Source organism: Heterodontus francisci, chromosome 12 (assembly GCF_036365525.1).
Source record: "Heterodontus francisci isolate sHetFra1 chromosome 12, sHetFra1.hap1, whole genome shotgun sequence".
Classification (NCBI taxonomy): Eukaryota; Metazoa; Chordata; class Chondrichthyes; order Heterodontiformes; family Heterodontidae; genus Heterodontus; species Heterodontus francisci.
Window position 1 is genome coordinate 54,224,740 of NC_090382.1, and position 288,358 is coordinate 54,513,097.

At 43.4% G+C, this 288,358-nt stretch overlaps 2 protein-coding genes across 11 annotated transcripts; one reads left to right on the forward strand and one right to left on the reverse strand.

Annotated features, from left to right (window-relative positions):
• Window positions 1–106,026: 106,026 nt before the first annotated feature.
• Window positions 106,027–216,306, reverse strand: arhgef37 (Rho guanine nucleotide exchange factor (GEF) 37). Of its 9 annotated transcripts, none has more exons than XM_068043437.1 (14): window positions 214,993–215,015; window positions 201,382–201,575; window positions 200,768–200,940; window positions 191,453–191,576; window positions 183,894–184,041; window positions 168,457–168,656; window positions 158,260–158,390; window positions 145,828–145,932; window positions 142,753–142,866; window positions 142,332–142,661; window positions 126,285–126,407; window positions 124,190–124,376; window positions 111,528–111,712; window positions 106,027–109,240 (listed from the first exon to the last, which is right to left on the reverse strand). In XM_068043437.1, the coding sequence occupies exons 3-14, from the start codon at window positions 200,933–200,935 to the stop codon at window positions 109,034–109,036; spliced, it is 2,022 nt and encodes a 673-aa protein (XP_067899538.1). In that variant the 5' UTR covers window positions 200,936–200,940; window positions 201,382–201,575; window positions 214,993–215,015; the 3' UTR covers window positions 106,027–109,033. The 9 variants fall into 9 exon arrangements, with proteins under 9 accessions (XP_067899538.1, XP_067899534.1, XP_067899536.1 ...); XM_068043433.1 differs by having other exon boundaries at window positions 200,768–200,943; XM_068043435.1 differs by lacking the exon at window positions 214,993–215,015 and adding an exon at window positions 214,560–214,612 and having other exon boundaries at window positions 200,768–200,943.
• On the forward strand, window positions 215,091–237,692 carry tlr22 (toll-like receptor 22). Of its 2 annotated transcripts, none has more exons than XM_068043430.1 (2): window positions 215,091–215,150; window positions 234,425–237,692. In XM_068043430.1, the coding sequence occupies exon 2, from the start codon at window positions 234,436–234,438 to the stop codon at window positions 237,244–237,246; it is 2,811 nt and encodes a 936-aa protein (XP_067899531.1). In that variant the 5' UTR covers window positions 215,091–215,150; window positions 234,425–234,435; the 3' UTR covers window positions 237,247–237,692. The 2 variants fall into 2 exon arrangements, with proteins under 2 accessions (XP_067899531.1, XP_067899530.1); XM_068043429.1 differs by lacking the exon at window positions 215,091–215,150 and adding an exon at window positions 215,927–216,008.
• The last annotated feature ends 50,666 nt before the right edge of the window (window positions 237,693–288,358 follow it).

Sequence of the window (288,358 nt, forward strand, 5' to 3'; positions counted from 1 at the left end):
ATACCGAAAACATCCTACCAGAACATGATAAACTCCACTATTTTTATTATTTCTTCTATTCCCAAGAAACAGCTGCAAACCAAAAATATTTTTTCCCCAGTTAACTGGTTTCTTTTTGAATGTATGTGTGTGTGCATGAGGGTTAAGTAATTAAGGTTTTTTAAAATCATATATATAGATTTATATCGTTAGTAGTTAAGATCCATTATTTCTTTTCGAATAAATAGCTAATGTTGTTGTTGTAGTTGTTTAAAGAAACCTGGTTTGGTTTGCTTTATTCTGGGAGGAAAATAGTGTTTGATTTGGCTAGTCATCTGTAGGTGGGAAACTCTGTTTGATATTCTAACAACCAGGTGAGAAAGGGGTCTAGGGGTTCCCTCTCAGCCTTTTCCTGGTTTGACCATAAAAGGGTTTAATTCTTTAAAACACTGTTTTTAGCTTCCCCTCAGTGAATCCTTGTTCACTGCTCTCCAATTGTAAAGGCAAAGAAATCAACCAGACAGGTTTTCTTAGATTTAAGCAAGAAAGGTGTAAGTTTATTAACCTTAAAACTCTAATTCAGTTAAAACTGCTAAATATACGCAATGCGACCATGCTAATATGCATACACGATAAACACACACGCAGATAGAGACAGAAAAGGGGAAAGAATCAAGGGGAAAGGTTTGAAACAATAGCTGGAGTTCATTTACTGTCTTTTGAGTTTGATGTAAAGTCTTTGATTGCAGTTCAATCTCGCCATCTCGTTGGGGCCCAGTGCACTTTCAAACTTGTTTCGATGGTTTTCTGTCTTGAGGCTTAGTTTCCTTCCGTGGGTCCCTGTCTTTGCATGAGAGGGAGAGAGAGAGAGTCCTTCCTTCTCTGTTGTCTACAACTTGCAGTCTGACTCAAACTGTTCTGTGAACACAATTCAAAACCAAACTTGGGCCAGCAGGTTAGTCATGTGAACAGCTTTTTCTTTTTAACAAACTCTCCTGCATTTTTGTGGATTCTTCATCTTAGCAGCCACCCTCAGCGGGAGGGGGCAGGGTGGGGGGGGGGGGGTGGTGGGGGAATGGGTTTTTACACATCAAATGTCTGGTGATCAAAATCCATTTGGGTTAATTGGGTCAGGGAGCAGTTCCATTGACTTCTCCATGTAATTGTCTCTTAAAATACAAATGTTTCCAGCCAATGCTGTGATATCTTTAAACAAGTCATCTTTTCAGTCCATCAACAGTTAAATTAATGTTTCATATGACAAAATTAATATGCCTCATTCTTGGCATGTGGGGTTTTCATGACAATATGCTATGACCTGTGGAGTAGTGGGACTGAATTAACAGTGCATTACTCCCACCTTGGTTGTACCACAACTCAAAAGATGGTTATCAAGCAGGGCTTTTACCTTTTTCATTTTCAATTTCAAAATAAACTGCTATGAGATGCACAATTATCTCAGAATGCTAACATTCTCTGCTCTGGCTAATACTGCATAAGACTGTACTAGAGGGTATACTGAGTATAGGAGCTTTTCATTTTTTATAGGCAAGAGTATTGTTAAGTGGGTCGATAAGGAATCTCAAAACCATTATTAAATGAATGATTATGAATGGCTTGTGGCACATAAAATTATTTATCCTCATCTATCACTGAAACTTGGCATGTGATTAATGATATAGGTACATTTTATCTGTTTATCAACCCTCCTTTGAAGATAAGGCTCCTATTATTTAAGACTTTTTCAGATGTAGTTTTATAGCATTACCCAGTGAGATCACTGATCAACTTTTTAAATATCATCAAACTCCCTTTTCATACATTTTATTGTATTGCATTGCTTGGTACTGAAGTTAAGTTTTAATAGAGAGGTGAGAGACAAAATGAATTTTTATTTGGATGAAAATTTATAGCCTATTAATCTAAGAAATACTTATTAATATCCATGAATAGGATAATATACAAATTAGTTATCATACAGTTAATTATATTCCAACTTCTGACTAGTTGAAGAGAGTTTTATGTTTGGCTTCAGTGGGCTGAATTTAGTGACCCCCATCGTGGACCTTGGCAATGGACCTGGAAGTGGGTGCTGTCGTCGCGTGTCACATGTGCGGCTGGCTAACCGTGTTTATGCAGCGGGCAGCCACTTACCATATGGAGGCATGTGGCCCATGCAATTAAACGATGGGGGTGGGCTCCGAGGCGGTGATTGCACCATCAGATGACTCCAACATAGGTGTTGGCACCATATTTGAAGCGCTGCTAGCCCTGCTTGTATTGCTGCCTTTCAATGTGGCAGTGAAGCTAGAGTGCTGTTGGAACACTCAGACCCCGTCCCACCCTTCACGGCACAAGGACTTAAAACCATTGGGATGGAGTGGGAGCGATGTGGCACCATGTTGGAGACATGGCCCCATGGTTTAACAATGCCTCCCTGGATATTCTCCTGCAAGGGTAATGCAGGAGGGGCTCTTTCCAAGGGATGGCAAGAAGAGATCCTCCTGCCTAACCAAGCAAGCCTGGATGGAGATCGCAGAGGAGGTCAGCAGCTGTGAGGTCAACCCATGGAACTGGGTCAATGACCTCCTTTGCTCGCCCTCCATTCCTATCTCCGCGTTGGGGCTTGCATGTGGCTACACGGGAGGCAGCATGATATGGGGAGGGAGTGACCACATAAGTGCTGGCAGGGGTTTGACATCAACACACCCTGGCGGATGCATAGTGACAGGACGCCTTCTTTCAGTGCTCACACCCATTATGTCCCCTGAGAGCGGACGTGGTAAGGAGCCTTTGAGGAAACTGCATCAGGGGACAAGGGGCTGGCACCAGCATAAGTGTTCTTCTGCTCTTCCTGTGAAGACTTACTATGTCCCTTTCTCTACTTGCAGGACAAATGTGCCCATAACATCAGGGAGAGCTCAAGGACTGGTGGAGGCATCCCAGATCTACGGCCTCTATCGTCGGCTGAGGAGGAGGCTCTGGAGCTAGCAGGGGCCCTGGTCAGCCTTTCAATAGCGGATGGTGAGACTGGATTCTCTGCACAAGAGAGTGAGCATTATGTTCATGTGTTCTCCACCACACTTCTGGAGATCCACATCATGCATGGTTGGCATGAGGAGATTTGCACTACTTAACCCACAAATCTTTGTGTTTTCTCATGCAGGTCGCTGTCTACAGGAGGCTCTTGCTGACCCTGCGACAGGGGGACAGCCGTCAACCTTTCAGGAGAAGGAGCAGTCAGAGGATGCGTGGTGACATTATTCTCCTGCACCTTTACTTTCACCATGGTGGGTATGTGTTTGGGCTTAGATTCAGCGTCATAAGCTGGTGAGAGCACCACACACACACCCAAGCAGCTGACGGAAACTGTGAATGCTGAGGCCATTGTGGGTGGCCAGGCCCAGGCTGATGTCCAGCCTCTGGTGTTGACAGCACACGGCATGCTGGAGTTGCAGAAAGAGGTAAGGCAACATCTGGCGGAGATGCCAGAGGCAATGTGCAGCCATGAGCGACCATTAGATGTGAGTGCTGCCATGTCTCAGGCATATGAGTGGGTGAGAATATTCCACTGAGAGAGTGGCGACCCTCATGGAGAGCCAGATCCCACAAATGTGCACAGACCTGCACATAATCGCCTTCGCCATGAGCTCAACGCAGCAGTGGCAAGGTGAGAGAAGGTCAAGGCCCCTAGAGTCTTCTCCAGCTCCTCGTCCTTCTCTGGTGAGCAGGGAGATTCAAGTAAGCAGTGAAAGGGAGGAGGAGAGGCTGACCTCCACAGCTGGGGGCTCCCCTCAGGGCACTCTGAGTGTGAACAGTGGCTTCTCAGCCCATCTGCCACTGAGCCCAACTCCATTATCTGCAACGACTGAGGAGGGTCCTGTACCTGTACAGCAAACCCTTCAGCTAGCCAGGGCCTTCCAGATCTTAGGCAGCCAGAGGACAGCCGCTGAAGTCATCCCAGGCCAAGGGACAGCCTGATAATGCAGTCTGCCTCCAACCCAGCTGCTAGCGCAGGGGTCATACCTCGTAGAAGCACTCATAAACATATAAAGAAGAGCACCTAGACACACTTGGGGATTCATGGTGTATTACATTTGCCCTTTATATTGTTTTCTGCACTTTTTCCATAAATGGAGTTCACATTCATTGTTGTGAAATGTTCATTCTTTCAAGCCTGAATTGTGAGATAGTGCCATCAGCCTTGCTTCCTCAGTTGGTTGCCAGTCTAGGCACAGGCCTTGTTTGGTTAGCGTCTCCAATGTGCCAGAGGGCGTGGTACAATTGCGTGCTAGGAATGGAATCGAGATAGAAAGGAGGCGACAGGCGGCATACAGTGAGGTGAGTCCACTTTGAAAGGCATCCTGGTGGCAGGCACTGGGTATATATGAGAATGTCTCTTGCCTCCTTTGAACGTCTCTCAATGGCCCTGGTCTCCACTGTAAGGGAATCATTATGCAGTGGTGCCTGCTCATTATCCATCTCCACATCCTGCTCGTCAGATGTGGAGTGGAGTTCAATTATGTCCTCTTTGTCCAAGTCCTCCCCCCTCTGCTGTGCGAGATTGTGCAGAGCACAGCAGACCACCACAATATGTGAGCCCCTCGCTGGGGCATACTGCAGGCCTCCACCGGATCAATCCAAGCACTGGAATCTCATCTTGAGCAGCACATTGGCCTGCTCAATGGTCACACGGGTGGAGCTGTGGCAATTATTGTACCTTTCCTCTGCTGCAGAGCGAGAATTCCACACAGGCTTCAGTAGCCATGTCTTCAATGGGTAGCTCTTGTCCCTGAGAATCCATTCCTGAAGGCAAGTGGAGAGCTGAAAAGCTATGGCACCTGGGACTGCTGAAGTTTGAAGACATCATAGCTGCTTCCTGGGAAGTGGGCTCACACCCTCAAGAAATATTTTTGGTGGTCGCAGAGCAGTTGGACATTGATGGAATGGAAGCCCTTCCTGTTGAAGGTGACTGATTATTCTGTGAGAGCTCTGATGACCACATATATGCAGTTGATGACACCTTGCAACTGGGGAAATCCAGCGATGACCCCGAAGCCGATGGCCCTCTCCAACTGACTGTCATGGTCGGTCTGGTCACACACATAGTCGCCCGTCCTCTTGAACAGGGCATTGGTCACCTCCTTGATGCAGCAGTGGGCTGCTGTCTGGGGGAACCCCACACATGTCCCTGGTGGATACTTGGAAAGAGCCAGAGAAAAAGTTGAGTGCCACAGTGCTCTTCAAGGCCACGGGCATTGGGTGCCACATAAGCCCATGGGTCACAGCTCATCTTTGCAGCATGATGCATAAGTTGGTGATGGCCCCCTTGGAGAACTGCAGTTTTCATTGACACTGCCACATGGAGGTAGCTGAGGTGGGTCTGGTACACTCTCTGTCGTGGGTAGGCCATTCTTGGCATGGCTAGCTGCTGTCACTCTCATATTGGTGCTGCAAGGGCATGTGCAGCCACAACCTGGCCCGCCCTCCCTCCCTCTGAGCTGCTGCTGCATGGCATGGGTGTCCACAAAGATGGGGTGTATGAGACCCATGCCAGCTGTTCAGTAGCCCTTGAGAGTGCTGTCCTTGCAGAGAGGAACTTGCCTTGGCACCTTTCACTTGGCTACTCCCCTCAGGATATGTGCCAGTGCCCCTCAATGTTCACCCTTACAGAAAGCCCAGCACCTGATATAGAGTTCGACTGGGAGAGAGCCCGATACTATGCCCACCAGACACTTGAACCTGAAATATGGACTGACTGGGCAGAGAACCCAGCACTGCAGGTCAATAATGGCCTCTGCTCCCTCTCTTCCCTTATCCACTGCTCCCCATGGCTGCCTTCCTGCTGTGTCACTGAGGCCTCGCCTCAGTGCCAACATCGTTAAACAGCTAGGGATCAGAACGCACCTTTTCCCTGATCGCCATTGACAAAATTTTAAACCCCCTTAAAATCATGGTAACCTCCATGCAAATGTATTATAACTAGCTGTTCAGCAATGGTGGTCCAGCCGCATTGGGGCTCCAAGCTTTCCTGCCGCTGACAAAATCCAGAACTGGGTTGGGTTTCCAAGCAAGTTCACCCGTTCTGAATTTTCACCACCCTCCCCCCCCCGCACCCCTCCCCACGCCTCCACTCACGCTCCTTCTGACCACACATAATTTAGCCCAGTGTGTGCACACTACAAAATAGCAATGCCTATTACTCTGGATCATTACCTCTGAAAGTGGGGCTGCAGCATTTGTTACATACTGACGCCTTTAACCTGGGCTATCGGGATAAAACTGCTCTGTTACACTACAACAGCAGTTTCATCCCGGTAGCTGGTAAAGTAACTGATAATCTGATAAACCTGCAGAAGGAGTGACAGCAACAGTATTTTGCCTTCCGTCGCTCCCTCTGCTTGCAACAGAGCTTTTTGATTTTTGCTATTTAAAACCAACTAACCCATTCCCCCTCTCCGGGAGTGCGAGGAGGCACAGTTCCAACTTCCCACATCCAAGTCCTTCCGCATCATTGTATTGCACTGCCCCCCACTTATTTTCTGATGGCTCATCAGTACATACCATAACAGATACCCATGTAATAATCCTGTCAAACAGATGAACAAATTTAACAGCAAAATATTTAAGAATTGCATAAAATATTCAAGAAATGGACACACTGGGCTGAATTTTATGTGGCCAGAAGAAGCATGAGGACGCATGGGGGGGTCAGGGGGCCTTGAAACAGACACATTTGCTTGAAAATCCAACCCAGTTCCTGATTTTGTCAGTGGTGGGAAAGCTCGGAGCCCCGATGCAGATGTACAACCATGTAAATAATATTACAATGAGAATTAATTGCGTGGCACTTATCTTGGGCTCTTTATCCTTTTTAACATATTTCTCCACAAACTCGCTCTTTGAATAAACTTAAGGATAACTGATGCAGTAACTGAGCTACAGGGGTAAACATTATATCCTCCTCTTCCTTGAGGATGATAGGCCAGGTTAAAATATTGTATCCAGTTTTTGATGTTTTGCTTTAGGAAAGATGTTAAATCCATGGCAAGGTGCAAAAGAAATTTGCTAAGATGATATCAAACAAAAAAGTCTTTAGTCATGAGGAAAGATAGAGAAACTGGATTTTATTCATTAGAACAAAAGGCTAAGATGAGATTTAATAGTGGTGTTCAAAATTTACAGGTTTTGACAGAGAAAATCAGGAAACACTATTTCCATTGGTCAGTAGGTAGCTGGAAGGCACCAATTTAAAATCACCATCAACAGAATGAAGAGATAGGCGAAGAGATTTTTGTATATTCAGAGGGTCAACACATAAAATTCTCTATCAGAAACAGTGGTGGAAGCAGAATCCATAATAGCTTCTGTCAGGCAAACCCCCCACCGACCAAGACTGAGGCACACATTATTTCACCACATGAACATTAAAACTTAAAATTGCGAGCTCGAACTGGAAGGACATTTGCATTGTATTAGCAATGTTGGAACAATGGGGACCCAGTCGTTGCTTTCCCAATACACAGAAGAAGTGGTCAGACCAGTTTTATTCACATGACTAACTGTCTGTTGCAGAGAATTTGAACTTCCACTTTGAACTGAGACAAAGCCGTGTGCTCATGGAGAAAGATCTGTCATGGAACTGAAACAAAAAGACTTCTCTCTTGCCTGCTTCCATCTCCTTCTCATGGAACTGAATCTTGTGAAAACACGTGAAACTCAGAAAAAAGTTTCCTATGTGAACAAGGTTTTAAGAAGACTACTGGGCCCCAACAAAAAGCAAGACTACTTACAAAAGAGCAACAGTGAGCTCGAAGCACCGTAACAAGATTTTGCCTCAAACCCCTCTCTACTATTTTTTCCCCTTCTCTTTTCTGTTCCTATCTGCATGTGCATGCAAGCATGGGCACGTAGGCGTGAACAGTATTAAAGCTTAAGTTTAAGTTTCAATAAAATTTCATCTTTCTTCTTCAAACCCGTGTGAATTAGTTTCTTTGTCTTATAATTGGAAAACTGTGAACAAGGATTCACAAAGAGGGGAGCTCAAAACACAGTGTGTTTAAAATTAAACCCTGTTACAATAAGACCAGGTAAAGACAGCAAAAGACCCCGAGGCACACTTCTCACCTGATCGTAACAGAAATTTGGGTGCCAGTGTCTGGATTGTTACATACAGAGCAACAAGTGAAATTAGCAGTGGGAAGCCAAATTGTTCACGATCAAAAAGAGCAAAATATCAATACAGGTTTTCTTGTGGTTGTGTGTGATTGAATACTAACATGTCTGCAACTGAAGCGAGTTGCTCTCCAAGCCAGGGTGGCTTGGCATAAGTTAAAAGCATTGTCTATGGAGGAGTTGAGAAAAATGGCTGAGCAGTTTGGGATCACTGTGTGTGGCATGGTTAGGAAGTCTGAACTCGTAAGGCTAGTGGCCAACCTTTTTTCCCTTGAATTTGAAGATGCAGAGCAGTGTTAGAAGCAGACCCAGACAGGATACTATGAGCAAAGTTATAATTGGAACAAAGGAAACTGGAATTAGAGGAAAAAGAGAGAGAGAGGCAAGAGAGGGAGAAAGAGAGAACCATCCAAAAGGAACATGAAGAGAAAGAAAGACAAAAGAAGGAAAGAGAGAAAGAGGAGAGAGAGAAAGAATATTCCAGAAAGAATGCAAAGAACGGGATTTGAAGAGGATTGAGTTTACTAGGGGGCAACAGAGTAACCCTAGTTAAAGCATAGCCAATATGAAGGAGCACGATTCAGGGGAAGGTACAAGATTGCTAAAACTCACTCAATTAATTCCAAAATTCAATGAGGAAGACGTGGAAGCATTTTTTGTGTCCTTCGAGAAAGTGGCAAGGCAGCTAAAATGGCCAGCTGAGACTTAGTCTCTTTTACTGCAAAGCAAACTAACCAGAAAAGCACATGAGGTTTATTCCTTATTGTTACATGAGAGTTCATCAAATTATGAACTGACCACAAATGCTATCCTCGGGGCATATGAATTAGTATCCAAAGCCTATCGTCAAAAGTTTAGAACCCTCAAAAAGCAAGCCAATCAAAGTTATCTGGAGTTTGAAAAAAAGTAAGCGGCTGGCTGAGGCTTTAAAAATACAGCTCAGCTATGAGACTTTCAGAGAAGTAATTCTGCTAGAGGAATTTAAAAACTCTCTCCCATTCTCAATAATAACCTATGTGGAGGAGAAGCGGGTTCAGGGAGCCCGGCAAGCGGCCATTCTGGCCGATGAGTTTGCTTTAATTTATAAGTCGGTTTCCCAGGGGAGAATCTTTCCTAATCACCCCCACAAATCCGAAAAGAACAAAAGGTGGGAAGGTGATATCTGCCCAAGCAGTCCTGGAAGAGAGAGGAAAGCAGGAGACACAGGGGGCAATCCTCCAGCCAAAAAGGAAGGTGCTGTGAGCAAGAGTGAGACCTGGAGACCTGTGTGCTTCCATTGTAATAGGCAGGGCATTTAAATGCTGACTGCTGGAAACTAGAGGAGAAACCAGTAGGGTTAATCAGGGCACACCCACTCAGTGAAGATGAGGGCCCAATGGGAAACACGGAATGGGATGTGGCTTTGACTGCATCAAGGGTGCAACCCAAGCAGGTTACTACGGCCAGTGCAGGAAAAGTTAATAGGATTCCTGAAGGTTATCAGGGTTTCGTATTTGAAGAGAAAGTAACACCATATCATCGAATAGCGCAAGCAAACCCATAGTGATTCTCAGGGACACAGGGGCCACCGTATCCCTTTTACTGGGAAAAGGCCTGACCTTTCCCCCAGCGAGTGCATTGAACACCAAAATGGTGGTGAATGGCATTGGAGGGCAGTGTATGTCTGTACCTGTACACCGGGTGCCCCTGGAGTATGACCTAGTTTCAGGACCGGTGACTGTAGGGATTGTCCCTAGTTTGCCTGTGGACGGGGTTGACCTGCTCCGAGGTAATGATCTGGCAGGGGCGAAGGTGGTAGCCCCCCCAGTTTTGAAAGAAAGACCGCAGAATGTTCAGAGAGAAAGGGCTGTGGCAGGAGACGGTCCCATGCAGTTTCCCTGAATGTGTAATGAATCAAGCCATGATCAAACCAGCTCCTCCAGAGGTGATTGCATTGACAGTGCAGGCAAATGACCATGAGGGCTGCCTGTCCAAGACTTTCTTTGGAAAGTTAGGAGATCCAGGGAATGAATTAAATGGATTTTCCCTAGCTGAGGCTCAGTGAACCGACCCAGTACTGCAAGAGTTAGCACAGGCTGCCCAGTCTGAAAGTGAAGCGGAGGGAGCCCTGATTGCTACTTTTTAAAGAATGAGGTATTGATGAGGAAATAGAGTTCTCACAGACCTGAGGGCAAGGACTGGACAGTAGTTCACCAGTTAGTGGTGCCACAGAGGTACCGGGGTGAAATATTAACAAGAGCCCACGAGACTACAGTGGCTGCACATGTCGATATACAAAAGACCAAAGCCCGTAGAAGGCACTGATTTGACTAGCCAAAACTCCACAACGATGTGGTGGAGTACTGCAGAATTTGCCACATGTGCCAGGTTGAGGGGAAACCCCAACCTACAGTGAAACCTGCACCCCTAAGTCCTGTTAGGAGGACCCTCCAGCAGAGGCCTGGTGAACTGTAAGGGACCCCCGCTGAGAAAAAAAGGGGACAGGCAGGCACACGACTGGCAAAAGGTTAGAAAGAAAAGGGGAAAAAGTGACCAAGAGGGCAGGTTAAAGAAATTCTGGGAAGAATTTCGAATGGGAACTCCTACTGTCTTGTCAACCGACTCAGAAAAATGTGTAAAGTTAGACCCCACATCCTCCTATGTGAATGCAGACTCTAGAAGCACCACCAGAGTTGCTGACAGCATTTACAGGAACCTGCAGAGTCAAAGAGAGACCTCTAAGGGACAGAGAAACTGTAAGAGTGATGCCTCACCGAGTTGAAGCGCCACAGGAGAATAAAGTTAGGTCTGCACAAATACCTGCAGGTAGGAGTGTCTCAGAGAACAAAGGGGAGAGTAACAGAGATTCCTTGCCCACAGTCGGAGGAAAAGAGAACCACCAATCTCCTGAAGCCAAAAGTCTTTGCAGGAATCAGAGAGTTCAAGATAGACCCGCCCCACTACTAACTCTCCTGAGAAAAAAAAGAGAGAAAATTAAAGCAGCCCTGGCACCCAGAAAATACCATTTTAACAAGCTTTAAGATTGATGAATGAATGAATGCAAATGAATGAGAGAAATGCATGCTTTTTCTTTTCTGTATCTTATATTTCTCTCAAACTCTGTAATGGAATTGGTGTTTTCTTCAAATCACATTTCTTTCCCCTGGGTGTGGAGGTGTCAGGCAAACCCCCCCACCTAACAAGACTGAGGCACACATTATTTTGCCACATGAACATTAAAACTTAAAATCGTAAGCGCTGATTGGAAGGACATTTGCATAGTACTAGCAATGTTGGAACAATGGGGACCCAGTCGTTGCTTCCCCAATACACAGAAGAAGTGGTCAGACCAGTTTTATTCACGTGACTAACTGGCTGTTGCAGAGAATTTGAACTTCCAACAAAAGATTTTGAACTGAGACAAAGCCGTGTGCTCATGGAGGAAAGATCTCTCCTGGAACTGAAGCAAGAAGACCTCTCATTTGCCTGCTTCCATCTCCTTCCCATGGAACTGAATCTTGTGAAAACACATGAAACTCAGAGAAAAGTTTCCTACGTGAACAAGGTTTTAAGAAGACTACTGGGCCCCAACAAAAAGCAAGACTACTTACAAAAGGACTAGAGTGAGCTCGAAGCACCGTAACAAGATATTGCCTCAAACCCCTCTCTACTATATTTTCCTCTTCTCTTTTCTGTTCCTATCTACATGTGTATATCACATGTGCATGCCAGCATGGGTGAGTCGTATATCCATAGGCGTAAACGGTACTGGAGCTTAAGTTTAAGTTTTAATAAAATTTCATCTTTCTTCTTTAAACCTGTGTGAATTGGTTTCTTTGTCTTATAATTGGAAAACTATGAACAAGGATTCAAAAAAAATGGAGCTCAAAACACAGTGTGCTTAAAATTAAACCCTGTTACAATAAGACCAGGTAAAGACAGCAAAAGACCCCGAGATGCATTTCTCACCTGGTTGTAATACTTCTAAAAGGTAAGTGGATACATATTTGAAAAATAAAAATGTAAAACTATACAAGGGAATGGAGAAAGCAATGGGATGAAGTTAATAACCTTCAGAGAACTGGTATAAGTGTAATGGACAAAATGAGCTCCTTCTGAGCTATAAAATCCTATGATCCAGTCCCAATCACCAGGCTCCTCTCTGGCCATAAGAATATATGTGGGTTATTTTGAACTTCCCCAGCTGGAAATGGTTAACCCACCTGTTGTAGCACCCGCCTGATTTCAATAGAATGAAAATTGGCCAGTGGAGAGGACGGGGGTTCCTACAATGGATGGTTGATCCACTGTTAGGTTATCGCCCAGGCAACAGAGTTGAAAATTTATTTTCTTTGTATCTCCACTGATTCAAAGCTTTAACAAATAATTCCACCTCTGCGATATCCCATGAAGGGCTCTGTGTGCACATTCTATTCTTCCCATTCTGCTCCTTCAGATTCAGGTGGATCTGCCTCCTGTGCATCAATACAATGTGTAATAATTTCAGTCATTTCCAGTGTATCAGAAAACAAGAGTGGAGAATTCACAAAGGTTTAACAAAACATTTTTCTCTGGTGTATTACTTGAGGCCTTTTCAGCAATTAATTCAAACTCTTCTTCTACTTCCTTTGGTGTAGTAATATCCCTCACATTTTATACCTCTTGTGTCATCGCATTCTCTCAGGATCATTAGAGATAGAAGAGTGATAGATTAATTTCAATATTAATAAGTGTATACTACATATTGGAAGAAAATTGGGCAGCATGGATACTCTTAAATTGTGTTGAACTAAATAAGGGTGATGTTGAAAGAGATCTTGGATTGTTGGTTAAACTTTGTCATTTAACATACCTGGTCTCCATGGAGCCATAATCAACTAAGGAAATAGAATGCTGAATTAAATTGCTATATAAGTAGAATATAGAGCATAGAATGTCACCCTGGAAGTTTACCGTCTGAGTATTATGTGCAGCTTTGACCAATGAGACTCTGGGAGATTCAGGCCCTCGAGGTGGTGCAAAGGAAAGCCAGGGACATGATTCCTATGGCTTTGATTTTAACTCCTAGGCAGGAACACACAAAGTGATGGGCATTCCTATCTAGGGGTAGCAGCATGCTGGTTTAGCTGAATTTAGAGGCTGGGGGTCATGCCACTGTTGATTTTTTGGCCAAAGTGGCTTGCTAGTTGGATGAAAACCACTGCCTGGCCATTGAGATCAGGCAGAAGGAGGCCACCACCAGTGACCGAGGGGGTATGGTCACAGGCATAAAGTATCTAGGAGGGGAATCCTATTCAGGGAAGCAGGAATCCTGGAGCAGGGAGGCCCATAGTTTCCTTGTGGGGCCCAGAGTGTTAATTGTATATCAATTGTGTTTAATTATATGCAGGTGGAGGGTATTAATTAGCATTTCACTTGAGTACATGCTAAGAGATACTTAATGAAACAATGGTGTGGTTGAGTTAAGACATGTGTGCTTGTAATGTTTCACTCTGTAAGTAAATGTTAGACTGAGTAAAAAATGGTTCCAGTATGATCCTTCACCAATTGGCTTACTGGAGTACAACACAAAGTATCACATTTGGTCCTCTTTGCTGAAAAGCAAACTTTAAAAAAAAAACTTGCCTTACTGAGTCTCTGCTGGCCCAGCTGCTCTTCCCCGAAGATTTTGCCTGGATTCCACCATTTTGGGGAGTTAAGATTAAGCCGTGTGTTATGAGAATTTTATGAAGGAAGATTGACGAAATATGCTCTGCAGTCTTGGAAGAAGGTAGCTGATTTGGACCTTATAGCAGTTGTAATATAGAAAATGGTACAGAAATGTTAAACACAGATCTTCCAGGCAAGCCATGCAAATAGGACAGAAGAGTACAGGTTTAAACCAGTAAAAGGAAAATATAGCAGCCTTTGATGCCACAGTAAGATCCCACAAACATTAACTGGATGAAGAACCAGTTTAATGTGTTTTTGGTGCTGCTGATTTGAGAGAGGAATACTGGTCAAAACACTAGCGAGCTCTTTGTTCTTCAAATGTGAGTGTCATGAGATCTTTAGTGACTACCTGAAATAAAAGCACATAAGCTGTAAGTTTAATGTCTCATCTGAGTGATGGCACCCTTAAAAATGTATGTCACCCTTAGTAATGAGAGTGTCAGTCTAGAATATTTGCTAAAACCTTGGAGGGAGACTTAAAATCTATGATTTTTGTTGCCTCAGATGTAAAATTAATGGACTTTCAGATATAATAATGGCATCAAAAACTCTGGAATCATTTAAGAAGTATTGGATGCTGTTTTCTAGATGGTTGAGCAGGGTGGAGTGAATAAAGTACCTATCTGAAATCACAGAACAGCATTGTTAGAAATGTGCATGCACATTTACTTCATCATTAGAATAGATCTGAATGGCTATTCTTTGAGAACACAATCGCTCTAAAATGCATCTTAATTCTTTCTAGTTTACCTTTCCCAGTTTATTGTTATACAGCAGTCTTGAATGTTAACAGATATTTTGGAAAAAAACATGCAAGAATGCTGTAGGAGGTTCTGCTGAGTGACAGTAAATTGATGAATATTCTGGAAAATCTTACAAAGTTATTGTCTGAGCTCATCTGGTCATTTATGTGCTCCAGGTAATCTCAGTCTGAATAGTGAACCAGATGGTAATGTTTTTACTTCCTAATGTCTGGGAAATAAATATTTAATGTAGTAAAACAAGGGTCTGGAATTTGCAACAAAGCTAAAGGGAGGTAAAAAGGTTAAACCTTCCTGAGTGCCTCATTTTAGATGAATGTGAAATGAGCAAGGGACTGGGGTAAAGCATGGGGTGGCTCCCAAAGAAATTCCTGCTTTAATCTGCTAGAATTGCGAGCCAATGTAACTTGAGGCTAGACTCTATAGCTCTCAGGCCAACTGGAAGTTGTAGGGCAGTCACACTGGGCAGTTCTTATGAACTAATAGCTGTTTAACGTGAGCACTACTCATAATGAAGTATAAGCAGATCTCAGTGCATTAGACCAACAAGGGGCCATCCTTTCTGTGCATCCACCACAGAGAAAATTGTGCTGTACCTTTCTCTCAAAATATGGTATAACAATGTAGCACAAAACAAGTATATTATTTTGCTAAATATTACCACAGTGAACATGATTCACCACTAGTAATGTATCCAGCTTCGTGTGAATTATTCTCTTCATATTGTGAAGGAAACCACACCTGCCTAAATGAGACATATTAATTTCATCATATGGAACATTATTTTTGAACTGTTACTGGACTTGATATAACTTGTTTAAAAAGAACACAACAGTGGCTGAAAACATGGCTGCACATTTGCATTCTAAAAGACAATTGCATGAAGAAGACGATGGGAGCATTCCCTGATTCAATTAGCCAGATGGATTTTATCCATAGTGATGATCAAGAGACATTGAGAGTCATTGAGCCAGCATCCCCCACCCCCACCCCGCCCCACATCCCTCCACTGAGAGTACCTGTTGAGCTTGAAGGAATCCACAAACCTCAGCGGAGAGGCTGTTTTTCAAACAGGGAGCTAGTCACATGACTAACCTGCTAGCCAACCTGGAGTTAATTGAGTTGCACTCACAGAACAGATTGGGAAGAGACTGCAACTGAACTTCAAGAAGAGACCATCTATCTCTCTCACACAAAGTTCCAGGTAACCATGGAAGTAAATCAAGCCTCAAGACAGAAGACCAGCAAAACAAGTTTGAAAGTGTGCACTGGGCCCCAATGAGAACTGCAAGATTGAAGTTCAATCAAAGGCTTTACATCCAATCCAAAACCAGTAACTGAACTCCAGCTATTACTTCAAACCTTTCCCCTTCTTTCTCCTCCATTGTCTCCATGTTGCATGTGTGTTTATCACGTATGCATGCTAGTATGGTCACGTCACGTATTTTTAGTAATTTTAACTGAATTAGAGTTTTAAGGTTAATAAACTTACACCTTTCTTGTTTAAATCTGAAAAAACCTGTCTGGTTGATTTCTTTGCCATTACAATTAGAGAGCAGTGAGCAAGGATTCACTGAGGGGAAGCTAAAAACTAGGTGTTTTAAAAATTAAACCCAGTTACAGACAAACCAGGAAAAGGCTGAGCGGGAACCCCTAGACCCTGTCTTACCTGTCGTAACAATATAGTATACACATCATAAAATATTTACATATATCTTATTTTATATGTAGTGGGCGCATACTCCAAAACTGTGGGAAATGTACTAGATAAAGTATGAAAAGTCAAAACTTTTATCTTACCAGGCCCCCTCACTCTCCTTCCCGAGGAAATGAATCCCATAGAATAACCTGTGAAAGAAAAAAATACAGTTGAGTCAAGCTGGCCGAGACCTGAAGGACATAGCTGCTAGACTGGGCTTCTGGCAATTGGTGAGAGAACCAACAAAAGGAACAAACTAATTTTACTCAGTAATATACTTGTCACAGATGCATCCATCCACAACAGTATTGGTAGGAGTGGAGACGAAATCCCGTCTTCATAATCTATTGCGTTGTGCGGCACTGGCATTGTGCTAAATGGGATCGATTCAGAACAGCTCAAATCTGTGTATCCATGAGGTGCTGTGGGTCATTCGCAGTAGCAGAATTGCATTCCAATATAATTTGTAACCTTACGGCCCAGAATAATGCTGTGGGAAATGGGACCTTTAATAAATGATAATCATTATGGAAATAGTAGACATAGTATTGTGATCGCCTGGAAGGAAGCTGTTCTTCTCTCTCTGTCTCTCTTAAAAAGGATTCTGTAGCAGGCAGCCAGGACAACAGAGACCTGTTATCTCTGCTAAGGACATGATCCTAGAACAGGCCTGAAACAAGACATTTCTAAAGTTGATAAGATGAGTTCTGATGAGTAAAGGTTAAACAGGATGATCTGGCAAGCGATGAGCCATGAGATGACATCATGGGCTCTGGATGGAAATGGGAGGGATTACCTTGAATACGATTGACATGGTACATTCACCAGCCACCAGAAATAAAGTATACACTCAGTCATCTTCGGAGGGAAAAGAGCTTCTCAGGCCGGAGCCACCGTGGATCCACCTTAACTCTTTGGTTAGCTCAAGAAGACTGAGGAGTCCAAGGACCATTGACACCACCAGCACCTCGGCCAACTCAAGAAGCCAAAAGATAAAGAGAGAAGATGGCTGCTAGCAAACAGACTACAGGCTGCCATTTCCAGCTGCAGAGATCAGCTACATTTGCTCGCTCGTTCTCCGCAATCAGTAAACCATTCTTGCCTGACGTGTACGTTTCCTGTCTATTTAGCTTGTGCATCATCATATTTAAACAGCTGCTTCTTCATATACTTTATATTTAAATTATTGCTTTTTAATAAAGTATTTTAAAATCACAATATGAGCTCAACCCCCTTCTTTGGGTATCTGTGTCTCCTGAACCTAAATCTTACATCCCTCACTCTACCATTACCACCCAGCATGGAGACCAACCCTGTTTTAATGAGTATTGAAGAGAATTCCAGAAGCATCACCAGGTGTACATGAAAATGAAGTTCCAACCCGGTGAAGCTACAACACGAAACTACATGCATGCTAAACAGCTGAAGCAACAGAACCAAGTAATCAAACAACCAATGGAACATATCAAAGATCTGCAGTCCTGCCAGTCATAGAGGAGGCTCCATCCTCAACAATGGTGGAGACCAGCAATTGAGTACAAAGGACAAGGCTGAAGCATTTGAAATCATCTTCAGACAGACGTGCTGAGAGGATGATCCATCTTGACCTCCTCCTGAGGTTCCCAGTATCGCAGATGCCAGTTTTCAGCCAATTTTATTAACACCATGAGATATCAAGAAACAGCTGAGTACACTGAATACAGCAAAGGGTATGGACCCTGACAACATCTGGTTGTGGTGCTGAACACTGGTGCTTCAGAACGAGCCTTGCCCTAGCAAGCTGTTCCAGTACAGCTACTACACTGGATTCTACCAGATTTAAAGTGGAAAATTGCCCCCGTGTGTCCTGTCCATAAGCAGCAGGACAAATCTAAAATAAAAACAGAAAGTGCTGGAATTACTCAGCAGGTTTGGCAGTATCTGTGGAGAGAGAAGCAAAGTTAATGTTTCAGGTCTGTGAACTTTCATCAGTACTGACAAAGGTTAGAAATGTGATAGGTTTTAAGCAAGTGAAGCAGGGGTTGTTGGGGGACGGGGGAGGAAGAGAACAAAAGGGAAGGTGTGTGATAGAGCAGAGGGCAGAAAAGATTAAATGACAGATGTCATGGGACAAAAGGAAAGGAAGTGCGAATGGTGTGGTGACAGGCAAAGAAAGCATTAGTCCAGAGAGAGTGTTAATTACAGAGTAATGAACAGCTCTGTCCAAAAGCACAAACATGAAAAAACAAGTTTAAGGCTGATTAAAAAATAATAAAACAAAATAAAAAAAGGCCAGTCATGTTCTGAAATTATTGAACTCAGTGTTGAGTCCGGAAGGCTGCAGAGTGCCTAATCGAAAAATGAGGTGCTGTTCCTTGAGTTTGTGTTAATGTTCACTGGAACACTGCAGCAGGCCAAGGACAGAAATGTGGGCATGGGAGCAGGGTGGTGAATTGAAATGGCAAGCAACTGGAAGCTCAGGGTCATTCTTGCGGACTGAGTGGAGATGTTCCGCAAAACGGTTACCCAATCTGCATTTGGTTTCCCCAGTGTAGAGGCGACCACATTGTGAGAAGATAATACAGTATACTAAATTGAAAGAAGTACAAATAAATCACTGCTTCACCTGAAAGGACAAATCTAATCTGGCTAATTAAGAATAGGCTGATGGATGGTAATCAGCAGCAATCGATGGATGGTGTCCTCAATAGTGCTATCAAGCAACACCTACTCAGCAATAACCTGCTTACCCGATGCTCAGCTTGGATTCTAGCAGGGCCACTCAGCTCCAGACCTCATTACAGCCTTGGCCAAACATAGACAAAAGAACTGAGTTCCAGAGGTGAGAATGTGGCTGCACTTGACATCAAGGCAGCATTTGACAAGGTGAGGCAGCAAGGAATTCCAGTAAAATTGAAGTTAATGGGAATTGGTGGGGGGTTGGGGTGGGAGGGGTAGTTCTGGAGCTAAGACAGAACATAGGTCCTGAAATCTCTGCCCTGTGATCCACCACCATATTTGCAGAAAAGCAGGATCTCTGCAATCCCAATGGCCTGAAGCTGGCCCTCCTGGAGACGCCTGGGTCACCTCATTTTATTAATTGGTTAATTATGCAAGAAGGCCCGGCAAATGCATATGCGGTGAGGCTGGTTGGAAGGTGCGTGCAAATGGAGGAAGCATGTAAGGGTGTATCTGCAGCATTTAAATTGGACTGCTCAAAGCAAAACAAGCATGCCAGGAAGATAAAAGCCTCAAACTTCTCAGAGAATTATGTAATTATTATTCTTGCTGAGATTAAACAGGTTAGGGGTGGCATACTGAGAATGGATGAGAGAAAGCTGCAAAAACAGTGGCTAGGAAGGGGTGCAGGTTGTGAGTGATAACTCCCCAACCCCCAGGACCACGCTGCAATACTTGACAAGATTAATGTCCACACAAGGTCAGCAAAGATGTTATGGTTAGAAACTGACAATGTGTATTTTGTACATTTGAGTCAATAGGTCTATAGTTATCCTCAGGTACATTCACAAATCTAAGGGTATCACCCTGTGCACTAAATGATCTGCAGTTACATTTGCACATAGAAGACGTCAATTAAGTGGATACAGCATCCTGTAGTTCATGCATAGCCATTGATGCCTTGTTGTTTCTGTGAGAATTCCATAAAAGAAATTATGACATTCTCAGATTGTTGCATTTGACAGCTGTTTGTGACTGTCAATAACTTGCTTTCTTTTGTCAGGCAGGAGAAGAATGCACATGATTCCTGAGAAGGACAGGCTACAGAAGAGCAGATATTAGGGGGAAAGGAAGTAAAAGGAAAGAACTTACATTTTTCACACCTTTCACAATCTCAGTGTGTTTCAAAGTGCTTTACAGCCAATTAAGAACTTTTTTGAAGTGTAGTCACGATTGCATTGTAAGAAATGGGGCAGCTAGTGTGATCTTGCTACAGCAAGGTCTTATGAACAGTATTAAGATAATGACCAGATAATCTATTTTTTAATCTGTTTGTTGAGGAATATATATTGGCCACAATACAGTGGAGAACTTCCCTACTCATCTTTGAATAGAGTCATGGGATCTTTTCAGCCACCCTGAGGGCAAATGGGACCTTGACTTATGGTTTTGTAGATGACACCTCCAACAGTGGAATGCTCTCTCAGTACTGCACAGGACCATCAGCCTATATTGCATGCTTAAGTCCCTGGAGTTGCATTTCAATCCACAACCTTTTGACCCAGAGACAACAGTGCTACAACTGAGCCAAGGCTGACACATTTATTCTTTTTGTATAGAAACAAACAGAAGGGGCTGCAAACCATCTTAATAAATATAGCCCTGAGAACTGATGAGTAATTACATTCTGATCAGAGTCAAAGTTCCTATATTTTCTTCGTTGTGTTGGGTCCCCACCATTGGTGGGATTTTCCAGTTACTCAGGACCCAGTGTATTACTGGAGGCTAGAACGTTGATTGCGGTGAGGTGAATCAACCTCCATACAAATGGTAGTCTAAGTGAGATGAGTGGCCACAAACCCAAAGAAATGCTATATTTTGTTTTTAGAAAATTTGCTTGGCTCCCTTCAACTGGAAACTGAAAAGATACACGATCAGGCCTTGGGAGGTGGAGAAGGCCTCGCCAACCCTTCCAGATGGTATGTAGTTGCTAGTTTTTCCAGGTGCATGGAGTCGACAGAGTGCCTGGGATGTACCTGCGTGGCACAGACATCCAGCAGCCTCATGTAACTGAGATACCCTCCTGATGGCCATGTGAGCTTTGGGGGAGGGATATCAATACTGCAGAGCAGCAGTGCGCACAATCCTAATACAACCACCAGGGTTCCAGCCTGCTAATTCTTCAGGCTATTGCCATTATAGGTGCACTAACACGACCACTTTAACATTGCAAAATCAGGATTATAATTTTGTAACAAAGTGGAGTGGTGTGAGGTCCTTTGGAGATGGTAGTCTAAGACTGCAGTGCAGTTTCAGCTCTTGTTTAAAATGACTGGGGGTCCCATTGGATACTATGTAAACCTATGGCAGATCTATATAAATGTTTTGAGAGTATATATTTGTGGTTTAGCCAGCACACTCAACACACACAAAATGTGACAATTAGGTGTGGATCTCTGACCATCTCAATTGTACCTAGACAATATAGCCAAGGTATTGCTGGCTACAAACTGATATATTTTAAAAAACATTTTTATTATTCATTCATGGGATGTGGGCGCCGCTGGCCAGGCCAGCATTTATTGCCCATCCCTAATTGCCCTTGAGAAGGTGGTGGTGAGCTGCCTTCTTGAACCGCTGCAGTCCATTTGGGGTAGGTACACCCACAGTGCTGTTAGGAAGTGAGTGCCAGGATTTTGACCCAGAGACAATGAAGGAATGGCGATATAGTTCCAAATCAGGATGGGGTGTGACTTGGAGGGGAACTTGCAGGTGGTGGTCTCATGCATTTGCTGCCCTTGTCCTTCTAGTTGGTAGAGGTCACAGGTTTGGAAGGTGCTGTCTAAGGACCCTTGGTGTGTTGCTGCAGTGCATTTTGTAGATGGTACACACTGTAGATGGTACTGCCACTGTGCGTTAGTGGTGGAGGGAGTGAATGTTTGTAGATGAGGTGCCAATCAAGCGGGCTGCTTCGTCTTGGATGGTGTCGAGCTTCTTGAGTGTTGTTGGAGCTGCACCCATCCAGGCAAGTGGAGACTATTCCATCACACTCCTGACTTGTGCCTTGTAGATGGTGGACAGGCTTTGGGGAGTCTGGAAGTGAGTTACTCGCCTCAGGTTTCCTAGCCTCTGACCTGCTCTTGTAGCCACGGTATTAATATGGCTACTCCAGTTCAGTTTCTGGTCAATGGTAGCCCCTAGGATGTTGATAGTGGGGGATTCAGCGATGGTAATGCCGTTGAATGTCAAGGGGAGATGGTTAGATTCTCTCTTGTTGGAGATGGTCTCCTGAGGATCTCAAACAGGTTTATTACAGCTAAACTATTATACAGTGCAGAGCTACCTATTTGCAGAACTTACCTCTAGGTGTTACAGTAGCAGAGTGACACTGGCTCTGAGTCACATGACTCTGTCCTGACACTTAGCTCATTAGCATACTAAGATCTTAAAGGGACATTACTCTTAAAGGCAATCACTTCTTTCCAAAGATAAGTCTTGTATGCTAAAAGTAAAATTACATAAAATTAGATAACATCAAAATTATTTACACATGGATAGATATTGTGAAGTTTACAAATGTCTTCTTGGCATTTTTTTGTGGAGGAAGATTTTGGGAAGGTTGTACTCATCGATTGCAGGCCTCTTGGTGGCTAGTCAGGCCTATCTGTGACCGGCAGATTCTCCCACAGTGGGTACAAGTAAAGGTGTAGTCGCTGCTGCGGCCAATTGGAACTATTCTTCTCCTCCTTTTCTCTTTCATGCTGGTTCTTTGCTCAGTCTCAAAGGTGTCTGTAGCCCTCCTGATGTAGCATCTCCAGGCATCACGATCTATGGCCTGCGTTTCCCACTGATGACGGTCGATGTGGCACACAGAGAGGGACTTCTTCAGAGAGTTTTTGAAATGTTTGCATGGGGCCCCTCTGTTCCTTTTACCCTTGGTCAGCTCTCCATCCAACACGATCTTGGGCAGGCGACTCGTCCATCCTGGCAACATGATCCGCCCAATGAAGTTGGCTTTGCAGGAGGATGGCCTCGATGCTGGTGATGTTGGCTGTTTCCAGGACTTCAATCTTTGTGATGCGGTCCTGCCAGCAGATCTTGTAGGTGCTCTGGAGGCAGCGCTGATATAAGCGCTCTAGAAGGCATATATGATGGTGGTGTAGGACCCATGAGTCGGCGCCATACAGAAAGGTGATGAGGACTACGGCTTTGTACACTTTGAGTTTGGTCTATGCTGTGTGGCTGTGGTTGCTCCACACTCTTTTGTAGAGTCTGCCAAATGCACTGTTTGCTTTTGAGAGCCTATTGTCCATTTCCTTGTCTATGGTGGCATCAAACGAGATGACGCTCCCCAAATAAGTAAATTGCTTGACGGCATTCAGCTCGGTCCCCTTGATGACAATGCTTGGTGGTCTATATTCTTCTTGGGGTGCAGGCTGATGCAGGACTTCCGTTTTCTTTAAACTGATTTTTAGTCCAAAGAGTTGTTGCGCCTCGGAAAAATGTGCTGTTATACGTTGCGGGTCTGACTGACTGTGGGCCAGGAGAGCACAATCATTGGCGAAAAGGAGTTCACAGATGAGTTTTTCTTGTGTCTTTGTTTGAGCCTGAAGATGTCTAAGATTGAAAAGGCCTCCATCAGTCTGGAAGTGTACGTAAACTCCCTCCTTAAGGTCTTCTGTTGCCTGCTGCAGCATCATGCTGAAAAAGATGGTGAATAAGGTCGGGGCCAGCACACATCCCTACTTCACACCACTGGAGATTCAGAAGGGACTTGAGAGGTTGCTGTTTTGCTTGACTTGTCCGTACTGATTTTCATGAAACTGCTTCACCATGACCAGGAACCCGGGTGGGCATCCACATTTTACAAGGATTTACCAAAGTTCATCTCTGCTCACAGTGTCGAATGCCTTGGAGAAGTCTACAAAAGTGACTTACAGGCTTTTGTTTTGCTCACGACACTTTTCTTGTATGAGTGCAGATACCATGTCTGTGGTGCGTCTGTTTGCTCTGAAACCACACTGGCTCTCTGGGAGGTTTTCTTCTGCAATGGTAGGCACAAGCCTGTTCAGAAGTATTCTAGCCAGGATCTTCCCAGCAATAGAAAGGAGGGTGCTCCCAAGTAGTTGGAGCAGTCTGATTTTTCTCCTTTGTTTTTGTAAAAGGTGATGATAATGGCATCACAAAGATCCCGTGGAATCCTACCTGGTTCCCAGCAGGCCGTGAAAAACTCATGGAGCTTGCTGTATAGGGTAGGGACACTATGTTTCAAGGCTTTGGATGGAATTCCATTGGCTCCGGGAGCTTTGTTGCTCTTCATCTGGTTGATGGTGGTCACAGTTTCCTCCAGAGTTGGGGTCTTATCCAGTTCTCCTTTGATGGGCTATTGTTGGATGTGATTGATGGCAGTATCATGCATTGTGCACTTGGTGCTGAAAAGAGTTTCAAAGTGCTCTGACCAGCAATCCAGGACTGACTCCTCGTCCGTGTGTAGTGTCTTGCCATTGGTGCTCATCAAGGGGTTTGGGTCTGACGTGCTGGTCCATCGACATATTTTAGTGCTTCATAGAAACTTCTTATGTCGCCAGTATCAGCATACAGCTGAGTTTTTTCTGAGAGAGTGATCCACCAGTCATTTTGGATGTTCCTCAGTTTATATTGAAGGGAGCTGCATGCTTGATGGTAGGCTGTCTTTTTCTCTTGGCTGGCCGGCTAAGCCAGGTGAGCCTGTTGAGCTTTTTTTTTATTTTTAGCAGATCTTGAATTTTCTAGTCATTTTCATCAAACCAGTCCCTATTCTTCTTGGTGCTGGGTCCGATGACCTCGTTGGAAGTATCCAGTACTGCAGCTTTGATGTGTTCCCAAAGTTCTTCTGGAGTGGAATCAGCAGTGAGATCAGGATGTTCCAGTCTAGTCTATAAGGTTGCTTGATATCGATCACTGCAAGATGCGGTTTGCAGGTTGCTGACTTGTAATTTCTTTGATGGGTTGTCTCTGGGCCTATTCTTGGGCTTAGGCTTGAAGTGGAAGTTCAGCTTTGAATGCCCGAGTCGGTGGTCTGTATGACAGTCAGCACTGGGCATGACTCTAGTATGCAGGATGTCCTTTAGGTCTCACTGGCACACCAAGATGTAAATCTATCAGGTGCCAGTGTTTAGAGCGGGATCATGTGGTCTTGAAGCGATCTTTTTGTTGAAAGAATGTGTTGGTTATGGACAGCTGCTTTTCTGCAGAGTTCCAAGAGTAAACATCCGTTTTCATTGCAGCTTCATTTCCATGGCTTCCAAGCACTCCCTTCCATGCCAGGCTGTCACAGCCCACTCTGGCGTTGAAATCGCCAAGGATGACAATTTTGTCCTTGGGAGAGGCATTCTGCATGATTTCAGAGATCTGTGTAGAACTTATCTCTGTTAGCTGGGTTAGCCTTCAGGTTTAGAGCATAAACGCTGATGAGAATTGCATGTTGCTGGTCTTGGAAGGGGAGGCACAGGGACATGATGCATTTGGAATGGCCGATTGGCAGTCTTGAAACTTTAGGGGCAATAGTCTTGTTCACCATGAAGTCGACACTGAGCTCTGAGAAGCGGACCTCACTCAGGGCTGCTGCATCAATGTCAAGTCTGGCTAGCTCATGGGCCACCAGGGCTGAGCGTCGTTGAGGGCGGCTGTTGTCACCAGAGTCAAGCATTGTTCTCACGTTCCAGCAGACGAGATTCAGAATTTTTCTTCTTTTCCCACCTTTTGAAGTGAGGTTAGCAGTCCACGTTTCCTTCTCTGTCGTAGTTTGACCACTTTAAGAGATGCCGGTTGACCGCGGCAAGCCAACTGGGTGGTAGGGAGACGAGCATTTGTTTAGGCCACCTTTTCTAAGCCCCTCTCCAATTCAGGAGCAAGCAGTGCTCCTTCAGAAAGGCTGCTTGGTTGCTCAGGGTGCTACCGGGTGATGATGTCGTCTCCAGGTCATCATCAAAACGAACAATATCGTGAGCTGCCTGCATGCAGGATTGGAACTGTGGCTACCGGTGCCATCTTGCACCTGCCGTTTTCGCCCCTTTCCCAACGTTACAGAACTTACTTGGTGAGTTGTAGATGGGGTGGATTTCCTTCCTGCCTGCGCATTGGTGCTTTAAGATGGAGTACAGTTTGCGCTGACTGACCCCACCTTTTAAGCCTGGAGCTCATTTATCGTGGCCCAGTGAACTGGGATGGCGGCAGCGAGGTCTCCAAGCCGTAGGTTTGGATTCAGAGTTTTCCTCTCCGAGATGGGTTGCTGACCAAGGCTTGAAGGGACCCTCCTTCCCTTGCTATTTATCCATAGCTGGTATACCAACAATCGTAGTCCACACAATATGATGTGGCACACCTTTGGTCCAAAACATGATGGTCACTTGAACTGCTAGGAATCCTTCCACCCTGGCCATTACCTTTATCAAGAAAGACATCCGCCCAGGTGGTGTCATGTTCATCATTTCTCCCCTCACTATGTTTCACCCGTCAGCTGAGATGGTGTACCAGGGTGTGACACTTGTAGCCAGCAGTGAGAGTTGGGTGTAGATGAGGATCAGTGATTCCAGTCCATCCTACAAATTGGATGCAGCTGACTTAAAATACAAGGGTACTACCTCTATCTGAACACCCCAAACACCTCTAGGCTTAAGAAAGAGGCTTAAGAGTCCATATATCGTTTTGGTAGTTTTACAACTCTTCCAGACCTGGTTATGGTATAACCTTCTGGGGATGTGGATTTCACTCTTGGCTGTGCTGGGGTTTGCAGGCATGTTGTCAATGTGTTGGCTGCCGTCCTCTTGATTTGTCACACCCCCATCATCGGAACGTGCTCCCTCGAGTCCGCGTGCACAGTTGGAGTACTGCTCACCTCTTTCAGTTGGCTTTGGTTCCTTCTCAACACCGCTCCACTAGATGTTGTAATCTCGTAGGACATAGGCTCAGCACACACTCGGCATACCTCTGCAGGCAACCATGTTTTCATTGTGGGGTGTATGACCCTGACCTTTTGTCCTACATGTAGCTGAGGTAGTTCCGCCCCTGCGTGTCGGTCATGCATCATTTTCTTTCTCCTCTGTTTTCTGAGCAGTATCTCCGGCATCTCAGAGAATTTGGACAGATGATGGGTTGGCAGAGTGATCTGCACTAGTCTGCCAAACATGATCTCTGCTGGTGATGGTAAGCCCATATCCATAGCACACAACACCCGCCACTGGCAATTTTGCTCAGAACGGAGGAAGGCAGGCCCTGGAAACCTGCCTGATTTGGATAAGTGGCCAATTAATCTTGTTAATGAGCTTATTGTCTGTTCATTAAGGGCCAGTTTGGCACATGGGTTGACCATTAATAGAAAATAGCTCAGTGGCGATTTTGGACCAAGGGATTGACGGAATCTCGTGAGGGTGTAGAGGTTCTTTGCATTGTTATGGCTGGTGGCTCTGGCGTGCCTCATACATCCTCACTAACTTTTTCACCCAGAGGGTGGTGGGTGTCTGGAATTCACTGCCTGGATTGGTGGCAGAAGCCCTCAACTCATTTAAAAGGTACCTGGACATGCAGCTGAAGTGCTGTAACCTGCAAGGCTATGGACCAGATGCTGGAAGGTGGGATTAGTTTAGTTTAGTTTAGTTTAGAGATACAGCACTGAAATAGGCCCTTCGGCCCACCGAGTCCGTGCCGACCATCAACCACCCATTTATACTCATCCTACACTAATCCCACATTCCTACCACATCCCCACCTGACCCATATATTTCCCTACCACCTACCTATACTAGGGACAATTTATAATGGCCAATTTACCTACCAACCTGCAAGTCTTTTGGCTTGTGGGAGGAAACCGGAGCACCCGGAGAAAACCCACGCAGACACAGGGAGAACTTGCAAACTCCACACAGGCAGTACCCAGAATTGAACCCGGGTCGCTGGAGCTGTGAGGCTGCGGTGCTAACCACTGCGCCACTGTGATTGGGCAGCTAGTTTTTTTCAGCCAGTGCAGACACGATGGGTTGAATGGCCTCCTTCTGTGCTGTAACTTTTCTATAGTTCTATGATTCTACCCTTTTGATGTCATTATTGATCCCTGGTCAATAACCTGTGTCTTGTGCCAGTCGTCTTATTCGCTCTATGCCCGTATGGCCTTGGTGAAGTTGTGACAAGATGTCCTCTCAGAGAGCTTCAGGCACAATCACTCGTTTTCCCTTGTAGGTGACACCTCTCAAGATACCAAGTTCATCTCTGTAAGGCCAGAAGCATCTGAGGGTTTCTGACACCTCTTTTACCATGTCAGGCCAGCCTTCCATGATGACTCTCCACAGTGCCTTCAGTTGTGGGTCACTTGCTGTTTTCCCTGTGATCTTCAATTTAGACTTTGTCTTCTCATCAAAGCTGCCACTATGTAATGAGGAGCTTTTTTATGTTGTCTGATGCAACATAAATGAGATGCGTGGAGTCAGGTCATTGAAAATCTCAAACAGGTTTATTACAGCTAAACTATTTTCCAGTTCGGAGCTAACTATTGACAGAACCTGCCCCTAGGTAGCAGAGTGACCCTGGCTGTGAGTCACATGACTGTGTCCTGGCACTTAGCTCTTTAGCATACTAAGATCTTAAAGGGACATCACTCTTAAAGGCAATCACACAATACAGAGTTGCTTTGAAAAGCAGTTCTAAGCATTTGGCATTTTATTATTCTGTGGGTAGAGCATTGTAACTTAACCTGCAGTGTGATTTTATCATATTGAGGAGGGGGAAAAAAATCTTCTTGGTGGCCAAATGTCATGCTGCTTCCAGCTTGATTATTTTTGCTATCCTGGCCAATTGCAATTAAAGCAGCTTTTGATGGACTTATTGGGGGTGAATTTCTTCATAATTTTTAGTGCATTAACAGTGCAAAAATATTTTAGGCAAGTAAATTGGTGGAAGCTATTTTTTCTTGATGTACACTATTAAAAGGCTTCACTTTATGCTGTTTGAGCTTTCCCATAATTGTGTGCCAAGTCTCAACTGACCTCGTCAAATTGATGGAGAGTGCTGCTGCACTTCTGTTTCCTGGTTTTACATTCTGAATACACACTGGGTAATTCAGACTGAGACATATAAGGTGCAGCAGCTGCCAGCATCAATGCCACTATCATAAAGGGAGCCTAAATTTTTAGGGCTCACCATGCCTGCTCCTTTCATGCTTCATTATAAGCAAGGTTGAGCATAACTAAGGTAAACTCCCTTTGGATGCAACTCCTAATGGACGACTCCCAAGTGTTACCATGGAAAAATTAGTAGGGAAGCGTCATTACGTTAATCCCACTTCATTTTGCACAGCCATTCCTTTTACCCCTACCCTCCCCTCCCCAGAATCCCAGGAAATCGCCGAACAACGCGAAAGGAGCAGAGGTATGGTTTAATGGGTCTACTGCACAGCAGACAAATATCTACTCACAACACTGAGGAACACAGGTGAGGCTAAAGCCAACAATAATGGCTTTGGTTTTGCCAAATAAACTTCTATTCATTTTTCAGCCTGGTAATCAATGTATAGTGTAGTGTTTAGTAGCAATGGAGAGAGTTGGGTGTCACTAGAATATTGATGGGGAGCAAAGATAAAGCTTTGGATACACAGGAAATGAGCAGGTTGTCATGGAAAGAGAAATAATTTGAAGGAGATTTAGTGACTGTATTGAGAAAGATAGGAATGGAACAAGGAGTGGGCTGTGCTCGGAGATAGATCATGGAGAAGAGGCAATGGAGGTAAAAAAAAAAGTGCTAGAAACATCGAAGATAATGATCAGAAATAACAAACCACCATAGTGCAGGATATTCATGACTTTGAATTGCGTGGCTTTAGCAGTTTGGGAGATCAAAAGTTGGATAAGAGTAATTTGAGCGGGAAGTGGTAAAAGAGATTAATACGTACTGGGGTGGGGGGGGGGGGTGGTGGCAAGGGGTGGTGGAGGGGGTGACAAAAGGTTTTGCAAAGACCTTGGAGAGAACAGACAAATTACAGAAGGCATGCAGTTGAAAAGTTAAATGGATTGAGAGGTGCCTCTTAAAAGAGGGTGATGATGATTTTGAAAGGGGTATGGACAGTGCCAGCCGAGTGGACAGCCTTAACTTTGCAAGCAAAGAAGTCTATGAATCCATCACATTTAGCATCAGAGATGATCATAAAGAGAGCAGGGGACAAAGGTCAGAGGTGACAAATTGTTGTGGAGAAGAGTAGTTTAGCATTGTTTTGTTCTCTGGTGACAACCTGCAATAATAGTCATGAAGGAGCAATAACACTGCTGAGGTAATTAAGCCAGGTCTGACAGTGGACAGTCAGTTTGCCAAATGCATTCTGATAGGTGAATCGTGGACTTGAGTTCACCATGGTGGCTGTTGTAACATAGTGATGTTGGAAAACAGTCTAGAATTTCGTAAGAAACATGCAGGTGGCCGTTCAGAAGTATGTTCATGTCAAAAATGGAGACATAGTTGTTTAGCAGGCCCATTGAAGCATCGATGCTGTTGCGGATGCCAAAACACAAAATATTATATTCAATGATATTCAATGCTTAAAATACTGCTGGAGGGCGGTAGATGGTAATCAGCAGGAGGTTTCCTTGTCCGTGTTTGACCTGAAACCATTAAACTTCATAGGGTTCAAAGTTAATTTTGAGGACTCCCAGGGTCAGTGCCATTTGAGTATGTGGCACAGTGCCCACACCTCTGCTTGTTCTGCCCTGCTAGTGAGATAGGACATACCCAGAGGTAGTGATGGAGCAATGTGGGATGTTGACTGATGGATAGTCTGGACTCTTGTTCATCCCTGATATTAATTGCTGTACCATTGCTGGCTATGCCTTCAGTTGCCTGGCCCAGGGCTCTGGAATTCTCTTCCTCAGCCTTTCTGCCTCTCTGTCCTCCTTTAAGATGCTCCTTTAAAACCTACTTCTCTGGCCAGGTTTTTGGTCACATGTCCTATTATCTTCTTATGTGGCTTCGTGTCAAATTTGTTTGATTAATGCTCCTGTGAAGCACCTTAGTGTGTTAAAGGCATTTTATTCTGTGAACATGACTATGAATATGACTATATCAAGCTGTTGCTTGACTAGTCTGAAGGATAGGGATCCTAACTTCGGTACACATCCGCAGACGTTAGTGAGGTAGACTTTATGGGGTTTAACGGGGCTGCTTGAGCCTTTTTTGTGTTCTGATCCAATGTTTAGTTTGCAACTGAGTGGTACATCTGATTTTATTCTTGTAATTCTTTCTGGCAGTTTGATAAAACTGTTGCAAGGCCACTTCAGAGCACAGTTAATAGTCTGTCACTTAGCTGTGATACATATAGGCAAGACTGGCTAATGATGGCAAGCTTACTTCTTTCCCTAAAGGACAATAATAAATCCAGTTAGATTTTTACAACAATCTGGTAGCTTCACCGTCATACTTTTCTTCACTAATACCGGCTTTTAATATACAGATCTTTTAACAGTATTTACAGTACAGGAAGCATGCTGGATGTGATGTCCTTGGGACTGGAGTGAGGTCTAGCTGAGTTTAATACAAGATATGAGGCAGAGACAGACACAGCATAGTACTGAACACAAAGCCTTCTCCTTTATTCCTTTTTTACTTTCACTTTGCCTTTTCTAGCATGTGTGTTCGACAGCAGCCTCTAGAGTACACAATGCACAAGACAATTGCAAGTTTAAAACACTACAACACTACATGGACATCCCAAGGAAACTAATATTGAATCAGGGCCAGGGAATGACCAAAGTTAACATCAGCAAAAGAACAGTAATGAAGAAAATAATGGCACTAAAGACTGACTAATTCCCAGGACCAAATAGTTTCCACCCCAGGGTATTAAAGGAAAGAGGTGAGAACATTGCAGATGCCCTAACTAGAAAATTCCAAAGTTCTCTTGATTCGGAAACCATTCTTTTAGATTGGAAAATTGCACATGTCATTCCGCTAGTTAAGAAAGGTGAGAAAGGAAAACCAGGGAACAGTTATCCGGATCCTGTTGGGAAATTATTAGAGTCTATAATTAAGGATAGGGTGACTGAACAGCTTAAAAATTTTCAGCTGATCAGAGAGAGCCAACATGGATTGTAAAGGGTAAATCATGCCTGACAAACCTGATTCAATGAATGAATGAATGAATTTTTTGAAGACGTGACTAAGGTAGTGGTATAAGTATTTTGATACTTATATGGACTTCAAGAAGGCATTTGGCAAAGTCCCTCATTAGAATAAGAGCAAAATACTGCAGATGCTGGAACACTGAAATGAGAACAGAAAGCGCTGGAAGTAGTCAACAGGTCTGGCAGCATCTGTGGAGAGAGAATCAGAGTTAACGTTTCAGGTTTGCAATCCTTGATCAAAACTGGAAAAAGTTAGAAATGTAACTGTGTTTGAGCAAGTAAAGAGGGGGTGGGGGGGTGGTGTGGGTTGGAGGGGGGAAGTAGAACAAGAAGGAAGGACTGTGATAGGATGGAAGGGGGAGAGGTTAAATGACAGATGTCATGGGACAGAATGCAAATGGAGTGCTAAATAGTTGTAGCGAAAGACAAAGCACGAGTCCAAAGAGAGAGAGCTAATGGCAGAATAATGAGCAGATCTGTAAGAAAACAAAAACATGAAAAATAAATTTAAGACTAGCACATGGTTAAAAATAAATAAATAAATTTTGAAAAGAATATATATATAAATAAAAATTATAAAAATAATGAATAAACAAAAAATAATGGGGGCTCATGGTCTGAAATTATTGAACTCAATATTGAGTCCAGAAGGATGTAGCGTGTTGGAGGAGTGGACCAGTGTGTCGTGGAGGGAACAGTCGCTTCGGAATGCTGACAGGGGAGGGGAGGTGAAGATGTGTTTGGTGGTGGCATCACTCTGGAGGTGGCGGAAATGGTGGAGGATGATCCTTTGGCTGTGAATGCTGGTGGGCTGGAAAGTGAGGACAAGGGGAGCCCTGTCACAGTTCTGGGAGGGAAGGGAAGGGGCGAGGGCAGAAGTGCAGGAAATGGATCGAAAATGAGATGCTGATCCTTGAGCTTGCATTGATGTTCACTGGAACACAGCAGCAGGCCGAGGACAGAAATGTCGGCATGGGAACAAGGTGGAGAATTAAAATGGCAAGCAACCGGAAGTTTGGGGTAATGTTTGCGGATTGAGCAGAGGTGTTCTGCAAAACTGTCACCCAATCTGCGTTTGGTCTCCCCAATATAGAGGAGACCGCATTGTGAGCAGCAAACAATATATTAAATTGAAAGAAGTACATGGAAATCGCTGATTCGCCTGGAAGGAGTGTTTGGGGCCTTGGATGGTGAAGAGAGAGGAGGTAAAAGGGCAAATATTGCACCTCCTGCGATTAGAGTCATAGAGTTATACAGCACAGTAACAGGCCCTTGGGCCCACCAAGTCCATACCGGCCATCAAGCCTATCTACTCTAACCCCATTTTCCAGCACTTGTCCTGTAGCCTTGTATTCTATGGTGTTTCAAGTGCTCAGCTAAATACTTCTTAAATGTTGTGAGGGCTCCTGCCTCTACCACCCCTTCAGGCAATGTGTTCCAGATTCCAAATTTTTTTCCTCAAATCCCCTCTAAACCTCCTGTGCCTTACCTTAAATCTATGCTCCTGGTTATTGACACCTCCACTAAGGGAAAAAAGTTTCTTCCTATCTACCCTATCTATGCCCCTCATAATTTTGTATACCTCAATCAGGTCCCCCCTCAGCCTTCTCTGTTCTAAGGAAAATAACCGTAGCTTATCCAGTCTCTCTTCATAACTGAAATGCTCCAGCCCAAACAACATCCTGGTGAATCTCCTCTGCAGCCTCTCCAGTGCAATCACATCCTTCCTATAGTGTGGTGACCAGAACAGTACACAGTACTCCAGCTGTGGCCTAACTGGCATTTTATACAGCTCCATCATAACCCCCCTGCTGTTATATTCTATGCCTCGGCTCTAAAAAAGGCAAGTATCCCATATGCCTTCCTAACCACCTTATCTACCTGTGCTGCTGCCTTCAGTGATCTATGGACAAGTACACCAAGGTTACTCTGACCCTCTGTACTCCCCAGGGTCCTACCATCCACTGTATATTCCCTTGCTTTGTTCGTCCTCCCAAAATGGATTACCTCACACTTCTCAGGATTAAATCCATTTGCCACTGTACGGCCCATCTTACCAGCCCATCTATATCGTCCTGTGATCTAAGGCTATCCTCCTCACTATCTACGACACCACCTATTTTCGTGCCATCTGCGAACTTACTGATCATACCTCCTATATTCACGTCTAAATCATTAATGTACACCACAAACAGCAAGGGTCCAGCCCCGTCCCTGTGGTACACCACTGGTCACAGGCTTTCAATTGCAAAAACAACCCTCGGCAATTACCCTCTGCCTCCTGCCACTAAGCCAATTTTGGATCCAATTTGCCAAATTGCCCTGGATCCCATGGGCTCTTACCTTCTTGACCAATCTCCCTTACTGAAGTCCATGTAAATTACATCAACTGCTTTACCCTCGTCTACACACCTAGTCACCTCCTCGAAAAATTCAATCAAATTTGTTAGACATGATCTCCCCCTGACAAAGCAATGCTGACTATCCTTGATTAATCCCTGCCGCTCCAAGTGGACATTAATCCTGTCCTTCAGAATTTTTTCCAATAGTTTCCCTACCACTGATGTTAGACTCACTGGCCTCTAATTACCTGGTTTATTCCTGCTACCCTTCTTGAATAATGGTACCACATTCACTCTCCTCCAGTCCTCTGGCACCTCTCCTGTGGCCAGAGAGGATTTGAAAATTTGTGTCAGAGCCCCTGCTATCTCCTCCCTTGCCTCATATAACAGCTGGGTCTGGGGCTTTATCCACTTCTAAGCCCGCTAAAACTACTAATACCTCCTCTCTTTCAATGCTAATTTGTTCAAGTCTATCACAATCCACCTCCCTGATCTCTGCACCTACATCGTCTTTCTCCATAGTGAACACAGATGAAAAGTAATCATTTAAAACCTCACCTACGTCCTTCGGCTCCACACACATATTGCCACTTTGGTCCTTAATGGGCCCTACTCTTTCCCTGGTTATCCTGTTGCCCTTAATATACTTATAAAATGCCTTGTGATTTTCCTTTATCTTGCCCGCCAGTGTTTTTTCATGCCCTCTCTTTGCTCTCCTAATTACTTTTTTAAGTACCCCCCCTACACTTTCTATTCTCCTCCAGGGCCTCTGCTGTTTTAAGCCCTCTGAATCTGCCATAAGTCTCCTTTTTTTCCCTTATCTAATCCTCTATATCCCTTGACAAACCAGTGTTGCCTGGACTTATTGGTCCTACCCTTCACTTTTACGGTAACATGTTCACCCTGAACTCTCGCTATTTCCTTTTTGAATGACTCCCACTGGTCTGATGTAGACTTTCCTACAAGTAGCTGCTCCCAGTCCACTTTGGCCAGATCCTGTTTTATCATATTGCAATTGACCTTCCCCCAATTCAGTACCTTTAATTCCGGTCCAGTTTTGTCCTTTTCCATAACTACATTCAATCTTACAGATTTATAGCCACTATCCGCGAAATGCTCCCCCATTGACACTTCTACCACTTGTCTGGCTTCATTCCCTAAGATTAGGTCCAGTACCGCCCCTTCTCTTGTAGGACTTTCTACGTGCTGGTTCAAAAAGCTATCCTGGATGCACTTTAAGAATTCCACACCCTTTAAGCCTTTTGCACTAAGACTATCCCAGTTAATATTGGGGAAGTTGAAATCCCCAACTATTATTGACCTATTATTTTTACATCTCTCTGAGAGTTGCCAACATATCTGCTCCTCTATCTCTCTCTGACTGTTTGGAGGCCTGTAGTACACACCCAGCAAAGTGATTGCACCCTTTTTGTCTTTAAGTTCTACTCATATGGCCTCATTTGAGGAACCTTCTAATATAGCATCCCTCCTTACTGCAGTAATTGACTCCTTGATCAACAGTGTAACGCCACCTCCTCTTTTACACCACCCCCTGCCCCTCCCCCCGCCACCGTCACGCCTGAAGTTTCTATACCCTGGAATATTAAGCTGCCAGTCCTGCCCTTCCCTCAACCATGTCTCTGTGATAGCAATAATATCATATTCCCATGTCTAAATCAACGCCCTCAATTCATCTGCCTTACTTGTGAGATTCCTTGTGTTAAAATAGATGTAATCCAGTCTTGCATTGTTTGCTTGTGCCTTAACAGGTCTATATTTGCTCTGCCTTCCAGACTGACTTAGTTTCTGTTCTATATTTGGCTATGCATTACCCCTACTGTACCTCCACTCGGTATCCCATCCCCCTGCCAAATTAGTTTAAACCCCCACCCCTGCCCCCAACAGCACTGGCAAACCTCCCTGCCAGAATGTTGGTCCTGGTTCAGGTGCAACCCGTCCGACTTGCACAGATCCCACCTTCGCCAGAAACAGACCCAGTGATCCATGAAACTAAAGCCCTTCCTCCTGCATTATCTCTCCAGCCAAGCATTCATCTGCCCTATCCTCCTATTCCTATACTCACTAACATGTGGCACCGGGAGTAATCCAGAGATTACAACCTTTGAGGTCCTGCTTTTTAATCTGCTACCTAGCTCCCTAAATTCTTGTTACAGGACCTCATCCCTCTTTCTCCCTATGTCATTGGTACCAATGTGTACCACGACCTCTGACTGTCCACCCACCCCCTTCAGAAGGTCCTGCAGCTGCATGGGAAGGTGCCATGGGAAAGGGACATTGGGGGTGATGGAGGAGTGGACCAATGTGTCGTGGACGGAACAATCCCTTCGGAATGCTGACAGGGGAGGGGAGGTGAAGATGTGTTTGGTGGTGGCATCACTCTGGGGGTGGTGGAAATGGTGGCGGATGATCCTTTGGATGTGGAGGCTGGTGGAGTGGAAAGTGAGGACAAAGGGAACCCTGTCATGGTTCTGGGAGAGAGGGGAATGGGTTGGGCACGGTCGAGGGCCCTGTCAACCACAGTGCAGGGGAATCCTCAGATGAGGAAAAAGGAAGACATATCAGAGGTATTGTTGTGGAAAGTTGCATCATTGGAACAGATGCGTCGGAGACGGAGAAACTGGGAGAATGGAATGGAATCCTTACCGGAAGCTGGGTGTGAGGAAGTGTACTCATGGTAGCCGTGGGAGTCGGTGGGCTTGTGATAAATACTGGTGGACAGCCTATCCCCAGAGATGGAGACAAAGAAGTCGAACAAGGGAAAGGAAGTATTGGATATGGACCATGTGAGGGTGAGAGAAGGGTGGAAATGGGAAACAAAGTCGATAAAGTTTTCCAGTTCAGGGCAAGAGCAGGAAGTGGCACCAATACAATCATCAATGTACCAGAAAAAGAGTTGGGGAAGGAGGCATGAGTAGGACTGGAACAAGAAATTTTCGACATAACCCACAAAAAGACAGGCATAGCTCGGACCCAGAGAAACACCTTTTATTTGGAGGGAGTGAGTGGATTTAAAGGAAAAGTTGTTCAATGTGAGAACAAGTTCAGCCAGGCAGAGGAGGGTGGTGATGGATGGGTACTGGTTGGGCCTCTTTTCAAGGAAGAAGAGGAGAATCCTCAAACCATCTTGGTGCAGGATGGAGGTGTAGAGAGATTGGACGTCCATGGTGAAGAGGAGATGGTTAGGGACAGGAAACTGGAAACTGTCGAAATGAGGTAGGGTGTCAGAAGAGTCATGGATGTAGGTGGGGAGAGACAGGACTAGGGGAGAAAAGATAGAGTCAAGATAGAGGAAATAAGTTCAGTGAGGCAGGAACAGGCTGAAACGAAGGTTCTACTGGGACAGTCCTGTTTGTGGATTTTAGGAAAGAGTTAGAAGTGGGCTGTACGGGGTACTGTCACTGACCTCATCACCTCTGGAGATCTTCTCTCTACAGCTTCCAACCTCATAGACCCGCAACAATGCATAGCCCGCTTCTATCTCCTTCCTAAAACAAAGAGGACTGTCCCAGTGGACCCATTGTTTCAGCCTGTTCCTGCCTTAATAGCCCCCATAATTATCCCTAATTGCCCTTGACTGGCTCTCCAAAAATGGCTTGGGGTCGGGGTTGTGGCACCAGACTGGTACAATGGCCAGTGGCGCAAAATTGCAGGCCCGACCATCTCCGATCCCAACACTGATCTGTTTTTAAAATCCAGCCTGTGAGGTGATCCATTTTGGACTTAAAAAGGATAGAACAGAGTAATTTTGAAATGATGAAAAACTAGAAAAGGTGGAAGTCCAAAGAGACTTGAGGCTTAATGTGCATAGATCATTATTTTCTGTGCCTGCTCTTGATTTATGAATAATGAAAAAGGTTAATGGAATGCTGGCCTTTATACAGGACTAGAAATACAAGGAAGTAGAATTTATGCTACAGCTATACAAAGCCCTGGTTAGACTACACCTAGAGTACTATGAGCAGTTCAGGGAACAATCCTTAGGAAAGATGTATTGATCTTGGAGGGAGGACAGTGTAAATTTACCAGAATGATACCTGGACTCCAAGGGTTAAGTTTCAAGGAGAGATTACACAAACTCATTTTGTATTCCTTGGAATTTAGATTTTATCAAAGTTTTCAAGATATTATGGGAAATAGATGGGGTAGATAAAGAGAAACTATTCCCGTTGGTTGGGGAGTCTAGGACTAGGGGGCATAGTCTGAAAATTAAAGGAAGACCTGTTGGAAGTGAAATTCGGAAACACGTCTGAACACAAATGATGGTAGAAGTTTGGAACTTTCATCTGCACACAACAATTGATGCTAAATCAGTTGTTAATTTTAAATGCGATGTTAGATTTTTGTTAACCAAAGTATTAAAGGATATTAGGCAAAGGAGGTATATGCAGTTAGGTCACAGATCTGCCATCATCTCTTTGAATGGCAGAAAAGGCTCGAGGGGCTAAATGGCCTACTGCTGTTCCTATGAATTTTAATTCTCAAACTGCTATAGTGGGATTTAACCTCTCACTCTCTAGATTATGAATCAATGCCTCTAGATTGTTAGTCCAATAACATAACTGCTGCAAGTCTGTACTCTGTATAGTCTAGCTACTCATTGCATCAGCTTAATAAACGACTTGAGAAGCCAATGCTTTATCATCTGTAAAACATCTTTGTTACTTCTTCTGAGACTTCTATTCCTGCTTTTTCTCTTTACCTACTCCTGCTGCTGTCCATTCTGATTCAGAAGAAAACTAATTAAACATTTTAGCCATCAGAAAATTCTCCAAGCTTTTCACTTCTATTACTACTGCTATCATTATTACTTCGGCTCTTTGTATTTCAATGAAAAACCTTATTGCTAGCAAGTTTTGACTTTAAGGACATTTTAATTTTCTAAGGAATATATGTAGGTGTCTTATCAGGTTTTTGCTTTAACTCCCACAACCTTGAAAAATTTAATCCCTGCAAAATGTTAGACCATGTCACGCATGATGAACGTAAAGCAGTCTTCTCACGATATTAATAGAGTCAAGCAGAAAGCTAATTTGGGAACAAACTTGTCATTGTGGCATCTGCATAATTTTTATCCTACTGCACTGAGCTGGAATGAGTTGGTTGCAGATGGAAATAAATAAGTGAAATGAATTGTTAGTAATGTATGTCAGTGGTCAAGTGGAGTGGGAATACTTTTGAGATACTTCAGAGGTTTGGCTTGGTTCACAGTTTGTACGTTGGAAATAAAAAATAAATACTTCTTTCCGGTGGGCTCAGTTGTAACAAATGGATGAATGTCTGAGCCAATTCTCCTCGGAGGAGGACCAAATAAGGTACCTACTTTTTTCACTCTTCATTGTCATAGATATTGAAACTCTCGTGCTAGCATTTAAAGTAGGACAACTGGACAGACATTGTGTGATGGAATATAGGTATAATAGGCTTGATTAAGTTGAATTTGGAAATAGTAAGTGTATTATGCCTTTTAGAAGTAAAGATTGAATAAATGGTCAGTTTTCAGACCTCACTGAAATTCCCCTTTAAGAATGTAGAATTAAATATTTCAAGGTCCCTGTTCGAATAGAATTTCTGTTGCCAGGGAATTGGAAAGCAAACACACACACTGAAATATCCTGTGTGACCTCAGTAAGAGGTAGCAACAAACTTAATTAGTTTATGGGGTGGTTTGTGCAGACAGGTTGGCTCCAGAGGTTGCTTTAAGGTACCATATAAAAGGCAATTATAGAAAATGGACTCACAGGAACAAAAGATCAAGTAAACACAACTATAAACATTTTGACCAGTTAAAGGCTCACAATTTCAAATTCCAGTAAAACATTAAGTGGAAATGGTAATTAAAGATATGGATTTTAACAGGAACACAGGAAGGTCACATAAATGCTAGGAAGTCAGATGACACCTTAGAAATCATATAAAAATGAGAGGTTTTGAAAGCAAAGTTTAGGGGTTTTGTATCCTCAAACAATACTTCTCATCCCATGCCTTACTCAGGAGATTTAAGGTAAGAGTTTACTTTAAATTTTGATGGATATTCTGGATAATTTTGCTATAACATTAGCAAGGTTAAACTTTTGGATTCTATGTTAGAAATAAGAATGTGTGTTACATCTCTCAGTAGTATTTGATATTGTGATATACTTATCCACTTAGGAAGTTAATTACATGTTAAATTCTTTAATAAATCTATAAAAGTTAATAAAGCATCTCATGTAGTATTGTGTATACAACTACAAGAACCCCCTCTCTGTGTCTCTTTAAGTGGAGAGATACATATTGAAGAGAGTTTCCCAGACCCTTATAATATCTGGGATATTTATGACTTAGCCATAAATACTAAAAATAGCCTATCTAAAATATGGTAATATTCTCTGACGATTTTCTTTCTTTGAGGGAAAGCTAGTACAATTCTTTGGACCCAAATAAGTGTCTGAGAATTTGTCTGGTTTGAACTTGATTAAAGGATATTTATAGGGATGTACTCCTGATTTTATTTAGTCCCTATAAGCGGTTAAATTCATAAATCACTTCAATTGTATTCAGGTAATTTTGGACAATAATTTCACCTTCAATGCAAATATGATTAATGGGAAGTCAGCAAGAGAAATAACTCAAAATTAACATCAACTACTTTTGGGCCTCCTTATCTCGAGAGACAATGGATATGCGCCTGGAGGTGGTCAGTGGTTTGTGAAGCAGCACCTGGAGTGGCTATAAAGGCCAATTCTGGAGTGACAGGCTCTTCCACAGGTGCTGCAGAGAAATTTGTTTGTCGGGGCTGTTGCACAGTTGGCTCTCCCCTTGCGCCTCTGTCTTTCTTCCTGCCAACTACTAAGTCTCTTCGACTCGCCACAATTTAGCCCTGTCTTTGTGGCTGCCCGCCAGCTCTGGCGAATGCTGGCAACTGACTCCCACGACTTGTGATCAATGTCACACGATTTCATGTCGCGTTTGCAGACGTCTTTATAGCGGAGACATGGACGGCCGGTGGGTCTGATACCTGTGGCGAGCTCGCTGTACAACGTGTCTTTGGGGATCCTGCCATCTTCCATGCGGCTCACATGGCCAAGCCATCTCAAGCGCCGCTGACTCAGTAGTGTGTATAAGCTGGGGGTGTTGGCCGCTTCAAGGACTTCTGTGTTGGAGATATAGTCCTGCCACCTGATGCCAAGTATTCTCCGAAGGCAGCGAAGATGGAATGAATTGAGACGTTGCTCTTGGCTGGCACACGTTGTCCAGGCCTCGCTGCCGTAGAGCAAGGTACTGAGGACACAGGCCTGATACACTCGGACTTTTGTGTTCCGTGTCAGTGCGCCATTTTCCCACACTCTCTTGGCCAGTCTGGACATAGCAGCTACTATCAACTACTACCGTCTCTCTAATTATCTGCTCAAGTCTAGCCAGATGGATTGCAACGGCTTCTTCTGATACTGACTATTGCTATGTTCTTAAATGAGTAATATAGAACATGAGAAGGCTATCAGCTCTGATCACCAGCTCTACAGTCAGCAGCTGGGTTAATTTCTTATTCACCAGGGCAAAGTTGGAGTATCTTTCTACGTCTTGACAAAAAATAGTTTAATATGAGGTTTCATGGAAACTGATGTGCAAAGCATGAATTCAGAACATTATACCAAACTATCAGATGTGAATTTCCATTGTATATAGGCTTTACTTGAAATTGCATATGAAAAGAATTTTAATATATATGAGTCTGCTATTGGTTGAATGAGCTAATGGAACTTAATACTACAAAACCATGGGACACCTAACATGCACCACAGTTGTGTCTCTTGTGATGGCTAGAAACCACTCATGTAACTTAAGTATTTGTAGAATGAGCAACAAAACACCTGGGTCTGCAGCATATTTAAATGTACTTGTATATTTATGGCTGAGTTTGCATCAAAAGCTGAAAGTGCAAAGCTTGAGTGGTTTATTAATATCATGAGATTTCCCAATAGTTACTGGAATTTTTTGTACAATTTTTGTACAATTTTCTGTTACTGGTAAGGGTGGCGTGACAAACAAAATTTCACAATTAACCAATTTTGTTTGGTAAAGAGCATCATAGCATAATATGATTTGGCAAACAGCAATAATTGAAATTTACATTACTAACGGATGGAGGACTATCATAACCTTTGTTTGTTATGGATTTCATTGTTACAATGTATTGATTTGCTGGCTCAGCAGGAGAAACTTCGATATTGATGAAAATATTACAGCAGATATCCAGTTTCCCTTTTATCTGTGACAAGTTTACATGAAGTGAAACTCATTTGAGGAAAGAAGAAACCCTGGTACTTGTAATTTCTATCATCACATGTACCTGAAAATTCATAGAAATTACAACACAGAAACAGGCCATTTGCTCTGTCAGCATTTACCCTCCATGCAAGCAAATACTCATAGTCATAGTTACCCATTCTGTTCCCATCTCCTTTCATTGCTTTATGCACTATCCACTATCCAATCTAATCTTGAATATTGACATAGACCTAGAAATCTAATCACACCTGAAAACGGGCTGCCTGTGGCTGTCAGTAGTGACTCAGGCAGCTCATGATATTAATAAACCACTCAAGCTTTGCTCTTGCAGCTTTTGATGCCAACTCAGCCATAAATATACAAGTACATTTTAATATGCTGCAGACCCATGTGTTTTGTTGCTCATTATACAAATACTTAAGTTACATGAGTGGTTTCTGGCTATCACAGGAGACACAACTGAGGTGCATGTCCTATGGTTTTGTAGTATTAAGTTTCCATTAGCCCACTCATCCAATAATGGTCTTATATATACTAAAATTCTTCTGGTATGCAATTTCAAGTAAAGCCTATAAAATGGAGATTCACATCTGATAGTTTGGTATAATGTTCCTGCCGCCTGCTAATTTTAATCATTTTAAGCAGGAAGCCAGCTTTATACATGCTAATCATTAGCTGCATGCCAGTCAGGGAAGGGCAGACATTTCGGTATCTATGATACCACTTTAAGGTAGCCAGGATGTCTTAAAGGCAGGTGCATTCTTGCTGCAGAGAAGAAGAAGCTGGTCTTGAAGAAATGACTGAAGGAGGTGTTGGGTGGGCTCCAAAGTTCTCGGATGTTGCACTGGTGGCCATTGTGCAGACAGTGGAGAGGAACAGGATGCCCACCTCTTTCTCCTTCGACAGGGGTCAGGAAGCCCTCCAGGTGTCCTCTTTGCAGATAGTGGGAAGAAATTACACCCAGTGCCTGGCTGCAACACTTTAAAATTTAATGGTCTAATCAGAGTTATCAAGGTAAGAATGCTGCTCACCTTTCAACTCGCATCTCTCATCCACAATCAGCTATTCCCCATAACAGCCACATTTTCCAAACACTGCACAAGACTCTTCCTAATACATTTCCTCTTTATTGCAGGAGAAGGTCTCACACAATACAAGGAAACAGCTACCAGAGGAAAAAGAGCCCACCTGCAAACCCTCTCCATCCTGAAAGAAAGTGTACTGACCATTAGGGTGTTACAGTCAGGTGAGGAAGCACCAAAGGGCTTCCCTCTTTTCCCTCTCCTTGTTTGACCACAACAAGTTTAATTCTTTTTTAAAATGGATGTACTGGCCAATTCAGTAGGTGTTTGATTACTTACGTGCTATGGTCATAACAAAAACCAATCAGACAGGTTTTCTTGAGTTTAACAAAGAAAGAGGTTAACTTTATTGTACTTAACCTGAACAAATTAAAATAATAAACTACGCGCCAACTTTCACACGCACACGTACACTAGGGGTTGGATTTTAAGCGTCCTCCACCGGGAGTGGCAGCGGGAAAAAAACTGATGGCCCTCACGCGCAGGCCACGTGCTGCCATGCCGCTGTGATCTCCCGTGTGGCAACTCATTTAAATACCCCAGTTGGCCCGCCCCTCCCTCCTCAATCACGTGGAGGGGGTGGGCTCTCCGATGCCGGCAATGGCGTCTGCTGCCTGTGTGTAGACACAGGCGCCATTTTTAAAGTCCAGCCAGTCAGCTGGTTAATTTAAATTCTTCGAGGGAACCACCCCCTCCCCCATGAAAAATCAAATCAAAATTCTATCGCCCCTTTCCCACCCCCCAATAACAATAAAATTAAGTATCTGCCCTTCCCCCCCCAACACTTACCTTATAAATATGACCTTCCCACCCCCCCCAAAACTGTACACAATTCACAGTTCACCTCGTCCCACCATCCCCTACACTAATGACAAAAGTTTGACCCCGTTATTCCCCCCTCCCCCACCACTGCACTGCCTGCTTTTCCCAGACAGGAAAGTGAAGGCATGGGAGGGACGCCTGCCGCTTTGAAGATTGCGACCCAATCATAGGATTGCTGGTAAGTTTATTTAAATGTATGGATTGTGCTCAGTTCAATATGGTAAGGTGGGTCTCATTGCCCAGTGGTAGGCAGGCTGCCACAGAGCCTCACCGTTGCTGGGAGGATTAGGCCCGGCCTGCCTGGTGTCGGGCTCCATGGCGGGCTGCTGCCAGCACTATCTTCCAGGCCATGGTAGTTAGCAGTGTATTTCTTCTTGCTAAAAACAACAGGCAGTTCCCCTAAACTTCCTGGGTCTTGGTTCTTGCTGTGATGAGCAGCCATTTCATCTCCACCTCACAGGCCTTGCAATGTAGGAAACAGTGTTGCAAATTAGGTGGCCATTTTAAGCTGCTAGCAAAGTCATCCTTTATCTATTCCTTTTTAAATTGTTTTTAAAAATATGTATTCAGATCTCTAGTTAGTGGATTAAGAAAAATTATCACTCAACAAAGCATGTTGACGTGACAATGGGAAGGGACAGAGCAAAGGCTGTGGCCACTGGTGACACTGGAGGAGACATCAGGCAGAGTTTTTTATATGTAACCCTCTTCGTCTCTTCTCATTTCTCCCTCACCCCAAATATTCTGCATGACGAACTGCACATGCTTTCAACTTTTACTTTATTCTTTCTACTTTCCGTCACTTTAAAACCTAACCCTTGTCCCCTTTTTTCACTTCGGCTACTGAGAATAGAACATAGAACATAGAACAGTACAGCACAGTACAGGCCCTTCGGCCCACGATGTTGTGCCGACCCTTTAACCTACTCTAAGATCAAACTACCTACATACCCTTCATTCGACTATCATCCATGTACCTATCCGAGAGTCGCTTAAATGTCCATAATGTATCTGCTTCTACTACCACTGCTGGCAGTGCATTCCACGCACCCACCACTCTCTGTGTAAAGAACCTACCTCTGACATCTCCCCGAAACCTTCCTCCAATCACCTTAAAATTATGCCCCCTGGTGATAGCCCTTTCCGCCCTGGGAAAAAGTGTCTGGCTATCCACTCTATCTATGCCTCTCATCATTTTGTACACCTCTATCAAGTCACCTCTCATCCTTCTTCGGTCCAATGAGAAAAGCCATAGCTCCCTCAACCTTTCTTCATAAGACATGCCCTCCAGACCAGGAAGCATCCTGGTAAATCTCCTCTGCACTTTCTCTAAAGCTTCCACATCCTTCCGAGAATGGGGCGACCAGAACTGAACACAGTATTCCAAGTGTGGTCTAACCAGGGCGTTATAGAGCTGCAGCATAACCTCGCGGCTCTTTAGCTCAATCCCCCTGTTAATGAAAGCCAACACCCCATACGCCTTCTTAACAACCCTATCAACTTGGGTGGCAACTTTGAGGGATCGATGGACATGGACACAAGATCCCTCTGTTCCTCCACACTGCCAAGAATCCTGTCTTTAAGCCTGTATTCTGCATTCAAATTCGACCTTCCAAAATGAATCACTTCACATTTTTCCTGGTTGAACTCCATCTGCCACTTCTCAGCCCAGCTCTGCATCCTGTCAATGTCCCATTGCAACCTACAACAGCCCTCCACACTATCCACAACTCCAGCAACCTTTGTGTCATCGACAAACTTACTAACCCAGCCTTCCATAATAAAAATCACAAAGAGCAGAGGTCCCAGAACAGATCCCTGCGGAGCACCACTGGTCACCGAGCTCCAGGCTGAATACTTTCCATCTACTACCACCCTCTGTCTTCTATGGGCCAGCCAATTCTGTTTCCAGACAGCCAGATTTCCCTGAATCCCATGCCTCCTTACTTTCTGAATGAGCCTACCATGGGGAACCTTATCAAACGCCTTGCTAAAATCCATATACACCACATCCACTGCTCTTCCTTCATCAATGTGTTTTGTCACATCTTCAAAGAATTCAATAAGGCTTGTGAGGCATGACCTGCCCCTCACAAAGCCATGCTGACTATCTCTAATCAAACTATGCTTTTCCAAATAATCATAAATCCTGTCTATCAGAATCCTCTCCAATAATTTGCCCACCACCGACGTAAGACTGACTGGTCTGTAATTCCCAGGATTATCCCTATTCCCTTTCTTGAACAAGGGAATAATATTTGCCACCCTCCAACCATCTGGTACTACTCCAGTGGACAGTGAGGACGCAAAGATCATCGCCAAAGGCGCGGCAATCTCTTCCCTCGCTGCCCGTAATAACCTTGGATATATCCCGTCTGGCCCCGGGGACTTATCTATCCTCATGTCTTTCAAAATTTCCAGCACATCCTCCTTCTTAACATCAACCTGTTTGAGCATATCAGCCTGTTTCATGCTGTCCTCACAAACGTCCAGGTCCCTCTCACTCGTGAATACTGAAGCAAAGTATTCATTTAGGACCTCCCCTACCTCCTCCGACTCCAGGCACAAGTTCCCTCCACTATCCCTGATCGGCCCTATCCTCACTCTGGCCATCCTCTTGTTCCTCACATAAGTGTAGAACGCCTTGGGATTTTCCTTAATCCTACCCGCCAAGACTTTTTCATGTCCCCTTCTAGCTCTCCTAAGTCCATTCTTCAGTTCCTTCCTGGCTACCTTGTAACCCTCTAGAGCCCTGTCTGATCTTTGCTTCCTCAACCTTAAGTAAGCTTCCTTCTTCCTCTTGACTAGCTGTTCCACATCTCTTGTCATCCAAGGTTCTTTCACCCTACCATCCCTTCCTTGCCTCATCGGGACAAACCTATCCAGCAGTCGCAGCAAGTGCTCCCTAAACAACCTCCACATTTCTGTCGTGCATTTCCCTGAGAACATCTGTTCCCAATTTAAGCTCCCCAGTTCCTGCCTAATAGCATTGTAATTTCCCCTCCCCCAATTAAATATTTTCCCATCCCGTCTGCTCCTGTCCCTCTCCATGACTATAGTAAAGGTCAGGGAGTTGTGATCACTATCACCGAAATGCTCTCCCACCGAGAGATCTGCCACCTGGCCTGGTTCGTTACCAAGCACCAAGTCCAATATAGCCTCCCCTCTAGTCGGCCTATCTACATATTGAGTCAGGAAACCTTCCTGGACACACCTGACAAAAACTGCTCCATTCAAACTATTTGCACTAAGGAGGTTCCAATCAATATTAGGGAAGTTGAAGTCACCCATGACAACAACCCTGTTACTGCTGCACCTTTCCAAAATCTGCCTCCCAATCTGTTCCTCTGTGTCTCTGTTGCTATTGGGGGGTCTATAGAAAACTCCCAGTAAAGTGACTGCTCCTTTCCTGTTTCTGACTTCCACCCATACTGACTCAGTAGACAAACCCTCCTCGACGACCTCCCTTTCTGCAGCTGTGATACTATCCCTGATTAGCAATGCCACTCCCCCACCTCTTTTACCTCCCTCCCTATTCCTTTTGAAACATCTAAACCCCGGAACATCCAACATCCATTCCTGCCCCTGTGATATCCATGTCTCCGTAATGGCCACAACATCGTAGCTCCAAGTACTGATCCATGCTCTAAGTTCATCACCCTTATTCCTGACACTTCTTGCGTTACAATCGACACACTTCAACCCATCATACTGGCTGCAACTTTGCCCTGTCAACTGTCTAACCATCCTTGCAGACTCTCTGCACTCTGTATCTGTCTGTTCAACAGCTTCCCCATCCACTGATCCGTAGCTCCGGTTCCCATCCCCCTGCCAAACTAGTTTAAACCCTCCCGAAGAGCTCTAGCAAACCTCCCGCCCAGGATATTAGTGCCCCTCCAGTTCAGATGCAACCTGTCCTTCTTGTACAGGTCCCACCTTCCCCAGAAGGTATCCCAATGATCCACATATCTGAATGTTGATGCTTATCTGCTAGTGGAGGACAGGAAGTGCTGTATTCCCGAAGATGCAATGTCATATGATCTAACTCTCACAGGCACCAGCTCAGATACTTTTTCTTTCTTTATTCATCCATGGAATGTAGCATCGCTGGCAAGGCCCGCATTTATTGCCCATTTGTAATGGCCATTGATGGTGATGGTGAGCTGCCTCTTTGAACTGCTGCAGTCCATGTGCTGAAAGTACTTCTACAGTGCTGTTAGTTAGGAAGTTCCAGGTCAAGTGATGCTGGGGGAATAGCAATATATTTCCAAGTCAGAATGGAGGGGCACTTGAAGGTGGTGGTGTTCCCATGTGCTTGCCAGCCTTGTCCTCTCGGTGGTAGACATCAAGTGTTTTGGAGCTTTTGTTGAAGAAGCCTTGGCAAGTTGTTGCAGTGCATGTTATGGATGACATGTCATTGTCTGGTAAAGTTTGCAAATGCTGATGACATGGAGGATTTGCATAAATATTGCATAAGTGAAGTTACTTTATAGCTGCAGCCCTTTACTGTTTTATTTTAATTATATTTCCAGCCATTTGCTGCTAACCACACGTAATGTAAGGGAGTGAATGTTGAAGGTGTTGGATGGGGTGTTAATCAAATGGGCTGCTTTGTTTTAGATGATGTGGAGCTTCTCGAGTGTTTTTGGAGCTGCACTCATTCAGGCAAGTGGAGAGTATTCTATCACAGTCATGGCCTGTGCCTTGTAGATGGCGGAATGGCTTTGGGGAATCAGGAGGTTACTCATTTATTGCAGAATTCCCAGTCTATGGCCTACTCTTGCAGCCACAGTATTTCTGTTGCTGGTCCAAGTAGGTTTCTGGGCAAACATGACCCCCAGATTGTTTTTAGTGGGGGATTTGATGATGGTAATGCTATTGAAAGTCAAAAACTTTCTCTTTTTGCAGATGCTCATTGCCTAGTACATGTGTGTCATGAATGTTACTTTCCACTTATCAGCACAAGCTTGGATATTGTCCCATGAATAGAACTGAATTCTGTACAATCATCAGCGAGCATTCTCACTTCTTACCTTATATTAGAGGGAAGGACATTGATGAAGCAGTTTAAGACAGTTCGATCTAGGACACTGCCCTGAGGAACTACTGGGCTGAGATGATTGGCCTCCAACAGCCACAAACATCTTCCTTTGTTCTAGGTATGACTCCAGCCATGCAGACAGACTCCCTCCCACCCATGCCTGCATAATCCTAGTCTTGGAGATACCCACGTGACATCTGGGAAAGAGTTGCTCCTTCCTTCCTGTCACTTCCTCAAAGGGATTTGAAACACATGGAACCGGCATTTTGCTCATCCTGGCTGCCAGAAACATCTTTTCAACAGTTCCCTCTAGTTTAAAAATATGTTCAGCACAGGAATTCAAAGCAGAAGTTCAACCTCTCTTTAAGAAGTGCACTCCGGCTTTAATTACGCTGCCAGAAATTCCATGCGGTGGTAGGTGGGATGCCCAATTCCGTAGGCAATTGGGAGGGCAGCCTGCCAATCCTGTTCTAATAGGGATGGGAGTTAAATGGCTCAGTTTCATGATTATCTCTCTTGGGGAGTTCCAGCCTGCCTATCTCAAACTCGCCCTGACTTAAAATTGAGGCTTATGGTTTACTTGGATTTCAAACAGTGGTTATTGGGTTTGATAACTACATTTGCACTGATTAAGAGTATTCAAATTTTAGATGAGTGCATCCATTTGGAGAAATTGTCATTCAGAAATGTTACTAAAATCATCAAAACATGAGTGGTTATTTAAATATGCTGTGCTTTATATACATATAACTGCTTAATATATAATCTAAACATTCAGAAATCAATAGCTAATATCATCACCATTTTCTTGGAGTCTATGAATATTCCATTACACTCTCAATGCATCAGACCAGAAATCATTTGAGAAAGTACAATACCTAATAGAAAACATTATAGTTGAATATAATTTCCTGATTTCATGTCAGAATGCTCAGTGGAGCAAGAAATGGGAATATATTGCAAGGCTATGGAATATAAAATCAGTGGCAATGTGATGCAATTGCAGTGGACTATAGTTGCACAACTGGTCAATTTTTTAGAGCTATTTGAAACTGAAATAAAAGTAGAACTTGTATTCCTTACTCAACTGTATGGATACTTTAGTTCATACAGTTTCAAAAAATCGCTGAGACATTTCATGCAAAAGTAATTGTTAGTGTTAGAACCATTTTTGAAGAGGTGTTTTCTTTGCTGGTGAAGACTGGACTGTAGTTCACAACACTCCAGTTGCTCAAAAGTATCTGTTCTTCATGTCTGAGCATGGATTCCAATTGCCAGCAGCCTATGCAATTGTAGAGTGCATCATATCCAGCTGAATTCTGTTCTCACTGGACATTCAACCATGCACACTTCCTACAAGAGTTGTCGCATGTTCATTAGGAGCAAGAACTTTGGCCATTTAAAAAAAAATTATTATCCTTTCCTATCTATGGGGCACCGAGGCTGACTCTAGCACCCCAGTAGTCTATTGTACTAGCTCTCATGACTCGGAAAAATGTATCCCGATGGGTGATTAATGATCAGTATTTGTGCAGTTATAGCATCGGGAAGGCTTCCACCGACAGAAGGGCATAACACTTGCAATAAGGCCCATATCACTACAAGAAGTGTCAAAAAACAGGCACTAGCAGTCCTTACATCTCATTTTAGGTGCCTGGATTGATCTGTTAGAGGCCTGCAAGACAGGACGAATGTTGTGTCTGAGGAATATTGTAGCTTGCAGTGTTCTGCATAATATCACAATGAAAATAGGTTTACTACTTTTGGAAGCTTAAGACTATGATCGTGCAGAGAGGGAAGAAGACCCTCCCTCCCCATTGCATCAGGACGGTGCACAGAAAGGAGAGAGTGTGGGACAGGACAGCCAGCACCAAGCAGTCAGAGAATAGAGAGTACAAGGTTTTTAACAAATAAGGGTTGCTTTATCACCCACCACCTCCCCTCTCCCCCGGCCTCCTGCCCATTGCTCACAATGTCTGTCACAGAAGTCTACATTTACTTTGCTGTTATCCAAACCACCAGAGAAAGCAAATGCAGAAATTAGCTTGGGGCTCTATGGCCTGGATATTAACAGTATGGGCTATGTAGGTGAAAGTGGGGGGTGGTGCGAGGTTGGGTGAGTGGTGTGGAGTTTCAAACGGGCAACCCAGAAGTCCAGGCTTTCCTACATATTGTGGATTTTTAACTCCACAATATCCACCTTTTGTCCATGGCAGATTCCCAGCTGGGACATCAGCCTTATTGCCCGATGTGGTTTCCAGCCGGGCAAGGAAGACTCTGAATCAGGCTGCACGACCCTGGGGTGGAACAGGGTCAGGAGGGGTGTCTGATCCCAGGGGGCATCTGGTTCCTGACACTTGCAGGCAGAGGGAGTGAGAGGGTATGATCCCCAACCTCTGGGGTCTTTATACTTTGTATGTGGGAGGGTCTGATGGGGGAGAGCTTGAGGCCGGTGAGGGAGTGGGAGGGTGGGGGGTGGGGGAAGTGACAAAATCACTTCTGCTTCTCCTGGCCCACACGTAGTACCAGAAAGGTGCTTACCTTTCTCTTTTTATTCATTCATGGGATGTGAGCATACGGCCCCTTGATCCTTCTCCACCATTCAATACAATGATGGCTGATCTTCTGCCTCAACTCTACTTTCCCACCTGCTCCCCATATACCTTGATTCCCTCAGAGACCAAAAATGTGTCTATCTCAGCCTTAAATATACTCAATGCTGGTGCACCCACAATCCTTTGGAGTAGAGAATTCCAAAGATTCACAACCCACTGAATGAAGAAATTTCTCCTCATCTCAGTCCTAAATAGATGACCCCTTACTCTGAGGCTGTGCCACTGTGTTCTAGATTCCCCAGCCAGGGGAAACAACCACTCAGGTTCTACCCTTCCAAGTCCCTTCAGAATCTTATATGTTTCAATGAGAACACCTTTCATTCTTCTAAACTCCAGAGAATATAGGCCCAATTTAGTCAGTCTCTTAGAAAAGGACAACCTCTCACTCCATGAACCAATCTTGTGAATCTTCACTGTACAGTCTCCAATGCAAGTATATCCTTCCTTAGATATGAGACTAGATTTTAAGAGCCCTCAAAACATGGCGGGCCACACACCAAAGAGCTGCCGTCATCTTAAACCCGGCAGCTCATTTAAATAGAGGGGAGGCCCCGCCACCCCCCAAATCATGTGGAGGGGGAGGCTGTCCGTTGCTGGCAATGGCTTCAGCCGCCTGTATGCAGGCGCTGGCACAATTTTTAAAGGGCAACCAGCCCTCCTGGCATATTAAATTTTTTAAAGAAATCTCCCCCCCAAACCTAAATAAATACATTTCTTATGCCCCTTTCCCACCCCCCAATAACAATTACAATAGCTATATAGCTATTTGCCCTTCCCCCCAAAAACACTTACCTTTTCTATCTGACCTCCCCCACCCCAAACTGCACAATGTTCAAGGTTCAACCCTTCCCACCATCCCCTATACCCATTATGTATATTTGACCCTGTTCCCCCACCCCCACCCCAACTGATAAACTTACCTCCTCCCCTCTCCCCACCAGTGTGGCGCCTCGTTTCCCAGGAAGGGGAGCTGAAGGCGCAAGAGAGTCGGCCGCTGAACCGAAGATCACGACAGGCCCTCAAGATCTTGGGTAAGAGTATTGAAATGTATTAATTTTATTGATTTGCATATTTAAATTGTGGTCCCATCGCCCAGTGGCGGGGATGGTGCCACAGATCCTTGCTGCCACCAGGAGGCTTGGGCCGGGCCCTGCCAGTGTCGAGGTCCGCGGCGGGCCTCATCTGGAGCCCGCTTCAGGCACATCCCCCCTCCCCCGCTATGGATCACAACGTCAAGGGCTTGTTAAAATCCAGCCCATGGAGACTAAAACTGTGGTGTGGTCTCACCAAAGCCCTATACAATTTGTAGCACGACTTGACTGTTCTTGTACTCCAATCCCATTCAATAGAGGCCAACATGTTATTTGCCTTCCTAATTGATTGCTGTACCTGTGTTCCTTGTTTGTGTACACCCAAGTCTCTATGAACATCAACATGTAAAGGTTTCATGCCTTTTAAAAAATAATTTTAATTCTAAGTAAATTACTGCAAGCAAACAACAGCCACACGGAGTGCAAAGTCAGAAACAATTTTCTAATGGCAAGGCAAGCTGAAGTAAAGATAGAATTGGTGAGGCAGCAAAATGGGGCAAAGTACATTCCAGCATGATTAGGAAAGTGATGTCAAAGAACAGGCAGACTGGTTAGAAGTGGTTAGACTGTAGATTGCAATAGGCCAATGCAAAGGGAGTGAAAATGCTGCCAACTTGACAGTCAGGAGCATCAACAAAGTTTGAGGCAGAAGAAAAATGAGAAGCAGCACAAATGTGCACTTATACTGGCAGAGAAACAGGGGTGGCGTTAGGACCATGCCATGCATGTAATTGCACAGGGCCCCAAACTGGCCAGGGACACCAGTTGGAAGGATCTATATACACAATTTGAACAGCTGATCCCTAAACAGCCAGCCTATTTCTACGCATCACATTTAATTAAAGGGGCAAAAGGCAATTTTTATAACTTACAGAGATGATTAAACAATGAGGACATATTATTTTACTTATTAAGAGGAAACATGTAAGGAGAGCTGAAGATCTGGAGCTTTCCTATAATAAGGGTCATAATCCAGGGGGACATAACAGCCTGCAACAAACTCCAACTCCAGCATTCGACTTCTTTCCCACTCCACTCACTCTCCCGAAGTCATGGCTGAGGTGGGAGAAGCAGAAGTTGAAATTGAGGTCTTGTAGGCTGATCATTCGACTACCCAAATAAATCAGACTTTATTACAGCTAAAGTACATAAAGCTAGTTTCTGAGAAGTCATACAGCTCATGTACTGAAATAATATCATTGTTTCAAGACCCTTCCAATTGTTCAATATCATTTACTCCCCTTATTTTCTATCATTTATCACTTTAAAAGAAAAACTTGCATTTATTTAGCACATTCCACTATCTCAGGATGTTCTAAAGCACTTTAGAGCCAATTAATTTCTGGTAGTGGAAGCTGCTGTTCTTTTAAAAACAAATCTCGGTTTTAAAAAAAATCAGAGTTTAAAAAGAAACAAACAGCAATGTAAATGAAAGCTGGAGTCTCTCACTCTTAAAAGGGGCAGACCTGCAAAAATGAATCTGTCTTAAAAAGAATACAAAAACGAGTGCCCATGAAAAAGAAAACCTACAAAAAGTTCTATATTTATACAAAAGCAGGATCATTAAGACAATGGCTTTCAGATATCCAGTTATAGATTGGAAGGCGTGGGACATAGCGTCTGAATTTAAACTGTTCTGACAGCAAATGGAGCTGTGTTTCTTGCTCAAGAAGAGAGCAAACCATAGTGATTAAAATTAAGATTGCACTGGGTAATGAGGGCCTACAATGGATCAATACATCAGGACTGTCAGCTGAGGATCAGAAGAAACCTAACAAGCTGTGGACATTCCTGGAGCAGCAACTGAAGGTAACGGTCAACGTCCGAATACATAGGCTTGCACTTATGATCTATCAGCAAAGGCAAGATGAACCCATTGACCAGTTTGTTGCAAAGACAAAGCTCACTTTTATGACTTCAGAGATATTGAATTGTCAGAACAGGTTACAGATTTAGTGATTACATCTATCCCAATGGAGGCCTTTCAAAAAGACCTGCCAGAAAAGAGAAAAAGCACACAGCATTGATGCACTACTCAATGATGGAAGGAAACTTAAAGCCATTATGGCTAGGTGCCAAGAGTTACAAGCATTGGGGCCAGCTACAACAATTGGTATGGTTACCAAGGCTCAGAAATCTGCTAAGTCCTGTGGCAAATGTGGCCTGACTCACCCAATTCACAGTTGTCCGACCTACCAGGGCCAATGTAAAGCTTGTGACATGCAAGGACATTGGGCAAGGCAGCGCAGAAAGTCGAGCTCAGATACAGCACACAGGAATGGTGGCAGATCACATGCAGAGAGAACATCTGCAAGACAGGATGGCAAACACCACAAAGGGTATGTCAACACACAACAAAAGTCCAAGCGGGTACATCAGGTCAGCAGAGAGACCCTTGAGGGGCTGAATCCAAAGTTTACAAATGCTAAGTATTTTTCAAAGCCTGTCAACTTAGCCAAGAAATCCCAGCCCCAAAGGTAATAATTTCCGGATTACTACCCGAGGCACGTGAATATTGGCGTAGGTAAATAAGATTAGAGAGGTAAATGTGTGGCTCAAAGATTGGTGTGGGAGAAATGGGTTCCAATTCATGGGGCACTGGCACCAGTACTGCGGAAGGAGAGAGCTGTTCTGTTGGGACGGGCTCCATTTGAACCATGCTGGGACCAGTGTTCCGGTAAATCGTATAACTAGGGTTGTAGATAGGACTTTAAACTAATTAGTGGGGGGTGGGGGGGGGGGGATTCAATTGAAGGGAAGTTTAAAAAATCAACAAGAAACAAGAGAGCAGAGGTGCAAGTTAGTGAAGAGACGAACAGTAATCAAACTGTGACTGGAAAGGGCAGAAAATATAAACAGAAGAGTGCAGCAGAAATTAGAAACAGAATGAGTAATAATGGTAAAAAGTCAAAGCTTAAGGCTCTTTATCTGAATGCACGCAACATTTGTAACAAGATAGATGAGTTGACGGCACAAATAGAAATTAATCAGCGTGACTTGATAGCTATTACAGGGACGTGGTTGCAGGGTGACCAAGACTGGGAACTCAATATTCAAGGGTATTCGACGTTCCGGAAAAGTAGGCAAAAAGAAAAAGGAGGTGGGGTAGCTTTGTTAACAAAGGAAGGTTTCAGTGCAGTGGTGGATAGTGATATAGGTGCAATAGATCATGATGTGGAATCAGTTTGGGTGGAAATAAGGAATAGCAAGGGGAAGAAGTCACGGGTGGGAGTCATCTATAGGCCCCTGAAGAGTTGCCTCACTGTCAGACAAAGTATAAATCGGGAAATAATGGAGGCGTGTGAGAAGGGCGCTACAATTGTCATGGGTGATTTTAATCTGCATATTGACTGGACAAATCAGATTGGTAGAGGTAACATGGAAGATGAATTTGTAGAGTGCTTCAGGGATTGTTACTTAGAGTAATACGTTGCGGAACCTACCAGGGAACAGGCTATTTTAGATCTAGGAATGTGTAATGAGGTAGGATTAATAAGAGATATCGTAGTTAAGGATCCTCTGGAGGGTAGCGATAACAACATGGTAGAATTTCAAATTCAGTTTGAGGGCAAAAACTCGGGTCTCAAATCAGTTTAAACAATGGGAATTACAGAGGTATGAAGAAAGAGTTGTCTAAAGCTGGCTGGGAAAATAGACTAAAGGGAAGGTCAGTGGATGAGCAGTAGCAGAATTTAAGCAGATATCTCATAACGCTCAGCAAAAATTTATCCTGGTCAAAAAGAAGGACTCGATGAGAAGGATGAATGACCCATGGTTAACAAAGGCAGTCAAGCAGAGTATCCAATCAAAAACTAAGGCATACAAAGCGGCGAAAACTAGTGATAGGCCAGAGGATTGGGAATTTTTTAGGCACCAGCAGCGGATAACTAAAGAGGGAGAAAATTGATTATGAAATTAAATTGGCAAGAAATATAAGAACAAATAGCAAGAGCTTCTACGGGCATATAATAAGAAAGAGAATAGCTAAAGTGAGCATGGGACCCTTGGAGGATGCGACTGGAGAAATGATAATGGGAAACAGGGAAATGGCAGATAACTTAAACCAATATTTTGCATTGGTCTTCACGGTGGAGGACACGATAAAGATCCCACAGATTTCAGATAAGGAAGGAGTTAATGGGAAGAAAGACCTTGTAATAGTCTCTATCACAAGGGATAAAGTATTTGACAAACAAATGGGACTAAAGGCAGACAAGTCTCCAGGACCTGATGGCCTACATCCAAGGGTTTTAAAGGAAGTGGCTGCAGTGATAGTGGAAGCATTGGTCGAAATATTCCAGAACTCACTGGATTCCGGGAGGGTCTCAGCGGATTGGAAAACCGCTAATGTGATGCCCCTGTTCAAGAAGGGAGGGCGACAAAAGGTAGGAAACTATAGGCCAGTCAACCTAACATTGGTCGTTGGGAAAATGCTAGGGTCCATTGTTAAGGAAGAAATAGCAGGACATTTAAAAAAGCTTAACGCAATCAAACAGAGTCAACATGGTTTTGTGAAAGGGAAATCATGTTTGACAAATTTGCTTGAGTTCTTTGAGGTTATAACAAGCAGAGTTGATAAAGGGGAACTGGTAGATGTAGTGCATTTGGATTTCCAGAAGGCATTCGATAAGGTGCCACATAAAAGATTATTGCACAAGACAGGAGCTCATGTTATTGGGGGTAATGTATTAACATGGATTGAGGATTGGTTAACTCACAAAAGACAGAGAGTCGGGATTAATGGGTCTTTTTCAGGTTTGAAAGACGTAACTAGTGGAGTACCACAAGGATCAGTCCTAGGGCCTCAATTATTTACTATCTATATTAATGACTTGGAGGAGGGGGCAGAGTGTAATATATCCAAATTTGCTGATGAATCAAAAATAGATGGGAGGGCATGTTATGATGAGGACATAAGGAATCTGCAAGGGGATATAGATAGGTTGAGTGAGTAGGCAAAAACTTGGCAGATGGAGTTTAATGTAGGAAAATGTGAGGTCATGCACTTTGGTAGGAAGATTCAAAATGCAGACTATTATTTAAATGGAGAGAGACTTCAAAACAGTGCAGCACAGAGGGATCTGGGTGCTCTTGTGCATGAAACACAAAAGTTAGCATGCAGGTGCAGCAAGTAATTAAGAAGGTAAATGGAATTTTGGCCTTTATTGCTCGAGGGTTGGAGTTTTAAAATAGGGAAGTCTTGTTACAACTATACAGGGTGTTGATGAGGCCGCTCTTAGATTACTGTGTACAGTTTTGGTCCCTGTATTTAAGAAAGGATATATTGGCATTGGATGCAGTTCAAAAGAGATTCACTGGGCTGATTCCTGGGATGAAGGGGTTGACTTATCAATAATGGCTAAACAGGTTAGGCCTTTATTCATTAGAGTTTAGAAGAATGATGAGTGATCTTATTGAAATGTACAAGATTCTGAGGGGGTTTGACAGAGTAGATGTTGAGAAGATGTTTCCACTAGTGGGGGAGTCTCGAACTAGGGGACATAGTTACAGAATAAGGGGGCACTCATTTAAAACTGAGATGCGAAGGAATTTCTTCTCTCAGAGGGTAGTGAATATCTGGAATTCTCTACCCCAGAGCGTTGTGGAGGCTAGATCACTGAAAGTATTTAAAGAGAAAGTAGATAGATTTTTGAAATATTGGGGAGTTGAGGGCTATGAGGAGCTGGCACGAAAGAGGAGTTGAGGTTTGGGGCACATCAGCCATAATCTTATTGAATGGCGGGGCAGGCTTGAGGGGCTGAATGGCCTACTGCTGCTCCTATTTCTTATGTTCTTATGTTCAGCCAGTCACAACTTTAAGAACGCCATTCAGGAGATGCTGTTTAAGATGGTTACCGTTTGGTCTGTGTGTCAGCCAAGACATTTTCTAACAATACATGGGCAGGATAATGGAAAATGTCCCGGGCAGTATCTGTATAGCTGATGATATTGCAGTGATGGGGCGGACTGAGGAAGTGTGTGACTGAAACTTGCAGTTGCTAATACTGGCTGCTCGTCATGAGGGCCATGTGTTTAATAGCAAGAAGTGCCAGGTCAATGTTGGGCACATCAACTTCTTTGGGTTGATATATTCCACCACAGGAATCCACCCAGACCCAGATATGATCGAAGATGTCAGAGCCATGCCAACTCTTCAGGACTGGGAAGACTTACAACGATGTCTAGGGCTGTTCAAAGTTTTGGCCCTGTACATCCCCAATTTCACTGAGCGAGCAGTACTGCTTAGGGAACTGCTGCATAAAGATACCCCAGCAGGTGTTTGAGTCTTTAAAGTTAGCTCTGCCAGGTCAAAACAGAGTGCTACAGTATTACGACCCAACCAAAGAGACCATGCTTGAAGTCAACACGTCCCAGAAGAGGTTAGGCGCCTGCATCATGCAGGAAGGGAAACCAACTGCCTTCACGTGGAAGAGTTTGTCACAAACCCGATCCAATTATGCTAACATCGAACATGAAACCTTAGCTTAGGTTTTTGGTATCGTTAGGTTTCACACCTACTTGTTCAGAAAACATTTTACCGTGGAGACTGACCAAAAGCCATTTGAAGCCATATGGTGCAAACTGCTCACAAATGTTCCACTATGGTTGCAGAGACTTTTGGTGAAGGTCCGGGGCTACAACTGTGATGCCCAATATATAACTTTCTTCTTTTGAGAGACAATGGGTAAGCGTTTGGAGGTGGTCAGTGGTTTGTGAAGCAGCGCCTAGAGTGGCTATAAAGGCCAATTCTAGAGTGACAGACTCTTCCACAGGTGCTGCAGATAAAATTGGTTGTCGGGGCTGTTACACAGTTGGCTCTGTCCTTGCGCTTCTGTCTTTTTTCCTGCCAACTGCTAAGTTTCTTCAACTCGCCACACTTTAGCCCCGCCTTTATGGCTGCCCGCCAGCTCTGGCGATCACTGGCAACTGACTCCCATGAATTGTGATCAATGTCACAGGACTTCATGTCGCGTTTGCAGACGTCTTTAAAGCGGAGCCATGGACGGCCGGTGGGTCTGATCTCGCTGTACAAGATGTCCTTGGGGATCCTGCCATCTTCCATGCTGCTCACATGGCCAAGCCATCTCAAGCGCCGCTGACTCAGTAGGGTGTATATGCTGGGGATGTTGGCTGCCTCGAGGACTTCTGTGTTGAAGATACGGTCCTGACACCTGATGCCAAGGATTCTCCAGAGGCAGCGAAGATGGAATGAATTGAGACTTCACTCTTGGCTGACCAATATATAAACTGGGCAGCAAGATAGTCACATCGGACACCCTAAGCAGGTTTTCTAACCTGAATAAAGATGCAGATGTCTCACTAGATTTGCATGTCCACGGTGTGGATACTGAATATGAGGATGTCCTGAATATCAACCTCTTGTGTTTTGGACGCCACAAATGCAAGCAACTGAGAGGTGAGATAGCACGTGACCCTATCCTATCATTGTTGCAGAAGATGATTGTGACAGGATGGCCTGACACCATACAGGAAGTAACTGAACGTCTACGCTGTTTCTGGCCATATCGAGATGAGCTTGTATATCACAAGGGGTGATTTTCAAAGGGAAACAAGTCCTGATACCCGAAGCAGTATGTTCTGATATTCTAACCCAACTGCATCAAGGGCATTTAAGAATAGAATGTACCAGGCATCTTACCATAGAGAGGGTCTACTGGTCTGGAATCAACAGTAATGTTGAGACGGTGGTGAAATCCTGTGAGGCATGTCAAAGTTGTCAGCCAAATCAACAGAAGGAACGCTTGATTCCACATGAAACACCTTCACATCCATGGACAAAGATCAGCACAGATTTATTTAACTTTCAAAGTGATGATTTCCTCCTCGTCACGGATTACTTCACCAAGTTTCCGATTATCAGGCAGATACGAGATACATCAAGTGCAGTGGTTGCTGATACGGTCAGTGTTCTGTTCAACCTGTTTGGCGTGCCGGAAGAAATTATCTTTGATAATGGGCCGCAATATGCAGGAAGACCATTCCAAGACATCTGTTCCAGGTGGGGAGGCCATCACGTGACATTGTCACTGCATTATCCAAAGTCCAACTGCATGGCTGAACACATGGTCCGCACCATCAAATCACTAATTTTAAAGTTTAGGCAGAAGGGACAAGATCTCAAGGTTGCAATGCAGCACCTCCGAGCTACTCCATCGGGCGTGGGCTACATCGCCTGAAGAGTTGATGTTTGGAAGGCAGGTAAAAATTACCCTGCCCAGTCATCTCTATAAGTTTTCCACAGTAAAGGATATACTTCCTTCTAAACAAGGGAAGATGAAGGCATCGTATGACAGGCACACAGGAATAGAATTAGCTCAATTGCGAGTAAGTCAGAAGGTCAGAGTCCTCAATCATGTGTTGGGAACTTGGTAACCTGCAGAGGTTGCAAGGATATGTGACAAGCCCAGATCGTATGAGGTCCAGACAGTCAATGGTGCGACTCTCAGATGGAACTAAAGTCAGCTCAGAGAAATGTACGACAACATTACATGTGACAATCTTGTGGCATCACGGACATATTAAAAGACAAAGTCTGAAAATGAACATCCAGAGGCTACGAGCTCAGAGGAAAAACATGCTAATCAGAGTTCTGAGTCACCAGAGTCTTTGAGGAGTCATCAAGATGAGCTCAGCTCTGGGAAGAGGTTCATGATAACAAGATTGGGACGATAAGCAAACCTTCTTTATGTTTTGGAGAGTGTTGAACTTACTAACTTGTAAATAACATTTTGTTTTAGTCATGTATAGTTAGTCCAAACCACAACATCATTGTATATTTTAAATATGTTTTTAGCTTTGAAGAAAAGGAGGATGATGTGGGATGACCTTAAGAGCTGACCACCTTAAGAAGCTATCCGGGAAGGTCACCGGAGGAAGTGATGTCGTGTCACACATTATCAGAAAGTTATGGGTGGAGCCCTACAGAGTGAGATGTGTTCAATGTGCCCGTGCAGTAACTGTTCGTATATATATGTTCTAGTTAAAAGTATGATAAAACCCACACTTTCTTTGGCTATTACTTGTAGTCCTGTGAACCTTACAATAGCTCACATACTAAAGGAACAAGTAATATTATACTTACAGCCATTCCACTATCTTACATTCTCCTTCAGGTAGGATAGGGGGTGCTTTGGGCTGGAGCCTTTTCATGTTGACCATCAATTCTGATCAGAAATTAGGAGGCACAAGATTAAACTCAAGCATGACAAGACATCAACCTCCTCAGAGGTTGAAAGCATCACTTTATTGTCATGTTCATCTAGTGGTCTGACTGTAAACTGATGAATGTCACCCATTTAAAGTAGTCTGATTATAGTGACAGCCAGCTCTGGCATACGAAGCTGCAATCCATGGGCTAGGAGGCTAGAACTGCAGCACTTGTGCTACTAGGTCATCTGAGTCTTAACAGTTTCATTCTTCCATCCTATTTACAGTTACTTCTTTTTTTTAATCTCAGTAATCTTGACTATCCTTCAGCGTATGGAATTATGCAACAATTTTCTTCTTGGCAATCATCACATGTGCAATCTATATGAGATAATGAGACAGTTGAGTAATAAAACTCTTGCCATCACATTTCAGAATTACTAGATCATAGTATGAGCTCCTGAATTATTCAGTCATATATTGTGAAAGACTTAATGTCAGTCCTTGTCATTTCTCACTGCTACTACACATAAGATTATATATGCATAGCCATTCTTTTTGCAGTTTCATTTGTGCCAAGTTAGAGAACTGACATAAATTAACTGTGCTTATATAGGGTGCATCAAAATAAATTTACCATTGAACAATTCATGAGTGGAAACTTGAATTAGATAAAACCTCCAGCATGCATGCACACAAACAAATGTATTTAAAATTATGATAATGTGGGCTTTAAACTAGATAGTTATTCTCATTTTAATTAAGACTAAAATTGTCCTATTTTTATACTGTTGCAAACACGAAGTCTTTTAGATTGCCAGACCAGAACAAAATGTTTAATTATAAATCTTGACTGTGTATGTGAACACCTTTCTCATTTCTCCCAGAGACATCAGGGGTAATTTAAACCCCCAATGTAGTAGATTTGGAATTGAGTCATTGATGGTACAGAAGAAGCACATTCAGTCCATTGAGTCCATGCCTGCTCTCCACAGAGCTATCCACAGTCCCACTCCTCCGCTTGATCCCCGTAGCACTCCAAGTTTATTTCCTTCAAATGGCTATTGATTGTTTCCGCTACCACCACACTTATGGGCAGTGCATTCCGGGTCATTACCACCCATGCATAAAGAAATTCTTCCTCATATTGTCCCTGCATCTCTTGCCCAAAACCTTCAATCTGTTTCCCCTAGTCCTTGTACCATTAGTTAATGGGAACAGTTTTTCCTTGTCTAACTTATATAAGCCTGTCATAATCTTGTACACTTCTATTCAATCTCTCCTCAATCTCCTTTGTTCTACAGAGAACAAACCCAGTTTTTCCAACCAAATTTTGTAACTAAAATCCCCCATCCCTGGAACCACTCTGGTAAATCTCCTCTGCACCCTCTCAAGGATCCTCACATCCTTCCTAAAGTGTGGTGAACAGAACTGGACGCAATACTCCAGTTGAGGCCTAACCAGAGCTTTATAAAGGTTCGGCATAACTTCTCTGCTTTTGTGTTCAATGCCTCTGTTTATGAAGCCCAAGATCCCATATGCTTAACTAACCACTCTCTCAATATGTCCTGCCACCTCAAAGATCAATGCACATGCACCCCCAGGTCCCTCTGTTCCTGTACACTGGGCCATTAGGTATATATTGCCTCTCCCTATTCCCTCTACCAAAATGTATCACCTCACAGTATTAAATTCCATCTGCCACCTGTCTGCCCACTCTGCTAGCCTATCTAGGTCCTGTTGCAGGCAGTTCATATCATTCTCACTGTTTGCCACACATCCCAATTTGGTGTCCTTGGCAAATTTTGAGATTCCACTTTGTATTCCAAGATCCAAGTTATTTATTTATAGCAAAAAAAAGCAGTGGTCCCAGCACTGATCTTTGGGGAGCACCAGTGTCTACCATCCTCCAGTCCTGAAAAACAACCATTTATTATGACTTGCTGTTTTCTGTTCTCAAGCCAATTTTTTTATCCAATTGGACACTGACCCTCCTAGTTCGTGAGCCTCACTTTTATAAACCAGCCTTTTATGTGGTACCTTATCAAATGCTTTCTCAAAATCCAAATCAGCAACATCCACTGCATTCCTTTCATCAACTTTCTCTGTTACTTCATCAAAAATTTTAATTTTAGTCATGCATGACCTACCTTTTACAAATCTGTGCTGGCTATCCTTAATTAACTCAAACCTCTCCAAGTGTGTGTTGATTTTTTTCCCTGATTATTGTTTCCAAAACCTTACCCACCACTGCTATTAAACTAACTGGCCTGTGGTTGCCAAGACTGTCCTTGCACCCTTTCTTGAATAACAGTGTCCCATTTCCCACTCTTCAATTCTCTGGCACCTCCCCCATATCCAGGGAAGATTGGAAGATTATGGCAAACCCTTCTGCTATCTCCATCCCCACTTCCTTTAGCCACCTGGGATGCAAGCTATCCAGACCAGGTGACTTATCTACCCTAAGCATAGTTTTAGTACCTTCCCCTTTTCAATTTTTACCTTATCCATTACCTCTACTCTCTCCACTTCTACCAATATTTTTTTAGATTCCACTTCCTTAATGAACACTCATTAAGTATATTAGCCTCTAAGTATGTTTTACCCTCCTTGTCCCGAACAGGCCCCACTCCACCTCTTACTACCTGTTTACTATTTACATTCTAGTAGAAGATTTTTGGGTTCCCTTTTATGTTGACTGCCATTCTATTCTCATATTCTCTCTTTGCCATTCTTATTTTCTCTTCTCCTCCCCTCTCAACTTATTGTATATGGCCTGTTTCTCATTTGAAGAATTCACTTGACATGCATCATACATCCTTTTTTTTGTTTCATCATAATCTCTATCTCCCTCATCATCCAAAAAGCTCTGTTCTTGGTTCCTTTGCTTTTCGCCCTTGTTGAAATATTCCTAGCTTGAAACTGAAGCATCTCTTCCTTAAAGATAATCCATTGTTCTGATCCCGTTAATCTTTGGTTGATTTTACCCTGGCTAGATCCCTTTTCATTGTGTTGAAATTAGCCCTCTTCCAATCTTGCCGTTCTACATTATTTTGTTCCTTGCTTTTCTGCAATATTAGTCTAAGCCTGGTGGGATAGTAAAATGTAAAAAAATCTCAAACTCAAACCCAACCTGCCTCGAACTCACCCACTTCTGGTCTTACTGGAGGTGGGACATGGGCCAGGCAGCCAACCTGCTCCCAGAGGGAGGTTTGCTCATTTAAATATTTGAATGAGACCATGTGCCTAAACTTTTGTCTATGTTTCCTGCTTAACACTGGCTGGCCAGCAGCAAAAGAAAGGCAAAGACTATTGCATGAAACAGCTAAGTGCTTTTCCAGAACTGCTTGTGAGTCAGGAGGAGCAGGAGTGCTTTCCGTCAGCCCACCAAGCAAACCTGTAAACCTCTCCAGCAATCAAACCACCCACAATCACTGACATCCCCCAACCATGATCACCATTCCCTACTGATCACCAACTCTCCCCTGACTCTGCCCCCAATTTTCCCTCAGATCTCTCTCCAATCCCCTATTTCTCCCCAACCCCTTTCATCTCTCCCTCTGATCTCTCCTCAACCCTCCCATCTCTCCCCAACAGCCTCTATCTTTTGTTCCAACACCACTCTGATCTCTACCCAACCCTGACATCTCTCCCTCCAATCTCTCCCTGACACATCGTGATCACCCTTTGACCCTGTCAACCACATTGTAACCACCAAACCTGTCATGCTCTCTATCCCAGCTCGTGGCTGTTGCCTCTTTTGCAGCATTCTCTGCCTGACGTGGAACCCATTAATACGTGGGAACGTATTAAAAGAAAAGCACGCACATCATGGAGTTAAAACTCTAATGGCATCATCAGAATTTCTCCCCCTTACTTGAAAATCTTGCCCAGTAAATATTGAAGCCATTGTTTCTGGATCAACATCTATGAAAATTATGACTACCCTCTACAAGAAATAGAGTGCAGAATCTAAATTTTTCATGTTTCCAATATAATTACCCTGAAAATATCCTGGTCTACCCCACCACCACTTCTTTCCACTCCTCCACTGTCTCTGATTTGTCATCTTTCTTGCCCGACATCCAGCATTGGATGAGCCGAAATTTCCCCCAATTAAATATGGGGAAGACCACGCCACAAACACTATTCCCTAATCACTGACTCCATCCCTATCCCTGACCACTGTCTGTGGCTGAATCAGGCTATTTGCAACCTCGACATCCTATTTGACTCAAGATGAACTTCCAAACCTATCTTCTCTTCTTTACTAAACTGCCTAATCCCACCTCCATAATATTGCCTATCTTCAACCCTGTCTAAGCCCAACAGCTGCTGAAACCTCATCTGTGCTTTTGTTCCCTTCAGACGACTAGTCCAATGCTTTCAAGGCTGGCTTTAACCTGCCACCCTTAGTAAACTTCATTCAAAACTCTGCTGCTAGTATCCTAATTCACGTACCACCCCTGTGCTTGCCGATCTACATTGGCTCATGGTTCAGTAATGCCTCAACTTTAAAATTCTTATTCTTGTGTTCAAATCCTTCCATATCTACCCCTCCCTATCTCTGTAACCTCCTCTTGCCCTAGGATCCTCCAAAATTTCTGAGTTCCTCCAATTCTGTCCTCTTGAACATCTGCGTTCTCCATCACCACATCATTGGTGACTGTGCAATCAGCTGCTTAGTCCCTAAGCTCTGGAATTCCCTCTCTGAACCTCTCTGCCTCTCTATCTCTCTCTCTTCATTTAAGATGGTCCTTAAAAGCCAACCTCTTTAACCAAGCTTTTGGTCATCTATCCTAATATCCTTTTTTGTGGTTTGGTGTTAGATATTGTTTGATCATGCTCCTGTAAAGGATCTTGGAACATTTTATTACATTAACGGTGCAATATAAATGCTTTTTGACATTGTTATTGTAAATTGAAAAGAAGAAACCAGTCATTTCTGGCTCCCACAGTCCTACATTAACACAGATTACAGGTTAATTGTCAAATTTTGGGATGCTCATGAAGTCATTGGCCCAAAAATTCTTGAGTTATGGAAGGGCACAGTGATGGTGATTTATGTGCAGGATGCAGGATTTAGGGGCAACACCAGTTCAAGTTTCCATATCTGTAAAGCACATCTCAAGTTGCTCTGGATGTGATAGCTGGAGAAAGGAACAGCAACTATAAAAGAAGTGCAAGGCTGTGAATGAGGGTTTTAGGGAGGGATAATATCTCCTTTCCTAAATTCTGTAATTTCCTCCAGGAATTCCATTCTTCTAAGAAGTGCCTGTAAAAAAAAAGGCATGCCTGCCAGGGTCAGATGAAAAAAGAGCTAATAGAATTTTAAAGGGAATTGCAGCAGTAGTGTGATAGGGGAGAATTTTTGCCTAAAACTTTGCTTTATCTACGTCTTTCTGGAAAATCCTTTTTGCTCTTTTCATCTAAAGCATGCAGCTTCAAATCCTGGTCCCCTTGAAAAAGAGTGCCAGCCAGGATAATTTGGCATGTAAGTCTCTGATGGCAGAAAAATGGCATCCAAGTAGAAATCTTTTTATTTCTAGTATACAGTATATGATGGAAGAAGAAGAGAAGGGAAAACAGCAAATGGCTGCACAGAAAGCCTGCCAAATAAGACAGCAGCAAAGATTCAGACCCTCTGGCAGATACTTTTCTCAATCTCCCTCTGGAGTTGTGCCATTGGAGACCATGCTTCAGTTCTGAAGCACAAGGATCTGTGTTGGGGTCTCAAGTATTTACTAATGATTTGACTGTTTCAATGCACTCCTGGCCAGCTTCCCATCACCCACCCTACCTAACTCGCATCAAGTCCGATTCACCCATCAGCTCTGTACCCACTGACCTACATTGGCTACAGATTGAGCAATACCTCGATTTTAAAACTTTCATCTTTGTTTTCAAATCTCTCCATGGTCTCACCCCCTCCCTATCGCTGTAACCTCCTCCAGCCCTAGAATCCTCTGAGATATCTGTGCTTCCCCAATCCTGGCCTTTTGCCCATCCCCGATTTTAGTTGCTCCACCATTACGGGAAGATGGTGGCATAGCAATAATGTCACTGAACTAGTAATCCAGAGGCCCACATTAATGCCCTGGGGATATGGGTTTAAATCCCAACACAGCAGCTGGTGGAATTTAAATTCAATTATTTAATTCAAAAATCTGGAATTGAAAGCTGGTCTCAGTAATGGTGCCATGAAACTATCACCAATTGTCATAAAAACCCATCTGGTTCACAAATGTCCTTAGGGAAGGAAATCTGCCATTCTTACCTGGTCTGGCCTACATGTGACTCCAGACCCACAGCAATGTGGTTGACTCTTAACTGCCCTCTGAAATGGCCTACCAAGCAATTCAGTTCAAGGGCAATTAGGGATGGGCAACAAATGCAAGCCTTGCCAGTGATGCCCACATCCCACGAAAGAGTTAAAAAAATTCAACTAGATGCTAAGTTCTGGAATTCCCTCCCCTCAACCTCCCCGCCTCTCTACCTCTCTTTCCTCCTCTAAGACGCTCCTGAAAACCTACCTCTTTGACCAAGCTTTTGGTCATCTGCTCTAATATTTCCTTTTGTGGCTCAGTGTCAAATTTAGTTTGATAAAGATCCTGTGAAGCATCAAGGGACATTTTACTGTATTAAAAGTGCAACATAAATACAAGTTGTTGTTGCATCCAGGAATACAGACCAATTCCACAATTAGGAACAATTCTCATAGCACAGAAGATAATTACTGCATAAAATTTTTATGCCAGTGGCTCATTGCAAAATGTCACAGGTGACGGTTTATTATTAGGTAAGTGTGACAAAAATTCTGTTTTGCAGGGTTGGCAACTTCATCAAGTTTGATTGCAGTCAGAGGTAATCTAATGAAAGTGGTGTCCATTTCTAATGAGTGGTAGGAATTCCCAGGGTCATTGAAGCATCAATTGAAATCAATGGAAATAAAAATCTAGAGATGTCAAACGGACTGTCAATTCACTATCACCCATTTTACACTATCGCATGAAATCAGGATTATCTCCAATGTCCTGGTGTGTAATTCATTGACTGGCTCAGAGGCCTCGTTATTAAGGAAAATGTACACAGACGTTTTCAGAGAGGCCATCCTCTCCAGCAAACACTCCATGGAAGAAAGCCTCCTTTGGATTGTATAGCAGAGGATGGCATTGGACTTTGCAGTCCTGGCACCCACCTGCTTCATTTCTGCTGAGAGATTGTGCAGTACCGCCACATGTGTGATGCTCTACGAGCATCTTTCATTTCATAGCATGGCACATGAGACCATCGTCCACTTGTTCTGTAGCCAGGCTATGATCTTTCTGAAGCTTCTGCTCTTCGATATCATGTATCATTTGTAAACATCCATCGTATGGATTTCCTGCACTCAATGGCTCACCCAGTGACAGTACAGAAGATGAACTATCATGGTTATCCTCAGTAACTCTGTAAGGGATGATGAGTAGGAGTGAAAGTGAAAGTGACAAGATGGGTGAATTTCTGCAGCTCATGCCAGATGTTGTTCTGGCATCATATCTTCAGCTGCTTCTTGTACTCCATCTTTGTTTGCTGGTTCTGATGATACAAAAGTAAGTCAATAACTATCACAGTTCCACTGTCACTGAATGATATACTCATTAGCTTATGTTGTTGTTTTAATTAAATACTTTATTCAAATTCTGGTCTATTTCCATTATTGTAGCTTTTCACATATGAACTTGGTCATTGTAAACTGGTTGTCGACTCAGAACCCTCAAGTTCTCCTAGGATAATGAAGAGTTACTCCCCAGGATTTCTATTGTTTCCTCCTCATTTTGGTTTCGGAGCTGGATGTCAGGGGTTTCTCCAACTGTGGCCATCCCTTATCTAGCACTGTGTGCTAACTTTTCTTACAGGAAGAATGCACACATTTGATTCGACAGTAGCATTATTGTAGTTTTATTTGATTGTGGAGCAAAATGGAGTGGTGCTGACACTTGGATGCAGGTGGGGAGGTTCAGTGGGTTAACATGCAACATCATGTGGATCCTTGTCCAATCTACACCTTCTCCTTTGTTATCTCTTGCCCCACCCCCACCTCACTTGCTTATAACCTGTGACATTTTTGATATTTGTCAGTTCCGAAGAAGGGTCACTGACCCGAAACGTTAACTCTGCTTTTCTTTCCACAGATGCTGCCAGACCTGCTGAGTGGTTCCAGCATTTCTTGTTTTTATTTCAGAAAGACACTGGTGCACGGGGCAGTATAAATTGCTACAGAGGTCGGGGCGGGGGGAGCGAAATCATCAAGATATTTGGTTCTAAGACAAGTCCAGAGAGGGGAGGGAATGAAGAGGCACTCCTGCTCCTCCTGACCTCACAATCAGATAAATAAAACACATTAAACTTAATTTTTGGATGACATGCTCCAACGGTCCCTTTTAAGGGCGGTTGTTTTGGCTATTGTGTGCCTGAGAACCACAGCATGCGCGGCTCATCCTCCAGTCAGTCGCTAACGAATTTTATAAAGGGGCCTGAAATGAGCATTGGACCCCAATTTGCATTACAATGGGTGCCAGTTTCAGAAGGCCATCCTGTATAACTAAAAGGCAATCTAACCAATATAGCACTGCTGGTGTGGACCGAGCACATACGCCACATACCATGCTGGTTCTAGCAGCACTCATTTTTTGCCTAAAAATCAGGTGCTGTGTAATCAAAGTTCTAATCTTTGATTGTTTTCTGGACAGCTTAGCCTTACATAGTTGGTAACATTTGTGTCTTGCACAGTCTACATCTACAAAGTGATGAATTATCATATCTTTCTTTTGCAAATTGTAAAAGAACCTTGTGCCTAAATTCAGTACTGTATAATGAACAAGATTGATTGCTTGAATTATATTGAGTTATTCCACATCAGTGTCTATTATCTATGCATAACAAAGATATGTTTCACTATCATTCTTTTATAAAATCATGACCAGAACAGCACTAGACGAGTTACGTACACTTGCATCAATCTTTTTTCAGGCAAGATTACAAGAATACAAACAGCACCTGTGCTACAACATTTAGTATCAATAGAAAATTAGGTGATTTTAACTTATTCAGCCTGGCAGTAATCTTATTAAAATGGGGTCAATTAACATACTGCGCCTGTTAACCCTGTAAATGTGAAGAGTGCCATTTCGAAAAGGTTCTACTGCTGGGCGCCAAAAGTGCTTTCCTGTTTCAAGTGATATGCCCTTTTAATATGTAAGTCAGGGTCCTAAGACCCCAATTGGCATTTTAACTTGGAACTGGTGAACTGTGCATGTTCCAATCAGTTCCACAGGTGATATGAGCCAAAGAGGCCCAGCAAAGGTAAATTTGAAATTATTTTTGTGAGGCTGAGAAAAACAGGCCCTCTACAATCGTGACCTCCACCCCACTTCATCTCATTGCCTTGTTGCAGTGGGTGTGGCCTGATATTGGCCCTTCTTAATCCAGCAAGCTGCATTGGGTCATATGCTTGGTGCCCGTATCTTGCCAGCTCAATGCAAATGAGATCAGAGCTTGATATTCAGGTCTGTCTCTTCACCACAGGTATGGGTAACCAAAAGTCAAAATCTACCCCAAGATGTCTGTTTGGAATTATATCACTGAGGAAGTTTTTCATAGTGCTTCACTTCCCTGTGGAAATTTCTCCCTTAGTGTGTTGTTACTTGTAGCTATTGTTTGTTTACTGCATGTTGAACACAGTTAACCGTCATCAGTTGTGGCAGGATTATTGGGACATGTATTAGGCTCTTAGCATGCATCACATGATCACCAGACTACTTCTGCTTTTATTAACACCAAGCTTATTTTTGGATGATGTGTGTCATAATTGTGCTTGCCTCTGGATTCACCCTTTTATGTGATATAAAAGTATAGAGATTTTCAATTAAAAGTATTAAAGTATCTATGAGCATCTCTGCATGTTTAACTTTTGTGATTAACATCACCCTTTATACTCTGAACTCCACCGTACCTTCACTACAAAATTTGAATACATGCTTAAAGTTTTTGAGATCTAAGCAATTTTTTTTACGTGTTCTCATGATGTGGATAATGCCAACTAGAATGTATTTATTGCCCATCCCTCATACTCAAGTGAGTGATAAGTAAGTAATTCCCTTTTCTTGAATGTCCTGGTGATAGCATATTCATTAGAAAATGCTTCATATAGTCCAGCAGCACATTGTCACATATTCTTAGTTGAAACTTTGATATTGACTTCACTACCTTCACTGAGTGCTCCAAGTGTTAAAATAAGAGGCAGGATAAGAGCCTCATGTATCTAACTATCATATATATCATATATTAATCCTGCTGTGCTTGGCTTCAGAGTCAGCTTGGGCCTGACTCCAGATTTGCACTGCAACTTTCATATTGATGAAAAACAGACATTACTTTGCACCGGCACTAAACTGGCAGTGCAAACATAACAACATTGACACTTTTAGGTTTATTTAAATATTTACACAACTACTTCCTCACTTCCCCCCTGCCCCCGCCCCCCACAGCAGCAGCTCCTCCCCCTACCCAGCACTGGATAAAAATCAAGAAAGAGGATCTAGGAGTACAAAGTTGGCTTTATTGTTATTCTACTTCTCTGGCTTTCCTATGTTTCCCCCTGTATTATACTCATGCTTTAAAATATTTATCTTTTTACTTTCAGAACACTAAATAGGAATAGGACAGATAGCAGCAAAATCTGGTGGTAAGGCCTCCTACCATTTCATTGCCCTGACCTCAGTTTCCTTACCCCTGCTCCTACCCCTTCCCACCTTCCACATGCAAAAGGGTGAGGCTAGTTCCACAATTAATTTCCTTCTTCACTGCCCCAGTTACTATCACTTCCTGGGGCTGACATGTGAAAGTGTCATTTGGCCCAGGGTATCAACACTAAGGTCAGGTAATGGAAGGAGAAAGCATCCTACCCCTTCATTTACAATTCCACTCACTTCTCTTTGTAGGCCTTAGTCTCTGTAAAAGTCTACAAGGTTGAGGGTCCATTGATGTTCAGGGCTCTTATGCCCTTTTAAATGCTTGACTGCTTGTTGCAGTGCTGCAGCAGCACTGGCAAGATTTTGCAGTTACGCAGGCTTCTTCTTGCCAGTGTGAATCCTGCCGGGCACCCGTTATGCATATCCATCGGAACTGAGCCGAGGTTGGGGCATGATGAAGAGAGGCAGGTCTAAGTTCCACTCCATTATTATTCTGCCATAATTGTCCAGGCTCCGACATGAACAATGGCCTCATGAGCTCAGTACAAGATGGCCATGTCGCCTGTAAAATTGTCACCCAAAAAGTAGGCAGTTTCTTTAGAAGCGAAGCTCTTCGGGAGGGTTTAAACTAGTTTGGCAGGGGGATGGGAACCGGAGCTACGGATCAATGGATGGGGTAGCTGTTGAACAGGCAGATACAGAGTGCAGAGAGTCTGTGAGGAAGATTAGACAGTTGACAGGGCAAAGACAGGAAGAAAATTATCAATAAGAAAGACTAAAAAAATCTTTATTACATTTTCTTTCTTGTTCTTGGGATATGGACAACATTGACAAGGCTACATTTATTTCCAACTCATAATTATGCTGTGAATGCAGAAGTGGGTCTACTTGAAAAGCAATGACATTTACAACTGAGTGGCTTTCTTGGCCACTTCAGAGAACAATAATAGTGAATCATATAGTGTGGAACTGGAGTTATGTGTTGTATTACAACCAGGTGAGAAAGCTGTCTAAGGGTTCCTTTTAGCCTTTACCTGCTCTTATTGTAACAGGATTTAATTTTTAACACACTGTGTTTTTGAACTCCCCCTTGTTGAACTCTTATTCACCGCTTTCCAATTATAAGGCACCACTAACTGGTGAACTACTGTCCAATCCTTGCTCTCAGGTCTGTGGGGAGAACTCCATTTCCTCATCAGTACCTCATTCTTTAAAAAGTAGCAGTCAGGGACTCCCTCTGCTTCACTTTCAGATTGGGCAGCCTGTGATAACTCTTGCAATACAGGGTCGGCTCGCTGAGCCTCAGCTAAGGAAAATCCATTTAATTCATGCCCTGGGTCTCCTAAGTTTCCAAAGGAAGTCTCAGACAGGCAGACCTCATGGTCATTTGTCTGTAGTGCCAATGCAGTTTCCTCTGGGGGAGTTGGTTTGATGATGGCTTGATTCATTACACATTCAGGGACACTGCAGGGAACCGTCTCTCTGACCCCCTGGGGAGGGGGCTACCACCTTCACCCCTGCCAGATCATTACGTAGGAGCAGGTCAACCCCGTCCACAGGCAAACTAGGGACAATCGCTACGATCACCAGTCCCGAAACTAGGTGGCACTCCAGTTGCACCCGGTGTACAGGTGCAGGCATACACTGCCCTCCATACCATTCACCACATTTTGGTGTTCACCGCACTCTCTGGGGGAAAGGTCAGGCCTTTTCCCAGTAAAAGGGATCTAGTGGCCCCTGTGTCCCTGAGAATCACTATGGGCTTGCTTGCCCCACTCGAGGGGTATGGGGTTACTTTTCCTTCAGACACAAAACCCTGATAACCTTCAGAAATCCTATTAACTTTTCCTGCACTGGCCATGGTAAGCTTCCTGGGTTGCACTCTTACTGCAGTTAAAGCCACAGCTTGTTCTGCTGTGCTTTGCATCAGGTCCCCATCTTCACAGAGCAGGTGTGCCCTGATTAATCCTCCCGGTTTCCCCTTTACCTTCCAGCAGTCAGCTTTTAAATGCACTGCTTTATTACAATGGAAGCACACAGGTCTCTGGGTCTCACTCTTGCTCACAGCACCTTCCTTTTTGGCTGGAGGAGGGCCAACTGTGTCTCCTGCTTTCCTTTCTGTTCCAGGACTGCCTGGGCGGATATCACCTTCCCACCCTTTGTCCTTTTGGGATTTGTGGGGCTGATTAGGAAAGGTTCTCCCCTGGGAAACCGACTTATAAATTAAAGCAAGCTCATCAGCCAGAATAGCTGCTTGCCGGTCTCCCTGAACCCGCTGCTCCTCTATATGGGTCTTTATTGAGAATGGGAGAGAGTTTTTAAATTCCTTGAGCAGAATTACTTCTCTGAGAGTCTCATAGCTGAGCTGTATTTTTAAAGCCCTCAGCCACTGGTCAAAAGCCAACTGCTTACTTCTTTCAAACTCCAGATAAGTTTGATTAGCTTGCTTTTTGAGGGTTCTAAACTTTTGGCAGTAGGCTTTGGGTACTAACTCATATGCCCCGAGGATAGCATTTATGATCAGTTCATAATTTGATGAACTCGCAGCTGGCAACAAGGAATAAACCTCATGGGCTTTTCCAATTAGCTTGTTTTGTATTAAAAGAGACCAGGTCTCAGCTGGCCATTTTAGCTGCCTTGCCAGTTTCTTAAAAGACACAAAAACACTTCTGCATCTTCCTCATTGAATTTTGGAATTAATTGAGTGAGTTTTAGCAATCTTGTACCCTGCCCTGAATTGTGCTCCTCCATATTGGCCATGCTTTCACTGGGGTTACTCTGTCGCCCCCTGGTTACCTCAAGCCGTCTCAATTCTCTTTGCATACTTCCTGGAATATTCTTTGTCTTTCTCTCTCCTGCCTTTCATTCTCTTCACGTTCCATTTGGAAGGCTCTTTCTTTCTCCCTCTCTCTTTTCTCAAATTCAAGTTTCCTCTGTTCCAATTGTATCTTTGTTAAGAATACCCTGTCGGATTCTGCTTCTAAGCCTTATTCTACTTCTTTGGATTCAAGGGAAAAATGGTTGGCCACTAGCCTTAGGCGTTCAGACTTCCTAGCCTTGCCACATACAGTGATCCCACACTACTCTGCCATTTTCCTCAACTCCTCCATAGACAGTGCTTTTAACTTATCCCAAGTTACTTCATCCTGGCTATGAGAACTACTAGCTTCAGTTGCAGACATGTTAGTTTTCAATCATACACAACTACAAGAAAATCTGCATTGAAATTTGTTCTTTTTGATTGGGAACAATTAGGCTTCCCGCTTCCAATTTCACTTGTTTGTGGATAAAATCCCAGACGCTAGCACCCAAATTTCCAGTACGACCAGGTGAGAAAGGTTTCAAGGGGTCCCTTTTAGCCTTCACCTGGTCGTATTGCAACAGGATTTAATTTTTAACACACTGTGTTTTGAGCTCCCCCTTGGTGAATCCTAGTTCACTGCTTTCCAATTATAAGGCAAAGAAATGAGCACACCAGGTTTTCTTAGGTTGAAAGAAAAAGTGAAATTTATTAAACCTTAAATTTAAACTCTAATTCGGTTAACGCCTACAGATACATGCCGTGCACCATGCTAGCATGCATACGCAATGCGCACATGCAAAAAGAGACAGAATAGAGCAGAAGAAAAATAAAGTAGAGACGTTTGAGGCAACATCGGAAGAGTTTCAATTTTACTGTGCTTCGAGCTCACTGTAGTCCTTTTGTAGGTAGTTCTTGCCTTTCGTTGGGGCCCAGTATTCTCCTTAAACCTTGTTCACTGTAGGAACTCTCTTGGTTCATGTGTCTTCAATGGGTCTTCAGTTCCATGAGAAAGAGATGGGAGCAGACAGGAGAGAGGTCTTTTCAGTTCAGGAGCAAACAGCTTTCTGACATTTAAAACTCTGTGACAAATTCAAATTCAAAAAACTCCAACCACCAGTTAGTCATGTGACTAAACTGGTCTGACCAACTCTTCTCTGTACTGCAGAGTAGGGACTGGTTCCTTTGTTCCAACACTTTACACTAATATGCAAAAAAGGTCTTTTCAACGAGGGGCCTGGCAATTCCTTGTGATAGGCCCTCTTTTCTTCCCCGCAACAATTTTAAGTTTTAGTGTTCATGTGGCAAAATAATGCGTGCCTCATTCTTGACAGGTGGGGGCCTGCATGACAATTGACTCCCAGGTACGTGAAGAAGTGATGATTTTTACAAATTTCCACAGTCATTTTTTTTTTGACTGATGCAAACTCACAAATTAACAATAATATTCAATTCAACTTCACAACTTGCAGTGATGGGATTTGAGCTCACAGACAACTGGAGTGTTCACCAGTATCTTAACCATTACACCACCATACCCAGACCATAATTGCTACAAAATGACATACAACTGATATAACCAGCCCAAATGACATTTGAACACAAGGTTGTTCCTTTAGTTCAAATAATAGGGATTATACTGATCCAAAATAAACACTTTTTAGTGCATGAGACAAGTGAAGTTGAACATAGATCCACTCTGTTTTGTATAGCAATACTGGTAAATTAGTCATTTATCAAGACAGGTTACTGACAGTTCTCAAACAGATTGCCACTGAGAACATTTATTCACGTATGTATGTGGAGCCAGATATCAAAATGATGTGAATGGTGAGCCTCCTCTTGGATAGTTGTTGTAAATTACTCAAAAGGCTGGCTCAGAAAGCTTCATTTATGTAACTACTAGGAAACTTTGAGGATTTCATATGCTGCAAGTTAATGGCAAATAAACTTCATCTGGCTCTGTAAATATATTTTTTACTCCCTGTCATTAGGCACCATTCTTCAATATAAGGATACATGTTTGATACTTAAAAGACTTGTCATTAAAAAACAATGGCACTTTGGGGAGGGAAGGATTTCCAATGTGAAGTGTAGGATTAGCTGATTAAGAATGTATTATGTGTGAATGGAACAGCTGGCTGAGTTTTTTTTAATTCGTTCATGGGATGTGGGCATTGCTGGCTAGGCCAACATGCAGCCCATCCCTAATTGCCATGGTCAAGGGTAACCCCCAGGATGTTGATAGTGGGGGATTCAGCGATGGTAATGCCATTGAACTTCAAGGGGAGATGGTTAGATTCTCTCTTGTTGGAGATGGTCATTGCTTGGAATTTGTGTGGCGTGAATGTTACTTGCTACTTATCAGCCCAAACCTGACTGTTGTCCAGGTCGTGCTCCATCTGGACACGGGCTGCTTCAGTATCTGAGGAGTCGCAAATGGTGCTGAGCATTGTGCAATCAGCGGCGAACATCCGCATTTCTGACCTTATGATGGAGGGAAGGTCATTGATGAAACAGCTGAAGATGATTGGGCCCAGGACACTAGGCCTAGTTAACTTGCAGCAGCTGATACTAACTGAATTTATTTATATAAGTCCTAGGGTGCACCAGGATAAAGGGAAGGGATATTTGAATGTTCTCATTTGACTGTAACACAGCCTTGATTTAGAATTGGAGTACGGTGGAAATTTGTGTTGTAGCAGGTTAGCACTATTTAAAGCACTTCTCCAAAAGAACTGTTGGAATGTTTCAGAGATGTCTGTTCCTTGACTCAAAATACCTGCAGCCTGCTTGTCATAAAGCAGGCTGGTTGAGACCTACCATTTTAGGTCTCTCTGCTTTTATAGACCCACTGTGATGGCATCTTTAACAGGTCTATGTTCAGCCAGCTGCTGTTTAACGAGGGAATTAACATTCTTCTGAGCTGGTTTTGAATGTAATGACATTGTTGTGCTATGACTGGCATTCAGCTGGGATTGATATCTTCTTGCATACTGTAATGACAGCTGACTTAAAATAGAGCAGTCATATATCATGTGATTGTACCTCATCCAACCAGGAGCCCTAAACTATCAAGTATTCAGAATGCTTTTTGATGGGAAACATTGGGAACATCTCTTGTGGATGAGAAGTTTTGGACTATTCTGGTTGTGCCACTATTCTGGTGCAAATGTGTGGTGTGCATTAAGCTGAAGCATTCCTCTGAAGTTCTGGAAACACTGTTTAAAGATGTCAAAGAATTTAGCTATTATCCACATGTTCTCCATCCATTATGCTGATTTTGAACATGAAAAAATAAAACTTTTCTGACATTCCTTGAAACAATGCAGTTTGGGATGAGAAGTAGCAGCTGCACTGTGCACATCAGTGATGCTCTTTTGTAGTTGAGGTAATTTAAAAATTCAGTAAAACCAATAAATAATGTAATTATATACATCATGGTAATTGAATGGCTGTTCATGTTACTGTTCCCTTTGACTTGGCAAATTATGGCAGTACTTTTCCATTTTGACTCGCAGCTCCAATGGGTTTTCAACCCATGCTGCTGTACAGCAGCAAGTCGTTATAGTCAGCAAGTGGTTCAGCTGTATATTAAATCTAATCTATCACTCAATCTTCATTACAACAGTCATTTTTTTCAGTCTACTTGCCACTATATTGTATACACAACGTAATTTATTGGCTGGTGCATTGATATGAAAGCAATGCAGTGATTAAATGAGGCCTTTTAGGTACCCATTTGTAAACCATTGCATTATTTACCTGAATTGTATTAATCACTCTCAATCATGCAAACTGTGCTTTTATTTCTTTCTTATTACTGAATATAAGCTGGCTATGGTGGAGTCCTGTGGGCAGAGTTTATCTCAAGGTGGTAAGAAGATGGAGCTATGAAGGGAGAATTCTGACTGAAGACATTATCGCTGGGACAGTTTTAACTAAAATAGACACATGCATAGACGTGTCAGGGCGTGTCCCTGAGGTGGTGGATTGTCATAGACACTTGGTCTACAGAAGCTGAACTAGATAATGGCCACTCAAGAATGTGTGAATGGCCTTCTTCCTGCCCCAAAATACAGTAATCACACCCATTATTGGTATGCACCCAGAGACACCGCCCCTGCTGAAGGTAGGATATGACTATGTGGGTGTGGTCCCAGATGGCCAAAGTGAGATTAATAACCCAATCGGTTGATCCAATTTAAGATATTGCCTTATATACCAAGGCCAGGTTCAGAAAGGTGTATAAAGCCACAGCCCTCAAGGACATTGTTACTGCAGTCAGTAGAGTGGCCTAGTCAGCCATTCTGAAGTCCCGCCTGGAGATCTGTCAAAGGACTGACCACCTGAGAAGGACCCTAGCTCGTGGAATTCCTAAGCAACCAGTGTCATTGTAAGTATGTACTATTGCTTAGAGATTTAATAAAGGTGTATCACATTTAGTGAAACAGCATCCAAGTTGTTGTGTGCCATTGATATCAAGAATAAAGTCAAGAACCTTTAAGCCAGAGAGGGGTCTTACACATTATTATAACAGCTATATTGATTGAGATAGGTAACATCTTATTGATACCCTCGCATGACAAGTAACACTTGGTTGACCTGTTGCACATTCTTATACAGTATTAGATCCTCAATAAAGGTACATCTGTTTAAATAAAAAATGCAAAGGTGATTACCCTCGAGAGAAATACCATGCAGAATTTCAGTGACAATGCAATTGCATTACTATATTTTTGAAATATAGTAGTAAAATGCCTGTCAACAATTGCCTCACTGATTGAAATCACATAAAGATGTACAGGTGTGGTTCGCATATGGTGAGGTCAAATAAGAGGTTATACAAAATAATGATTGTTGGGTACACAAAGTAATGGTAGACAAGACCTCTTCAGTGTCCATACCAATGTTGAGAAGACAAAGGTCTCTTTTGCAAGTGGGCTGGTATGTTGTAGGTCTGGTGAGATTATTCAATCAATGGCCAGAATTTTTCCCTCAGCAGACGGGAGCTGTCCAACAACTGAAAAGTCGGTGGCGAACCCACTGCCGCCTGGCCTGGGGATCTGGATCGCAGTTTGCGGTCCCCAGGCCTTTAATTGGTTTGAGGCGGAACTTCCACCTCATTGAGGCAGGAAGCCCCACCTAATGGAACTGTCAACCAATCAGCGGGCCGACAGCTCTCTGTCCTAGCAGTGCCACCGGGAGCAGTGGCCACTGGTGGGACTGCAGCCCAGCTAAAGATGGAAGATGTTGGGGAGCCCCGGAGAACGGGTAAGTTTTTGGAGCCTTGCTGGGGGCATTCGGTCGGGCCCTGGCGAGGCAAGGGTGGTCGATTGGGGGGACGGGGAGCATGTTGGGCATTGGGGATGGTTGGGGCATTGGGGGCTCAGTTGGGCACAGGGTGCCTGATCAGTAGGGCAACCCCCCAGGCCATCGGAAAGCCAACTACAGGCGACTTTTCTCGGGTTTGGGCCGCCCACCAGCCAAGGGTAAACTCCCCATGGCAATGGACGGAGACCCTTAAGTGGCTGTTAACTGGCCACTTAAGGGCCTTGATTGGCCTGGGAAAGGTGGGCCATTTGTCGCTGCTGCCTGCATAAAGTGGTGATGAAGGCGGGAGCGATTCGGGAAGGGCTCTCTGAGCCTCCGGCTCCAGTTTACGCTCCACAACCACCCCCCCACCCCACCCCCAACCCCACCACCATCCCGCTCTTTGGGCGGGTGTGCACATCAAATTGCGGCCAATAACTTACTTTTCCAATCTTTCAGATGGTTTTTCACTTGGAAGTATTCTATTATTTTTAGAGACATTTCCACATTTCTGATGTGAAATATCGTATATGTGATTCAAAGCACATAGAGATAGAGAGTCAACCTTGCATAGTAGTTTATGATCAGCCCAGGGGACTGATCTTGGTTTGTTCTTACTGGGTAGGCTGATGCTGCGCTGTTAGTGAAAAAAAATGAAAGAACTTGTATTTATATTCTACCTTTCACAACCTCTGGATGTTCCAAAGCCCTTTCCAACCAATAAAGTACTTTTGAACTGCTATCACCTATTATAATGTAGGTACTGTGGCAGTCAAATTGTGCTAGCAAGATCTCACAAATGACAATGAGATAATGACTGCATAATCTCTCCCTAGTGATGTTCTAAGTTAACTATTGGCTAGGACAGTGTTGAATAGTGTCATGTAATCTTTTACATCCACCTGAGAAGGCAGATAGGACCTTGGATTTATGTCTCATCCAAAAGATGGTACCTCCAACAGTGCAGCACTACTTCAGTACTGCACTGAGGTGTCAGCCTCGGATATATCCTCAAGTCTCTGGTGTGGAACTTGAACCCACAGCCTTGTAACTTGACGCAATCACTGAACCAAGTTTCACACCCATTGTTGATAACCATTGCATCTTTTCAGCTTTAACCTTATAGCCTCCTGAACTTCCATGGGCAGGTGGTCTGGCATAAATATCTGTAATGCCAAGTTTCTATGATGGACAATTAAAGTTCCTTAAAGGGTCGTGACACAAAAATACCCTTCAATAACAAACACCAGTACCCTCACACATTTGATTATTTGACATATGCCAAGGCATAAATCTGCTTCATGCACACTTGAGTCACATATTACTTCATGAATCATATTACATTTGTCAACCTTGAGATGTATTCCAAACACATTTTAGATGAATTCCAACATAATTAAAACTTTTCTTTGTCCTCTTAAATAACATCATAGACCAAATGTAAGCATTTGTTTGCATTAGATGACACAAATGTCATTGGAACACTTACCCTGGTGTGCCACTATTGGTGTGAAAAATTATATGCCATTGATGTTACGTCTTGCTTCTTTAATGTCAATTTGTTCTTGCCTGCAATCCTTGTCTCTTATCCTTAACATAGTGTTGCATTACAGATATCCTGTATTGATACTAATGGAACAGGCGGTTGAAAACAATTGTTGCACACTATTAACTGTGCAATGAGCCATAGGCTAATGCTACTTAGTTGTGATACAGAAGGAAATCTTTCCTACAAAATTAGATAATTATGAAAAATATATTTTAGTAAATAATTGTTTCCTTTCTAGGGGTATTTAGGAATAGTTAACTCCCAACATTCAGCTGAATTATGTGGCAGTGCTTCAGCAGAAAAAGAAGTACGTGGAAGAGAGCCTCAGCATGATTGCCACTTAGAGGACTCCAGGGTGACTGTTGCAAGGGGCATCAGAACACATCTGATTATTGACATCTCCTTTCAGCTGGCAGGAGCAGAAATTCTTGAACAATGGGACAAGACACAGATGAGCTAACCAGAGTACTGAGCTGACTTTGCTACATATCTGCCATGCCACAAGCCTGCAATCTTCAGTTGGTATTTTAAAGGCTCATCCGATTATCCCTTTAGCACTGTTATAAATTTGTGTCTACCATACATACCATCTTCTCAGTTTCAACATAAATTGCTCCCACAAATGGTCTGAACCTTAATAAAAGCAAAATACTGCAGCTGGAAATCTGAAATAAAAACAGAAAGTGTTGGAAATACTCAGCAGGACTGGCAGCATCTGTGGAGAGAGAAACAAAGTTCACTTGACCTTTCATCAGAACCTTTCCATTGTTCATGTAGGAGCCTGGATAATTATTGATTCAGCCATGCACACAGGGGCAATTAATCTGCATATAAAGTGTACAGCCAACACAATGCCTTTAAAACAGTCTGATTTAAAACACATTTCTCCCTATTTAATGAGATACCTGGCATTGTTTTTGCTTGCATAAGATGTCAATGTCTGCCTGCACACTTGATGTAGTGATGTGGAGAATTCAGATAGATGTCCATCTGTCAAGAGTGAATACGATCTCTCTCTCTCTCTCCCCCTCTCTGTGTCCATCCCCCTCTCCCTATCTCTGTGTCCATCCCCTTCGTCCCCTCTCTGTGTCCACCCCCACTCCCTCCCACTGTGTCCATCCCCCTCTCCCCAGCTCTGTGTGCATCCCCCTCTCTCCCTCTGCCCCCCACCCCACCCACCCACTGCTCCCTGAGCCAATGCTTGTTTAAAGGGCTGCTTGAGTCTCAGCGTGCTCCCTCAGAGCCATGCCGCAGCTTTGGCTGTGTGCTGGCCCACTTCCTGCTCTCCCGTCGGCCTCTAACTCCCTCTCCCCCACAGCAGCTATTCCCACTCACTCCCTGAACTATGCAAAGACAAAAGGAGCGGCAGATCCCAGCACGCTTGTGCTGCGAACCACCAATCAGTGCTCATCCCGCCCAGTCAGCCTGCTGTCAGTCACAGACAGTGACCAATCACAGACAGGCATCCGCTGTCCATCAGACACAGATCCCAGCGCTGCCTGATGTACACTCGAATAGGATGGCAGTCAAATACAGGAAAGGCGGGAAGAGCATCTAAAAGCAGCAGCATCTTAATTTCAGTAGGTGTGACCGAGTGAGGCACCAGGAGAAAAATTGCCCAGTCAGAGAAGTTTCTTATGTAAAAAGAGGGGACACTTCCAACTGCCATGACGCAATAAGGAAACAGCGCTGCAAAATATAGAAGGGAAATCCAAAGAAAATTAAAAAGTTACCTAAGTACAGGATGTACAATGTGTTGAATTACCATTACTAGGGGAAATCCACTGAGCAAGTGAAGATTCCTGGATAGCAGAGATTCTTGTAGAAAGCAACAAGACATCCTTCAAACTGGGCACTGGAGCAGCAGTTTCAGTACTGTCAGACACAGAACTGTGGCTGAAGAAGATAGGCTTTAAACCTATAGGTAAAAAATTGTATGGGCCTGGAGGCATCAAGTTGAAGGTAATAGGAGAGTTGAAAACGATTTTGAGTTACTGGGGAAAAGAAATTCCTGAGACATTATATATTATCAAGCATCAGAGTTGTTCACTCCTAAGTAGAAAGGCTTGCATTGACCTACAGCTAATATGTAGAGTAGAAGAGGTTAAAAGTACAGAGGAACAACCAAGGAATTTTAGGGCTGAATTCCCTAAATTGTTCAAAGGTTTGGGAGAACTAAAAACAGCATACCACATCATTTTGAGAAACAATGCAGCACCATTGACCGGGCTTTAACCCTGGGCAGACGGGAGCCAGCCACCGACTGCAAATGAACCCACTTCTGCCTCATCTTTTGTGGGTTGCCCGGCTTTAATTGGTGTGACGTGGGACTTCCACCTGCTTGAGGTAGGAAGTCCTGCCTCATCGAGCTGCCGGCCAATCAGTGGGCTGGCAGCTAACTGTCCCAGCAGCACCACCAGAAGTGGTGGCCACTGCTGGGACTACAACACAGCTTGAAGAAGAAGATGTCGGGGAACCCGGAACAAAAGTAAGTTTTGGTTGCCTCGCCGGGGTTGATCGGGTGGGCCCTTGTGAGGCAAGGGTGGTCGATTGCGGGGACGGGGGGTGTGTTGGATGTTGGGGGTGATTGGGGCAGCGGGGTTGGCTTTTGTCAGGCACCTTCTCTCGGTCCTCGGCCGCCTAACCAGCCACGGTAAAATCTCCATGGAGGCGGGCGAAGGCCCCAACTGGCTGTTAAGTGGCCACTCAAGGGCCTTGATTGGCCTGAGGCAGGCAGGCCATTTTTCACTGCCGCCGCCCTGGGTAAAGTGGCGACGAAGGCAGGAGCAGGTCAGGAAGGGCTCCCAGAGCCTCCTGCTCTATTTTACGCCACCAGCCCGCTCTTTGTGGGGGGCATAATATTCAACTCATTGTGTTTATTTACACCAGGTCTATGACAATGTCTGGTGTTGAGAGAAGCCCAACAATCCTTTGAGAAAATCAGGAAGATGCTATTTTATTCAGAAGTATTAGTACATTATGACCCAAAGTTATCAATCATCATAGCAGCAGATGTGTCATCAACAGGACTAGGAGCAGTTTTATTTCAGGTGCAGAGAGATGGAAGATGCAGAGCTGTATATTTTGTATCTCGTTCTTTAACAGAAACAGGGCAAAGATACACAATCATAGAAAAGGAAGCATTGGCAGCAACTTGGGCATGTGTGAAATTTTCTCACTATGTGCTAGGTCTTCAATTTAAGATTGAAACAGATCACAAACTGTTAGTTAATCTGTTAAATACAAAATAATTAGCAAAGTTATCTCAAGAGTACAGAGGTTTAGATTAAAATTGATGAGATTTGACGCAAAAACCAAATACGTTGCAGGGAAGCAGCAGTTCACAGTAGATGCTTTATCATGTATTTCATCAGCCGAATTAATGGAAAGAAGGTTGAAGACCCAATTTCCTATACTTCCATGAACACTCAAGTCACAATTGAGTGCAGAAGACTTGTAAAAAGTGAGGGAGAGAGAGGATAGAGAAAGATCTATTCAATCAGACAATTATGGCAGACATCACAAAACCAAAAACTTGACAGACATCCAACCTGAAGAATCAGTTTGGATTAGAGACCAGAGAAGGTAAGGAGAAGTAATAGAACAATCACCATACCCACAATCAAACATTGTCCAAACTGACCAAGGGATGATAAAAAGAAACAGAAGGTCATTGGTGGTGATAACCAAAGAAGTAGCAAATTCAAGCAGAACAATCATCTCAAGAAGTTGATGAACCAATAATGCTACAATCAGCCATCAGACCCAGAGGACAACCTGCATGAAGAGCTTGAGTCATCAAATAGTTCTAGTGAAGTATAAAAAAACAAGGAGGAACTAGAAGACTCAAAAAGTCAAATCCCTTCGAAAGAAAGAAGAACGCGTTATGGCAGGCGTGTAAAAAGGCCACAGCGGTTAACAATTTGAAAAGAGAAGTCAGAGATGCAGTAATATAAAAGCAAAATACTGCGGATGCTGGAAATCTGAAATAAAAACAAGAAATGCTGGAACCACTCAGCAGGTCTGGCAGCATCTGTGAAAAGAGAAGCAGAGTTAACGTTTCGGGTCAGTGAGTTCCGAAGAAGGGTCACTGACCCGAAACGTTAACTCTGCTTCTCTTTTCACAGATGCTGCCAGACCTGCTGAGTGGTTCCAGCATTTCTTGTTTTTATTTCAGAGATGCAGTATATGGTTGTTACTGGGCAGAATATGTAAATAGTCTGTGAGCATCATCACAAGAAGTGATGTAGTAGAACTTGTACAGAACCTCATGTAGAGTGTAAGTGGAAGCCATAGATGCAAGACATGTGTAAATAAACTCTTGTTCCTGTAACTGTTAGTCTTTTAGATATTCTGCACTAAGCCTTAATAGTTATCAGAATATTACATTAATGGGATCCAGCGCGTCAAAGGTGGGGGTGAAAATGTGTTTGAGATTGATGTCTGCAAAAATATCATGGTGAATGGAAAGCCAAAGGCAAAGTAGTTGGGATTTTGAAAGTGCATTGTGAGTGAATTGGGAGAAAGTTTTTTTTCTCGGGGCAGACACAGATGGAAGTAGGGTTGGGAGGGGCATTTGGAGTGTGGGTAGGGAGCGATACAAGTGATCAGAGATGGCCTTATCTGTGGCTGTCATTAAAATAAATATAAACTTTGCATTTAAACAAAGATCATGGAAAAACATATTGGGCACACAAATAGAAGCTAACAGAAGACAAAACAAATGGCAGAAATAAAGATACAGACAATAAGAACACTAATGGGGAAGATGATAGAAACAAGCTAAAAGCAAAGAGATGGAAGCTTGGATCATTGAAGGAGATATCAGAAGCACAGAAAATATGTTGATTACAAAGCATCAGTAGCCTATAGATAGAAGCTGGGAACACAGAAGGATAATGATAGCTTTGACTGGAATTTGTTTTTATAGCTACAGTAATAAATACCTAGGTAATAATAGCTTAGAGGTAGTAAATAATGTTATCCCACAACAGTAAAGATGTGACAACTGACAGCCAAAAACTGGATTCTGCAGCATTGATGACAGTGAATAAGACTTTTGTTCTGCTGTGCTATTTGCAAGTGCTTTTCAGTGAGCACATTATAAATGAGGTAACATTAACGATAGATATTACCTCCATAATGCATGTGTGTAGCAGTTTTTTATAATGGGGTAAATTGAGCCTGCAGAAAAAAGTTATGAAAGCTGAATTCTTTACCGTGACCCCCTTCATGATATTGTGCAAAATTTTCCATGAATCACATTTATGCAATTTATGCAATCATAGCAGACACTCATTGGGGTTACAAATAGACTAAAATACTTATTGACACCTGTGGTGTATTGCATCCTAGTCAACATAGTGATCACTATATGGTAGTTACAAAACAAATAGCTATCTTTAGCTTGCTCAGAATAACAGGCTTTCAGACTATATCCATATTTACAGAGGACCTAACAGAAACATAGCAGCTCATTGTATAAAAGCAATGTAATGCATTTTTCTTAGTTTATGAAATTGGCTCTTTTTTCAGTACCTGGTATTGCAATAACTAGTTAACGTATTCATTCTACTTCAGCAATTCGATCTGGTGTCAGTGCAGAGTAAACTGATAGGGCAAGACAACGAGAGGACGAACCGTTCAAATACATTCTTCTAGTGTTGCATATACTACAGCAAAACCCCTTGTCAAACTTTTGTAAAGTAAATTATCAATTCAATTCAATATAAGATGTTTGAGGTATTTAATATGTACATTGAAATTCAGTCAGCTATATTCTGATTCACTGGACCATATTTCATAGAATGGAGTTGTATCTGTTCTGTCTCCAGACTGGATATGGTTTTCATGCAGGACTGGATGCAATCTAGATTGAGGAAAATGTCAGCATGTTTTTGAAGATTCAGCTCACTCTATTTGTTAATTCCTTGTTCTTAGTGCAGCTTGCCAGACCTTGACTGAAGACATTCAGATAACAATAGAAAGGAAGAAATGACCTATGTACTGGTTATATAGCAGTTCCAGGACTATCCTAACAGCAAAAAAGGTATACAGCCAGTTTTCTCTCTTTCAGTTCTCTGTCAGTGAGTACAAGACTAAAATAAAGACGAATGAACATAGGAACATAGGAGCAGGAGTAGGCTATTCAACCCATCGAGACTGTTCTGCCTTTCAGTTAGATCATGGCTGATCATCTAACTCAATGCCACTTTCCTGCACTATCCCCATATCCCATAATGTCATTAGTATCCAGATATCTATCAATTTCTGTCCTGAAGATTCTCAATGATTGAGCTTGCACAGCCTTCTGGGGTAGAGAATTCCAAAGATTCACCACCCTCCGAGTGGAGAAATTCCTCCTCATCTCAGTTTTAAATGGCCTACTCCTTATTCTGAGACTATGTCCCCAGGCTGTAGACTCAGCAGCCAGGGGAAACATCCTACCTACATCCACCCTGTCACACTCTGTAAGAATTTTGTAAGTTTCAATGAAATTACCTCTCATTCTTCAAAACTCTAGAGAATACAGGCCCAGTTTCCTCAATCTCTCCTCATAAGACAATCCCGCCATCCCAGGGATTAGTTTGGTGAACCTCCGTTGCACTCCCTTTATGGCAAGTATATCCTTCCTTAGAAGGAGACCAAAACTGTACATAATACTCCAGGTTCAGTCTCACCAAGGCTCCATATAATTGCAGCAAGACTTCTTTATTCCTGTACTCAAACCCTTTGCGATGAAGGCCAACATACCATTTACCTTCCTAATTGCTTGCTGCACCTGCATGCTAGCTTTTAGTGACTCATGAACAAGGATACCCAGGTCCCTTTGGACATCAACACTTCCCAACCTCTCACCATTTAACAAATACTCTGTCATTCTGTTTTTTCTACGGAAGTGGATAAATTCACAATTATTCACATTATATTCCATCTGCCATGCTCTTTCCCATTCACATAGCCTGTCCACCTCTCCTTGAAGCCTCCTTTCATCCTCCTCACAACTTACATTCCTATCCAGTTTTGTGTCATCAGCAAATTTGGAAATATTACATTTGGTCCCCACATCCAAATCACTTATATAAATTGTGATCAGTTAATGTAGTACGGCTCAAATGAATTCCAACTCCCCACTCCAGAAGAGCCAAAAATTAGAAATTTGGATAATACAAATTAAGGCAAATATCTTTTCCTGATGTTTTGTAAGTGTAATATGGATTGCAAATTCAAATGTTATTCAAATCTGTAGTGAAATCAAAAAAGTTATCAAAATTCAGATGCATTATATCATTTAGTTGGAGCAAGTATAAAAATAGTTGGCAGTTGCTACCTCGTATGCATTCAAACAGTCCTCTGAAGACTTCCTCAGGATACAGTTGAATGTACACTTTGTCCTTATTAAGCAGCTTGGACATATCAAGACCAGGTTAAACATTGGGCTGAATTTTAAGCAGCCCTCAACGATGTGATCTGTGGCAGGGGGAGGCCTGAAGAAGGCTCCGGATGAGGCCCGCCACGGACGTCAATGCCGGCAGTGCCCGGCCTGATCCTCCTGGCGGTGGCAAGGCTCCATGGCGGCACCACCAAACCCCCCCCCCCGAACCCCGCCACTGGGCAATGGGACCACAATTTGAATATTTAAATCAATAAAATGAATTAATTCAAATATACTCACCCGCGATCTTGAGGGCCCACCATGATCTTCGGCACAGCGGCCAGTACTCCTGTGCCTTCAGATCCCCATCCGGGGAAACGAGGCGCCACACTGGTGGGGAGTGGGGGAGGAGGTAAGTTTATCAGTGCGGGGTGGAAGGGGCACAGGGTCAAGTAAACGTCATGGGTGTAGGGGATGTTGAGAAGGGTTGTACTTTAAACTTTGTGCAGTTTGGGGGGGAAGGTCAGATGTTAAAGGTAAATGTTTTTTTTGGGGGGAAGGGTAAATTGTTAATGTAATTGGAATGGGGATGGGGGGAAAGGTGCATTGGAACTTTATGTAATTCTGGAGAGATATTGCTTTAAAAATGTAAATATCCCAGCAGGGGTGACTGCCCTTTAAAAATGGTGTCAGCGCCTATGCACAGGCAGCTGATGCCATTGCCGGGGATGGACAGTCTTCCCCCTCCACGTGATTTGGGGTGGTGGGGGTGGGGTAGGCTGCCTCGGCTATTTAAATGAAACACCCCGCTTAAGATTGCGGTGCTTCTTTGGCCTGCAGCCCGCACGAGTGGGCCACCATTTTTTTGAACTCGCCGCCCAGATCGGTGGCCAGCTCATAGAATCCAACCCATTGTTTTATCAACATAAAGGATTAAGACTTGCAAGTTAAGGAGAAAATCAGAATACTACAGTCAATGCTATTGGCCACAACATGCTCCTAATTAATGTATTTCTTGGCTTTACTAACAGCAATCCATGCCATTATTCTTTTATGGAAAATGCTTACACTTATTAAGGAAATTGATGATGCTACATTTTTCAACTGCGCTAATCCAGTGTCAGTTTACATGTATACCATAGGCTAGCTGCAGGGTGAAGCATAGTGTCATAAACCTAACCTCAGAAGAGCACCCCATGCTGAACCAATGGAATTTTTCCATTTCCAGGATAAGACTCTTATGGACTTCCTGAGTGAGATTGCACAAACTGGTGTGCAAAAATAATTTGTGGGAATAAAAAGGGGAAAAAGCAAGGTTGAAAAATTGCATTCAGGTGGCTATCTATCTCAGCAGTAACCTGAATTCGCTGGACTGGAACATTCAATCTGTCTTTTGGTGGATGGAACTGAAATGCTGCAAAATACCTTTGAAGGTCAGCTGTGAAATTGAGATGACTCTACTTAAGAGGGAACTGTTTGTGCTCATACAGCATAACAAAGGGGAAAACTTTAATAACATGACAGCTCGGTATTCAACATGCTATAAGAGGAATGAAGCATTCACAGTTTGCTACACAAGCAAGCATAACCCTCATTGTTATTCTAACCAGAGACATTTACCCTCAGCACTATTCATATACATTGTACAGGAGAAAAGACCTCTGACCATTATATTCATGCTTATCACAATATGATGCTTCCTAAATAAAACCAAAAGTATTGAAATAGTACTACTTAAATCAATATGCATTACAAGTAAAACACCTCACCTGTCTGTATATGTATCTTTGCAACATTTTTACCCTTGGTTTCATTTTAGCCACAAAGAACGACTCACACTTTCTATGATTAATGTTAACTATGATTATCATTATTTTTTATAGAAATGAAATGGTGTTTTTTAGAAACATTCACTGAGGAATAAATTATAATTGATATCATATCGAGCATTAACTATGTGGCAACAACATATACATCGAATTCCTTACTTATTCATTCAGTTGAATAAATTTGCATGAATGGGTTTTGGTGGTTCTCCTAATTTTTGTACAATGTATTCAAGAAATCAATACATGGACGAAGTGCTTCTTTTTCATGTAATAAGCATGTTAATGAATCAGCAGTCTGTAACAACTGCTGTTTCAGCTGATGGGATATTTGTGTTATACTTTCTGTGTAGAAAGGTTTCTCCAGTCAAAGTTATCCTCAATTTTTCCAGCCACAACTTGTTAGAAGGTTTGGATTAGGATTAGGATTAGAGATACAGCACTGAAACAGGCCCTTCGGCCCACCGAGTCTGTGCCGAACATCAACCACCCATTTATACTAATCCTACACTAATCCCATATTCCTACCAAACATCCCCACCTGTCCCCATATTTCCCTACCACCTACCTATACTAGTGACAATTTATAATGGCCAATTTACCTATCAACCTGCAAGTCTTTTGGCTTATGGGAGGAAACTGGAGCACCCGGAGAAAACCCACGCAGACACAGGGAGAACTTGCAAACTCCACACAGGCAGTACCCGGAATCGAACCCGGGTCCCTGGAGCTGTGAGGCTGCGGTGCTAACCACTGCGTCACTGTGCCGCCCAGTTTTATATTCCAATAACATCCCCACCGGTCCCTATATATTTCCCTAACACCTACCTATACTAGGGGCAATTTATAATGGCCAATTAACCTATCAACCTGCAAGTCTTTGACATGTGGGAGGAAACCGGAGCACCCGGAGGAAACCCACGCAGACACAGGGAGAACTTGCAAACTCCGCACAGGCAGTACCCAGAATCGAACCCGGGTCCCTGGAGCTGTGAGGCTGCAGTGCTAACCACTGCGCCACTGTGCCGCCCAAGGTTAATCTAAGTTTACATCTCTTGTGTTAACTAATCTTCTCTTTCCTGCCTAGTGACACGTGAGGCAACCCATTTCTTCCACAGATTGTACACCCAGCAAATTGCGCTTGAGCAAAAGCAAAATACTGTGGATGCTGGAAACCTGAAACAAAAACGGAAAATGCTGGAAATATTCAGCAGGTCAGGCAGCATCTATGGGGCGAAAAACAGAGTTAACGTTTCAGGTCTGTGGCCTTTCATCAGAACTGCCAAAAGATAGCAATGTAATAGGATTTGAGGAAGTGAAAGGGGGAGGGGGAAGAACAAAAGGGAAGGTAGGTCTGTGATAGGGTGGAGGGCAGGAAAGATTAAATGACAAAAGATTCCATAGTACAAAGCCAGGGCCTCAAACACTCTTTCCAAGTGAAACAGAAATTTGCTTCTACTTCCTTCAATTTAGTATACTGTATTCACTGATCACAATGCGGTGTTCTCTACATTGGGGAAATTAAATGGAGATTGGGTGATCGCTTTGTGGAACACCTTCATTCAATCCACAAGCACGATCCCGAGCTTCCTGTCGACTGTCATTTCAATTCTCCACCATGCTCCCACTCTGACCTTTCTGTCCTTGCCCTGCTACAGTGTTCTAATGAAGCTCAATGCAAATTTGAGAAACAGCACCTCATCGTTCGACTGGGCACTTTACAGCCTGCTGGACTCAACATTGAGTTCAATAATTTTAGAACATAACCTCTGCCCCAATTTTTTCTTCTTTCATTTTTTATTTGCTGGTTTGTTTCTTTCCCCTGCCAACCTCCCAACCCACCCCACCCCCCACCACCACCCACCCGTCCCCCCACCCCCACCCCCTGCCCTCTTGTTTCTTTCTTAACCCCTTTACTTTGTGTTTGGACGGCTGCTATCCTATCCTTTACACCTCATCCAGACACATCTTTTGTTTCTTTATTTGTCTCATTGCCACTCCCTTTGGCTTTGTAGCATGAAACCTTTTATCATTTACTGTCTCCTGCCCACAGGCTTTCCCTTTTGTTCTTCTTCCCTCCTCCCCTCTTTCACTTCTCAAAACCTATTACATTTTCAACTTTTGACAGTTCTGATGAATGGTCACAAACCTGAAATGTTAACTCTGTTTTTCTTTCCACAGATGCTGCCTGACCTGCTGAGTATTTCCAGCACTTGCTGTTTTTGTTATAGGTTACTCTTGGGGTTGTTTTGTAACAAAGTTCCTTTTCGCATGGATAGGTTGTAAGCCTGACTCTCAACTCTTTACTGGGAGAAATAGATAGATACGGTAAAGAGTAAGCACTCCACTCTCATCAGACACAAGTACAGTGCTGGATGTCAACCCAGTATTCTATCTTTATCTTTAGTTGGATTTGACCCTATAACCTGCCAGGACAGAGGCTACCACTGAACCTCGGCTCACTACTATGTTAGTGCAAATAAATTTCTGTCAATATGTTTAGTTGTTCAGATTTTTAGGTCTTACAATCAAATGTGCTGTATTAGTTCACTATAATCATGACTACAGAAAGCATCGTTATACTACAGGTATCAGATTTAAACTGGTACCCTGCTCTGAGCAATTTACAGCCAACAGACCTGAGTTAGTTTAAATTTGGTGGTGGGGAAACTTCTAGAAAGAATAATTTGGGACAAAAATAATAGTCACATGGACAAATGCAGGCGAATTAAAGAAAGCCAGCATGGATTTCATAAGGTAAAATCATGTTTAACTAACTTGCTGGAGATTTTGAATAGGTAACATAGAGGGTTGATGAGTACAATGCTGTTGATGTGTTGATGGACTTTCAAAGGTGTTTGATACAGTGCCATACAACAGACTTGTGAGCAAAGTTATAGCTCATGGAATAAAAGGGACAGTAGCAACATGGATATAAAGTTGGCTAAGTGACAGGAAACAAAGAGTAGTGATTAATGGATGTTTTTCAGGCTGGAGGAAGGTTTGTAGTGGAGTTCTCCAGTGTTGGGACCCTTGCTTTTCCTGATATATATTAAGAGCCAGACCTTGGTGTGCAGGGCACAATTTCAAGGTTTGCAGATGATATGAAACTTAGAAGCATTGTGAACTGTGAGGAGGATAGTATAGAACTTCAAAAGGACATAGACAAGTTAATGGAACGGGCAGACAGGTGGCAGATGAAGTTCAATGCAGAGAAATGTAAAGTGATTCATTTTGGCGGGAAGAACATGGAGAGACAATATAGAATAAAGGGTACAATTCTAAAGGGGGTGCAAGAGCAGAGGAACCTAGATGTATATGTACATAAATCATTGAAGGTGGCAAGACAGGTTGAAAGAGCGGTTAATAAAGCATAAAGATAAAGTATCCTCGGTTTTATTAATAGGGGCATTGAGTACAAGAGCAAGGAGGTTATGTTGAACTTGTATAATACACTAGTTCGGCCTCAGCTGGAGTATTGCATCCAGTTCTGGGTGCCACACTTTAAGAAGGATGTGAAGGCATTGGAGAGAATGCAGAAAAGATTCATGAGAATGGTTCCAGGGTTGAGGAACTTCAGTTATGAAGATAGATTGGAGAAGTTGGGACTGTTTTCCTTGGAGAAAAGAAGGTTGAGAGGAGAGTTGATAGAGGATTCACAATCATGAGGGGTCTGGACAGAATAGATAGGGAGAAACTGTTCCCACTCATGAAAGGACCGAGACCAAGTGGGCACAGATTTAATTGGTAAAAGAAACAAAAGCGACATGAGGAAAAACTTTTTCATGCAGTGAGTGGTTAAGGTCTGGAATGCCCTGCCTGAGAGTGTGGTGGAAGCAGGTTCAATTGAAGTATTCAAAAGGGAATTAGACTGTTATTTGAAAAGGAAGAATGTGTAGGATTACGGGAAGAAAGAGAAGGAATAGCACTAAGTGAATTGCTCATTTAGAGAGCTGGTGCAGACACCAAGGGCCAAATGGCCTCCTTCTGCACTGAAACAATTCTGTGATTGTGTGATATGACCAGCTCGATGTATCTATCCAGGCAAAGCAGAGTTCTGTTTATATTTGCTTGCCAGAATTTGGTCTGGCCAATTTTACTCCCACGCTACACTCGACACTTGATGTCAGTAGAAAGCAAAAGCCACATCAATACAAAATGTTTAATCTAGCTAACTTGCAGCATACGACAGTCAAAATATATTCTACAATGCTTAGTGTGTTGACACATTTCAGCTTAGTTTCTGCAGCAACGAAAATTGGTTTTGGAACTGCTTTCATTGTATATCTGTCTCCTTTAAAGTTGAAAATGCAGTGGACATTACAAAATGTATGTACAAAGGTTAGAGTTTTGTGTAATAAAAGGTCTTTACAGATATTGCAATACACAATAACTGTAGACAGATTCAGGGAAAAATAATGATGTATTAAAGTGAAGGAGCACAATGCATGTTATTTTATATGACACTGAATATTATTCAGAAAAAAATAGCTTAATCTGCAAACTACCTCTGGTGCTTCCCTCCCTTCCCCGAAGGTATCCCTCACCATAGCCCTCCTTTTGCATCTTTCTGTAGATTCTTTTCTATCTCCCATCATGCTCTCTCTGAGCTCACCTTGTCAATGAGACCAACCTCCTGCTCCCTTTACCCTATTCCCATCAAACTGCTGACCTTCCTGTCACCATGTTATCTCATATTTTTAAAATTTCCTTCTCCTCAGGTACTGTACCCCTCTCCTTCAAATCTGCTCTTAACATTCCTCTCCTCAAAAATTCCATTTTTGACCCCTCTGTCCTGGCAAACGATCACCCCATCTCCAACCTCCCTTTTCTCTCAAAACCTTGAAAGTGTTGTCACCTCCCAAAGCCATGTCCATCTTTCTCACAATTCCATGTTCGATTGCCTCCGATCAGTTTTACGGCCCTCCATAGTACTGAAGTATCCCTTATCAAAGTTACAAATGACATTCTATGTTAATTTTTTTATGGTAAACTATCCCTCCTCATCCTTCTCGACCTTTCTGCAGCCTTCAATATCATTGAGTACATCATCCTCCTCCAATGCCTCTCCACCATCATCCAGCTGGGTGGATTAAGCTTGCCTGTTTCCACTCTAATCTAGTCAATTATAGCCAGAGAAACACCTGCTTTAGCTTCTCTTCCCAATCCAGCACTGTTACCCCTACAGCCTCCCAAGGATCTATCATTGGCTCCCTGCCATTTCTCATCTACATGCTGCCCCTCGGCGACATCATCTGAAAACACTTAGTTTCTACGTGAACGCTGACAATACTCAGCTATATCTCACCACTGCCTCTCTTGACCCCTCCACTGTTACTGATTTGTCATGCTACTTATCTGACTTCAAGTATTGGATGAGCAGATGTTACTTCCAAATAATTATTAGGAAGACCAAAGCCATTACCTTTTGTTCTCACCACAAGCTCCATTCCCTGGCCCCAACGATTGCATTCCTCTGAAGGTGAACCATACCGTTTGGAACCTTGATGTTGTGTTTGATCTCGAGATCATCTTCTGACCACAAATCTGCTTCAGCTGCAAGACTGGCTACCGCCAACTTTGTAACATCACCCCTACCTCGAATCACCTGCTGCTGAAACCCTCATTCATGCTTTTGTTACCTTTGTAAACTGTTCCAATGCTCTCCTGGCTGACCTCCCATCTTCCACCCTAGATAAAATTGTGCTTATTCAAAACTCTGCTGTCTGTATCTTTACTCACGCCATGTCTGGTTCACACATTGCCCCATGTTTGCTGACATACATTGGCTCCTAGTCCATGTCCGGTTCACACATCACCCCATGTTTGCTAATGCACATTGGTTCCTAGTCCAGCAACACTTCAATTTTAAAATTCTCATCCTTGTTTACAAAACTGCCCTTGGCCTCGCCCCTTCCTAAATCTGTAACCACCTCCAGCCCTACAAGCTTCGAGACCTCTGCGCTCGTCCAATTTTGTCATATTGCACATCCCTGATTTTAATCGTTCCACTGTTCGTTGACATGCCTTCAGCTGCTTTGGCACTAAGCTCTGGAATTTCATCCATAAACCTTTGCGCCTCTCTTTCCTCCTTTGAGATGCTGCTTAAAAGCTACTTTTTTGACCAAACTCTTCATCATCTCACCCAAAAACTCCTTCTTTGGCTTGGTGCCAAATTTTGATTGATACTTTTGTGAAGCACATTAGGATGTTTTGCTATGTTAAAAGCACCAGATAAGTTATTGGAAAAACAGAATGTTCTCAGCAGGTCTGGCTGTATCTGTGGAGAGAGAGGAGAGAAAAAAAAATGGGAATCCCGTCGGAGAGAAGAGCAGAACTTATTTCTTCCTATCTTAACTACTTTTTCTCCCCTAGTCCAGTCTCTTCCCACCTACATCTGTGACTCTTCTGATGCCCTATGTCATTTCAACAACTTCCAGTTTCCTGGCCTTAACCGCCTCTATGGACGTCCAATCTCCCTAAACCTCCATCCCCCACCAGGATAGTCTGAGGTCTCTCCGCTTCTTTCTTGAACAGAAGCTCAACCAGTCTCCATCCACCACCACCCTCCTCTGCCTGGCTGAAGTTGTTCTCACATTGAACAACTTCTTCTTCAACTGAAAAATAAAAGGTGTTGCTATGGATACCCGCATGGGCCCTAGTTATCCCTGTCTTTTGTGGGATATGTCGAACATTCTTTGTTCCAGTCCTACTCAGGCCCCCTCCCCCAACTCTTTTTCCGGTACATTGATGACTGTATTGGTGCCGTTTCCTACTCTCGCCCTGAACTGGAAAACTTCATCAACTTTGCTTCCAATTTCCACCCTTCTCTCACCTTTACATGGCCCATCTCCAACACTTCCCTTCCCTTCCTCGACTTCTCTGTCTCCATCTATGGGGTTAAATTTTCCATTAATATTCATTATAAGCTCACTGACTCCCACAGCTAACCAGACTACACTTCTTCACAGCCTGCCTCCTGGAAGGACTCCATTCCATTCTCCCAGTTCTTCCATCTCCAACTCATCTATACTGATGATGCAACCTTTCACAACAGCACTTCTGATATGTCTTCCTTTTACCTCAACCGAAGATTTTCCATGACAAGTGGTTGACAGGGCCCTCAACTGTGTCCAATCCATTTCCTGCACTTCTGCCTTCATCCCTTCCCCTCCCTCACAGAACTGTGACAGGGTACCCCTTGTCCTCACTTTCCACCCCACCAGTCTCCACTTCTGAAGGATCTTCCTCCACCATTTCCATCACCTCCAGCATGATGCCAAACACATCTTCCCCTCCCTCCCCTGTCAGCATTCCAAAGGGATTGTTCCCTCCCCACACCCTGGTCCAACCTCCATCACCCCTGACACCTCGTCCCCTTCATATTGCACCTCCCCATGCAATTTCAGGAAGTGTAAACCTGCCCTTTTGCCTCCTCTCTCCTAACCATCCAAGACTCCTTCCAGGTGAAGCAGCAATTTACTTTTACTTCTTTCAATTTAATATACAGTATTCGCCACTCACAATGCGGTCGCCGCTACACTGGGGAGACCAAAAGCAGATTGGGTGACTGCTTTGCGGAACACCTCCGCTCTGTCTGCAAGCATGACCCCAAGCTTGCTTGCCATTTTAATTCACCACCCTGCTCTCATGCCCACCTTTCTGTCCTTGGCCTGCTGCAGTGCTCCAGTGAACGTCAACGCAAGCTCAAGGAACAGCACCTCATCTTCCGATTAGGCACTCTACAGTCTCTGGACTCAACATTAAGTTCAACAATTTCAAAGCATGACTAGCTTTGTTAAAACTTTTATTTTATTTTCTAACCATGTGCCTGTCTTAAACTTGTTATTCATGTTTGTGTTTTTGGACTGAGCTGTTCATTATTCTGCCATTAGCACTCTCCCTGGGCTACTGCTTTGTCTTTTACTACAGTTATTAGCACTCCTTTTGCCTTTGTTCCATGAGATCCTTGCCATTTAATCTCTCCTGCCCTCTGCCCTATCGCACAGATTCCTTTTGTTCTTCTTCCCCCCTCCCTCCTTTCACTTGCTCAAAGTTTATTACATTTCTAACCTTTGCCAGTTCTGATGAAAGGTCACAGACCTGAAAGATTAACTCTGTTGCTTTCTCCACAGATGCTGCCAGACCTGCTGAGTATTTCCAGCACTTTCTGTTTTTGTTTCAGATTTCCAACATCTGCAGTATTTTGCTTTTATATTACCATATAAGTTGTTATTATAAATCAGGGTTGTCCAACAGACGGCCCGTGGGCCAGAATCTAGCCCAACGAAGGTTTCCATCCAGCCCACCAATCTACCTGCGGTTCAGCTCTGATTCATGGATCGCCTGTACATCAGGCGTTGGGTGTAGGTGGGACCTGTATCTGACGGGAAGGGGCACCCTGACTGTGATTGGTCAGTCCCTGTAACTGACAGGGGCTGTCTAGGCAGTGTTAGCGCTGATTGGTGGAATGATACGAAACTTGGCATCCTGGGATCAGCCACCCTATTGCTGTCACACTATTCAGTAAATATCTTGTATCCTGCACACTGGGCAGGTTCCTGCCTCCACTCGCCCCAACTTAATTAATACAGGCATGGTGAGTATCTTGTAGTGGCAATGGCTGCTGCAGGGAACACTGAGGGGGGAACTGGGAACACTGAGTGGTGAACACAGAATGGGGAACACTGAGCGGCAAGTACTGACCGGGGAGTGGGGAACATGGAGTGAGGAACATGGAAGACATGGGGGGTGGGGGGGGGGGGGCTGAAGAGACAGAGAGAGGGGAAAGAGAGAGAGAGAGGGGGGAGAGAGGGATGGGGGAGAGAGACGGAGAGAGAGCGAAGAGAGGGACAGAGAGAGAGCGAAGAGAGGGACAGAGAGAGGGGGGGAAGAGAGGGACAGAGAAAGACAGAAAGAGGTGGAGGAGAGGGAGACAGAGACAGAGAGGGGAGAGAGAGGAGGGAAGAGAGAGTCATAGAGTCATTTGCTTACAGCACAGAAGGAGGCCATTCAGCCATCAAGTCCTTGCCGGCTCTCCACGAAGCTATGCAGTCAGTCCCATTCCCTGGCTTGATCCCCGTAGCCCATCATGTCTATTTCTCTCAGGTCGCCATCCAACTTCCTGTTGAAGTCATTGATCGCCTCCACTTCCACCATCCTTGTGGGTAACAAGTTCCAGGTCATTACCACCTGCTATGTAAAAAAGCACTTCCTCATATTCCCCCTGCATCTTTTGCACAAAACTTTCAATCTGTATCCCCTAGTCCGAGAGGGGAGAAGGGGGGCAGGGAGTGACAGAACGAGCCACACACACAGAGTGTGGGGAGAGGGTCGAGACAGATCAAGGACTCTCCTGACAGATGGAAATCTATCCAGAATACTCTGCATCGCTACATCAAATGTGTGGGCAGAGACTTATAGAATCAAAAACAATGCCAGGTATGTCACAAAATCAGTTTTCAATATAGTGACGAGAAAGAAAGTCAATAAATTAGTCTAAAAGCAAAATACTGCAGATGCTGGAAATCTGAAATAAAAACAAGAAATGCTGGAAATACTCAGCAGGTCTGGCAGCATCTGTGGAGAGAGAAGCAGAGTTAACGTTTCAGGTTAGTGACCCTTCTTCAGAACTGGCAAATATTAGAAATGTGAAAGGTTATAAGCAAGTAAAGTTGGGGTGGGGCAAGAGATAGCAAAGGAGAAGGTGTAGATAGGACAAGGTCACAGAATAGCTGACCGGAAGGTCATGGAGCAAAGGCAAACAATATGTTAATGGTGTGTTGAAAGACAAAGCATTAGTACAGATAGGGTGTTAACGGACTGAAAATTGAACAGCTGTAAGTACAAACATGAAAAAAAAACAGTGGGTAAGCAAACTGAACAAACTAAGATGAAATAAAATAAAACAAGCACAAAAAAAGAAAAAAGAAAAAAAACTAAAAATAAAAGTTAAATGGGGGGCCCGTCATGCTCTGAAATTATTGAACTCAATGTTCAGACTGGCAGGCTGTAGTGTGCCTAATCGGTAAATGAGATGTTGTTCCTCGAGCTTGCATTGATGGTCACTGGAACACTGCAGCAATCGCAGGACAGAGATGTGAGCATGAGAGCAGGGGGGAGTGTTGAAATGGCAAGCAACCGGATGCTCGAGGTCATGCTTGCGGACTGAGCGGAGGTGTTCCGTAAAGTGGTCACCCAGTCTGCGTTTGGTCTCCCCAGTGTAGAGGAGACCACATTGTGAGAAGCGAATACAGTATACTACATTGAAAGAAGTACAAGTAAATTGCTGCTTCACCTGAAAGGAGTGTTTGGGGCATGGGATAGTGAGGAGATAGGAGGTAAATGGGCAGGTATTACACCTCGAGCAATTGCAGGGGAAGGTGCCGTGGGAAGGGAACGAGGTGGTGGGGGTAATGGAGGAGTGGACCAGGGTGTTCCATAGGAACGATCCCTATGGAATGCTGACAGTGGAAGGGAGGGGAAGATGCGTTTGGTAGTGGCATCACGCTGGAGGTGGCGGAAATGGCGGAGGATGATCCTTTAGATATGGAGGCTGATGGGGTGGAAAGTGAGGACAAGGGGAACCCTGTCGCGGTTCTGGGAGGGAGGGGAAGGGCTGAGGGTAGAGGTGTGGGAAATGGGCCGGACACGGTTGAGGGCCCTGTCAACCACAGTGGGGGGGAAATCTTTGGTTGAGGAAAAAGGAAGACATATCAGAAGCGCTGTCATGGAAGGTAGCATCATCAGAGCAGATGCGTCGGTGATGGAGGAACTGGGAGAATGGAATGGAGTCCTTACAGGAGGCAGGGTGTGAAGAAGTGTAGTCAAGGTAGCTGTGAGAGTCAGTGGGCTTATAATAGATATCAGTAGACAGCCTATCCCCAGAGATGGAGACAGAGAAGTCGAGGAAGGGAAGGGAAGTGTCGGAGATGGACCATGTAAAAGTGAGAGAAGGGTGGAAATTAGAAGCAAAGTTGATAAAGTTTTCTAGTATGGGGCGGGAGCAGGAAACGGCACCGATACAGTCATCAATGTACCAGAAAAAGAGTTGGGGGAGAGGGCCTGAGTAGGATTGGAACAAGGATTGTTTGACATATCCCACAAAAGTACAGGCATAACTAGGAACCATGCGGGTACCCATAGCAACACCTTTTACTTGAAGGAAGTGAGTGGAGTTGAAGGAGTAGTTGTTCAATGTGAGAACAAGTTCAGCCAGGCGGAGGAGGGTGGTGATGGATGGGGACTGGTTGGGCCTCTGTTCAAGGAACAAACGGAGACCCCTCAAACTGTCCTGGTGGAGGATGGAGGTGTACAGAGATTGGATGTCCATAGTGAACAGGAGGCGGCTGGGGCCAGGAAACTGGAAATTGTCAAAATGACGTAGGGCGTCAGAAGAGTCACGGATGTAAGGGGGAAGAGACTGAACCAGCAGAGAAAAGATAGGAAGAAATAAGTTCAGTGAGGCAGGAGCAGGCTGACACAATGGGTCTGCCAGGACACTCCTGTTTGTGGATTTTGGGAAGGAGGTAGAAGCGAGCTGTCTGGTGTTGCGGGACTATGAGGTTGGAAGCTGTAGAGGGAAGATCGCCAGAAGAGATGAGGTCAGTGACAGTCCTGTGGACAGTAGCTTGATGTTCGGTGGTGGGGTCATGGTCCAGAGGGAGGTAGGAAGAAGTGTCTGAGAGTTGGCGCTGAGCCTCTGCAAGGTAGAGGTCAGTACGCTATACAACAACAGCACCACCCTTGTGTAATAATAAATTAGTCTTCTCATTTAAAGCTTCTTCACAAATAGGCACATGTGTTGTTGTTTTTATTAGTAATATACATTTTTAATGCCTTTATCTTTTGAAATTTGCCCTCCGGCCCCCCCGGGCTGAGCAAAAATCGTAATGTGGCTCTCCGCCCGAAAAGGTTGAACAACTCTTTTATAAATACAAGTTATTGTTGCAGGATTGAATCTTAGACACACTATGCTGGATTTTGTTGTCCTGCCACCGCTCCTGGCAGCGGGTGTAAGAAAATGGCAGCTGGCACACACAGGCCACCGCTGCTGCTATCTTGAGCCCAGCGGTTCATTATCACATGCAGGGAGGCCCCCCCCCCCAATCACATTTTGGGGGCAGCCTCAGCGATGCCGTGAACGACGTCAACTATATATGTGCAGGTGTTGATGCCATTTTTAAAGGGCTGCCAGGCCTGTGCAGAAACTGCAGAGTTGCCCCCATTCCCCCTCCACTGCACTAAAAATACATATTTGCCCTGTCTCCCCCCACAACGAGACTACCAATGCAGAGATCCCCCCTTCCCCACTTCGGTGGTGCCAACTTTCCCTGGTCGGGAAAGTGAAGGTGAGTGAATGCTACCCGTCACGCTGAAGATTCTGAACTGCAGGTAAGATCACTGTGGATTCAATTTTAATTCATGCAAACAATTCATTTAAATATGTAAAGTCGGGTCACATCGCATAGTGGTGGAGGGCTCGCCACCGGGAAGATCGGGCCCAGCAATCCCGACGTCGGGTTATGTGGCAGGCCGCTGCCGCTCCAATCTTTTGGCCCACCCTGCCATGGAGCCCAACATTGGGAGAGGAACAAAATCCAGCCCACTGTCTAGACATTAACTCATTTATAATAAAAATGATGTACTTGAGTGGATTGTGTCATAGTGGTCAATAATAGCAGTATTCAGAATCTTTTAATGCCAACATGTACAGTGGCCCATGCAGTGATTTTTGTAACTTAAAAATTACACTTTAAAAATAGCCCTCATACATTGGCATCCATGTAACTTCCTGGGCTTGATTTTCAATCTGGGATCGGGAATCTAATGCTCGGTTCATTTCCAGGTCTTTCCCCCCCACTGCGTCTGCATGCTATTTTGAAATGGAAAGCCCTAATTGGGCCAAAGATAAGCTCGGCACCCAATTAGTGGTGCCAGGCGCTGCATGGAGGCGGGAGCTGGCTCCATATTGCAATGTTCAGAGGTAGACGGCAGCCATGACAGGGCTTGCCGTTGCCATACAGAATGGAGCAGGCAGGTGATCAGAGGGCCAGCAGCATCACTGTGCCTACCAGTGACCAAATGGAAGGTACTTGACCCATTCTTTTTGAATCACCCTTCGTTTTACTCATCAGCAACAGCAATTTATGGCTCCCCACTGTGTTCTCGACAGGTGAACCCTGACATTCTCCAGCCATTGTGTTCTCCCCAGTGATCAAAAATTTCAAACAGCTAGCACTTAATTGGAGTCGTGCAGGTTTCCTGTTTTCCTCCATCAATCCCCCTACCACCCTCCCTTTGAAAATTGCTTTGCATTCCTGAGGCATTGGGATCCAGTGACGCTTCCTGGGAACGCAATTTTTGATGCGTGCCCACACCCGTGCTCACCCCGAAGGCCAATTGAAAATTTAGCCACCATGCTTCCCATTTTCTTATGAAATATTTTTGGAATTGCAAACAGAATATACATTATTTGAGATTTCTGTACAATATTCACTATGCAACAGATTTTTTTAGATACAATAGCGGCAAAACATAATCTGACTAAAAATTTGTCATGAGCTTTTGAAATATTTTCAGTTTTCAAAGTGAGATATTGTGGAATGACTTCATGCCTTTGATCTAAATCCTTATTTGCATTATCAAAACACATGAAAATGTACCTGTCAACCTAAAACATTCAAAATTCTGTGCAGATAATTTTACACTTTGCTCGATAAGCATTTCAGACTTCAGTTATGAGGAATATCAAATTGAAGAGTTGCAGCTCATGATCCCTGATGTTATCTATTATGTCATATTTAAATAATAATGTGGAATGATTTCTGGACATAGTTATTGATGCAACTGAAACTGTCAAATACGTTTATTCATCTACAGTATACTTTCGAATTGTTATTGCACTGTTATTGCTGTTATTGCAAACTATTGCTAATGTGATCATGTAAGAGTCTGACGTGCTCCTAAAATAGGACAATTGTAAACTGAAAATACTATAACAAAAATAGACCTTCTTCAAGCACCAATTTCACTAAATGCAATTGTACTTTAGCAATTAGTTACATCAATTCATTGCAAGACTTGATTACTGGTTCATTAATGATCATAAAATATTACTGTTGTGCACTTCAAGCAACAAGTATAGTGTGTGTATGAATATCATCTTTAACCATTTTTATTTTGGACAAGTCACTATATGTTTAGTAAAAGAAAATATATTTGGAACTAGAAAATAAAAATAATGCTGTTTACTTCTAAATAATAACATTCATTGAAAATCACTAGTAATTATAATAACTTGACAGTCACATTTATGATAAATGTATTTATAGAAACAAATGAAAAGACATGAAAAAAGCTAAAATGATCAAGAGAAAATGCTTAGTGAGATGATGGAGGGCTTTGAGGGGAAAAAAGTTGAGAAAGAAGAGTGTAGGAATGTTGCACAATAGGTTTAAAGATAGGATTAGCTCAAAGGTCAGGTTAATGATTTTAGCATCACATGCTATTTGCACGGAACCTAACTAAAATAAATTAGATTGCTTGCATTTTGATTAGTCATACCTACTTGAGAGTCTTTCTCAAGATAAGTATAAATTAATAAACGGGGTTCATTTATCACACAAAACAATTACATGTATGGAAATTGTTAAAATGGTGCGTGCAGTTCTAAGAAGACGTGGGTATCTCCATTAAAAAATGTCAATACTTTGTAAAAGTTCATTCTTCACAGTATTCATTCTTCAATCAATGACAAAACATATTTAAATGCTGGCATAAAGTATACACAGATAATGTCTAATTCACCGTACAATACAATGTTATAATTGATCATTGTTAGTAAATTGCTGTGGAGTGTAACATGTGCTTGTTACAACCCCAACTAGTTTTAACATTTCCTTTTTTAAAAAAATACATTGTTTAGGTAAAGCCAGAGTGGCCACTACATAGAAATGGAGCATTTTAACCTACTGATTCATCTAATCCATGCTCACAGTGAAGTACCCAACTTCAAATATTAATGCATGAAACACACCAATGTCAGTTATTGCACAAGTTAAATAAAAATGGAAATCTCTCACTATATTATTTTAGAAAGCGAACTCTACCCTCGACAGTGCAGCATTTATTTTTTCTACATGACCTATTGTTGACTTTGAGTGAACTATCCAAAAAATTATATCGAGAGATTTTTGGTTCTACCCACATCTATGTAGAAAACTCATCTTTGAGAATAGGTTGAAATCACCTGAATAAGGTGGCAGCCATAAGAATCAGAAAGTGGGTAAAGCTATTACACTGGGACCCTGCTATAACGTGGTCCGCTATTGTGCGGAATTCAATATAATGCAGGTCCATCAAGGACCCCAAAGATTTCATGGAAATTTATCATTTCAGAACATTGTTGAAGTATAAATTACTGATTTCTTTAACACACGTCCATCTGTTCAATAATGACCAATTGTACATATAGGGCTCGATTTTACCAGCCTCCTGACGTCGGGGGTCGTGGTGGGGTGCCCGGAAAATACCTTCGGGAGAGGCCTGCCACAGGCCTCGATGCCGAGAAGGCCCTGCTCCACATTACCGGTGGCGGCAAGGCCTCGTGGCGGTCCACACCCCCACCCCCTGCCACTGGGCAAAGGAAACTTAATTTACATATTTAAATAAATGTTAACTAATACATAAATACTTACCTCATCACGACGGCCGTCCCACTCCGATATTCTGGCCGTTTGCCGGAACTCCTGTGCCTTCAGATCTCTGAGGTGGAATACTGGTGGGGAGGGGGGAGGAGTGAAGTTTTCAGGGCAATGGGGGGAGGGGGGAAAACTTTTGCTATTCATTGAGGGGATAGTGGGAAGGGGTTAAAGGCCAAAGTTAATAAAGGTTGGTGGGGGGGTGGGGGGGTTTGGGATCAAAAGTTTACCTTTTTTTGCTGGGGGAGAGGGCAATTTATAGATTGATTTGTCATGGGCGGGGGAATGGGAGAAGTTTTAATTTCATGTTTTACAGACCAGTACCTTTAAAAATTAAAATGGACCTGAAGGGCTTGAAGCCCTTTAAAAATGGCGTTAGCGCCTACGCGGTGGTGCTGGATACCGTTGATGGGGTCGGAGCGCCCGCACCCCGTATGTCATCGAGTGCAGGCGTTCCTCCCCTCTGTGTAAATGAGCTGCCACGCTAAATATCGCTGCGGCTCAGCAGGGCAGATCCCCCTTTGAGCCCTGACACTTTTGAAGACCACCGCTGAGCAGCAAGCTGGAAAATTCCAGCCCATATATTCACATTTCTGTTACCAGAAGAAATAAAATGTAATTTATTTCAATCGCTTGGCTTCATCTTGTTTTTTTTAATTATTCTGGCTACTGGCTTGGTGCTTTTGACAGGACCTTTTATAAAACAGTCTTGTGATGCGGACTCCATGGACAACATTATAGTGGGGTGCCAGTATACTTCACTGCCTAGACTGAGTTGAAACCTGATATATAAATAACTGTAAGGAAAATGGAGAACGGCTCATTTGAAACTAAAGACTAAGCACATGACAAAAACTGCCCTTATTCTTTAGAAATTCTGAATTCTCTCTACAATTTTTTTTACAAGCTAAAAATGTGCACTAGTAAAGCTGAGTGGTTTACACCTGATGGAACAACATTTGGCACTCCTCTATTAGAGCACATATTAAAATCTGAACACTGACACAAAATTCATAAAAGTATACTACCATTTTGATAATGTTGGTTTCCATGCATACAGTTCTAATAAGCAATATTAGTGATTCACAATTCTTCATGTCCCCTTGCTACTGCGAATTTTATGTACAAGAAAATTTAGTGCAACTGATTGAAGGTCTTCTCAAATACTAGGATGCTGATAGTAAATATTATAACCCAAAGGATTTCCTCCCTCCAGTGCAAGGCACATTCAGCAAATAATTTGAAGGCACATATCCCCTTTGTCCATTCACTTCGACAAGGCACCATTCAATGCTTCCTTTCTTATCATGAGGTTCCAGTATAGTTACAGATTGTCCAGGTTGTAAACTGGCTTCATGTGGTCCTCTTGCTGTAAACTGGTACGCTGCAATAACCTGAACACACATCAAAAAATGACACATAAGCAGCAAGGTTCTTTAGATACCAGCTTCACATTCCAGTAATTGCGGAATTGTGCCTTAGAGCTGTTTAACATTCATTGTCAGTTAAATATAATGAGGAACTTGCAATCATTCTCACTTCATTCAGTTACAAGTCCTTGTAGGTAAACAAAAGAAATTACATTAGGGAAAAGTTTCCACTTTGTGTCTGTTAACAAAATCATTAGTCCATTTATAAAGAATGCAGAGAGGAAACCTTTCTTTGTAGTATTCCCACTGATGGTTTTAGCTCAGCACGTTAATCTGTTGCAGATTAGTTTTATATATTCCACACAAAAGCAATGGGCTGGAATTTAACAGCCCGCTGCCGATCTCAGTGGCGAGCTCAAAAAATGGTGGCCTGCCCATGCAGGCTGCATACTAAAGAGCCACCGCAATCTCAAGCGCTGTGGCTCATTTAAATAGCCAGGGCAGCCCACACCCCCAATTTCGTGGAGGGGCGGGCTGTCCGTCCCTGGCAATACCGTCAGCTGCCTGTGTGCAGGCACTGGCGCTTTTTTAAAGAGCAGCCAGCCCTGCCGCCCAATTTAAATTTTTTTAAGTCCTACCTCCCAAAATGTAAAAAATTTCTAACGCCCCTTTCCCATCCCCCCCAATAACAATTACAATAGCTATTTGCCCTTTCCTCCCCAAAACATCTGACCTTCCACCCCCAAATTGCACAAAGTTTAAGGTTCGACCCTTCCCACTATCCCCTACAAGATCACAAGTAAGTCTATGTAAATTTATTAATGTTATTCATTTGAATATTTAGATTATGGTCCCGTTGCCCAGTGGCAGGGGTCTGCCACGGAGTCTCGCCATTGCCAGGAGGTTTGGGCCGGGCCCTCCTGGCATCGAAGTCCATGGTGGGCCTCATCCGGAGCCACCTTCCGGCCCCTGCCACCATTGAACCCGACATCTGGGGGAAAACAAAATCCAGCCCAATAGCAGTGTTTTATTTTATTTGGAGCTTGGATTTTATTTCCTACACTTTCATTGCTCCTGCCGAGCTTTTCGACTGGGAGAGGATATTTTTATGTCATAGTTTCTGACACTGCTGCTCCATAGCTGAGGCGGAGATAAGAAAGAGTGGTTACTTTTGAGTGAGATCAATGGGTTGTCAGTTCCTCCGTGAGACTGAATGTGCCAATGTCTAAGAAATTAGAAAACATAAGGGACCTTCACAGCAATATCAGCTGTCAGTCAAGTTAGCAATGAAGAGAGTAGGAAATGATCACCTGAATTATTGAATGTATTACTGTAATTCTCTCATTGCAATTTCATTAATTCTATATCAATATTTTAAAACTGGCAGAAGTCCAAAATCAATTATGACAAAAATTTCAAAATATATTTTCAAATAACTATAGGATCTTGTTTAGGATTGTGCTATATTTTGGATATTAAGATACTGTACTATTGCATAGGCTTTACCGCATACTTCACGGTCACACAGTATTGTATGAGCTCTTAGACCAAATTATTTAGTATCACATTTCTAGGGGCAAGAACACATCAAATTAATCTTCATTGTTGCTCTATTTTGGTGCATTAAGTAAGAAATCAAATTTTAGAACTATACCATTGGGCAGCATTTTTGGGCCCTGTCGAAGTCAGGAACAGAGGCAGATGAGGCCCAAAAATACCGACGCCAGCCAGTGTGCCGGTTACCTGACACTGTTCCTGGCACTGGCCTATTTGTGGGAGGAGGGTTTGGAACCCAGCAAACTGCCTGGAGGTGCCAGCATACAAGGCAGGCCTACAAGCCTTTCCTGCTTGCCAAAGGCTGCCTTGTCAAGGGATTCCCCACCACCACCCCCACCATCCCCCCTGCCCCGCCCTGCCCCGCCACCACTGGCATCACCAACACTGGTGGCCTGGCTGCTTTTTTCTATTTTTTAATTACATTTTTTTTTAAAGTTGATGAGAGCGAACCTTCACATTGAAGCAGCCTCTCAGTTATTTACCCTCAAAAGCAGCGGACTGCTCCTCTGAAGCTGAAACGCCGCTGATTGGCCCTCCAGCTTCGAGAGCCCACCTGCTGTTCTTAATTGGATAGGGAATCTGTGTCCATGTCAATTAAGGGGATGTCCAGTCAAAATCCTAAAGAATCACTTATTCCCCTTGTGAGCGGGTTTGGGACTCGGAAATAGCCCCAGCTTCTGTTTGCCACCCGTTAAAGCAAAAATTCAGCCCATTATGTTCAACAAGTAAACCTTTTAATTAAAATGCCCCTTACCTGATACTGCATTGGTACTGGCAGTGGGCAAAAAGGTTTTTCAGGCAAAGGACAGGATTTTCTTCTGCTAATTGTTCCATCAACAACATTACCAAGAGCGGAACTCTGTGACAGCGGAAAGTTATTTAGTTGTTTTGCAGGCTGAAGTGGACTCAATTTTCCAGCAGGGACAAATCCTCTATGACCTTAAAAGAGAAAATAAAGCTTGATAATTTGAAGAGCAACTTTTCTTTTGAAATTCAATGGTTCAAGCACAAATTTGTTTGCTAAAACTGAAACAATACACAATTGCTTATGCAGACACATCAAGTATAGTATTTACTGTTCGATTAGCGTAATAAAATTATTAAACCTGATAAAGTGAGTTTATTGTAAACTAGGTTCATAATGATTTTCTACTAGTGAACAGGAACTGGTTTAAGCCTGCTCTGAAACTATGTTGGAACTACTGACAATGCTCAGAAAATTAAGTTGCAATGTATCAAACTTGGCATGCATGCAATTCTAAACTGAGTATACAGTCTTCCTTCAAAAACAGGCATGTGGTGAAAGTGTATTCATTTACTTGTTTCTCTGCTTTCCTTCATTGTCTTCCCTCACCCATAGGATTCACTTCAAGTGAATGGTGGCTTCCCTTTACTGCTTTATTGCTTTAATACTTTGTTTTTTCACATCATTTTAGAAAGAAAGAAAAACTTGCATTTATATAGCCCTTTCATGACCACTGGGTGTCTTAAAGCCAGTGAAGTACTTTTTGAAGTACTGTTGTAATGCGGGAAACGTGGCAGCCAGTATGTGTAAAGCGAACTCCCACAAACAGCAATGTGATAATGACCAGATAATCTGTTTTTGTGATTTTGATTGAGGGATAAATATTGGCCAGGACACCAGGGAAAACTCCCCTATTCTTTTTCAAAATAATCCCATGGGATCTTTTACATCCACCTTAGCAAGCAGATGGGGCCTCGGTTTAACGTCTCATCCAAAAGACAGTACCTCTGACAGTGCAGTGCTCCCTCAATACTTCACTAGAGTGTCAGCCTTGATTTTTGTGCTCAAGCATTGGAGTGGGCTTAAAAAGCAGATCTCCCATGGCATTGATCATGGGTTGTCTAAGGTTTGGAGCACCGTTATAATGTTTAGTAGATAATCTGACTTGATCTAAATAGCTACTATCGATTACAAGCTGAGTGTAGTTGAAAGTTTTTTCTGATTGGCAACTGCTTGACGCCTGTCTGTTGGAAAAGAAAAGGCAGCAGGATATGCCTGACTATAGAAAGGCATTTTTTAAAAGATCTGTACCACATAAAATTATTGCCAAGTTGTAAAAAGAAACAATTATATGCTTTCTCACATCAACTTTAAATCTTTCAGCAACTAGTTCCTGTTCAAAATTTGCTGTCAAGACACCACTTTGTTCTCATTCTTGTGAAGTTGACTTTAATTGTCTCTTTGGTCTGTTATTTTTTGTTTTTTATATTTGCTTTAACTTTTATGACTCTCGATTCATAAAAAGGCACTCAGTTATGAGTCATCATGATATTTGATTATGTAAAGTGAAGGGATAGCATTCTAAGCCACTGTTCCTGTAGCGAAATGCTAACAGCTCCCATACACACTCACTTAATTACAGATAATTAGGAGACAGAACTGTATTTATTTTCTAAAAACAATTGGAATTCAAAAAATGTTTTAGTCATGCTCCTATTTAGAGTGACTTAGGACTTTAAGCATGAATATAAAATAAGGAACATGACCTTATACTCTGTACTACTGAAATTAGAAAAAATACAAAAATTTGCTCTATACTCTCAAAACAAGTATTTAGTGAAATATACGTTTGTCTCGATCACTAGGTAACACATTCCTCTCTGAACAACTTAGTATGTGTTTGAAGCACTTATGGTAGACTCTGAATAGTAACTGACAAACATTTGCATGTTACAGGCTATTTTAGTTTGATGTGCACTTTTATTTTAGTGCCTTTAACGTAATAAAACATCCCAAGGCATTTCACAGGAGCATTATAAAAAAAAAGTATGACACCGAGCCACAAAAGGAGATCTGAGGTCAGATGACCAAAAGCTTGATCAAAGAAGTAGGTGTTAAGGAGTGTCTTAAAGGAGGAAAGTGAGGTGGAGAGATGTAGGGAGGATATTCCAGAGCTTGGGGCCCTGGCAACTAAAAGTGCAGCCATCAGTAATGGAACAATTAAAATCAGGGATGCTCAAGAGGCCAGAATTAGAGAAGCACAGGGTTGTAGGGCTGGATTTGCTTACAGAGAAAGGGAGGGGAAAGGCCATGAAAGGATTTGAAAACAAGGATGAGAATTTTAAAATCAAGACATTGCTTGACCAGGAGTCAAGGAGTGGTAGGGGAACGGACTTGGTGTGAGTTAAGACACAAGCACCAGCATTTTGGATGACCTCAAATTTACTATGGGAGACTAGCCAGCGGTGCATTGGAATAGTCAAGTCTAGAGGCAACAAAGGCATGAATGAGGGTTTCAGCAGCAAATGTGTTCAGATGGGGTGAAGTCGGGTGATGTTACAAGGTAGAAATAGGTGGTGCAGCCTATGTCCAGATGCAGCAAGACCTGGACAACACCTAGGCTTGGGCTGATAAGTGGCAAGTAACTTGCGCCACACAAGTGCCAGGCAATGACCATTTCAAACAAGAGGGAATCTAACAATCTCCCCTTGATGTTCAATGGCATTACCATCGTTGAATCCCCCACTATTAACAATCTGGGGGTTACCATTCACCAGAAACTGAACTATAGTAGCCACATAAATGCTGTGACTGCAAGAGCAGGTCAGAGGCTGGGAATTCACTTCCTGTCTCCCCAATGCCTCTCCACCATCTACAAGGCACAAGTGAGGAGTGTGATGGAATACTCTCCACTTGCCAGGATGGGTGCAGCTCCAACAACACTCAAGACGCTCGACACCGTCTAGGACAAAGCAGCCCGCTTGATTGGCACCCCATCCACCACTTTCAATAATCACTCCCTCCACCACCAACGCACAATGGCAGCAGCGTGTACTATACACAAGATGCACTGCCGCAGCTCACCAAGGCTCCTTCGGCAGCACCTTCCAAACCCATGACCTCGACCAACTAGAAGGACAAGGGTAGCAGATGCATAGGAACATCACCACCTGCAAGTTCCCCTCCAAGTCACACACCATCCTGACTTGGAACTATATCGCCATTCCTTCACTGTCACTGGGTCAAGATCCTGGAACTCCCTTCTGAACAGCACTGTTGGTGTACCTACTAAGGACTGCACCGGTTCAAGAGAGCAGCTCACCACCACCTTCTCAAGGGCAATTAGGGATGGACAATAAATGCTGGCCTAGCCAGCGACACCCACATCCCACGAACAAATAAAAAAGGGCACGAATATGAGCTCAGAAGCTCATCTTGGGATCAAATGTGACACCAAGGTTGCAAACAGACAGGCTTAATTTCAGACTGTTGCCAGGGAGAAGGATAGAGTTGGTAGCTAGGGAACGGAATTTGGAGCGGGGACAGAAAACAATGGCTTCAGTCTTCCCAATACTGAGTTGAAGGAAATTTCTGCTCATCCAGTACTGGATTTCAGATAAGCAGTCTGATAATTTAGCAACAGTGGAGGAGTCGAGGGAAGTGGTGGTGAGGTAGAGCTTGGCTCAGCGTACATGTAAAAACTAACACAGTGCTTTTAGATGATGTTGGTGAGGGGCAGCATGTAGATGAGAAAAAGGAGGAGGCCAAGGATAGATCCTCAGGGGAGACCAGAGGTAACGGTGCAGGAGCAGGAAGAGAAGCCATTGCAGGTGATTCTCTGTCTATGATTAGATAGACAAGCATGGAACCAGGTGAGAGCAGTCCCACCCAGCTGGACAACAATAGAGAGGTGTTGGAGGAGGATGTTGTGGTTCTCCATGTCAAAGGCTGCAAATAAGTCGAGAAGGATTAGGAGGAAAAATTTACCTTTGTCACAGTCATATAGAATGTCATTTGTGACTTTGATAAGAGCTGTTTTGGTACTGTGGTGGGGCAGAAAACTGATTGGAGAGATTCAGACATGGAGTTCTGGGAAAGATGCAAACAGATTTGCGCAGTGGTTAGCACCGCAGCCTCACAGCTCCAGCGACCCGGGTTCAATTCTGGGTACTGCCTGTGTGGAGTTTGCAAGTTCTCCCTATGTCTGCGTGGGTTTCCTCCGGGTGCTCCGGTTTCCTCCCACAGCCAAAAGACTTGCAGGTTGATAGGTAAATTGGCCATTATAAATTGCCCTAGTATAGGTAGGTGGTAGGGACAGGTGAGGATGTGGTAGGAATATGGGATTAGTGTAGGATTAGTATAAATGGGTGGTTAATGGTCGGCACAGACTCGGTGGGCCGAAGGGCCTGTTTCAGTGCTGTATCTAAAAAGAAAAACACGTTCAAGGACTCTGGAGAGGATAGGGAAGTTGGAGGTGGGACGGTAGTTTGCAAGGGTGATGGGGTGAAGGGTTGGATTTATTGAGGTGAAGGGTTATGTTATAAAAGCTTGTATAAAAATACTGAGACATCCCCATAGCTAGCATTTACTTTTAGTTGAAGCACTAATTAGGCTTCCCTATCAATTTAATTATCATTTTAACTCATGGTAAAAATTAGTAAAAATGTTGAGCTTTTGGCAGGGGAAATTATATTCCCTTAAAAGTAATGGCCAGAATTTTACGCACCCCCCCCCCCCCCCCCTCCCAAAAGAACAGGCTGGTGGCAGGGTGGAATGTGGCATAAAATGGAGTGGGAGGCTGGGGAGGCCCTTCCAGAACCACTCCTGCCTCCGCTGCAAATATATACGGGCAGCGGAGGTGAGAAACGGCCCACCCACCTCAGTCCAATCAGGGCCCTTAAGTGGCCAATTAACTGTCACTTAAGGGCCTCCATCCTCTGTCATGAGTATTTTACCCTTGGCTGACGGATGGCTGAGGCCTCAGAAAGCCTGCCTGATGAAACTAGGTGGCCTTTTGGCAGGCTTGGGGGGGCTTTCCTGATCAGGCACTTTGTGCCCCATGGAGGGCCGCCCCCTAAAGCCCCAAACGCCCCCAACATACAACATGCATCCCGCCCCCCGAAACCGACCACCCTTACCTCGCCGGGGCCTGACCCATTGCCCCCGGCAAGGCCGTAAAAACTTACCTTTTGTCCAAAGCATCCATTACCTTCCTTCTGAAGCTGAATGTGGTCCCAGCAGTGGCCACCACTCTCAGTGGCACCTGCTGGGACTAAGAGCTGCTGGCCCACTGATTGGCCGGCAGCTCTATTAGGCGGAACTTCCTGCCTCAATGAGGTGGAAGTCCCGCCCAAAATCAATTAAAGGCCTGGGGAGTGTAAAATCCGGTCTGGATCCCCTGGCCCGGCAGAAGTGGGCTCGCCACCAACTTTTCGGCTGGTGGATGGGGTCCCCCCGCCAAATGAAAAAATCCGGCCTATGTTACCAGGGTTTTTCATGGTTAAGGTAAAATTATATCAAAGTTCTATGAATGTAAAAGATGATGTCAAAAGTAAAATGTTCTCTGTTAGCGATGGCATCACATCACAAATCATGGGAAGTATTCTAGAAAACTTCTTTAAAGGAACATCAATGTGTTTTAAAGTAAGCCCTCTGTTCTGCAGTATTTTGATTGAATCAGACATTCACTCCCTTGGGCCAGTGTTAAATGCAATCCAGACTGTAATTCGTTTGGATATCTCTTGTATTTTTGTTCTGCTGTGAGGTATTTGTTAATATCTCTTGCATTTCTGTTCATGTAACCAGTTGTGGTGTGGACCAGTGTGTGGGGCTTATTGGGTAGTAAGAACGTGGTGGCAAAGGACATCTGGACGAAGGGAGAAGAATCTGACCAAAGACATCATTGCTGGGGTTCATATTGGACTTTATTAAAAATAAATGACAGTGTAACTGAACAAGGACCGCCATATACACACAGAGACAAGTCAGGATATGCCACTGATGTGGTAGACTGGGCTGTTACAACATCACACAGCCTGTCTACAACCACTCTCATGGACAATGACCTCCTGAAATATGTGTGAATGGCTTCCTTCTTGCTTTATCAAGATTCAGATATCACATCCATTACTGGTATACACCTAAGACCCCCCCACAAACCCCCCCCCAACCCCCACTGAGAGCAGGATATGACCACATGCAGGTGGTCTTGCATAGCCATGGTGGGATTGATAAGGTACTGAAACCCAGTTGGATGACCCAGTTCGAGACATTACCTCATATGTTAAGGGACCAGGGTCAGAAAGGGGTATAAAGCCACAGCTCACAAGGACATTGTTGCTGCACCTGGCAAGTGCAACTTGGTCAGTCACAGGAAGTCGTGCGGAAGAATTTGTTCAGTGGATCTGGAAACCTGGGAATGAGCTTCTGTACACGGGTTTACTAAGCAATTGGTGCTGTAATTACATACTATTGCTTGGTGAGTTAATAAAGGTGGTTCCTCATAAAGTGGAAATTGTATCCAAGGTTTGTTTTGTGTGATTGATCAGGGTCAGGACGTTAGGGGGAAGCGAGACCCCCTTTTTAAGAGTCTTACAAGACTCAATCTTTGCTGGCTGTGAGGGCCCTATGTGAAGTGCATTACAGCAGTTTCAAGCCTGTTCCTATTGGGCATGGTCACACTAGTGCAGTATTGGAAGATCTTCTGAGATTGGGCTGAGGCAGATTGTTGGGGTAGAGCAAAGGGACTTTCATTGTGCATTTGACTGCGTATACCACATCTGGGTGTTCTTGAAGTTCACCTAGGTGCCATAAATGGAAAATGTTTCATTGCTCCAACAGTAGCATCCCTCACCCTGATGAGCACAACAGGCTTATCTGAACGGGATTTGATGTGTAGTTTATGTGCATTTGTTTCTGTAGCTCTGAAAGTTACAGGGAGGGCCGAGGCTTCAGTCATTCTTAGAATGAATTAATATGCGGACAGCAAAGTAAAGAAAAATCTAACTATTTTATCAAACAAAGCTGAACAACATTAAAACAAAGTTTCTTTAACAGTCCACTCTGAACTTTTTTTAAAAATTTACCATTTGAGACTTCCTTCACTCCCAATAAGTAGGCTTCACTTTTTCCATTAAAGAAAATCAAATGGACTGGGTTCTATATAAAACAAAATCCTCAGACTGATGGAATGCATCACAAAAGTATAGCCAGCAATGGATATTGATTCCTAACAATGTACTCTTGCAAATTATTTCTGGTGCTAAAATAAACTATTAAAGAGTAGCCGATCCATCAGATCAGACTGTTCTAAACTTTCATCACAGTGCAATCATTGGTTTTATGCCCTTTTGTAAGTATACAGAGTCTATTTTGCAATGTTCCAGGATATACGGTACAAACCATTTTAACACATTAAAAAAATATGATATGGCTATGGCAATAATTCACTTATGGCCAGGCTTAATATCTCAGATCTTTTATGTGACAGTACCATCAATGATATTATTTATTATACTTTACCTCCATGTACTGGTTACAATATATTTTGAGAAATAAGTTGAGAAATTGATGCTCGTGCTGTTTGTGGTAAACTATCAGCCCCAATTTTAACTCAGTGGGTTTTAGGTGGGTGGCTGAGTTAGAAGCTCACTAACTGCAGCAGAAAAATGATTTGGGTTATTTTAATTGTTGGGCCTCATTAACTTGTCATCAATCCGCTTCTTGTCTTGAACAAGTGGTACCTGGGCCTCTTCTTGCTTGACTGAACCTAGTGGGAAAGCCACAGTGGCTTCCACACTTAAACGGCATTAAAATAACAATTGGAGCCCATTTGGACCCTGATCTGCATATGCCAACGAGAACCCTTTGGAGGGAGATCATAACTGCCCATCCAGAAGCTTGAGTCAAAGTCTTGGATAACAAGATTCAGGTGAAACTACAAGAAGACAATAACCTTGAGCATTTTAACTACAGAACCATTCAGTTTCCACTGGACAGGTAGGATTAAAATCACTCTCATGGTTTACCAAAATTAACTTCTGCTTGATAGCATTGGTTAGCATTAGTTGTATATTAAATCTTGCATCTATGCAGTGGGATGACTGATGGGGGGGAAATGCTTCACTCCCCATCATCGAGAAATTTTTGGGGCAGCAGTTAAAATGGAGTGAGCGCTATTTCCTGTTCGGTTCCTGACAATGCTCAATTTTAATGCTGCTACTTTTTACGCGTATGAGGCTCCTGCTGGCAGAACTAGTTTGGGTGGCCTGCAGGCTTCCTGCCAACAGTTGAGTATGTCATGGGGGCTTTGACAGGATGTTACCAGCCCCCTCCTAAGGTCCTCACCATCATAATTGTTATGTCTACCAATTTGGTTCACCCTATATGAAGTGGCTGAATGTACAGGACACAGCAAAGACTACAAAACCTTGACAAATGCCGACTGTAGTGCTGAAGACCTGTGCACCAGAGTAATTGTTTCAGCTGTGAAGCGGGCACCACCCAAATAACATAGAAGATTGTCCATAAAACACAAGATAAATCTAATCCTGCCAATTAGCAGCTTATCGGCCTCCTCTCAATCATCTGTAAAGTGATGGCAGGAGTCAACAACCATACAATCAAGCAGCACCTACTTAAAATAACCTGAGAGAGATATAAAAAAAAATACTCTGGATGCTGGAAATCTGAAATAAAAACAGAAAGTGCTAGGAATACTCAGCAGGTCTGGCAGCATCTGTGGAGACAGAAACAAAGTTAATGTTTCAGGTTGATGACCTTTCATAACAACTTTCACTGAGAGAGATGTTGGATGTTACTATTCATAAAGGAGAGCATTGCTCATCTGAAACATTTTAGAGTGAGTGCTGATAGAGAGCTGTGGCTGGAGGCAACCAGTGGAACCCATCTGCTTCCTCATCATCATGTATGCCCACAATGCCCTCTCTCTCTCATCATGCTGAAGGTCCTCATTAAATAGTGTCTCCATGCATTGTCCTGTTGCCTAGCAAAATGATGCAGCATGTAGCAAAACCATTTGTATAGGCTGCATTGTCAGTTGCCATCAGATCTATTCTGGCTTGCTTGACGGCTCCAATGGTAAGCTTGATTAGTGTTCTAGTTGAGCCATGGATCTGATTGTAGCACAGCTTAGCCAATGATCATGGACTCCTGAAAAGTTCATGAGCAAAGTGAGGAGGAATGCCCCTAATCACCAAACAGTTAGCCTCTCACTTGCTGTGCAGAAGCAAAGAAGAGGATGGAGGATTGTCACAGAATAAAAGCATCATGGTAGCTGCCAAGAAAGTAGGCACAGAGCTGTATGATTTAAAGCTGATAATCATAAACGAGTTGCAAATTAATAGCGTTGAAATCTTTGTGATTCAGAAGTGTCATCTGAAGCAGCCTGTATGGGCAATATGGGTGCTGGCTCTGGACTTGGCAGAATCCTGAAAACTATGTAAACCCCAAAGCCCTATCCTGCTTCTTCAAGAAGCTCATGGGGAAAATGACAAAAATGTTTACTCTTGCAAAATGGTATCAGTCACCAATTTCACTGCACTAGGTAAAGCCTGGGAGGTGGGGGTAATCTTGAAAATTACTCTCAGACTGCCTAGCATAGGACTGGTAACAAGAAACTGGGAGAAGGCAGTAATATAAAGTGGCACTGGAAGATGTCAGGCTGTGCCAGAAGGGAGAAGCTACTAAACAAGAATGAATAGATCATCACATTAACAAAGAAGCTAACAACCTTTCCTTTCTTCCTCCCTTCCTTTCTTCTCTCTGCTCCCTCCCTCTTTCCTTCCTTCCTCCCTTCCAACTGTATCATGAAAGCAATTCATATGAAGTTATAGGAAGAAATGGCAGGAGGAGATGAGCCTGACTAACATCACTTAAATCACAGAACAAAGCAATGAAATTATCTGAGCCTTATGTTGGGGCAAAACATTAGAGAGATGTTCTGACTTCAGCAATATTAGAGCTATTCGGAAATAGGGGGTGAGTAATTGCTTAAAGGTGGAGTCTGTCATTCAGCCTTCCTTTCCTAATGCGTTACACTGTTGGCCATGTAAGAATTGCTCCTTGAACTCCATTGTAGTTATTTGTGATATCACGTATGTGGAAGATGATGATGTCCCGCAAAAGGGAGACCTGTAAAATAACTCGATTTTTAACTCCTGGAAAACTGGGCCATGGGGCCATTCGTCAGCTTGGCTGACTTTTAACATGCCAGTTTCTGACCCTGACCGAAAAGGCTGGGAAATGAAGAAGAAGAAAGTGGCTGCTGCCAGGGACTAACAGCAATGGTCCCTGGCACAAGGCAAGTGTTCCAGGACGGGAATCCTGGGGCTTTCCTATTCCTCTGGCCCAATGGGAAACTAAACCAAAAATCCTAGCCTTCTGGACCTCTTCTAGCTCTGGTTCCTGTGCCCAGCAGGTTTGGTGTTGTGGGAAGCCATCACTCCTCCACTACGTAGGCCTCAGGTTAAAATAGCAGATTTGGCCCCAATGAAGTATTCGGAACACAATCTATATATTTAATAATGACCTTGCCAGCTTTCAGTGGATGGCATTGTCACCTGCAATTTAAAATTGCAATCAACCTGATAGGGACAAGAAAGCCACCCCCTCCATTTTAGCTGCTCCCTGGCTTGGCTTCCATCAGGTTGGGAGAAGTTAAAATTAACCCACAAATGTGTGTTTCTCTTCTTCTCCCAACTGCCTGTAACAGTTCAAGTGACAATAGGCAGGCATCAGAAACAGTTTAGACACCTACCTTTGTAACATTTAAGGTGATGGGCCGGTAACATAGAATTACATAGAAATTACAACACAGGAACAGGCCATTTGGTTGAGCCAGTCTGTGTTTTTCCTCCAAATGAGCAGTGACTCTAATTCTTTTTGCCCATTCTGTTCTTATATTGGTTCATTTTGTTTTCCTTCAACCATTTATCTAACTTATCCTTCAAAGTTGACATGGCCTCTGATTCAATCATTAACTCCAGTAGTGCATTTCACAGCCTCACAACCCTATATGCAAAGAAGTTTCTCCTGCTCTTTATTGTATCTTTACATTTACTCTTAACCATCTATTCTTCCCCATTCCTTCATAATTTTGAACATTTCTATCAAATCACCCCTTTTCCAAGTCTTTCTTCGCATTTGTATTTCTTCATATCAGGCAGCATCCTAGTGAATCTATGCTGTACTCTCTCAACATCCATCATATAGCATAGAGTGCAAAACTGCACATATTACTCCAACTGTAGTCTCACTAAAGTTTACATAGATTCACAATTAAGTGTCAAAACCAATTATTGTAAAAGGCGGCACAGTGGCGCAGTGGTTAGCACTGCAGCCTCACAGCTCCAGGGACCCGGGTTCGATTCTGGGTACTGCCTGTGTGGAGTTTGCAAGTTCTCCCTGTGTCTGCGTGGGTTTTCTCCGGGTGCTCCGGTTTCCTCCCACAAGCCAAAAGACTTGCAGGTTGATAGGTAAATTGGCCATTATAAATTGTCACTAGTATAGGTAGGTGGTAGGGAAATATAGGGACAGGTGGGGATGTTTGGTAGGAATATGGGATTAGTGTAGGATTAGTATAAATGGGTGGTTGATGGTCGGCACAGACTCGGTGGGCCGAAGGGCCTGTTTCAGTGCTGTATCTCTAATCTAATCTAAAAACTCCATTTTTAATAGCCTTGTGCACTTGAAGTGTTTCCTTGAATTTCTTTCTAATGTCTTATGAAATATCACTGTTAAATCCTCCTAAATCTGGATTCTAATCTTTTTCCAGAACCTCAGGCAGCACCTTTCCTCTATGGATCACAATGTTGTTGTCTATTCCAGAATTTTTCCACTCTTTCTTAAATGTCCCTTACTCTAGCAACAAAGCAAGTTTCAGTGGATTAATGGTTTAGTCTACATGGAAATGGACTTCTGTGCATTTTACTTTTAAAACTAAGGTATGCTATTCTGTAAGTGTTAAAATTGCAATTCAAGTTTCTCTTAAGCCATAGTTCTAATGCAATGGATTTTATGGTTTTATGGTGCAGAGGCATTCAGTGAAAGATATGCTTTATATCTCCCTCTGTCTTTCCCTTGCTAATTTTCACAGAACAAATGTTTCAATGAAAACTGAAAGCAATATTGTCAGCAACATGTACCAGGCAATCACAGGGAGGTGTTATTAGATTGAAAAATAACAAAGTTGCATTTATTTAATGACTTAATGTGGCAAATGTCCCAAGCTACTTTATAGGGTATTTGGAGCAAGCGGGGTGTTGCTGTGCAGGTAGGTGGGAGGAATGAAAATTAAAAAGAAGACCAGCAAGGTCTTAGGCTCAAACCTTGATCTACACTGTTTGCGGATCTGGGATTTCAGTAGATATATTGCAATTGGTCTCAGTGCCCCTGAGTTAAAGGGGGGGAAATCAGCTAAGATTCAACATTTCTGATAGCTATTCTGGAAAATCAGCACATATGATACCAAGATACGATTGACTGTGATGCCCCACCATGGGAAACTATCCTGTCACTAAATGTTTTAGCTCAGGTATCAGTGGCTACTCAGGAAATGGAGGAGAAAATTGGGTGGGTGAGGGAAGGAAAGTACATATGAAACTAGAATATGCCTGCAATTTCTATTTTAAACATGATTGTGAAATTGTTACCTCCTGAATCCACAAGCCATCTGTCTGTATTTCCTTTAGTATCTGCTGCCTGAAGAATTGCCACAAGATCACCTCTTTGAAGTGTCAGGGCAAGTTCTTTGTTTCCATAAATATTATTGGTAACTTGATAAATTTTGTTGCGGCTGTGTTTTTTCAGAAGGATTTCCAGTTTGTGTTCATCATAAGGCTGAAAAGGAAGATATTGAAAGTTAGCTGAAAAATAAATGCCACTGGATAATAACATCACTGTTAATTGCAAATATACAAAATCTATAGTCTGTTGCGTGAATTTTAACTCCAGGGTGGATGGTTAATGGAATAAGCAGCTGTCTGTCTGAGAGCTGCAGCCAGAGATTCAACCCTTTATGGGGGCTGTATCTCATTAACATATGTGCTGCCAGGTGCACGTTTCAAAAGGATGTCATGATGCAGCTCACCAGCTCTGGGCCATTGCCTTCAATATCCTCGTGCAGCCCAGAGGAGCCCTCCTGCTCCTTCAAGCTCATCAAAAATAACTTCAACCCTTACTTTTTCCCTCCACAGATCCTCTGAGTTTTACTAAGCGCACTGTCAATGTGAGGAGATACGTCAACAGTTTGACTCCACTTGAGAGTTAAAACTTAAACTTATGTTTTTTAACTGATCTTTTTGTAGCAACAGGTAGAATTGTTATTAACATGCTTGAAAAGACTGTGTAATCTACAGTAAAAAAAAACAGTAAATTATTACTCCCTTCCCTCCCAGAATTTAGGCTCTGGTATTTGAATTTCTATTTGGCCATTTATTACAGCTACTTGCAACAAAACATGCTGTCAGTATCCAATTAAAGAAATATCGAGCAGGAAAGCCACAGCATTGGCAATCTGACATCTTTGGCTGAATTTTATGAGAGCGCTGCAGTTCGCGGCGGCGCACTCTAAGAACAGCGTGCATCCCGTGCGGATGCGCCATCCCTGAGCCCCCGCAATATTACGTGCAGGGGCTCATTTAAATAGAGAGGGTGGAGCGGCCATCCCCAATGACATAGAGGGAGTGGCCTCCGTGTCCCCGGCAATGGCATCCGGCAGCTCTGTGCAGGCGATGGCACCATTTTTAAAAGGCTTTAAGCCATTACAAATAAGTTTAATTTTTAAAGGGTACATATCAATGATTTTTAATACATCTACAAATAAGTGATGGAGGCCCTTCCCCAACCACCCCCCCCCACAAAGGTCATTTCAGGCAATGACCAAAAATTGATTTATCTACTACCCAAAATTTCCCCCTCAACCTTCAATATTTTGCCCTTCAACCCCTTCCCACCATTCCCACATCCAATAAAAATTGATTTCCCTGCTCCTCCACCCCTCCCGCCCTAAAAATTTTATTACTCCCCCCTCCCCACCAGCTTCTCGCCCGGAACTCCATAAGGAGTTCCGAAGGCACACTGAGCACGAATGGCAGCCATAATATCGGAGTGGGACAGCCGCCGCCTGCAGGTAAGTTTATTTAAATATTTTAAATGTTCATTTACATATGCTGATGAAGGGCCCGCCACCAACTGAGGGGTTGGTTGGTGAGGGTGGGGGTGGTCTTCCTGGGAAAGCAACGATTGCTGCCAGAGGGGCCCTCCAGGGGCCATGGATTTTTCCCAAAGGAGGGACCTGCCCTCAGACCCTGCTAGGAGGATGCCAGTCTTTAGCTGGAGGTGTCTCCAAACAACAGCTGACCCCTCCACCTTGAATAAAATTGAATGGAGTCAGGAAGAGGCCTTTAAATGGCCATTAATTGTACCTCCTGCCATTTTGTTTGCCCACCCCTCCCAGCTGCCGTGCCTGTCTCCAGAGGAAGAATAAAATTCTACCCAGTGACTCCAACATGAATAATGTTTCCAAAATGCACATGATGCTGCTTATAAACTGATTGTAAAACTTTCCTAATAGTTTCAGAGCGATAAATGTGCCTTTTCAAATTCACTTTTAATTAATTAGTTGTTAATTTTCTATCTGTAATATGGGGTTTCTATACGGTCACTTTCTTGGGTATGCACAAGGAGCAGGAATTCTCTAAAAGAGAATTTTCATTTATTTTCTAAACTGCTCTACACATAACATACCTGTTCTATAGTTTGTTCCATAATTGATTCAAATATTTGGCAGAACTTTTCCAGCTTTACATTTGATTCCTCCAATGTTTCTTCTGTTTGTTGCCAAAAGTTGTCTTTGTGACTGCATAGAAACTGAGACACAAACATGACTTAAGGACTTGCTGTATTGCTATGATAAAGTAATTATATTAAAATGAAGGAGCTACATTATTGAAAATTGAAAATGGTAATTCACGCATTTGATTATCAGCAAGCCCCTGTTTTATAGCTTAATAGCATTGGTGCTTTTCCGAGCTATTAATTCCTCATTGGATATGATGTTCCATGGACTGTTAAGTTTTCAATGCTCAGATTTTCATAGGTCAAGATTGTCATCTTCAGGGTGAATGTTGGACAAAGAAGTCAGTTTACAGCATTGGAAGTACACAGGCAATTCCTTTGAATAAACAAACAAGTGACCATTGACTTAAATTATCAATCAGCAACAAAATTGTTCATTATGCAGCAAAAGTTTACTTACATAGCTCTGGGAACAATCTATGCTTCAAATGCCTTCATAAGAAGATATGAGGCACAAGTAACACCTTCCTATCTCTAACCTACATGGTTCTGTTCTTCCAGGCACAGAGACAGACATGTCCTGAGGCCCAGCATACAAATTTCAGCTACATAAAGCAACAAATCAGCAGGTGAAGAAATGACCACAATAGCACAGTCTTCGGTAAAAACATTTCAAGAACACTGAGTAAAGTTTCTAAAAGTTAAGACTAGAGTTTTCACTTTGGGCACAATCAGCAATCCAGGTGCAAAGTGCACTCAAAATTGCGCTGGTTCTCCGAATTGATTTTATAGTTCAATTTTCCGCTCAAGCTCATTAGTAAAATCACAAAAGTAAAATCGTCCGTGAACCAATGCAATCAGGCTATGTTTTAGTGTATAATTTTTTTCCTTGCATTAAAAAAAACATTTCTTGGTCCATATTTAAAAGTGGTGCAGTTTTATTAATATTATTGAAAATAGATTTATCATAAAAATAAGTATTTTTAAGAAATGTCTAGTTCACCACCCATGAGTGACTCAATTTTAAATAACTAAAAATGACTTTAAGAACTATAGAGAACCGTTTATTAGATCCATTGGTGTACAGTAGTCAGTTTCTTAGTAAATTAAATATTTTTTGATATTTAAAAGGTGCCTATTACTGAAGGCCTGCAAACGGCTGCAATTAGCAGAAACTTACCAAGGTAATTAATTTGATCTGGGCAGGTGGCCAGTTTTGTGGGCGAGGCCCAGTTCCAGTGCAATGTTTCTTAAGCCAGTGCAAAATATCGTGGTAACTTAATTTATGCTGAACCCAACTTGCACTTAGAATTCCATGATCTTTTGCACTGGTTCGGCCAATTTCAGGTGAATTGCATTGGAAGCTGTGCAACTCTCCTCCATTAACAGCTTTTTTGGCTGTGAAATTCTATGCCATTTTCAGTGAAGGAGCAAAAGCCTTTTCAACTGGTTTTCAGGCCCAAAATGGGTCTCAACCCTTCAAGTTTCCAAATGATACTTGAACCTTCCTGCAGTCTGCCCACCAACCAGCCAGCTACTTCATTATAATGTTTTTCAGTGCTGTATCGCTAAACTAAACTAAACTATAATATGTGGGAATGAGCACCAGTGGCACTGTTGCTTAAATTTCCTGGCTTTATGCTTAGAATGAGTGGCACAGTGGTGCAGTGGTTAGCACCACAGCCTCACAGCTCCAGCGACCCGGGTTCAATTCTGGGTACTGCCTGTGTGGAGTTTGCAAGTTCTCCCTGTGACCGTGTGGATTTCCGTCGGGTGCTCCGGTTTCCTCCCACAGCCAAAGACTTGCAGGTTGATAGGTAAATTGGCCATTGTAAATTGTCCCTAGTATAGGTAGGTGGTTTGAAGGAAGGTGGGGATGTGGTAGGGAATATGGGATTAATGTAGGATTAGTATAAATGGATGGTTGTTGGTCAGCATAGACTCAGTGGGCCAAAGGGCCTATTTCAGTGCTGCATCTCTCTCTTTGAATGGACTAGGCATAAGTTAGCAAGAGAAATATAATGCATATCTGCTGCCAGGATCAGAGGTGAAAGTGAGGATTTTTGATCCTGAAGCAAAATACTGCAGATACTGGAAATCTGACTTTTCCCAGTTGTGATGAAGGGCCATCGACCTGAAAAGTTAACTCTGTTTTTCTTTCTACTGATGCCACCAGACCTGCTATTTCCAGTATTTTCTATCTTTATTTTTGATCCTGACATTTGCTGAATGATTACTAGAGCTAGGAATAAACTTTTAGAGCAAATATATATTTCTGCAATTTTGCCTATACTGATTTGGATTTGCTTCCGACTAAGTGTCAGTATGTCTGACCACCAGAAGATATGGATACCTCTACCTCTGCACAGTGGCGCAGTGGTTAGCACCGCAGCCTCACAGCTCCAGCAACCCGGGTTCAATTCTGGGTACTGCCTGTGCGGAGTTTGCAAGTTCTCCCTGTGACTACGTGGGTTTTCGCCGGGTGCTCTGGTTTCTTCCCACAGCCAAAGACTCGCAGGTTGATAGGTAAATTGACCATTGTAAATTGCCCCTAGTATAGGTAGGGGAATTGAGGGAAGGTAGGAATATGGAATTAATGTAGGATTAGTATAAATGGGTGGTTGATGGTCGGCACAGACTCGGTGGGCCGAAGGGCCTGTTTCAGTGCTGTCTCTCTAAATAAAATAAAATACCCAGAGTGCGGGCTTTTCAGGAGCAGGTATGGCATTCCCTATGGGTGTATCTTTGTCATTATCTTGAAAAAGAGCAGCAAATGTTGGTAGAAAGAGTGAGGCAGCACTTACCAAGAATGCATCCTATCAAATACCTCCCTTCTTACGTTGCCCTCCAACCCAACCAAATATACATGAATCACAAGGCCTATGACATCTTTATGTCTATCAGAAGAGTGCATTTCACCAAATGGATAATAGGAGAGATCTACCACCTGTAAATACATTTTTTTACATATTGCATGAGGACTTTCAGCCATCATCATCTGCTCTGTCTACGGTTATGAAAGTGACAACTGCACTAAACTTTCATGGCGCAGGATCACTTCAGGCAGCTATGGGGGAATCTCTGTGCCAATAGCACAGCAAGCATCAGTTAAATAAGCTAGCCTATGGTATTATGGAGGATTTAGCTATGCCTGTGGTTCTGAAATTCCATACAAAGAGTTGCACAAATGAGTTATCAGCTGTGCCCACTAATGGCCTGGATAGCTGTTTGCACCAGAGTTTGTGGGTCAGCTCATTTACATATCCATTGGAGGAGTCATTAGCATAAATCCAATGTGAAATGGAAGTAGTGTGCCAGGGTGCTTGGAAATTAGAGAGTAGCCTTTCAAAAGCCAGTTCTGGCTGAAGTTTGCAACAGTAGGCTGAGGGAGTAACAGGTAAGTAGTGAAGTGCTTGGCTGAAACGAAAAGAAAAAGTGCTGGAAATATTCAGCAGCATCTGTGGAGAGAGAAGCAAAGTTAACGTTTCAGATCTGTGACCTTTCATCAGAACCAGAAGGGCTTGGCTGACTCTGTTTCCTGACTGGATGTCCTGAGTGTTTTGTGCCATTTTTCAAGAACGTCTACCGCAGAAGCTGCTGACTGACAACAAGGGAAGGAATAGCACACAGCCACAAGAGAGACTACAACTTCAAAGAGTCTGGCATAAACAACCCTCCTTGATGATGGAGAGCAGAGACAAACTGCTGAGTGTCCATGGGGGACAAGCCTCCAAAAAAAGTATCATGTGGCTGGAGGTTGCACTGGCAATGAATGCCAGTGCTAACACCTGATCTGCAGACCAATATCAGGGTATGCAAAGTATCGTGCTGGTCATTCTCCCTTTTCTTCCTTGGGCACTATGCCACTTTTCACTACCTAGAATTAAGAGCTACATGACTAACCTTTCACAATGCACCATACAGTAAATATTTGCATTCCCAATCATAAAACCCGTTCCTCCACATTAACAGGACAATTTGCTGATCTGTTTCATCAGCTGGTCTGATGACACCTGATGAAAGAGATGTGCCTTTTTTTCTTTCATGTTTACGATGATTTAGGAGCATGTAACAGGCAAGGTGTATAAAGGGGAACCAACAGATGTAGTGTATTTGGATTTCCAAAAGACATTCAATAAGGTGCCACATAAAAGGTTACTGCACAAGATAACAGCTCATGTTGTTGGGGGTAATATATTAGCATGGATAGAGGATTGGCTAACTATAAAGAAACAGAAAGTCGGGATAAATGGGTCATTTTCAGGTTGGCAAACTGTAACTAATGGGGTGCTGGAGCTTCAACTATTTACAATCTATATTAATGACTGGATGAAGGGACCAAGTGTATTGTAGCCAAATTTGGTGACAATACAAAGATAGGTAGGAAAGCAAGTTGTGAGGAGGACACAAAGTGTCTGCAAAGAGATATAGACAGGTTAAGTGAGTGGGCAAAAATTTGGCAGATGGAGTATAATGTGGGAAAATGTGAGGTTGTGCACTTTGGTGGGAAGAATAGAAAAGCAGAATATTATTTAAATAGAGAGAGACTACAGAATGCTAAGGTGCAGAGGGATCTGGAGTCCCTGTATGTGAATCACAAAAAGCCAGCATGCAGGTATAGCAAGTTATTAGGAAGGCAAATAGAGTAGGGACGTCTTGCTACAACTATACAGGGCATTGGTGAGACCACACATGGAGTACTGCATACAGTTTTGGTCTCCTTACTTAAGGAGGGATATACTTGCATTGAAAGCAGTTCAGAGAAGGTTCACTAGGTTGATTCCTGGGATGAAGTCGTTACATTATGAGGAAAGGTTGAGCAGGTTGGGCCTATACTCCTTGGAGTTTAGAAGAATAAGAGGTAATCTTATTGAAACATATAAGATTCTGAGGGGGCTTGACAGGGTAGATGCTGAGAGGATGTTTCCCTTCCTACAGGAATCTGGAACTAGGGGTACGATTTCAAAGTAAGAGATTTCCCATTTAAGATGGAGATGAGGAGGAATTTCTTCTCTCAGAGGGTCGTTAATCTTGGAATTCTCTTGCCCAGAAATCAGAGGAGGCTGGGTCATTGAATATATTCAAGACTGAGTTAGACAGATTATTGATCTACAAGGGAGTCAAGGGTCATGCGGGACAGGCCAGAAAGTCCATAGCCAAGGGACATAGATTTAGGGCAAGACGTAGGAGGTTTAAAGGGGATTCGAGGGAAATTTTTTTCATTCCGAGGATGGTGGGGATCTGGAACACCTGCCTGAAAGGGTGGTAGAAGCAGAAACCCTCATAGCATTTAAAAAATACTTGGATATGCACTTGAAGTGCTATATCCTACAAGGCTACGGACCAAGAGCTGGAAAATAGGATTAGGCTGGATGTCCACTTGTCGACTGATGTGGACACAATGGGCAGAATAGCCTCCTTCCATGTTGTAAATTTCTATGATTTTTAGCTCTCTTCCATCCTTCTCTGTAGATCCACCATAACAACAGTGGAGCGGGAACTTTATATGCTTACGAAAAGGACAATTCTGATAGATGTATTTGGAGCGCCACCTTGTGGGTAGACTGGATTGAAATTTCTCAGTAGCCTCACACAGTGAGCTGGTACACAGACTTTGGGACGAATTTAAACTGCCAGGAACCCTGGGCAGGTGTCAGTGCATGCGTGTGGTTGAAACATCAAAAAATGTCAGCCTGTTAGGATACTGCCAGGAACCTGCTGCCTTCTGCATTTAACTTGAGCGCATTCACGAGCTTGTGGGAAACCCCTGTCGGTGTGCTGAGAGCCAGTTTACATTATCTTGAACCATGGATTCTGGCTTTAACTGCCAGTGGATGGGTTTTCCAGGCTTCCTGAACCCCGCCAGGCTGAACAAAGCAAGAAGACATTGGGATTGGCGGGACTGAGCAAGTGACAGGCTGGAAATCCTTTAAATGCAGAGATGTGATAACTATTTTTCCATCGAGGTGAAAGGTTTTTGCTCACAGGATTTGGTTTGAGTGCGTTTTCATGGCTTTGGAGGTGATTTCCAAGACTTTGAAGGTCACTTCTGCTACTTTGGAAGTTTTTGACTTTGATCTGCACTCCTCTGCTGTCAGCTTTCAAAGCAGCATGGAAACAGCTTATGCTGCTTTACCTTGGACCTTTGATGAGGAACAAGAGGAGCAGCCCCAGCAACACCAGCAGCAGCTGCAGCAGCTTCCTTTTCCTCAGGACAGAGGGGATGAACACAATGCTCTAGCTCGCAGGAGGCAATCCCCTACACAGGATATACAGGCAGAGGATTAGCTTTATGAACATGGCTGATTACCAGTGCCTCAAGAGTCACAGAGTTACAGCACAGAAGGAGGCCATTTGGCCCATCGAGTCCATGCCAGCTCTCCACGGAGCTATCCTGTCAGTCCCACTCCCCCGCTTGATCCCCATTGCCCTGTGAGTCTATTTCTCTCAGGTGGCCATCCAACTTCCTGTTGAAGTCACTGATTGTTGCCATTTCCACCACCCTTGTGGGCAGCATGGTCCAGGTCATTACCAACTGCTGCGTAAAAAAGTGCTTCCTCATATTTCCCCTGCATCTTTTGCCCAAAACTTACAATCTGTGTCCCCTAGTCCTTCTACCATTAGTTAATGGGAACAGTTTTTCCTTGTCTAGTATATCTAAGCCTGTCATAATTTTGTACACTTCTATTAAATGTACTTTGTTCCAAGAAGAACAAACCCAGCTTTTCCAAACTAACCTTGTAACTAAAATTCCCCATCTCTGGGAACCTTCTGGTAAATCTCCTCTACACCCTCTCAAGGACCCTCACATCCTTCCTGAGGTGTGGTGACCAGAACTGAATGCAATACTCCAGTTGAGGCCTAAACAGAGCTTTATAAAGGTTCAGCACAACTTCCCTGCTTTTGGACTCAATGCCTCTATTTATGGAGGCACATGCTTTACTAACCACTCTTTCAACATGTCCTGCCACCTTCAAATATCGATGCACATGCATCCCAAGGTCCCTCTGTTCCTGCACACTCTTTGGTACTGTGCCATTAAGTAGATATTGCCTCTCCCTATTTCTTCTGTCAAAACGCATCACCTCACACGTCAGTTGAAGCCAGAGGCAAAAAGCAGGGAGTCAACAGCAAAGAAAACAGTCGAAGAATGGCATCAGAATGAGGAAGGGTTGCTCAACAAGTCAGCGATGCCTCCCTGGAGGAGTGTTCGTAAGCAGTCTGAGAAAGGAGACCAGTGCTGTTTCCAGCAGATGGGAGGAAGAGGCCAGCAAGCCTCACCAAAAAGGCATGGCTGGAGATGGCTAGATAGTGAGCAGCTGAGGGGTCACTGCAAGAACCTGGATCCAGTGCAAGAGGAGATTTAATGACCTGCTGTGGTCTGGAAAGGCGAGTGGTGTTTAGAATTACAAACTGGAAGCACTGGATGAATTAAAAGGTGACCATGAAATGTGAAGCCAGGTTGGAGACCCAAGTGCAGGGAAACATCAGGCACCAATGTCTACATTGAGGCGCCCAGTTCACATGTACCCAAACCCAATGGTCAGTGATGGGTGAATGCTGCATTGAGATGGCTGAATGGCCACATCACCATGCCATCCCAGCGGCGTGATGCTGCACTTTTACAGTGCCTCTGGGTGACCAGTACAGATGGGCCATGAGACAGGACACATTGCACATGCTTGTGCTTGCAGGAGATACACACTCAGAATGCCAGGGAGCATCAACAAACCAACCAGAGGCGGATTGCCATTCATCGCCATGGTGACACCGATGGAGGAGGAGGGCATGGCAATTGGATCGGTCATGGCTGGGCAGCCTGTCACTGAGGGTGAGGCAGGTGTAGAAGCTAAGGAGAGTGAGTAAAGTGATGGTTGAGTCCAACATTCTCTAGACCCTGTGTGGCCTGTGGCACCTGTGTGAGCCTTTAACACCACTGGAACCTCCTGATCAAGAGGAGGCACCAGGGCCAGGTTGAAGGAGCAGCTGTTTCACTAAAATCATGTCTCTCCACCAGGGACAGCAGCACCTGAGAAACAGACCAGGGCTTCTGCTACACTGGAAAATTCACAGCAACACTATCTCAAGACACTGCATCTAGCGCACCCTCCACCAGCACAGATACACTCATGTTGATGGGCTTTGTTGCTTGTGTGGAACAGGTGGCACAATCTGGTGAGTACTGCACAGATGCACAGGAGGAGGTAATGGAGGCAGTGACAGCTGTGGCGGCCACTTCCCCTCGGAGGAGTGAGAAAATGCCCAGTGATGTTCAGCTCCATGCAAATGGCAAGACTTGGGTATCATCAGCAAAGCAGCAGGTGCTTCAGCAGCAACATCAAATGTGTCGGAGTTTCCAGAGGCAGTGAAATCCCATGCACAAATGATGGAGGAGCCCATCCATGCCATGAGTAGCTCCATATCTCTAGCTTGTGAATGCATGGCATCCTCTATTGAGTGCCAACCCTCATGGAGAGATATATGGAGCTCATCCATGAGGCCTATGGGGCAATGGGTGGGCGAAATGGACCAGCCATGCATCCCTCTGTTGCCAGGAGCTAAACCACTCCAGCCATTCACAGGAGGGCATGTAGGGCCTGAAAGGGCTGAGCAGGGGTAGGCTCAAGGCAGTGAGGGATCCTCTAAAGGTGCTTCCACAGCTGAAGGCAGATCCTCAGTCCCTTTGACAGTGACACCAATGCTGCCTACTGATCTGATGACTGAGATGGCCCCTGCACAGATACAGTTGGCCCTAAATGTGCTGGGTCCCAGTACGGCACAGGCACCAACAGGATGCAGGCCAAGGCTATCTAATCCACTGGAGCAAGATAGGCAGTAGCCTGGCCCCACATCAACTCCAGGGGCAGCGGGAGCACCCCGTAGAAGTAACTGTAAGCAAACGCATAAATGCATGGACTAACACTTGGGGTTTCACTGGGTGATGATAATTTGATAAATGCAGAAGCATTTAATGTCTAATGACAGTTAAAGGTCCTGCCATTCAATGTATAAAGACTCATGTATTTTCATGCAATAGGTAACAGTGGCCAGATGTGGCATCAAATAAATGGATGATTTGTAAAACTAAGGGTCTCTTGAGTGCCTGTGTTGACAGAACGCCTTGGGTACAGAACGATACTAAGGGCCTCTCATAAAAGGTCAGCAAGGCTGCCTCTGGGAGAGCGCTTCTTGGTGCGATGGTCACTTGAACTTGACCTCATGTTAAGCGTCTGCTGATCAAGAGTCGCAAATCTCCCTGTTACACATATCACTGTCCTGTGAGCTAGGCCTCGCGGTGTCATCTTCATTGCTGGCACATATTGAGGCACTTCATGCTCATCCTCACCCTCTGAATATGCAGTACATTCATTGTCTTCCCCTGGCTCCAGTGCTACTCTCCTCTGGAGCACCAGGTTGTCCAATGCGCAGCAGGCGATAATGATGCGGGATGTATATTGCAGGCCTCCCCCAGATCTATCGAGGCATCTAAACCTCATCTTCAGAAGGCCAATGGCTTGCTCGGTGGTGGCCCTTGTAGTCATATGGCAGAGGTTGTGTGTGTCCTCTGCCTGTGTGCTTGGGTTGCATACAGGAGTCAGAAGTCATGACTTCAGTGGACACCCCTTGTCCCCAGGATCCAGTCATAAAGGCATTTGGGTGGTCTGAGGAGATGAGGGATTTGGGACTGTCCAAGGATGTAGGAATCGTGGCAGTTTCTGAGAAACCTCCCACACACCTGCATGATCTGTTTACGTGGTCATAGACAACTTGAACATCGATTGAATGTTCACAAAGGCCTGGCTGCTCTGAGGGAGCCTTGATGAGTCCAGTCAATGACCCCATGAACCAGGAGAAATCCAGCCATGGCCCCAAAGCTAACTGCTCTCTTAGCCTGACTAGCCTGATAGGTTGTGAATTTGATATATTGGCCAACCCAATTGTACATGACAATTGAGATCTCCTTTATGCAGCAATAGGCCATTGACTGAGAGATGTCACATAGGTCTCCAGATGATCCCTCAAAAGAACTACAGGCGAAAAAGTCGACTGCCAACGTTACCTTTAAGGCTACAGGCATTGAGTGCCCGCCACTTCCCATTGGCACCAACTCCTGCTCCAGCAAAGTGTACAGCTCCACCACCACCTCAGACTTCGTAGACATTGGTGCTTGGACATATTGATGAAGCTGAACCTCTGATGGTACATCCTTTGAGCTGGGTAGCACCTTCTGTGACCATGAGGCTGCCCTTTTTCCCTCATGCTCCCTCCTCTTCCACGTCCAATGGCTTTCTTAAACTGCTGGAGCTCCCCTAGCCACTGCATAGGTGCTCCTTGTTGCAGCATCCCCGTCTCTGTGCCACTCTCCTCGTCACTCGAGGAGTCAAAGTATGACAGCATTCACCCCATAGCCAGATGTAGCCTCCATTGCAATGAGTTTCTACAAAACCTTGTCCTGCCTCCAGCGACCACTGTGGGCCTGGGAGACACCTTTCCACATGCAACACATTCACTTGCGCCCCACCCTTTGAGGTGCCTCCAAACTTTATAGCATCGCTTCTTGAAGACACAGCCTGCAGAAAGCTTCACAGTATGGCTGCCAGTTCACACCACAACTCAGCTACTGCTGAGATCGCAGCTTGAGTACGTGGGGGTCTGAGCCTCTGTACATCCTGTGCACCATTGGCAAAATTGGAAGTAGGAAAATACCTGACAATTGGCTGTTCAACAACCTTAATTATCTGCTCGCCACTGATCTATCAGCCACAGATCTGTCCTGCTGCCAGAATTTGGTAAAATTGGTCAGTGGCGGGAAGACGTCGGGGAGCTGGCCTGACATGAGCCCACGCCCTTTTGTCAGTGGTCCCGGCTCCATTCCAGCTCCATGGGGCCAGTAAAATTCTGCCCAAAATTTATGGTGTATAGACATTGAACACAAAATTGACAACTTAACAGTGTTAAACACCCAAGTGATTATCCTTGTGCAACTACAAATTCTTTCCTTTCTTGTTCCCATTAGTCCTATCTGGTGCTACCCCATGGCTTCAGCAAAGTTTAGACAGGTTGCTCGTTCCCCTGTTCTGATTGCTGAAATGCTTGTGGTCAACATCCTCTAGGTTTTGGAGCCTGTGAGGGTTCTGCCAAAGACTGCCTCACATGTACTTGTGCAAGGCTACATTTGGCCATCGGCAACGGGACACAGCATGTGGGGCTCTGGCTGGGAGAGCGCAGGCAAGGGAGGAGGAGCAGAATCCCTATTTCCATGCCCCTTTCTCCATCTTCCCTGTCATGGGCCCACTTGCCTCCCCTGCTAGCCAAGAGCTGGAGAGCACTTTGTTGCTGAACAGCCAAGGCCAGGCTTATCTCCATCCTACTTAAGCTGGAGACTGAGTGTGCAGGTCATTGATCAGGGCCAGCATGCACTCCTTTGCCTTATGCATCTGATACCCATGCAGGTGGCCACTGTTTCCATAGAAGTGGACATCAGCACAAAGGCCTGAGTCTTCACTATTGAGGATACAAGTAACATCCCAGTATTAGCTGTAAGTCAGGAAATGGAAGGGAGGGAGGAACTCAAGAAAATTACAATCACCAGGGAGTGGTACTGAACAAATTGTTGGAGCTGTAGGCTGACAAGTCCCGGGTCCTGATGGACTTCATCCTAGGGTGTTAAAAGAAGTGGCTAGTGAGATAGTTGATGTGTTAGTTTTAATTTTCCAAAATTCCCTAGATTCGGCGAAGGTTCTGTTAGATTGGAAAACAGCTAATGTAACTCCTTTATTCAAAAAGGGAGGGAGACAGAAAGCAGGAAACGACAGGCCAGTTAGCTTAACATCTGTCATAGGGAAAATGTTATAGCATGGCATTTAGAAAAATTCAAGATAATCAGGCAGAGTCAACATGGTTTTGTGGAAGGGAAATCATGTTTAACCAATTTATTGGAGTTCTTTGAGGGAGTTACATGCACTGTGGAGAAGGGGAACTGGTGGATGTATTGTACTTAGATTTCCAGAAGGCATTTGATAAGGTGCCAAATCAAAGGTTATTGCAGAAAATAAAAGTTCATGATGTAGGGTGTAGCATATTGGCATGGATAGAAGATTGGCGAGCTAACAGGAAACAGAGAGTAGGCTTAAATGGGTCATTTTCTGGTTGGCAAGATGTAACAAGTGGTGTGCCACAGGGAATCTGTGATGGGGCCTCAACTTTTTAAAATTTATATAAATGATTTAGATGAAGGAACAAAGGTATGGTTGCTAAATTTGCTGATGATACAAAGATAGGTAGGAAAGTAACTTCTGAACAGGACATAAGGGGGCTACAAAGGGATATAGATAGGTTAAGTGAGTGGGCAAAGACCTGGCAAATGGAGTACAATGTGGGAAAGTGCGAAATTGTCCACTTTGGCAGGAAGAATAACAAAGAACCATATTATCTAAATGGTGAGAGATTGCAGAGCTCTGAGTTGCAGAGGGATCTGGGTGTCCTAATGCATGAATCGCAAAAGGTTAGTATGCAGGTACAGCACGTAATTAGGAAAGCTAATAGAATGTTATCGTTTATCATGAGGGGAAATGAATACAAAAGTAGGGAAGTTATGCTTCAGCTATGCAGGGCATTGGTGAGACCACATCTGGAGTACTGTGTACAGTACTGATCTCCTTATTTAAGGAAGGATGTAAATGTGTTGGAGGCAATACAGAAAAGGTTTACTAGACTAATAACTGGAATGGGTGGGCTGTCTTACGAGGAAAGATTGGACAGGCTAGGTTTGTATCTGCTGGAATTTAGAAGAGTAAGAGTCGACTTGATTGAAACATATAAGATCCTGAGGGGTCTTGACGGGGTGGATGTGGAAAGTATGTTTCCTCTTGTGGGAGAATCTAGAACTAGGGGTCACTGTTTAAAAATAAGGGGTCACCCATTTAAGACAGAGATGAGGAGAATTTTTTTCTCTCAGAGGGTGGTGAGTCTTTGGAATTCTCTTTCTCAAAAGCCGGTGGAAGCAGTGTCTTTGAATATTTTTAAGGCAGAGGTAGATAGATTCTTGATAAGCAAGGGGTGGAAGGTTATCGGGGGTAGGTGGAAATGTGGAGTATTCAGTTCAGCCATGAACTTACTGAATGGCGGAGCAGGCTTGAAGGGCCAAGCGGCCTGCTCCTGCTTCTAATTTGTATGTTCGTATCTTGGCACTCATGGTGGGGAGCGACACCTCTAATCTCTCTCCAGTGGTGCACGGTGTCTCTGGAAATGCTGACAGAACCTTGAAACATTTTCTGCTGCTGCTCCAGAATAGTCCTTTTTATTGATGAACCCTGAGGCTCAGCACCTGCATTCAGCTAAGCAGAGCTTGGAGTGTCCTGAACCCTCCAACGGGGATTCTCCATTGCTGTCCCTGCCTCCCCAGCACCTGCTCCTGTTCACTTGTGATGTGCATTTCACCATGTGACAACTCAAATACCTGTCTTGGTGAGGTGTGTGTATCTGAGCTGGTGGAGGGTGCACATGAGTCATGTGATGATGCTTCCTCTGAATGTCTTTGTCCTCTTCCGGCACCAGTTGTTGAGAGACACTTGCAGGACCTGTGGGAGATGAATAGCATGAAATAGAACTGACAATGTGAGAGAGTTCTCAGTCCTCATTGTGCAGATCTTCATTTTTTATTGCCTGCTGACATCAAGTAAACATGAGTGAGTGCTATATGCCATGTGGCTGTGTGATAACTCATTCTGTCGCCATGTAGCTGGGAGACCCCTGCCACCCCCACCACCCTCCGCCACCCTCCGCCATCCCTTCATTCCCAATGGCCATGCATGCCTAGTGTGTCCTCCTCCACATAAGTCAGGGTCACGCTGACTGGAGAGGGCACCCCCATTCTCTGCCTCTCCCTGATGTTCTGCACTCTCTTCTGAAAGGAGAGACAGAAGAGACCTATAAGTGAGAAGTGGAATGTTTTGAGACAATGGGCAGCCAATATTTGTGAAAAGACCCTGTGAGGGATGGGTGTGACAAGGCAAGAAGATGAGGGTGAGTGTCAGTGCTGGCTGGTCAGATGGGGTTATAAGGTGGTGCTTCGAGTGAGAGGAATGATTGGATCTCCAATCTGTGTAGGTCTGTGTTGCTGTGCACAGGAATGCTGGAAAAGTCAGATATGAGTATTGGCACTTGTGCCATACCACTCACTTTTCCTGCCCTGATGAGGTCACTGAACCTCTTGCGGCACTGTATTTAGGAGCAAGGCAGCAGACTCCTGCAGCTTGCCTTCTCTGCCACTTCCAGCTGTGCCAGCTTGTTCTCTAAGGCAAGCTTCTTCCTCCCGTCCGCTGGGAACAAGCCGCAGCATGATGTCCAGGGATGTATTAGAGAACCATGGGGCAGCCTTCCCTTGTGAGACTCCATCACTCAAGTAGCTGGTTCTCACTGGACAGTTGAACAATGATTCCCTTCTGACCTTCACAGGGTTCCTTTAAATAGCGAAGCTTCAACAGTCAGATGTGGATCACCATCATGCCCACCCGCTCTAATTGATCGGGAAACCCGGAAGCGGGACGCTAACGCTGTGGCTCAGTAAAAGAGCCAATGAAAAATCCACTCCTCAAACATGCGGACGCTCAACCCTCTGCCTGCCTTCACCCCAGTGAGCAAGTCTGACTGTTAAAATTCAAGCCTTTGTGCCCCTTTTAAATATTTTAAATTAATCTGTCAGTCTTAATATTTACATTTTAATAACTTATATGTTTTAAGCCTGGTTTTATCATATCAAAATAGTTATTTAGCTGAAAATTAAGTTTGCTAACCATTTTGTAGGATATGGTGCTGACAGACTAGATAATCATGACAGACTAGATAATTTTAACAGATATATAAATCCAATTTTTCTCATGACAGCTCAGCAGGTTTAATATTGAGTAGCGGAACCATACAGATCAGAAAGGTCACAGTGTGATGTGCTCTATCTTTAAATGCCTGCCAATACTCACATGAACATTTGGCTGAGGCATTAGAAGGCCTGGCCCATCTGTGAAACTATACTCCAGCAATAAGTCAAGACTTTCAAAATAAATTATAATTTTAAAAATTCTTTACCGGTTGCAACAGCCTTCTTTTTCCACCATTGTTCTGATTTTCAGAACTGGCTGTTTGTTCTATGAAAGTGCACAACGAGATATGGTAGTGGGCAGGTGCAGGTGAAAAACTTCCCCCTTCTTTTCACTGATAAGCTACTCATTTTGGCTTCAGTATGACTTTGCTCTTTTTCACACTGTGCATCCTTATGCCTTTTCTGAGTTGAACTACTCACTTCATAGCTTTGTATCAACCATGCTCCCAACAGCACGGTGGGTGTACCTACACCCCAAGGACTGCAGCGGTTCAAGAAGGAAGCTCACCACCACCTTCTCAAGGGCAAATAGGGATGGGCAATAAATGCTGGCCTAGCCAGCAATGCCCACATCCCACGAACAAATAAAAAAAATGTACCACTGATGCCAATTTATGCAGTACTCTCAAATCAACTGTGGCCTGCATCAAGATTGTACAAAACCCCTTTCACTTGGGACTTTTAAGCACTTTTCTGTTGCCTGTTTAATTTTTTTCTAAGGGAGAAATACCTGTGCAGCAGAGTTCCCTTTTAAGTCAGATACTGATGGCACTGTGCTCTGCTGTGTAACACATGAGGTCAGCCTCCTGCTTGCTCTCCTGAAACAATGATGGCACATTTGTAGACTTGCTTTTCATGGGCCTATGGTACTGTTACTTCCCTGAGCATGGGAGTGTTTTTAGAGTGTAATGAGGCTGATGGTGAGAGATTGGTGCATTTCTAGTCATCTGTAACCCTGTCAAATAAAAACACTTTTAAACAAATTTCAGGGTACTGAGATTTTCCCCAAATCTGGGCTGCATTTGAACCCAGATCCCAGAGAGGAAAAATACAATATTGTGACCCAATTCACCATTCAATCTCTCTAATATAACTAATAATTCAATGCAAAGTATTACCTTATGCAGATGCTGGCTGGTTATTTCAAGCACATTGTTGGCTAAGTCACAATGAACAGTGATAAATGCTTGAAGAATCTGTGCATGTAGCTGTAGTACAGTTCTGTTAAATGTAGGGAGCTCGGTGAGTAATAAAGAATGAAGTGCTTTGTATGTCTCCACAGCAGCCTTCTCGTCATAAGATGCATTACCTTCTTGCTTTATTTTCTCTTGAATTTTTTCATAATCTAAGAATTTATCATTATGTTTTCTAACCAGCTGTTGCGGGCCACTGAACAAACCTAAGAGGGCACATAGTGGCTCATAAATGATGGATTCCAGTCTTCCTTTCTGCTTGAAACAAAAACATTTTAATATAAGACATGTAACTTAAACCCTCTAATATCTATTATTTTTATGTCTTTATATTGCCTTTACTTACAAATTCAGGAATTATCTGCTGGTGGAGTATTTGGATAAACTCCTGATAGCTGACAGTAGCATGTTCATCCGTCAAATCAGATACATAATGGTAGGACCTTAAGCTTTGAAAATGCTGATCCAAAATTAGAAAGAAGACAATTAAAAGATGGAGCAGTGCCAGATGTAACTACATGTCAAGTGCATAATGAATGCATGATACTTAGACGCTACTATATTTAGTAAATATATCCTATCAGCTTTACAAAACATGCTAAATATATCTGAGGACAGCCATCATTTGTGCACTGTTTCTTCACCTTGACATCTTAAATTTAACATTGGGCTTCTAGAAATTGGATACAGAAACCAAACAGATTTCTTGTTATAAAATCCAAGTTCTAACATTGTGTGAAGGTAAGTTTGACAGAGGGGTAGAAAAGATTAAAGTAAAAACCAGTGGCATGAGTAAAAATAATCAATCCTTCAATACTGAACTCAATAGTCTGCCATTAAAAGCAATGGCTTTTGAGTCTGTACATTGCTTGATTATATACATTTGTCATGTTTAAATTTGAAAGTGTCTTTGGTGTCATAGTTCTAGGTTCTGCTCTAAATTAAGGTAAATGATGAATTTAAACTTTATCAATAACGCTCAGGTGATACTTGCATCAATCTTTAGATATCATCTTATACAAAATATAGCATCACTTGACTGGCTTCATATCTAAAAGTGAAACCTAATTAGCACATATGAAAATGAACGTGATAGTAGAAAAAGATACTAACCTAGTGTCAGCAGTGCCTTTTTTGAGATTTCCTTCTGAGTTGTAAAACACTGAGGCATTAACCCAGCAGTTGTGATATGTGGTATATGTGGATTTGGGAGATACTTTGAACAATCTAGGTGCATACTTTTGTGTACCATTATAACATTATTCTTTAAAAAAAATACCCCTAAATAGTATTTTGTAAGTTACCCACCACCCCTCCATTCAAAAAAGCACAGGAAAAAAAAAAGTGAAAAAGCTACAAGCAGAATTATTTTTCTAACTTTGAAACAAATTCCAGAAGGTTGGCAACAAATGCTGAATATTCACTTTGTAAGAGCTGCCATGGAAACAGAACACTTTAGTTGAGAGTATCTATCATGGACATGTCTATCATGTGTCAAGAGTGACTTCTGCATTTGTAATTATGATAATGTTGTTAGAATGTATAAAATTATCTCAGGTATGTATGATTTAGTAATCACATTTTCTATTTAATAATTTTTTTATGATAAAACTATTTGTAACTTCTAGATAAATGCTGTAAGTGCTGTAAATATTGATCACAAAATTATTTGATTAAACAAAGAGAAAATCACACAAAAAGGCAAAAAATATCATAAGGCCCTGAAATTACTTTGTGGGTTGCTACTCTACAAATAATTAATGTGTTTGAGGGATTAACTTATTTATTTTAAATGTGCTATGGCATAATTTCAGGCTCCAAATATCTACCCAGTAGCTGAGCTTCATTGGTCTAACAAAGTTATGGTAATGAAATGGAGCCATCATAAATGTATAAGCAGCCTAGCTGGGTATAAATATTGGAAAAAAATAGTGGACTAAACAGACACATGTCAATTGATTTACTCTCAAAATATTTGCTTCTAAAATAAAAGGAGCAATCATTTGAACTGAGAAGCTCATTTTTATTCTGACTTGAAGTTATATTAAAGACCACATCATATAAAGTCTGTTCAGTATTTAATAATAAATCCCCAATGACTGTTGAGAATTGTTGTCATTTTTCCCCTTTCTCTTCAGTTAAATTAGAATTAACCGTGCTAGTGTGTGTTCAAGTATATTGTTTACTATATAACATGCTAAAGAGAATAACACTATATCTTACCTGAAAGCAATCACCTTTCTGCTAGTATTGTGACCAGTAACTGACACTTACCTATATTAAAAGATGTTCTTTGGTGTAACAACAGACTGAATTTGCACAGCCCAATGATGGAGGCGCGGGGCCAGGAAAATAGTGAGCAGCCATGTTGGGATAGGTCACCAATGCATTCCTATTGCTGTGGAAGTTTCCCATAGGCAGGCAGGGACCCGGATTGGCTGCTTGCACCACAGAGGCGGGCAACCAATTAAGCAGATTACGGACCCAATTATGTCCAATTTTGCAGGCGCGCGGCATTTTGCCATCGGTGGAGCGGCTCTCTGACATGTACAAAGGCTGCCATCTCCATGCCCCAAAGAGGGGGCCGCGGGTAGGAAAGGCTGTGCCCTTGACCAAAACAAAGCACCCGGAGGGGTTTTTCCTCCGTTTGGAGGAGCCTAACAGCTTTGGCCCTAACAATTTTTACTTTAAATACACACCTCCAAGGATGCCTCAATGGGGCTGCCATGGCTCCAGAGCTACTGGCCCTCTGATTGGGCTGGCAGCATTGAGAGCCTGCCCGCTGTCCTATTAAGGATGGCAAGTACGGAGGTGGTCAATTGGGAGGCTGCCTCTGGGAATACTGCGCTGCTGGGTGCGCTGCCAGTGAGCGCAGACTCGGGACTCCTATTTGGTCTTGACTTCGGGGTCATGAAGCCTGTGGGAGAATCCAGTCCAACATGTTTGCTCTTATTCACCACCATTTAAAAAAAAAAGAAAATTGAAGCAATATGTACCAAATGGGGAAGAAATGAAGTAAAATTAATTGTACAAATAACAGGACCCAATTACATACAAATTTCTGGCAATGTTCTTTGAACTGAGGCAGTGCCTGAATTCCTCAGTGTGATAGATTCCTCTAACTCGCTTATCCACATCTCTAAATGCGCAAGGATCAGACATAATGAAAAAACAACGATAAAGCAAAACGGAAAGAAAGAAAGAAACAACCAAAATTAGAAAGCCAGAGTAAAATAGAAACTAAACCACAACAAAAAAATGAAAGGGAAGAAAGAATGAATATGAAAGAATAAATTAAGAGTAAAATGCAATCTAAATAGTAAAGGGGAAGGGAAGCACACTAGAAACAAAAAATAAGAAAATGGGACAGAAAGAAAAGAATATTAAAATGGCAAAAATATAACAACGTGCTATAAGTTACCTCCATATTTGTTATATAATTTTCTGTGTTTTTCTTCAGCGTTGTAACATTTTTTTCTATTATATAGAAAAGTTTTACTAAATCATCAAAATATTTGTCTTTCACCTAGTAATAGATGAAAAAAACTTCTGTTAACATGTAAAATTTATTGGTTGTTTCACATTAGATGTTGTCAAACAATTCACAATAGCAGATCAATTAATTGATTGACCTCAACAGTACTAATTCACTTACCACCCTTACTGTCAACAATCCATGAGTATATTTTAATCTAGAATGTTATCATGTGATACAATTGGCTGGATTTTACCTTAGGTGGAGGGGAATTTGCCACCGATGTAAAAGTTAGTGGCGAACCCGCATCCGCCTAGCCCGGGGATCCGTCCCGCATTTTACGGGTCCCCGGGCTTTAATTATTCCGAGGCGGGACTTCTACCCGCTTGACAGAGGAAGTCCTGCCTCATTGAGCTGCCGGCCAATCAACAGGTCTGCAGCTCTTAGTCCCAGCAGCGCCATTGGGAGCAGTGGCCACTGCTGGGACTGCAGCCCAGCCGACCAGATGGAGCCTGGAGCGAAGGTAAGTTGAGCATGCCTCACCAGGCAGATTGGTCCATCCCTGGTGAGGCAGGAGTGGTCGTTTGGGGGCAGGGGGGGCGTCTTGGGTCCCGGGGGTGGGTTGGGAGTCAGGACAGCTGTCAATTGGGCACCCTATGCCCGACTGCCATGGCGCCCCCACCCCCCAGCACATGGAAAGGCCGGCAGCTATCGCTGGGCGGACTTTCACATCCCCAGCCACGCCCGCTTGCCATGGGAAAATACCCGTGGAGGCAGGCGAGAGCCCTTAAGTGACCATTAAGTGGCCACTTAAGGGCCTTGATTGGCCTCGGGTGGGCAGGCCGTTTCCCTCCCCCCGCCGCCCGCCCAACCCCCGTAAAGTTGACCAGAGACAGGAGTGGGGCGGGTAGGCTTCCCAGAGCCTCCCGCTCAATTTTACGCCACCCCCACATCTGACCCACTGGGGCAGCGTAAAATTCAGCCCAATGGGTCTGAATATCATCCCCTGTTCTGGGTGAGAATGGGGCTGTGCGACAATCAAAATTGAAGCACAGCAGTCATCACTCAATTCCTACAACATCAATGCTACGGCATTTTGGAAAGGGACATGTGCCTTCTAGAAACAGGAGGGAGTCTCACTAGCCCATGACAATCAGGAGTGCTGTGACATCAATAAGACCTCAAGCAATTTTGAAGTAGGAAATGGGTAGATGGTGCATCATGCCTGCTTTGTTCATTGGTGTTTGGCATTATGCAGCCAAAGCAGAGTTCCACTAAAATAAGTGGGGAGGAGAAAAGATTTGTATCAATTTTTATGGGCTAACTGGCCCCACATAAATCCCAATGCCACCCCCCCTCTTCCAAACGCCCTCTACAGCTCTATCCATCTCAGCTCTACCAATCTCTTCCACTCCCACCCCCACTCAGGGACCTCCAGATATCTTGCTCACTTTGTTTGGTATGGCGCTCGAAAAGCATAAGCGCCTTCAATGAAATTTAAATGAGGTCGAACTATAAAAGTGATCCCAGGCCTGAGACCACTTCCATTGGGTAAGTTCCGGGCTTGATCTGTCTGCCACTTGCCTAATGGAATTGGTGACATGAAAATCTACCTCGCTATAACAATACCCACAAAAGAATTCTGAAGTGAGCTTTTGTATTAGCTTCTGTCATAACTGGATCAGTATAATCTTTAAAAAGCCCCACTCTAAGGATCTTTAATGACTCATTGAATAAATGTAAAAGCATACTATTTTGTCCTTGTACAAGACCTTGATCAGGAATCAATCACTTGGAATACTCGGTCCAGTTCTGGAGTCCTCACATGATGGGTGATATTGAGGCTTTCGAAAAGGTGTGGAGGAAGGCCACCAGAGCAATTCCCAGTTTAAAGCCCCTTAGTTAACAAGGTAGGCTAAAAGAGCACAGACTTAAGAATAGTCTGATCCAGGTTTATAATGTGATGAAGGAATAGATTATGTTCAAGTTGACCATTTGTTCCAATTAAATACATTAAGGAAGACCAGGGGTCACAAGTTTAAGTTGCATACGGCCAGTTCTAGGTTAGATATTGGGAGGTGGTTCTTTTCCCCAAAGTATAGGGGATCTCTGGAACAGGCTGCTGGCTTAGGCCAGATTCCGTTAAGCTAGAGCTTGACCTGTTTCTGGCTAGGGCAGACATCACCTATTACAAGAAGTGGTAATGCATCGTGCAACAGAAACCCCACATGCCACATGGAAATATTAATTTTGTCCTATGAAACTTTGCCTGAGACTTTTACTGGACATTATTACAAATGACTTTTAAAAAGCAGAACAGAGCAGCTAAAGATGGCCACACATGAATTTGCACACGAAAAATCAAAGGCCGAATGGAGACAGAGGTGATTACCCAGTCTAGCCAGAACAATGGGGTGCTCTCTGATTAAATTATCTAGAATGGTTTTGTCAATGTTGATCATCAAAAGCCATCGACAGCCATTGACTTTGAAATAGCCAAACCCCCTTACCAAGTATGTTTACACAGCTTGAGAAGAGAACTTTGAATTTCAAAAAACCCTTCTGAAAACTTCTGTTTCAAACACAAAGAGGTGGTCACATCACATGACTGCCTATGTAATTCTGGGAGTTTGTGAATTGTGCCTCTGAAAGCAGACAGTAACTGAACTCCAGAGAAGGAACATCTCCTCTCTCTCTCTCCAGTAAAGTCCAGGGAAGTCTCGGTGGCTGCTACTAAGCCTCAAGACTACAGATCCTTATCGTCAACAACCAGGGGACATGGATAAAGTCCCTCTCCTGCCTTCCAGAACCAGAGAAGCAAGCCTGAATTGTGCACATAGCCCAGTGAGGACTTCAACTAAAGACACTCAGACTCAGTATTTGAATTCCATTTATTACGGACTTTACTTTAACCGCTCATCTCTGTTTTCCCTCGTGTGAATGTGAGCATGGATGCACGCATATTTTAGTAATTATAACCGGTTTAGAGTGATAAGGTTAATAAACTTACATCTTCCTTGTTTAAACTCAAGATTAGTTCATTTGCAAATATATTCGAGGAACAGGAGCAAGTGGTCAAATCACAGTGTTAAAAAGGATAAACCTTTTTGAGGTCTAACCAGGGAAAGCGCGAAAGGGGAGCCCTAGACCCCTTCCTCACCTGGTCATAACAGAAATTTGAGGGCTCTAGTCTGGGATTATACCCACAGACAAATGAATAATTGGAAGTGGGAAACCAAATTGATCCCAATCAAAAAAAAAAGATTTCAGTACAGGTTTTCTTGTGGTTTGTGTAACATGGCCACATCTGAAGCCAGTACCTCCCCAAGCCAGGGTGAAGTAAATTGGGATAAGTTAAAGGCCCTATCTATGGAAAAGTTGAGAAATATGGCTGGGCAGTGTGGGGTCACCCCCACAAGCCTGAAAAAGGAAAAGAGGTGGGAGGATGATAGGAGCCCAAACAGTCCTGGGAGAGAAAGGAAAGCAGGACACACAGGATGTCCCCCTCAAGCCAAAAAAGATAGTGCTGAAAGCAGGAGTGAGAGCCAGAGACCTGTGTGTTTCCACAGTAACAAGGTAGGTCACCTCAGAGCTGACTGCTGGAAGCTACAGGGAAAGATTGTAGGGTTAATCAGGGCACACCCACTTAGTGCAGGAGAAGGGACCCTGATGGAAAGCACAGCAGAGCAGGCTGTGGATTTAACTGCAACAGCAGTAAGACCCAGAAAAAATACTGCTGTGAGTATAGGAAAATTTAACGAGATCCCTGAACCTTATCAGGATTTTGTGTCCACAGGGCGAGTAACCCATACCCCTCGAGTGGGGCAAGGAAGGCCATCATCATACTCAGGGAAACAGAAGCCATCAAATCCCTTTTGCTGGGAAAAGGCCTGACCTTTCCCCCAGACAGTGCAGTAAATGCAAGGATGGCAGTGAATGGTATCGGAGGGCAGTGTACGCCCGTACCTTTACACCTGGAGTGCGACCTAGTTTCGTGAACAGTGACCATAGGGATTGTCTCGAGTTTGCCTGTGGATGGGGTTGACCTGCTCCTAGGTAATGATCTGGCGTGGGCGAAACTGGTAGCTTCCCCAGTCGTAGTCGAGAGACCGAAGGAGGTCAAAGTGACAGAGCAGTGGCAGGGGACGGTCCCCTGCATTTCCCCTGAATGTGTAGTGAATCGGGCCATGGCCAAACCAGCTCCCTCAGAGGAGACTGAACTAGCACTGTAGTCGGATGACCATGCTGTTTGGTTTTCTGAAACTTTCTTTGGGAAGTTAGGGAATGGGTTAAATGAATCTTCCCTAGTTGAGGCTCAGCAAGCCGACCTGGTCCAGGAAGTTAGCACAGGCTTCCCAAACGGAAACTGAAGCAGAGGGAGTCCCTAATTGCTACAATGTAAAGAATGAGGTGCTGATGAGGAAATGGGGTACTCTTCACAAACCTGAGGACAAAGAGTGGACAGTGGTTCACCAGTTAGTGGTGCCGCCAAGGTACTGTAGAGAAATATTAAGAATGGCCCATGAGTTTACAATGGCTGTACATGTCGGTATACGAAAAACCAAAGCCTGCATAAGACAGCAGTTTGACTGGCCAAAACTCCACAAAGATGTAGTTGAGTACTGTAAAACTTGCCACATGTGCCAGGTTGAGGGAAAGCCCCAATTTGCAGTGAAATCTGCACCCTTAATTCCTGTACCAGTTTTTGGAGGATGCTCCAGCAGAGGGCTGGTGAATTGTGAGGGACCCCTGCCAAGAACAAAAGGGGACAGACAAGCACAGGTCTGACAGACAGTTAGGGAGGAAGGGGACAAAAAGGACAAAGAGAACAGGTTAGAGCAGGATTCCCAAATGGAATGCCCTACTGTCCGGTTAGCCAACCCTGAAATGTTGGAAAAATTGGACCACACACCCTCTTACATAAATACAGGGAAATGGAGCACCCTACCAGGGCTGCTGCCAACCTTTACAGAAAGCTGCAGGGACAAAGGAAGTTTCCAAGTGTGCCAAGAGACCCTGAGGGTGATGCCTCACCTAGTTGAAGTGACGCAGGGGAGTACAGTGGAATCTATACAGATATCGGTGAGCAGGAATGTCCCATAGGACATGGATTAGCAAAGAGTCCCTCCCCACAGTCAAGAGAAAAGGGAAGCAAAAATGCCCTAAATTGAGCAGCACTTGTATAACTCACCAGAACACTGAAAGTGAGGTCAGTCGATTCACCCACTGCAAACCCCTATGATCAGAGCCCAAGCCCAGAGCTAATTAAATTCAACATTCTTAGGAATTGCTGAAAATAGAGACATGTTGTCGAAGCTTTCCATCTTGCACTCATCAGGATAATATGCAAGAATAACCAATGTAAGGGAAAACAACAACTTATACTGCATGAGAAGAGAGTGCTGGTTGGTTGGCAAGTGAACTCTGATTGGTAGAGGCATTGCCATGGAGAATGCACCAGTTTACGGTGACTAACCATTAACTGCCAAGCTTTGTCTGAAATTCAAACCAGGCAGCTTGACTCTGATTGGTCAAGGCAATGCCCTGAGGAATGAACTAGCGAATGGTTGTCACTTATTTTGTTCAGCTGAAACAGGCACAGTGTTTGTAGATGTTCTTTCTGTCTGCACAGAACAGGGCCCTGTGTATTAATATATGTAGCTTCCAGTACACACAAATGCGTCACACTGCGAGCCCGACTGACAATCTTAAATTGGTTGTCAGCGTAATTCTTAGCACACTGTGGATTATTTAGCAAATGTTGTCCAATTGCGGAATCACATCTAATGTTGGACACTGTGTTTTGAGTTTTGCAAGCACAGGCTGGGTGGGTACGGCCTGTACCTTGCCCATTGTGAACAGCGGAAGGGACATGTTGTTTGATATGATCCGCCAGTCTTTGGGATGTACGGCTTATATACCTAGCATCACACTGGCATTGAAATTCATATATCACATTCCTCATTTGTGAGATAGGCAGAAATTCTTTTTGGCTTGATAGCAGCCTCCTCTTAGTGGTGAACACCACATGTGTTGCTGCTGCATAGTAGCAGTGTGAAACAGCTAGCTTTACCTGTTGCTCAACCAGTCATCACTCTCTTCTCATCCAGTATAAGCTGTTGTTTTCCCTTACGTTGGTTATTCTTGTGTATTGTCCTGATGAGTGCAAGACGAAAAGCTTCGACAACATGTCTCTATTTTCAGCAATTCTCAAGTTCTGTACTACCAAACGAATAAGTAATTTAACTGTTCGTTCATGTTTAATTTATGTTGGTTTTGGTTTGAGTATTAAAGTAAAATTTATAGAAGTAAAAGATGAAAAGCTTCAACAGCATGTCTCTATTTTCAGCAATTCTCAGGTTCTGTATTACCAAATGACTATTTGTCAACAATCTTACTTCAGACTCCAACAAGAACAAAAGCCCAGAGGAGATCTCAAAGATCTCACAGGGGCTTAAAACCGACTCATAGCCCAATACTACCCTAAGGAGAGAAATTAACAAGGTACTGGAACCTGAAGAATTAGAACCATATGTTGCAGAAACAGCAACTAAGGGTTTAAAGTTTGTGTACAAAGAATTCACCCTAGAAAATTATGGAAATTTGCAGACACCAAGCTTCCCCAACAACTATGTTTATTGGGATGCCAATTCCCAGCTTATGACAAACTGATAGCAAAGAAACTTGAAACCCATTGGACAACACCTAACCATCTCAGACCAACCTCAAGAGAAAAGGGCAGTTTAAATCTGCACTGCTGCAGAGAAAAAGACAAGCTGCAACAATATTAAGATTTCTGAGTGGATGAGTGAATGAAAAAATGCGTGTGTGTTTTCCTGTGTTTAACTTATAATGAAATGCTCCCCATTGTTGCATTTCATTCGGCGTGGTATCGAGGTGTAACGGAAACCCCACAAGCCACATGGAAATATTAAATTCATCGTATGGAACTTTGCCTGAGACTTTTACTGGACGTTATTACATATAACTTTTAAAAAGCAGAACAGAGCAGCTAAAGATAGCCATGCATGAATTTGCACATGAAACGCCAAAGGCCGAGTGGAGACAGAGGTGATTACCCAGTCCAGCCAGAACAATGGGGTGCTCTCTGATTAAATTACCTAGAATGGTTTTGTCAATGTTGATGGTCAAAAGCCATCGACACCCATTGACTTTGAAAGAGTCAAATCCCCCCCCACATTCCCCCCCCCCCCCCCCCCCACCACCGAGTATAATTGCACAGCTAGGGAGGAGAACTTTGAATATCAAAAAACTCTTCTGGAGACTTCTTTTTCAAACACAAACAGGTAGTCACATCACATGACTGCCTATGTAACTCTGGGAGTTTGTGAATTGTGCCTCTGAAAGCAGACAGTAACTGAACTCCAAGAAAGGAACATCTCCTCGCTCTCTCTCTCTCTCTCTCTTTCTCCAGCAAAGTCCCAGGGAAGCCTCGGTGGCAGCTACTAAGCCTTAAGACTACAGACCTTTATAGTCAGTAACCTGGGGACATGGATAAAGCCCCTCTGTACCCTTCAAGAACCAGAGAAGCAAGCCCGAATTGTGCACATGGCCCAACGAAGACTTCAAGACTTTAACTTCAACTAAAGACACTAAGACTAAGTATTTGAATTCCTTTTATTGCGGACTTTATTTCAAACTCCCAACTCTGTTTTCCCTCTGTAATCTATTTGTATGTGTGTGTGCCTCCCAAGTGACTGTGAGCATGGATGTGTCACATATTTTAATAATTTTAACTGGTTTAAAGTGATGTTTAATAAACTTATATCTTTCTTGTTTAAACTCAGGAAAACCTGTCTGATTGTTTCATTTGCAATTATATTAGAGGAACAGGAACAAGTGCTGACTGAGGTGGTAAGTTAAATCACTGTGTTAAAAAGGATAAACCCTGCTGCAGTCAAACCAAAGAAGGGGCAAAAAGGGAGCCTGAGACCCCTTCCTCACCTGATCGTAACAATAGAATTATGAGGGCCAGAATAATCTCATGGTTTTGTTTTGTTCGCCTAAGGGGTGGGTGAGGAATTTCCCAGAATTTTTTCTCCAAATTGGGCAGAGTTTTGTTATCTATTTTTTCACCTCTCCAAGAAGATGACATGGTTTTTGGATAGGGTGGAAAGTACATATGTTATGATATATACAAAGTGTCACAATTAGGTGGAACAGGCTGGATGGATGAGAGGGTCTTTTCCTGTCCATCATTGTTTGTATATTTGTAGATCATATCGACTCACTGTGTAATGTATAATGTGACACTGTATGAGCAATTTAAAGTAGGAATGTTTCAATTTCTGTTCCCAGCCTGTGCTGATCTGGATGATCTCAGGTAGATCAACAGTAGGAATGCTATAATTGCCATGCTGATCTTGAACAAAAAAGGGAAATCTCAGGCAAGATTCCTATTCCTATCCAGTGTTAGGTAAGTAAATTTGTATGATCATCAGATAAGGATAAAGTTGTGATTTGCTGCAGTTCCATGCCCCCAACCCTGAGAATAGTTTTTTAACATCAGGCATAGGTTTTCCAATTGCTATACTGATGGAAACCATTAATTTTCATCTGCATTACAATCAGAAAACTTAGGCCTCAATGTATAAACTAGCATAAGAATAGCAAGTTAGGTGAGGTACTGGAAGTAGTTGCATGAGCTGTCACCTTAAAGAATGAAGGGAGAAAACTGGATAAAAGAAAATGCCCTATTCCATTCTTCGAGGAGGGTGTGATACAATGGTTCTGAGGAACAATCTTAGAACAACAGTGACACTTAATAAGAGAGTTGATCACCTGTGACATTATTCACACCAAAGTTAAAAAAAATTATGCCACTTCCTGTAACTCTTACTGCTAGTCTCAAATAGGCCGATTTTTAACCCTGCCTATGAGAAATTAAAATGGCTGAAGCAACTTTCCTGCACCAAACCTGCTGCCTTCTTGCAGGTTGTAATATTAACCTACTCTTTTGAGCAGGTGAAAAGGAGCCCTGCCGGAATCAATAGGTTCTTTCTTTAACGATGCAATTCATTGGGGCTCGACTGCAATTTTGACTCAAGAGCTGTGTGGGAAAACCATTGTGGCTTTCCTACTTCTCCAGGCCACACAAGAAACCTACGGCCTCCCCTGCCCCAGGCTTCTCTCTCCCTCTCCCAACTGCATGATCTCCAGACGTCCTCCCAACCACTTAGCTAATTGCTGAGGAGGTCCTTCAGGTCCCCAGCAGCAGCTTTCTTCAATCCAAAATCCCACTGTAGGCCATTGTACAGCTAACACTTGCCACTCAGTTCAAGCAGAAGACTGGCAGGGCTTTAGAAATTGAAGACTGGCTGTTAAAAAATCTCACATGCTTAACTCTGTGGAGCACTGAGTAGTTTGTTGCCTGCCTTGGTCCCCACTCTCATGGCTCCCATCAGAACTTGAAATCGGCTCTTAATTCTTTTTTTCTCCATTTTTTTTCATTTGTAGCTCTGTCTCACTCGCTATCTCTCTGTCTGCTTCTGCACTCCAGCAGTGTCTTACACTGAGGTAGATTTTGGCTTTGATAAAATTGCCCTCATTCTCTCCTCTTGTCATCTTTGTTTACATTCAGCTGTTTTACATTACATATTACAAAAAAGGATATAGAGGCATTGAAGAAGGTGCAAAAAAGATTTACAAAGATGATGCCAGAATGAGGAGGTTACGCATAGCGGGACAGACTCAACAAGCTGGAGCTCTTTTTTTCTAGAAAAGGGAAGGCTGAGGTTAACCTGATACTGGTATCTAATATTATGGAATGGTTTGATAGGGAAGATGGCTGGAAATTTGCCACAACGGCTAAGGTCCCACTGAAAGCAGGAGGCGACCCCGCTTCGGTGGGTGGTGGGACCCAGAGAGGCATCTTCACGGTGATGGCCAATTAAGGATGGCAGCCCGCACCCGAGCAGTGGCCATTGCTGGGGCTGCAACTGCAAGAGGGCACCTCATTGGCCGTGACACCATTGAAGAGGGGTAGGTATTCTTGTGGGACACTGGGGCTAGGCAGACAGGCCCCACAGTCCCCAGCAATCAGGTGGGGTTGGGGAGGGTCATGAGGAACAGGCGATACCATTGCTGTGAGGATGGCCGTGGCCATGGAGTGCCCAAAAAGGAGGACATCCCCTCCCATCCAGAGTCTGCTGGGAAGCCACCAGGTTTTACCGGACGGTCTCCCCAAGCGGCAGTGGCACCCCCTCGACATGGCCAAAATGCCTGCGAAGGCGGAGATATGGCCCTTAATTGGCCACTTAAGTGGGTCAATTGCGCTCCACGTGGTCAGCTCACCTGTCACCTTTCCCACCACTGGCAAAATGGCATGACAGTAGGAAGACGCGGGCATGTCCCCCCGACACCTTCCTGTGCCATTTTGCCAGCCTTCCCGTCTCCCAGCCTGGTAAGATTCAGCCCTATGTTTCTACTTGTGAGGGAGACCAAAACTAGGAGTCATAACTATAAGATAATCACTAATAAATCCAAAAGGAAATTCTTTATCCAGAGAGTGGTAAATATGTGGAACGTGCAGCCAGAGTAGTTAAGGTGAATAGCATAGATGCATTTAAGGCAAACCTAGATAAGCACATGATGGTGAAAGGGATAGAAGGTTATGCTGATAGGGTTAGATGGAGAGAGGTGGGAGGAGTCTTGTACAGAGCATAAACACTGGCATAGATCAGTTGGGCCAAATGGCCAGTTTCTGTGCTGTAAGTTCTATGTAATTTTCACTCCCTCATTCCTTTAATTATTAGCTATAGTCCTTTTATCGGCTTTGGATGTGCAAGTCACACACCCCCATCACCCCAAGGCAACTTCCAGAGCCAGGCCAGACATGAGGCAGTAGCTCACATTCATAATGAAGCTTTGTTAACCCAGAAAAATCTAGCTGGCTGAATGGGAAACTAGTGAATATTAAGCTCATTGCTCTGGTGTCAACACTTCAGCACCAGGACTGTAAAATGTACACTATTGTTATCACAAGGGAAAATCTGTGCAAGTTTGGTAATAGCCCAGAACAGTCCAAGCTATTCTCCATGATAGTATCCAGACATTAAATGGTGCTGAGATTCACAGGACAGGAAATCTGATGCCAACTTTATTGAAATTGGTCCAGGTTAGCACTGAGTGCTAAGCATGAGTGCTTTATCATAATGATCTTGAAAGTGACCTTCCTCCTCAGTCAAAGACATCGACTCATGCTTTTCATTGTTTCCTTTCCACCTCAAAGGAAAGTGGTGTAATGCAGAAGGTCTACTTTCAGCTGGATAACATGAATGCTTTCAGGATTCATGATGATAAAGTTATGTATTTGGTACATAGCTCTTTGATGACCATATATAAAGCACGTTTAGCATGAATTAATTATTGCATGCAGCAGGGCTGCTAAGAATCAAATATCATTCTATTCATCTCTATCATCATAATACATTTATCTTAGTCCAGCAAACGATTTAAAAACAGAGTTAAATATGTTGTTGTACTTGTGAGCATCATGATTGTACCAAATCACAACAAAGGCTGGTCTCAAATCTTAATGGGACATCTCAACTGTAAATTGAAATTGGAGGGTTTGAGACAATCGATTACAAAGAATGCCAATGGCTGTGTATTTGTCTTATCTACACTTTCGCTTTCAATGCCGCCATTTTCACACTTTGGATTAAGGCATTATCCACTGTATCATTCCGTACTGAGAATTTATTCCGGAATGCTGTTTGTTCCTGTTCCCATTGTAACAGTTAATTTAAAATGGTAGCTAGTAAAGGTGAGCATTCAGGCTTCAGATTCAAGGGGATAAAATTTTATATATTTGGTTGCCAAACAGGGATGACCTGCCACTAAATTAACAGGCACGTGCCCATATTCATATACATTTGCATACACAAAGCCAGTGAAGGATCAGGCATATATTCCCATCCTCATCACCACTACTGGACCAGCATAGAAAAAGGATGCATGCATACCATTAAACTAATGCTAAAAACATTTTTTTTTAATAAATCTCTTCTGGTCACTCCTAAATCAGACAGCTTTAGATGTCTAGATTGATTGAATGATATTACTCATCTGTTGGGCCTGATATTCACTCCATTGCGCATATTTCACTTTTGTTATTTTCAGAGGATCTAAGAAATCCAAAATCCATAGATGGCAAACTGGGTTAGATTCATGTTGTTATGAATCATCTGAATAAGTCCAATTCATACAAGTTCAGATTGACTGTTAGGATTTGCTGCTTATTCACAGCATATTGCAATATTGCCAATGGACTCCATTATGGTCTTGCTTGTAGAATGCAATGTAAGCTTGCTTATGTTTTTATGTAGGCAATAAACCTCTGGGAAAACAACTTACTTTTGGAAGGATTCCTGTTTCATGTTTAATAACTTGGCTGAGTCTGGATGCCTTCTTTGCGATGGAATGCTTGTTTATTCTGCCTATTGTATCCCTTATTGAAAGATTTTCTTGTCTGCTGTATTTCATTGCTGTTGGAATTGGAAGAAGAATAAAACATTAGCAACAAAACAATGTCCATTATTTACCTCTGACTAGTCTAATAGCTGGTAGATATGATGCCTGTTTGCTGATACAACATCTGCTGTTAGAATATTATGGGAAATTGTCAGAGCCAGGCCTTTGCCAATGTCATTCTATTACCCTCTGTGTAAGTTTCTACTGTGCCAAATCTGTCTCACTTTGTACAGCAGGTGGGTTTGATAACAACGGGGAACTGCACATGTGCCATATTTTTCAAAGTTTCAAATGTGACTTTCCTACACACCCACAAACTTTATGTGCAGTTAGTGCCGTCTGAAGCTTTGCCTCTACTTGTTCTGTCAATGCCCTCCCAATCCTGAACCTGACCACCTAATTACTTCTGCTTAATCCTATGTTTGCAAACTTTATCAACTGCTCACTTTTCTCATTGTTCCCCCCCCCCCCCCACTTACAAAACTGCTTTTATTGCCCCCATCTTAAAGGCCCGTATTTGTCACTTCCTTTCTCTCCTCTTTAGTTTCTGTTCCATTTCTAACCTTCACTGCCTCTTTAAGATCCGTCAGTGCATCATCATGGCACATTTCTTCATCCACTTCACCACCTCTCCACCACGTTCTGTTCAAATTCCTTCAATCTGACTTCTATTAGACCCTTGCCATTGACATTACTCCAGTCAAAACCAACTACAATGGGCTGAATTTCACAGAGCCCCCCCAATGTCAGTGGTCGTGGCAGGGGGAGGGTGGTGCGGAAAATGCCTCCGGGAGAGGCCCATCATGGACCTCGATGCCGGAAAGGCCCGGCCCGATATTGCCGGTGGCAGCAAGGCCTCGTGGTGCCCTCCCCACCCACCCCCTGCCACTTGGCGATGGGAGCCCAATTTAAATATTTAAATTAATTTAAATTATAAAATTAAATACCATTTTGCTCCCGCTGTCTGGCCCTGTGCAATATTGGTGCCAGTGACCGGCATTCCTACACCTTTGGATCCCGGGATCCAAGGCAGAACACTGGTAGGGAGGGGAGAGCAGGAAAGTTTCTCTGTGCAGTAGGGAGCGGTGTCAAAGTCATCTCATTGCTGTAGGGGATGGTGGGAAGGGGTAAAGTGTAAAGTTGATGCACTTTGTGGGGGGGTGGGAATGTCAGGTGCACAAGTGTTTTGGGGAGGGAGAAGGCTGGTAATTAAATGTAGGGTTATTTGGGGGGTGGGAGACGGGCAAGATCAATTTATTTAATTTTGTAAAATCAGTTTTTCTTAAAATATTTAAATTGAAAGTTAGGGTTTGAAGCCCTTTAAAAGTGGCGTCAGTGCCTACGCACAGGCAACTGATGTCATTGCTGGGGAAGGACAACCCGCACCCTCCACTTCATCAGGGGGTGGGGCAGTCTACCACGGCTGTTTAAATGTAAGCACGGTGGCTCTGTGACATGCGGCCCATGTGGGTGGACTGCCATTGTTTTCTTCCGCCACCGTTTAAATTCCAGCCCAATGTTTTGCGTGACTGGAGCCATTGCACATTGCCATTTTTCATCCTGAACCCTACTCCTTCACCTCAGTGATTTCAAAGTTATCATCCTTGTTTACAGATCTCTTTATGGCCTTGCTTCATTCTTTGAGAAGAAGTTCAATAAAGTTCCACATAAGAGGCTGTTAGCTAAAATTAAAGCTCATAGAATCGAAATTGATCTGGTTAGGAGATTGATTAGGTATGGAAGATGGACAGTAGGGATGCTGGATATGTAGTCTAATTGGAAGTGAATAGTGGGGTGGGATTTTTATTTGATGAAGGGGGTGGGCGGTTGCTTACAGCTCCCCCTCCACCCCCCCCCCCCCACCCTGCCTACCACACACAAACACTTCAAGTCGGCATGCCGTTTTCCCAGCGCAAAACCAGCGCATTCCAAGTTTAAAAGGCTCAGTCAACAGCTGGAACAGCCAACCTGCCCAACATTGCTAAATGGCCAGTTAAGCCACTTAACGAGCTTGTTATCAGCTCATTAAGGGCCATTTTTGCATTTTCGTTCAGAGGCATGGGATTCACGCAGGGTCTGAACCACGACAGGGAGGAGGAGGTGCAAGCAAAGTGAAAAGCTACTCAGAACGGCAGGAGAGCAGCAAAAGATTCCACCAAAGATGGAAGGCTCAGAAAAGGCCCTCAATCACAGGCAGCCAGTTCTACAGAGTGAGGAGTATTATCTGTCATATTTCCTTACTCTCGACAACAGCCTTTTGGGAGAGGCAGCTTGGTGGGCCTCATGGGGTCATGAGAGGGGAGCTGAGGAAAACTGCGCATTTAGATTGAAAGGAAGGAAGGACGTAACAGGAAACGGGATTAAGCTATTTCGAGATACGGTTGACTAGCAACAAGGAGCAGCATCTCCAGGAGCAGAGGCAAACCTTGGCAACAGTGGCGCAGTGGTCAGGAATGAGGGACAGGAAGGTAATGAAGGCAAGAGCCTCAGTAGAGGGTCTACTGCCATTGGAGAAGCTACCTGGGCATGTGGAGCATCAATGCTGCAGAAGGCAGATTGTTGCTGATTTGTGTGCCCTTGTTGAGGGTCATCTGAAGGTTTGTGGCAGCTATTGCCATGATGAAATGAAGACACACAAGTCTGCCTTAGTGCAACAACATGGCCAGTGATTTATCAAAGTACAATGTGATATTATTTACAACAGGCATACCGATATACCCAAGTGACCCAAAATGTGGCATTACCGATGCAGTGGCCTGCGCTCATGGCCATTCCTACAAAGTGCTCCCACTGTGCCTAGGAATTAGGTGGAGGCAGGCTGCTTGCTAGTGCCTATCTGGGCCTGAGATAGATGCCTGTGGTGGATGGCCTCATTATGGAGGTGCTGGGGGGATGGGGAGGCATCTCCAAAGGCTGCTGCACCAGCATCATTGCAGGAGCTGCCTCTGTCACAGGATGTAACTGTACAGATGCTTTATCCATCAGAGGGGCCATGGGGATGGATGATGATGATGGAGCCCTGTGAGGGGTAGCCCCCTCATCACCATTTGTCGCCACCTTGGCCCTTTTATGGTGCCCTTGATTGCTGGAGTCAACCACCAGCTGAGTCACAGCTGGCATCCCTCCATGCTTGGTTGTGCTATTTGCAACACTGACCAGTCAATGCTACTGACTGCAGCATGCATTCTGTGCATGTCAGTGCGATGTACCTGCATCCACTCTGAGTGCTGCCACATATGGCTCTCCATGAGGTTGGTGACTCTCTCAATGGAGGAACTCATTTCTCAAAGCACTGAGACATTGTAGGGCACATGAGATGAATGGACTCCTACATTTCTATCCCATGACTCCGCAAAGCCTCAGAAAACTCCAACGTGGTCACACGTCTCATGCTGGTTTGCCAGGTAGAGCCGCCTGTTTTCTGATTCCCTAGGCTCTGCCTCTCCACCCTGCTGAGCAGGGCTGCACCTATCCTTCAACCTCTGAGCAGGACTGCCCACAGCCGACTCTGCCACCCCTTTATCCTTCTGCTCTGATGTGATGTGCACTTCACCATGTGCCACTATCTCTAATAATGTGTGACGACTCATCGAGGTGCGGGTATATGCGCTGGTGGCGGCTTCGTAAGAAAGTTGTGATGGTGCAGGCTTCCTCCCTTGATTCCTTGGGATTTTGTTGGTGCTATCTGGGCTCCTGCCCCTCTGCAGTTGACCTTGTGAGAAACGTAAGAGACGGTGGTGATGAGAGATCAGGACAGCCAACAGACGTCACGGTGCTTAAAATAATCAGATGACAGCTTGTGCTTTGACAGCTTGTTGCACAGGGAGCATTGCCTTCATCCCCTAAACCTAGAGATGTTGAGATGTTTTTACCCTGTCTATGGTGGATCCCTGTTTCTCCATCCCTCACATCCCTGTGGCAAAACATTCTGACCACCTCAAGGGCCAACTCCTCAAAGCATATCAGTGACATGAGCTGCAGAACCCCACCGTCCAGCTGTACCTGTTCATTCTCCCTGGTGTTCAACTCCTGCTTGGCCTGCAGGATGAAGAAAGATGCAGTTAGGACAATGCCTCCCTCATTCATCACTTGCAGCTCTTCAGTCACATAAGATGTTGCAGTCTGCACTTCTGCCTCCTGTCCAACATCACGAGGGTTCTGACCTATGCTTATGGGTCTTTAAGGCTGCTGAGCACACACCTCTCCCATGGTCAAGAGAACTCTATGGATCTCAAGATGCTCCTCTCTTTTGCACCCTGGTGACTGGTGACCAGGAGGCATGCAATCTGGATCTATCTTTGGACTCACCTTGCCAGACCTGAGAAGGTCATTGAAATGTTTCCAGCACTGCACCCAGCTCCTCCTCACCACTCCTCTGCTGCTGACCTCTTGAGCTACCTCCAGCCATGTCCTCTTGGTAAGCCTTGCAGGCTTGCTGTTGTCACTGACAGGGAGGGAACAGGATGTTTCTGTGCTCAGTCACCACCTCGAACAGCATCTCCAGTAATGTGCCAGAAAGACAGGGGAGGCTGCCCTACCAGGGGGGCCCTCCTTCCTCACTTTCCTCTGCTCTGCTCCTTCTTCCAACCTTTGCATGAACGGCAATCTCAGAAATGGCCTATGTCCTGCCTCCTTCCTGCTAATTGGGCAGCAAACATAACTCTAGGCCAATTACCTACTTTGCCTATTGAAATTGCAATGCCGTCATGTTGTGAGGCCGGGACCCGGAAGTGATCACGATGTCGGGTTTCTGACCCCGGAATGGAAATTCCACCTGTGGAATCCTGGGGCCTCAACTGCTATGTTTACTATATTTATTAATAATTTAAGAAGTACATTAGAAAGCCATATATGCAAGATTTCCGATAACACAAAGATTGGTGGCAAAGTAAATCGTGTAGACAGGTCCGTAAAATTACGAAGAGACATTGATAGATTAAGTGAGTAGGCAAAGCCATAGAAGATTGCTATCAATGCAGCTAATTATAAGGTCATCCATTTTCAATCAAAAACTGATAGATCCAAATATTTTCTAAATGGTGAATAGTTGGGAACAGTGGAGGTCCTATAAGATTTAGGGGTCCATGTACACAGATTACTAAAATACAGTGGTCAGGTACAAAAAATGACAAAGGCCAATGGAATGTTGGCCTATATATAGAAGGCTAAAATGTAAAGGGACGAAGTTTTGTTACAGCAATGCAAAACTCTGATTCGGCCACATTTGGGGTAGTGTTCAGTTCTGAGCACTGCATCTTAGAAAGGCTATATTGGCCTCGGAAGAAATGCAGCACAGATTCATGAGAATGTTATCAGCGCTCCAAGAGTTAAACTATGAGGAAAGATTGCATAAATTAGACTTCTATTCCCTGGGATATAGAAGGTTAAGGGTGAATTGATTAAGGTTTTTAGAATTTTGAAAGGAATTGATAAGGTAGATAGAGAAATATTTTCTACTGGTGGGGAAATCTCGGATCAAGGAACATAAAGTAAAATCAGAGCCAGGCCATTCATAAGAGAAGTTAGGAAACATGTATTCACACAAAGGGTGGTCGAAATGTCGAAATTTCTCCCACAAAAAGTAGATGCTAGCTCAGTCATAATTTTAAATCTGAGATTGCTAGCTTTCCACTAGCCAAGCGTATTAAGGGATATGGAGCCAAGGCAGGTAAATTAAGTTAGGATACAAATCAGTCATGATATCAGTGAATGGTTGAACAGGCCTGAGGGGTAGTATGGCCTACTTCAGATCCTATGTACCTCTCTAACCTCCGGTGGCCCTATGCCAAAGCTTGAACACTCTAGTCTTCTGATTCTGGATTGCTGTGTGTCCACCTCCATCTGTTCCGGTAATTTTTTTTTAATTCATTCGTAGAGTGTAGGCATCACTGGCAAGGCCAGCATTTATTATCCATTGCTAATTGCCCTTGAGAAGGATGTGGTGAGCCATGTTCCTGAACTGCTGCAAGTGGTGTAGGAAGACCCACAGTATTGTTAGGAAGAAAGTTCCAGGATTTTGATTCAGCGACAGCGAAAGAACAGCGATATAGTTCCAAGTCAGGATGGTGTGTGGCTTGGAGGGGAACTTTGTAGATGGTGGTGTTCCAATGTGTCTGCTGCCCTTGTCTTAGGTGGAAGAGGTTGTGGTTTTGTAACATGCTGTTGAAGGAGCATTGGCAAGTTGTTGTTGTACATCTTTGTAGATGGTACACACTGCTGCCACTGTGTGCTGGTGGTGGAGGGAATGCCAATCAAGTGGGCTGCTTTGTCTTGTTTGTGTCAAGCTTCTTGAGTGTTGTTGGAGCTGCACTCATCAAGCAAGTAGGGAATATTCCATCATACTCTTCACTTGTGCCTTGTAGATGGTGGACAGGCTTTGGAGAGTCAGGAGGTGAGTTACTTACTACAGAATACTCATCCACTGACCTGTTGTTGTGGCCACTTTATTTATGTGGCTGGTCCCGTTAAGGTTCTGGCCAATGGTGACTCAGCATTTGTGACAAGCCGGAAATCTTTTACTAAACTCCTCTGCCTTGTTACAACTGTTCTCACTTCCAAAAGCTTCCTCAAAGCTAACCTTCTGACACCTCTCCTAACCTTTCTCCCAATTCCTGTTTAGTATATAATCCATTCCTTTGGAATATTTCATCATATTAAAGGGAAACGTCATGGTTTGCATCCTTCCATCTAGGAAAGATGATGGGCATGCAGCAAACAGTCTGTTTAGGTGCGGTGTCTTCTCTCGGTGCACCTTTGTTGATGGCTGTGAAGGCCAATCCTTGAGAGGCAGGTTCTGCCACGAGTGCCACACGTGAAGCTGCCAAGTGATGCTGTGAGTTGTTGTTTTTGACATTGGTGCCTGTTGCCAAGCTGATGTAGCAACTGGTCGTTCTGGTAGTGCACACCAGTCCACAAGATGTGTTGCCCTTTCCCTCTTTTGCCAGTTAGTGACTGCCAGGTGCAATAGCTGACATTTAGGGTCTTTATGTCACATGAACATAAGTAATTACTACACAAAGCTGCCTGTCCCTAGACCACAAGATGGCAGACACAACTTAAAGCTTGTTGGTACTTGTTGTATATGATTGGTGACAGCAGCAGTATTTACTTGAAGGCAGCAAATAAAAACACTGCTCCAAAAGGATTTTACTGCTTCTGAGGCAAGAGTGTTGGGTGGTTTATATAGGGGTCTTGCTATCAGGGTCAACGCTGCAATGCAAACAGGGTATAGAAAAGGTGTATGAATGTTACCATTTGGATTTTTTTCCTTGTAATAAGACACCTCCCTTAGTTAATCCCTCCCCTCAGCTCTGTGCCGCAGTTCTGCTTTATTTCTCAACTGATGACCTCTAACCCTTTATCTGTCAAAGTATTAGACTAACACACAACAGGTATTAAGCCTACTACTAGGATTATTGCTAAAGTTACCATTTTCCATTCAGCTGATAACATCACTGCCCATTAAGCCTCTCCTCCCTCCATATTCCAAAGTTGTCCAACAGTTTCTAGTCCAAGGAAGTACTTGACAGGCCAGTAAATCTAATACAGTGCATAGTAGCACAATAGATTAGCTGCATTTTCAAGTGTCAGGTCTATTTAATATTCAGATCTACCTAACTTTTTGTGATTAACTTTGTTAAACAAATGATAGGCATGCGATGTGGGGCACAATGTGAAATGAGCAGTGTCTTCTTCTGACAAAAGTAAAAGGCAATGCAATTTATTTTATCGATAACATTCAGCCTCTCAGAGACTTGGGGCTGAATTTTATGGGTCCCTAGGGACGGGAATGGAGCTGTAGGGCCCCCATAAAATTGCAAGGGAAGGCAGCCGTGGTGGGGGGCGGTGGGGGGGGGGGGGCAGTGGAATGCCCATCGCCTTCCCGACACCTTCCAATTTAGTCTCAAGGCAGGAAAGATCAAGGACAGCCTTTCGTCCCAGGCCAGTTGAGGCCCTTGAGTGGCCAATTTAATGAAGGATGCAGGGGCCTGGCGAGGTAAAACCTGGCGGCCTCCTCGTGGGACCAGCGGGGGAGGGGGGCCTCCTTTGGGGGCAATCCAGGGCCCCCAGAAGACCCCCTGGTAGTGATTGCTGCCCCCCCCCAAGAAGACCCCACCCACCCTCACCAAACACCCATCGCCAGAGCCTGTCTGAATGGCCTTGGTGACCCCAATGCCACTCGCCTGTCCCAAGGTCTTTTCCTGTCTTTGGTACTGCAGAGCCTCCTGCAGTATCAGCAGTGACCACTTCTCAGAGTGGCGTTGCTGGTACTGCAGAGATGTCAGCCCTCTGATTGGTTGACAGTTCTTGGAGGTAGGGCAGGCAGGAGGCCAAGGCGGCGTCTCCCACCATCTTTTGGCCCACCACCAGAATACAATTCAGCCCTTGAACACTGTTATCAGTGATATTTGCTCTGCTTTTCTTTAGGTCAACTGTTGGATTTGTGCTGCACAGTTAGTCAGTGGGGTAAAAATCAAATACATCTATTAGTTTCACCCCAAAACAAAAATGCTTTTACTGAGTTCCTTCAGCAGCCCACCAGTTTAGCTGGTGAGTTGCTGAGCTACACAGATGGCGTAAGTTCAATCCCTGGTCTGTACAGAGTTATCTGATCCCCACCTGATATTGATAACTGAATTGGACTAAGTGTTTCTGGATTAGAGAGGGGAAGATCCTTTATGATTCTCACTCAGATTGCTGTACAGTGTCATGAAGTGTTTTTTTTCTGTTTAAAAACTAAGGGGGGCTCTGTGTGCCTTTAAGACTGAGAAGTTTTAATATTCTCTGTGAACAGTGTATGTGAACTATAAGCCTGTTCCTAAGCAACAGCAAGAGAGATGTGATCTCATGCCATATTGTATCAGTTTGACTGTGTGAAAGACTGGCTAGAACTGATTTGATCTGGCAGACCAGCGAAGTGTGCTCTCCTTGAAGGAGGAATGTGTGTGTCTGTCTCACAGCAGAAAAAGCTATATTGGCCTTCAGGCTGCGTTTCACCTAAAGAGGAAAAGACCCTTGGAAAGGAATCTTTGCATTATTGGAGGTAGCAAATTCCTTTTTACTCCTGTCTCTAAGATGTCTCTGCCTCAGGAGTGATTTTCTGTTGTCTTTTGTGTTTCTGGGAGTTCCAGAAATGCAGTAAAGTTTCTACTGATAGACTGCTAATTCAAAATCTAAATAGACCTGTTGTTATACTCCTTGTTCAAAGATCTGTGTAATGCCTACTGCGGCCGAAGTGCCGTGAACACCTATCCATTATAGACTGTTCATCAAATCGCCTGGAGACTTTGTGTTGCATCTGACTACTCGACTCTGGGATGCCTTACTGATCCCAGGAAAGTAACCAACCAGGACTTACAACCCAGTTGTTTTATTATTCCTAAGAAACAGCTCTAATTTTAAACATCATTTTAAAAAGCAGTTAATCGTTGGTTTTTGAATGTATGTGTGTGTGCTTGAGGGTTAGGAGAAATAAGAAGTTATAAAGTCTTTTCAGACATAAATTTATCTCAGTATTGTTTAACATTTAGTTTATGAATAAATAGTTAATTTATTGTTGTTTGGTGCGTTTTATTCTGGGGGTTAATAAAGTGTTTAATTTGGCTAATTTCCAGTAGGTGAGAAACTTTAATAATATGCTGTGACCTGTGAAGTAATGGGACTGAATTGACAGTGCATTACTCCTGCCTCAGTCGTAACAACAGTGAAATGTATATGTGTGCATAGTGAGTGAAGACAACATCACAATCAGTTACAATACTCCACCAAGGTCAAATAGTTTCCCGACATTCCACTCACTGTCAATTCTCACACATTAGCCTGGATGAGATGCTGGAGTGTGACATGTGCTTGTAGAGCTGGACACCAACAAGGAGGCAAAATTTTAAAGAAAGGAAGTGGAGTGAAGAAATTTGGCAGAGAAATAATATCTCCTATTGACTGAAAACAAACATCACAGACAACGGTAGAAATGAGATGATCTGTGTAGACCTTTGCTCTACCCATAATGAAAGTGAATGGAGATATGGCAGCTTTCAGAGGAGAAATAAACTTGGCGAAAGAAGAAAGGATTGTTCTTACCCACTTCCTTTAGTCTCTTGTATTCATTGATATTATGATTTGCTTCTTGCATTGCCACTGTAGCTTTCTCTAGTGCAGTGTAACCTTCATCACACTGTGGTGTATTTTCCAGTATAGTTTTTAAAATTAGTGGATATTTACCAATCCTCTGGACTGGCATAACTAAGTAGAAGGTCAATGTAATGGCACCTGTGTCAGCCCTATAAAAAAAGTCAGAAAATAATTTTTGCATCAGGTCTTTCTTTTGTAATACTTCCATGTCACATCCATTTATAAAGTGCTGTTTCTTGCTCGGACCCTTCTGATATCTCTTAAGAATTTATGAAAGATAACCTCTCAAATGAAACCATATGCATGTTGCATTGAAAAAACCTATTCATATTTTGAGGGTGGTCACAGTATGAAGCACAGTATTTACTTTGAACTGCTTAGGCTGTAACGATCCAATAGGATTCAATGCAATGAGTCAAACCAATAGTAAATTTGAAAAACTATACTTGATTTATCTTGCTTTTTTTGAGTTGTACTACTGATAGAGTTCTGGCTGCAAAGAAAACTAACTTATCTCCAGTACTTCTAAATACTCTGATCCCTTGGTCCCCACAGCTATTATTGTTATGGCCTGGAGCAAGACCTCTACACTTGTGTATATATGTATATATATATATATATTTAAGCACTTAAAACATAAAATTTATCACAGAGGCTGTGTTAGCACACAGTGCTTCCTAATAGTACTGAAGCATTCAAAGTTTGCTTGGCAGTCAGTAACTCAAAGAAAAGGCCTTGGATTTCTGTAGCATTATTCATGACCTCAGGACACCGCAAAGCACTTTACAGAATTTAAGCAAAGCGTATTGATTCACCTAGGAGGACAACTAAAACAATCTCAGAACATCTTCACATAAAAATAATGTATAGAAAATTACAGCCTGCACACTAACATCTCTGAATATTCCTTGGTCACCATACCAGAAGGTACTTTAGTGAGATGAGACTGTATTTTGAGACACTTTTCTCATTGGATGTTTCATTCCATCCTTGCCATATTATTTTCTACTTTTATAATGTTCACTTTGTGACATCTTGGGAATAAAAATAGTGACATTGACAGGAATTGTGGATGACAGATTCCAATGATACAAGAAGAAACAAAACCTCCTTTAATCCTCTTCCATCCCACCACAAGCTAATTAAAGAGTGAGTCAAGACAGAAGGGCTCTGAAGATACAGTGCAAGTGATGTCAGGGCAATTATTCAGCTCATGAGTCATATTCAAATGAAGGATTATTACACTTTTAAAGAAGATTAAAAGATCATAATTTAAAGGTTCATTTAATCTTAGTATGGTTTAAAAAACCCTGTGATCTAGACGGCAAAAGAATACTGTTTCATTTAGTAATTTGAATTTTTTTATGTAGTATCACTAATGATACCTCCTTAAATGTGATGTAGGTCTGAAATAAAATTGGTGTGTCCTGACCTAATGGGCCATGCAGCAACAGACAGGCAGGATAGAAGGCAGCCTTTAGTAGGGAAATGTATTTCCTGTGCTCCACCTCATCAGTCCTGTGAACTCCACAATTGGAGACTTGACTTCATTGGCAATAAATTGTACTGTTAGTAATTGTGACTGGTAAAGATGATTGTTGCACACATTGATGATGCAAGAGAGAACAATCATCAGTCACCTACATCTGGAACTCAGTCAACTGGTTCAACAAGTTTTACAACCGTACCTATTCTTGACAGCAGCCATAGAACAAACAGGGTTATAAAGATCTAACTGCTATGATATTACCTCATTTATTTTTGCAAATGAGAATGGTGCCTGATTCAGATGCATTTGTTATAAATATGGAAAAGCAGAGTTCTCCTAATGGCTTAGTGGGTAAAATGTACTTTGTGATGTTATGCAGATCGGAAAGTTTGATTCTAGGGCAATTGCTGAGACAGATTATAGCATTCTAACTGCTACATTAACTCACAGCAGGTGAAATTTGACTTTGATGGTAGTCCAAGGTGGGCAATAGTGAATTGCAGCCCGTTTTACACCCTGCCCAAAAGAAAATCAGCGTAGTTTAAAACAGGCTGCAGATTTGCTATCAACTGTTTTGTGCTGCTATCAAAGTCAAATTTCACCACCACTGACCTCCGCTAATGTAGCAGTTGGAATGCGAGAATTTCTCTCAGCACTCCTGGGTTAAGGAAAGGATAATCAGCCAGGGCTCCTACTCCTGGTGGCTGCCCTTGTTAGAAACAGAACATTTGCAGGCAGTAGATGAGGATATGACTAGGATAATTTTGATACTCCCTATGTTTAAGTAGCCTGTTAAAGCTCAATGTCCAAACTCCAATATGAAGAATGGCCATCTGAACAAAGTACTGCACAAGACTAAATTACTAAATTAGGGCTCATGGGATTGAAGTAATCTATAAGCATGGACTGGGTATTTGTGAACAGACAGAAAACAGAAAGTAGTAATAAACGGATCATTTTCGGGTTAGCAGGCTGTAACTAGTGGGGTAGCACAAGGCTCACTGCATGTGCCTCAGCAATTTACAATCTATATCAATGACTTAGATGAAAGAACCAAGTGTCATGTATCTAAATTTGCTGACGATACAAAGTTAGGTGGGAAAGTAAGCTGTGAGACGGATACAAAGAGATAAAAACTGGTTAAGTGAGTAGGCAAGAACGTGACAGATGGAATATAATGTGGGAAATGGGAAGTTACCCACATTGGTAGGAAAAATAGAAAAGCAGAATATGTTTTAAATGGTTGGAGACTGGGTGTCCTTGTACATGAATCACAAAGTTAACATGCAGGTACAGCAATCAATAGGAAGACAAATGATATGTTAGCCTGTATTACAATGGATTACAGCATAAGAATAACAAAGTCTTACCACAATTATATAGGGCCTTGGTGAGACCACATCTGGATTACTGTGTACTGTTTTGGTCTCCTTACCTAAGGAAGGATATACTTACCTTGAAGGGAATGGTCTCCTTACCTAGGGCTATATTCTCTTGAGTTCAGAAGAATGAGAGGTAATCTAATTGAAACATATAAATCCTTAAGGGTCTTGACAGGGTAGATGCTAGGAAGATGTTTTCTTTGGCTGAGGACTCTAGAAATGCAAGGGGAGGTAGGGGAGCAGAGTATCAGAATAAGGGGTCAGCCAATTAGGACTGAGATGAGAAATTACTTCACTCAAAGGGTTCTAAAACTTTGGAATTCTCCTGACCCAGAGAGCTGTGGTTGCTTAATCTTTGAGTATATTCAAGATAGAGGTCGAAAGATTTTTAGATATGAACAGAATGAAGGGATTATGGGGATAGCTGCTGGAAGTTGGAGTTGAGATAGATTAGCCATGATCTTATTGATTGATGGAGCAGGCTCGAAGGGCTGAATGGCCGTGGAGCTACAGACCTCAGCATGACCTTCAGGAGAGAACAGAGATTAAACTGGAAATGCAAGAGGATTTTTAAAAAATACATATTGCAAATCATAAAGCATGTTACATGACTTCTTTTGTGGCTTTTAAAAAGTCCACATTAAAAGCAGCAGCATTGGCTTCCCTGTCATGGTATAATGAAAGAAAAATCAATGACAGCCATGCGAGGTATCTTCTACCACCTGTAACATCAGTGATGATCAAATAAAACTATCGAAAAGAGAAATAGACAGAACAAAGGAAAAACATGTGAATCATCCCTCATTGTAACTAATTATAAATAGTTCTGCTGATAATACTCGTTTAAACTATTTAATTTTACATCACAACTGTACAACACAGGTTCTGTGCACATCAAAATTAAAACTTTTGGTAGTTCTACTTTACGTGACAACTTTCTCTTTGTAAGCCTATTACTTGCTTCTTGGCTGTTCTGTCTATCCACTTGTTTTTTTCCTTTCCTCCATACATCATTTTATCTTTTGATCAAACTCACTATGATTGCTTTCACTCTTGCTGTTCTTCCTACAGCTCTCCATCCAAAGTAACATTTCTCTGAGGAAGGTGTGAAGCACAGAGTGATTAGGGAACAGAGTGGACTGAATATTTAGACCCCGATGGGGTTGAACATGGTCACTTTCCCGGTGCCGGCAGAGCTACGTGCCTGCAAGCAGCAGGTAACCAATTAATCCTGCTTAAAGGCAGATTTTCCAATCTGCCTCCAGGCACCCAGAGGCATCAGAGAAGAGTGTAGCTGCCTGGAGGCGGCCTCCCAGCCGCAGACTGGGGTGGGCCTGCTCTCCAGGCAGTCTCTGAAACCCTCCTCGGCTGCCTGGCTTCAGCTGCAGCTGCAGGCTGCCCTGTGGAGGGGTTACCCTCCACAATGGTGGCCTGGCTGCTGGTTCTATTTTTTATATAAAACTTTGAAAAGTTGGAGAGAGGCCACCTCAAAATGGCAGCATGCTCTCTCTTACTTACCTGAAAAGGCAGCCTGCTGCTTCTTCTATGCTGTCAGGCCTCCTATTAGCCCTCCAGCTTCGAGAGCCTGCCCGCTGTCCTTAATTGGATGGCGAGCCTACCCTCAGGCCACTAATTGGCCAGTTCAGTGGAAATCACAGACGGGTGACTGTTCCCCACACAATTGGGCTTCTGACCTCATTTGACCCTGACATTGGAATCCTAAAGCCCATGGGCAAAATCCTGCCCAGTGTTTTGTAAACCAAATGCTAAAGTTGGGAATTTGACACCAGTGGGAATTCTGTACAGAGAGGGAAGGAGGTGCTGCTTTTTATTCTTTTTGTTTTACCTCCAGCAGTTGGTGGGTGTTCTTCTTTTGTCTCAAAGCTAGGAGACTGTAACTTGCTATTACTTTAATAAATTAGTAACTAGTAAGTAATCAAATAAATAAATAAGGATAGACAGACATGGCAGAGCAGGTGGTGTGCCATAACTGCAACACGTGGGAATCTGTGAAAACATTACAATCCCGGGCAACCATATCGGCGATAAGTGTCTGCAGCTTGAGCAGCTTTGACTCAGAGTTGTTGAGCTGGAGTCCAAGGTGCAAGCATTGCAGAGCATCAGAAAGAGGTAGAGTTATCTGAATACTTTGTTCCTGGAGGTTGTCAGACTCCTTAGGTTAAGTAGAACTTTAGAGTTCATCAATGGCAAGGGACAGGAGGGTGTAACTCCAAGTCAGACAGGTATGAGGATCGAAGATCTGGTGGTGGAGGAGCCTCAGCCTTTGATCAACAGGTACAAGGTACTTGCTATCTGTGTGGTTGAGAACAAGGACTGCAAGATGGCCATAGCACCATGGTGCAGTAGCCCATTCAAGCCGTGGGAGTGAAAAGGAATGTGACAGTATAGTTAGGGGGAAAGATGCCATTCTCTGCAGCGATGACCGGGAGTTGCAAAGCTGGTGTTGCCTGCCCAGTGCCTGGGTTAAAAGCATCTCCTTGCACTGGAGACAAACTTGGAGTGGAAGAGGGAGGATCCAGTTGTCATGGTCCATGTAGGTACCAACGACATAGACAGAACTAGGAATGATGTTCAGCTGAGAGAGTTTGAGGAGTTAGGGTCCAAATTAAATTGCAGAACCTTAAATTTAATAATCTCTGAATTGTTACCTGACGCACAAGCCAAACAGCATGGGGTCAAGCAGAATTAAATATGTGTCTCAAAGTGTGGTGTGGGAAGAAGGGTTTTTGATTCATGGGGCACTGCCACCAGCACTTGGGAAAGGGGGAGCTATTCAGTTGGGATGGGCTCCACTTAAGTCGGGCTGTGATCAGTGTGCTGGCGAATCATTTAACAAGGTCTTTGGATAAATGGGGCATTTTCAAGTTGGCAGGCTGTGACTAAGAGAGTGCCTCAAGATCAGTGCTGGGGTCTAAGCTATTTATAATTTATAGTACTGACTTAGATGAAGAGACCAAGAGTACTGTATTTAAGTTTGCTGACCATACAAAGTTAGGTGGAAATGTAAGCTGAGATGAGGACATGGAGAGACTGCAAAGAGATATAGACAGGTTAAGTGAGTAGGCAACAAGGTGGCAGATGGAGTATAACATGGGGAAGAGTGAGATTATTCACTTTGGTAGCAAGAAAAATAGAATATTTTTTAAAAGGCTTGCAAGTTTTCAATGTTGATGTTCAGAGAGACTTGGGTCTACTCGTACTAGGAACACAAAAAGTTCGGCAAGGAAATCAGAGGTTATCAGGAGTAGATGGGAGTGTGGAATTCGAGACACAAGCAGTTCAGCAATGAACTTATTGAATGACTAGAGGGGCCGAATGGCCTACTTCTGCTCCTAATTTGTATTTTTGCATGTTCGTATGTAAGTTAGCATGTAGGTGGGCAAATGGCATGTTGGTATTATTGCAAGGGGATTGGAGTATAAGAATAAGGAAGGAATGGTGGAGCAGGCTCGAGGAACCAAATAGTCTATTCCTGCTCCTATTTTTTATTGCTTATGTTCTTATGTGTGGTAATCACAGACTGAGCTCCCAATGACCTTCCTAGAACCACAGAAAAATTATGGCACAGAAGGAGGCCATTAAGACCATCGTGTCTGCACCGGCTGAAAAAACCAGCCACCCAATCTAATCCCACCTTCCAGCACCTGGTCCATAGCTTTGCAGGTTACAGCACTTCATGTGCATATCCAGGTACCTTTTAAATAGGTTGAGGGTTTTTACCTCCTGGCAGTAAATTCCAGATGCCCACCACCCTCTGGGTGAAAAGGTTTTCCCTCGTGTCCCCTCTAATCCTTCTACCAATCACCTTAAATCTGTGCCCCCTGGTAATTGACCTCTCTGCTAGGGGAAACAGGTCCTTCCTGTCTACTCTATCTAGGCCCCTCATAATTTTGTACACCTCCATTATGTCATCCCTCAGCCTCCACTGTTCTAAGGAAAACAACCGTAGTGAATCCAATCTTTCCTCATAGCTGCAACTTTCAAGCCCTGGCAACATTCTTATAAATCTCCTCTGTACTCTTTCCAGAGCAATTATGTCCTTCCTGTAATGTGGTGACCAGAACTGTATGCAATACTCCAGCTGTGGCCTAACCAGGGCTTTATACAGTTCCAGCATCACACGCCTGCTTTTGTATTCTATACTTCGGCCAATAAAGAAAGGCATTCCATATGCTTTCTTCACCACTCTATCTACCTGTCCTGCCACCTTCAGGGACCTGTGGATATGCACTCCAAGGTCTCTCACTTCTTCTAACCCTCTCAATATCCTTCCGTTTATAGTATATTCCCTCGCTTTGTTTGCCCTTCCCAAGTGCATTATCTCACACTTCTCTAGATTGAATTCCATTTGCCACTATTCTGCCCACTCAACCAAACCATTGATATCTTTCTGGAGTCTACAGCTATCCTCTTCACTATCAACTACACAGCCAATTTTTGTGTTATCAGCAAATTTCCCAATCATGCCTCCCACATTTAAGTCCAAATCATTAATATATACCACAAACAGCAAGGGACCCAACACTGAGCCCTGTGGAATGCCACTGGAAATCGCTTTCCATTCGCAAAAACATCTGTCGGATACTACCCTTTGTTTCCTGTCACTGAGCCAATTTTGGATCCAAGGTGCCACATTCCCGGGTAACCCATGGGCTTTCATTTTACTGACCAGTCTGCCATGCGGGACCTTGTCAAATGCCTTACTAAAATACATGTAGACAACAGCCACTGCACTACCCTCATCAATCCTCCTTGTTACTTCCTCAAAAAACTCAATCAAGTTAGTAAGACATGGCATTTCCTTGACTATCCCTGATTAATCCGTATCTTTCTAAGCGACAGCTAATCCTGTCCCTCAGAATTGATTCTAATAATTTACCCACCACCAAGATCAGACTAACCAGCCTATAATTATTTGGCCTATCCCTCGCACCATCTTTAAACAATGGTACAACATTTGCAGACCTCCAATCCTCTGGCACCTCGCCCGTATCCAGTGAGAATTTGAAGATGATCCTCAGCGCATCCGCTATTTCCTCCCTGGCTTCCTTTAACAACCTGGGATGCAATCTATCCAGCCCTGGTGATTTATCCACTTTCAAGGATGTCAGACCCTTTAGTACTTCCTCTCTCATTATGCTTATTGTATCTAATATTTCACATTCCTCCTCTTTAACTGCAACGTCTGCATCAACCCTCTCCTTTGTGAAGACAGAGACAGAAAACTCATTAAGAACCCTGCCCACATCTTCTGCATCCACGCATAAGTTCCCTTGTACATCTCTGATAGGCCCTACCCTTTCCTTAGTTATCCTCTTGCTCTTAATGTACTGATAAAACATCTTTGGGTTTTCCTTGATTTTACCTGCCAATAATATTTCATGTCCTCTCCTTGCTTTTCTAATTTCCTTTATTACTTCACCCCTGCACTTTCTATACTCCTTTAGGCTTTCTAAAGTATTAAGTTTTTTGTGATCATCCTAAGCTTTCTTTTTCTGCTTCAACTTACCCTGTAAGCTTCTAGATAACCAGGGACTCTAGATTTGGCAGTACCACCTTTTATCTTTGTGGGGACATGCCTACACTGTGCCTGTAGAATCTCGCTTTTGAATGCCTCCCACTAGTTTTCCACTGATTTTCCTTCAAGGAGCTGTATCTAGTCCACTTTCACCAGATCACCGCTCAGTTTCATAAAATTTGCCTTCCCCCAATTTAGGACTTTTACTCCTGTAAATGGACTATAACACTAACATAATCAATTCGCCAACTATTTCTCAGCTATATAACATCACTAAACCAAAAAAGCAGACGGAGTGGGGGTGGGGGGCTTATCTCTTAGGGGTAGAAATTGGTTATGACCCTTTTTTGGATGCGTAACCAGTGGCCTGCCATCAGCAAGCCCCTGAACCGGGAGTTCCCAAGTTGGCCCAAAATTGGGCCTTGAGCCTCATTTACATTACTTTGCCAAGCTACCAGCACCTGTCACACCTCCACTGACAGATCAACCACTTTAAGTAAAAAATTACAAATGTAAGTCCTGAGAGGAGGGGTGGAGCAGCAATAGTTGGGGGTGGGGGCACGATAGTGAGTACGGTCATGTGGGGTAGAGCATCCTTGGGGTGCAGGTCTTTGAACTCCAAAATTGGTCCTCGTTGTACTCATTTTATGCCCAAACAGCCAGAATGAGGCCCAATTTCTACTCCTATGTATCTAACTCTCTGTGTTTTGCCTTCCATTGTTTTGTTTCCCTCTTATCCTCTGTCTCTAGCTGTCTCTCATTTTCTCCTCTTGCCATCTCTGTTTAAATTCAACTCTTTTGCATTCTCTCTTCCCCTCCTATTTATGTTGATGTCTCCTTGCTCACATTTAGTCTTTCTATCTGGATGTAGGTCATACCCTCCCCTGACCAGAAAATTTGGATTTTATTTTACACATTTTAGTGCATTTTTCAGAATTCTGGAGGATTTTGTAAAATGCCTTTTGAAACCACAAATAATTTACTCTGCAAGGGTTACAAGTTCCCTTCCAGTAGCTGGTGCATTGATGAAGCATTTCTGTTACAATACCCAGATCATACTACTGTTTAACTAGATATTGGACTGTAGGGGACACAAGGTCTGCTTCCAGGAGTAACCAGTGATACTGAACCCAAGAAAATATCTAGTGTAAAAACCTCAAAATGAGATGAGGCAATAGATAACGGTTAAAAGATTAGTGATCAAACATGGCTTGGAAACTCCTAACTGCCTCTCTATTGTTTGTTTATTTTAAGCTTTAAGATTACAAAAAAATTCCATGTCTTTTTAAACAGTGTACTGACTCAAAGACTTGCAGGTATTTTTTATGTGGCTCCATTCAGTGAACACCCCTCTATCCTTTAAGTGATAGCCTCAGCATTTAAGAGCTTCACCTGCACTAGATAATTCACCACCCTCCCCCCTCCCCCCACCACCCAAATTCAAATTAGTAGGGAATTTGCTATGCAGATATAATTAGGGCCAGGCAGAGAAGGTCTGGCGGTATTGGCCATACACAATAGTCCAGATCCAGAAAATCGAAAATCTACCATATAATTTAATGGCTATGGCCACTACAACTGTGTGATGATGCTAGTATGACAGGTCTTTCCACAAGATTGTATCTGACAGTCCAAAGCAGCACATGTGACCAGGCTTCATTTTCACCTCATTAAAAAAGAGACGGAATTAATTGAACTCAAATACAAGCATACCAAAAATAAACACCCAAATAAAGTTGGACATGTTGACAACTACCTTATTAATAGCAAAAGCTGCAAACTCTGAAAAATTTTAATACTACAAGAACCTCAATCAAAGTGTTCACATACAAACATCTTACACAAGTCCTCTGTAATGCAGGATGTAAATGTAATAGACCTCCACTATTTATGACATTTTTTGTACATTTACAACTAAATATCATTAAATTTTAGCAAAAATTGTTACAGTGGCTGGTTGTGAGATAAATAGAATGCAACACAAATCTCAGTGTGGGGATAATGCATTTTGCACAGTGGCGCAGTGGTTAGCACCGCAGCCTCACAGCTCCAGCGACCCGGGTTCAATTCTGGGTACTGCCTGTGTGGAGTTTGCAAGTTCTCCCTGTTTCTGCGTGGGTTTTCTCCGGGTGCTCTGGTTTCCTCCCACAAGCCAAAAGACTTGCAGGTTGGTAGGTAAATTGGCCATTATAAATTGCCACTAGTATAGGTAGGTGGTAGGGAAATATAGGGACAGGTGGGGATGTGGTAGGAATATGGGATTAGTGTAGGATTAGTATAAATGGGTGGTTGATGGTCGGCACAGACTCGGTGGGCCGAAGGGCCTGTTTCAGTGCTGTATCTCTAAACTAAACTAAACTAAATACTGAACAATTGTGACTTCATCATTTAGGCACTGTTTAGTTGTATCTACTTAATTACATGTGGTATCACTGCAGGACTTGCATGTTATCCTTCGCTTGCCATTTAAATTGGCAGTCGGGTTTTAACTTTTTTTAATAACATTAAAATACTGATTCATTATTTATTTTGTAGGATTCTTTTTAAGTTCTAATGTTAAATATTAATCCTATCAGTTAATCACAGTTAACTTCTGCAATTATCATGGCAATTTTTGCAGAATTTTTTTTTTAATGCAAGTTAATCAGGAAAGTTATGTGTAAAGCACTATTTACTAATATCAGCCGAAGCACTGAAATTCTATTGCCTTTTGAACATACTGTAATTAACAACTTTAGAAACAAAATCCATCACTAAAGAGGGAACAATTGTTCTCTAAACAGAGGCTCTGTTTAACCTTTTCAACGCAGTTCACTGTTTGCATCCAAAGATTCTTGGTTGTGGAGGTCTCGAATTCCTGGTAAAAGCTTTAAGATTTTGTCCAGAATTTTACGGTCCCCCCCCCAAAGAGTGAGAAGGTTGGGGGATGGGTGAAAAATGAAGCGGGAGACTTGGGGAGCCCTTCCCGACCCGCTCCCGCCTCTGCTGCCACTTTATGCAGGGCAGCGGCGGAGAAAAACAGCCCACCCACCCGAGGCCAATCAAGGCCCTTAAGTGGCCACTTAATGGTCTCTGCACGCTGCCACGGGGACTTTACCTGTGGCTGGCCGGGCGGCCCAGCCGCGAGAGAAGCCACCTGACAAAAGCAGGTGGCTCTCTGATGGCCTGGGCAAGGAGGGGTCCCTTATGATCGGGCACCCTGTGCCCAACGAAGGGCCACCCCTGCTGCCCCAACCACCTCCAAAACCCAACACACAACCCGTCCCCCCAATCGGCCACCTTGCCTCGCTGGGGCCTGACTGATCACCCCCGGCGGGTCACCAAAAATCTACCTTTGTCCTCCGGGCTCCTCAACATCTTCTTCGTGATGCTAGGCTGCAGTCCCAGCTGTGGCCACCGCTCCCGGTGGCATGCTGGGACTAAGAGCTGATGGCCCATTGATTGGCCAGCAGCTCCATTAGGCGGGACTTCCTGCCTCAAATGGGTGGAAGTCTTGCCTCAGAACAATTAAAGGCCGGGGAATCGCAAAATGTGGGTCGGATCCCCAGGCCAGGAGGAAGCGGGTTCGCCACCGACTTTTCAGTCAGTGGTCGGCTCCGGTCTGCCAAGGGAAAAATCCCGACCTTTGATTAGTGTTATGTACTGACGAGGGTAGTCTTTTTGGTTTGCTAAATAGAAAACTACTGGATATCTGAAACATATATAGTTGACGGTAATTAAGATTTGAAGTTACTGATAGTAAATGGATAGCAAACAATTCTGTGCAAGGTACAAAAATAAATAAGGAGGGAGCATAACTTGCATTTCTCTGTGCAGGACTTGGAAAAGCCTTGGAGAATCCATTCTCTGACTTCATTGCAGGATAAGATAGAAACACAGGCAGTTTACCATTCCATTCAAACACACTGGCCGGAATTTTACGCTCCCCCCCCCCCCACCCCACCCCACCCCACCAAAGGGCAGGATGGTGGCTGGGGGGGGGGGGGGGGGTAGGGGCGTAAAATGGAGTGGGAGGCTCAAGGGGCCCTTCCCAATCCACTCCCTCCTCTGCCGCCACTTTACGCGGGGCGACAGTGGTGAGAAATGGCCATTCCACCCCAGGCCAATCAAGGCCCTTATGTGGCAAATTAATGGCCACTTAAGGGCCTTTGCCTGCCGCCACGGGGATTTTATGGTTGGCAGGCGGGCGGCCCAGGCCTCAGAAAAGCTGCCTTATAAAACTAGGCGGTCTTCTGACGGCTTGGAGGGTTGCTCTCCTGATCGGGCATCCTGTGCCCGACGGAGGACCGTCCTCGATGCCCCAACCGCCCCCAACACCCAACACGCTCCCCCCGCCCCGCTCCCCCCAAATCAACCCCTCTTGCTTTGCTGCGGCCCGAACGATCGCCTCCGCAAGGCCCGAAAAATTTACATATTCTCCGGGGCTTCCTGACGTCTTCAGACTTCGGCTGGATTGCAGTCCCAGCCGTGGCCATAGCTCCTGGTGGCGCTGCTGGGACTATGAGCTGCCAGCCCACTGAGTGATAGGAGTATAATTTGAGAAAAAGTAACTAGAAAAGGAGGAGACTTGTGTGGTATAATCACCACTGTAAACCAGTGTTTAAATGATAAAGGGATTTGATAGGCTAGCTACAGAGAAACTATATCCTCTGATGGGAGAATCCAAAACAATAGGGTATAGAAAAGACTGTTGAGGAGGCGGGATTGCCACCGACTTTCTAGTCGGTGGACAGCTCCCGTCCAGCACCATAAAATGCCAGCCATTATTCTGCAGCTAAAAATATTTTATAAATGATGCCACCATCCTATAGAATAATGATTTTTCCTAAATGCTCTTTGTTAATTTTTTGGCACAATATCTGTTGTGCTAGCCGTACAAAGATTAAGTTTAATCAACAGGATAAGGTTCAATTTTTCCATCTGTATTAAAGTAATCATATGCAGAAAATGGAAAGGTGCCTGGAAGCACACAGGAGAAGGAACTGGGAGCCCTGGAGCATTCCTAAGCAAGAAAGAAAAATTTGGGATGAAAAGAAATCAGCTGAGTGTAGCCTGCAATTGTCCAAAGCAGCTGCCTGAAACTGGCATTGGGTCCATTGCTTGTACAAATTGGCACTTAGCATCTTTCAGGCCCCTTGGTGAAATTTGTTTTCATGCTACAGTCAGTTTCTTCAACCACTCAGCAGTCCTTAAAGAGGTTGCATTATGGGGAAAGATCGAGCAGGTTGGGCCTATTCTCATTCGAATTAAGATGAATGAGAAATGATCTAATTGAAACATATAAGATTCTGAGGGGGCTTGACAGGGTAGATGCTGAGAGGATGTTTCCCCTCCTGGGGAATCTAGAACTAGGGAGCAAAGTTTCAAAATAAGGGGTCTCCCACTTAAGATGGAGAGGAGGATGAATTTCTTCTCTCAGAGGGTCATTAATGTTTGGAATTCTCTTCCCCACAGAGCAGTGGCGGCTGGGTCATTGAATATATTCAAGGCTGAGCTAGACAAATTTTTGATCTACAAAGGAATAAAGATTTATGAGGGGCAGGCAGGAAAGTGGAGTTAAGGCCACAATTTGATCGGCCATAATCATATTTAATGGTGGAGCAGGTTCGAGGGGCCAAATGGCCTACTCCAGCTCCTATTCTTATGAACCACTAGAGACCAAAAGGTAAGGTTAAAGTTCTTTTTATTTAACTTATCTTATTATGGAGCTACAAGGACTAGGAGTGCTCCTCATGGTTCCACATTAAAACTGTGGGTTTTTTATTCTTTCTTGGGATGTGAATGTTGTTGGCAAGGCCAACATTTGTTCGACTCCTAATTGCCCTAGAGAAGGTGGTGGTGAGCCGCCTTCTTGAACCTCTGCAAAGTGTTGCTGTTAGCACTGATTCACCGGGATGGTGGGTGCTGCCTCGACATCCATGAAATGATCAGTGCAGGAGCCATTGTAGTGCCCTTGCAATCATGAAGCACCAATTCTGGTTACACAGCTCCATCGGCAGTTGGATACGGGGCAATGGTTTCGCTTCTCCACACTTATGGTAGTGCCACCTGTCAGAATGTTGTGAGCTCAAGTCCTACTCCAGAGACTGGAGCACATAAATCTAGGCTGACACTCCAGTCCAGTACTGAGGGAGTGCTACAATGTTGGAAGTACTCTATGTGGGTCGAGACATTGAGCGGCACAGTGGCGCAGTCGTTAGCACCGCAGCCTCACAGCTCCAGCGACCCGGGTTCAGTTCTGGGTACTGCCTGTGCAGAGTTTGCAAGTTCTCCCTGTGTTTGCGTGGGTTTCCGCCGGGTGCTCTGGTTTCCTCCCACAGCCAAAGACCTGCAGGTTGATAGGTAAATTGGCCATTGTAAATTGTCCCTAGTGTAGGTAGGTGGTAGGAGAATGGTGGGGGTGTGGTAGGGAATATGGGATTAATGTAGGATTACTATAAATGGGTGGTTGTTGGTCAGCACAGACTCAGTGGGCCAAAGGGCCTGTTTCAGTGCTGTATATCTAAACTAAACATTAAACCTGTCTGCACTCCATGGTGGATGTAAACCATCCCATGGCACAAATTTGAATAAGAGCAGGGGTGTTATCCCTGGTGTCCTGATCAATATTTATCCCTCAATCAACATCCAAAGAACAGATTATCTGGACATTATCATATTGCTAATTGTGGGACCTTGCTGTGCACAAATTTGTTGCCATGTTTCCAATATTGCAACAATGACTACATTTCAAAAGTATTTCATTGGCTGTAAAGCGTTTTGGAATGTTCTGAAGGGCGCTATGTAAAGGAAAGTTTTTTTTAGTGGAGTGATCCCCACCCAAAATCAGAGCTGTAGGCCTTACTGCCCCATTATATATGGTTTGACACAACAAAAAAAGACTTGTTTTCAGATTTAAAATGTTACCAATGTTTGCGCATTTAAAGAACTAAAGCGTCACAAACATAAAGTAAATATGCTTCTACAAGGTTCTTACCCCACTACACTTAGAGTTTCCATAACTTCTTTCCAAATATTTTCATTCTTCTTGTAAAGGGTTTCAAGTAGCAGGGTGTTCTCATAGTTGGCACAGTACTCTTTGTAAGTATCTTCCAGCTTTTGTTTGAAGGCGAGGAACACATTACCTTTCAAAACAAAGACATCAATGAATCACCAGAGAATATCTCTTAAAGACAAATGTAGATAAATGTTGAAGTGGAGGAAGATACAGAGCTCTCGAGAAAGAATGGGTAGCGGGATTTTCAAAGTGTGAACATGGGCCTAGTGACTTTGTTGTCGCCTGCAAACTTATGGTACTACTTTGAAGAATTATATATTTTCACACAGTTAAAATTATATGCTTATCTACCTAAATACCGTAATGTATTACGAGCAATTCTGAACAACCATATTTGAATATTAGTGCTGCAGACCTGACATTTTATTATGCGAAAACAATATAGGTACATATTTTCTGATCACCAGTGCAAGTCTTATCACAAAAATAAATCTTGAGCAGGATTGGCCATTTATTTTAATGTTTTAAACTACCATCAGTAGATGTCTACACTTATTTTCTGAAATCATTGCTGGAGGTCACGATACAAATCCAGCCCAGAGTGGAAAATCTGGGCTTGCTAGGAGTAGAAAATCATCTTGGGTGGTGAAGCAAAATGGGCAGAGTTGGATTGGCTGCCCGTTTTACACAGCACTGATATTTAGTTCCATTGCAGTCAATGGCATATCAGGTGCTGCATATAACATGCGACCAGTCCAATACTGCTTGTTTTGCATCACCACCCAAGACAAATTTCTACCCCAGATTGTTGTACATCCAAGTTTGAACATAACAGTAGGTTAGGAGGCACGGTAAGTTGTGTGGATAAGAGCAAAATGTAGCAAAATAAGTGAGTGTGCAAAACTATGGCAGGTAGAGTTCAATTTGGCAAAGTGTGAGGTCATCCACTATGGCTCTATTAAAGATATGTTCTTAATGGTGAGAGGCGAGGAGCAATGGGATTTATGCATCCATGTACACAAATCACTAAAAGCTAATGCATGAAGCTGATGGAATGCTGGCTTCGATCTCAGTGAGGTTGCAATTCAAAAGTGAGGAAATGAGACTTTGTTGTATGATCACCTTAAGAGTGATGTTCCTTTAAGATCTCAGTATGATAATGAGCTAAGGACCATGTAGTCAAGTGACTAAACGCCAGCATCATTCTGCAACAGTAACACCTAAAGGAAGGTTCTGTAAATAGTTTGCTCTGTCCTGTACATACTAGTTCAGCTATTAATAAACCTGTTTGAGAATTTCAGCAAACTGGATTCCATGCATCTCATTTATGTGCATAAGACAACATAAAGAACTCATTACAGACTCCATCTTGAGTATTGGGCTGGATTTTCCCACAGTCTTCAGGACCCCGACATGAGGACCAAACAGAGGTTCCGAGCCCGCACTTGCCAGCAGCGGACTAATCTTCCATGAGGTGGCCTCTAAATTGGCTGCCTCCGCGCTCGCTGTCCTATTAAGAATGGTGAGTATGCTCCCAATGCTGCAGGCTCCAGAGCAGCTCTGGAGCCTTCGCAGTCCCACTAGGAGAGGTGGGCTCTGCTGAAGTAAGTCGGGGCTGCGAGGATGCATCAACATAGAGGCACCTGTGAAGTGTGGATCCAAATCAAAAATTATGAGCCCAAGCTGGTAGGCCCCTTGAAGCAGAGGGGAAATCCCTCTGGAGGAATTATTTGAGCCTACGGGTGCAACCTTCAGCCTATCACTGGGGCATGGAGCCTTAGGCTCCAATGGCCCCCTGGCCTGCTGCAGCAAGGCAGCCTCCATTGAGTTAGTGAGCTCTGCACACAACAGTGGGCTGCTCTACCGCTGGGAAAATGCTCGCAAGGCTGCAAAGTCACCCCTCATTGGGACCTTAACCATCTTAACTTAATGCCTACCTCTATGGAGCGGGCAGCCGATCCTATTCCCAGCCTACCTCTGGGAAAGTTCCCAGCGGCAGGAATGCATCAGGGAGCCATCAGATTGCAGCATTTCCCCCTTATTCACTACCACCCCACCATCTCCAAGCCCACCAAGACCGGGCTGGGAAAATTCCACCCATAGTGTTTACTTTTGGGCACTGAACCTCAGGAAAAAGCTATAGGAAAAAGGTCCTAAAACCTTGGAAGGAGTACAGTACCAGAATACCAGAATTATACCAGGACTAGAGGGTTAAACTATGAGGACAGGTTGTATAACTTGAGTTTATATTCCTCTGTTTAGAAAACTGAGAGATGATCTAATTGATGTGTTTCAAATAATAAAGGGATTCCATAGGGTAGATACAGAGATGCTATTTCCTTTGGTAAGGGAATCCAGAACAAGAGGGCATAATCTCAAAATTAGAGCTAGGCCATTTAGGAGTGAAATCAGGAAGCACTTTTTTTTTTACACTGGAACTGTCTCCACCAAAAGACTGTGGATGGTGGGTCAATTAAAATTTTCAAGTCAGAGAGTGCTAGTTTTTTTGGGTAAAGGTACCAAGGGATATGGAACAAAGGAGAGAAAATGGAGTTGAGGCGATCAGCCGTGATCTCATTGAATGGTAGAAAAAGCTTGAGGTTGAATGGCCTATTCCTGTTACTATGCACCATAAATTCACTTAAAGTTTAAACAAGTCTTTTCATGCAAAATTGAAACTGCCATGCAGGCAGTAGGTGTTTAATGTCTGGCATATAGTCTGCTAAAATTGTCTCTCTATAATTTAAGCATGCTACATTATTTAAGCTGAAGAGCTGCATATTGGCCACAAAATGATAATCTTTGAATACCAAGGTAGGCAGCCAAGGAAGCCTCACCTACTTAAATGATGTATTCTGAGCACCATCTATTATAAAAGTACAATACCTAGCACAGGGTGATTTCAGGTGAGTTAGTTTGGAAGTTCATGCCAATGATTTCTATATTGCAGCTTTGGGCACCCACTAATCACAGAATCAAAACAGAAGGTCAAAATGGAAAAGTCAGTGCCAGCGGTACACAAACAAAACATTACTGAAATTCTCCTCCACTACAATTATGTTTACAACTGATAGTTCAATGAAAGAAAAGTACTCTTCAGTTTCAATTTCTGGGTTTTAAGATTGAAATAATATTTTGCAAGTACCTGCACACTATAATACTGTCAGACCAGTGTAAAACTAAGGCCCCTGTAGTTGGTACAAATAACATACATAACTTGTGATTTTTTTTTTGTAAATAATCAGGAAACCTCACAAAATTACTATTTTAATAACAAAAATGTATTAAAGCTAAAAAAACCTGAATGAAGCATTCAACAAATGCAGATGTAGCTGCAGATAACTTACCAATGTGCCATTACTAAATTCCAACCATTGATTTGGCTTTGAAGGCTTAATGAATGCTTTAAAACAGCAGTGAGGGTTAGGATTGTTGCAGTGTGTTGGTGTACTAATGTGCTTGTATCATCATGGTTTGATATATGTGTGTACCCATATTGCATCACAGTGAGTAACTAATTTCAACCAAGCTATTAATGTGAGAGGCTTATTCAAATAAATAAAGGAAATTAGAGAGCAAATTGACTTTGCAAATCTGATATGCCTTTTAGCAGCTGAGTACAAAGCAACATTTTCAAAACCCTGAAATCAACTCACCTTGTGTGAACCAAAGCTCGGCCAAGGTTGCAACTGAGGTCCTAGCTGCAAAACATATGCTTAACTGTGGGATGAGGTGATGAGTCAGGGGACTGTTGAGGGCAGTGTTTCCATGGTGAAAATGAACATCAAATTTTATGACGAAAGCATTGAATTTTGCTTTAAGTATGTGTTAATATTTCTCATTTTGAATAGGGACAGAGACACACATTTTAATTGCATTAATTTTAAAAAGTGCAATTGACCCTTGAAATTCCTGATGAAGTGTTCCACTGCTGCAAGTTCAGCAAAGCAAACTCCCCATCACCCCCACGTCAATACTGTAAGACCACATTTCAAATCCTGGGGATGGGGTCACAATGGGGCTATTAGTGCCTGACTCAGCAGCACCCTTTCCAATCTGTTCTCTAAAGTTCAACAGGGCCTAAGGGAAAAGTGATTTTTTTCCACTCTCCTAAAGGAGACAAGGTAACATAATCCTTCTGGGATAGATTTATAATCTTTCTGGGATTTATTTCCCTAGTTTAATAACGTTTTGGGCCTCCAAAGGGACTTATACCAACTCGCAACACGCATTGTCATCCCTACTGGAATTCAAAAGACCATTGCAAATGGGGCAAAATCCTAGGCCCTGATTTTAACTCACTCAAAACCCATTCACTGGCACATACCTAAGACAGGGCCGTTAATGTAACCAGGGTCTGCTGCAAATTTCAGGCTCCGTGGGTGGAAACCAAACTTTCCACACTCTATACCTTTAACAATTTTGGGGCTAATATTTCCTTCCAACATCTGATTGAGATTAATTTTGTCTATTTTAGTGGAGTAATTATAACAAATTTCATGAAATTTTAATTCCTAAGTAAGTGTTTAACCAATTTAAATCAGGTTTAATTTACATTTTGAAATTATTAAGTAAGCCATATAAGTAATTTCATTCTATTTAATAATGCATTTGTGAATGGAGGGAGTAGAGGAATATAAACTACTAAAATAAAAATTAAGGGAAATGTATTTGTAACACTAAAATAAAAAAGTATTAAAGTACTACACCTACATTGCATAACAATATAACTATGATGTGTTTGGTATACATTCTAAAATGCCTTGTAATGCTTTTCAACCCAATGAAATTGGATTTCTATTCAGCAGTAGAAAAAAAAATCAAAATAACTAGAACAATGGTCAAGTATTTCAATCCATGGGAAACCTGTTGTCTTTTGTAGATGAACAATGTAGCTGGCTTTATGTGAATGTATGGAAACGGGACCATTGGTTGAGATATTAACCGTTGATTCAGTAATTAAATCAAGCAGCAACACAGCAACTTTCATTTATAGAGCACTTTTACAAAAGAAGGGGGATATTACACAGGATGTGTAAGAATTTAGAAGGGGAAGTGACTGAGCACAGTTCAAGAACCAAGTTTATAAGCTGGCAATAGAGGGCAGAGAGAGAGGTAACAAGATAGAATTGTTCAAAGACAATTCCAGAGGCAGGAGTATAATTGCTAAAAAATTGGTGTCAAAAGTAAAGGGAGTGGGGAACAAACTGTAATCCAGACTCAGAAGAATATGAAGGGTCAATGCTTTAGTGGATGACCTGTAAAGGTTTACCAGGCAAGGTGGAGAAAGGTTTTCAAGGTTCTTTCACCCCCATTCTCTCGGGTTCACCCCCCCGCAGTGGACTGCACAATGCCAATTCCAACAGCCCCACTACTCATCGACATTAACCCATTTGCAATAAACAGATTAATCACTTTGTTAAAATTGTGGAGAGAAAAATGTTACACAAATGTGTCAAGCACTCACCCACTAATATTGCTAACAGTAGCTTCTAGACTTATATCTGTATGTCTGAGACAATTATGTGTTAATTTATGTATGAGAAAGAATACAATGTCCAGGCATGAATTTAAATATTTGCAAATGCCTGATTATATAAATGGTCATTGTACACTAGAATAAGTGAGAGAAATTATACATTCATATGCCAGGCATAAAGTGTGATTTAGAGAAAGAAAAAGTGGAGGTGAAGATTGTATTTAATTTGGGATCATGTTCATTTTCAAATTACTGTGCTAAAAATAAAAGAATGACCTTTGTGCATTCTGCAATTTAGAAAATGAATTATCTGTAAATATGTCATGATTTTAGCACTGCAATCACAACACTTTTGAAATTTCACTACTAAATTGGAATTCAAATTACAAAAATAAATGACCTTGGCTGTATGTTTGCAATTTGTTCCTTTACAATATTCATGAAGATGATGTGATAAACATTTTCAAAATAAATTATACTCATTAAGTTCTATGATATCATGGAGTTGATTTTACTGTGTCAGAGACTGTAGTCTGAAGAAATTAAAGGGATACTCCTGATCTTTCTGGCTCCTTGGAAAGCTAACTGCGGCATGCACAACATGTGCTGTGGTCAGTCACGAGCCAGTTTTGGAGGAGGGCCTGAAATAGGCGTTAGCCTCCCAGCCCCTGATTAGTATAGGCAAAGAGCCTGACCCCAGCTTCAGGTGAATGGCTTGGCAACTGCAGAGTGCCTAACTGATGGGGTATGTGTCGCACTGAGTGCTATTGGCCTCTTTACCATCCATTTTCTCACCTGAGAAACAGGTATTGTGTGAACAAAATTCTAGCCCAGAACATTCTGAAAGGCAACAGTTTACAGACCTTGGCAAAATCTTTAAATGTGTTAGAAACCATTTATAAATTATTCACTTTGCATTATAAAATAGAGAACTTTAAAATGCAATACACAAAGTACATCAGTAATTCCAAGTAAGCCTTTCAGATTTAGATCCAGCATTTACAGGGAAAGAAAATGTAACTTCAGTCAAGTGTACTTATATTACAAACTACATCACTTTAAGGATCAGTGATGCGTGTTACAAGTTTTCATTTTGCAATGCCTATAGTACAGCATGTGGCTTTTAATAGTCTGGATTCCTATTGCGTAACACAAGTTACATAGTTCCATGGTTACAACATTAGGAATGCCACACTCCCAACAAAAGACTTTTTGGCATTTGACTGACATTTGCACTCAGCTTTTCCTAGGGTACATGGTTTATCAAGTTATTAAGGAAGTGAGATGAGAACTGTTCAACATTCATAACAAATCTGGCGAAAGATATCTCTAGCATTGTCTTGCACCAAATGATCAGAGGCAATTTTAAGCCCCTATGGATTTTGGTCAGGGGTTGAGGAGAGTGCCTAATTTTGTGGCTTGGAGTATTTTAATTCCGAGGCTGCATATTCATAGTGGAGAAAACAGCAGGCAGTAGCAGGCAGGCGTGGAAGTTCAGGAAACCAGAGGCTGCCAGCTACCACCAGAGGGAGGCTCGCTGATCAGCAGGGAAGAAGATTTCAAGATAGTCTTGCATGACGGAAAGGGGAAGAGTCTGGGCAGGAGAGGCTGCCAGTTCCCTTCTGGAGCCTGGTAAAGCACTCTTGCTCTTCTTAAAGCAAAGTTTTCCACTTCCCTTGGAGGGTCTCTGTCCTTCTTGACTGCTACTGATCTGCCTTCACATCTTTCCCACTCAAGCCAGGGTTAAAGTGCAATTGTGGTCCCATTGACATAAGGAGACCCAAATAGCACAACTGTCTGAGTCTCCTGCATGCTTCCAGCAGGCACATCAGCCACATGACTGCACTATGCAGTAAAAATGGTGGCCATCAGGATTCCAGCAGGAATGGGGCAGTAAAGCTGAATATATCATTTTAAAGCCTCTCTCTGCTTCATTCACACTGGGCCGGTTGGGGTACAATTCCCCTCATCCTGTCTCATTCAACACTAATGTAGATTTAGACCAGACAGAATAACTTGTCTCACCAAAGCTAATGCAAAGCATTTTTTCAATAATTACTTATCAAGAGGACTTGATCAGATTTTCCAGTAGATGCTGCTTCCAGATGTTTGAGTAGATTGGAGGATACATGTAATACATCATCAGTATTTCTGAACAAGTCTTCCAGATCCAGATCTGGCACCTATTAGGAAAAGAAATATGGCTGCTGTAAAATGTTTTGTTTTTCAAACTACATCAGTCATGATCAGTGGTTGATGTAGCATATTTATAGAATAAAAGAGAGACCAAGAAAAACAATGAATGCTGGAAATGTATGTCTGCTCTGTCAGAAGGTCTAAAGAAAAGTGAGTTAATGCTTCTTGTGGGATCGCTTTTTCAGAACTCCTGAACTCCCACCCAAAATGTTAAACAGTTTTTCTCTTTTGGATAATAACGGACCTACAGTACATTTTGCACATTTTCTGTTCTTAATACTTGGACTAAAATTCTTGAGTCTGAAACTTGTTGTTTTGTAGAAAATGAGAGAAGGGCTGAACTTTTGTAGATAATCATGAATTATTAGCAAAAATGTGGTAATACGGTAAATTTGAATGCATTATTTCTGTGAGCAAGATTTAATTAGGTACAGACCCATGTGAACTGAGCTTAGAGAGTGATCTGCAGGAATAGGTAGGTCCTAGGCCCACCAGATATTGGGCCTTGGGTCTATTTTACATGAGACTGGCGAACTGCCGACAGAACTTTCATGGACAAAGTCACCTCTTTCAATCCACACTGCTTATAATCAAATAGAAAAATCATACATAACAGGAGTGCACAGCATGAAGCCATGACCAAAAACATTGTATGACATTGGAAGAAACAATAGTTAAGTTACATGTTAAGTTACAGTCTGTTTTTTAGAATGCAGAGGTTGAAGAGGTAATCAGAATTGTTGGAATACACTACACAAATTATATATTCAATGATTTACATAATACATTATAGGCTCAGGTAGTGACCACATCAACCCCATAGCCATCTACTTACACAGTGCAAAGAGTACTTTGCATGAAGCACATTATAGCAGGTGGCATTCGTAAGCAGGATTTTGCCTCCGGAGTCAGGAACCTGAGGTCAGAACCATTTCTGGGTTCTGACCCAGAGCAGGGGGAGTGGGGGAAGGTAATCACTAGTTATAGCCTGCGATTTGCCCCAATGTCAGCTGCTAATTGGCTGGAGACAGTTTTGGCAGCCAATTAGTGGCAGCGGGTATGAGATTGAGGTGGGGCTTGTAAAGTGCAGGCCCAATTTAAAAGCATCATGGCAGCCCTTACTGTGGCAGCTGTTTTGAATCTGAATGCAGCTCCAATTGGCACTTGGTGAACAGCATGGCACTGGTGAGCAGGAGGAGGTGACGGAGGCAGAGGCAGTTGTGGGCAGTCCCCCTCAGAAGATGGAGAACAGACATGGCTTTACTTTGACCAGCAGCAAGATATGTAGCCACATGTTAGAGTTCCCTGAGATGATGTGTGGGGTCATGGGCTTCAAATGGAGAAGTCCATTCAACTCATGTTCACCACCTTGGCTCAAAGCTTTGAACACATGAGCTTCTCCAATGAGAGAGTGGCCACCTCAAGGACAGCCATATGCGGCAGCACTCTGAGTGGATGCAGGAACAGAGCACTGACATGCACAGAATGCATGCCACATTCTGTAGCATTGACTGGTCAGTAGCACTGATGGTGCGAAGAGGCATGGAGCAATTGACAATTGTGCCCCAGCTGGTGCTGCCCTCCAGCGATTCCAAGCACCATCCAAGGGCTCAGGCAGTCACCAAAGAGGATGAGGGTGCCATCATCATCATCGACCTCCTTGGCCCCTCTGACTGAGGGACCATCTATGCAGCAGGGCCATGTGATGGAGGCTGCGCCTGCATTGAGGCCAGTGCAGCAGTCTCTGGAGGTGCCCTCACCGGCACCTCCACGACGAGGACAATCACCATGTGCATCTCAGCCGCAAGCAGGAACACACGAGCAGGCTGCCTACAACTCATCCGAGGCCTTGCGGGGAGCACTGCATAGAAGTAGGGAGAGCGGAGGCCACCGCATTGTTCAGAGTACTGAGTGGTTTACTGGGGTTCATTTCACTTGTAAATGTGCACTTTGTAATTTTCTGCTAACACTGTAAATGTTAACGCATGATCCCAGCCATGTGAGCTTCCATTCCTTAATGGCAAAACCAGAAAAGATAGATGAATTGATGAAGGGAAGCAATGGTCTTTGAACAGGGACAGGGAGATTGCTGGACAGAAGAGCACCATGCATTGGCAGTGAGTTGGGTCAATTCAAGGTTGTGTCTTCAATGGAAGTGTTCTCACAAGCAGATCAAATTGAGTTCCAGAACATGCAGTCCTACTGGGTGAGAAGACCTCAGGTGAAACATGCCTGGATTAGATGTTGCCTGACATTCATGCCATCCTAATGAGTGCTTTGATTCCTAAGATGGCCCTGATCACCTCCCTGCACAGCCTGGCAACACTGCATCTTTCTCTTTCTCCTCATCCTCCACTTCCTCCTCCTCCGATGAGCTGTGTCATTTTAGCGTCTCACCCTCTTCAAGGTTCACTCCTCTCTGGAGGGCCACATATTGGGCAGCACAGCAGACCACCACAATGCATGAGACCCTTGCAGGAGTGTACTACAGGGCGCCAGCCAACCGGTCCAGGCACCGGAACCGCATCTTCAAAAGACTGATGTTCTGCTCGATGGTAGTCCCTGTGAGCAGAAGGCTTCAGTTGTAGTCCCTCTGTGGCTCCGTCTTGAGGTCACATAAAGGGGTGAGTAGCCATTTCTTCAAGGGGTGTCCCTTGTCCCCTAGAATCCATCCACAGAGTTGAGGTACCCTGGACCCCCAGAGGTTAAAGGAGTCATGGCAGTTGCCAGGATAGCAAGCGCACACATGCATAAAGCTCTTGTGGTCGCAGACCAATTGAACGTTGAGGCAGTGGATGCCCTCCTGTTGATGAATCTCACTGGCTGCTCACTCAACACCTTGATGGCCACATGGTTGCAATCAATGATGCCCTGCACCTGTCGGAATCCAATGATGGAAGTGAATCACACTGCCCCTTGCACCTGCGTAGCCTCATCTGTTTGAAATTGTATGCACTGCCCAGCTCTTGCAAATAGAGTATCAGTGATCTGAGAGACGCAATGGTGTGCAGCCACTTGAGAGATGCCAAAGTCCACTGCTGATCCCTGGAAGGAGCCAGAGGCAAAGAAGTTCAAGGCCACAGTGACTTTAATTGCGACTGGCAGTGCATGGTGAGGTCTGAGTTCTTCCTCAATGATGACACAAATCTCAATTACCATCTGCCTAGATAGGCTCAGTCTCCTGCCGCACTAGTTCTCTGACATGTACAGGTGGCTTCTTCTTCAGCGGTACACTTGATGCTGAGGGTGTGGACTCCCTTGCTTTCCTGTCCCTTGTTCATCTCTCTGCCCTCCTCATGCCCAGGGCTCCAATTTGCTCCTGAGGATCTTGATCCTCATTAGATTCAACCCTAACTCCAAGTACCTTATTCCCATGTCCTGCTGTTGCCTTACTTGCAGTCACCTTTACTCACAGTGCTTACTGGACCACTCCCCCTCTTATGGGCCCACGATCCCAGGAGGGTCATGACCCCCTCCACTGCCCCAGCGTGGCCCTTGGTGAGCTCACAACAAGCTCAATTGGCCAATAATCCGAATCAGGCGGGTTGCCGGGTCTCACCTTCAGCTCACCTGAGTAAAATTGCCAACATGACCGACGGCTGTGCTAATTTTTTCGCTCCCAGAGGACGAAAAATCCTGCCCGCTGAGTACGGAGCAAACGTCAGGAGGACTGTTGTGCATTTGGTGCTTCCATGACATATTTTGTTTATTAAAGTCTGCCTGATGACTCCTGCTGAGCAAGTTGTTAGCTTTGCAGATAATTCTTTTGTCATGTAGTTAGCTTCTGTCTTTGGTTGCTGTCACCTTCCCTTTCCTGACTGCTGTATAGCCGTGCCATATTGTAGTGCAAAATTGTGGAGGACAAGGCAAGCTACAATATTCTTTGACACTTGGCACTGCTGTATTGCAGCACGCTCTCTGCTCAGCTAAGCTCCTAGTGGAAGTGTGTGCCATATTATTCCTCTCCTCAGATCATGTCCTTTGGTGTAATAAGTGCTGGATTGAGCCACAGCTGCATTGCATGTTACCCACCACCACCCGCATCCACCACCACCCCCCCCCCCCCACCCACCCCATGCCCTCCAGCAGCCATTCTTGCCCCTGCAGCCAGAGTATTGGAGATTTACAGAGATAAGTCAGTTCCTACTGTTGCAGATTAGCTCCACGTTATGTTCATGGATGGAATGACATTGGGGCTACATAGATGCAATCAATAAAGCCTTGCACTGTGGGGAGTTCAGTAAAATGCGGCTTGCTGCATTTTGTCAAAAAGAAACTAATGAAGTTACTGACCCCAGTAAACGACGCATTAGTAACCTACAAGATGCACTGATGATGGGAAATATGACCTGGATTTCCATGGTAACTTGGAATAAACCTGCTACATAAAAGTTCAATGCCTCTGATTTCTTCAAAGCCATCGATAGAGCTGCTCTTACTCTGGTAGTAATTCCCAACTCTGGCTGCAGGACAGTACCTAATTCTGTAAAATCATAGCTTTTGCATGTCCAGGGACGTGCCCTGCTACAATAGCCTGGCCCTTTACGAGTAGGTGGCAATGCAAGTTTGGGTCATAATGAAGCATTAAAGTGAAAATGCATCAATTGGGCATCCCTCCTATGATCCTCCTCTAGAACCTGCAGATAGAGAGGAATATCTGTAGGAACACCCATAGCTTTTCTCAAAGGAGAATACAAAGATGGCTTGTTTGAGAAGTAAGCACAGGTGACAGATGTAGTCCAGCTTCGAGAAGTGATAGAAGTAATCGGTAAAGGCCCATTTTTCCAAATAAGTGCTATGGTACAAAGCTTTGCCTGAATATCAAGAAATTTTAATGGATGAAAAATCATGGTGCACATGCTTACAACATGCTAATATGCACTCCCAGTGTATGAGGTTCCATAGCAGGAACATACATTCAGAAAATCATCCGTTAATGCTTCAGGAAGTTTCATTCTTTCCTTTATCCCACAATAACAATATAACACAGAAGCAGTAAAGTGCAAACAATGGCACAAAAGCAGCTGTCTGTTTTTAAGTGCAAGATCCATCTGAAAGAAAGAGGCCTCCCATTAAGTTACTGACCCCAGCAAACTACATATCAGTGATTTGCAAGACGCAAATATGCACTGAAGTTGGGTAATGTGACTGATTTGCTATGGTTACTTGGAATAAACCTGGTACATAAAAGTTCAATATTTTCGATGGGTACTGAGTGTATGGAGAGCTGTTCAAGCCCTTCAAACATGTCATTTGGAGCTCATTACATAGAATGATATCAAAATTCCACCATGGAAGCAGACCGTTTGGCCCAAAACATCGGAGTTGGTTGAATTTGAACGATTGAATTTTTTAAGGAGGGTTGATAATGGTAGCACGTTTGACGTAGTCTACATGGATTTTAGGAATGCTTTTGACAAGGTCCCACATGGAAGATTGGTCAGAAAGTTAATGCTCATGGAATCCAAAGAAAAGTGGCAAGTTGGATCCAAAGTTTGCTTAGCAACAGGAAGCAAAGGGTCGATGGGTGTTTTAGTGACTGGAAGGCTGTTCCCAGATGGGTTCAGGAGAATTCAGTACTGGGTCCCTTACAGTTTGTGGTATATTTATTTATCAATGATTTAAACAGTAAGGGGTATGATAGTGAGAAAGAAAGCTGTCGACTACAGGAAGATATCAATGGACTGGTCAGATGGGCAGAAAAGTGAAATGAAATTTAATCTGGAAAAATATGAGGGAATGCATTTGGGGAGGGCAAAGAAGGCAAGTGAATACACAATAAATGGTAGAATTCTGAAAGGTGTAGAGAAACAGAGGGACCTTAGAGCACATGTCCACAGATTCCTGAAAATAGCAGGATATATAGATGAAGTGGTTGAGAAGGCAAACGGGATACTTTCCTTTATTGGTCAAGTCGGAGAGTATAAGAACAGGGAGGTTATGCTAGAACTGTATAGAAGACTGGTTCTCTTCTCTCTCTTTGGGTAAGCACATGGAGGTGGTCAGCGGTTTGTGGAGCAGCATCTGGAGTGGCTATAAAGGCCAATACTAGAGTGACAGATTCTTCCACAGGTGCTGCAGGTAAAATTGGTTGTCAGGCCTCGTCAGCAGACGTGGTCTCTTCAGACTACTAGAAAAGATCGGATGTCCACCAAAGCTACTAAGTATCATCACCTCATTCCATGACAATATGAAAGGCACAATTCAACATGGTGGCTCCTCATCAGAGCCCTTTCCTATCCTGAGTGGTGTGAAACAGGGCTGTGTTCTCGCACCCACACTTTTTGGGATTTTCTTCTCCCTGCTGCTTTCACATGCATTCAAATCCTCTGAAGAAGGAATTTTCCTCCACACAAGATCAGGGGGCAGGTTGTTCAACCTTGCCCGTCTAAGAGCGAAGTCCAAAGTACGGAAAGTCCTCATCAGAGAACTCCTCTTTGCTGACGATGCTGCTTTAACATCTCACACTGAAGAGTGCCTGCAGAGTCTCATCGACAGGTTTGCGTCTGCCTGCAATGAATTTGGCCTAACCATCAGCCTCAAGAAAACGAACATCATGGGGCAGGACGTCAGAAATGCTCCATCCATCAATATTGGCGACCACGCTCTGGAAGTGGTTCAAGAGTTCACCTACCTAGGCTCAACTATCACCAGTAACCTGTCTCTAGATGCAGAAATCAACAAGCGCATGGGTAAGGCTTCCACTGCTATGTCCAGACTGGCCAAGAGAGTGTGGGAAAATGGCGCACTGACACGGAACACAAAAGTCCGAGTGTATCAGGCCTGTGTCCTCAGTACCTTGCTCTACGGCAGCGAGGCCTGGACAACGTATGCCAGCCAAGAGCGACGTCTCAATTCATTCCATCTTCGCTGCCTTCGGAGAATACTTGGCATCAGGTGGCAGGACTATATCTCCAACACAGAAGTCCTTGAAGCGGCCAACACCCCCAGCTTATACACACTACTGAGTCAGCGGCGCTTGAGATGGCTTGGCCATGTGAGCCGCATGGAAGATGGCAGGATCCCCAAAGACACATTGTACAGCGAGCTCGCCACTGGTATCAGACCCACCGGCCGTCCATGTCTCCGCTATAAAGACGTCTGCAAACGCGACATGAAATCGTGTGACATTGATCACAAGTCGTGGGAGTCAGTTGCCAGCATTCGCCAGAGCTGGCGGGCAGCCATAAAGACAGGGCTAAATTGTGGCGAGTCGAAGAGACTTAGTAGTTGGCAGGAGAAAAGACAGAGGCGCAAGGGGAGAGCCAACTGTGCAACAGCCCCGACAAACAAATTTCTCTGCAGCACCTGTGGAAGAGCCTGTCACTCCAGAATTGGCCTTTATAGCCACTCCAGGCGCTGCTTCACAAACCACTGACCACCTCCAGGCACGTATCCATTGTCTCTCGAGATAAGGAGGCCCAAAAAAAGAAAAGAATAGATGAAGTGGTTGAGAAGGCAAACGGGATACTTTCCTTTATTGGTCAAGTCGGAGAGTATAAGAACAGGGAGGTTATGCTAGAACTGTATAGAAGACTGGTTCTCTTCTCTCTCTTTGGGTAAGCGCCTGGAGGTGGTCAGTGGTTTGTGGAGCAGCATCTGGAGTGGCTATAAAGGCCAATACTAGAGTGACAGATTCTTCCACAGGTGCTGCAGGTAAAATTGGTTGTCAGGGCTGTTTCGCAGTTGGCTCTCCCCTTGCGCTTCTGTCTTTTTTCCTGCCAACTGCTAAGTCTCTTCGACTCGCCACACTTTAGCCCCGCCTTTATGGCTGCCCGCCAGCTCTGGCGATCACTGGCAACTGACTCCCACGACTTGTGATCAATGTCACAGGACTTCATGTCGCGTTTGCAGACGTCCTTAAAGCGGAGACATGGACGGCCGGTGGGTCTGATACCAGTGGCGAGCTCGCTGTACAATGTGTCCTTGGGGATCCTGCCATCTTCTATGTGGCTCACATGGCCAAGCCATCTCAAGCGCCGCTGACTCAGTAGTGTGTATAAGCTGGGGATGTTGGCCGCCTCGAGAACTTCTGTGTTGGAGATACGGTCCTGCCACCTGATGCCAAGGATTCTCCAGAGGCAGCGAAGATGGAATGAATTGAGACGTCGCTCTTGGCTGACATACGTTGTCCAGGCCTGGTTAGACCACAACTAAAGTACTAACTATAGTTCTGGTCACTGCATTACAGGAAGGATGCGATTGCACAGGAGAGTACAGAGGAGATTTATGAGGATGTTGCCAGGAAAGACTGGATAGTCTGGGACAGAGGAAACTAAGGGCAACTTAGTTAAGGTGTATAAAATTATGAGGGGCTGAGATACAGTGGATAAGAAGGACCTATTTCTTTTAGCAGAGAGGTCACTGCTGGGGCCACAGTTTTAAAATAATTGATAGAAGGATTCAAAGGCAGTTGAGAAATCTTTTCACCAAGAGGGTGGGGAGGGGGTCTGGAACTCATTGCCTGAAAAGGTGGTAGAGGCATAAACCCTCAGTGCATTAAAAAAACACTTGGATCTGCACTCCAAATGTTATAACCTATAGGGCTACAGACCAAAAGCTGAAAGGTAGAATTAGGCTGGATAACTCTTTTTGGCTGGCATGGACACAATCAGCCAAATGGCTTCTTTCTGTGTTGTAAAAGTTTCTACATTTCCATGGTACTTATACTCCATTAGAGCAGAAAATTGAATGGGTTTTATAAATGGAGGCTGATCCACTTACTGCATGGGAACTTTCAACTTTGGGGATGTAAAACAGGTAATAACGGATTAAGAGAGAGTCTGACCACCAGCCTTGAAATTTAATTTGTATTTAAAGTTATTCCCTTTCCTTTGTTTTTTTTTGCCCAAGCAAATTCCTTGTTCCTTTATTTCACTCTTTTTCCTGCGCATAACTGGTCTGTCTACTGCATGCTATCCTTTTTGCTAAATTCCTTATTGTTTGTTACATTTACCTTTTATCTTTACCTACCCTATTTGTTCTTCGATATTTTTTATTTTCGCAGATCATGCACAGCTTGACCTATCATCACCTCCCAAATCACTTGATTCTGAGGGAAGTGAGCCCCAGAATATTCTGCTTCTATTTTTGAATTTAGATCCAAGGTTTGGAACAGTGTTGCATAGCCTGTCACTAGTTTTTTCTCAAATTATACATATTTTCTAAAAGGTGTTACCTGTTTGTATTGTAAATGGTTCCGGATATCTGTTGCACACAGCTGTAGTAGAGTGAGATAGCGCTTCTCTGTTGCGACCAGTTCTTCTATCGCACTCATTTGTTTTTGCTCCATTTTACTGGCTGATGTCAATTTGCTATTAATTTCCTCATAAATTGAATCATCCATGGTAACTGCTGGAGACACAATTAGAATTACTGCAGTTATGCTGATTAGATGCCTATCTGTAGCCCTTCAGTTAATCTATCCATAAAGAATTGAAAATATGGTCTCCTGGTTGAATTTAAATACAGTTCTTGTGTAACCTGATCTTGTTTTGTAAATCACAATTTCCTGTAAACCTGGAATCTAATTCTAGAAATCTAATCCAGCTCCTTACTCTGCCCCTTACGATATGCATCCTAAAGTGATCTGTATTGGACAGAATGAAACACCCCAGTTACATTTACCCAGCTAATACATAACACCAAAATAAACAGTCTGTGTTTGTTTGCTGCAGGCCATCATGGAATGTTCTAGTCTAATATTGCTTCATGAGCTATCCTACATATCAGTGTCTCTACTGAGCCAGGATTTTAAACCAATCACTAATAATTTCTTAGCTACATACATACCTTTTCAACATTTTTCAGGTTTGTTAATGTAAATCGTTCTATTAATTCACGATAAATGCTTCACACTGTGTGATTCTTGCTGCTTCTGGAGCACTGACAAAAATGACAGGCTCACAGAGAGATTTTGCTGTCAAAGCAGGATTTGCAGCTCCGCTCTCATTGGCTAATTTTAACTCCACTGTTCAGAACCAGAACTGAAAACAAACTTCAGAATTGTTTTAAAGCAAAAATAAAATATCACATTTAATTTTTATTCTGTACAGTCACTGGACATGACTGTGAAGAATTTATTTTTGTGCGTGCATGTTAGTGATTACTGACACATCGGGCTGAATTTTATGAGCCTTCTAGGGATGGGCAGGGTGGCAAGGTGGGAACCATAAAATTGCGAGGGAAGGCAGGGGACAGTGGAATGGCTGTCGCCTTCCCAATACCATTCAATTTTGTCTGGGGCAGCCTTCCTGCCTTGAGGCCATTTCAGGCCCTTACGTGGTCAATTAATGGTCACTCAAGGGCCTCTTTCCACCACCGCTGGTATTTTACCAGCAGCGGGGGGTGCTTCTACCACTTGAGGAAGCCGCCTGGTAACTCCAGGCAGCCTCCGTGTGGGCTGCTGGGAGAGGGGGCAGGGGGCTCCTCTGTGGGGCACTCTGAGGCCCATGGAGAGCCTCTGGCTGCAAAGGCCGCCTCTGTGCCAACACCGATCCACTTTCTCTCAACTACCTTACACTCCACCCCCCTCCCCATCCCTCACCGGGGCTGCCTGGTTGGCCCAGGCAAGCCTACCCCAATTTACCTGCAGTCCGGGGCTCCCGGTGGTGCTGCTGGGACTGCTGAGCTGCCAGCCCTCTGATTGGCCAGCTGCTGTTGGAGGCGGGATCTCCATCCTTAAAGGGATGGGAACCCCAGCACCTGGCAGTTCATTGTCCAAGCACCATAAAATGCAGCCAGGGGTCCCCCAAACGGCCATGGCGGTGTTCCCTTGCCTTTTTGGCCCAGCATTGGGGCCTCGCCAACTGCTTAAATTCCAGCCCACCGTGTAATCTTGTGCCATTGCTCTCAATGTGTTATCTTATTTGATTGTCAAATAAATATGCATAAAACAATTTGTAAGCTGGTTACAAATCTCAGCATATTCAAAATAATAAACAAGGAACTTCCTTCTTGTGTCAATATAATTCAAAATGTCAGTGCTTGGTAATCTTATTTATACCACTCCCTTTAATTGCCTCATGTATCATAACTAACAGCGGTTGGCAGTTAGAAGCATAGTTTGTTTGTTGCATAATTCCAAAAATGTGCCTGGAATGTAATTCTGCAGCGTCACAAAATACAATGGCTTCTTCACAGAAAAGCTATTGTATTCAACTATGCGATTATGTATGTGTCAGTAAAAAAAAAGCAATGTGGAATGTGGCCTCAATCCACAATCAGTACCACAATGTTATATTGTCTTTATGCTTTCTCAGTCATCTATGGTCTGCAGATCAGCACAAACGTGTTTCCCACTTACTCCAACTACCTTAACACAAATAAATTTAGTTGCTCCTTCTGTTTTAAAAAATGTTAATTTTTTAGAAATTGTACATAAACCTATTTGAACAATTTGGAATATGTAAGTAATACCATCATGTTTGCTTATAAATTTTATTGAATTTAGCCCAGATGTTCTGACTAAACACGGGACTGGATTTTGTTCTTTCAGTGAGTGACCCGCCGATAAGCCCAAAGTTGGGGTGACCCCATTCAGTGGCCCCAAGGCCCCGAGTAAGGACAGCTGCCCACCCCCAGGAGCTGCCAGCCAGTCAGAGGGCCGGCAGCTCAGCAGCGCCGCTGGAAGCAGTAGCCACTCCTGGTGCTGCACCTGGAAGAAGATCAATAGATGGTGCTCTCACAACCAGGTAAGTGGGGCTTGAGGGCACCCGGACCAGTCAGTCAGGCCCCAGTGAGGGGCATGGGCGGGAGGCGCATTGTTGGTGTCGGCAGACAACGCTGTTGCTGCAAGGGTGGCCATTGCTGCTGGGGCCCCTTCGTGGGTCAAAGAGTTCCAAACCGGCTGGGAGGCTGCCAGGGTTTACCTGGCCATTTCCCCACATGGCAGAGGGACCCACTCCACTGGTAAAATGCCAGCATAGGCAGGAAGAGGCCCTTAATTGGCCACTTAAGTGGCTCAATTGGCCTCTGGGCAGGAGGACCATCCTGGGCCTTCCTCATTGCTGGCAAAATGGCGACGCAGTGAGAAGACGACGGACACACCAAGCCCCGCCTTCCCTCACCATTGTATTGGCCCCCCCTGCCTCCCAGCCCATCCCCATAGGGTTGGTAAAATCCAGCTTATGTAGTGGGCTGGGTATTCTCCTTCCATATTGACATAATTGTGATTCACACATAGCGTAACTGATCTCTATATCCCTTTGTGGAGTTAAACAGAATGCTTGTATGAGCAGCAACATTAGAAAGTAGGAAGTGAGAAAAGTACAACCAGCCGTCAGGTACATTTCCTCTGCTGATCATTAACCTTATATTGGGTTTCACAACTTGCAGACTTTTCCAAAAACTTAAAGAATTGCACTTCATGCTGGGATGCTGTTAAAGAAGAGGCAACTAGGTACCGGTAGATGTCAAACCACATTGTCTAGCTATCTTTGTGTCTAGGAAGTGATGCTTGGTATTGTGGAAACCAAGTAAAAAGATAGGGGATATTGTTTTCTGTAACTGTTTACATTATACACTGTTGTACGTTGGTCCCTATTGAAAGAAGGGGCAGTTGACATGTTTTCTCACTTTTGCTGAAGGTAATCATGAACACACAAAGATATGCAAAAGGATTGTAATATTCCTCCTGAAATATGACACAAAGCTACTCGAATTTTATAAAAACAAGACATTAGTCAGGCTGTAGTGTGTGCAGTTCTGGGCACCCAATTATAGGAAGATGATTAGTGCCATGTAAAAGGAATTATGGCCCAGATTTTGAGGTCAGCAGTGAACCAAATGGCAGTCACCTTATATTACACTTAGACTTGTCCACAGATGTTCTCATAGAGTCATAGAGTTATACAGCACAGAAACAGGCCCTTCAGCCCATCGTGTCTGTGCCGGCCATCAAGCACCTATCTATTCTAATCCCATTTTTCATCACTTGGCCCATAGCCTTATATGCTATGGCATTTCAAGTGCTCTTCTAAATACTTCTTAAATGCTGTGAGAGTTCCTGCCTCTACCACCCCTTCAGGCAGTGTGTTCCAGATTCCAACCACCCTCTGGGTGAAAAAAGATTTCCTCAAATCCCCTCTAAACCTCCTGCCACTTCCCTTAAATCTCTGCCCCCTAGTTATTGACACCTCCACTACGGGAAAAAGTTTCTTCCTATCTACCCTATCTCTGCCCCTCATAATTTTGTATACCTCAATCAGGTCCCACCCAGCCTTCTCTGCTCTAAGGAAAACAACCCTAGCCTATCCAGTCTCTCTTCATAGCTGAAATGCTCCAGCCCAGGCAACATCCTGGTGAATCTCCTCTGCACCCTCTCACGTGCAATCACATCCTTCCTATAGTGTGGCGATCAGAACAGTACACAGTACTCCAGCTGTGGCTTAACTAGCGCTTTATATAGCTCCATCATAACCTCCCTGCTCTTATATTCTATGCCTCGGATAATAAAGGCAAGTATTCCATATGCCTTCCAAACCACCTTATCTACCTGTGCTGCTGCCTTCAGTGATCTATGGACAAGTACACCAAGGTCCCTCAGACCTTCCGTACCACCCATTGTATTATCAGGATTAAATTCCATTTGCCACTGCTCTGCCCATCTTACCAACCCATCTATATCGTCCTGTAATCTAAGGCTTTCCTCCTCACTATTTATGACACCACCAATTTTCGTGTCATCTGCAAACTTGCTGATCATACCTGCTATGTCCATGTTTAAATCATTAATGTACACTACAAACAGCAAGGGTCCCAGCACCGATCCCTGCAGTACACCACTGGTCACAGGCTTCCAATCGCAAAAACAACCCTTGACCATCACCCTCTGCCTCCTGCCACCAAGCCAATTTTGGATCCAATTTGCCAAATTGCCCTGGATCCCATGGGCTCTTACCTTCTTAACCAATCTTCAATGTGGGACCTTATCAAAAGCCTTACTGAAGCCCATGTAGAATACATCAACTGCTTTACCCTCATCTACATATCTAGTCACCTCATCGAAAAATTCAATCAATTTTGTTAGACATGATCTCCCCCTGACAAGGCCTTGCTGACTATTCTTGATTAATCCCTACCTCCCCAAGTGGAGATTAATCCTGTCCCTTAGAACTTTTCCAATAGTTTCCCTACCACTCACCAGCCTGTAATTACCTGGTTTCTCCCTGCTACCCTTCTTGAATAATGGTACTACATTCGCTGTCCTCCGGTTCTCTGGCACCTCTCCTGTGACCAGAGAGGATTTGAAAATTTGTGTAAGAGCCCCTGCTGTCTCCTCCCTTGCCTCACATAACAGCCTGGGATACATCTCACCTGGGCCTGGAGATTTATCCACTTTTAAGCCCGCTAAAACCGTAAATACCTCCTCCCTTTCAATGCTAATTTGTTTGAGTATATCACAATCCCCCTCCCTGATCTCTACACCTGCATCGTCCTTCTCCATAGTGAACACAGATGAAAACTAATCATTTAAAACCTTACTCACCTCCTCCGGCTCCACAGACAGATTGCCACTTTGATCCCTAATGGGCCCCACTCTTTCCCTGCTTATCCTCTTGCCCTTAATATACTTATAAAATGCCTTGAGATTTTCCTTTATCTTGTCCGTCAGTGATTTTTCATGCCCCCTCTTCACTCTCCTAATTACTTTTTTTAAGTACCCCCCCCCCACACTAAATTTTATATACTCCTCTAGGGCCTCCGCTGTTTTCAGCGCTCTGAATCTGCCATAAGCCTCCTTTTTTTCCTTATCCTGTCCTCTATATCCCTTGATATCCAGGGTTCCCTGGACTTGTTGATCCGACCCTCCACCTTTATGGGAAAATGTTGGCCCTGAACTTTCACTCTTTCCTTTTTTAATGACACCCACTAGTCTGATGTAGACTTTCCTACAAGTAGCTGTTCCAAGTCCACTTTGACCAGATCCTGTTTTATCATATTAAAATCGACCTTCCCCCAATTCAATACCTTTATTTCCAGTCCATCTTTGTCCTTTTCCATAACTACCTTAAATCTTACAGAATTATGGTCACTATCCCCGAAATGCTCCCCCACTGACACTTCTACCACTTGTCCCACTTCATTTCCTAGGATTAGGTCCAGTACCGCCCCTTCTTTTGTAGGACTTTCTACCTGCTGACTCAAAAAGCTCTCCTGTATGCACTTTAAGAATTCCACCCCCTTTAAGCCTTTTGCACTGAGACTATCCCAATTAATATTGGGGAAGTTGAAATCCCCAACTATTATTACCCTATTATTTTTATACCTCTCTGAGATTTGCCTACATATCTACTCCTCTATCTCTCACTGACTATTTGGAGGCTTGTAATAAACTCCCAGCCAAGTGATTGCCCCCTTTTTATTTTCAAGCTCTACCCATATGGCCTCATTTGAGGAACCATCTAAGATATCATCCCTCCTTACTGCAGTAATTGACTCCTTGATCAATAGTGCAATGCCACCTCCTCTTTTATACCCACCACCCCCTTAACAGGTCTATATTTGCTGTGCCTTCCAGACTGATTTAATTTTTCTTCTATATTTGGTTGTGTATCACCCCCTACTGTACCTCCACACTGCATCTCATTCCCCTGCCAAATTAGTTTAAGAGGGAGAAAATTGATTATGAGAGTAATTTGGCAAGAGATGTAAAAACAAGCAGCAAGAGCTTCTATGGATATATAAAAAAGAAGAGAGTAGCTAAAGTAAGTGTGGGACCCTTAGAGGATGAGACTGGGGAATTAATAACAGGGAACAGGGAAATGGCAGATAATTTAAACCAATATTTTGCATTGGTCTTCACGGTGGAGGACACTATAAACATCCCAACAATAAGAGATGAGCAAGGTGTAAATGGGAGTGAGGAACTTGTAACAATCTCTATCATGAGGGAAAAGGTGCTTGACAAACTGATGGGACTAAAGGCAGACAAATCGCCAGGACCTGATGGCCTACATCCAAGGGTTTTTAAAGAAGTGGCTGCAGAGATAGTGGAAGCATTGGTCGTAATATACCAAAACTCACTGGATTTTGGTAGGGTACCAGCAGATTAGAAAACCGCTATTGTGATGCCCCTATTCAAGAAAGGAGGGACCCAGAAAGCAGGAAACTATAGACCAGTTAGCTTAACATCTGTCATTGGGAAAATGCTAGAATCCATTATTAAGGAAGAACTAGCAGGACATTTAGAAAAACATAATGCAATCAGACAGAGTCAATGTGGTTTTATGAAGGGGAAATCATGTTTGACAAATTTGTTAGAGTTCTTTGAGGATACAACAAGCTTACTGGATAAAGGGGAATGGGTAGATGTAGTGTATTTGGATTTTCAGAAGGCTTTCGATAACATGTCATATAAAAGGTTATTGCACAAATAAGAGCTCAGGGTTTTGGGGGTAATGTGTTGGCATGGATTGAGGATTGGCTAACACACAGAAGACAGAGCGTTGGGATTATTGGGTCTTTTTCAGGTTGGAAAGCCGTAACTCGTGGGGTGCCACAAGGATCGATCCTAGGGCCTCACCTATCTATATTAATGACTTGGAGGATGGGACAGAATGTAGTGTATCCAAATTTGCGGATAATATGAAAATAGGTGAGAAGGCATGTTGTGATGAGGACACAAAGAATCTACACAAGGATATAGATAGGTTAAGTGCGTGGGCAAAAACTTGGCAGATGGAGTTCAATGTGGGAAAATGTGAGGTCATCCACTTTGGTAGGAAGAATAAAAAGGCAGATTATTATTTAGATGGAGAAAGACTACAAAATACTGCAGTACAGAGGGATCTGGGTGTTCTTGTACATGAAACACAAAAAGTTAGCATGCAGGTGCAGCAAGTAATTAGGAAGGCAGATGGAATTTTGGCCTTTATTGCTAGGGGGTTAGAGTTTAAAAATAGGGAAGTCTTGTTCCAACTGTACAGGGTGTTGGTGAGGCCACACCTGGAGTACTGCATACAGTTTTGGTTCCCATATTTAAGGAAGGATATCCTAGCATTGGAGGCTGTTCAGAAAAGGTTCACTAGGCTGATTCCTGGGATGAAGGGGTTGTCTTATCAAGAACGGTTAAACAGGTTAGTCCTTTACTCACTGGAGTTTAGAAGAATTCTAGGTGATCTTATTGAAACATATAAGATTCTAAGGGGGCTTGACAGGGTAGATGTTGAGAATATGTTTCCGCTGGTGGGGGAATCTCGAACTAGGGGACATAGTTACAGAATAAGGGGTCACACATTTAAAATTGAGATGCGAAGGAATTTCTTCTCTCAGAGGGTGATGAATCTCTGGAATTCTTACCTCAGAGTTGTGGACGCTGGGTCACTAAATGTATTTAAGGAGGAGGTAGATAGATTTTTGAAATCACGGGGAGTCAAGCATTATGCGGAGCAGGCCTGGAAGAGGAGTTGAGGCCTGGGACAGATCAGCCATGATCTTATTGACTGGTGGGGCAGGCTTGAGGGGCTGAATGGCCTACTGCTGCCCCTATTTCTTATGTTCTTATGAATGAGAGGAAAACGATGATGTTTTTTCAAACACATTTTATATTTGATGTCTTCAAAATCTCCAACAACGATTCACAATCTGAAGGAATGAAACTCCACACTTTTAATTGTTCATTTTCTGCGCCAGAAATTTGATTAGTAGTCAATAACAATTATCACGTTGTTAACAGGTCTGCTTATGCTGTTAATAATTAACTTTCAATGGTGATGTTAATAGACAATTAATATGCATTAAGTTCTAGAAATTCTGCAATTTCATGCAGTCATGGCTGACACAGAATTGGTTGCAAACTAGCACTTCTCCGTGCACGAGTCACATTGTGGAAGTGGGATTTGTGGGTTAATGTACTGAGCTCAACAACGGTGGACAACTGTATTTTAGTGATGTTTTGAGAAAATACTTTTTTTCTGCACTTTTTCTTGCCTAGGTACTGGCATCAAGAACTCCATGATTCATTGCAGCATCAAATGCATATAGCATTAAGTTTCCTTTCCTTAGAATCGATCAGAAAGATGATTTTTGCTTTAGAAAGAAATTTGCTTTAGAAGAAAATGAGCAGGGTACAAAAAGATGAAAAAGGTGACATTCATAGATATTACTTGAAAATTACTTGAAGCAGAAAAAACTCTGCTATACTCCAGTGCCCCATTTAATAAAAAAGACTTGCATTTATATAGTGCCTTTCATGACCACCAGATGTCTCAGAGCAAACTAGTATAATGTTCGTTAACTCCTATACTCCAGTCCTGAAAACAGCCCAGGGTCTCCCACTATCAACATCTTGGGAATCACCATTGACCAGAAGCTTAACAGCATCAAACATATAAACACAATTTGAGAACAAGAGCAAGACAGAAGCTAAGTACTCTGTGATACGTGGCTCACCTCCTGACCCCTCACAGTTTCTCCACCATCTACAAGAGTCAAGTCAGGAATATGATGGAAAATCCACCATTAACCTGAATGGGTACAGCTGCAACAACGTTCAAGAAGACTGATATCATCCAAGATAGATCAGTTTGTTTGATTGGTCACTGGCCTCAATATCCACCCCCTCCGTCACTGGTGTACTGTGGCTGCATTATGTATGATCTAGAGGAGAAAACCATCAAGACTACTTCAACAGTGTCTCCTTGCCATGCAACCTTTATCTCCAAAAAAGATAAGCAGCAATTTCACATGAGCACCATCTCCTCCAAGCCATATGCTATCATGACTTGGAAATATATTGCCATTTCTTCATTGTTGCTGGGTCAGTATCCTGAAATTCCTTACTCACTAGTACGTGAGCATCATGATCTCAAAAACTGTTGTGGTGGGCTTGGGGGGGATTGCGGGGGGGGGGGGGGGGGTACGGCGGAGGGGGTGGCGGTGGTGTGTGGGGGTGGAATGCTGTCAAATTCCATATTTGGCTCACTTGGCAGGAAAGGAACTGAGCTGGAAACTTAGATTTCCTGACTTACCTAGTCTGACAGCCTAGCCGGGAGCCATATGGACCCGAAGGCCAAACCTGCAGGCCAAAGAAGATGATGGAAGTTCCTGGGAGCAAAATGGAGGCAGTCCTCCAACATCACATTGGCCAACCTCAGAATGATTGGGGGTTGAGTGAGTGGGGGGATGGGAGAGGGATTTATGACACCCCCGTCCATTGGATCCACCATTGAAATAAGCATCATAAAAACTTGAATAAATGCTTAACCAAGGATTGCCAATGTAATAGAATATATTTCCAAAACATCTATGTCAGTCGCAATTACATTAACTTCACATTGCCCTACAATTTGCTGTCAAAGTAACAGTGAGGCAAATAGCATTCGCTGTTATTTATGCGTAAGTGTTACAGCAACTTCAGGCAAGGGCAAATGCATGGTTAAATGCAGAACTCCAGAATTTGCTGTCTGAAATGTGGCACCCGGCTGTTAGCTTTGAAGCTTGCTGACTGCCTCACCATTGAAATGCATCAAATGGCATAAAGTTGTATTTGCCCAATAGATAGTAATTAAACTTGCCATAAATTTAAATCTTGTCCATTTCAGTTGAAATATCCTTTTAAAGGTGTGATAAGTGTTAATTACTGCCTGTCAACCTCTCTGGCACTGAAAAGTAACAAATTTTAGGTTCCAATTAAAAAAAAATTTCCTTTCTGCTGTACCTGATTTGACATTGAATTCACCCACTCTAATTTGCACTTCCTTCTCTGTCCTTGCACTGTTTACTTCATAATCCTTCAGTCTGATTGGTTAAGGAGATACCCTGTTCACTCAGATTCCAAATGTCTGGTTTGCCTCGCTGAAACGTTATCACCTCAATTTTTCAACAATTTGCCACACAAAAATTTTAAAAACCTAAATATGCAAGGTCAAATCTAACTGACAGCAGATGCCATTAATTGGCCTACCACAGCAAATTACGGCTCAATGTCTTAAGTTACTTACAATATTTGTAATGAATTCCCATTAATAACTGGATGCATTTGCAGCCTGACCCTAGAAGTGCTCCTGCACTCATAGCTTTCCATACATTCAGGACAAAGTAATTGTTCCATGTCATGTAGCAGCATGATGGATGTACGTGTTATCATCCTCATGTGGGTTCCATGACACTTGGATATCACAATATATCTTTCATTCTGTATCTTTCATTCAATATACCTTTCATTCACTGACAATCTCTCACTTCTTGTAACAAAAGAGTTTGCAACAAAAGTGAAAGAATGTACATAGGAGGGGAAACATCCCAATATTTGGCCACCTAGCTCATGCGAGGCAGAAGCTCTGTATATTCTGAGCAGTGAGGCCTTAGAGTGGTCTGGATTGGGAAAGCAGGAGGATTAGCCTCATTTTAGGTTTCAAGCTAACCAATTCTCCTGTTCTTTTTCCTCATTTTCTCAGTCATTTGCTGATGACAAAGTATATAGAGAAGAACTTTATGATGACACTTCCATGACTGGAAGCTACACACAAAGGTTTCTCAGAAGGACACTATTCATGCATTTCCCTCTTCTCTATCTCCAAATGAGCCTAAATGAGAGTTTGAATTTTTAAACAGGCAGTACATTTAAAAGTCTTAAAAATAATTTCAAAAATCTTTCCATCCCCTCTCCCCCCTCCCAATAGCCTTACATTTAATTCCTTGCCCACTTACCCTCCAAAATACTTACCTTGACTATGTGACCTTCTCCCCCCACAGAGTTAACAAACTCCAAACATCAACCTGTTCCGACCATCCCCTCAACCAATCCAAAGAGTTTGACCCCACTCCCCACTCCCTCACTGAGAAAAGTACCACCACCCCCCTCCCCACAGGAGTCGCGCCTCGTTTCCCCAGACAGGAATCCGAAGGCACGTCGTTGCTGGCCGCCAGGATGAAGATCTCAACCTGCTGTCTGAATCGCAGCAGCCAGCATGTTAATGAATGGTAAGTGTCCATTTGCATATTGTAATGTAGGTCCCTTCGCTAAGTGGCTGGGGTGCCGACACGAGGCCTCTGCGCCACCACCGAGATTGGGACGGGCGTTGAAGTCGGTGGCGGGCCTCATCTGGAGCAACCTTCATGCCCACCCGCCCCACCCCTCCCCCCCCCCCCCGACTTCGAGGGCTCTATAAAATTCAGCCCACTATCACTAATTCAATCCCTCAAAATGCCACCCAGATACATCCACCTTGAGGTATTTAGAAGACGAAACAGAGGTGTATACATTAGATGAGAGCACAAGTGAAAAGGAATAGCTGACAGTAGTACTGAAGGAGTACAAATGTGCTGTCTGGAGTGTTAGTTCAAGTTACTCCTTTGCTGATGAACCAGGGCATCTGGATCTCATGGGATCTGTTTTCAAAAGAAGGGTGCTCTCTGACCATTGCACATTGGTGCAATCATTAGGGACCATTCATTTCATGAAGAAGTTTACTAACTATATGTACACAGCCTTGATGTTTTGTTTATTTGTTCTCGGAATGTGAGGAATGAAAGGGTGATGCTGAGTCACCTTCCTGAACCATTCAAGTTCTTGTGGTGATGACATTCCCACAATTGAAGTAAGTCACGTTCAAATCAGAATGGTTTTGACTTGTATGGGAACTTGGAGGTAATGGTCGTCCCATGATATTGCTGTTCTTTTTCTTCTTGGTCATAGAGGTCACAAGGTAAGGAGGTACTGGTGGAAGTAAGTTTAGTAAGTTGCTGCTGTGCATTTTGTCCATAGAACATAATACACACACAGTGAACTAGTAATGGAGATTATGGATATTAGAGTCCAGTGGCAGGGATGCTAATCAAGTGGACTGCCTGTCCTGGATGGTGTTCAGCTTCTTGAATGTTATTGCAGCTGCATCCATCCAGACAAGTCATGAATATCATCACCACTCCTGATATGTGCCTTATAGATGGTGAAGAGGCTTTCAGGAGTCATGCTTGTAAAAAGAAAGACTTGCATTTGTTTGCCACCTTTCACAAACTCAGGACATCGCAAAGTGCCTTACAGCAAATTAAGTACTTTTGAAGTGTGGTTACTGTTATGAAGTAGGAAACATAACAGCCAATTTGAAAATAGCAATCTTCTATAAACAGCAATGTGATAATGACCAGATAATCTGTTGATAGTCCTCTGCTCTTCAAAGCAGTCCCACAGAATCTTTTACATCCACCTGAGAGGGTAGATAGGACATCATAGGAAATAGGAGCAGGAGTAGGCCATTCAGCCCCTCGAGTCTGCTCCGCCATTCAACGAAATCATGGCTGACTTCTACCTCAATGCCATTTTCCTGCACTATCCCCATATCCCTTGATATCTAGAAATCTATCAATCCCTGCCTTGAACATACTCGATGACTGTGCCTCCACAGCCCCCTTGGTTACAGAATTACACAGATTCACCACCCTCTAAATGAAGAAATTCCTCCTCATCTCAGACCTAAATGGCCTACCTGTTATTCTGAAGCAGTTTAACATCTCATTCGATAAACGGCACCCCTGATAGTACAGCATTCCCTCAAGTACTGCAATGGAAGATCAGCCTATACTTTGTGCTCAAGACTCTGGAACAGGTCTTGAACCCACAGTTTTCTGATTCAGAGGTAAAAGTGCCACCAGCTGTGCCACAGTTGACACGTCTAGTTAGGGGTAGGTGGGGATTCTAATTCCACTTGCCTTGCAAAACAAGGTGGGTGACCAAAATACCCATTTTAGATGTAACCCACTGAAAAAACTAGGCTATCATTCTTGTAAGATTTCAAAGTAACCAGTGGGCAACCATACTGAAGAGAAAGCTCATTAATTATGTAGCTGTGAATTTATTTTGAAGCATGAAAAAAAATAAAGGTAATTTGAAAAAGCTCTGAAAATTATAAAACCTGTTGATAAACTAATTCAGTGCAGTATGAGACAGGACACAGATTTAGGTGAATAATTTATTGCAGAGTGGGTGATTATTGAAGAGGAGATGTAAGTGAACCTATACCACTCACATACAAGTACTTAGAGAAGAACATTGGTAGAGTGGGCTACTTCCCCAAATAGTGAGATGGTTGGCAGGAGTATTCTAAAAAAAATGAATAAATGGATATTTTAAAAAGTAATTGATTAAGGTGTTCAAATAGAAAAGTAAATTTTTTTGATTTGAAGTCTGAGGTAGCACAGAAAAGAGGGCAGTCTGTCTGAATGAGAGTCACCTTTCTGTAGGTTACTCTGGTTACTATTTAACTACATTCATTAAACAGATGGTCAGCTGATTGTATAAACAATGTGCTGTCTATTTAATGCTTTTAAAAAGAATGTAACTCAAATCTAAAATATTTACTAAAAGCATTCTGTTAGCAGTAATATGAAAAGATTTAGACCAGAGAATGACTGTAAAGAAAATTCAGGTCAATCTAAAGCATGAAAATCAAAAACTCTTACCGCCTTTAATGTTCATTTCCCAGAAAAGAATGGAACCTTGGGTTGGGTTAATGCATTCAGATAAAAATGAACTTTGGACTTGAGTGATTCAAGTATAACAACAAAGTAAAGCAGCATATAGTTTGACGACAGCTTTCCGTACTAGATCCTTCTGACAAGTGAGCTTGACAAACAGGTTTTTCTCAGTAGTTATCCAAAACTTAATTTGAATGCAACTATTGTTGGCTTGATAGATATTTTTAAATTGCAGACTCATGCCTGAAAGTACAGGTCTCTATATATGCCTGATCCTAGTAAGTAGGATTGTTTCACTGAAATGATTATTGTCAAAACTACAATACTGTAACTGTTCAGATAAAGTTTGTACAATGTTTGTCAAAGTGCTTTATTCTGTAATTCCAGCACATTTGACACAACAATAAAGAAAGAAAATAATAAGTACATTTTGTGCCGAGATCAAAATATGCTGTGCACTTTGATGAAGTACACCTCTTTCCCAAAATCCATTGGGTTGTGATCCCTGTGATTATGCTTGGGATTGTGTCCAACAATTCCTTCCAGCTCACCCAAGTTGCAATTTGCAGGGTCAGAAAGTGGGCACTTAATTTGCATGGGTAAGGTGGGTACAAGTGCCACTATGGGCACTGGCCTGTTTATGTCTGTTAGAAACTCCCAGATTCGGCCATACAGGCATCCCCCCCAACCCCAGACATGATCCGGTATGCCAAAACTATTAAAAGATTTAAAAGAAACAGATTTTTAAAAATGCTACAAAGGCAAGCAGAAAAAGAAAGTGACAGAAAATTCCCTGTACCCAGAACAAGTCAACATACCTTTTAACAAAAGTTACTTTGGAAGTCCAGAACTGTTCAAAATGCACTGTGTGAAACTTATCTAAAGTGCTGATGATTTTCTGGGGCAAACTATTCTAAATGAGGAGTAAAGAAGCCGTACCTGCAACTGTATCATCAAGAAGGTGATAAACTGGCCTGGTTGATCCATCTGTTCGCAGCTGAGTGAGTAATGTTACTGATGTCTTCAGTGGCAACCTGCAATTATTTCATAGCATAAAATTTCAGGGATGGTAACCTTCACAGCCACTGGCAGCACAGTACCTACAATGAGGTGTACTGCAGAGCAGATTACAGCATGTGGCATAGCTCACGAATGGCTTCTTTTGTGATCACTATTGTTTGTTGTTGCAGTTGTAGCATAGCTAGGGCAATATAAATAAATCTCAGACTCTAGATTAGGTCAACTAATAACTATTATTTACGCATTACTATTTACACTCTCTTCAAGCCTCCTTAGCTAGCATCCTTCGTGCTGCTACTCTCTTCTTCCAAAGCCTATTACCATGTGACTGTTACATCATTATCATTACAGTGGGAGGGGTTGCTCAGTTGCCAACATTAACTCTTGCATGTCCTTATACTACATCTCCCCCCAAGTCTTTATCCATACATTCTCTTTAAACATATAGACATTCTTGACTTAACCTACTACCCTTTCTCCCCCTCAAGTCTCTGACTTCACAGATTTAGACCGGGCTTTCTCCCTCGGCAGACAGGAGCCATCCACAGACTGAAAAGTCGGTGGTGAACCCGCTTCCGCCTGGCCAGGGGATCCGACCCGCATTTTGTGGTTCCCTGGCCCTTTAACTGTTCTGAGGCGGGACTTCCACCCGCTTGAGGCAGGAACTATCGACTAATAGAGCTGCCGGCCAATGAGCGGGCCAGTAGCTCTTAGTCCCAGCAGCACCACCATGAGTGGTGGCCACTGCTGGGACTGGAGCCAGCTTTCTGAAGAAGATATCAGGGAACCCCAGAATAAAGGTAGGTTTTTGTTGCCTCACTGGGAATGATCTGTCGTGCTCCGGCAAGGCAAGGGTGGTCGATTGAGGGGATGGGGGCATGTTGGGTGTTGGGGGTGGTTAGGACAGCAGGAGTGGCCCTGAGTCAGGCACAGTGTGCCTGATCATGAAAGCCGCTTTTGTCAGGCTATAGTCAGGCAGCTGCTCTCGGGCCTGGGCCACCTGAGCAGCCACAGATAAAATCCCTGTTGCGGCAGGTGGAGGGCTTTACGTGGACATTAAGTGGCCACTTAAAGGCCTTGATTGGCCTGGGGCGGGCAGGCCGTTTTCCCCCACTGCCGCCCTGCGTAAAGTGGTGGCGGAGGTGGGAGCAGGTCAGGAAGAGCCCCCCGAGCATCCCGCTCCATTTTACGCCCCCACACCCGCCCCCCCCACCCCACCTGCCACCTTCCCACTCTTTGGAGGCGGGTGTAAAATCCCTGCCTTAGTCTGTTAGGAGCTTTCACGTCTCTCCCCAAACTTGTTCTAATCTGAGTGGGATGATCAGTATTCTTCCTTGTACGTCTGGGTCGCTGACTTGGTTGATTTTTACTAAGGATTGTAGTATTCTAATTGCTTCGAGTTCGTTCATCTTTATCTGGGTCTTCCAAATGAATGATTGACTGTTGGTTCTGTGGAATAGGGATAATGTTTCTCCTATTTCTACGTATGTTTTCTTCTGTTGTGTGTACCACATACAACACATGCAATCTCTGGTAGTTTTCATCTCTGTGGATTCCAGTACCTTCCCTTTCTAGGTCACATATCTATACTCTTTGGCCTTTATTCAGTTTCCGTAAGTCTCTGGCACAAAATATTTTATGTTATTTCAAGTTTGTTGACTTTTATAAGAGTTTTCCTGGTCTCATACTCTCTTGTAGTCCCAGGCATTCAATACTGGAAGAAATTTTTTTAGGCAACACAGGAAGTTGCTTTCTTATCTTCCTGCCCATCAGTAACTCTGCAGGTGATAGTCCACATATCAATAGTGTAGATTGATAAATTAGAAGTGAGGTTGGAAGGTTTTCATTCTTCTTCAAAACGAACTTTATAGTTTTTACTCCTCTTTCCACTTCACCATTCGACTGGATAACATAGTGAACTTGTGAGATGTTGAAATTCTATTCTTGTTGCAAACTGTGTGAAATATTCATTTGCAAACTGTGTCCATTGTCTGACAGTACTTCATCAGGGCATGTGTCACAAAGATGTCTTGTAGAACACTTATAACTGTTACTGTTGTTGAATATAACCTTCTCACTTCTATCCACCTTGAGAAGTAATCAATAATGATTATGTCGGACTTTTCATTGAACATGAATAAATCCATACCTAGACGTTGCCAAGGTCTGGTTGGAAATTGAGTATTTAACAGGGGTTCATGCTGTTCTGGTCTTTGTACTGCACAGATCTGACAGTTCTGGATCAGATTTTGATGTCTTTGGATATTCCTGGCCACCACATTGATGCTTGTGCCCTTGCTCTGCACTTTGTCATTCCCATAAGGCCTTTATGTAGATGTTCTAAGATCAAATCTCAGTCAACTAGGAATGACTAGTCTGTCATTCTAAACTAGCAAATCATCGATGATTGTGAAGTATTTTCTATATTCATAGAAAGTTTTCATCACTTTCCCGTAACGACATTCTTGTGGCCCCCTTGTGTGCAATACTGCCTTGTGCGAATACATAGAATCATAGAGTTATACAGCACAGAAACAGGCCCTTCGGCCCATCGTGTCTGTGCCAGATATGGATCTAATCCCATTTTCCAGCACTTGGCCCATAGCCTTGTATGCTATGGCGTTTCAAGTGCTCATCTGAATACTTCTTAAATGTGAGTGTTCCTGCCTCTACAACCCCTTCAGGCAGTGTGTTCCAGATTCCAACCACCTTCTGAGAGAAAAAAATTTCCTCAAATCCCCTCTAAACCTCCTATGTCTTACCTTAAGTCTATGCCCCCTGGTTATTGACACCTCCACTAAGGGAAAACGTTTCTTCCTATCTACCCTATCCATGCCCCTCACAATTTTGTATACCTCAATCAGGTCCCTCCTCAGCCTTCTCTGCTCTAAGGAAAACAACCCTAGCCTATCCAGTCTCTCTTCATAGCTGAAATGCTCCAGGGAACATCCTGGTGAATCTCCTCTGCACCCTCTATAGTGCAATCACATCATTCCTATAGTGTGGTGAGCAGAACTGTACACAGTACTCCAGCTGTGGCCGGACTAGCATTTTATACAGCTCCATCATGACCTCCCTGCTCTTATATTCTATGCCTCGGCTAATAAAGGCAAGTATCCCATATGCCTTCCTAACCACCTTATCTACCCGTGCTGCTGCCTTCAGTGATCTATGGACAAGTACACCAAGATCCCTCAGACCCTCTGTACTTCCTAGGGTCTTACCACCCATTGTATATTCCCTTGCCTTGTTAGTCCTCCCAAAATGCATCACCTCACACTTCTCAGGATTAAATTCCATTTGCCATTGCTCTGCCCATCTTACCAGCCCATCTATATCGTCCTGTAATCTAAGGCTTTCCTCCTCACTATTTACAACACCACCAACTTTCGCGTCATCTGCGAATTTACTGATCATACCTCCTATGTTCATGTCTAAATCATTAATGTATACTACAAACAGCAAGGGTCCCAACACCAATCCCTGCAGTACACCACTGGTTACAGGCTTCCAATCGCAAAAACAACCCTCGACCATCACCCTCTGCCTCCTGCCACCAAGCCAATTTTGGATCCAATTTGCCAAATTGCCCTGGATCCCATGGGCTTTTACCTTCTTAACCAATCTTCAATGTGGGACCTTATCGAAAGCCTTACTGAAGCCCATGTAGAATACATCAACTGCTTTACCCTCATCTACATACCTAGTCACCTCATCGAAAAATTCAATCAAGTTTGTTAGACATGATCTCCCCCTGACAAGGCCTTGCTGACTATCCTTGATTAATCCTCTCCAAGTGGAGATTAATCCTGTTCCTCAGAATTTTTTCCACTAGTTTCCCTACCTCTGATGTTAGACCCACTGGCCTGTAATTACCTGGTATGTCCCTGCTACCCTTCTTGAATAATGCTTTTTTGGGCGTGACAAATTTCTTGCAGTTTCTGTATGCTCGCTGGCCAATTTTGTACAGTATAGTGCAAATATGAATCTAATCATGCACAAGATTCACATCGTGTTGTGTCAGATGGTCTACCATCACTCTTGGTAGCGCATCAGCAGATGTTTGCATCTTTCCCCGGACATATACTGTCTCATACGTTTATCTCATCAATCTTAAACAAAATCTTTGGATGCTTGGAGGTATTTTTGCGATCTCCTTTTCATCCAACAAAGATGACTCTCAATCCGACAATATAATCAGAAAATTTCTCACATGCCCATGTGACGGCAATTGCTTCTTTTTCAATTACCGCACACCTTGTCTCTGTCTCAAACAAAGCTCTAGATGTGTAGTATATTGGCCTACGAGAACCATCAGGTTGCTCCTGGTAAAGGACTTCCCCTAACCCAGTGGAGGAGGCAGCTGCTGCTATTGTCATTGGTAATGTAGGGTTATAGTGTGCCAAGATGTCCGGTGATATGAACATATCTTTAATCTTCCAGAATGCTTGTTTTTGGTGTGAACACCAACACTATGGTTGCTCTTTTCTGAGAAGTTGTCTTAGCAGTTTTGTTACCTGCACTACATGAGGTAGAAATTTTCTAATTGATTCATCATTCCCAGGAATCTTTGGAGTTGCTGAACAGACATAGGAGTAGGGAATTCTGTAATGGCTCGTGTCTTCTGTGGATCTGCCATTATAGGTTTACTGCTTACTATGTGTCCCAAGAGACGAATTGAAGTCTTGGAGAATTCACACTTCTCATTCAGAGTTAGTCCTGCTTCTTAAAGTTGTTGTAGAATTGCTTGAACTCTTTGGTCATGTTCCTCTACTGACCGTCCATGTATCAGGATGTTACCCATGTGACAAATATCTCCTTTGAGCCCTTCTAAGATGTTAGACATAGTCCTTTGGAAGATCTCTGGTGCAGAAGTTATTCGAAACAGTAACTAATTGAAACAAAACGTCCTGAAAGGTGTTATAAATGTGGTCAGTAATCTTGAGGTCTCATTAAGGGTATCTGCCAAAATCCACTGTTGGTGTCGAGTCTGGTAAAGATGGTGCTCTGAGACAATTTCAGCCACTGTGAACATTGGATGAATTCGCATGCCATGGTTTTGTTAAGCTGTATTAAATCCACACAAATACACAGAGATCCATTTTGTTTTGGAACAGGAACCAGGGCCAAACTACACTCCATTGGTTGCTTCACAAAAAAAATGTCCACTTGTCTGGTCATCTCTTCCAACTCGTCTTGAACTTGGTTCATCAATGGGTGAGTTATCTTTCTGGGTGTAAAGATACACACTGGCCTGGCATTGTCCTTAAGTGTGATTCTATACTCTGTCTGGAATCTTCTGGGACCTGTGAAAAGCGACTGTTTACCTGTGGCTGTTTGAATTCATCAATCTTCTTGATCAGATGCAGGTCTAAGCATGCTTTTCCACTCAGCAAGGACAATTCTTGGTTTTGCAAAACGTATAGGGTTTCCATAATTTATCTCTCTCTATATTGGAAAGTTGCTTGAAGCTTACCCTTTACTCTCGGTTGGGTCCCGTCTGGAACATGCAACTGTGTGTCCGCCGGTTGTAGGCAATGTCTTATCAACCATGGCTCTTGGTCTGACAGAACTGTGACAGTTGTACCTGTGTCCAGTTTAAAAGTCATTAGGTGTCCATTTACATAGATGTCCATCATCCAAAATCCTTGATTTGGTGATTTGGGTCATAAACTTCTCCTCGGAAATCTCCTGGTTCCTTTTCTGTTGGACGTTGATGCACTTCATTCACCTTTCTCTGTGTGAAGGTCTTTTGCTTTACGGCTTTGAGCGAAGAGGTCTTGCTCTCGCACATTTTCCCATAATGCCCAGTCTTTTTACAGTTGAAATTCCGCAAAGGAGAAGGTGTAAATAGGTCAGCTATTCTGTGACCTTGTCCTATTTACACCTGCTCCTTTGTTATCTCTTGCCCCACCCCCGCTTTACTTGCTTATAACCTTTTACATTTCTAATATTTGCTCGTTCTGAAGAAGGGTCATTGACCTGAAACGTTAACTCTGCTTCTCTCTCCACAGATGCTGCCAGACATGCTGAGTATTTCCAGCATTTCTTGTTTTAATCCCTGAAATAGACATTGAGCCCGTTTTGTCTAATGTCTGTTGTTGGCAGCTGTGGAATTAGTGCACACACACACAATCTGCCATATTGATCCTTTCAGCCTCTATTTCACACTTCAAAAACGGGTGCTGCATGATTCCATTTCTAGTGCCTTGTGTTGAAAAACAGTTACTGTTTTCACAAAATCACAAAGTAAGTAAAAATGAGAGATGTCATTTGTCCCATCTTAATTTATCCATCAGAAATAAAATAATGTAATTTAACTGTACTTTGAATGAATCTGGGGCTTTTGTTTCTGCTGTCTTACCCAGAAAGTCATCCTAAATTGTCCCTGCATTAGTTTCAGGCTGAGCCCTTTGGTTTAGTATCTTGGTTTTTCTTAAATATTGCTCCAGTTTATCTTATCAATGACATTTAATATCTTGTATACTTATATAAGTTCTCCTTTCAAAGTTATAGAGCCAAAGTTTATCTCATTTCTTAGAATTTATTCCTTTTTCAGCACGTGTCACCCTTGTGGCTTTTTTCTGTATCAACTCCATGCCTTTTCATTGTGACCAAAACTGAAGTCAGTTCTTAAGGTGTTGTATGACAAGAACACTGTACAGTTTTAACAAAACATTTTCTGACTTATGCTTTACTGATCCGGAAACATATTTAAACATTCCGCTTGTTCTTTTCAATTGCTGCTCAGCAGTGATTTACCTTGTTAGCTTGTATTTTCCGATTGGTGTTAAAATAATGTCAATTGGAAAATGCATTTTGAATGTACTAAATCAATCATCCCCATATCTCTTTCTATTTTCCCTTAACTATTTCTGCACCATCCATAATACCCATCTGACATCTATTTTATCTTCCAGTTTACAGTACATAGAGGTTGTCTGCACTGAATTATATCTTCCACAGTTCTGCCCATTTATAAATTTTATGTAATTCCTTTGGTAGGTCCCCTGCCAATTCCTCTGACTCAACTGCACTAACCACCACATCCCACACCCTGCTTGCCTATCTCATAGTATCGTCTGCAAATTTGACCAATTGGCATTGGGTTTCTGAGTCAAATTGTTAATGTACATTAGGGACCTCAGCTCTAATCCCTAGGACACTCCAATTATCAATTTCCCCACACCCAGCCATCAGTTTTCTAAACATTCCTTGCTGCTTCCTTTTTTTCATCCAGTTTCTTACCCACATCCTCATTTTACCATGAATTGGCACTGTTTTCGGTTTCATTTTCAGTCATACACTTTCATAAGGAAGTTTATTAAAGAACCTAACTTCATGTGTCAAAATGTTTTTCATCGGTTTAATTTTCATTGACTTCAATGGAAGTGAATATCAGGCATGATGTATTACATCCTGCTGAAAAAGAGGGGTGACAAAAATAAGCTTTACAAAACAAACTTTATGGGGTATTTGGAATCAACAAACCATCTAATTATTGAATCCTCTTTGACAAGCAAAGTTTAACTACGAATATCATGATCCAATTGAAGTCACAGATATGATTTACACAATCAAGTACCAAATAAATTTTAGTTTAAATAGGGTTCAGTTACCCATCTTTAATTTTTAATGTATGGGCAATTTCCAAACACTGTTAGTGATGGCACAGAAGTTTTGCCAATGTCTAATCTTGCATTTTTTGATTAGGCACTTTACAGCCTTCTGGGCTCAACATTGGGTTCAATAATTTCAGACCATAATCTCTTTTGTTTCTATTTCTTTGTATATTTCAGTATTAATCTTGTTTTCTCGCGTTTTGCTTTCAGATGGAAGCTGTTCATTATTCTGCCATTCACACCTTCTCTGGACGCATCTTTTGACTCTCTACTTATCCCATTATTACTCCATTTGGCTCAGCCCCACTAACTCTTTTTTCATTTAATGTCTCCCATTTTCCACCCCATCACAGATCTTCCCTTTGGTTCTTTTTCAACCCTTCTCCATTTTACCTACTTAAAACCTATTACATTTCTAACTTCTCCCAGTTCTGATGAAGGGTCATCGACCTGAAGCATTAACTCTCTTTCTGTCTCCATAGATGCTGCCAGATCTGTTGAGTATTTCCAACACCTTCTGTTTTTTTATTTCTAATCTTGCTACCTTTAAGCATCAGCACCACAGGTACATTGTACAACTAACAAAGTAGAAGGGTTCCAAAAATGAAGAACTCGCATCCTCAGCAAATTGAAGTCTGTTAATAAAAATAGAAATCTTTGGTTGATTGAATAAATTAGTACTATTGTTGTTCTTCATATTTCTGAAAAGCTGTGTGTCACAATCCTAATGGGGAAGATCGAATTTCAGCACTAGAAATTGGTCTGTGGTGTTGTTATGGGCACAGGAGTCATGACTTGTGACCTGCCTGCACCCATTGAGGATCATGTAGGCAGCACTCAAATTTGGTGCCACCTCCACATTTAAATGAATGTAGTATTGGGCCGGGCAGGACAAGGTGGCTCACAATAAAATGGAGCACAACGAAACTAGTGGGGAACTACGAGACTGACATAGAGTCATAGAGAGATACAGCACTGAAACAGGCCCTTTGGCCCATCGAGTCTGTGCTGACCAACAACCACCCATTTATACTAATCCTACATTAGTCCCATATTCCTTACCACATCCCCACCATTCTCCTACCACCTACCTACACTAGGGGCAATTTACAATGACCAATTTACCTATCAACCTGCAAGTCTTTGGCTGTGGGAGGAAACCAGAGCACCTGGTGGAAACCCACACAGTCACAGGGAGAACTTGCAAACTCCGCACAGGCAGTACCCAGAACCGAACCGAGGTCGCTGGAGCTATGAGGCTGCGGTGCTAACAACTGCACCACCCACATCTCCTGAACCCTATGGACGAGATTGGGACGAGATTGTTCTTTGCATCATGAGGCACATTGTGATAGATGCCATGGCATGCAAATTCGCTGAGAACGTTGAGGAAGACGATATGTTCCTGCCGATGCCACTTTCTCAACTCCCAGCTCACTCTCATCCTACTGGTTGGCATGATGAGCAAGCTGTAGATGGTTTGACCATTGACCTCTTGACACCCACCCATCTTTCCTTCACCCCAACCGTTCACTTCTTTCAGCTTTTAGCCACCCAAGAACTGCCACCTGCCTCACTACTGCAGCCCCAGGAAGAGGAGAGAGAGCAACAGCACAGCACTAATGAAGAGGCCCTGTCAATTGATCTGACACTCGCAGCTACCAGCTGAGATATTGGCACTGCACGTACCTTGGAAGCTAGTATAAAGTTGGGGTCAGCACGTGGTGAGTCACCAGGCACAGGTGGACTGCAGCCATGCCAGGTGGATGGATTGTGCCAGATTACCGGAGGGTGTGGTTGCAGACAAGTGCTTCTGCAGAGGAGTTAGATGAGTACCTCAATGGGGTGGCATAGGAGACCAATGATGGGCATGTACAGCATGTGCATTGGCTGGCTTGCTAGACAGCCTTCTATCACTGTCAAGGATCATGGAGGAGTCCCATTCTAACTTGGCAGAGGGTATCACACAGAGTTTGCCTTGACTGCAGCCTCTGCTCCATCTCCCTGCCATGCTGATAACCCAGAGGCACTGTAGTTGCTGTCCCATACATGTTTCAGCCTTTGTGTGGACAGGTTACAAATCCTCTGTCCTCCCTGTAAGAATGCAGCAACATTCACTGCTGAATCTAAATTGCAAATTTTAATAGCAGTAGTGCTGGACCCCTCTTGCAGCTTAACGCTTGTTCTTTGGTGAAGGACAAGCGAATTAATTGAATGGACCTGTACAGTCCAAATTTGGAACTTGAACGTCACATCAGCTAATTGGGCTGTGCGACATCATGATAGCTGCACTTCACCTGCTACAGAGGATGCCCACATGAGTACCCTTTTATCATGGGGCTGGAGGCATGATGTGCACCACTAGGAGGGCATTCGACTTCTATGTGCTGTCTCCAGTGGCACAGAGGTTCCGAATTTCACGTCCTTTGTTTCTTCATCTCATTTAAAATGAAAATTGATGTTTCATAGCCCTATCTCATACTGACATAAGGAACTGAGAACCACCTTAAATCTCCCAAGATTTGGTGCGGGGGGGGGGGGATTGTTATGTTGAAATTAACCCTTTAAAAGCATATTTTTGTTAATACTTTTTACTTTATCTATTTTTTCTTGGATATCAATTGTATCCACATTCTCAGATAATTAACAACTTCAGTTATCTACCTATGCTCAACAGTCATTCCTTATTTACTCTGATACAGCTTAAAATGTTGACTCTATTATGGGTATTGAAAACCAAAGTGATAATTTTCACATGCTTAAACTTATGTTGTACATCCAGGGAGAGTGTTAATTGCAGAATAATGAATAGCTCTGTCCAAAAGCACAAACATTAAAAAATGGCTTAAGTCAGGCACATGGTTAAATAATAAAATAAAATTTAAAAAAGGCAGTTTTGCTCTGAAATTGTTGAATTCAATGTTGAGTCCAGAAGGCTGTAGATTGCCTAATCAGAAGATGAGATGCTGTTCCTCGAGCTTGCGTTGAGGTTCGCTGGAACACTGCAGCAAGGCAAGGACAGAAATGTGGGCATGAGAGTACGGTGGTGAATTAAAATGGCAAGCAACCAGAAGCTTGGGATCATGCTTGCAGACTGAGCAGAGGTGCTCCACAAAGTGATCACCCAATCAAAGGGTTAAAAATGTTTGACCTCTATAGAGCTTGTGAAAAGGGGCAAAGCAGCATAGCAGCTCTTCAAAGTGCAGCAGTTTCAGACAGAAATTTAAAGGGGGTTTTTCTTTTTCTTTCTTTCTTTTGGGCCTCCTTATCTCGAGAGACAATGGATACGCGCCTGGAGGTGGTCAGTGGTTTGTGAAGCAGCGCCTGGAGTGGCTATAAAGGCCAATTCTGGAGTGACAGGCTCTTCCACAGGTGCTGCAGAGAAATTTGTTTGTTGGGGCTGTTGCACAGTTGGCTCTCCCCTTGCGCCTCTGTCTTTTTTCCTGCCAACTACTAAGTCTCTTCGACTCGCCACAATTTAGCCCTGTCTTTATGGCTGCCCGCCAGCTCTGGCGAATGCTGGCAACTGACTCCCACGACTTGTGATCAATGTCACACGATTTCATGTCGCGTTTGCAGACGTCTTTATAACGGAGACATGGACGGCCGGTGGGTCTGATACCAGTGGCGAGCTCGCTGTACAATATGTCTTTGGGGATCCTGCCATCTTCCATGCGGCTCACATGGCCAAGCCATCTCAAGCGCCGCTGACTCAGTAGTGTGTATAAGCTGGGGATGTTGGCCGCTTCAAGGACTTCTGTGTTGGAGATATAGTCCTGCCACCTGATGCCAAGTATTCTCCGAAGGCAGCGAAGATGGAATGAATTGAGACGTCGCTCTTGGCTGGCATACGTTGTCCAGGCCTCGCTGCCGTAGAGCAAGGTACTGAGGACACAGGCCTGATACACTCGGACTTTTGTGTTCCGTGTCAGTGCGCCATTTTCCCACACTCTCTTGGCCAGTCTGAACATAGCAGTGGAAGCCTTACCCATGCGCTTGTTGATTTCTGCATCTAGAGACAGGTTACTGGTGATAGTTGAGCCTAGGTAGGTGAACTCTTGAACCACTTCCAGAGCGTGGTCGCCAATATTGATGGATGGAGCATTTCTGACATCCTGCCCCATGATGTTCGTTTTCTTGAGGCTGATGGTTAGGCCAAATTCATTGCAGGCAGACGCAAACCTGTCGATGAGACTCTGCAGGCATTCTTCAGTGTGAGATGTTAAAGCAGCATCGTCAGCAAAGAGGAGTTCTCTGATGAGGACTTTCCGTACTTTGGACTTCGCTCTTAGACGGGCAAGGTTGAACAACCTGCCCCCTGATCTTGTGTGGAGGAAAATTCCTTCTTCAGAGGATTTGAACGCATGTGAAAGCAGCAGGGAGAAGAAAATCCCAAAAAGTGTGGGTGCGAGAACACAGCCCTGTTTCACACCACTCAGGATAGGAAAGGGCTCTGATGAGGAGCCACCATGTTGAATTGTGCCTTTCATATTGTCATGGAATGAGGTGATGATACTTAGTAGCTTTGGTGGACATCCGATCTTTTCTAGTAGTCTGAAGAGACCACGTCTGCTGACGAGGTCAAAGGCTTTGGTGAGATCAATGAAAGCAATGTAGAGGGGCATCTGTTGTTCACGGCATTTCTCCTGTATCTGACGAAGGGAGAACAGCATGTCAATAGTCGATCTCTCTGCACGAAAGCCACACTGTGCCTCAGGGTAGACGCGCTCGGCCAGCTTCTGGAGCCTGTTCAGAGCGACTCGAGCAAAGACTTTCCCCACTATGCTGAGCAGGGAGATTCCACGGTAGTTGTTGCAGTCACCGCGGTCACCTTTGTTTTTATAGAGGGTGATGATGTTGGCATCGCGCATGTCCTGGGGTACTGCTCCCTCGTCCCAGCACAGGCATAGCAGTTCATGTAGCGCTGAGAGTATAGCAGGCTTGGCACTCTTGATTATTTCAGGGGTAATGCTGTCCTTCCCAGGGGCTTTTCCGCTGGCTAGGGAATCAATGGCATCACTGAGTTCCGATTTGGTTGGCTGTATGTCCAGCTCATCCATGACTGGTAGAGGCTGGGCTGCATTGAGGGCAGTCTCAGTGACAGCATTCTCCCTGGAGTACAGTTCTAGGTAGTGCTCAACCCAGCGGTCCATCTGTTTGCGTTGGTCAGTGATTATGTCCCCCGATTTAGATTTGAGGGGGGTGATCTTCTTGATGGTTGGCCCAAGAGCTCTCTTCATGCCATCATACATTCCTCTGATGTTTCCGGTGTCTGAGGCCAGCTGAATATGGCTGCATAGGTGTTGCCAGTAGTCGTTTGCGCAACGCCTAGCTGTTCTTTGTGCAGTACTTCTGGCTGCTTTAAGTGCTGCGGATGTTAAATCGCTGGGGGCTTTCTTGTAGTTCAAAAGTGCAATGCGCTTAGCGGCTATGACAGGTTCCAGCTCTTCATTATGAGATTGAAACCAGTCTGCATTTCTCTTCGCACTTTTGCCGTAGGTGGTCAAAGCTGACTCATAGATGGCGTCTCTGATGTGGGCCCACTTGGTCTCAGCATCCCCTGTGGGAGTGTTTTGAAGGGCTGTTACAAGTGAATTTAGAAATTTTTGTAACAGCTGTGGGTGAGAAATTCTGCTCGTGTTGATGCGCGGGTGGCCCTTCTGCTTGGAATGATGCAACTTCTTTGGTCTGAGTCTAACCTTGCTGCACACCAGGGAGTGGTCGGTGTCGCAGTCCGCACTGTGGAAGCTGCGTGTGATTTGAACACTGTTTAAGGCGGCTCGCCTTGTGACAATGAGGTCTAGCTGGTGCCAACGACGTGATCTTGGGTGCCTCCATGAAACCTGGTGACAGGGTTTAGTGTGAAAGAACGAGTTGGTGATGCAGAGGTTATGATAGGTACACAACTCAAGCAGTCTCTGCCCGTTCTCATTCATCCTTCCAACGCCATAGCGCCCAAGGCAGGAGGGCCATGAGTCATGGTCGGCCCCAACCCTGGCATTAAAGTCCCCCAGCAGGAATAGGTGTTCGGTGTTGGGGATGCTGCTAATGATGTTATGGAGTTGTTCATAGAACTGGTCTTTAGCTTCAGGTGCGGAACAGAGTGTTGGAGCATAGATGCTGAGTAGGTGTACTGGACCAGAGGTGGTGAGCAGTCGGATGGACAGTATGCGTTCCGAGCCATTTGAGGGAGGCTCTATCATGCTGAGCAAGGAGTTTCTGATGGCGAAGCCCACTCCATGCTGTCTTGGTTCTTCAGGATCGCTGCCCTGCCAGAAGAAGGTGTAGTCTTGCTCTGCGAGAGAGCCACTCGCGGGGATGCGAGTCTCCTGAAGTGCTGCAATGTCCACATTGAGTCTACTGAGCTCGTTGTTAATGATGGCGGTCTTCCGAGAATCGTTGATTTGTGTAAGGTCTTCCGACAGGCCAGGACACATAGTTCTGACGTTCCAGCTTGCAAAGCGAAGGGCTGGTACCTTCTTTCCTTTTTTCATGTTGTTTGGTGCGGTGTATCAGTCCACCTTTCGGGCAATGACCCTGAGCTCCAAGCACCCATTGAAGCAGGCAGACTGTGGCGGGACAGAACCTTATTGACCGGGGGCTGCCCGGTTTGAGGCGGGCGGTAGCTGTCCAATGAGGTGCAATGACCTCTCCCACCGACAAAGGCAACCCGTGGCGCCCAGTTTCTACGCCAATTTATCTGGACTTATAACCCGTAACTGCTGCCTTCCGTGTTGTTTCAGTCGCTGTGAGGCAACTATGGAGTGACCTCTCCATGGCGCATGCCTGGGCAAATTTATGGAGGTTGAGAGTTGCCCAGTCGTCAAAACCCCCCTCTCGGCCTTTCTGGTGGGGTCCAAAGGAGTGCAGGACACGACGTTTGGCACCAGTATGGCTGCAGGAACTGCCGGAAACATGCCAAAGGTGACACATGACCGCCTATGAAATTGATCCGGATGAAACTGACGAGAACAGCTGCAGATACTTTAATCTCCGATCCTGCTGTCTTCACAGTCCAGAGTGTCTGCAGCCACGGCATGCGGTAAGTCCATTGAGGTGAAGAAGGAGCTGCGGGACCCGAGAGAAGTCCTGTGAAAAGGTGCCCCGAACACCCAAAACATCCACGAACGGCCCCCCCGGCCGCAACTTCAAAGCGCCCGCGGGAGATGGCTCGGAGAGCATCTGCAGCGCACTGTCGGCAATGCTGCATGCCTTTATTTAAACCACTGCAAAAAAAAAAACCCTTAGCAAATGTAACCACCTCTAAGTCTGCCAAATGATGCTTCACCTCCCGAAGGACGTAGATGAGCTTTCCGGACGTCGATGGTGGGCACTGAGGAAATGGCTTATTACCTGCACCAGATTCCACCCCCCCTCCCCCCCTTTACCCCCCTTCCACCCCCCCCACCCCCGTCCCCTTCCCTGCTCCACCCTCTCAGCTCACCCCCTCACAACCCCGTCCCAGCCCGCACCCCCCCGCACCATCTTCACCCCGCACCCCCTTCCCCTGCACCCCCCCCCCACCCCCTCCCTCTACCCCTCCCCCTTGCATCCCCTCCTCCCACCGGCACCATCCTACACCTGTGTAGGGGCCCCAACAACCCCACTGCCTTGTGGGCGTCTCGGGAGAGACCAAGGCTAAGGGAGTAAACCCTAACAGAAAATCCGGAGCGGAACCCCGTAGGCGGTCATGTGTCAAAGGGGGTTTAATGGCAGAAAATAGACATTTTCCTTCATTTCCTTTTCTCTTCTCAGATAATCTATCTTTTTTCTCTCATCTGAATCTTTCAATGTTTGATGTTTGCTACTTCGCTCACTTTTATACTGAATACATTTTTCTCTTTGCTATACTTACCGGCCCTCTGTACAACTTCCTTTTAAGGTTGGAAAGGCTCCTTCCCAGGCTTCTATTGGTCCATCTGTCTTGTTAGCTTATCTACTAGGTCCAGGGAAGTGTGTTTGTGTACCTGCACAGTTTGTATCAATTTATCCTAGCCATCCCAAAGCACTGAGTAAATACAAGTGCCATTGGTGGTGTGGTGGATGTATGTTCCCCCACGCTGTTACGGGGCCATTGGTCTGAGTCTGAGTCTTCACCCAAACCTGTCACAGAGGAGAAGGTTGCAATAGCACACTTATGGACTTTTCATTTCTCCTCCAACTCCCTAATTCTATTACTGACTTCTGCATGACTAACTGAGGATTCTTCATGTAATTCCATAATTCCTTTGCCTGCTGTGTGAGGGCTGTATTTAACTCTTCATTGTCCTGATGTAAACTTTTGTCTTGCTCCTCTAAGATCTTCAATTCGCTTTCTCATTGTTCCATTGCCATTGGTGTTAAACTCTAAAATAAACTAAAGTGAGTCCTTTGATCATTCCAGCAGTTTATTAACTTTGTACTCGTGTTTTTCATGATTCTTCCTTAATTAATTTTACATTTATAATATTTTTATCTTTTCTCATATTTCTCATCCCTTTGAAGGTTGCCTTACTTAAATTTAAAACCTTAGTTTGTGACTCTCACTTCTCCCTCTCAAACCTAACATCAAATTCAATCATATCATGGTCACTATTCACAAGGTATTCCCTTATTGTCAAATTGTTAACTAATTCTGCCTCTTGAATCATCACTAAATTGAATATGGCCTGATCCCTCTATAAATTCTTTGTCTTTACTACTTGAAAGTTAAATCTCTGAAAATTAAAATTTGCCATTATAACTATATTGTTTCTACTACATGGCATCCCAGATCTTTGTTATACATCACCCCACTACATCACTACTGTTAGTTGGTCTGTAGACAACCCCCAAAAGAATTTTGCATTCTTTACTATTCCTTCGTTGTACCCATATTGTTTCCTCTGCCTGTTATTCCTACGAGCAATGAGTGGGCTAGCAGTCAGATAAATGACCATGAAAGGTGTTAGGTTATCAACTGGCTCAGTAATGTCCTTCACAATGATGTGATATCCCTATCCAGTCTGGTCTGCATATGATTCCAGCCCCGCTCTATGTGGTTGATGCTTAATGCTATTGGGGAATTTAGGGATGGGAAATAAATACTGCCGATGTTACCCATATTCCAAGAACAAATCTTCCCAAAAATAGCAGTATAGCTCAAGATACTACTGAAGCCCCCAAGTTCATTAGATCTGTTTCCCTTACATCCCACTAGCTTGTATAACTCCAGCTCAAGTGTTAATAGCTTATGGTTAGGGCCCTACCGAATTCACGGTCAATTTAACAAATTTTACATTCACAGCATTTTAAGAATCATGATTTTCATGATATTATATATTTAAATAATAAATTTCAGTGTCTCAACAAACCATGAAAATGATCTATCTAAAACAAAAAAAAAGACAAGGTAGGTTTATATGTAATATGGACAGCATTAGGCATTACACCTTGGAGCACAGATTTGAAAGATTTTGTCATGTAAGTTGCATTGTCACTAATGAAAGCACTTTGTTGAAATCTGCACCATATTTTGAAATAGTTTTGGTTATCGCTTGGGAAACTTTGGTGTAATTAACAACTTCTATGTGTATGCCGTCTGCGAGCTTTTCTGACTGTACATTTTTGGCTTACCAGATATAAAATGAAACAAATCATGCAGCGTATCGTGGTCTTGCTCATCTGTGGATTCATTACAAATAATAGCAAAAGAATCACATGCCTTAATCTGAGATTTCATCTCCTCACAATATGTAGCAAAAACCTTCGGAGGCAGTCCTGTCATCATTTATTTGCACTTGGCAAGCAACTACCATTTTGCACATTACGTTGAATGAATACTCATAGCTTTGGGTGATCAAGTTTTTCCAATGGTATGTTGGTGCTTGCAAAAGCATCCACAAGTTCCATTGTAATCAACTGAGGATTTTCTGAGCTCTCTCAACTTCTTAAAAGGAGATGAAATTGTTGCTATTTTTTGAGTGTTCGTTTTCCAGCAGTGTGGTTTTGGATGCTGTCTTTCTGCTGCGATGGCTTTCGCACTCTAAGTGGTGCTGAACTGTTGCCCGCCATATGTGATCCAATGAAAAATTGCAGCATGTATAAAACAGTATTGTACCATTGGCATGTAGAATTTGGCTTCCAAACTATCTCACTCAATGTGCTGCAGTAATGGTTGCAGCCATTTTTGATTTGCTCATTCTGGCATTCTTACTTGGCTGCTAATACTTGAGACTGCTTCTCTCAAAACTGCACTGGAAGCCCTCCCTTATCTACCAGTGAGTTGAGACTTATGTTAATCACTAAAACGTGCAATGTTCACAACATGCCAGGCAATCAGCAAGGTGAGCCTTGTGTCAATGAATAAAACGCACAAAGTTCCCGGGATTTCGCGGTTCGTGATGCATTTTGCTGTGAATTTGGTAGTGTCCTATTTGTGGAAATTGAGTTTCCTTTTCTCTCCATAAACCTGTTGACGAGTGATATACTGAACGAGGATTGAGTTACCTCAAAAAGAATATCCTATTGCGATGAGATCGTGTTTTTGGGACTTTAGAACAATAACTGCTCGAGTAATAAAGTCGCGCTATTTAAACAGTACAATCTGCCTCACTTCTTAAATGCAGAGAACATGGCCGAAAGAAATGTTGAAAAAAATAGTATGAGGATTTGGCTGTGGTTCAGTTTCAATCGCGCGGAAGTTCCTATTGCACTGTAGCCAGTGCAGTGCAGTGTAGGTTATTCACAGATCGCTGTGGTAACCATGCATTTTACTAAACTTTTACTAGTTTTAGTTTCCTTTCATTTTAATTTAGGACTGCAAGTGATGAGTTTCTCGCTGCATGATTGCGAAGTACACGGCTCCTTACTTGTTGGCACGAATCTGAAAGTGTTATGTTACAAGATGAATTTGGCCAACGTCCCACGGTACGTTCCGACTAATACAAAAAACCTGGATTTATCTGAAAACAGAATAGAGAGTCTGCACAAATCCAGCTTTGATCGCTTGCCGGAACTGCGAGTATTGAACATTTCAAAGAACAAGATTAGTGATATTGCGGAGGAGACTTTCCGAAGTGTAAAAAATCTCTCTTACTTGGATCTTGGTTACAATAAACTGAGTGCATTAACCAGAGGTATGCTGAGTGGCTTGGGAAATCTCACTACATTGTTATTGAACAACAATATTATTCAAAGGATTGCTCCTGATGCCTTTGCCAGCTTGGTGAGTGTGAAAACAATCAATTTAACCTCCAACGTGTTAAATCGTTTGGAAGAAGTGAGTTGTGTATTTAATGCCGTTGCTGTGGAAAAATTGCAGATAGGAGATAATGGTTTAGTCACTTTCGCAACCCAGAACATCTCTCGTGTGCCGAAAACCCTGATAGAGCTGGATGTTTCAAAGAATCCTCTCATACTCTTCGATGTAACAACTGACGTTCTGGACAATCTCCTTTCTCTGGATCTCTCATTTGCAGGAGCCAATAAATCGCTCGTAATGCACATTGAAGATGAATCCTGTTTAAAAGAGATGAAGAAATTAGCTTTAGGAGGAATTCACATGCAATCATCTGAGATACGGACATTCCTTACAAACATAAGCAATGTGCCACTGGAAGATATTCAGCTAAATAATTTGCAATTGCAGGCAACAAATTCCCTCCTGTTGCAAATCTGCACTTTACACCAAAATTTAAGAATTTTAAATCTGACAAGAAATTGCCTCAACGCCTTAAATGACGATGTCTTTAGTTCATGCGTGAATTTAGAGCACTTAGATTTATCAATGAATAAATTAAGCAATATCTCAAGTTCTTTATTCAATAGTTCAGTTTCTTTAAGACTGTTGTCCCTAGCTAGCAACGAATTTACTGTCGTTCCTAAAGCAATTTTGGGTGCCTGCAGTTTGGAAAGCCTGGATCTCAGTTTCAATCGTATTGAGCGTATTGATTTTCATGATTTTATCACCCTTGGTAAACTGAAACAGCTGTTTCTTGTCGGAAATAAAATCACTAGACTATCATCATCTTCATTTTCTGGGCTTTTTCAATTAACGGAACTACAATTGGGGAACAACTATCTCCTAGAAATAGCCAACTTCTCCTCAAATCTGAAGAGGCTGAAAATTCTTAGTCTTCGATGCAACAAATTGAATTTTATTGAGAAGCACACATTCATCCATTTGCAGAATTTACGTTACCTTAATTTGATTGACAATCAGATATCCGGTCTGCATGAAGAAAGTTTTGGTGGGCTTTCAAATTTAAACGAATTGCAATTGGGATCCAACAGACTAACGGCTGATATTCTGAGAGGCGACTTATTTTCAGCAGTTAAGTCCTTGAAGAAACTTCAACTATTTGACAACTGTCTCTCCTATGCGTCCTCAGAGAAGTTGGACAAAGCACCGTTTACTTCGCTGAAGTCTTTGCGCTACCTTTCAATAAATAGCCAGGCTCATAATGGTCTCCAGCATTTTCCTTTAAACTTACTAGAAGGGTTACATTCCTTGGAAGAGTTACATGCAGGAAATATTGTCATTACTTATATTGATTCTAATACTTTTTCCAATGCACCAAATATTTCTTTCCTGGACTTGAGCAACAATCTCTTAAAATCCATTAGTTCTAGTTTGTTTCTGCAGTTACCTGCCTTAACTGAACTTCATCTCAATAAAGTCAGTTTGCAGAATCTAGACTTTCTGAAGTATGCAAAGCTGATCAATCTGAAACTCCTAAGGGCTACAGGTAATCAAATTAGTCTTGTAAACCAAATACATATTGAAGCAATACCTTCAGTAACTTTTTTGGATCTTAGAGATAACCCTTTTATGTGTGCATGTGATAATTCTTGGTTTCAAAATTGGTCCCTTTCTAGCAATAAAACTCAAGTGATATACTTTGATCGGTTCACTTGTACTTACCCACCCAATCTTAATGGGATGAAACTGGTTAATTTTAATTCAACTTCTTGTGTTGTCCATTTTGAATTTTTGCTCTACATTTCATCATCTGCAGCCATAATAATGACAATAATAGTAAGTTTTACCTATCATTTTTGGAGATGGCATATTGTATATGCATATTACCTCTTCTTAGCATTCATTTATGATAATAACCGTAGGAGGGGTCAAAACAAAAGATACAAGTATGATGCCTTTATTTCTTATAACGTACATGATGAACAATGGGTATTAAACCAGTTGTTGCCAAATCTGGAAGGGAACAATGAATGGACATTATGTCTCCACCATCGAGATTTTGAACCTGGGAGACCGATCATTGATAACATTGTAGACAATATTTATCAGAGTCGGAAAACAATCTGTGTAATCAGTCGCCACTTTTTGGAAAGTGAATGGTGTTCCAGAGAAATTCAGGTGGCAAGTTTTCGGCTTTTTGATGAACGGAAAGATGTACTGATTTTGGTTTTTTTAGAGGACATACCATCTAATCAACTTTCTCCATATCACAGAATGAGGAAACTGGTAAAAAAGACAACCTATTTGCAGTGGCCTCAACATCAAAAGGAGACAACTTTGTTTTGGCATAAACTTCGTATGGCTTTGAAAACAAATGAGTGCAAAGAAGAAGAAAGCTTGATTCTTTCTGGGAATGACTCAGATCACCAGTGTTAGTTACCACTAAACATTTACTCTCTGCAGTTGTTTAATACAGGAACAAAAGCTTGGATATAGAATAAAATCCATGTTCTTATGTTAAACTTTATGAGCAAATGTTGAAATCTTTGTGAAAGTTGACCAATCATCCTTGGGCCAAAATCCTGGAACTCTCTGTCTAACATCAGTGTGGGAGTATCCTCACCACATGGACTGCAGCAGTTCAAAAAGTCGCATTTACAAGTAGATATGGGCAATAGATGCTTGCCTCACCAGCACCACCCATATCCTGAGAATGATTTTTAAGATCAACTTACCCAAGATACAGAAAGTTAATTTTGAGATACTGAGATGCTTGAAGCACTGTGCAGTAATAGAGAATTTTTACTCTTAATATTATATGCATTTACAATCAGTTTGATGTGTACATAAATCAAACAGAATATATAAATAAATATTTGCAAAACCCCAATTCCTCTTTTTCAAATAATAATTTCCAGTATCGCTATCCTAATTTCAGTTACAAGCAAGTCTGGTTCTAAGGTTTTTAATTTATAGTAATGACTTGTATTCTGAAACTCAAATCAAATTCATCAAAGGAAGCTGTTCAGACAATACAAAATGATCGACAAAATATATAAATGGACAGACCAGTGGCAGACTAAATTTTATTCAGGCCAGTGTAAGTAGCTGTACATGTGAAGGAAAAATAGGTGACATATATTCAGTAACAGCATTGAAATAGCTAAGAATGAAGTTGAAAAAGACCTAACAGCCTTCACAACCTAGGATATTTAAATTGTATAGTGACCTAGAGCACAGTAATGTGTCCAGTTCTGTCCAACAAGTCACAGAACAGCTATTTAAGAAATGGAAGAAAAGGGCCACAAGGCTCATACCTAGCATCAGAGAACTGAGTTATGGGGAAAGGCAGCCTGGAGATATTTGAGGCAGGATTTTGCTCTTTGGGTTGGTACCACGATGTCCGAGTGAAATGGAGGGCAAAACCCCACATTATGTGGGGAACAGTCACCCAGCAGTGATTTTCCCTGAACTGGCCAGTTATTTTCCAGAGGGCAGGCTTGCCATCCAATTAAGGATGGTGGTTGAGCTCTCAAAGCTGGAGGGCCAATAGGATGCCCTCCAGCACTGAAGAAGCAGCAGGCTGCCTTTTTAGGTAAGAGAGAGAGGGTTCCTCCATTTTGAGGTGCCCTTTCTCCAGCTTCTTAAACTTCTAACTTTAAAACTAGCCTCAGCAGCCAGGCCACCGTTGTGTAGGAGGCCGCACCTGTGGCCAGGCAGGCAGTGAGGGCCTCGAAGCCTGCCTGAGGTGTTGGGCCCCTCCAGTCTGCCACTGGAAGGCTATCTCCAGGCAGTTGACCTGGTCCCTGATGCCTCGGAAGGGGACAACAGGCCAACAGGAAAGTTCCAGTCGGCCTCTGGCAATAGGCCTTGATAGGCTTTTAACTAGCTCAGTTGGCTACCTGCCACTGGCAGGCGGGTAGTCCTGCTGACCCCCATCCCGTCTCCAGGAAAATAACAGGAGTGAGATGGTGCCAGCAAAACAGCAAGCAGGCCAGCAGTGCAAATTTTCCCACCCACCCACCTCCATGCTCACCCCAATATAGAACTAAAAATCCTGCCCTTGGACTCTGAAAGAAGGCAACTGAAAGGCAACCTGATTGTGGTACATGGGACAGAATATGGGATTAAAAATGGTAATGGACATCAGATTACTTGAAACTAAATTATTAGTGTAGACCAAGCAGACATAGATTCAAACTAGTAAAAGGCAAATTTAGGCATGATAGCAGGAGGTTCTTCAAATAAAGAGTGATCAATAGGTGGAATAGACCTTCAGGTAGAGTAATGGAGGTGGAAAACCTGGAATGATTTAATTGGAAACCATTGAATGCTCGAGTGGGAGGACTTGGAGTCTGTCAGAATGAATGAACTAAGGTGGACAGAATCACCTTCCTCATCATAATTATCCTGCAATACTTTTGGGCTGCATTGTACAATATCAAGATTCAGTGAGAGGCAATCTAAGTGTAATAAGCACAAATTTCTCACAAAATTGATCTCCATGGGATCTGCATTGATCTCTTTGTCCGACCCATTTCCTGCACTTCTTCCCTCACACTTCCCCTCCTTCCCAGAACCACGACCGGGTTCCCCTTATCCTCACTTTCCACCCCGCCAGCCTCCACATACAAACTAACATCCCCCGCCATTTCAGTCACCTACAGCACGATGCTACCACCAAACACGTCTTCCTCTTCCCCCCTCCCCCATAAGCATTCTAAAGGGATTGTTTCCTCCGCAATTCCCTGATTCACTCCTCCATTACCCCCGAAACCTCATCCTCTTCCCATGGCACCTTCCCATGTAATTGCAGGAAGTGTAATACCTGCCCTTTTACCTCCTCTCTCCTCACCATCCAAGGCCCCAAACATTCCCTCCAGGTGAAGCAGCGATTTACTGTACTTTTTTCAATTTAGTATACTGTATTCGCTGCTCACAATGTGGTATCCAATACACTGGGGAGACCAAACGCAGATTGTGTGACCGCTTTGCGGAACACCTCTGCTCAGTCTGCAAGCATGACCCCAAGGTTCCGTTCACCTGTCATTTTAATTCACCACCCTGCTCACGTGCCCACATTTCTGTCCTTGGCCTGGTACGGTGTTCCAATGAAGCTCAGCATAAGCTTGAGGAACAGCACCTCATCTTTCGATTAGGCACTCTATAGCCTTCTGGACTCAACATTGAGTTCAACAATTTCAAAGCATGACTGCCATTTTAATTTTTCTTTTTTCTTACCATGTGCCTGTTTTAACCCATTTTTCATGCATTTGCTTTTGGACAGAGCTGTTCATTATTCTGCCATTAACATTGTCTCTGGACTAATGCTTTGTCTTTTACTACAACTATTAGCACTCCCTTTGTCTTTTGTTCTGTGACATCTCTGTCATTAATCTCTCCTACCCTGTGCCCTATCACACACGTTGGGCTGAATTTTAGAAGGCCGCTGCCGAAATCAGCAGTGGGCGAAAACAATGGCGGCCCGTCCACGCTGGCCACACATCGCGAAGCAGCCATGATCCTAAGCGCGGCAGCTCATTTAAATAGCCGGTGCAGGCCAATCCACCCCCTCACCCCGATCACATGGAGGGGGCGGGCTGTCTGTCCCCAGCAATGGCATCACTGCCGATGTGCAGGCAGTGATGCCATTTTTAAAGGGATTTGAGCCCTATCATTAAATTTAAATATTTAAAGCTAAACATAAGAACATAAGAAATAGGAGCAGGAGTAGGCCATCCAGCTCCTCCAGACTGCCCTGCCATTCAATAAGATCATGGCCGATCTGTCCCAGGCCTCAACTCTTCTTTCAGGCCTGCTCCGCATAACCCTCAACTCCCCAAGATTTCAAAAATTGATCTACCTCCTCCTGAAATACATTTAGTGACCTAGTCTCCACAACTCTCCGAGGTAGAAAATTCCAGAGATTCACCACCTCTGAGAGAAGAAATTCCTTCACATCTCAATGTTTGTCCCCTTATTCTGTAATTATGTCCCCTAGTTCGAGATTCCCCACCAGTGGAAACATATTCTCAACATCTACCCTGTCAAGCCTCCTTAAAATCTTATATGCTTCAATAAGATCACCCCTCATTCTTCTAAACTCGAATGAATAAAGGCCTAATCTGTTCAGCCGTTCTTGATAAAGACAACCCCTCCATCCCAGGAATCAGCCTAGTGAACCTTTTCTGAACAGCCTCTAATGCTAGGATATCCTTCCTAAAATACGGGGACCAAAACTGTACACAGCGCTCCAGGTGTGGCCTCATCAACACCCTGTACAGTTGTAACAAGACTCCCCTATTTTTCAACTCTAACCCCCTAGCAGTAAAGGCCAAAATTCCATCTGCCTTCCTAATTATTTGCTGCACCTGCATGCTAACTTTTTGTGTTTCATGTACAGGAACACCCAGATCCCTCTGTACTGCAGTATTTTGTAGTCTTTCTCCATCTAAATAATAATCTGCCTTTTTATTCTTCCTACCAAAGTGGATGATCTCACACTTCCCCACATTGAACTCCATCTGCCAAGTTTTTGTCCACTCACTTAACCTATCTATATCCTTGTGTAGATTCTTTGTGTCCTCATCACAACATGCCTTCCCACCTATTTTTGTATCGTTAGAAAATTTGGATACACTACACTCTGTCCCTTCCTCCAAATCATTAATATAGATCGTAAATGGGTGAGGCCCTAGGACCGATCCTTGTGGCACCCCATGAGTTACGGCTTTCCAACCTGAAAAAGACCCATTGATCCTGACTCTCTGCCTTCTGTGTGTTAGCCAATTCTCAATCCATGCCAATACATTACCCCCAATAACCTGAGCTCTTATTTTGTGCAATAACCTTTTATGTGACACGTTATCAAATGTCTTCTGAAAATCCAAATACACTATATCTACTGGTTCCCCTTTATCCACTCTGCTTGTTATATCATCAAATAATGTTAACAAATTTGTCAAACGTGATTTTGCTTTCATAAAACCTTGTTGACTCTGTTTGATTGCATTATGTTTTTCAAAATGTCCTGCTATTTCTTCCTACATCATGGACTCTAGCATTTTCCCAATGACAGATGTTAAGCTAACTGGTCTAAAGTTTCCTGCTTTCTGTTTCACTCCTTTCTTGAATAGGGGCGTCACATTAGCAGTTTTCCAATCCGCTGGTACCTTACCGGAATCCAGTGAGTTTTGGTATATTATGACCAATGCCTCCACTATCTCTGCAGCCACTTCTTTAAAAACCCTTGGATGCAGGCCATCAGGTCCTGGCGATTTGTCTGCCTTCAGTCCCATCAGTTTGTCAAGCACCTTTTCCCTTGTGATAGAGATTGTTACAAGTTCTTCACTCCCATTTACACCTTGCTCATCTATTACTGTTGGGATGTTTATAGTGTCCTCCACCGTGAAGACTGATGCAAAATATTGGTTTAAATTATCTGCCATTTCCCTGTTCCTTGTTATTAATTCCCCAGTCTCATCCTCTAAGGGTCCCACACTTACTTTAGCTATTCTCTTCCTTTTTATATACCCGTAGAAGCTCTTACTGTTTGTTTTTATATTTCTTGCCAATTTACTCTCAATCAATTTTCTCCCTCTTTATTAGTTTTTTAGACAATGGTCCCAGCATGGTTCAAGTGAAGCTCATCCCAACGGAACAACTCTCTCTTTCCCCAGTACTGGTGCCAGTGTCCCATTTCTCCCACACCAATCTTTGAGCCACGCATTTACCTCTTTAATTTTATTTACCCTATGCTGCTGGTTTCTAAAAAAACTCCCAATCCTCTGGCCTACCACGAGCTTTCGCCCCATGTACGCCTTTGTTTTTGATTTGATACTCTCCTTAACTTCCTTTGTTCATCGTTCTCATCAAGTCCTTCCTTCTGACCGAAATAAATGTTTGCTGAGTGTTATGAAATATTTGCTTAAAAGTCTGCCACTGCTCATCTAATGACTTTCCCTGTAGTCTTTTTTCCCAGCCTGCTTTAGACAACTCTTTCTTCATGCCTCTGTAATTGCCGTTGTTTAAGTTGAAGACACTGGTTTGAGACCCGAGTTGCTCACCCTCAAACTGAATTTGAAATTCTACCATGTTATGATCGCTTCCCCCTAGAGGATCCTTAACTACGAGATCTCTTATTGATCCTATCTCATTACACATTACCAAATCTAAAATAGCCTGTTCCTGCTTAGGTTCTGCAACGTATTGTTCGAAGAAACAATCCCTGATACACTCTACAAATTCGTCTTCCATGCTACCCTTGCCAATTTGATTTGTCCAGTCTATATGCAGATTAAAATCACCCATGATAATTGCAGTGCCCTTCTTACATGCCTCCATTATTTCCTGATTAATAATTTGTTCTACAGAGAGGCAACTCCTTGGGGGCCTATAGACCACTCCCACCCATGATTTCTTTCCCTTGCTATTCCTTTTTTCCACCCAAACTGATTCTACATCACGATCGATTACACCTATGTCATTACTGACAACTGCACTGATCCCTTCCTTTAATAGCAAAGCTACCCCACCTCCTTTTCCTTTCTGCCTATTCTTCAGGAACGTCAAATATTCTTGAACATTGAGTTTCCGGTCCTGGTCATCCTGCAACCATGTCTCTGTGATAGCTATCAAATCATTTTCATTTATTTCTATCTGTGCCGTCAGCTCATCTATCTTGTTACAAATGCTACGTGCATTCAGATAAAGAGCCTTAAGCTTTGACTTTTTACAATTTTTACCTACTCTGGTTCTAATTTCTGCTGTACTCTTATGCTTATATTCTCTGTCCCTCCCTGTCACTCTCTGATTAATGTATGCCCCTTCACTACCCTGCACCTCTGCTCTCTCGTTACTTTTTGACTTTTTAAACTTCCCTTCAATTGAACCCTGCCCCCCACTATTTAGTTTAAAGTCCTATCTGCAACTCTAGTTATACAATTGGCCAAGACAATGGTCCCAGCATGGTTCAAGTGAAGCCCATCCCAACAGAACAACTCTCTCTTTCCCCAGTACTGGTGCCAGTGTCCCATTTCTCCCACACCAATCTTTGAGCCACGCATTTACCTCTTTAATTTTATTTACCCTATGCCAATTTGCACGTCGCTCAGATTATTACCTTTACGGTTCTGCTTTTTAATTTAGCCCCGAGCTGCTCATAGTCCCTCGGCAGAACCTCTTTCCTAGTCCTACCTATGTCATTGGTACCTACATGGACCACGACAACTGGATCCTTTCCTTCTCCCTCCAAGTTCCTCTCTAGCCCAGAAGAGATGTCCTTAACCTTGGTACCAGGTAGGCAACACAGCGTTCGGGACTCTCTATCTTTGCTGCAGAGAAGAGTATCTATTCCTAACTATGCTATCCCTTATTACTACTACATTTCTCTTTCCTCCCCCCACTTGAATGACACTCTGAACCATGGTGCTGTGGTCAGTTCGCTCATCTGCCCTGCAGTCTGTGCCTTTGTCCACACTGGGAGCAAGAACCTCATACCTATTGGATAAGGGCACTGACAGAGGCTTCTCCAAAGCTAAATTCTGGATCGCCATACCTGCCTCATTTGCAGTCACACCCTCCTGTCCATGACCACGGTCCAAATTTGATGTAATTAATCTAAGGGGTGTGATTGTCTCCTGAAGCACAGCGTCCAGGTAACTCTCCCCCTCCCTGATGTGTTGCAATGTCCGCAGCTCGGACACCAGCTCATCAACTCTGAGTCAAAGTTCCTCAAGCAGCCAACACATGCTGCAAATGTGGTCACCGTGGATCACACCAGTGTCCACCAGCTCCCATATACTACAGCTGCAACACATCGCCTGCCCAGCCATCTCTAGTCTAATTAATGAATTAATTTGGATCTCAGTATTTTTTTAAAAATGAATTATCTAAGGGTATTCTTAATCTATAATGACATCTCCTGATTTAAATCACTTGGCCAAAACAAAAAAGAGACGTGGAAGAAATACCTACCAATCACTTACCAGCTTTCCTGTGATGTCACACTTCGATTTTTGTTGGTCAAGCAGGTCCACAGTTCCACTGAACAGAGCTCTCTCACCGCCGCTGCCACTTCTGCTCTCGGGTTTCGGCTCTTTTATATCCCGGCTCCTCTCGCCTGTTCCCGCTCTCACTGCCGCTGCCACTTCTGCTCTCGGGTTTCGGCTCTTTTATATCCTGGCTCCTCTCGCCTGTTCCCGCTCTCAGCGCTGCTGCCTCTTCTGCTCTCGGGTTTCGGCTCTTTTATATCCCGGCTTCTCTCGCCTGTTCCCGCTCTCACCACCGCTGCCGCTTCTGCTCTTGGGCCTCGGGTTTCAGCTCTTTTATATCCCGGCTCCTCTCGCCTGTTCCCGCTCTCACTGCCGCCACTTCCGATAAAGTCAATGAAAAAAAGTTAAATACAATTATCTTGCTCCCTCCCACCTGCCAATAACAATTAAATTAATACTTGCCCTCTCCACCTCCAAAACACTTAGCTTGTCCACGTGTCCACCAGCCCCCCCACCCCCACAAAGTGCATAAACTTTAACCTAAACCCCTTCCCACCATCCACTACAGCAAGGATATCACATTGACCCCATTTCCCCCACCCTCCGCTCTGAAAATATACCTCCTCCCCCCTCCCCACCAGTGTTCCGCCTCATTTCCCCGAATGGGGATCCGAAGGCACGGGAGTGCTGGCCAGTGGCAGGAAGATCACAGCGAGACAGAAGGCGGCAGTGTAAGTATAATTAATGCATTCATTTTAATTTATTTGAATATGTAAATGTGAGTCCCATCACTGAGTGGCAGGAGGCCTCACCACCACCAGCAATATTAGGCCGGGCCCTATCGACATCGGGGTGCATGGCGACCCTCTCCCGGAGGCATTTTCCGCACCCCCGCCATGAACTCTGCTGTCAGTGGGGGTGGGGGTGGGGGAGGGTGTCTGTAAAATTCAGCCCCTTCTCTTTCGTTCTTCTTCCCCCCCATCCCCTTTCACTTGCTCAAAGCCTATTTCTAACTTCTGCCAGTTCTGATGAAAGGTCACAGATTTGAAACGTTAACTTTGCTTCTCCCTCCACATATACTGCCAGACCTGCTGAGTATTTCCAAGACTTTCTGTTTTTATTTCTGATCTCCATGGGTTCTGGGAGTAGAGATAAACTGAATTAATTGTATTGAAGAACCAATGGAGAAGACAAAAGAAAAATCATTTGATACTATCTTTCTTTATGTTTCTTTCCTCTCTATTTTCCTTTCTGTTTCCTGGCTCTTTGCTATTGGTGTATCTTCTGTATATCTATTTTTCTCACCTCCCATTTTTTACGTACAGTTTTCTTTTGACTTTGCATGTTTTGTCGTAACCACCAAATTTTATTTATTTATGCTCATTCAGCTGCCTATCACCTCTTTCAGCCAGTTTCCCTTTTAAAAAAGATATATTTCCTGCATGTTATAACAATAAGTTATACAGGGCATTCTTTGCTGGATCTCTCCACTGCCATTTTATAACTTTTTATGGAATTATCAGGTCTATGCCATTAATTTTGAAGATGATAGTAAGATTAGGGATTCATTTCAATATCTCTTTGATATGAAAATCGTAAAACATAAGAATTCCCTTGACATTAATGGCATTACAATTTCTGAATCCCCCACCATCAACATCCTGCGGATCACCATTGACCAGAAACTTAACTGGACCTGTCACCTAAATACTGTAGCTACACAAGCAGGTGAAAAGCTGGTTATTCTGTAGTGAATAACTCATTTTCTGACTCCTCAAAGCCTTTCCATCATCTACAAGGCACAAGTCAGGAGTGTGATGGAAGACTCTCCACTTGCCTGGATTAGTGCATCTCCCATAACACTCATGAAGCTCAACATCATCCAGGACAAAGCAGCCTGGTTGATCAGCACCCCATCCACGACCTTAAACATTCATTCCCTGCACTATTGGGGCACCATGGCTTCATTATGCACCATCCACAAGACGCACAGCAGCAACTTGCCAAATTTTCTTCAACAGCACCTCATAAAACCACAATCTCTACTGCCTAGAAGGACAAGGGCAGCAGGTGTTTGGGGACACCAGCACCTGCAAGTTCCCCTCCAAGTCACACACCATTTTGACTTGGAAATGTATCACTGTTCCTTCATCATCGCTGGGTCAAAATCCTGGAATTCCCTACCTAACTGCACCGTGGGAGTGCCTTCACCACACAGATTGCAGTGATTCAAGAATGCAGCTCACCACCACCTTCTCAAGGGCAATTAGAGATGCGCAATAAATGCTGTCCTTGCCAGTGATGCCCACATCCCACAAGTGAATTAAAAACATATACAGATTGAGAAACTTGTGTGTAAAAGTTTTCCACTTGTTATGAAAGTGATTCTTTTTTTGTTAAAAAATATTTTTAAAGGAATTTATGGTCAAGCTGAATAAATGTGAACCGGATTTTTTTTTATTGAAAGGAAGCCATCAAGGGCACTGAGGAAGCCGTACTGGCAACAGCATTGCTGGTTGTCACATGGTTCGGGTTAGGTTTAGAGCAGAAGCCCTGGTAACAGGGAACAGAAAAGTGACAAGCACTCCTTTGATTGGACAAGCCCAGTAATACCAGAGAGCACCTGGATGGGCAGAAAAAAATTGACAAGTTTTCTGGTTGTTAGTCAGTTTGTGTGTGGTTTTACCTTCTGGGAGGAGATAAAAGCGAAGTGCTACTGAAGTGTCAAAAAAGGACAGAAGAAGGACAGAATTCCAAGAAAAAACAGAAGACGACAACCCAGCTCTCTTTCCTGCAATTCCCTAAAAGATTTTGTGAAGTTCACTGTGTTGATTCATCTTGTTTCCTGTATTAGAAGAAAGCCTGCTAAAAACAATTCTCAATGCCACCGGAAGAGAACTATACTGGAAGATTCTAGTAATCTATCTGCATGTGCTCGAACTTTGGACTGTGTGCCAGTTTGGTGCAGCATGTCTCATCTGCTATTTTCTTCAGGAGTGGAAAAGTGATCTGCCTGTTTTTTTTGTCTATAATAGAGCTCTGATCTAAAAATCCTTTTTTTGTTTTGGTTAACCAATGTATATATGCATGTGTGAAGGGACTAAGGTAAAAAAGGACTTTAAAATTTGTTTAAGGTAGAAAAGGGACTTTTAAATTTAATGTTGGATTTTTAAAAATTTGATCTATGTGATATTGATTTACTTCATTACAAGTTAAGACTTGTTTTATAATAAACTGTTAATTTTGTTGTTCAGTAAAGAAACCTGGTTAGTGTGATCTATTCTGGGGGAAATAATGTATCTGATTAGCTGTTCAGTAAGTGGGAAAATTTTTAAGATATGTCGTAATCTGTGGAGAAGCGGGACTGAATTAACAGTGCACTCCTCCCGCCTTGGTCATAACAATGTCGGGAAGAATGCACTTGGAATTTTTCACTTTTATTGCTGAATGTTATTTGAGATAATGTGCTCAAATCAATGGAGGGGAGTTTGAACACAACCCTTTGACTCAGTGGCAACAGTGCTACCACTGAGACAAGACTGATGCCTGAATAACATGCTGAAAATTAAACTTCTGCTGTTATGATTTCTACTTCTTTGTAAAATGTCACAACTACATCAGAGTCTGAGGAAAAGATATTGATACAGAAGGAACAGGAAATGATATTCATCCCAACCTCTGGTACTTCTAAGAGCAGCTGTCTACAAAAATGTCATTTAAAATCTTACGCAATACTTATTGAATCCGAATGCAATTCCAACAGTAGAGTCACTGTTTTATACATTTCAACATTGACAATTCATATGGAAATAACCACCCTTTGTGGAATATACTGAATAGCTGACAAATAGTTGACAAGGGTCCTTAACTTGTATCTCAGTTCTTGTCTGTCAAATTATGGCTGGCTCCCTTTGCTAATGTTGCTCAAGTTCAAATGGAGTATTAGTATGATGGGAAAAAAACAAAATCTATTAAAGTAAAGCAACAAATAACACAATATAAAATTAAGGTTATTACTTGGTCTACCATTGCAGAGCAGCACTCATTCATCACTTTAACTAAAATCTTACAGTCCAACACGTGTGTTGAAGTCACCTAGGATGAAAGGCCTCTCACAATTTGGGATGCTTCTCAGAATGTCATCTATGGAGTCATAGAAATGCTCTTTATCTGAGACGCTGGTGTTCAAAGTTGGTGCTTGGACGCATATGATGTTAACTGTGCCTCCATCAGATGATAGCCACAGGGAGATGAGGCACTTCAAGGTTGCTACTGGCAGCTCAATTGCCTGTGTCAACCAGTTGCTCTCTGTGAAGCCTATACTATGCTTAGGGAAATCTTCAGCACTCTTTCCATGCAAGTAGAAGGTGTAATTTGCCTCTCAAATAGAGCCTGTGTCAGCTAATCTGGTTTCTTGTAAAGCAGCAAGGTCAACACCAAGCTTGTGTTGCTCTTGGTCAATCAGGGCTGTCTTGCGTACACTTGCTCTGGAGTATGGATCATTGCTCATTCCAGGACACACAGTCCTCACATTCCAGCTTCCAAGCCAAAGGTTTACCCTTCTTTGTTTGCTGCTTGGCCTATGCATGATTTTAGGAGGTGCAGACTTGCCTAGCATCTGCAACCCCCTAGCGACCTCGTAGGCTGGTGTCCAGAGGAAAAACAAAAACCTATACGACTGGGGCCTATTCAGTTGCAGGAGCTGACGAAAGGTGCTAACTTGAGGGAAACACCAACTGCGCATTGGGACTCCATTCCATATTTTGTTGGGTTTATTCCTTTAGCCATTTGCTCTTGATGTTGTTGTTTTTAATGTTGAAGGCACCGACCGGCAGGGCGCAAATCGTCACAAAAGTAGGTGTGATCTTGTCTTCCAGGTGTGCAAAGGGAGCAGCTTCATTTTGCTGCTTCCCACCACCGGGTTGCCACCTCCATCCCCCAAACATTCAAGTTACGATGCTCTAGGTAGCCAATCGGAGATGACTGTAGGTCAGTAATTTCCATCTTTGCTGTCTGTGGCGCATTATGGATACATCCTGGCAGGACAAAATCACAAATGACACCAGTCCCCATCCATCACCACCCTCCTCCGCCTGGCTGAACTTGTTCTCACATTGAACAACTTCTCCTTCAACTCCACTCACTTCCTTCAAGTAAAAGGTGTTGCTATGGGTACCTGCATGGGTCCTAGTTATGCCTATCTTTTTGTGGGATATGTCTAACATTTCTTGTTCCAGTCCTCCTCAGGCTCCCTCCCCCAACTCTTTTTCCGGTACATTGATGACTGTAACGGTGCCGTTTCCTGCTCCCACCCTGAACTGGAAAATGTTATCAACTTGGCTTCCAATTTCCATCCTTCTCTCACCTTTACATGGTCTATCTCCGACACTTCCCTTCCCTTCCTCGACTTCTCTGTCTCCATCTCTGGGGATAGGCTGTCCACTAAAATTCATTACAAGCCCACCGACTCCCACAGCTACCTCGACTACACTTTTTCACACCCTGCCTCCTGTCAGAGCTCCATTCCATTCTGCCAGTTTCTCCATCTCCGACGCATCTGTTCGGATGATGCAACCTTCCACAACAGCACCTCTGATATGTCTTCCTTTTTCCTCAACCGAGCATTCCCCCACACTATGGTTGACAGGGACTTCAACTGTGTCCGGCCCATTTCCCGCACTTCAGCCCTCATGCCTTCCCCTCCCTCCCAGAACCGAGACAGGGTTCCCCTTGTCCTCATTTTCCACCCCACCAGTCTCCACATCCAGAGGATCATCCTCCGCCATTTCTGTCACCTACAGCCTGATGCCACTACCAAACACAGCTTCCCCTCCCTTCCCCTGCCCGAAGGGATCATTCCCTCTGTGGCACCCTGGTCCACTCCTCCATCACCCCCGACACCTTGTCCCCTTTCCATGGCACCTTTCCATGCAACCGCAGGAGGTGTAATACCTGCCCTTTTACCTTCTCTATCCTCACTATCCAAAGCCCCAAACACCCCTTTCAGGTGAAACAGCAATTTACTTGTACTTCTTTCAATTTAGTATACTGTTTTTGCTGCTCACAATGCAGTCTCCTTTACATTGGGGAGACCAAACTCTGATTGGATGACCGCTTTGCGGAACACCTCTGCTCAGTCCGAAAGCATGACCCCAAGCTTCCTGTTGCTGGCCATTTCAACACTCCCCCCTGCTTTCATGCCAGCATTTCTGTCTTTGGCCTGCTCCAGTGTTCCAGTGAACATCAACTCGATGAGCAGCACCTGATCTTTCGATTAGGCACTCTACAGCCTTGCGGACTGAACATTGAGTAAAATAACTTCAGAGCATGACTGGCCCTTTTTAAATATTTTATTTTTTAACCATGTTCCTGCTTTTCATGTAGTCATGTAGCTGCTCATTATTGTGCTATTAGCAGTCTCTCTGAACTAATACTTCATCTTTCACCACAAACATTAACACACACTTTGCCTTTGTCCCAGCACAGCTTTGTTATTTAATCACCCTCTGCCTATCAAACACCTTCCCCTTTTTTCTCTCCCCCACCCACCTCCTTTACTTGCTTAAAACCTAATTCTTTTCTAACCTTTGTCAGTTCTGATGAAAGGTCACCGACCTGAAACGTTAACTTTGTTTCTCTCTCCACAGATGCTGCTAGACCTTTTGAGTTTTTACAGCACTTTTTGTTTTTGCATCACAAATGTGGCAGTCCTCTCAAAGGCAGAGCTCCATGTGTGCTGGCACTAATCAAACAGAGGCGGCTTTGGTGGATCGGATACGTCCACAGGATGGAAGATGGCCGCATACCCAAGGACCTTCTGTATGGTGAGGTAGCCGGGGCCAGATGACTAGTGGGGCACCCAAAGCTCCACTTTAAGGATGCTTGCAAGCGTGACATGAAGGCCCTAAATGTCGACTATTGCACCTGAGAGTCACTAGCTGGCGAAAGAGGGAAATGCCGACACATCATGTGGACAGTGTGCACTACCACGATGACCAGTTGCTACAGCAGCTTGGCAACAGGAGTCAAAAACAGCAATTCACAGCATCACTTGGCAGCCACACGTGTAGCACTTGTGGCAGAACCTGTCTCTCAAGGATTGGCTTTCACAGCCATCAGCAAAGGTGCACCAAGAGAAGACACCCCACCTAAATGGATTGTTTTTGTGTGTCCATCAACCTGCATAGATGGAAGTATGCCATCCTACTTAACTACCTACCTACAGTCCAAGCAATCACCATTCACAGTGAGATATTCTAACAGTTTTGTACAATTCCTTTCACAATAGTGTTGACTGCATTTAGTAACTGGGCAGCTAGAAAGACAGAGTATCAAAAATTAAGTGAATGGAAGACAGCAAAGTGAGTGTAAAAAGACAGCTGCATTTCCAGATATGTAGCCTGCCAATAAAAAACTTTAACCAGTGGTGCCTTCTAGGTAACAGGTTTCTCAAGCTTCCCTTTGCCCTTTGGTTATATGAGGGTGGAGTATGAATGCTATTTTGTCTGCTGTAATTATATTAACAAGACCAACCCATTATTCGAATGGTAGTGAAGCTGGTTCTGCTGGTTCCTGTTTCTCAAATATTCTTGCTTCATCCATGGTATATTTGGAAATGTCCAGTCATTCTGTAACAGTCGTATTTATTTTTAACTTCTGTGGGTATTTAGTTCAGTATACAAGTCCCCCAATAGGCCTTTTTTAAAAAAAGACTTCCATCAGGCACCGCTCACAGTGGTCCTGTCAAGCTTCAGCAAAAATTCATCTCTGGGAACAGCTTAAAGACATGCTCATAAAATTTTGCTCTGTAGTGTCACTGCTTTCAATGCTACAGGAGCCAGGAAAGAATAAAATGACAGGGTATCCACTCCCTATGACTTTTGGTGCAGCCTGCACTGATCGCGATCTTTTGAAGGGTGTTATGAAAGTCATTCCGTTTTTTTGTTAAAATATTTTTTGAGGAACTCATAGTCAAACTGAATAAATGTTCGACCAGTTTTTGTTCAGGAGGGCACTGAAAAAACTAGTTTGAAGACAATATTAACTGGTTGTCACATGACTCAAATTAAAAATAGAACAGAAACCCTGGTAACTGGAAAGTTGTGGGCAGAGAAGTCAGTCGTGTGCTCCTTGATAGGACACGCCTGGGAGCAGCAGCACACACCCGAGAGGGCAGCAAACACACAAGCTGTTGGTTGCAGTGTCAGTGTGTTTACCTCCTGGGATGAGATAAAGTTAGCTTGTTGCTGAAGAAGTGTCAAGGAAGGAGAGAAAACCAGAACCCAGCTTGCTTTCCAGCAACTCTCTAAAAGACCCTGAGAAGTCCACTGTGTCAATTCATCCTATTTTCTGTTTTTGAAGAAAAGCCTGCTCAATCAATTCTCAATGCCGCCTGTAAAGAACTCTTCTAAAAGATTTCAGTGTCCCGTCTATGTGCACTCGGAAGTTAGACTGTATGCCACTTTTGGAACAACATATCTCATCTGCTGTTTACTTCAAAAACAAGACAGTATTCAGCCCAAGTGTTTTTTTTTTGTCTGTAACAGAGCTCTGAACCAGAATCCCCTTTTTTTTAAACTTTCTTTTTTCAACCGGTATATATATGTGTGCTTGTGAGTGAGAGGGGCTAAGGTAAAAAGGAGACTTTAAAATTTCAATCTGTATGTTTATGCATTACTTAATTACTAGTTAAGACTTGTTTTATAATAAACTGATAATTATATTGTTCATTAAAGAAACCTGGTTAGTGTGTTTCATTCTGAGAAAAATAGAGTATTTGATTGACCATATCGGTAAGTGGGAAAATTTCAAATATATGTTGTGACCTGTGGAGATGTGGAACTAGAATAAACAGTGCAATCCTCCTGCCTCGGTCGTAAGAAGGGCGATAGCATGGTTGTCCCATGCGTGTACCCGAATCGCGCAGAGTGGGATCAGTTAGCCTCCAATGCTGACTTCGGATCCAACCTGACATTTTGGACCTCACAGCTCCTGTTAATGCCCTCTCTCAAAACATGTGCAGCTGAACATATGTTCAGCTGCTTGAGGGAGCCCCCATCAGCACTATTTAAATAAATCACCATGGAACTTTTAGGTGAGGTGCTTTTGGCTTTCTTTTACTGCTGCAAAGATACTGTGTGCTGTGTTGTCGGAAGAGTTGACAGAAGTTCTTTCATTCAGAAGAGAGTGGTGCTGGAACTTCAGCGGGAGTGCTGTGGATTTGAAAGGCTTCTGAGCAGAAAACTTGCTCTCAGTCATGAGGGCTCTAGTTATCTCGGGAAGCAGCATGACAGAAGGATGGAGCAGAGACAACAGAGCGGAAAAGCTGCTTGCAGAGGAAGGAGGAGGGGGAGCTCTCAATAGAAGGATTTACCCACTGCAGGCCTTCAGAGAGCACTTCTCCTACTTGTACCTCAACTAAAAGCAATGTCTGTGGCAGCTACACTTCATCAAGGAGGTGGTCACAGAACTGTGCCACCTCTTCGAACTGGACCTGTAGCTGCAGAGCAGGGTGAGGATGGTGTTGCCAGTGGCCGTTAAGGTCACAGTGGCTCTCAATTTCTATGCAAGTGGATCTTTCCAGGCTGGAGTCAGCAACATCACCAACATTTCTCAGTTTGCTATGCATTGATGCATCCAGGAGGTCACCGAGAGCGGGTTTCATTGTCTTCTCTCTAAGCAGAGAGAAGCAGGAACAAAGAACATAAGAAATAAGAGCAAGAGTAGAACATTCTGCCCCATGAGCTTGTTCCACAGTTGAATATGATCTTTTGCCTTAACTCCACTTCTCCTCCTGCTCCTCATATTCTTTGATTCCTGAGCTCCAAAAATCTATTTATTTCAGCTTTGAATATACTCAACAATGTAGCATCCACAACCCTCTGGGATAGAAAATTCCAAAGTTTAACAACCCTCTGACTGTTTCTCCTCATCTCACTCAGAAATGATCAACCCCTTATCCTGAGACTGTGCCTCTGTGTTCCAGATTCCTCAGCCAGGGCAAACAACCTCTCAGTGTCTACCCCATCAAGCCCTTTCAGAATCTTGTGTGTTTCAATGAGATCACCTCTCATTCTTCTAAACTCCAGAGAGTATAAGCCCAATAAACTCAGCCTTTTATCACAGGACAACCCTCTCATCCCGGGAATCAATCTAGTGAATCTTCGCTGAACTGCCTCCATGGCAAATATATCCTTCCTTGGATATGGCGACCAAAACTTTATACAGTATTCAGGGTGTGTTCTTACCAAAGTCCTATATAATTGTAGCAAGACTTCCTTATTCTTGTACTCCAATCCCCTTGCAATAAAGTCTAACATGCCATCTGCCTTCCTGATTGTTTGCTGTACCTGTATGTTAACTTTCTGTCTAAGGCCCCAAACACTTTCAGGTGAAACAGCGATTTATTTGTATTTCTTTCAATTTAGTATACTGTAGTCGCTGCTCACAATGTCGTCTCCTCTACATTGGGACGATCAAACGCAGTTTGGGTGGCCGCTTTGCAGAACACCTCTGCTCAGTCTGAAAGCATGACTCCGAGCTTCTGGTTGCTTGCCATTTCAACACACCCCCTGCTGTCATGCCCACATATCTGTCCTGGGCTTGCTGCAGTGTTCCAGTGAACATCAATGCAAGCTCGAGGAACAGCATCTCATTGATCAATTAAGCATGATACAGCCTAGCGGACTGAACATTGAGTTCAATAATTTCAGAGCATGACAGGCCCTCCTTTTTTATTTTTAGCTATTTTTCTTTTTTTATATTTTTATTTGTTTATATTTATTTTAGTTTGTTTCATCATTCATTTTTATACCATGTGCCTACCCACTGTTTTTTTCATGTTTGTGCTTTGGGCCAGGGCTATTCATTTTTCTGTCAATTAACATCCTCTTTGCACTAATGCTGTGTCTTTCAGCACACCATTAACATACCGTTTACCTTTGCTCCATGACCTTCTGATTAGTTATTGTCTGTGACTCTGTCCTATCAACACCTTGCCTGTTGTTATCTCTTGCCCCACCCCTGCTTTATTTGCTTAAAACCATTACATTTCTAATATTTGCCAGTTCTGATGAAGGGTTACTGACCTGAAATGTTAACTCTGCTTCTCTCTCCACAGATGCTGCCAGACCTGCTGAATATTTCCAGCATTTCTTGTTTTTATTTCAGATTTCCAGCTTCTGCAGTATTTTGCTTTTATTATTATGCTAACTTTCTATGTTTCTTGTCCCTCTGAACATCAACATTTAATATTTTCACACCTTTCACACCTTTCAAAAAACATTCTGCTTTCCTAATCTTAGTACCAAAATGAATAACCTCACACTTCCCCACATTATATTTCAACTGTCACCTTGTTGCCCACTCACTGAACCTGTCCATATACCTTTGCAGCCTCTTTGTGTCCTCCTCACAGCATAAATTCCTACCTTGCCTTGTCATCAGCAAACTCTCAGTCTCTTTGCCAAAGTCATTAATAGGGATTGTAAATAGCTGAGGCCCCAGCAATAATCCTTGTGGCACTGCATTCGTTAAAGTCTGCCAACTTGAAAATGCCTTGTTTATTCCTACTCTCTGCTTCCTGTTCATTAACCAATCCTTCATCCATGCTCATAGAGAAGCCCCAACTTCATCAGCCTTTATCTTGCATATTAACCTTTTGTGTGGCACCATAACGAATACCTTTTGGAAATGCAAATATACTACATCTACTGGCTGCCTTTACCCTATCCATTACATCCTCAAAAAACTCTAATAGATTTGTCAAACATGATCTCCCTTTTGTAAAGTCATGCTGATTCTGTCTGATGACACTACAATTTGCTAAGAATGAGCATGCACATGGCTTTGTCAAAATATTGGACTTCCCAATGATGCAGGGAGCTTTCGATTGCATGCACGTGGCGCTGGAGGTGCCACATCTAAATGGGGAGATGCACCCCAACTACAAAGGGTACAACTCCCTGAACATGCAGTGGGTGCACGACCACATACAAAGCATCAGTTGATGAATGCCTGCTATTCTGGCAGCAGTCATGATGCTTTCATCCTGCACCAGTTGGCCATTCCTGCTGTCTTCGAGCCACCACATCAAACCAGAGAAAGCTGTCTCCCTTTGAACTTGCTGCACTCTGTTCTCTCAGGTCTAACCCCGACATTGTGATCAAACCTGCTGAAAAGGGTGGTGCTGTTGTTGTCCGGCGTACCAACCTCTACCTTACAGAGGCTGAGCATCAACTCTCAGACATTTTATCTACCTCCCCCTGGACCATGGCCCCACCACCGAACAACGAGCTACCATCCACAGGACTGACACTGACCTCATCTCCTCCAGAGATCTTCCCTCTACAGCTTCCAACCTCACAGTCCCACAACCCTGGACAGCCAGCTTCTACCTCCTTCCTAAAATCCACAAACAGGACTGTCCTGGTAGATCCATCATTTCAAGCTGTTCCTGCCCCACTGAACTTATTTCTTCCTATTCTTTTGAGAGTTTCCATATATTTTTGTTAAAACTTGGAATCTATATTTTAAAACTGAAGAGGCTGACTTTTTGGTGTTGTTTTTAAAAGGAAGTTCAACAAAAGGTGAACTGTAAACAAGTTTTTGCTGGAAAGCATGTGATTTCAAGTAAACACCACAGGGGGTTTGATTTAAGAGCTATTTTGAGTTGTGACAAGACAGAATTTATGATTATTGTGGGACTGAACCTGAGATCTGTTTTGGTTTCACTACGAACTGTTAAAAGCCAGCATCTTTTTTGGACTAAAAGGAGTTGTTGGAGATAAAAGAACATCCGGGACACTGTTACCTCTCTTTGAAGAATCCCTGCTCTTGAAAAGAAAAAAGCTTGTATGAAGATGCACTGTTGCCTACTGTATTTTGAAGAAACTTTGAATGGTTGCAGAAAACTTGTATCTTTAAAAGGGACTTTGCATCGAATGTCTGAGTACTGAAACCGCTGTTACAGCACACCTTTTTTTATTTATTCATGGGATGTGCGCAGCGCATTTATTGCCCATCCCTAATTGCCCTTGAGAAGGTGGTGGTGAACTACCTTCTTGAACCGCTGCAGTCCATGTGGGGTAGGTACACCCACAGTGCTGTTAGGAAGAGAGTTCCATGATTTTGACCCAGCGACAGTGAAGGAGTGGCGATATAGTTTCAAGTGGCTTGGAGGGGAAGCAGGTGGTGGCATTCCAATGCATCTGCTGGTCTTGTCCTTCCATATCCCCACCTGCCAAGAATGCGGTATGTTAATTTCGCCACATGGACATTAAATTTCAAATTGTTGCTGGGAAGAAGAGAAGGCCTATGACAAAGGATTGCCAAGCCCCTGACTGGAAATACATTTTTGCATATTAGCAGACAGTGTTTGGAACAAAGGAGCTATCCCCTGCTCCAATACAATCCACAAACAGATGTGGTCAAACCAGTCAGTCACATGACTCACCTGCTTGGCAGTCTGGGTTTTTACTGAATTGTAAAGTTTTGAACTCAGAGCCTGCAGTAAGCAAAATGTTCCTGGACTGAAGCAGACCTCCTCTCCTGTTTACCTGCTCCCATCTGTTTCTAACGGAACTCCAAAACCCACTGAGGACGTATGAACCCCAAGAGAGAAAAGTCTCCGACAGTGAACAAGGTTTAAGAAGAATACTGGGCCCCAACAAAAAGCAAGATCTACCTACAATCAAGGACTCTACAGTGAGCTCGAGGAACTGTAACAACAACTCTTCAGATATTGCCTCAAACTTTTCCACTTTATTTTTCTTCTGCTCTTTCTGTCCCTATCTGCATGTGTATATCACGTATGCATGCTAGCGTGGGTGTGTCGTATATCCATAGCATTAACTGAATTAGAGTTTAAGTTTAATAAATTTCAATTTTCTTCTGAAAACCTGTTGTGCTGGTTTCTTTGCCTCATAATTGGAAAGCGGTGAATCAGGATTCACCAAGGGGGAGCTAAAAACACAATGTGCTTAAAAATAAAATCCTGTCACAGTAAGACCAGGCAATGGCTGAAATGGAACCCTGGACCTCTTTCTCACCTGGTCATAACAATATCTTTGCAAACTAAGTTACTTTTTTTATTCCTGCTATTCCTTTGTAATAGCTGTAAACAAAAATCCTTTTTTTCCCTGGTTAACCGGTTTTTGGATGTATGTGTGTGCATGAGGACTAGGTTAAAAATATGAAGCTTTACTATTTCAAATCCGTCCATATATTTACTTCATTATTGGTTAAGATTTGGTTTATACTAAATGGATAATTTTTTGTTTATTAAAGAAACTTGGTTGGTGTGCTTTATTCTGGGGACAAATAGAGTATCTAATTGTTCATTTCGGTAAGTGGGAAAATTTATTGATACGTTGTGACCTGTGGAGAAGTGGAAATGAATTAACAGCGTACTCCTCCCCCTTGGTCGTAACACTATCTTGACTCTATCTTTTCTCCCCGGGTCCAGTCTCTTCCCACCTACATCCGTGACTCTTCTTATGCCCTACGTCGTTTCCTGGCCCTAACTGCCTCCTCTTCCTATGGATGTCCAATCTCTCTACATCTCCATCCCCCACCAGGATGGTCTGAGGGCTCTCTGCTTCTTCCTTGAACAGAGGCCCAACCAGTCCCCATCTACCACCACCCTCCTCTGCCTGGCCGAACTTGTTCTTACATTGAACAACGAATCCTTCAACTCCAATCACTTCCTTCAAATAAAAGTTGTTGCTATGGGTCTCTGCATGGGTCCATGTGTTATGACCGAGACGGGAGGAGTGCACTGTATTTTCTAGATCCACTTCTCCACAGGTCACAACATATATTTAAATGTTTACCCAGTTACCCGTGCAGCCAATTATACACTCTATTTTTTATCCCAGAATAAAAAACACCAACCAGGTTTCTTTAATAAACAACAAAATTATCAGTTTTATTATAAAACAAAACTTATTAATGAAGCAAAGCGTTAACACGCAGAATGAAATATGAAAGCTCCCTTTTTAAATTCTTCAATTACACTCATGCACACACACTGTAAAAAAATAGAGAATGGGCTGAATTTTATAAGCCCGTCGCTGAAATCGGCAGAGGGTGAAAAAAATGATGGCCTGCCCGCGCGGGCCACACGCCAAAGAGCCGCTGCAATTCCACATGCGGTGGCTCATTTAAATATTTGGGGCGGGCCACCCTGCCCTCGATTACGTGGAGGGTGCAGGCTGTCCATCCCCTGCAATGGCGTCAGCTGCCTGTGCACAGGCGCTGATGTGATTTTTAAAGGGCTGTCAGCCCTACCATGAAATTTAGATCTTTAAAGTTAAATGGAATTGAAAAAAAAAATCACAATGTGCCTCATGATGCAAAGAACAATCTCGTCCCAATCTCGTCCATAGGGTTCAGGAGATGTGGGTGGTGCAGTGGTTAGCACCGCAGCCTCATAGCTCCAGCGACCTCGGTTCGGTTCTGGGTACTGCCTGTGCGGAGTTTGCAAGTTCTCCCTGTGACCGTGTGGGTTTCCATCAGGTGCTCTGGTTTCCTCCCACAGCCAAAGACTTGCAGGTTGATAGGTAAATTGACCATTGTAAATTGTCCGTAGTGTAGGTAGGTGGTAGGAGAATGGTGGGGATGTGGTAGAGAATATGGGGTTAATGTAGGATTAGTATAAATGGGTGGTTGTTGGTTGGCACAGACTCGGTGGGCCGAAGGGCCTGCTTCAGTGCTGTATCTCTAAATAATAAAAAAATAAATAATAAACTTAAAAACAAAAAGGGGGCAATCACTTGGCTGGGAGTGTACTACAGGCCCCCAAATAATCACAGAGAGATAGAGGAACAGATGTGTAGGCAAATCTCAGAGAGGTTTAAAAATAATAGTAGGGTATTTCAACTTCCCCAATATTAACTGGGATAGTCTTAGTGCAAAAGGCTTAAGAGGGGCAGAATTCTTAAAGTGTATCCAGGAGAGCTTTTTAATCCAGCACCTAGAAAGTCTTACAAGAGAAGGGGCGGTACTGGACCTAATCTTAGGGAATGAAGTCGGACAAGTGGTAGAAGTATCAGTGGGGGAGTGACCATAACTCTGTAAAATTTAAGGTAGTTATGGAAAAGGACAAACATGGACTGGAAATAAAGGTACTGAATTGGGGGAAGGCCAATTTCAATATGATAAAACAGGATCTGACCAAAGTGGACTGGGAGCAGCTACTTGTACGAAAGTCTACATCAGACCAGTGGGAATCATTCAAAAAGGAAATAGTGAGAGATCTGAGCCAACATGTTCCTGTAAAGGTGAAGGGTAGGACTAGCATGTCCAGGGAACGCTGGATGTCAAGGGATATAGTGGATTCGATAAAGGAAGAAAAGGGGGCTTATGGCAGATTCAGAGCGCTGAAAATAGCGGAGGCCCTAGAGGAGTATAGAAAGTGTAGGGGGGGGGCCTACTTAAAAAGGTAATTAGGAGAGCGAAGAGGGGGCATGATAAAACACTGGCAGACAAGGTAAAGGAAAATCCCAAGGTGTTTTATAAGTATATTAAGAGCAAGAGGATAACCAGGGAAAGAGTGGGGCCCATTAGGGACCAAAGTAGCAATCTGTGTGTGGAGCTGGAGGATGAAGGTGAGGTTTTAAATGATTACTTTTCCTCTGTGTTCACTATGGAGAAGGACGATGTGTGTAGAGATCAGGGAGGGGGTTATGATATACTCAAACAAATTAGCATTGAAAGGGAGGAAGTATTAGCAGTTCTAGTGGGCTTAAAGCTGGATAAATCCGCAGGCCCAGATGAGATGTATCCCAGGCTGTTATGTGAGGCAAGGGAGGAGATAGCAGGGGCTCTCACATGATTTTTCAAATCCTCTCTGGCCACAGGAGAGGTGCCAGAGGACTGGAGGACAGCGAATGTGGTACCTTTATTCAAGAAGTGTAGCAGGGATAAACCAGATAATTACAGGCCGGTGAGTCTAACATCAGTGGTAGGGAAAATATGGGAAACAATTCTGAGGGTCTGGATTAATCTCCACATGGAGGGATTAATCAAGGATACTCAGCATGGCTTTGTCAGGGGGAGATCATGTCTAACAAACTTGATAGAATTTTTCAAGGAGATGACCAGGTGTGTAGATGAGGGTAAAGCAGATGATGTAGTCTACATGGGCTTCAGTAAGGCTTTTGATAAGGTCCCACATGGGAGATTGGATAAGAAGGTAAGAGTCCATGGGATCCAGGGAAATTTGGCAAATTCGATCCAAAATTGGCTTAATTGCAGGAGGCAGAGGGTAATGGTAGAGGGTTGTTTTTGCAATTGGAAACCTGGGACCAGTGGTGTACCGCATGATCGGTGCTGGGACCCTTGCTGTTTGTAGTGTACATTAATGATTTAGACGTGAACATAGCAGGTATGATCAGTAAGTTCGCAGATGACACGAAAATTGGTGGTGTCGTAAATAGTGAGGAGGAAAGCCTCAGATTACAGGACAATATAGATGGGCTGGTAAGATGGGCAAAGAAGTGGCAAATGGAATTTAATCCTGAGAAATGTGAGGTGATGCATTTTGGGAGGACTAACAAGGCAAGGGAATATACAATGGATCGTAGGGCCATTGGAAGTACAGAGGGTCTGAGGGACCTTGGTGCACTTGTCCATAGATCACTGAAGGCAACAGCATAGGTAGATAAGATGGTTAGGAAGGCATATGGGACACTTGCCTTTATTAGCCGAGGCATAGATTATAAGAGCAGGGAGGTTATGATGGAGCTGTATAAAACGCTAATTAGGCCACAGCTGGAGTACTGTGTACAGTTCTGGTCACCACACTATAGGAAGGATGTGATTGCATGGGAGAGGATGCAGAGGAGATTCACCAGGATGTTGCCTGGGCTGGAGCTTTTCAGCTATGAAGAGAGACTGGATAGGCTCGGGTTGTTTTCCTTAGAGCAGAGAAGGCTGAGGGGGGCCTGATTGTGGTATACAGAATTATGACAGGCATAAATAGGATAGATAGGAAGAAACCTTTTCCCTTAGTGGAGGTGTCAATAACCCGGGGCATAGATTTAAGGTAAGCGGCACGTGGTTTAGAGGGGATTTGAGGAAAAAAAATTTCAATCAGAGGATGGTTGGAATCTGGAACATACTGCCTGTAGAGGTGGTAGAGGTGGTAGATCCCGACGTGGAAGGCTCCTTAAAATCCAGCCCATTCACTCTCCAGAGGTCTGTTACAAAAAAAAACTATTTTGACCAAATACTTGCTAATTCTTGATGATAAAAGGAGAAGATATGGAAGGAAGTCAGTTGTCCCTTTTTGGTCTGCTGTCCGGGTATATGGCGATGGGTCACTGGGAACATATCAGAGGCAGTCCGTTCTGGAGATGTCGCGAATTATTCTAGTTAGCTTTCCAGGAGAAATGTGGCATCAGGGTTTTCCGCCAGCACACACTTGAATCGCTGTTTTTTTTTTCAGCTTCTCAGGAGCTATGCAGCACCAAGGATTTTAGCTCTCCCACACTGGATCTTTGCAGGATTTCTTCAAAGAGGTAGAGAAGGAGGTGAGCTGGGTGGTTTCTTTTTTCCTCGGCAGGAAAACACCAACTGTCTTCAAACAGCTCACACCCCAACTAAACTGAAAACAATATCCAAATCCCAAACAGAGAGTCAACCTCCTGACCTCCATAAATCATAAATGTGGCTTCTCTGTAACCATTTTTCCCCAGGTCACCAAGGGTTCTGTTGTTTACTGAGCCCAAAGCACATGATTTCCAGCACAGATGGCTTTCAAACAACATCTCATGTGTCCTTTCAGTGAACTTGGTTAAAGAAAAACATATCCATGGAATCATTTCAGTTTCAACACAAGTCCTCAAAAGAAATTTTTTAAAACGGAAGCATTTCGTAACATGAGTTATGCCTGTCCTTTTTGGGATATGTCGGACATCCATTGTTCCAGTCCTATTCAGGCCCCTTCCCTGAACTCTTTTTCCGGTACATTGATGATTGTATCAGTGCCGCTTCCTGCTCTCACCCTGAACTGGAAAACGTTGCTTCCAATTTCCACCCTTCTCTCGCCGTCACATGGTCTATCTCTGACATTTCCCTTCCCTTCCTCGACTTCTCTGTCTCCATCTCTGGGGATATGTTATCCACTAATATTCATTATAAGCTCACCAACGCCCATGGCTACCTTGCCTACACTCCCTCACACCCTGTTTCCTGTAAGGACTCCATTCCATTCTCCCAGTTTCTTTGTCTCCGACGCATCTGTTCTGATGATGCAACCTTCCACAACAGCACTTCTGACATGTCTTCCCTTTCCTCAACCGAGGATTCCACCACCCCCCCCCCTACCCCCCCTACCACTGTGATTGGCAGGGCCCTCAACTATATCCGACCTATTTCTCGCACTTCTGCCCTCACCCCTTCCCCTCCCTCCCAAAACCGCGACAGGGTTCTCCTTGTCCTCACTTTCCACCCCACCAGCCGCCACATCCAAAGAATCATCCACCACATTTCCACCACCTCCAGCGTGATGCCACCACTATACATATCTTTCTTTCACCTCCCCTGTCAGCATTCCAAAGAGATCGTTCCCTCCATAACACCCTGGTCCACATTCCAGCACCCCGACCCCTCCTCCCCTTCCCACGACACCTTCCCATGCAATCACAGGAGGTGTAATACCTGCCCTTTTACCTTTTCTCTCCTCACCATCAAAGGTCCAAACACTCCTTCCAGGTGAAGCAGTGATTTACTTGTACTTCCTTCAATTTAGTATACTGTATTCACTGCTCACAATGAAGTCGCCTCTACATTGGAGAAACCAAATATAGATTGGAAGACCACTTTGCGGAACACCTCTGTTCAGTCTGAAAGCTTAGCCCCGAGCATCCAGTTGCTTGCCATTTCAATACACCACACTGCTGTCATGCCAAAGTTTCTGTCCTTGGCCTGCTGCAGTGTTCCAATGAACATCAACGCAAGCTCAAGGAGCAGCACCTCGTCTATCGATGAGGCACTCTGCAGCTTTGCGGGCTCAACTTTGAGTTCAAAAATTTCAGAGCATGACTGGCCTTTTTTTTAAAAAAATTATTTATTTTTTTATTATTTTATTTTTTAACCATGTGCCTGTTTTTCATCTTGTGCTTTTGGACAGAGTTGCTCATTATTCTGCCATTAACACTCTCTCTGGGCAATGCTTTGTCTTTCACCATAACCATTAACACTCTCTTTGCCTTTGTCCCATGACATCGTTGTTCATTAATCTCTCCTGCCCTCTGCCCTATCACACAAGTTCCCTTTTGTTCTCTTCCCGACCACCACCCTCACCCAATTCACTTGCTTAAAACCTGGTACTTTTCTTACCTTTGCGAGTTCTGATGAAAGATCACAGACCTGAAACATTAACTCTGCTTCTCTCTTCACAGATGCTGCCTAATCTGCTGAGTATTTCCAGCACTTTCTGTTTTTATTTCAGATTTCCAGCATCTGGATTATTTCCCTTTTATTAAACCAGAGGGTGGCTGCTTGGCAACGAGGGCGACCTGCTGTATACATGGCTAATGACTCTCTCCACAACCCGACCATACCTGAACAGTGCTCCTAGAATGACGGCAATGCTGCACCTAGAAATGTCGTGGAGCAGACCATCAGCATTCTGAAACAATGGTTCTGCTGCCTAGACCACGCAGAACGAACCCACCAGTACGTCCCAGAGCATGTCTTGTGATTCATGGTGGTCTGCTGCATCCTACACACTGTGGCAATCATGAGGACTTAGCATTTGTCACCAGGCCTTTGGCAACAACCTCAGGAGGAGGAGAAAGAAAAGGAGGAGAAGAGGCATCCAGGACATCATCGCTCCAGATAGGCTGTCCATGAGCAGATTCTGGTTCCCCTGCAAAAAATCATTAGATCACTATTGCTCCACACTTTCCCCCTCTTTCCATCCCTGTTACCGACCATCACAGTGTCCAATGGCCAAAATCCTGAAATGAAAGACACCTCAAACTAACTATTCCATACCAACTTGATCCATCAATACTTCCAATAATATGTACAATACTCACTGTTACGACCAGGTGAGAAAGCGATCTAGGGGTCCCTTTCAGCCTTCACCTGGTCTTACTGTAACAGTGTTTTATTTTTTAAACACACTGTGTTTTTAGCTCCCCCTTGGTGAATCCTTATTTGCCATTATCTAATTATAAGGTAAAGAAACCAGCACAAACAAGCTTTCTTAGGTTTAAAGAAGAAAGGTGACATTTATTAAACTTAAACTCTAATTCGGTTGGCGTCAATGGATGCACGGCGCACCCACGCTAGTATGCATATGCGATACACACATGCAAATAGAGACAGAAAAGAGCAGAGGAAAAATAAAGTGGAAAGGTTTGAGGCAATCTCTGAAGAGGGTTTTTTGTTACTGTGCTTTGAGCTTGCTTTAGAGTCCTTGATTGAAGATATGGTCTTGCTTTTTGTGGGGCCCAGTGTTCTTCTTAAACCTTGTTCACTGTAGGAGACTTTCCTCTCTTGAGGTTCATGTGTGTTCAGTAGGTTTTGGAGTTCCATGAGAAAGAGATGGGAACAGACAGGAGAGGCTGCGGAGAGCCAGCCAGGAGAGATCTTTTCAATCCAGTTCAAAGAGCTTTCTGCCAGTACAAACACTGTCCCTACAATTTAAAACTCCCCAAGTTGGCCAACAGGATGATCACGTGACCAACTGGTTTGACCAGGTCTGTTCTGTGTATTATATGGGAGCAGAGGATAGCTCCTTTGTTTGAACACTGCTAATATGCAAAAATGTCTTTCCGGCCAGGAGCCTGGCAATTCCTTGTAACAGGCCTTCTCTTCTTCCCTGCAACAATTTGAAATTTACTGTCCATGTGGTGAAACTAATGTGCCTCATTCTTGGTAGGTGGGGGCCTGCATGACACCTCCACACCCAGGGGAATGAAATGCAATTTGAGGAAAGGCGCATTTCATGAAAAGGGTTGAGATAAAATAAGATACAGAAAACCATGCATTTCTCTCATTCATTCCCATTCATTCATAAATCCTAAAGCATACTAAAACTGTCTTTTCTTGGTGCCAGTGCTGCTTTAATTTCCCTTTGTGGCATGACAGTAACCATATGGTTCTTTGGGGAAGTTTTTCTTCAGTTTTCCCATTGCCATGACTGCCAAGGGTCTTTGTTCCTGTTGATGTCTGCCAAGGTGGGGTGGTGGGGGGGGGGGGGGGGGGGGGTAGTGGGGGGAGGGGGCGGTTAGATTTAATTAGCCCTAATTTGGAGTTTTTTCCAAGAGAGTCAGCCATGGCTGGGTCTATCCTGAACTCTCGTTCAGTGCTTTGCTGAGAAATGCAAAGGCTTTTGACTTCAGGGGATGGGTGGTTCCCTTTTCCTGTGACTGTGGGGGAGGATTCTTTGTTAATCTCCTCTTTGTTCTCTGGGACATTCCTGCCTGCAGGTATTTGTGCAGACTCTGCTGTGGCACTTCGACTAAGTGAGGCATCACTTTCATGGTTTCTCTGCCCCTGGAGGTCTTTCTTTGTCTCTGCAGGTTCCTGTAAATGTTGTTAGCAACTCTGGTGGGGTACATCTAGAGTCTGCATTTATGTAGGAGGATGTGGGGTCTAACTTTTCACATTTTTCAGGGTTGGCTGACCGGACAGTAGGGGTTTTCATTCGGGGTTCCTCCTGGACTTCCTTTAACCTGCCCTCTTGGTCACTTATTCCCCTTCCCTGTCTAACCTTTTGCCACCTGTGTGCCTGTCTGTCCCCTTTTGTTCTCGGCGGGATCCCTTACAGTTCACCAGCCCTCTGCTGGAAGGTCCTCCTAACATCAGTACAGGACTTAGGGGTTAGGTTTCACTGTAGGTTGGGGTTTCTCCTCAACTGGCACATGTGGCAACTCCTGCAGTACTCCACCACATCTTTGTGGAGTTTTGGGCAGTCAAACTGCTGTCTTTTGCGGGCTTTGGTCTTTCGTATATCAGCATGTACAGCCACTGTAGTCTCGTCGGCCCTTCTTAATATTTCTCTCCGATACCTCTGTGGCACCACTAACTGGTGAACTACTGCCCACTCGTTGCTCTCAGGTCTGTGAGGAGAACTCCATTTCCTTGTCAGTACCTCATTCTTTAAATAGTAGCAATCAGGGCCTCCCTCTGCTTCACGTTCAGACTGGGCAGACTGTGCTAACTCTCGCAATACTGGGTCAGTTCGCTGAGCCTCAGCTAGGGAAAATCCATGTAATTCATTTCCTGGGTCTCCTAACTTTCCAAAGAAAGTCTTGGACAGGCATGTGATGAAATATAGGTATAATAGGCTTAATTAGGTAGAATTTAAATATAATTAATATATTATACCTTTTAGAATTAAAAATTGAATAAATGGTTCGTTTTCAAGGCTCACTGAAATTCCCTTTAAGGGCAAAGTTAAAAATCCATGAACATCCCTGTTACAATGGAATGTGTAGCACAAACACCTTTTAAGATAAATGCGAGAGGCTATACATGTTCCCTACTGATAACTATAATTCTAATTAGTTGATAATATTAATAATATAGACTGACATAAAGAGATGGTTTGAGGTACCATCAAAGAACCATCACAAATAATCAATCACAAAATGGAATGTTACCTACAAAACACAGATGCCACATAAACCCAATTAAACCCAGAAAGGCTAAAACTGTTACTGCACAAATTTAATTAAAAATCTTGTAAGTATAAAACACATTTACAAAGTTGTCTTAGTGTTACTATAAAACACTGCAAACATTTTGACCAGATAAAAGCTCACATCTTCATGAGAAGGGAATTCTCACCAGATAATTAATTGGGAATAAGTAGCTAATGATATTACCATAATTGGAATAAGTAATGATATTACCATATATGGATAACAAAAGCAGGAAAAATACGCACAAAAAGGTAACACCTACATTCCAAAAGATGAGTTCATAGATTAGAAACAGTATAAGCATGAAAGTTTGAATTAAGAAATCAGTGGTATTGAAATTCCTCATCAATGCTACTCATCCTATGGTAAGAACGGCAGACTGCATGACAAGAGAATTCAGCTCTTAACTGTGAGTGTTTTGTTTTGTTCGGCAGGAGGCTTACACGGGGCATTTAAGGTAACAGTTTACGTTGAATTTTGATGGATATTCTCAGATATTTTGCTGTGACATTGTCAAGGTTGAACTTTTGGATTCTATTTTAGAAATAAGATTATGTTTTACATCTTAGTAATCTTTGATATTGTAATGTCCTTATCCTTATACTTAAAAGTATATTGCATGTTAAATTCTTTAATAAATATATAAAAGTTAATAAACCGTTACATGTAGCATTCTTTATACAACTATAAAAACCTCCTCTCTGTCGCTTTAAGTGGAGAGAATTTCCCAGAACCTTATAATATCTGGGATATTTATGACTTAACCATAATTATTTTAAAAAAGGCTATCTGAAAGATATCTCTATTAGTCTTCTTTCTTTGAGGGAGAACTAGTACAATTCTTTCGACCCAGAATAAATGTCCATAAGAGTTTATCTGGTTTGAACTTAATTAAGGGAGATTCATAGAGATGTACTCCTGATTTGGTTTCGTCCCTATAAGGGGTTAAAGTCATAAACCTGTGACTTCTACCAACTAGAAGTACATTGGCAACAAATGCATGGGAACACCACCACCTGCAAGTTCCCCTCCAAGTCACACACCATCCTGACTTGGAACTATATCGCCGTTCCTTCACTGTCGCAATGTCAAAATCCTGGAACTCCCTTCCTAACAGCACTGTGGGTGTACCTATCTCCCATGGACTGCAGCAGTTCAAGAAGGCAGCTCACCACCATCTTCTCAAGGGCAATTAGGGATGGGCAATAAATGTTGGCCTAGCCAGCGACGCCCACATCCCATGAATTAATTTTTAAAAATCACTTCAGGCAGAACTGGTGGTCATCTGCCTGCAGGGTCTGATCCACTACACATTCAGGGAACCTGCAGGGGACCGTCTCCTGCCACTGCCCTGTCTCTCTGACCTCCTGCGGTCTTTCTTTCACTACTGGGGGCGCCACCACCTGCACACCCACCAGATCATTACCTAGGAGCAGGTCAACCTTGTCCAGAGGCAAACTAGGGCCAATCCCCATGGTCACCAGTCCCAAAACTAGGTCAAACTCCAGGCACAACCAGTATACAGGTAAAGGCATACACTGCCCTCCAATACCATTCACCACCATTTTGGTGTTCACTGCACTCTCGGGGGGAAAGGGTAGGCCTTTTCCTAGTAAAAGGGATCGAGTGGCCTCTATGTCCCTGAGAATCACTATGAGCTTGCTGGCCCCACACGAGGGGTAGGGGTTACTTTCCCTTCAAAGACAAAACCCAGATAGCCTTCAGGAATCCTATTAGCTTTTCCTGCACTAGCCATAGTAAAGCTTTCTGGGTTGCACTCTTACTGCAGTTAAAGCCACAGCTTGTTCTGCTGTGCTTTTCATCAGGGTCCTGTCTTCATTGAGTGGGTGTGCCCTGATTAACCCTACCAGTTTTCCCTTTAGTTTCCAGCAGTCAGCGTTTAAATACCCTGCTTTGTTACAATGGAAGCACACAGGTCTCTGGGTCTCACTCTTGCTCACAACACCTTCCTTTTTGGCTGGAGGAGGCCCCCTGTGTCTCCTGCTTTCTTTTCTCTCCCAGGACTCACTGGGCGGATATCACCTTCTCACCCTTTGTCCTTTTCGGATTTGTGGGAGTGATTAGGAAAGGTTCTCCCCTGAGAAACCGACTTATAAATTAAAGCAAACTCATCGGCCAAAATGGCCACTTGCCGGGCACTCTGGACCTGCTGCTTCTCTACATAGGTCTTTATGGAGAGTGCGAGAGAGTTTTTAAATTCCTTTAACAGAATTACTTCTCTGAGATTCTCATAGCTGAGTTGTATTTTAAGAGCCCTCAGCCACTGGTCAAAAGCCAACTGCTTACTTCTTTCAAACTCCAGATAAGTTTAATTAGCTTGCTTTTTGAGGGTTCTAAACTTTTGGTGATAGGCTTTAGTACTAATTCATATGCCCCGAGGATAGCATTTTTGGTCAGTTCATAATTTGGTGAACTCTCATCCGGCAACTGGGAATAAACCTCGTGGGCTTTTCCAGTTAGCTAACTTTGTAGTAAAAGAGGCCAGGTCTCAGCTGGCCATTTTAGCTGCCTTGCCAGTTTCTCAAAGGACACAAAAAATCTTCCTCATTGAATTTTTGGATTAGATGAGCTAGTTTTAACAATTCTGTACCCAGCCCAGAATTACGCTCCTCCATATTGGCCATGCTTTCATTGGGGTTACTCTGTCACCCCCTAGTTAACTCAAGCCACTTCAACTCTCTTTCTTTGCATTCTTTCTGGAACATTCTTTCTCTCTCTCTCTCCTGCCTCTCGCTTTCTTTCTCCTGTCTTTCTCTTTCTTCATGTTCCTCTGGAAGATTCTTTCTTTCTTCCTCTCCTGCCTCTCTCTCTTTTTCCTCTAATTCAAGTTTCCTTTGTTCCAATTGTATTTTTGCTAACAGTACCCTGTCTGGGTCTGCTTCTAACACTGCCTCTGCTTCTTCAGATTCAAGGGAAAAATGGTTGGCCACTATCCTTAGGAGTTCAGACTTACTAGCCTTGCCACGTATAGTGATCCCACACTGCTCAGCCATTTTCCTCAACTCCTTCATCGACAGTGCTTTTAACTTATCTCAAGTTACTTCACCCTGGCTACCAGCTTCGGTTGCAGACATGTAATTATTCAATCACAAACAGCCACAAGAAAACCTGGATTGAAAACTTGTTCTTGTTTTGATTGGGAACAATTTGGCTTCCCACTTCCAATTTCTTTTGTTTGTCTGTGGGTAAAATTCTGGATGCTAGCAGCCAAATTTCTGTTACAACCAGCTGAGAAAGAGGTCTGGGGTCCCTTTCAGCCTTCACCTGGTCATACTGCAAAAGAGTTTTATTTTTTAAACACACTGTGTTTTAGCTCCCCCTTGGTGAATCCTTGTTTAGATTAGATTAGATTAGATTAGAGATACAGCACTGAAACAGGCCCTTCGGCCCACCGAGTCTGTGCCGACCATCAACCACCCATTTATACTAATCCTACACTAATCCCATATTCCTACCAAACATCCCCACCTGTCCCTATATTTCCCTACCACCTACCTATACTAGTGACAATTTATAATGGCCAATTTACCTATCAACCTGCAAGTCTTTTGGCTTGTGGGAGGCTTTCCAATTATAAGGTAAAGAAATGAGCACAAACAAGCTTTCTTAGATTTAAAGAAGAAATTTGAAATTTATTAAAACTTAAACTTTAAAACGGTTGACGCCTACGGATGCACGACGCGCCCACACTAACATGCATACGCGATACACACATGCAAATAGAGACAGAAAAGAGCAGAAGAAAAATAAAGTGGAAAGGTTTGAGGCAATCTCTGAGGAAGGTTTTTTGTTACTGTGCTTTGAGCTCACTGTAGAGTCCTTGTTTGAAGATATGGTCTTGCTTTTTGTTGGGGCCCAGTATTCTTCTTAAACCTTGTTCATTTTAGGAGACTTTTCTCTCTTGGGGTTCATGTGTATTCAGTGAGTTTTGGAGTTCTGTGAGAAAGAGATGGGAGCAGACAATAGAGGCTGTGGCGAGCCAGCCAGGAGAGATCTTTTCAATCCAGGAGCAAGGAGCTTTCTGCCAGTACAAACACTGTCTCTACAACTTATAACGCACCAAGTTGGCCATCAGACTAGTCACGTGACTGACTGGTTTGACCTGGTCTTTTCTGTGTATTGTATGGGAGCAGGGGATGGCTCCTTTGTTCCAACACTGTCTGCAAATATGCAAAAATGTCTTTTCAGCCAGGGGCCTGGCAATTCCTTGCAACAGGCCTTCTCTTCCTCCCTAGCAACAATTTGAAATTTAATGTCCATGTGGCAAAATTAATGTGCCTCATTCTTGGCAGCTGGGGACCTGCATGACACTCACATATTCAACATTGTACATTGGGGAGGCAGTGGCGTAATGGTAATGTCACTAGACTAGTAATCCAGAGCCCAGGTTAATGCTCTGGGGGCATGGGTTCGAATCCCACCACGGCAGATGGTGAAATTTGCAATTAATAAATCTGGAATTAAAAGCTAGGCTAATTGTGACCATGAAACCATTGTCAATTGTTGTAAAAACACATCTGGTTCACTAATGTTCTTTAGGCAATGAAATCTGCTGTCCTTACCTGGTCTGGCCCATATGTGATACCAAACCACAGCAATGTGGTTGACTCTTAAATTCCCTCTGAAATGGCCTAGCAAGCCACTCAGTTCAAGGACAATTAGGGATGGGCAATAAATACTGGCCCAGTCAGCAACGCCGATATTCCATAAATGAATTTTTAAAAATTCCCTTAGTGCCTATCTTGAGGGTACCTTTACCTGCCCTAGCGCTGCTACACAGGAAGTTGGGGGAGATTGCAAATGGCCTTGAAGGAAGCCCTCAAGCAGCTGTACCTTCTGGGGCATCCTTTTCAGGACAAGCTTTCGGTCAATCCACCAAAGGAATGGGCTTGCCCTTTAATTGCCAGCATTCTGCCTTTATATTTCCTCTTTTATTACAAAAATAACATGTTGGCCCTTTTGACTCAACCTAGTCTCCTGACTATCTCTTTTACCACCCTGAAGCTTTCCTCTATCCTTCCTCTCATTAAAACTGAATCTCTTCTCATTATCTACCCTTTTACCTTTCCAATTCCCTTGTAACTTTTGTGGGTGAATTCATAATCATCCGCTATTTCCGTGGCATTCTTTATTTTACTAACTTTATGTTCTTCTAAGTGGGATCTTATTCCTGGAGGGATACTCTTCTAAATTCCTCCAGTAGGTTTATTTCCCTAAAGTTTTCAAAATCTTGTTCAATCTTTAGGGACCGATACCAACAATCAAATATCACGTCCTCTCTAGCAAATTTTATAAATGTGTGACCCTCCTGTTTAATTTAAATTCCCAAATTTTTGCCTGTAAGCTTCTGGTACCAACTCATTAGTATTGAGAACTGCAGTTTTAACCCTTCATAATCACTAGACTGTTCCTCTGAAAGTATTGAATATACCTCTAATGCTTTTCTCACTCACACACTTTGCAATAAAATTCTCCAACTTTCCTTCAGCCATTGTAATTTCACAGCAATTTTGTCAAAGGACACAAAATATATTTCAACTCCTTCCTCACAGAATTTTGGCACTAAACAAATATTCCTTGCCAAATTAAAACCAGGAGTTAAATCGGATTCATCATCAAATCTTCTTGCCACTCCCTGTTCATGCAATCTAAGTTTTTCTCTGTCCAATGCAAATTTCCTGGTTTCTCTTTCCTTTAGTAACTCTCTTTCCTTTTCTTTCTCTTCTCTTTCTCTTTTGAATTCAATTTTTCTCATTCCAAGTTGCAATTGTCTGTCCCTTTCTCTTTCCATTTCCTGTCTCTCTCTTTTTCCTTTCTTTCTAATCTCAACTTCTGCAACTCAATTTTAGCTAACTTCACTTGAACATTAGCGGAAACATCTTCTTCTTTTACCAACTTCAAGAAAGAAATGAATCCTTGGATTATCACTGTGTTTCTAGCCCCCGGGCTTACACTAACCCCCACATGTGCTGCTATTGTGACCAAATTAACCTTTCTCAACTGCTGCAACATACTGAGAGTCAAATCTTTTCTCTCAACAAATTCTTATACATTAATGGTACTCATGATGATTTCCCACTGAACCCAACCAAAGTAAATGTGAAATTGTATTTGTTTAAAACTCTGGAAAATTCCAGTGTACCCGTTGAAGACCCAATACAAGACCCAAAGTCTCCTTCTCAATAGTGGAGCGTTTTTTCTGGTACTCATTGAGTTTTCTAGAAAAATAACTGATTGGTGATTTGTTTCCATTATCATCATCTTGGAGTAATATTGCTCCTACTCCTACATCGTTGACATTAACAGCCGCTTTAAAAGGCTTATCAAAAATTGATGCTGTTAGAATGGGTCCTTTTATTAAAATGGATTTTAACTTTTCAAACACATTTTGACAAGATTCTGTCCACTGGAACTTCACACCCTTTTGTTTCAGTAATGTTTTCAGTGGAATTACTATTGTATTGAAGTTAGGAACGAACTTCTGGTAGAACCACACATCCCTAGGAATCGTAATACTTCCCTTTTTGTCTTGGGAACTGGAAAGTCGATTATCACCTGAACTTTAGCTTCCCTCGGCAACACTTGATCTTCATCCAGTAAATCAATCCCATGAATAGGAGTTTGCCTTGGCTTATCTGCACATATTATTATGAAAGTGATTCTGTTTTTGTTGAATAAATGTTTTTAACAAGGAATTTATAGTTAACCTGAATAAATGTTAGAGACATCAAGAGGATACTGAGGGAGCCAGATTGGCAACAATGTTACTGGTTATCACATAACTCAAGTTTAAGATAGAATAGAAACCCCAGTAAAAGGGGCAGAGAAGTGACAAGCGCCCCTTTGATGGGACAAGCCCAGTAACAGCAGAGAGCACCTGGGATGGGCAGAAAACTCACAAGCTTTCTGGTTGTGGGTCAGTGTGTATTTTTACCTTCTGGAGTGAGATAAATTCAAGTCTGCAGCTAAAGTGTCAAGGAAGGACAGAGCACCACAACCCTACTCGCTTTCCAGCAATTCCATAAAAGACCCTGTGAAATCCACTGTGTCGATATTTCTCATTTCTTGTCTTTGAAGAAAGCCTTCTAAATTACTTTTCAATGCCACCTGAAAAGAACTGTTCTGAGGGATCTCAGTGACCTGTCTCCGTGTATTCAGAAGTTAGACTGTATGCTAGTTTTGGAACAACATATCTGAAAATGCTGTTTTTTTCAAAAACTTGCAAGTAATCTGCCAAAGTTTTTTTTTGTCTGTAATTTATAAAAGTCCCTTTTTTTTGGTTAACCGGTGCATATGTGTATGTGAGTATTAAGAGGTTAAGGTAAAAAGGGAACTTTAAAATAAAATCTGTGTGTTTATGTTTTACTCCATTACTAGTAAAGACCTGTTTCATAATAAACTTGATAATTTTGCTGTTCAGTAAAGAAACCTGGTTAGTGTGTTCTATTCTGGGGAAAATATGATTGACCATATCAATAAGTGGGAAAATTTAAAATAATATGTTGTGACCTGTGGAGAAGTGGGACTTTCCAAATCACCTTGTGACTGTGGTGATACGTGAACAATTTGAGCTGTCTTACTCCCAAATTATTCATGACCTCTTGAAATACCCTTGATATGAAATTTGACCCCTGGACTGACTGAGTTTGTTTTGGAAATCTATATTTAATTAAAAATTGAATTAACCCCTCAATCACAACTTCTGCTGCGCTCTTTTTTAAAGGTATTGCCTCTAGTAACCTAGTGGACAAATCCATAATGGTTAGGGGAAACTTATGACCTGACTTAGTTGTGGGTAAGGTAACACAATCTACAAGAACCCGACTAAACGGTTCATCAAAAGCAGGTATCGGTATAAATGGTACTGGCTTAATTGAAGGCTGTGGCTTCCCAACTACTTGGTAAGTCCCAACTACTTGGTAAGTTCTGCAAAATTCAACCACATCCTTATGCAAGCCTGAATAAAAATGCTGTCTTATCCTGGCCTGAGTCTGTCGAATCCCCACATGACCTGCCACTGGGATCTCATGGGCAATTCTCAAGATCTCACTACGGTACCCCTGGTGAATAACAACCTGCTGAACTATAGTCCAATCTTCATTAGCAGGCCTCTGGGAGGTCTCCACTTTCTCATTAGAATGTTATCCTTAATATAATAACACTCAGGGATCTTTTCAGCTTCTGCCCCAGAACACGCTGTTTGAGACAACCGTCTTAAGTCAGGGTCTGCCTATTGGGCTTCAGTCAAAGATGATATGCTAAACAATTCACCATTGTTAACCTTGAAGCCTTTTCTACCAACATTCCCATCTAAATCCTTGACAAAAGTCTCAGGCAACCAAACTCCCAAAGTGTCTTCCACAACAACTGAATCTCTCTCATCTTGTTTAACCCTGTGAGCCTGGGATCTAGTTACAACACAGTTTTGGAATAGTCCTGGAAATTTTACTTGTAAAACCTCAGTTCTGGCAACCTCAACAGGCTCTTCTGAAACTAGTGGAGATATCACTACCTTATCTCCAGCTAAGTCATTCCTTAGCAACAAATCTACCCTTTTGATATGCTAATCTGGAACAATTCCTAACGTTACTGGACCAGTGACTAAATCATATTGCAAATTAATCTTATACAATGGAATGGATAAATGACCCTCTCAATGCCTTGTACCATGACTTTCGCATTCACACTATTTGGGGGAAGATCTACATCCTTTGCCGCCATTAATGATTGAGTGGCCCCTGTATCCCATGCAGCGCAGTGAGCTTGCCTGCATCATCCGACAAATATCAGGACACCATACCACTGAGCATAAAACTGCGCAATCTCAATCAATGGGTGGGAATCGGAAAGTTTCCCGATCCAATCTGGAGTCAGAAAGGGCTGTCCTCTCTCCCCGGTCTTGTTTGTTTGCTGTATTGAACCCTTTGCTGAGTCTATTAGGAAGGATGCGAGCATAAGAGGGGTGACAATCCCAGGCAGTGGAGGCACTCAGGTTAAAACCTTCCTGTACATGGATGATGTCGCCGTCTTCTGCTCAGATTTGCTGTCTGTGCGCAGACTGATGAGCATCTGCGACCAGTTCGAACTGGCCTCGGGAGCCAAAGTTAACCACGGCAAGAGTGAGGCCATGCTCTTTGGGAACTGGGCTGACCAATCCTTTAGCCTCTTCACCGTCAGGTCAGACTATCTGAAGGTGCTGGGGATATGGTTCGGAAGGGCCGGGGCGTGCACCAAAATCTGGGAGGAGCGAGTAGCCAAGGTACAACACAAGTTGAGCATGTGGGGGCAGCGATCTCTCTCCATTGTGGGTAAGAACCTGGTCATCAGGTGCGAGGCGCTCACGTTGTTACTGTACATGGCGCAGGTCTGGCCCATACCCCACTCCTGCGCTGTGGCGGTCACCCGAGCCATTTTCCGCTTCTTCTGGGGATCTAAAATGGACCGGGTCTGGAGGGACACGATGTTCAAACCTCTGGATAAGGGCGGGAAAAATGTACCCAATGTCGCCCTCATCCTGATGACCACCTTCATGTGCGGCTGCATCAAGCTGTGTGTAGACCTCCAGTACGCAAACTCCAAGTGTCACTACGTTCTGAGGTTCTATCTGTCCCTGGTGTTGCGAAGGATGGGCCTGGTCACATTGCCACGGAACGCTCCATCCAGTTGGACTGTGCCGTACCACCTATCCTTCGTGGAGCAGTTTCTGCGAGAAAACACCTTTGACCACCGATCCATCAGGCAGTGGTCTGCACGGAATGTCCTCGAGGCCCTACGGGAAAAGGAGATGGTGGATCCTGTCGGATGGTTCCCCGAGCAGCTGATAAAGTCAAGTCTGCTGAAGAAGTGTTAAAAGGAGAGAAGACCACAACCCAGCTCACTTTCCAGCATCTCTGGAGGACCCTGAGAAGTCCACTATGTCAATTCATCTCATTTTCTGTCTTTGAAGAAAGCCTGCTAGATTACTTTTCAACACCACCTGAAAAGGACTGTTCTGAAATATTTCAGTGACCTGTCTATGTATACTCAAACGTTAGACTGTATGCCAGTCTTGGACTCCTGTATCCCTAAGTATAACTATAGGTTTACCTGCCTCAATTGAGGGACAAGGAGTTACTTTTCCTTTTGACAAGAATTCCCTATAACTCTTAGGTATATTATTCACAACCCCTGCACTCACAGTGGCTTTTGTACTTGGCCTTACAGCTGCAGTCAGAGCTACAGCCTGATCTACTGTACTCTCAGTCAGGGCCCCTTTCACTGCATTGGCTTTGTGCACCCCAATATGTCCCATGGGTTTTCCCTGAAACTTCCAGCATTCCGCACGAAGATGTCCCACATTGTGACAATGATAACATTTAGGCTTGTGGACCTCATTTCCACCCTCAGCACCTTCCTTACTGGCCTGAGGAGAAGATCCTGGGGTTGTTCCAGCTATCTCTTCTTGTCGCTGGCTACTTTCCTTCCTTTCACTCTCCCACCTTCTATCCTTCTCTGGTTTGTGGGGGTGACGAACACAGGGTGTGGGCTTATACACAAGCTCACAATCATCAGCAATTTCCGCTGCCTGTCTAGCCATTGAAACCTTCTGGTTCTCTACATGGGTTCTTACTAAAGGAGGGAGTGAATTTTTACATTTTTCCAGGAGAATTCGTTCCCTAAGATTCTCATATGTGGCCTCTATCTTTAGTGTCCATATCCAATGATCAAAATTAATTTGTTTTACCCTCTCAAATTCTATATATGTCTGCCCAGTTTCCAGAGGTTCCAAAATTTCTGTCGGTAAACCTCAGGGACTAACTCATACGCAGCAAGAATAGCCTTTATGGCCATCTCATAATCTGCAGAAGCCTCCTCAGAAAGCGTGGCACAAACTTCATAAGCTCTGCCCATCAACCTGCTTTGCATATGCAGTGTCCAGCATTCCTTTGGCCACTTCATTTCTTTAGCTTTCTTTTCAAAAGAAATGAAAAATGACTCTACATCCCTTTCCTCAAGTTTCGGGAGGGGTTGTACAAATTTAAACAGCTCTCCACTGGGTCCTGAACTGGAGACAGATCTTTCCCCACCAGAACTTTCACTGGAGTCAAGACCACTCTTTTGACTTAGTTCTAGCTTTCTAATCTCAACTTCCCTTTCTTCTCTCTCTCTCTTTCTCTTTGCAATTCTAGATCAAGTTTTTTTTATTGTCAATTTTTCCTCAAGCTCAAGATTTCTTAATTCTTTTTCCTGCTCAAGCTCAAGCTGCTTCATCTGTACCTGAATTTTAGCTAATTCAACTGCACTACCCTCTGATTTACTTTCTTCTTCTTCCAATTTCAAATGGTGTGCCATTACTTCAATTATGTGCTTTCTTAGCTCCTGGTTTTAACTCTAATGCAAAGAGTTCTGCCAAATCCTTTAGTTTAACCTTGGTTAAGTGTCTCAAATCATTCAGGGATACATCTTCCTTCCCCTGAAAAGTCACAGCAACTGTTGAAGACATTCTGGTGGTGTAAACTTTACTCTATTCCACAAGAAACCTGTTTTTTTTTCTCTTTCAATTATTATTATCCCACTTACAATTGCACATCGTCAGAATTGGGTTTATCCTGGCAAACAGCCCCCAATTAATATGTTAAGACTGAGGCAGGAGGAGTGCACTGTTTATTCTAGTCCCACTTCTCCATGGGTCACAATATATTATTTTAAATTTACACTCTTATCGATATGGTCAATCATATATTCTATGTTTCCCATAATAGAACATGCTAACCAGGTTTCTTTAACGAACAACAAAATTATCAGTTTATTATAAAACAAGTCTTAGCTAGTAATGAAGTAAAGCATTAACACACAGATCAAAATTTTAAAGTTCCTTTTTTTACCTTAGTCCCTACACACACACACACACACACACCAGTTAACCGAAAAAAAATAAAAGGGATTGTTATAAATTCAGAGCTCTGTTACAGATTTAAAAAAACTTGGGCAGATTACTTGCTCGTTTTTGAAGAAAACAGCAGATGAGATATGTTGTTCCAAAACTGGCATACAGTCTAACGTTTGAGTACACATAGACAGGTCACTGAAATATTTTAGAACAATTCTTTTCAGGTGGTGTTGAAAAGTAATCTAGCAGGCTTGCTTTAAAGACAGAAAATGAGATGAATTGACATAGTGGACTTCTCAGGGTCCTCCAGAGATGCTGGAAAGTGAGCTAGGTTGTGGTCTTCTCTCCTTTTTACACTTCTTCAACAGACTTGACTTTATCAGCTGCTCACTCTAGAAGGTAAAACACACACTGACCCACAATGAAAAAGCTCTTGAGTTTTCTTATCATCCAGGTGTGCTCTGCTGCTACTGGGCCTGTCCAATCAAGGGACGCTTGTCACTTCTCTGGACCGGTTACCAGGGTTTCTGTTCTATCTTTAACTTGAATCATGTGACAACCAGTAACATTGTTGTCAATCCAGTTCCTTCAGTGTCACCTTGATGACTCTCCTTTTTTTAAAAAAACTGGTCCAACAGTTATTCAGTGTAACTATAAATTCCTTTAAAAATATTTTTAACAAAAACAGAATCACTTCAAAACATTGTACATTAATGGTACTCATGTTGATTTCCAACTGAAACCAGCAAAGTATATATGAAATCTTGTTTGCTTAAAACTCTGGAAAATTCCAGTGAACCCATTTTACAGCCTCAGAATTTGTTTCCCATGAAAGCACTCAATTTGTTATGAGCTCAAAGAGATTGTTAACATGAAAAATATGAGATGAATCCCCAGACCAATTTAACAAATTACACAATAAAATTTCATGTTTTAAGACTTTTATTATAACAACTAAATGAAAGGAAATCTCTAATCAACCAAATGGTACTTGTAAGAAGCTGATACCCCAAATTACAAATAAAGATATTTTCTTTACTTATTCAAACCTTACACCACACTTATACATTACACAGTCCTTTTTGATGATGAAATTCTTTGCAGCAAATAGTCCCAAACTTCTTCCAGTTGCAATGGGTTGGACCTAGCAAACTTTTCAAAATCAATATTGTTATCATCCTGTTTTTTTTTTGGTGGGGTGGGGTGGGGAGTATGCATTGTGTCTTTAAGACAGCAAAGGCTCAGTAGTGCTTTAAGAAAGCCAGCTTCAGAAAGTGCATCTTGGTTTCCCCAGATACAGCCATTCAGAGACCAAGAATAGGATATACAATGTAGCAAATTACATTTGAAGTGCTTTTTTTGTTGAGACAGACTGTTCTAATAGACACAGACAGCTGGGCCAACATGAACTGAACAGAGATCTGAGTTCCGAAGAAGGGTCACTGACCCGAAACGTTAACTCTGCTTCTCTTTCCACAGATGCTGCCAGACCTGCTGAGTGGTTCCAGCATTTCTTGTTTTTATTTCAGATTTCCAGCATCCGCAATATTTTGCTTTTATTTTAGAGATCTTTGTTAATTTAAACTGAAGGAAGAATTTAAACTGTGACATTTTTAACCCTCAAAATTCTAAAGCCAGATTGATTCTATTGAAAGTGGTTGTGAGTTGTTGATCTGCTGTGGTCATCGCTGGAAGATAAAGAAGTTTGAAGCTTCGGGTGTTGGACTGTTTTTCTTTCCTCATCGGACCCTGAAAGATTGCGAGTGGACTTTAATCAGAGGATTGTTCATCGGGAAGTGTAAATCTGCAAGGTTACTCATTTTTCCTATTTTTTTAAATGTTGTTTTTATCTTGGTAGTGTTTAAGAATTTATTTTATCTAATAAACAGTTCATTTGTTGACCTAAAGACACCTAATTTGGTTTGCCTCAGTCAGGGTTAATAAATGGTTCAATTCAGCTGTGGTTTTCTTTAATTTGGAAAATTTAAAGTGATATGTTAGGTGATCTGTGGAGTGACGGGACTGAATTGACAGTGCATTGCTCCCACTGCAATCAGAATCATATATTTTGATTGGGGACTTTGTCTTGAGCGGTTGTGTCGTAACATATTAATTGGGGGCTCACTCATGATTGAATCATTTTCAATTAAGCGGCTCGCATCTGTGATCAGAATCAGACTAATTTGAAGGGCTCACATTTGGAATCCTACTAATTACTAATTTCTGGGATAACATTTAAATTGGGGTCAATTGGAAACTCGATTGTTTGAATCTAAATCTAACACCAATTACAAAGAAATAAAAAGAACCAGGTCTCTTGTATAATAAGGTACAGTCTATACCATTGTAATGGCATTAGTGGCTGCGGCAGAGTTTTTGGGAAACTAGAATGTTTCCCTGAATGACTTGATAACTTTAAATAAGAAAAAATCGAAAGAATTAGCAGCGAAATTGGTGTTGGAATTGAAATTAGGTGTCAAAAAAGCAGAGATAATTGACATAATAGCCCAACATCTGGAATTAGGAGAAAATGAAGATGATGAAGGGGAATACGAGGAACAAGAAAGTAGTAGGTCAGAGAGTGATGGAGTGTTATTGGCTAGGATTCCTTTAGAAACAAAAATGCTTGAAGCTGAAAAGGAATTTAAAAACTTGAATTGGAAAGAGAGGAAAGGGAAAAAGAAAAAGCAATAGCAATAAAAAAGACTTGAACATGAGAAATAAACAACAATAGCATTTGAAAGACTTAAGCTTAAATTCCAGAAAGAGGAAAGGGAGAAAGAAAGGGAATTTAAGTTAAAAGAGATGGAACTAAGACAAAAGGGTAGTCTTGAATCCAGGGAAAATTCAGGTCAGAAAGAATCTGAATTTAGCTCAGGACCAGTGAAAAACTGTTTAAATTTATACAGACTCTTCCTACTTTCGAGGAAAGGGATATAGAGGCATTTTTCATATCTTTTGAAAAATAGCCAAACAGATGAAATGGCAAAAAGAAAGCCGGACACTGCTTATGCAGGGCAGGTGGTAGGCAGAGCTCATAAAGCTTATGCCATGCTTCCTGAAGAGGCTTCTGCAGATTATGAGAGGGCAAAACTGGCTATTCTCGTTGCGCATGTTTTAGTCCCTGAAGCTTACCATCAGAACTTTAGGAACTTGCAGAGATTGGCTGGGCAGACATATTTAGAATTTGAGAGGGTGAAACAAATTACTTTTAACTGTTGGGTACGGGCATTAAAGATAGAAACCACATATGGGAACCTTCGAGAATTGATTCTCTTAGAAGAGTTTAAAAACTCCATTCCTTCAGTAGTGGGAACTCATATAGATAACCTGAAAATTTTGAAAGCTAGGCAAGCAGCGGAAATTGCTGATGATTTTGTGAATAAGACAACCTCTTTTGTCCATCACCCCCATAAACCCAAGAAGGATAGAAAGTGGGAGAGTAAAAGGAAGGCAAGTAGCCGTGGACAAGAAGGAACAGCTGGGACTGCCCCAGGATCACCTCCTCAAGTCAGAAAGGAAGGTGCTGAGGGTAGAAGTGAGGTTCACAAGCCAAAGTGTTATCATTGACACAAAATGAGTCATCTGCATTCAGAGTGCTGGAAATTGTGAGGTAAACCCATAGGACATGTTGGGGTATTGTTACGACCAGGTGAGAAAGGTGTTTAGGGGTCTTTTACTGTCTTCACCTGGTCCTATGATTGACAGTAGGCTGATGGGGCGGTAATTGGCCGGGTTGGACTTGTCCTGCTTTTTGTGTACAGAACATACCTGGGCAATTTTCCACATTGCAGGGTAGATGCCAGTGTTGTAGCTGTACTGGAACAGCTTGGCTAAGGGCACGGCAAGTTCTGGAGCACAGGTCTTCAGTACTATTGCCGGAATATTGTCAGGGCCCATAGCTTGTGCAGTATCCAGTGCCTTCAGTCATTTCCTGATATCACGCGGAGTGAATCGAATTGGCTGAAGTCTGGCATTTGTGATGCTGGGGACTTCAGGAGGAGGCCGAGATGGATCATCAGGGTTTAATTTTTAAACGTACTGTGTTTTGAGCTGCCCCTTGGTGAATCCTTGTTCATTACTTTCCAATTATAAGGCAAAGAAATTAGCACAACCAGGTTTTCTTAGGTTTAAAGAAGAAAAGTGAAATTTATTAAAATTTAAACTTAAACTCTAATTCGGTTAATGCCTGTGGATGCACACTGCACCCCACGCTAGCATGTATATGTGATCTGTACATGCAAATAGAAACAGAAAAGAGCAGAAGAAAAGTGGTGGAGGCAATCTCTGAAGAGGGGGTTTTTACTATGCTTCGAGTCGCTGTAGGGCCCTTGATTGGAGGTAGTCTTGCTTTTCACTGGGGCCCAGTATTCTTCTTAAACCTTGTACACTGTAGGAGAATTTTCTCTCTTGGGGTTCATCTGTCTTCAATGGTTTCCGAAGCTGGTGAGAGCAAAATGAGAGCAAACAGGAGAGAGGTGTTCTCAGTCCGGGAGCAAACAGCTTTCTTTCTCTCAGCAAGTTCAATTTCAAAAAACTCCTACAGTCAGTAAGTCATGTGACTAAACTGGTCTGATCACTTCTTCTGTGTATTGGGGAAGCATGAACTGGGCCCCTTGTTCCAACACTGTCTGCTAGCATGCAAATGTATTTCCAGTCAGGGGCTTGGCAATTCCTTGTGATAGGCCCTCTTTTCTTCCCAGCCACAATTTTAAGTTTTAATGTTAATGTGGCGAAATAATGTGTGCCTCAGTCTTGGCAGGTGGGGGTCTGCATGACAGTACGCAAAGCCAGTGCAGAGGAAAAGATTCTGACTGAGATTATAATAGACCAGGCTATAGTTTTAACGACAGCTGTGAAACCAGATAACAAAATTAAAAGGAGTGTAGGGGTTAAGAATAAAATACCTGAAAGTTATCATGAATTTATGTCAAAGGGGAAAGTGACTACAGCCTGTGGAGGGTTTTCCCCCTGATTCCCATTGACCTCAGTTTTGCTAGAGGTCCTTGTTGCCATACTTGGTCAAATGTTGCCTTGATGCCAAGGGCAGTCACTCTCACCTCACCTCTTGAGTTCAGCTCTTTTGTCCATGTTTGAACCAAGGCTGTAATGAGGTCAGGAGCTGAGTAGCCCTGGCGGAACCCAAACTGAGCATCACTGAGCAGGTTATTGCTAAGCAAGTGCCACTGTTGATAACACCTTCCATCACTTTACTGATGATTGACAGTAGGCTGATGGGGCGGTAATTGGCCAGGTTGGACTTGTCCTGCTTTTTGTGTACAGAACATACCTGGGCAATTTTCCACATTGCAGGGTAGATGCCAGTGTTGTAGCTGTACTGGAACAGCTTGGCTAAGGGCACGGCAAGTTCTGGAGCACAGGTCTTCAGTACTATTGCCGGAATATTGTCAGGGCCCATAGCTTGTGCAGTATCCAGTGCCTTCAGTCGTTTCCTGATATCACGCGGAGTGAATCGAATTGGCTGAAGTCTGGCATTTGTGATGCTGGGGACTTCAGGAGGAGGCCGAGATGGATCATCAATTCGGCACTTCTGGCTGAAGATTGTTGCAAACGCTTCAAATGGGGCGGCACAGTGGTGCAGTGGTTAGCACCGCAGCCTCACAGCTCCAGCGACCCGGGTTCAATTCCGGGTACTGCCTGTGTGGAGTTTGCAAGTTCTCCCTGTGTCTGCGTGGGTTTTCTCCGGGTGCTCCGGTTTCCTCCCACAAGCCAAAAAACTTGCAGGTTGGTAGGTAAATTGGCCATTATTAATTGCCCCTAGTATCGGTAGGTGGTAGGGAAATATAGGGATAGGTGAGGATGTGGTAGGAATATGGGATTAGTGTAGGATTAGTATAAATGGGTGGTTGATGGTCGGCACAGACTCGGTGGGCCGAAGGGCCTGTTTCAGTGCTGTATCTCTAAACTAAACTTTATCTTTCGCACTGTTGTGCAGGGCACCCCCATCATTGAGGATGGGGATATTTGTTGAGCCACCTCCTCCAGTTAGTTGTTAAATTGTCCACCACCATTCACGGCTGGATGTGGCAAGACTGCAGAGCTTAGATCTGATCCGTTGGTTATGGGATCGTTTAGCTCTGCCTATGGCATGCTGCTTATGGAGTTTGGCACGCAGATAGTCCTCTGTTGTAGCTTCACCAGGTTGACAACTCATTTTGAGGTATGCCTGGTGCTACTTCTGGCATGCCCTCCTGCACTCTTCATTGAACCAGGGTTGGTCTCCTGGCTTGATGGTAATGGTAGAGTGGAGGATATGCCGGGCCATAAGGTTACAGATTGTGGTTGAGTACAATTCTGCTGCTGATGGCCTACAGTGCCTCATGGATGCCCAGTTTTGCATTGCGAGATCTGTTCAAAATCTATCCCCTTTAGCACGGTGGTAGTGCCACACAACACGATGGACCGTATCCTCAATGTGAAGGTGGGACTTTGTCTCCACAAGGACTGTGCAGTGGTCACTCCTACCAATACTGTCATGGACAGACGCATCTGCAGCAGGCAGATTTGTGAGGACAAGGTCAAGTATGTTTTCCCCTCTTGTTGGTTCCCTCACCACCTGCCACATACCCAGTCTAGCAGCTATGTCCTTTAGGACTCGGCCAGCTCGATCAGTAGTGGTGCTACCAAGCCACTCTTGGTGATGGACATTGAAGTCCCCCACCCAGAGTACATTTTGTGCCCTCGCCACCCTCAGTGCTTCCTCCAAGTTGTGTTCAACATGACTCATCAGCTGAGGGAGGGCAGTAGGTGGTAATCAGCAGGAGGTTTCCTGGTCCATATTTGATCTGATGCCATGAGACGTCATGGGGTCCAGAGTCAATGTTGAGGACTCCCAGGGCAACTCCCTCCCTGCTGTATACCACTGTGCCACCACCTCTGCTGGGTCTGTCCTGCCGATGGGACAGGACATACCCGGGGATGGTGATGGCAGTGTCTGGGACATTGTCTGTCAGGTATGATTCCGTGAGTGTGACTATTTCAGGCTGTTGCTTGACTAGTCTGTGGGACAGCTCTACCAACTTTGGCACAAACCTCCAGGTGTTAGTAAGGAGGACTTTGCAGGGTCGACAGGGCTGGGTTTTCCGTTGTCGTTACCGGTGCCTAGGTCGATGCCGGGTGGTCCGTCCGGTTTCATTCCTTTTTATTGACTTCGTAGCAGTTAGATACAACTGAGTGGCTTGCTAGGCCATTTCAGAGGGCATGTAAGAGTCAACCACATTGCTGTGGGTCTGGAGTCACATGTAGGCCAGACAAGGTAAGGACAGCAGATTTCCTTCCCTAAAGGACATTAGTGAACCAGATGGGTTTTTACAACAATCGACAATGGTTTCATGGCCATCATTAGATTAGCTTTTTAATTCCAGATTTATTAATTGAATTCAAATTCCACCTTCTGCTGTACCCAGAGCAATACCCTGGGTCTCTGGGCTACTAGTCCAGTGACAATACCACTATGCCACCACCTCCCCTGTGGGGAGGCAGGAAAACCTATCATTATACTCAGGGACACAGGAGCAATCCAAACAATCTTGCTGGGGTAAGATATAAGGTTTCCACCAGACAGCACCTTGAATTTTAGTTCATGGAATTGGTGGGGAGTATATATCCGTACCTTTGTATAAAGTACGCCTAGAGAGTGACTTAATATCTGGTTTATTAACTGTTGTCCACAGTTTGCCAATAGAGGGAATTGATCTACTCCTAGGAAATGATTTGTCTGGATCAAAAGTATCAGTTTCTCTTGGTTACCCCGAATATAGCCATTCAGAGACTGAGAACAGGATATACAATGTTGCAAATTACTTTTGAACTGGCTTTTTGTTGAGACAGACTGTTCTAACAGACACAGACAGCTGGGCCAGCATGAACTGAACAGAGATCTCTGTTAATTTAAACTGAAGGAAGAATTTAAACTGTGACATTTTTAACCCTCAAAATTCTAAAGCCAGATTGATTCTATTGAAAGTGGTTATGAGTTGTTG

Coding starts and splice junctions, on each gene's coding strand:
- arhgef37 (XM_068043431.1), bottom strand. Junction 158,391..168,456: donor CAAGAGACTAAAGGAAGTGG/GTAAGAACAATC, acceptor CAATTCCAACAG/CAATGAAATACAGCAGACAA. Junction 142,867..145,827: donor ATTATATAACAAATATGGAG/GTAACTTATAGC, acceptor ATTTTGGATCAG/CATTTTCAAAGCTTAAGGTC.
- tlr22 (XM_068043430.1), top strand. CDS start 234,436: ATGAGTTTCTCGCTGCATGATTGCGAAGTACACGGCTCCTTACTTGTT.